The 247,500-nt window shown below is 36.4% G+C and overlaps 11 protein-coding genes and 2 long non-coding RNA genes across 15 annotated transcripts in view; 10 read left to right on the top strand and 3 right to left on the bottom strand.

Moving 5' to 3' along the window:
* si:dkey-246i14.3 (ephrin A4) overlaps positions 1–3,225 on the top strand; it is a 97,474-nt gene extending 94,249 nt beyond the window's left edge. Inside the window, exons 4-5 of the mRNA XM_056475922.1 lie at positions 337–363; positions 2,527–3,225. Of these exons, the coding sequence (XP_056331897.1) occupies positions 337–363; positions 2,527–2,624 (125 nt within the window). The 3' untranslated portion in view covers positions 2,625–3,225. The remainder of the gene's footprint in view (positions 1–336; positions 364–2,526) is intronic.
* A 6,027-nt stretch (positions 3,226–9,252) lies between these two features.
* Positions 9,253–14,720, bottom strand: LOC130243434 (uncharacterized). The gene is made up of 2 exons (XM_056475604.1): positions 14,615–14,720; positions 9,253–13,598 (listed from the first exon to the last, which is right to left on the bottom strand). The coding sequence occupies exon 2, from the start codon at positions 13,588–13,590 to the stop codon at positions 11,959–11,961; it is 1,632 nt and encodes a 543-aa protein (XP_056331579.1). The 5' UTR covers positions 13,591–13,598; positions 14,615–14,720; the 3' UTR covers positions 9,253–11,958.
* A 1,526-nt stretch (positions 14,721–16,246) lies between these two features.
* flad1 (flavin adenine dinucleotide synthetase 1) lies at positions 16,247–33,192 on the bottom strand. Its single transcript, XM_056475669.1, is given in 10 exon segments — positions 16,247–16,537; positions 16,622–16,695; positions 20,054–20,243; positions 20,759–20,857; positions 23,071–23,218; positions 23,371–24,130; positions 25,546–25,695; positions 29,455–29,562; positions 32,964–32,994; positions 32,996–33,192. Coding segments are annotated over 10 exon segments (1,857 nt in total). The 5' UTR covers positions 33,157–33,192; the 3' UTR covers positions 16,247–16,401.
* On the top strand, positions 30,891–31,604 carry LOC130243490 (uncharacterized). The gene is made up of 3 exons (XR_008839151.1): positions 30,891–30,977; positions 31,261–31,316; positions 31,456–31,604. It is a non-coding gene; the product is annotated as an uncharacterized LOC130243490 (long non-coding RNA).
* Positions 32,021–32,742, top strand: LOC130243491 (uncharacterized). The gene is made up of 2 exons (XR_008839152.1): positions 32,021–32,100; positions 32,630–32,742. It is a non-coding gene; the product is annotated as an uncharacterized LOC130243491 (long non-coding RNA).
* Positions 33,193–34,523: 1,331 nt separating the features above from the next.
* shc1 (SHC (Src homology 2 domain containing) transforming protein 1) lies at positions 34,524–111,508 on the top strand. 3 transcript variants are annotated; one of them, XM_056475798.1, is made up of 14 exons: positions 34,528–34,762; positions 64,694–64,735; positions 76,600–76,764; positions 79,792–79,862; positions 84,344–84,407; positions 88,606–88,725; positions 91,924–91,977; positions 93,605–93,656; positions 96,835–96,961; positions 97,940–98,099; positions 100,188–100,245; positions 100,573–100,689; positions 104,254–104,489; positions 108,948–111,508. In XM_056475798.1, the coding sequence occupies exons 2-14, from the start codon at positions 64,724–64,726 to the stop codon at positions 109,074–109,076; spliced, it is 1,365 nt and encodes a 454-aa protein (XP_056331773.1). In that variant the 5' UTR covers positions 34,528–34,762; positions 64,694–64,723; the 3' UTR covers positions 109,077–111,508. The 3 variants fall into 3 exon arrangements, with proteins under 3 accessions (XP_056331771.1, XP_056331773.1, XP_056331774.1); XM_056475796.1 differs by lacking the exon at positions 64,694–64,735 and having other exon boundaries at positions 34,524–34,762; positions 76,004–76,764; XM_056475799.1 differs by lacking the exon at positions 64,694–64,735.
* A 700-nt stretch (positions 111,509–112,208) lies between these two features.
* On the top strand, positions 112,209–114,452 carry lenep (lens epithelial protein). The gene is made up of 2 exons (XM_056476284.1): positions 112,209–112,609; positions 114,355–114,452. The coding sequence occupies exon 1, from the start codon at positions 112,402–112,404 to the stop codon at positions 112,591–112,593; it is 192 nt and encodes a 63-aa protein (XP_056332259.1). The 5' UTR covers positions 112,209–112,401; the 3' UTR covers positions 112,594–112,609; positions 114,355–114,452.
* A 3,362-nt stretch (positions 114,453–117,814) lies between these two features.
* Positions 117,815–137,325, top strand: pbxip1b (pre-B-cell leukemia homeobox interacting protein 1b). Its single transcript, XM_056474834.1, is given in 10 exon segments — positions 117,815–117,917; positions 120,276–120,364; positions 121,860–122,072; positions 123,254–123,554; positions 126,176–126,400; positions 128,754–128,797; positions 129,907–130,023; positions 133,007–133,265; positions 135,932–136,573; positions 136,576–137,325. Coding segments are annotated over 9 exon segments (2,544 nt in total). The 5' UTR covers positions 117,815–117,917; positions 120,276–120,301; the 3' UTR covers positions 137,256–137,325.
* A 5,071-nt stretch (positions 137,326–142,396) lies between these two features.
* On the top strand, positions 142,397–151,893 carry LOC130243917 (toll-like receptor 13). The gene is made up of 4 exons (XM_056476226.1): positions 142,397–147,064; positions 148,329–148,537; positions 151,518–151,623; positions 151,701–151,893. Exons 1-4 carry the CDS (start codon positions 144,515–144,517, stop codon positions 151,710–151,712), a joined length of 2,877 nt encoding a protein of 958 aa, XP_056332201.1. The 5' UTR covers positions 142,397–144,514; the 3' UTR covers positions 151,713–151,893.
* A 5,860-nt stretch (positions 151,894–157,753) lies between these two features.
* Positions 157,754–169,665, top strand: LOC130243914 (toll-like receptor 13). Its single transcript, XM_056476223.1, has 4 exons — positions 157,754–160,364; positions 162,120–162,328; positions 169,342–169,447; positions 169,525–169,665. Exons 1-4 carry the CDS (start codon positions 157,815–157,817, stop codon positions 169,534–169,536), a joined length of 2,877 nt encoding a protein of 958 aa, XP_056332198.1. The 5' UTR covers positions 157,754–157,814; the 3' UTR covers positions 169,537–169,665.
* Positions 169,666–175,179: 5,514 nt separating this feature from the next.
* On the top strand, positions 175,180–196,767 carry si:ch211-105c13.3 (uncharacterized protein LOC325758 homolog). Its single transcript, XM_056475343.1, has 3 exons — positions 175,180–175,290; positions 190,904–191,025; positions 194,952–196,767. Exons 2-3 carry the CDS (start codon positions 190,906–190,908, stop codon positions 195,105–195,107), a joined length of 276 nt encoding a protein of 91 aa, XP_056331318.1. The 5' UTR covers positions 175,180–175,290; positions 190,904–190,905; the 3' UTR covers positions 195,108–196,767.
* A 5,950-nt stretch (positions 196,768–202,717) lies between these two features.
* s100t (S100 calcium binding protein T) lies at positions 202,718–204,394 on the top strand. The gene is made up of 3 exons (XM_056475379.1): positions 202,718–203,116; positions 203,881–204,043; positions 204,128–204,394. Exons 2-3 carry the CDS (start codon positions 203,882–203,884, stop codon positions 204,299–204,301), a joined length of 336 nt encoding a protein of 111 aa, XP_056331354.1. The 5' UTR covers positions 202,718–203,116; position 203,881; the 3' UTR covers positions 204,302–204,394.
* Positions 204,395–211,088: 6,694 nt separating this feature from the next.
* Positions 211,089–247,500, bottom strand: part of chrnb2 (cholinergic receptor, nicotinic, beta 2) — a 60,512-nt gene continuing 24,100 nt past the window's right edge. Inside the window, exons 2-6 of the mRNA XM_056475305.1 lie at positions 236,873–237,018; positions 232,455–232,499; positions 228,609–228,718; positions 222,726–223,857; positions 211,089–213,020 (exon numbers count right to left, since the gene is read on the bottom strand). Of these exons, the coding sequence (XP_056331280.1) occupies positions 212,868–213,020; positions 222,726–223,857; positions 228,609–228,718; positions 232,455–232,499; positions 236,873–237,018 (1,586 nt within the window). The 3' untranslated portion in view covers positions 211,089–212,867. The remainder of the gene's footprint in view (positions 213,021–222,725; positions 223,858–228,608; positions 228,719–232,454; positions 232,500–236,872; positions 237,019–247,500) is intronic.

The raw sequence follows: 247,500 nt of genomic DNA on the forward strand, positions 1-247,500 counted from the left end.
ATAGTCTTTTTTTTTTCTTTTTATGTCTCTTGAAGAATCTTTCATCTCCTTCCACCTTCATTTTTTTCCTCCTCCGCCATCTTTCTGTGCTCGACCTTTAAGAGAATTTGCATTGAGGATGTATTTTGGGTTTGCGCAGCCGTTTGTAATTTTTCAGTGCGTTTCTGCCTGAGTAATGGTGAAGGGCTCTCTGTGTGCGTTTCGCTCCTAATTTGTTCTCACGTTGATGCTCCAAGTTTGTAGTTCTTTTCAAAAATAAAAAAGTAGATGGAGAAAAAATTAAAGCTTGCATTTCACATCTCTCTCTCTCTTTCTCCCTCTCTTTATATCCTGTAGCAACAGCTGGATCATCTAGACAAGAAGGTCGGTGTTTACTGCCATACACTTCCCTTAATACAACATTAGGCATTTTTAAAATGTGTATACTGTTGAAATCAGAATTATTAGCCCCCCTGTTTTTTCCCCAATTTAACAGAGAAGATTTTTTTAAACATAATAGTTTTAATAACTCATTTCTAATAACTGATTTATTTAATCTTTTCCATGATGACAGTAAATAATATTTGACCAGATATTTTTCAAGACACTTCTATACAGCTTAAAGTGACATTTAAAGGCTTAACTACGTTAATTAGGTTAACTAGGCAGGTTAGGGTAATTAGGCAAGTTATTGCATAACGATGGTTTGTTCTGTAGAGTATCAAAGAATATATAGCTTAAAGGGGCTAATCATTTTGAAATGTTATAAATTTATTTTATTTTTTATTAAAAACTGCTTTTATTCTAGCCGAAATGAAACAAATAATACTTTCTCAAGAAGAAAAAATATAATTGGGCATACTGTGAAAATGTCCTTGCTCTGTTAAACATCATTTGGGAAATTATACAAAAAATTTTTTGTTCAAAGGGGGGCTAATAATTCTGACTTCAACTGTACATGTTATTAGCTCTTCTGTCAAATTTTAATACTTTTTAAAATATTTCCAAAGTGATGGAGATTTAATAAATAATTTCTAATAACAAATTTCTTTTATTTTTGGTATCAATACAGTGCATATTAATAATAATATTAATATTTTAAATATTTTTCTAGCCATTTCAGCTAAAAGTATAATGTAAAGAATTAACTAGCTTATAGGTAAACTAGGCAAGTTATTAGTTTTTTTTTGTTCTGTGGCCAGTTGAAAAAGAAAAAAAACTTCGAAAAATATTGACCATAAAAATATATATATTTCAAGAACTGCTTTTATAACAGCCTAACTAAGATTTTCCCCAGAATTTGTTTATTGGAAATACTGTGTCTATAATATTTAATATATAATAATAAATTTTATTAAACTGTACATTACTGGTCAAAAGTTTGGGGTCAGTAGGATTTTTAAAATATGTTAAAATAAGCTTATCCTGCTCACCAAAGCTGCATTTATTCATCAAAAATACAGTACAAATTGTACAATTGGGAAATGTTATTGCACTAGAAAATAAGTGTTCAAAAGTTGTTTATAATTTAATTTAATCCAGTAATTTTAATGATGAATTTTCAGCTTCATTAATCCAGTATTCAGAGTCACATGATCCTTCAGAAATAACTCTAATATTTATTATAATTTTTAATGGTTTTTTTATTATTGATGTTGTTGTTATTATTATTATTATTATTATTATTATTATTATTATTAATGGTAATAGTAATAAAAGCAATAATGACTGAAGTAATAATTTAATTTGAAACTACATAAAATAAGAAAGCAATTATTTAATTATTTTTATAAATATTTAACCATTTTTTACATTTAATAAATGATGAACAGAATAATTTTCTTAAAAAAAAAAAAAAACATGAAAAAAAACTGACCCCAAACTTTTTACCGGTAGTGTGTGTATATAAATATATAAAATATATAATATAGTAGCAGCTAATTGTCATTAATGAAATTAAAGATGGTTATAAAAACTTTAAATACAACTTTAAAATAGGTCATATGTGTTCTTTTTAGATATCTAAAATTATTTAACTTTATGTACATTATATTTATGTAATTAAAAGTATATTTGTAATTGTGTTGCTTTTATATAAAACATCCACATGATTTTTTAAAAGAAAGAGTCGACATTAAAAATACAAACAGCCTTCATTTAATGAAAATCTTTTTATGCAGTAACCATAGTAGGGTTAATTATATAAATAATTATGATATTATTATTATTATTAGTATTATTATTATTATTATTATTAGTATTATTATTATTATTATTTTAAAATGTGATTATTTGTGCATTTATAATTTCTATTATTTTTATTATTCAATCATTATTATTATTATTGTTGTTGTTATTTATTTAATTGTATACAGAATTTGGGCTATTATAAATAGTAGACATAAAAACAGATTCCTGAACGATCTAACAAATGAGATTACAAAAACTCATATGATTCTGATATCACGTATCCCAAATATATGTTGTGTGTGTGTGTGTACATTATATTTATTTATTTATTTATTTTCTTTCTTTTTACTTTTCCAGCCACTGAAATACCATCACACAGCACCACTGTCCAAAATATGACCTTGACACAACTTTTTCTCCTCCTCATCCCCTTCTTATTTTCTTATTTTCTCTAACATTTCATCTCAAAACATTAAAGCTAAACACCGGTTGCAGCATATATTCTTCCATAATCATCTACATCTGTTACAGTAAATGTTTGCTGGATCACAGACTCTCTCTCTCTCTCTAAACTTCTCCTTTGCTCCATCATGTTTGTCCTCCTCTAATCTCCATTCGTCGCTGTCTGCTCTGATAAAAGTTCACTCTGTAACAGAGCGACACTAATCTACCTTCAAAGAGCTGATCTTACTGTTCCTTTGCTTTTTAATCCATCTGTCCTTAAGAGTCTGACATTCCTTCACAAGCCGTCTGCTTCCCTTCTGTGCTACTGTACAACAAACTGAGCCAAAGACCACGAGAAGCGCTTTTACTACTGAGAGGAAGAGCAGGAACACACGTCTGATCACTGACATGAGGATCGATGGTGGAAAAATACAACTTTTTTTTTTTGGACAACCTTGCTTCATAAGAAGAAGAAATAACATGTTGAAGCCAAAGCCAGATCGCAGCAGTTGAACTGATTTTGCTGCATTGACTTTATGGAGACTGGCAAAACTCCAGAAATCCTGGAGCACACAAGGAAGAGAAAGAATTTCTTCCTGTTTGTTGCTTGTTTGTTTGTTTGTTTTGTTTTGTTTAACAAACATCTCCAAGTGTGGATGCTTCTGATTGGTTCTTAAAAGGATAGTTCACCCAAAATTTATTTATATAAATATATTGTCATTTACTCTTCCTTGTTACAAACCTGTATGAGATTTTTTTTATTAAAAGTGATTATTACTTTACTTTAAAAAGTCCAGTAAACATTAACAGCAACAACCTTTTTTATAATTATGCAAATATTTGGTTAAAGGCAATGGATCTATTCACTGTTTTTAAAGTAAAGTTAATGGATCGCTTTTTACAGTGTGTTGAAAAAAAGGTACTTTGAAGAATGTTGGAAACTGCTACTTACGCTCAGAAATAAAGGTATGAGAGCTGCCACTGGGTGGTACCTTTTCAAAAGCTACACATTTGTACCTAAAGGGTCCATAGTAATACCTCAAGGGTACATAAAAGTATAACTAAAAGGTAAAAGTGTACATTTTAAAAACTTTGGGTACAAATATATGCTTTTGAGGTACCAGTATGGACCCTTTAAGTACAAATGTGTATATTTTGGAAAGGTACCACCCAGAGACAGCTCTCATACCTTTATTTCTGAGAGTGATTAATTAAAATGACGTTGGCTGTTTGTTCAAATTGCTTGTTTCAGATTTATGAGCTGAAACCACAAAGTTCTTAAGACAATCTAATTTTTTATGTTAAATCCACTTAAATCTGTAATAATAATAATAATAATTAGAATAAAAAGGTAAGTTAATTCCTTCACGTTGTCCCAACACAAATTGATTGTGTTGATTTTACAGTGTATTCAAGATCCATGTTTAGAAGTATATTGAAATCCCTGATAACTATCAATATCTAAACATTTCTGAAGATCTAATAATGTCCATTAATTCAATGCAAGTTCTTTTTTATTATAGTCATTAACTACTCAATTATTTTCATAGAAAGGTTGCTTCAATTGCTAATTGCAAATTAAATATCAATGGCTAGTTTTCAACATTCTTTAAAATATCTTCTTTTGTGTTCAACAGATCAAAATTAAGTCAAAGGTTTGAGGATGAGTAAAGTGTGAGTACATTTTTTGGGATGAATTTACCAATTTACTTGGTGTAGAGTCACGTTTTTTTATTGGGCACTTAATCAGGTTCAGAGAACACGAAAACATGAGTTTCCTTTTGCTTGTTCTGTCTCATATTTATTTATGAGAAAGTAAATTCCATGTAATGAAAGTGTTTGCTTTGTTTAACCTAATGAAAGAAGATGTAAAGTATTTCATGATTAATAATCATAAGCAATCATATTGTTTTCAGTTAGTCTGAAATGATGGATTGAAAAAAAGAGGAAAAACTAAATGCTGAATATTTTGTAAGCATTTTATTATTTTTTATAACATTATTATACAATACTTTATTTAGCAGTAAAGTCAAAAAATATCGTTTAGATGCTTAACAGTATTGGTAAAGAGATACGATAATAGCTCAGAACATGAAAAAAAGAGTGGAAATGTTTTTATTTAAATTTTATTTGTTCATTTGTGAAAAAAAGTTTTCTCTGTTCAGTTCTAACAATAGTGATTTTGTCATGTTTTTTTAATCTGTTGGCCCTTTTTTACTTATTTTTCTTAAGTTTCTGTTTCACAGTTTTATTTTTAGATTTTCAGATGCATATAATGATCGCCAAAACAGAACAATCAGGGTTTGTTTTTTAATACATACATGGTTTGTAGGAGTATAGTTTTTTCTTCTTCTTTTTTTCACATTTTTGTGAAGTGGTCAGCATCTTCTGTGAAGAAATGTTGTGTTTTTCTAAAATGACCTGCAGAAATAAATTTTTCAAATACATAGTCTGGTCTGTCTAGTTTCATGTTTGTTTTGAACTGTGAATCTATTTTTTTTATATGCAGAATCGTGTTGTGGAAGCGATATGTGTGTTCATGCGTGAGTATTTAAAATTTCCTCTTCATTTACACTATTTACATAAATATAAAGCATGAATGTAAAATGTAAAGATAAATAATAATATAATATGTGTGCCTCTTTATTTGTTCATGCAAAAGTATTTAGAATTATTACTATATCATTCACATCACCTATTATGTGTTTTTGTATAAAACTTTTTCAATAACATAAATGGTTTTCATTTCATTTAAAACAGACATTATTTAAGAGGTAATTATAATGTATAAATGCAATAAATATGTGCAATAAATATGTGCAATACTTTCTCATACGCACTTGTACACAGCACCTTATATGAATATGCAATACCTCTCCATTCGCATTGTACACAGCACCTTATACCCTGTATATTTATAACAATCTGTACATACAACTCAACATCCAGGTTTCTTGACTAACCGCATCTGTTTAATGTCTATCTTCTTTTTTCATATTTATTTTGTGTTGTCACGTGTCACTTTATGTACACTGGAAGCTTCTGTAGCCAAAACAAATTCCTTGTGTGTGTGAAGCACACTTGGCAATAAAACTTATTATGATTCTGATATTTGATTCAAATCACAAAAAAAAAAGGTTAGAAGTGTAGCCCCAACTTAAAAGAATGTAGGGATAACAGAAGTAAAACAGAATAGGAAAGAATGTTATACAATTTAGTCATGCAAAATGCAAAGGAGGAATTTTTATCTCTTTTTATAGTCATTAAAATGGAATCCGTTTTTTAAGTGCGGGATGTGATTGTCACTTTCACCTCTAGATGGCGTCTGTACCTCACTCTTTAATCCAATGGTTTAACCAAAGTGTGCCACACGCATAAAGTCAGTGCAATCTAGTTTAAAATTATACATAAAATATATGCAACTAACCAGTTTCTCAAGAGATATAAAGGTTTTTTTTTTTTTGTTTTTGTTTTTTTAACAATTTTTACATACATGACATGGATGTTATGCATTTGATTTTTGATTGTATGTATGTTAAATATTTCTGGTTTGATGTTGAATGTCTATTTAATATACTGAGTGGCCATAGAATTGATATAAAGAAAAGAGATGCCATATTTTTGTAGATAAAAGATAGATGAGAATCTCCTGTTTATGTTAAATCTTTTGATATTAGGCAAGTTTCACATACACAAGTGTAAATGGTCGGAGACGAAGCCTAACATCTCCTATTTCAGGGCTGATTTAAACATTTATTTTGAAACTCTTAAAGGAATTTCAAGTCGTAAAGCAACTGTAAATATACTCCAAAAACGAAATTCCTCTTGGTAATTATGTATACCCGCTGTTGATCTTTATTTGTTTTGTTTTTTCTCTTTCATTCTTTGTTTTTGTTATTTTGCTTACAGAGTTTATGCCAAACTGTGAATATCATATAGTTAGATTTGTTATGCATTTGATTGGAAATGTTCGGCAAATACAATAAATAAAAATAAAAATAAAAATGCCACACACCTGCTTTTGAGTGACACTCCCGGCCGTTCGAGCGCCCCCTGGGGGCTAGCTGCAGTACAAGTCATAAAGCTCCTCCGTGTTAGTGAACGAGACTTGAGCCCCCCCCCCAAAAATATTACACTTGCAGTAAAATGTCCTGAAAGAAGTTTGGTCAGTTCGGGCACTGGTTATCAAGCTGATATAGGTTCATGTGTTCATTTTTGTGAAGAGTATGTTTTTAGCCAATAGATTAATGCTATACGGGGCGTGTCATCGTGATTGACAGGTTCTCTAAGCAAACCGAAGGAGCTTCAAGAGGAGATTGAAGTAGCTTTTCAATGTTTGATTCCTGTGCTATTTTACCATGATAAAATGAGTGGTTCAGCAGTACACTAATTTCAGATCTACAGGGTCTGATGGATCATCGTTTATTTAAGTGGGGGCTTTATAGGGCTTTATCTTAGTTTGCTGCTACACGCCTTACGTTAGCCATGTCAGTGAAAACGGGATTACAGTCATTTGTTTAACCCTGTTTATGACATGCAGGCATATTTGGAAAAGGTGCGGCACTGAAAGTCAGACAACCACCAATCATTCTTTATCTTTATCAAATCAAACTTGTTCATAAAAAGACATTCATTTCTGAAACATTAATTTATCCAGTGAACCTCGTGCCAATTTATGTCCACATGATTCCAGAGATACGTAAACAGTATTATAATACTGTTATAACAAAAAAAAATACTCATAATATTTATTTCGTTTTTATCAGTTTAACCCAGATTTAAATGGATTTTTTTCAGTGTCTATTCAAACATTCTTTTAAGATGTTCATACAACATAACATAAGCTGTGCAAACATTAAACTTTGCTCTGGTTAATACTGGCTCTGTCACACTAGAATTACTAAAACTAAAACCAAAACTTATTAGCCTAGAAAAAGTAAGTAGAAAACAAAATAAAAACGAAACTAAAACAAAACAGTTAATAACATTAACTAAAACTAAACCAAATTTAAAAACAGAATTACAATAAAAACTAATTTACATATACAAAACTGTAATAAACTTGTTATAGGCCTATTTCGTTTAAATAGCATCCCTCAAACCTTCATAAACCTTCACATGATTGAGAAAAACAAATTACCTGAAAAAAAGAGTCACGTGAATTTAACATATGTGAAGAAAATATGTCAAGTTACAACAATTTGTGAAAGTAATAATATATAGCAACTCATAATACATGCAGTAAATAATGGCTAATCAATCAAAAACTATTTGTGTAAAGTAAAAGGTTCACTTATTATTTATCCATGTCATTAAAATCCAAGATAATTATCATACATCTAAAGATTTCTGAATAGCCTATATAAAATCAACCATAAATTCAGTGTAAGTTCATTTGTATTCAATTAACTTCTGAAGTATGTTTAAATTATTACATCTAATTACTTTAAAATGAAGATAATTTGTATTAACAGAATAATTTACAATAAAAAATACATTTTTGATTGCATCAGCTCATTCTAATGTAAACAAAGATGATGTTTGCATGGGAAGGAAAAGTCTTGGACATCTGAAAATGTATGTTTAAGCAAATTTTGTTGAATAATTTGTCAGGAAGTCTACAATGCAAATAATGAAAAGCCTTTACGTCAGATTATCCTGGCTTACAAAAACTATCTATCAACCATCTATTGTATGCTTGAAGGCATATGATGTAAACATCTCATATACACATATAATCTTGACACAAAGAACCTTTCACATATAAAAAGGCTATTTAAAAAGTTTTTTAGGATCCTAAAATGGTTCTTCTATGGCATCACTCGGAAAACTTCAAAGTGTGGATTGAGATGTCCATGCATCCAGTTTTGTCCTCTGTATAAAGTACAGCTTTGGTGGCCTCATAATTTTGCACAATATTATATATAAACCCATATTTACTAGTGTGCTCTTTTTTCAAATATTGCATTGCATTTAAGGATTCTTGTTTTGCATTGGAGAATGCAGAAAAAAAGTTCTTTGAATCTTAATAACTGTGTATTATTTGTTTTCTGCTCAGTTGTTCATGTTGAGTAGGGTTTTTAGAGAGATGTCACTTGAGCAGTGTTTGTATATTGTATATGTTGTCTAACCTGTTTGCATTGGACAAGATTTTTTTTAGGTTAGACCACTATGCTATAGGCCAGTGTTTCCCAACCCTGTTCCTGAAGGCACACCAACAGTACACATTTTCAATGTCTCCCTAATCAAACACACCTGAATCACCTTATTAGAACATAAGAAGAGACTCCAAAACCTGAGGTTAATTAGTCAGGTAAGGGAGACATCTAAAAGATGTACTGTTAGTGTGCCTCCAGGAAAAGGGTTGGGAAACACTTCTATAGGCTATACAGTGGAGGCATTAAGTATTGAACAAGTCATGTTTATTTTTCCTAGGAATAATATTTCTAAAGGAGCTGATGATATGGAATTGAACCAGGTTTTGCTAAAAACCCAAACAATACAAACATAGAAAATAAATCTGAAAAAGTAGTTATTTGTAATGAAAATGGAATGACACACATGTAAAAAAAATTTTGGTAATGGCAGCTTAAAGACACCTCTCATATGGAGAATGAAGTCAAATGCATTGCTCAGGTGTGAGTTTTTTTCACAGACTTCAACAGTGTAAAAATCCTGATGATTCTGTTGGTCTTGTCTATCAAATCTGATCTTTATTTTATATTTTCTAATGGATTCAAGTCAGGTGATTGGCTGGGCCATTCTACAGCTTGATTTTCTTTCTCTGAGACCATTTGAGAGTATCCTTGGCTGTCTTTTGGGTCATTGTCTTCCGGAAATGTCAACTCTGTTTCTCTCAGGGTACGCAGAACAGCGCTACAAGTCTGCGGCTGTTTGAGGCGCCCAGCTACAACTTAGAACACTGTTCATATTTCTGCTATGCAACAAAGCGCCATCTAAATAGTTTTATATTAAATAACATTCGAATGTACGCGTCTGGTGTGCAATACTTTTAACTGTCATGTGCGCACCGTGTAGTGGCACTGAGCGGTGCATCCAGTGTGCGACCCGCTTAAAGGTGCTGTTGGCTTGAAATTTTCCCTGAATGTTGGTAACAACCAAAGAAATTCATATGCAAGGAAAACAAATCTAATTAGTTTACAAATGAAGTTACGTGTAATAAAATGAAATGACACAGGGGGGAAAAGTATTGAACACATGAAGAAAGGGAGGTGTAGAAAGTGAGTGAAAGCCCAGACAGCAGCTGAATTCTCTCAGTAGTTATTCAGCAACCCTCTGCCCTTCCTCATTGTCACTGCTTCAGTCCAACATTTACATTAGCAGGATAATGAAGATGAAACCCTATGTTTAGAACTCTAAAATGCATGGCTCTACTTGGTGCGGCACATTTGGTGTGCGGCTCCCTTCAGAAATATGTTTTCTGAGAAAAATGGTGACGTGTTAAATACTTATTTTTCCCACTGTAAATATGCTGGGAAAACATGCCAAACTGCCACTTTGTAGAACATTTTTAATATTATTTTTAATACAGTTCAATTATACATTTAATAACATTCACAAAAGTTTGTGAATGATAAGATTACACAGTAGCACTTTATTGGTCAATTAATGTTAATGTATTTACTAATATCCTCCTGAGACCCAAAGAATATTTTTCCCTGTGATTTGATACATCCTTTGGGGTAAAAACAAATTTAGAGTTTTTACATTTTGTTTTTATTTTTAATTTTACAACATGTCCACTGTATTGGACCACAGGACCATTTTAGTTCGAAACCACTGCCAAACTCAGACAACAAAACAGTACAGGATATGGCTGTAAAGGGAAATTAATCCCAATATTACTGTAACAAAAACTAAACAAAAGCCATTTTTTCCTTTTGTATTGAAATTCCTGAAACAGTTTAGTATGAAAGAGAGTCGAACTAAAAAAAAAAAAGTGATGTTAATCCAAAACAAATTTAACATAAAAGCTATTTAAAACTGATTTTCATTCTCTAATTGTCTCTAATTCTCTAATTGTCTGATTCTCAGACTCTAAGTCAGAGTCTCCCTCAACCATCTTATAAAGAATCCTCTCTGCTTCAGTTCTGCCTCCTACAACATGCAGTCATTAATTAGATTAGGATGATCCTGGTGTCCTCTATAGTGGACATTTAAAAAAAGGATGATATTTTGAAACACAAACAATTTAACAGCTTTCCTGTTCCTGACACTTTAATAAACAAATATATATGTAATAATAAAAGTAAAAAAAACATTTATAAAGCTAAATTTTACATACTTCTCTCCTTCCCATAAAATGTGCTTGTTTGTATGCCGGCCATTTTGTATGCAGTGTAAAGTGTTTCCTAGCATGCTAGCCAATGAAATCACTAGAAAGCCCAGGACGTCCTCTGAACAGTACAACAGGACTTGACAGAGTAGCTCAAAAAATTCGAAGAAAATTCTTGAAAACATAATGTCCACTACAGAGGACACAATTCCTCTGTACAAGCATTGAACAATATAGTCATCACAATGTTACTCATCTTTGTTCACGTTAGTTAATGAAAATTAAGTTGTTCATTGTAAGTTCTTGGTAATTCACAATGCATTCGGAAAACATTTGTCAGCATGACGCATTATATTTCAGTTCAGTTTTCAAATAAGAGACATTATTATTTGTGTGTTGAAATATAAATAAAACAATACTTTCACCGAAAGACACATAAAAACTTAAAATACTTTTAAAAAGAGACACGCAAGGTGTTTCCCAGGTATTTTAATATCAGTTTGACATTAAATATTAGTCAAGATCTGATCATAATGCTGTAATTTGGTATAACATTCTTATAACTTCTCACTGGTGAAAATAAAGTTAAAAACTAATATTGGTTTTATGTGGGACATTATTTTGTATGATGCTGTATATCCAATGCTATCACACGGCAATTCGTAACTTTTTCATTTAGTGGCTAATTCGTATGAAATCATATTTAGGGGCGGCGTTGGGTGCCACGCGTCCTTTTTAAAATTATACATTTTTGTTTGACTGAACTCATATGAATTTGCACTAAACTGACATGTTTAAAATGTAACTATTTTGAATGAAAAATAGCTACGTTTGCTCTTGTGGTATATCAAATCAACACAATTTCCCAGACTAGGTTGTGGCTGGAAAGACGTTTGCAGCATAAAACATATGGTGGAATAGTTGGCAGTTCATTCTGCTGTGGCGACCCCTAATAAATAAGGGACTGAGCCAAAGGAAAATAAATGAACGAATGAAATCAACACCATGCCTATATTTTGATGTTGATTTGATTAGTTTTGACCTTTTTTTTAACCAGTTCCTGTCAGCTTTGATGTCTGTTTGGTATTTTTTGAACCTAACTTGCCCGATAGGTTGTGTCTGGACCCTGATGATCGTGGCTTGTAGCTGAAATGGATTCTTAAACCAGAACTTTTCTTAAATTCTTTCAACAATTTTAGAATCCTGCCAATTCTCCCATCATCTGTATAGATTAACAAGGACTGTCTGTGGTTGCAGATACTGATGTTGCCAGAGCTTTTGCTTGTTGCCTTAATCTTATTTCCCAGGTGTTTCAATGCCATTGTGAGAATGTTTGCGCTCAGAGTGCAGCCTTGATGGAGTTTTCTGGAGTCATTAGACTTGGGGAGGAGATTCTCCAGAATGGTGAAATCTTTTGGAGCTGTAGGAGTAATGTGTTTAAGAGACGAGAGACTTTCCTGCAAGAAAGACCTTTTGATTTTTTGTGGGCGTTTTGCTAAAGTTACAATAATGCAACCACTGTGTGAAACCCTGCTTACTTTTCTAAAAGAAGATGTTAGAAACACCTTTAGGCGTTTGGCTAAAATGCGAGTGAAAATCAAATAGTCAATGTTGCAACTATGTGTACCGTCTGAATTACGCAATGACTCTACGAAACATTCAGGAACATGATTAACCCTGAGCATCAAGTTGTAGTTTATCTTTAGGATTTCTGTCAGTGGAAGGTCATTCTTCTTGTAGTCATAAACACTGAGCTTATCTGGAGTTTTCTGCTGTGAATCAGGTAAAGATCTGATGGCATTCAGTATTTCTGCAGCATTTATTTTCCCAGTTCTTCTATCTGGAGCTCCACGATACTGAAATTCCTTTAACATTGAGGCGACTTCCGGTATTTTATTTTCCACGAGGGGAGAAACTTTTAGATCTAAAACTAAAGGATCGTGATCAGAGATCCTTTTGTTTCCAGTTGTGGATTGTCTCATTGTTCCTTTAACATTCTCACATTTTTCGACATGATGTGTTATGTTCTCTGGCAGAAAAAACATATCCAGCCTTGAATGACTCTGACTTTGAGATCGCGTGAAGCCTTCTTTCATTGGGTGCACTGCTGCAAATACATCTTTGAGACTCAGAAATTGTGTGAAATCTTCTAGAAGGCTTCTTAATGAGGATTGGTATGCTTGATCTGCTGATGATTTCCTGTCAAATGCTGGGTCTAGAACTGTGTTGAAGTCTCCACCAACCACAAGCACACCTTTAGTGTTAATAGCTGTCAAATAGTCTCTCAGTCTGCCCAGCATATATCTGTCTGCCTGATGATTATACACATTAACAAGAGTATACAACCGAGCATGAAAACGGCAGAAGAGGACAATATAGCCTCCACTGTAATCCTCGTCATGGCAAAGGTAGCGAAATATTGTTTCATTCTTTATCAAGATGGCAACTCCTTTGCTGCGAGGATGGTGGACAGTGAAGTAAGACCTCCAACCTGTTATGTTCTCCAGTGCTTTGTAACACTTTTGTCCAATATGAGTCTCTTGTAGAAAGGCAACATCAGCCTTCAATCTGATGAGATTATCCAACACAAGCTGGAGCTTGGAGCTTTTTTCTTTTGTGTACCTGATTCCTATAGTGTTCCAAGAGACAATGCGTAGCTGGTGTTTCGGTGGTTCCATCATGAAGGATGCTTTGGAGAAGATTTCAAGAAAAAAATCATAATAATAAATGAATTAAATAAAATGTAAAAATTTAATACTATGGATGACAAACAGCAAATACCAAGGTTGATAAAGGAATAGGAGTGACGCATAAAAATAGAATTTGAAACTATAAGCAACGCGAAAAGTATGTGAAGACCTGTTTCTAGGTGTGGCTAATTGTTATCACATTGTGTGCTATCATAGTTCTATCACTCTGTCAAGAGCATTCATTGTTTCTTGTCATACTAAAGATGTATTGAAGCTCAAATAAAGTACATGTAATTTTTTTTTAAGTTGTAATAATGGATATGTGTAGGGCTATATTTATACATACATGTTAATCATGCTTGGAAAGTGTTATTATTACTCCAGACAAACGAACAAAAAGCGCTCAGGGGTAACTCAAATATTTGATCGGTGCTCTTTGGGTGAGGGATTCATCAAAACATCAACAGAAATGAATCCAAAGGCACTCGGAATATGTGGAAAATTTAAAAAGCCTTTATTCACATGGCTTAATCATAAAGAAACCTTTTTTATTTTATGATTAAGCCATGTGAATAAAGGCTTTTTAAATTTTCCACATATTCCGAGTGCCTTTGGACTCATTTCTGTTGATGTTTTTATTACTATTACTGTTGTTATTATTATTTGAATAGATGTAACGATATCAACTATCAAACTATCTCTAAATAAATAAACTAGATAATTTTCTTTTTTCAGTTCCTGATCTCTATTTGCTGATCAGTCAATCATTAACAATTGTTCGTATTAGCAACACTTCAGGATTCTTTAATGTGAAACTGAGTTTTTTATTGTTCCACGGGATGATAAATGGAAAGCAGCACTGATTTCAACATTGATAATAATAATAAAAAAGTTTCTTAGCAAACACTAGCAAGGATTTTTAAAGGATCATGTGGCACTGAGAACTGACTAATAATACTGAAGATTCACTTTTGAATTTTACAAAAAAAGCAAAATAATACATGATCTGACTTACCTTTTAGTGGCTGTGAGAAAATCAAAAGTGAGTAGAGTTAGATGTCAGCTATTGGAACGAGTTAAAGATACATTTATTCTCATTTTACCTTTATATACTGAGTTGCTACTCCTTACAAGCTGGAGTGAAATCAGGGTATAATAAAGACAGTGCTGGCATGATGTTTGAATGTAGACACCTGGTTCAGGGGCAGGGCCGGAAATGTGAAAGTGGGTGGGCCTTCATAAAACAGGGTGGACAAACCATATATTTGCTGTACCGGTAGCATTTTGTGTTGTATGTTAAACACCATTTTAATTTCACTTTAAACACGAGTCGTTACTTTCAACCTCATTTGTGGGAACGAATGTAACACAGATGCAGATCAAGTATTACAATTATAGAATCTAATTTTCTTTGTGTGTTACTGCAAATTAATAAAACTTAAAATTAAACATAATTTGACATTTAACTTTGAAAAAAATACAATTTAAATTTCAGTGTCATAATTGTTTGCATGTAATAATATATTATTAGCAATGGTATATAATCTATGACCCCTTTACACTGGCTTTAGACCTTTTTGGATCTGTAGGTTAGTCCCTACCATGGGAGCTAACCAAAAACCAGCAGTATACTTACCAGCATTTTTTCAGCACTAAAGACATGTTTGTTTGATTTGAGCTCAGTTTGTTTCTTTGTTTAGTTTATTGATTTTTCAGTTGTTAATTTATTTCTTTATTTTTGTGAAAACTTTTTTTGTCCTTATTAAAAATAATTATTTTGAAATTTTCTTTTTTGTGTGCCCCTTACCGCGTGCTGGCTCGGTCCCTCATAAGTGATCAAATGGGTGCGCATTTACCTCTGCACGTTGTTATTTTTCCAAACCTAAATATTCAGTATTTTAACAATTAAAATAGATTACTGCACCGGAGGCAGTGTTACTTAAAATAGCATTTCAAAGAGTAAATTTTTTAAACCTCATAAATTGTCAGACATTTTCTAAAACGTATTAATTCAACAAAACAAATTAGTTATACTCTTATTCTTGCATGTATGGTTACATTTTACAACCATATTTGCATTTGTTTTAACTATGTCGCTTTTATAAAAGGTTTATTATACTACTCATAGACTGTAAAAGATACTACAATATCGGTGTTCTTATCAAGTGAATTGTACAATACAAAGAGAATGTAACATCTGTGTACTGTACTAGCAAACAATGTAACTGACTGTGAGAGAATATCGGTAGTCTCGAATTAATTCTAGCTTGGATAAGGAGTAGTTTATGATAGTAATCATATTTAAACGAACAACCATAGACTGTTAAAAAAACTACAACGGATCTACATCGCACCCGTGAGGCCGGAAACCGAAACTGCATTTCATTACCTGGAGACGAGCATGAATGAATATGATCCCTCACAGAGGTTCTCTAGACGTCAACACAACTGAAACTCAGTTTTATCGTTTTTACGTCTGTTTGCAGTAACTTTGTAAGTCATAATTAACACACCATCCAGTTTTCCATGTTATTCAGCTGAAGAAAGATTTCCACAGATGATGCAGGGAAAATGTGCGGTCCCTTAGAGGTATAAAACACACAAATCATGATTTTTCCACTGGTCATAAGATTTCAAAAGTAAGAAGAAACGTTGATACTGTTTTAATATGAATCATGAATACAGCATACAGTGATACTTCTCACTTTCCTTCACAACATTCATAGACAGAGGCAGTAAACAAACTACCACAGGTAGTTAGAATGGCCTGGGTTAAAAACTTGATATGTCTTTAAAGAGTCGTTATTCCCTCGAGTTGCGTTCCTCCTCTTCATTTTCCAGCATGTAAGCTGGTTTGTAGCGGGCCGATCCCTTCTCGTCCACCATTTTAAGAGATGGATTCCTATATGAATTATCCATACTACCTAACGAAGTGTATCTGAGAAGAAAAACAAGGGCATAAGCAAACTGGAGAAAATTGAATCTGAAGAGTGGAGACTGATTGTAAGGAGAAGCCGCTCACCCTTTGTCATAGAGAATACAGTAGGGCACATACAGTGTTCTCAGGAACGACCAGATGTCATGATACGTCCATTCCTACAAAATGAGAAAGACGGAGGATATTAAGCAACCAACTAAAAGTTGCATAAGTAACACTGATCTGGGGTCATTTGTAATTCTGAGAACATGCTGTACTGCCGTGCGTTTTACATAAGCACCACTGATTAGGATGATGGAGTTGCTGCGTAATGATACTGGAGAGCCTCATTCATCATCATTCACCATCTCTTGGATGTTTCTGCTGCCAGCTTACATGAGAGCGAGTGGGAGACATGACAGTGATTAACTAACTGAAGGTTGGATGATGGGTGAAAACCTTCCTCTGTTTTGTTTTTTTGTATCAGTGATCGTGTTTACACCTGCTTATATGGTTATGACATACAGTGTCTTCTACTCACAGAGGCTGCATTTATTTGATTAGACACAGGTCTTCACATCAGCTTTCAGAAATCATTCTAACATGCTGATTTTCTGCTGTTATGATCAATCATTATTGGCGTTCGATGATCAGTGATGTGGGCGACATGGTGGCGTAGTGGGTAGCGCTGTCGCCTCAGCAAGAAGGTCACTGGTTCGAACCACAGCTGGGTCAGTTGGCATTTCTGTGTGGAGTTTGCATGTTCTCCCCGTGTTGCCGTGGGTTTCCTCCGGGTGCTCCGGTTTCCCCCAAAAGTTCAAAGACATGTGCTATAGGTGAATTGAATAAGCTAAAATTGTCCGTAGTGTATGCGTGTGAATGAGGGTGTATGAGTGTTTCCCAGTGCTGGGTTGTGGCTGGAAGGAAATCCGCTGTGTAAAACATATGCTGGATGAGTTGTTGGCGGTTCATTCTGCTGTGGTGACTCCTGATTAATAAAAGGACTACGCCGAAAAGAAAATGAGTGAATGAATGATCAATTATCAATGATATAAAGATTTGTTTACATTTATATGAAGAATATTAATCTTTAAAACACATTTTGCTCTTTGTTCAAAATGAGTTATTAAATAAAAGCAAAAAAGATTCAAATAACAGCATTGTTCGAAAATGAAATATGGTTACATGATATGCGAAGAATCTAAAATGTTTCTTGAGCAGCAAATCATAGACTGATATCTTAAGGACAAACGGCAGTGAAGACTGGAGTAATGGCAGATGAAAATTCAGCATTACAGGAACTATTTAAATAGAATGATTGAATAAATATAGCTGCTTTTGTTGTAATTCTCATTAAATGCAGCGTTAAGGGCCATTCACATAGAACAAATCTATCTTCTGAAAATACAAGTCGCAGCGCTCAGGAATGTCTTTTTAAAAAGCATAGCACAGGGCATGAGGGTATCTGGACACAGTCACTAAGCCCCTGTCCATGTTTCTCTGATTGGTCCATTGCTTTGGAACTGATACTGTTGAAAGTGGAGCTGTGTGCATCTTGCATGTGGTGCTTCAAAAGATGAATGCAAAATATTCATGCAGGTTCACCAAGCAAATGTTGACATTGAAAAACAATGAAAAAGTAGTGCATTAAAATGGAAAAAAGGTGTTAGTAGAGCAGAGAATTTTCAAAATATGTACAAGATATACAGGAAATATGATACAAGCACATATTTAATACACCTTATCAGGGCTGCACGATAAAGGAAAAATCTTACATTGTGATTTTTTTTCTTCTCTGCGATATATATTGCGATATAAATACAATTTCACCAGATGACTTAAGCTGAGTTCAGACTGCACGATTTTCAAAGTCATTTTCATGTCACAGATGTTTTCACACTGCATGGCTATCTGGGGTAGCGTTACGTCGCTGCTGTGTTTACACTGCAAGATGGATTGGCGACAGGGGGTTTCACACTATCTGACTTTACAATAGGAAAAAATCGCCGACAACTTTGTCTCAGTCAGCAAACTACATCTCATAACCAAGCACACACAAGAAGTGATATGGAAACAACGTGGTCACATAGTATATCTTTTGTTATTAATGACGTAATGAGAAAGAAGCCTTTAGTGGGGTAGAAAATTGACTTATTTTGCTCATCTGGCTTTTGAAGGCAATTAGTCATTTCTCCTTGACTTTTTTCCTGTTTCAAACCGGTTTTGGTATTGCTCAGATGACTAGTCAAACAGACACGGGTGCTCCTGCCAAATTTACACTAGTTTTTTTCTCCATTTCTTGGGTCCAAATAGACTGAAAAGAAGCACTTTTAACTTCTCCCTCATCCTCCTGGGTGCCTGCAGACCCCCACGCTAGTGGACACAGCTCTCTCATTGGCTGTAGGTGATCGCCGATGTTATTTTCAACCAGAACACATTTCACACAGCATGATTTAAATCGCTGACAGCTCCAGATATTTAGCATGCCAAATATCTCATGGCGGAAACTGCGGATGTTTTTTGCTATTTCTGCTGAGAATTTTGGGAGTATCATAACTAAAACCTTAATATGTGAAATAAAAAAGAATATATTTTTAACTTGTATAATGTTTAAAATGCAAATCCAATTAGATTCACTTTATTTGGTAACCAAAGCAAGTCTCTCACATAATATATCTACTAAAAGACAGAAAATATTACTGTACAAACTGCATTGTACATAAATCAGATGAACATTTTCATATTTGTCAATAATGTTACTGTAATTCATTTAAAAACTGAATAAATATAGATTTACACACATTTACTCAAGTAAATAAACAGAATCAATAATGGGCTAAAAATCTGTGGAATTCTGCAAGCGCAGATTCCGTGTGGGCCGACTTATGGGTTTCGGTGACTCATTGGCGATTTTCTCAGATAGCGTCTTTGATAGTTCACACTGTGTGATTCTTACTCATGTGAATGAGCACTAATTTGCCTGATTTCAGGCATTTGTCAACGATTTCTCAAAACCTGTCGTCGAGTCAAAATCGGGGCTAAAATCAACTTGGTATTAAATAGCTCTATTTGCTAAATCATTACTTTAGATTGATTAGGATGATTTTGTAGGGAAGTGAAATATAAATATCTTTATGTAATTTATTATATACAGTCGTAAATAAACACAATCGAGCAAATATTAAAGAAAAACAAACCGTGTTTGATGATTTTTTGGAGAGAGTCTAACAGTATTCAGGTACAGAAATTGAATAATTAAATGTAAAATAAAATATAGTCTTCAGCTTAAGTAATTCAATAAAAATAACCTTTTTTTATGCACAACTAAAATACTCTGTTATGGTTCAATTCTGCAGTGTCTAAACAAATCTTGTGTGTTTTGACCTGTGGTTTCTGGTCGTATCTTGCGATGTGACTATTGCAGACCACACAATGCGATATCGATTCTCAAACGATATATTGTGCAGCTCTACACCATATGTACAAATCTCTTTTATATTCTCTCACACACACACAAACATTTCATTTCCCTCTTACCAGCAGCGGGTTGACCCTCATGTAATCAGGCCAGCCTGGGTCTGTGGGACAGAAGGATGTCAGTGTATGCGAGTAAGGGTCGGTCCGTCTCGTTCCCATCAGAACTGCCCTTAAATCTGGCCTCCTTTCCTTCACCTCATTCAGAGCCTGCCGAATACTGCCCTCCACTGAGAACAGCTCCAGGTCATACCTACAGAAGACAGGGGAAGAGTTGTGCCAAATAATTACACCTATGGAGCTTTGATGGACGATGATGAATTAATGAGGCCAGGATGTGCAGGATCCATGTTTGACTCATCATGGCTAAGTAACTGTCTGTTAGGGTTTGCAGAAGGCTCACTTCAACATCTCTCTCACAAGCAAGTTTAGACTGACTGGAGCCAGATAATATTTCATACAGAAGGGTAAACAAGCATGACTAGTGACACTAACATCAGCGGAATAGCTGTGCAAGTGCTCAAAGCCTGTTTGAAAACGTCACTATGGAGGAAATTTATCAGAACAGCTGTTTGAATCAGAAAAACTAAATCAAGTGTTTACACGTACTGTTTTTTGATACAGCCAAACCATTCTAAAAGAGATGCCAGAGGCACCAGTCTCGATTTACCTACTTAAAAGGTAAGAAATACAGTCCAGATTTCTGTTATATCCTCCCTTAAATCACAGCTGTAGCTTTTTTCTGTTTTGAAATGAGCCTTGTCTTACCTTTTAATTGTGTCCTGCAAAAACCTCTCCATTTCTGGAAAAGGAGAGACAATGCGAATGTACAGTGCTTTCAGTCGGTCTTTACCATCTGGATACCGCCTAAAACATGTAAAAAGGTAGAGACAGAAAAAATTAAATCAAGGCATGTTATTTTTTTTAAATATATGAAGCTTGCATTTGATTTTGTACTGTAAAGAACATCAGCACATCCAATGCGAGTCTAGTGGAAGAGCAAGAAAAAGCTCAAATAAGCTCAACATGAACACTGGCTAACTGTGGAACTTAAGCTAGACTGTTCTATCTTCTGTTCATTTCAGCATCGATGCCGCAAATATGATAATTCACAAGTGTCACATCAGAAACATACGCAAATGTATGAATTATAATCTGGATTATAATGTCTGGATTATAATGCATCATTTAGCAAGTGTGTCACTGTACACCTGAACTGCTGTTTATTTAATTGGTATCTTTTTCTTAATTGAATCTTGTTGCTTGCAGATTGTTTTATATGCATAAAATATATGTACTCCCCTACAGAATCATTCCAATCAATCTAAAATGATACAGTGCATCCGGAAAGTATTCATAGCGCTTCACTTTTTCCACATTTTATGTTACAGCCTTATTCCAAAATGGCTTAAATTCATTTATTTTCTCAAAATTCTGCACACAACACCCCATAATGACAATGTGAAAAAAGATTTTCGAAATTGTTGCAAATTTATTAAAAAAAAAAAAAACAGAAAAATCACATGTACATAAGTATTCACAGCCTTTGCCATGAAGCTCTAAATTGAGCTCAGGTACATTCTGTTTCCACTGATTATTCTTGAGATGTTTCAGCAGCTTAATTGGAGTTCACCTGTGGTAAATTCATTTGATTGGACAGGATTTGAAAAGGCATACACCTGTCTATATAAGGTCCCAGGGTTGACAGTGCATGTCAAAACACAAACCAAGCATGAAGACAAAGAAATTGTCTGGTGACAAACCATGGTGGTGCAGCATCATGCTGTGGGTATGTTTTTCAGCAGCAGGAACTGGAAGACTAGTCAGGATAGAGGGAAAGATGAATAAAGCAATGTACAGAGTTTCAATTTTTTTTTGTTCAGAGTGCTCTTGACCTCAGACTTGGCCAACGGTTCCTCTTCCAGCAAGACAATGACCCAAAGCACACCGCCAAAATATCAATGGAGTGGCTTCACAACAACTCTGTGAATGTCATTGAGTGACCCAGCCAGAGCCCAGATCTAAATCCTATTGAACATCTAAAATGGCTGTACACAGTTGCTTCCCATCCAACCTGATAGAGCTTGAGAGGTACTGCAGAGGAATAGGCAAAAATTCCCAAAGACAGGTGTGCCAAGCTTGTGGCATCATATTCAAAAAGGCTTGAGGCTGTAATTGCTGCCAAAGGTGCATCAACAAAGTATTGAGCAAAGGCTGTGAATACTTATTAATATTTAATAAATATTAATAAGTATTCAATAAATTTGCAACAATTTCAAAAAATCTTTTATCAATTGTCATTATGGGGTGTTGTGTGTAGAATTTTGAGGAAATAAATGAATTTAAGCCATTTTGGAATATGGATGTAACATAAAAAAATGTGGAAAAAGCGAAGCACTATGAATACTTTCCAGATGCACTGTAAATTCTTTCAAAATAGTTATTCAACTCATATAATAAATTGTATTCATATCGCAATAAAAAAATATAGCAATGTTAGATTTTTACAGTATCGTGCAGCCCTACTTTAAGGTGATAAATACTAGATGTATGAAGTTCTGTAGTTGTGTATTGCGTAGGTTTTAGCAGAATAACTGTTGTATACACAATGATAATAATAGTTATTTTACAATTATTGATCATTGATTTTATAGTTTAAAACACAGTTCCCAGGTCATACTATTTTAATGATTCCCATTTTTGTTTTGGAGGTCTCCTACTATAGGTTTGCATCCATCCCAATCAAAATAACATTTTCTTTATTGAATGAATTGATTAAGACTGAGTAATGAGTTAATGTGAAAATAATCCATCATTCTCATGTCAATCCCAACAAGACTTAAAAGGATATATTTTATCCAATGGAATAAAGAAATTAGCATTGTTTTTTGAATGATCCATTTAAAATAAATAATAGATCCATATTTTTAATAAGTAGCCCTGAAATTACTTTTTTCATAAATTATAAAATCCCCGTATATCGGACAATAAAAAGCCACTACACAAAAAAAAAAATTCTCCTGTAAATCTGACCCAGACATTTTTGTCATCCTATTTATCCTTAATTTTGTCTTTCTTACCTTTTCAGTGCAGCATAATATAAATGCAGTAGAGCAGTGCAGTCCTTGCCACCATTAAACCCAACACAGATCTCATTAACGGAATATTTATCCAACGCCATCTCAATGGTCCCCAATGCTGCGGCAACTTTCTTCCCCAACTGCGTCTCTGGAAGATATTAAATGAAGATTCGCTTTCAGATCTTACAGCTAATTTCACACCAGTTTAACAAGGTTACTCTCAACAGAATAAAACAGACTTAAATCTCAAGATCAAAAACTGTAACAAAAGCTCTTAAATACGGTTATAAAGAAGCTCACCACTTTTAGAGAGCGAGTACACCTCTTGAGCTGCGACAGAGATTGAGTCAGTGACAAGAGGAACCACCGATCCTTTAGGAAGCTCTTCTATTAATTGAGTTCGAGCCCGTTCCACTTCCTCTACACTGTCTGTGTCCAGAACCAGTCGGACACGATGATAATTACTGAGCCAGTCTGGATAAGAGCCCAATGAGACACGCTTGCCCCAACCTGCCTGCAGTTTTGAGAGACTCTGGGCTATCTCAGTCTCATCTGCATTCACGAAAACTTCACGGGTGTGAAAGGTGGTACCAGACCCTGAAAACAGATGGCTAAGTCCATTGAAAGACCTCTCCAATAGAGAAGGTATGCCAGGAAATATGTATACGTTGTGGACGCTGACTAGAGGGAAGCGGTTTCTTTGACCTGTTTGGGGGTCTATGCCGAAATTGAGTTTTGCAGAAGCTGGGACCATGGCAAGCTTCATGGGGGCACTGTCAGGAGTGACCGTGCCAAAAAATCCCTCCACTAGCTTTGTCATTTCAGGGTGGGCATACAGTTCTTCTCCAAATGCCATAGCAACGCTCTCAAAAGTGACATCGTCATGGGTGGGACCGATGCCACCGGATGTGATGAGGTGAGTAACGGAGGAGGAAAGCTGAGACACTTCTTTAGCGATGACTTCCTGGACGTCTGGTACCACAGTGATGCGCTCCACCGTGATGCCAAGCTTTCGAAGGCCGCGGCACAAGAAGGCACTGTTAGTGTCGACAGTGTGACCCTGAAATGGAAGCGCAAAATTTTAACATTCTGCTTACCAAGTGATTCTAAAAGTTTAATTTCAGCACCACAAGTGGAAACATCTGTCAGTTGTTGGAAAATGGGTTAAAGCAATTCATGTAGTCTGCGCCAATAGCCTTGTGGGTAAATGCACTGACATATAGCCCAATGGTGCTTACAGCGACTCGAGTTTGATTCCCGGCTCGAGGTCCTTTACTGACCCTTGCCCTCTCTCTGCTCCCAATACTTTCCTGTCTGCCCTCCACTATCCTATCCAAATCAAAGGTGAAAAAACACTAAAAAAATAATTATATATAAAAAAAAAATATGTAAACTGCTTAACGGTCATATAAAGGCAAAGAGTAATTAAAGGGCAGAAAGCTAATTCTAATAATAAAAATAATCTACAACACATTTGGTTAACATCTTGTTAATAGTTATTATTCAAGTAATCCTAATAATGAGTGCTTTATATTTAAAGTATGTGTGAAATCAAACTTTACATTGTTATTCTTTAGGTTAACAATTCATCCATGCAAGTTTGTCCACTGAGAATTTTTTGTTCATTTTCTTTTGTGTTTGGAGTGCCGGTCCTGTTCGGTTGATGTCAGTTTGACAGCTTCAGCCACATTCCTAACCTTTTATATCATCTAAATGCAAATTTTGTCACAGTTTTGGAGCACACTAGCTTATAGATATCCTAAAAACAAATAATACTGATATTAGCATCTACAAAACGTTATTTTAATTTGGTCATGGGACAATAACTGGTTTCAAGGTTTACGGCGGTTTAGAAAGTCAAGGTTTTAAAACCACCAACGTTTTTTTGTTAAATGGTATATGCAAGTTTTTTTTTTTTTTTTATACATGTTTTTCATAACATTTTTTTTTTTTTTTGGGCAAAAATATCTCCAGCAGAAAAGGAACCTCCACATTAAAAGCTACCGTTTCAAAATATTTAAATGTTTCTTAAAATAAAATATATTGTGTTCAATGGGGAAGAAAACTTGTTTTTTAAACCAGATATTTAAAAAGTAGTAAATCACAATACCATGAAATAATTATATTTTTATCCAAGGTTATCATACCGTCAGAATCTTCTACCGGCCCAAGCCTATTTTAATATCATAGGACTTTTAAGCATGCACTCCAAAAAAACTCTTTTCAGAATATGTAACTAACATTTTACAATTGATAAATACAGTCACTTTATTGGTTATCATAACCTTCAAATTGCACATAGTTTAAAGGACAGCACGGGTCAAAATGTGCAATGACATTTTCAATCATGGAATATACATTTACTACGACTTTAACTTAAATTGGATGAATGTAAGGGATCATTAGATTAATACATTGATTTAAATCATGTGTTGCAGTCCTAGTTAAAGGTGAGTGTTATCGATAACTCTTTACCTTAAGGATTTCATCTCCTATGATAAGAATCGCTGCTGTGGCGCTGCCATTTTTCTGCGTGGAAGATGCATTGCAGTTCTGAGCCATTGGGATGATCTGGGCTCCAATTCGCTGAACCCTCTTGACCGCTCTCCTAATCTGAGGCAATGCCTGCAGCATTCAGCCGGAAAATGATGACACAGGAGAAAGGTAGTGAAAGAAAAAGGAAGAGACAGATGGAGAAGGTCTGTTGGGAACAAGCACAAAAGTCTGAATCTTTTGTAAAGTCTTCTGACTTGACTTCTCAATCCAAAACTTCAAGTGTTTGATTTGAAGTCTGAACACCAAGCTTGTATTGTTTGTTTTTTAAACTTAGGATTGCATGACTAATCAAAATAAATAAAAAATCCTGATATGGCTTAGAGCAATAATGAACCTGCAATCAATAAGAGTCTCATGTTTTCATAGAGCAGCTTGATACTTATCTGCACGCGCTCCTATTTTGGGTGGAATGGAATGTATATTTGGAATTTTAACATGCACCAATCATCTTCCCATGGTTTTCAATGAGAAGAGCTTATAAATAATAAGTTTTAACACAGATGATATTAAGAACTACAAAGGTTCCACCAAAATAAAATTAAAAAAAAGTATTATCTCAGATATTATTTTATGTTCACAATTGTATTAACGGGAGTGGATTTTCTGATTATGTCCACTCCAGGATCAAGTGACACGTATCCAATTTTACAATTTTAGGGTTATTAATAAAGTTTTAGGGTCTAGAGTACTTGATGATCTTAGTGCCATCCCTCTTCAGTGTAAAATTGGAATGATATGCATTTCATTGTTTTTTCTGTATGCCAAGTTATTTGTTTCCTCAGGATCTTCAGGCCCATTGAAGAGAACCTCTCATTTGAAACTGGATGTTTGATGTTACTTAATCAGCTGCCACTAGATATATTTTACTGTGTGTTAAAGAATAAATAATATTAAGATTGCGCCCATGAAAAAGAATTTCTATGCTTAGTTAGCTGCCAGACGCAAGATGATTATTCTGCCAGTGTTGATAAGATGGCTGAGAGCACAAGTGGATGGGGAACCGACAGTTTTATCCCAAAAATGTATCCCAAAAATTGTATGCACACATGTGGAAATTTTCTGTGTATTCAATTCAATTCAATTGAATACACAGAAAATTTCCACATGTGTGCATACAATTTTTGGGATACATTTTTGGGATAAAACTGTCGGTTCCCCATCCACAACAGCAGACAAACCCAAACTAGGCCCCGCGGGCCAAAGTTGGAACATTGTAACATTTGACTTGGCCCACCATCCCATCTGAGAAGAGAGTGAGAATGATGGGAAGGGTTGGAGCAAATGCCTTTAACAGAGATCGTAATTTCTAATTTAATCTAACCTATTTTGTTTGTTTTATTGCGAAGCCACAAATAAAAATCTAACTGAAATTAAATGTTTCAATTACATATTTGTAAAACCATCAGATTTTTAAAAATATAAATAGTCACATGAGAAATCAAAGCAAAAACAGGTTCAGCTTGACTAGTGCAATTCTGTTATGAAATTGGGATTGTTTTTTTTTTTACTGTAATAAGATCATTACAAAATGTTAAAAATATATACCGCATTCTCTAATATAAAGCAATGTTTTCTAGTTATTTTTATACATTAAACAAATTAGGAAATTACCCATGACAACTTTAATGTAATAGAGTTTGGTATATTTACCTTCGGCCCACCACACTCAATCAAGTTTGGTTTGTGGCTCTTCATAAGAAAAAGTTTGGCCACCCCTCATGAAATATGATAATTATAGTGTAACTTACATAGCAATTACAATTTTCATATTTATTTGTTTGTTTACCTTATTATTATTATTAGTAGTATAGTAGAAATAATAATTATGGATACTATTATCATCATCATAAATCATACATATTTTAATCTTAGATACAAATATCTACAGGAAACATGGAACTTGTATTTAACTATTTCTAATTATAAATAACTTAAATCACTATATTGCGATTATTATATCCATAATTACATATTCTCAAATGTAATTATTACAATTATTGTATATTTGTTTAACCCCAATTTGTGCAATACTTAACAAAAACACAATTTACACCTTAAAGCTGGTGAACTTTTACATTAACATAATTTTACTTTCTCTAAATTTCAATATCCACAAATCAGTAAAAAAAAAAAGAAAAGAAAAAAAAGAAAGAAACAGAAATATTTAAAATATTTATTCATATTTAAAATATTTCCATATCCACTTATATGGAACAGCGGTCACTGCTATGTTTTCAGATCTGCTATGCTATGCTATCTCATGCTTGGTTTACAACTGTGCTTTTATAACTCCATCTGAATTGATAAGTAAAGCTACACAATTACTTCGTAATAAGAGAAATCTGATATAAACTTGATTATTGATATATTACATTAATAAAATAATTTAGGGAGAAAAGTACACAGGACCCATTTTCATAATCTATTAAATGTACCATTATATCGCAGTCAATGAAATTAGTTGTAACAGCAGCCGGATATTATATAAACATATAATGTATCATAAGCAGAAACAAACACTTATGGTCGCCTTTCTTACCTGGTCGGCATGTAACTGTATACGGGCGTTTGTCCGGACTGCGTGCCCACTTAAAAGCTTCTTAACAGATCACTCATGATGTTGAAGACTGAATCAGGCAAATCAATGACTGCATTACAGATCTCAAGGTATCGTCGCGGTCATACTGTATGCGTGATGTCAAAGTCCTAAGTGCGCCGCACGTCCGAACCGTGAAACCTGAGTAAGCTGGACGCAAACTCTCAAAAGCAGCTGATGATTATAACTAACACAACGCGAAAAATAAAGTTCAGCCTGATTCTACGTTTTAGAAGTTGGAATTGTTTTGTAAATGTTTATTATCGGACGGGAACTCACATTACAGCTCGGTCAGTAAGAAACTTGGTTGCACAAGCGTCACGTGACGTGTCTTGGCCAATTGAAACGAGGCGATGCATTACTTCCTAAACAAACTGACCAATCACCGTAAAGAAGGCGGATACTTCCTTGGGAAGTGAAAGCGATGTAATATACTCGTTTATTCTTCTTTGTAATGAGCAGATACAGAAGACTATTTTTGTGTGAAAATATATGCTCGCCTGCAGTTCGCCACATGGTCAAATAAATGCAGCTATGTTTTTGAATCATGTAATTTGAATAGTGTTTTACAATAGCCGTGTTTGTTTTATTCATTTCCGCTGAAGTGGACAAATAATGTAAACTTGACTTATTAACTTCACTGAGGTAAAGTTGGTTTTATATTTGCACATTTTGGCTTTCTCCTTAATAATATAATTTCAGAAAACTATTATTTTCAAATTCTACATAGGGAAATCATATTAGCAGCCGATGACCATCAAAGGATGACCATCAGTATTGTTTTGAAGTCATACTTAAATGCAATTTCAGACCGAATATTCAAAGTACCATGGTAAATAATAAAGATACCATTAACATTTTTAATTGTGCGAATATAAAACCAACTTTACCTCAAGTAAATAGTAACAGTAATTACTAATAAAAGTATTTTTATTAATATGGTGATAATAATAATAACAACGATAGTATTCCAAACTTTTTTTAATATTGCAATTTGCAGTGTTTCTGAATTAGTGGATCAAAACCTTGAAGAAAATAATGAAATACGAATCTTATGCTAGAAACGTAGTTATACGAGTGTATATTCAATAAAACAAAGTCTCATTTACATATTAAACATAACATTTTAAGATACACATCATTTTTTGAAATACTTAATCAGCTAGGTAATTATTGTGACAACGAATTATATTTTCAAGTGTCTTAATTTTATTTCCACAACGTTACATTACCTCGTTACATTTCGGTACAGCGGTTGATTTCAGTCGTCTTTTACTTCCTCTCTTCGCATTGAAATCGTCCTGTGAGAAATGTTCACTGCACACCCTTACAAAAATAGCCTACAGGAATCCTGCAGGATTTTCATTTTTTCTGCAGGAACCTGCTGGTATCCTGTAGGAATTATGAAATCCTGCAGGACAAAATGACAATATGTGCAGGCAATTCCTACAGGTTTTAGAATCCTGCAGTACTTTTTACAGGAATCCTGAAGGATTTAAAATTTTCCCCTGCAGGATAGCTGCTGTCCTGCAGGAATTATAAAATCCTGTAGGGCACATTGAGGATATGTGCAGGAATTTCCTACAGGTTTTACAATGAATCCAAGCAAGTGAAAAATCCTGCAGGATTTTATAATTCCTGCAGGAGTTATTTGTTGTAATTGGAATGAAAGAAAGAAATTCTCTCACTTGCTGTTGGTAGCAATTTAATATGAGTTCTAACAGATAAACAATACAACAAACAAACAAAAAATGAATAAATACATGAATAAAAGTATACGAATAGATTATAGGCAATTATAAAAATCAACCATTACTCTAAACCATTCAAATTATGCATATATGCAAACAAACAAGCTCTACACTTTTACGTTTTATTTCCATACTTTATTTCATTTATTAAAATGTCAATCCAGCTATTTGAATTCAACTCTCATCTGTTTGGTTGGATGCAAAAAATAAAAATAAAAAAACTGCAAGACCTGTCTGTGAGGTGGACACATGTTGAATGTATGTCTGTGCATTTTATGAGTTCAACAGAGTCTATCCCTCTTTCTTTTAAAATGTTTGTTGCTGTTATCCCTGATTCTCTGTCTTTTTGACCTGAGCAACCTATGTTATTCTCTGTCCATTGCCTTTTTGTGGCAGCTGGAACTGGTGCCTCTTCGTTTAAGTACACTTTTTATTCTATTTTTATCCTTTAAAAAGAAGCAGGTTAGGGTTATTGTTAGTTGGATTGGTAAACGTAATGTGTTTTCTGCACTGTTAGAGTAAATTTAATTAGTAAATTATTATAAACATTTTAAATAAAATAAGATATAAATGCAAAATTGAAATTAGATTATACATTGCTGCCAATAATGTAAAGGTCTATATTATAAACGTATAATAATTACAATATTTAAGTTAATAATGACTACTGCTAATATGTGTGTGTATTATTTGGCAAATGGAATTTGTTAAACAAATTAAAACAAACATTATTTATAAACATACTTTTTTCTTTAAGAAAATAAATTCTTTGTTCGTGGAATACGTGTGTTTTTAATAAATCTGCTTTACAGGTTCATACAGATAGTGTTTTACACTTAAAAAGACTCTCGTTTTCGCCACCTACTGGCGTAACAATGTAGTTTACATTATAAACTCCGGTAAAATGAATCATTCAGAGAAAAGATCCGATTCATTGAGATGACTCGCTTCACGTCGCCGATTCGAATGCACGTCAGTCAACTGTCACCAACCGTCTTCTGAAGGTAAAGTACTTTTCTTACGTTATTTTATCGTTAAAATGCTATTATTACTGATCTATTTTAACGTTAAATCAGTAAATTGCTTTGTAACACCAAAACAAATGCTTTTTTTTCCTTTTAAAGCCGAGATCACGTTAATAATACTAGTATATTGCTAACGTAATATACCCAGGCCTACTACCGCCGGCGCCTATATCAAAATTTAATTTAAAAAATGGCTATATTAATTATATTTTTATCAATTACTGCTTATAATTGATGCTAATGTCGTTTTTTGTTACCTCAGAAATCATTTTGATCGCCGGTCGGACAGCAAACTACCTGTTGGCAGGTTGACATAAGGTAAAACTGTTGTCATGGATACAGTCAGCTGAATCAACCAGATGAATGAATGATATTTATTTGTGCGTATATATGTTTGTGTGTGGGGGTTTGTCTGTCTGTCTATCTGTCTGTCTGTCTATCTATCTATCTGTGTTAGAAAATGGGCAAAACATGGGTCCTAGTGGAATGAAGGGAGGAGCCACCGATCTGACATTGTTCCTAAAAAGAACCTACTGAAAAATAACTTTGAACCTGGAGATGTTGTGGATGTTGCCGATGAGGATGAAAGTTCACCAGCCACAGTTTTAGACTGTTTCTAAGGTATTTGTAAAGGTTTTTATGTGTTGTAAAGTAATCTGTGTTTTTGAAACTAATGAAGACAGCAGAAGTCAATGATTTATTGTAATTATTTAGCCTGACATGTTTACTGTTACAAAATATTTTAAATCTTTTCTAAAATAAAATATATTGTGTTTAAGTTTAAGTTTTTTACTCGGATATTCAAAAATAACTTATTTTAGAGCAGTAATCACAATATTGTGATATTTTTATCCAAAGTTATCATACCACCAGAAACTTATACCGGCCCATGCCTAATCATAATTGAAGATATGTATTTTCAACTTTAAGTATTTTTTAAAGTATTTACTTCTCTTTAGAGAACAAAGAAACTCTCAGGTGGAGGATGTTAAGGAGAGGGGATTTTACAGACACAGCATAGAAGAAATTTCCAGATGTACCAATAAAATTTATCAGGGCAGCACTCGGAAAAATTAAATGATGAGCACAAGTTACGAGTAAGGTAATAATTTGTACACACACGCACGCACGAACGCACGCACACACACTTGTATTATCACATTTATGAATTGGAGAATACAACAAAAAAAATTTTTTTACAATTCTTTTTGCTGAAATAATAAAAGGAAAAACCCAGGATGGTGTTATCAAGACTTACAGAAAAAGGAAAATAAAATAGTGTGAGACTGGTAACGGCAGCCTGAAGAGGGAATGATGTCAGATCTACGATCCTGTCCCCATAGACACTTCATTAAATACTCCTCGCTTAAGCAATCATTTATTTTTTGTAATTTGACGCAAAGATTATATTATACATAAATACATATAAATGTACATACATTTAAAAAATCTAAATATTAAAAACTTTAAGGTATATAGGATGCTGATGACCGTTAAACACATCATAACAGTTTTGTGAAAAGGATGCATTGGTTGTTTATGGGGACTCATAGCTGTAATGCTTTTTATACTGTAAAGACTGCATTCTCCCCTACACCAACTATACCACTTACTTTCTTTACTTTTTTTAGGGAAATGGAGTAAATGCAGCCTGCTGTGAATTGGATTCTGCTTTGGTCTACTTTTTTCTTTTTTTCTCTTTTTTTTTTTTTTTTTACAATTTTAATAAAAAATTGTGAAAATACATTGTTTCATTGTGAAATTTCTCTAAATTCATATCTGTCCTGCACGATAATCCTGCTGGAACTGTATATTTTAATAGACCTGTAGGATTGTAATTCCTGCAGGAATAATCCCTGCATAAATTTCCTGCAGGTGTTCCTACAGGAAAATGAGCTGAAAATCCTGTAGGAAATCTGTACAATATTCCTGCAGGATTCCTGTGGGGTTTTTTTGTAAGGGCACCCTCAGTCCACGGATAGTCCGAATTGGTGACAGTGTCTCGATGAAGAGCGTTCAGCCACAGATTTAACCTTTTAAAGTCTTGAAGGGGCAACGAGTGAAAAGTCAAACTTTCCTCGTGCGTTGACGCCCACTGGCGGAGTCTGAGGGGTTTCTCTCGGTTGAAGCATCCAGGAAAAGCACACACGCGGACCATTTTGAAAAACCCACCGTTTCGAGCAACCAATAAAGTTTTGCGGGCACTTTCTCGGTTCCTCTGTTGTTGTAGTGCTGTTTAGTTTGTAGTCCTGAAACCCGGAAAAGATGTTTCAGTTCCAAACCATCACAGGTTTCCCTCTAGTGGAGGGGGGTTGTGATTCATAACATAAAAAGAATCGTTTGAATCGGTTGATTCACTCACGGATTCGTTCAGTGTTCTCTTCAGCGGTAGGTGGCGACATGAGAGTGACTTATCTGACTTTATGAATGAATATTGATTAAGAATTCATTTAACACAGAAAATATCGTATTGTTATTAATTAAGCAGTGTGACTACAATAAAAACTATTTGTACCAAGCAGATCTAGAATTGTATTTTTCTTTTTGTCATGAGAGTGACTTTGTATCAATCTAAAATAAAATATAGCTACATTTTTCAATGTTTAATTCAGTAATGTATGTTACACAGTCAAAACACAGCAAAAACAACAACGTGCAAGCTCTTGTCCTGCACTAATGCTTGTTCAGACTCGAAGCTCGACATGTGCTGATTCTTTCAGCTGGTTCAAACAATGAAATGTGCATTCACATCTCACTCAAATGCTGTTTGCTGGATATTAATGGTATAACATGCCATTTAGTATGACACTGGACATCTGAAATGTGGGTGACTAAGAGATTTTTAGCTGAAACTGGACCTTGATGATTCATAGAAAGTGAGTCAACATCTACTGCACTTTTAAAAGATACAGAGGCAAAATTAAATTAATACCTGTGGCTTCTAGCAATATCACTCAGGCATGATGTGTGAATGTAGAAAGGACATTAAAGTTAACAACCAAACAATCAACAATAAATAAATAAATCATGTCATTTTAAATGATTATTTTAACATCATCACCATATTTATGTATAAAGTATTAAGAAAAAACAAAATTTTCACATTTGGTTTTGAAATAAAAATCAGTTAAATTAATAATATATTAATAAATATAAATATATATATTTTAAGAAGTTTGACATGAGATCTAATTTTTATTTAAAATAAAAGCTCTGCTAATAAACGCACTTTGTTGATATATTTTAATTGTGAACAGAAAAGCAGCCTATACAGTAGGAGACAAGCAGTCTAGGCTACTTGAGATATGACATTATTTGTACTTTCCTAGTCAATAAAGCCCACGAACGACCGGGAAAGTCCATGGATGAGTTCACATTCCTGTTTAGGGAAATATTGTCGTTGTTTAACGATGAATCGTCGTCGCTACAAAGCAGGTCAAGGGCGCGCGCTCAGAGCACCAGGTGCGGGCGCTCTCGTGGACGCCAAACCACATGATACAAGCAGCAGCCATTCGATCGCGGAAGTGCGACTTTTTTTGGACCGTGGAAAGGGGGGGAGGCCGGGGGAGGAAAGGAAGGCAGAACCGAAGTGAAAAGTTTCATGACATTTACTTAGACTCGGACTGCAAACGAGCCTGGCGAGACCAGCGCTTATCTCGTGTCTGGACCGACTTTGTTCCTCAGATGTGATATTTGTTGGAGTTGATCTGAAAAGCGCTTTGGAGAGCAGGACCGGAATCGAGCGGCCGAGAGGAAGCGAGCGGGTAAGTTCAGGCAAAAGTTGACCACAGTCGTGACTGTAGGATCCGGGAGAGAAATGCACACTGACCGTACTGGAAACGTGCTCGAGTGCGTGTGTGAGTCGCGAAGGCGAGCTTTCGCTGGTTTCAGCCTCTCAGGTTTTGAGTCGGACTTGAAACTTATTGTATTTCACTTCATTTTCTGTACGCCGCCCGTTCGTTGGCCTCTACTGACAGTCTTTTTTTATTGAGAAGATTTTGTGTCTTTATTATCCATCGTGCTACTGTAAGACCACAGACTTCAAAAATCATTATTTTTTAGTTGATGTGAATTTTTTTTTGTCATAAACAAAATGAAAACACGTCCTTAGAGGACTCAAACTCGATATTAGGGTTTTGATGAGTTTTCTGACTGCTCTGGTTTAGTATGCTGAATTGTGTGGTTTTAATACGCCTTTATAACACAAAACCAAGTTCGACTATAACAATGAAAGCTAAACATCTAATAAGTACTTTATGTATACACTATATATTATATATTCACTCTATTCAACTCTATTTTTATATATAAACAATTTTTATGAATATAATATGTATGTATAACATATTAATGTTATATATATATATATATATATATATATATATATATATATATATATATATATATATATATATATATATATATTAATATTATAACTACAAAACAACAACAATATGAGGGATTAAGTTCTTAATCTTTGATTTAATCTGTATTATTACCATAACAAGTGGCACTTACCATAGAAACTAATTATATTTTTTGTAATACTGTTTATAATACTAATGTTGAGAATTATAATAATATTTATTATATTAATATATTAAACCGATTGAATACTTAATCTTTGTTTAAATGTGTAATAGTTTATGTTAAAAAAGTTGTATAATTATTCTGGTTTGTAATTATAAAAATAAATCAAATTTTATTATCTATTTTAATACTGCTATTTGACTGTAATCAGTGGACTGCTGCAATGAAAACGTAGGTTGTATTATAAATATTGTGGTAATGATGATTTTTTATTATTATAACAACAACTATGATAATGCTATTTCCCATTTATAATAATAATAATAATAATAATAATAATAATAATATTGTCATTTATTTAACCAACCACTGTGTTAATACACTTGTTTCATTGTTGCAGTGTCTCAGAATATGTCTGTAGGCCAAATAATAAATGCATTAAATTCATTTTTCATTTAAAACATAAATGGCATAATATTGTTAAATGAAGGTGATTGCAAAATAAGCCATTAACTAATGTATTATAAATATGTTAGTAATGATGAATTACTAATAAAACAACAACAATAATAGTATTCTTACCATTCATAATAATAATATTGCTATTTATGTAACCAAACACTGTGGTAATATGCTTGTTTCATTGTTGCAGTGGCTCAGAATATGTCTGTAGGCCAAATATTAAACTATATTTTTATTTTAAAACTTTTCTTTCATTTAAAAACACATCAATGGCTTAATATTGTTAGTTGAAAGTGATTCCAAAATAAACCAATACATAATATATTATAAATTTTTTAGTAATGATGAATTAAACAACATTAATTAACATCACAACAACAATAATAATAGTATTTGTCAGTCATAATAATAATATTGCTATTTATGTAACCAACCACTGTGTTAATACTCTTGTTTCATTGAACAAGTGTATTAAAAGAACATATTATGAAGAATGTTTTATAAACATTTTAGTAATGATGAATTATTAATATAGCATCATCATCAACAACAACAACAACAGTAATAATAGTATTTGTCAGTCATACTAATAATATATCTATTTATAAAACCAACCATTGTGTTAATACTATTACGAAATTTTTAGGTCTAGGGATGTGACCGTAACAGAAAATGAATGATTGGTGGTGGGTGATGTGCAATGGCTGAAAAAAAAAAAGAGTAAAGTTGATAACTCATCTCCTCAAACAGAATTTCTAGAGACTTAAACAAGGTCAAATCAAGAAAAGAGAAGTTTATTTACATTTCAAAATATAACAAAGAAAACAGGGTATTAATTCAGAAGGGGGCAAGGCCAAAACAACAAACAAAAAACAAGCCAACTCCTAAAATGAACTCTTGCTAATCTGAAATAAAAAGAAACAAAAATACATAAACAAACTAACTCCCTCTACTAACATAAACAGGAGAAAACTGATTCAAAACAAAAATGGCACCCACCTTCCTACTTAACCCTCAAAACAAACAAACAAACAAGCAAACAAACAAACCAATCAGACTCACTTCTCTTGATGAATTATTAGATGTTAACAACAAGATCACTGAAAGTAGAAGTTTGACTTAAATAGCTTAACCACACTGTAAATATTGAAGTCAACTCAAATTTTGAAAGCTCTAACAAACACAAGGTCTGTATGTGGAGAACAGTTCAGCCACTGCACGATCTAGCCACCACCAACAATGGTTTGAAGTGTAGATCATGTTAAATAGTCTCTCTCCTCTCCTAACAGCCAATCACTGGAAAGATCCAATGATCGCTACCAGGTGGACACAATTACCTGCAGGGAGAGAGAGAGACACACAGAAAGAGAGAGAAAACAAGCACATTGTGCACACAAAAAGATACGTCTCAGGACGTAACAATACTCTTGTTTCATTGTTGCAGTGTCTCAGAATATGTCTGTAGGCCAAATATTAAACATTATTTTTAAAACTCGTCTTACATTTAAAAACAAATGGCAAAATATTGTTTAATGAAGTTGATTACAAAATAAACCATTAAATAGTGTATTATAAATATTGTAGTAATGATGAATTATTAATATAACAGCAACGACAACAACAATTATAGTATACTTGCCATTCATAATAATAATATTGCTATTATTGTAACCAAACACTGTGTTAATATGCTTATTTTATTTTTTCAGTGGCTCAGAATATGTCTATAGGCCAAATATTAAACGTTTTAAAACATGTTATTCATTTAAAAACACATAAATGGCATAACATTATTAAATGAAGGTGATTCCACAGTAAACTAATAAAGAAAATATTATAAATATTTTAGTTATGATGAATTATTAATATAACGACTACAACAATAATAATAGTAGTATTTACAATTAAAAATAATAATAAAATTATTTGTGTTAATACCCTTGTTTTATTGTTGCAGTGGCTCGGAATATGTCCTCAGGCCAAATATGAAACATTTTAAACTTGTCTTTCATTAAAAACAAATAAATGGCTTAATATTACATTAATTGAAGGGGATTCCAATATTAACCATTAAAGAAATATAATTATCTTGATGTCAGTCAGATCTCAGTCTTCCTCTATTATGTTGTGTTTGTACAGTAAACCTAATGTAAATAATCTGTTGTTGTGAAAAGCAGTTGTCCTCAACATTAGAGCCATTTATCATGGACTGATCTCGCCAGCTGCGAATCCTACACCAGCATGAGCTCTTATCAGCCACACGAGCAGCTGTCGCAGACATTTGGAACAACTCAAATAATGATTCAGCCCAACACGGGGGACACTCCTATATTCCTATCAGATACAGACGCCTGACTTTAGACCAAAAACTGTAAATGCGACAATCTAGATTGTGTATAGTCATTAATGGAACAATGCCTGTGGTGTCAATCTCAGGAAACTGAGTCAGTAGTTATGCTGCTGATGGAGTTGTATTTGAGGTTAAATTTGACTTGAATGAAGCCAGGCCAACTAGTCACTTTTCAGCGTATTTTCTATCATTTCCTTGCGCAAAGAAAGAGCTCTTTGCAATATTGTGTATGTAATTATAACAAAAAAATAGTTACAACGATAACTAATTCAGCATCTACACCAACACATGATCATTTTTGGTTCATTTTAAGTGTGTGCTGCACTTTTGTCATCTGTCATCTTAAATGTTTACTCTTCTTAAAGGTGGATTCTGATTGGCTCAGTGTTTGTATCATTCATTAGCTGGAAATGTTATTTTTATTGATTTTCTGTGTAACTATAGTTGTAGTGAGGGTTATAATATTGTGTAATTTAGTTTCTCTGTGATTTATATATTGCTATATAAAAACTATTTCACTAGATGACTTTAGATTTAATTATTACTGTGACTTTGTAAGGGAGAGCATCTGCATAGAGTGCAATAAACAAATTACAAGCACAAATACAGTAAAACAAATATTAAATGAAGTAAACAATGTTTTTTTGTGGATACTCATGCTAGGTTCTTCCACTTGAATGCCTTAAGCACACAGTGGCAATTAGGCCATAAAAGCACAGATAAATGATAAACTTTCACTTTGTTATAGTTAAACTTTCATATTAATCCAAAAACATGCATTTTTAATTATGGTGTCTGGTCTACTATAATCCCTATTTGGCATTATATCTTGTGATGTGATTTCTAAATATTAGTTGTGTAATGGATCACAAATCTCATGGTTCGGATCACATTATAGTTTTTTTATTCACGGATTGGACCATTTTTCGGATCAGCTAAAAAGGGGAGGCGACAAATATCATTTGCTTTCTATTTATTACAAAAACAGTGCTGCAAGAAACTTTTAGTTTTAACAAACAGAACTTGGAACCTGTAATTTTATAAAAAATACAATCAAAAAATCAGCTGAATAAAAATTAATTATAAAATATTCAGTATTGTACTGTGAAAAATTCACTGTTATAATTCATATACAAAACATTATAATTTATACAGCTCATATTTATTTAGTCTAATTCTCAATAAATGATTCAGTTATTCACTCATAAAACTTCATGTTTCATTGCTAGATGCATCAGTTTTGAAGAATTATTCAGTGGAATATTTTTGATGGCAATCTATTGGTTAAATAATGTATTTACTGCCTACAACTTTCATTTTTGAGCATCAAGTTAAATGCGTATGATGGTGATTTTAATCTTTATTATAAACATCAGTGGTTTTATCTAAACTATAAACTGTTCTCCCAATACTTCTGTGTTATTTGACTGTTTGTAACTTCATAACTTACTCCGACTAAAGACTGAATCTCTTTGCGTTTTTCAAACACAGTTTTAAATGCAGCGATTCGAAGGATTAATATGCAAATCACCATCATTTATAATTTGTTGCGTGGGTGATTAGATCCCAATCTTTAAATGATTAATCACGCAGCTTACACTAAATGCATTAATGCATGCTAAATAAGTAGTGACAGAAAACAACTTTAATAACCTAAGAAACCCACCACATCCCGAATAACCTTCCATCATCAATATATATTACAGGAAAACCTAAATGCTTTCATACATGTGATTTGAATGATTTCAAAATTGAGGATTAATCTACCTGTAAAAAAAAAAAAAAATTAATCTGCAGGTCACATGTGTTCTGAACCATGGGTTGTGATCTGTTTGAAACATGGATTAACAGTGATCTTTTACACCCCTACTAGATATTGATTTGAGGTGATGTATATGATCTGTTGTTCTAAGGCTGCACAATCGATCAAAATCACAATTAATCAAAATCTGCGATTGCTATACATATTTGGTCATGGAAGTGCGGTTGTGTGATCGGTAATTAATGTCCTCCAAATATTCTTGCACACAAAAACTCTAAAACACCCATGAAGAAATCCCTATAGCGGTTGTTGAATAAGAAGATTTTCTTCTTTCATTTATTCAATGTGACTAATTACCACATGAGTATGGATTTATTCAATTCAATTCATGTTTATTTATATATCGCTTTTACAATGTAGGTTGTGTCAAAGCAGCTTAGCATAGAAGTTCTAGTAAATGTAAACTGTGTCAGTCCAGTGTTCAGAGTTGAAGTTCAGTTTAGTTCAGTTGAGTGTGGTTTAATTTTCACCGCTGAAAATCCAAACACTGCTGAGCAAATCCACCAAAGAGCAGTGCTACAAGTCCCAAACCAAGTAAGCCAGTGGCTACAGTGTCAAGGAACAAAACTTCACCAATTGACGAAAGTAAAGGAAAAAAAACCTTGAGAGAAACCTGGCTCTGTTGGTCACGACTATTTCTTTTCTGGCCAAACTTCTTGTGCAGAGCTGCAGTCTAGGCGCTGGAGGCTATCTCACAGAAAGATTTATTTTAAACGCTCAACTGAGGTTATGGAGTGAGTTTGAAGTAAAAACATTGTTAAATGTGGTATTTTCACATGCTTTCAGATGTAGCAGCAATATGGAGCCATTCACTGAGAACCTACAAAAGACATCAAATAATAATTGGCCGATTAAATCATCTGTGTTTATGAACAGTTTTTTTGTAGCTTGTCTGTGAACTATAACTCTGTGTAGTACACCCTACTGCATCTGAAAGCATGTGCTGGAGATTTGCTGCTAAGAATCAACCTTACAGACGAAATTCGCACACAATTGCCTTTAATTGCGCAACCCTACATTTTTAAAGCTATATTTCTATTATTATAAAGTGTCCCCCACACTTCCAAAAGGTAAAGCCAAAACTTTTCAATCACCCCCTGCTGGCTGGCTGCAGTATACATACATACTCTCTTCATGTAAATGAATTTGACGTGAGCCTATCGAATTACACGTAAATTTTTTTCAAAAGTTTTCATCATTTTGGGTAGATGTTAAAAGTGTTTGTCTTTGTGATAACTTAGCTTTGAATTAGTTACTTGATGTTTTAAAATGGATGGTGGTCAAGATGTTTTGTTTGAGATTGAATCTGTGGGATTTTGGGACTCAAACTTCAAATTGCATCACTGGTGCAAGATGGCAGCAGCCTTACCTGGGGTATTTTGGCTTCACTTTTCAGCAGTGAAAAAAGTGGGGACACGTCATCCATATTTGTTTATAGACTGTGATCCTTATAGTTTCCTTTATTGACAAACCAGCACAGTTAAAGTTCAGATCATCTGCTAACTTGTAATTTATGGACTTGGTAGTAAAAAGGGTAGGTTTATTTTATTTATTTCAAAATCAGAAGTACCAACTGATAGCGTTTTATCCCATCATCAGATCAATTTTCTTTGTAGCAGGATGATTGACAATAGTGCAGTCAGTGACAAAGCTAAACAGGATTTATGATGAACTGACAGGCTTGCTTTATCACTCGTTCTCTCTCTTTTTTGAGTAGATATTTTATCAGGGTGCCTGCAGATGACACTAACTGGTGGAGGATGCACTAGATAGCTTACTATTCCACTTGATTGGAAGAAGGATGAACAGACGGACAGTGGAAATTATTACTGCTAAATTGAGTCTTTTAGTCGGCCTGTTATCGCAGTTACACACACCTGCTCAATCTCAGATGGAAAACCCAGTGCTCAAAACAGACAGTTTCTGAGGCGTATTGATCTGTCTCGGAGTCAGTCTGTCATAATAGACCCGTAGATTGACTGTTTTGTCTGCCTGTGTAAAACTTTTTTTTAGACCGAGACGGAGATGTTAGAAATTGCTTCTGAAATGTATAATTACATATCGAATTATGTTTGCACATTCGGTTGCATTGATGAAATGCGACTGGGCTAGATTCAAAGCAGTTTTATGTAAGAAAGTATTCACAAACAATTCTGTCTGCTTGTGCTTTCTAAGGCCCAGTGCGTGTTTGGTTTTTGCTGATGTTATTGATGTTTTCCACTGTCTGGCTTCCTCTAATTTGTCAAGTACACAACTTTGAGCTACTGTCCCAAACTTCCCATCTAGTCTCCGAGGAGCCCTCGACAGGATATCATGTTCCTATGCTATCAGAAGAAGTAGTTTATATTTTTGAAAGCCCAGATGACGCATGTGCTGGCTAGAGCTTAATGATTCTAGATAAATGAAGAATGAATTTTTTCGATAAAAATGGAGACCCCTATAATTCTTGGTAGAGCAAAATTCTGACAAAAGTTGCTTGCAGTATGTTTAAAAATGTTTTAATTAATTTGAATGAATTAAAAAAAGGGAAATCACCCATAAAGCCTTGACTTGCTTCATTACTGGATGAATCAATGTGTTTTTGGTAGAGCTTAGGGCTGGGTGATATGAAACAAATATAATCTCAATAATTATTTTCCATATTGAACGATAACAATATACTGTATGTTTCGATATAAGTTCAATCTCAGATGGAAAAACCAGTGCTCAAAACAGTGTATTGATCTGTCTCAAAGTCAGTCTGTCAAAATAGAGCCGCAGATTGTTTGGTCTGACTGTGTGAAACTTTTTTTTTAGATTGAGTCAGAGATGTTAGAAATTGCTTCTAAAATGTATAATTACATATTGAATGATGTTCGCCCGCTCAGTTGCATCGATGAATTGCAAATAGGCTAGATTACATAGATTTTATGTATTTAGATATAAGTTGTTAATGCTTCCAGATTTAAAGTATCCCAACAATGACTGAAGCCAGAAAAATTAGAGTGTATAAATGGCATAACATATTTTTGACCGATAAATTTTCGGTGGCCAAAAATTCGGTAGATCTCTTTTAGATTCCTGTTGTTGCATACTTCTGCTGTGTGATTGGTCAAAAAAAGTCCAGAGCTTATCATTTTTTTCGACATAAATCATATCGTGATTCGATATAATATTGTTTATTGGCCCAGCTCTAGAAGAGCTCTTCAACTAATTGTCCAGTTACCAATTACATGTGTGGGGTTATATTTATTGTGTGATAATATCACGGGAATTGTTGTTTTAACAGTTTGTGAGATGACAGCTTTTCACTTGCTTAAAAAATAAACAAAATCATGTCTCGAGAGTTTATAGAACCTTTTACAGCATTATGAAGCCTGTTAGAATTCAGTTTAAAATTACAATAAGCAATTCCATGCAAATTGTCAACCTTGCCATAAAAAAAATAAAGTTTTCGCAAAAATATTGAAACATTTCTGCTTTATTTTGTGTAAGCAAGTATTTTACTGTGCTTTAAAAATACTCAAACATGGCTCAGTTAATGTTTTTAAACTAGTATTTAAATTTACCAAAATCACACAAGGTGGGGGGGGGGGGGGGTGTTATTTCACAGAATTTCTACAAAGGATGTTGTATACTGTAAACTCGCTAACTTTTTTGTAGTCACATCCATAACATGTTTATTTTTCTCATTTAAAATAAAAAAAAACGTTTACAGATTGATATTTTTATGATCTCATAACAGTTGTTTTGGAAAATATAAACAGATGTTTCAATATAATGTTAACATATGCTTTCTCTGTCAATTGAATGTTTTGAGATTTTACTGCAAATGTCACATCCATAGCGGTGGAATTGCTTTTATAATTTAAGTTCTGAAAGCTAAAAATTTTTCCCTGAATATCAGGATATGTTCACATGTAATTATTACTGTTATACAACAATTCAACAAACAAGAATGCAGTGAGTACACAGAATAGTCTGCACAGATTTTTGAATCATAGTCAATGATTCAATAATCAATTCATTAAGATAGTCACTTGCTTTTTTCTAAAGGCATTAGTCATTTTTAATGAATCATCTAAATGACTAATTCAGTGATTCAAACAAGGGACCTACTGGAAGTTTTAGTGTTATTTATTTATTCATGACAGGACTAAACCAGCCTTATAGCACCAGCTCAAAAACAGGCTCCACAAAATGTTGTTTAATTATAGCTTTTGAACAAAGTTCCCCCCTAAAATTACATTGTTTATATTCTAACTTGAAATGCATAATAGAATTTTCTAATAATGATAGTGATTTGAGAGCACTAATTTGTACAGATAGTGGCACCAACACCGGGTTAGTATTGCTGCACATCTAATATTAATAGTATTAAAAGATTTTAGATTTTAGAAATGCATATTACTTGTGATCCAGATGTATTTTTCATGTTTGTTTTTTTGCGGCCCAGATTATTTTCACCAACAAAAACGCTACCAACGCTACCAAATCTGTAACCAGCTCATCTTTTGTTTATCGTCAAACACAAGTATAAAAACCATAGCAAAAAGTTTACCTTTTTTTGTTGTTATGAAAACAAAATGGCTTAATTTAGTCCGAATAAAAGTGCACAATATGACTTCCAACATTCATTTATTCATTCATTCATTTCAGAGGTCGCCACAGCGGAATGAACTGCCAACTATTCCAGCATATGTTTTATGCAGCAGATGCCCTTTTTTATTTAACCACTTTATTTTCATTTACCAACATTACTAAGGCAAATTTTAATAGTCAAAAGCAAAAATATTTAAACAAAATACCTCATCTCTTTATAATAAAATAAACACAAGTGTTAAAAAGACTCTTGAAAAGAGACTCCTTATAAATAAAATGTTACAAAGTGTGTGCAATGGTAAAGCGTAAATACCCAACAATCAAAGCAAACTTTAAGGTGTGAATAATAATGATACAGTAAACCTTAAACTCTGTCAACAACTCAAAGTATGATAATCAGATGTGGGCTTTCAAGTAAAGGAACTAGCCATCATTATTTAAATACATACTGAACATTACAAATTGTGAAGTTGAATGACTATATTACCCCCTTTGCTAAAAAACCTTTCAGATAGGGATGCACAAGAAAAGAAACCAAAAAGCCACTCTGGCAACATCCTTACATTCATTTTTATTTACAATCTTATTACTGCTGCTATACAGCACTCATTTTTGCATGTGTTGTTTCCTTGACCATTTAAAATGGACTTTGCGCTCGTGCTCCCCTGGCGTTTCTTGAAACTAGGTGAGCATCAACCATCAGATGATAAATGGACAAATAGTTGCTGCAGCTTCGATGCAAGTTTATGGAGAAAAGTAAAAAGCACTGCAGTGTTTGGGTGCGCTGTGTTTGTCTGAGGTAATTAGTCTGCTGTTATTACTGAAATGTGTGTGCCATACAAAGTATGAAACAGATTGGTTAGTTCTACTTGCATGAATCGCAGTGCGCACGCGGCATTCTGAAAAGTCCAGATGTTTTCAAGTCGATGCGGCTGGAAAATGCACAAAGTTCACATGCGTGCCGCTTGCACAACACGCCTCCATTGGAAATGACAAACTTGCACCCTAAGCTTACTGGCACTGCTACCAAGGCGCATGCTCGGCAGCCACATTTTAATAAAGCTATAGCGCTTCATAGCGAAACTACATACCGAAGCTTCATACTGAATCTTTTTTTTTTTTTTTTTTCGATATTGACAATGATGTTCGGTCAATAAATATTGATACCGATTTTATGACTCAGCCCTACTTATTAGGTTGACAAATTGGAAGTGACACTAGCTAGAGGTGTGGTGAAATAGATTGAATTGATTTATTGAACAACTTTTCACCACAGTTCTAATGCTGGTTTCACACCTAAAAGCTACAATTAGGAATTCACGCAAGTAGAATACACACAATGCAAGCATGTGGATATAAGCACATTTACACTAGTAGGTTTACTCAAATTACGCAAAATATGTGACTTGTTTTCCATGTACTCTATGCCTCAATTTGCTCAATCCCTTCTCCAAACAAGTTCAAATAATAACAACTTGAGTTCAAATAAATTGAGTGGAAAATTTGTGAGGTGGAAAGCATCCTGCAAGTAAACTAGAGCAAGTGATGCAGTGATCCGCATTCAGTGTGAACCCAGCATAACACAGAGCAACCTCTAACAAAATTTATTTGCGACAACCAGTAAAAAGGCCACAAAATGTCTGTGTTTTGTTAGTCTGTAGCCCATATATGACAATCTAATTGTTCTTGTCAAGGTTTGATGAACATTTACAAATCGTTGACATTTAGGAATAGGATTATATGCGTGTTTAGTTTGAAATCACGATCTTTACCTATACAGCTTAAACATATGCAGTTGTGCTGAGATCTAATCTTTTACCCTGGGCAGGATGTCAGATGGGGTTTTTTCGATGGCTTTTCAATTCAGCTGATGCCTATCTGAAGCTGCATTCACAACTCTCTCTCTCTTTCTCTCTCTCTCTCTCTCTCTCTCTCTCTCTCTCTCTCTGTAAAGTCGGTGGTTTTGTCCCAGCCTGCTCTCCATCTTCTATTATAAGGTTGTGATCCTGAAGGTTTCTTGAAGAACATACCTTTGCGCAGATGTTTAGAGAAAACTTTGGCCAGCTTTGGAACATCTACAGCAGCTGTGACCTTTAGGTGGTCAAGACGTGAGTCAACAGGATGTTGATTTGGTTTGCAACAAAGCGATCATGTAGTTAAGCTATGTGTGGAGGAACGAAACCTGAAGCCACATGGACAAAATACAGCGATAATAGAAACACGTGGTTTGTAATTGTTACACACAGACCTGTAAAGCAGGCATTGTCTTTTGTTTCTCTCTCTCTTCCTCTCTTTCTAACCACTTGTCTTATACATAAAGTGGGGAGGGGGCATTTCCTGTTCAATTCTGACCATGTTCACTGTTGTCTTGAACATGTTTCCAAGCTAAAATTCTCACTTAAAACGAATTCCTTAGCAAATGTAGAGAGTTTTACACAATTATAAAAAGAAGTAAAACCGTAAAACTGAAATATGCTTCTGCTAATTAAAATAAATAATTCAAAGAGTAAAATAATAAATGAAAAAGTAGATGCTTAAGTAGGAAAAACACTTATCTGAGCTACACTCAATATTGCAGGGTTATTTCGAGCCAAATTTGGATAAAGTATGGACAAGTGCAAGGTTATACAATTATTATTACCCAATATTTTCATATTTTACCAAAATAAGTGCTGAAATAACTCATTTTTATACCTGTTAAAATGTATTTGCATAACATTGTTTTCATCCAGTATGTTTGATTCTTTATTCAAATGTTTTACAATTTGCATACAAATGGCTAGAGCCCCAGATACTGGCACAGTATAAATATAGACAGACACAGTCTTTGTTTATAACTGAGTTATCTGGATATTTAGGATCCTCATCCAGGTAGTAAAATAGACCAAAGGCCTTTTCTTTACTCTGTCTGTCTGTCTGCCTCTCTTCATGTCTGGCACCTTGTCTTCCTGTCTCCAGACCATCTCCTCTCCTCACGTCAACACCCCGTCTCTCATTTGACATGTTTTGTGGAAGATATTTTCAGGTTTTTGCTAAATTTCTCAAACTGTGACATTTTACTCCAGAAAGTCAAGATGAATTGTATCTCCTCTTGGCCTATATATTCTAGGCCTCTGAATTTCTTGTCTGAATTGCTCAAATGGAGTCCAAATTTATGAAACCTCCCCGTTTATTTCGAACAAATCAACATGAGTGTTACTCTGAAAGGTTTTTGAACTGCATAAATTCCTTTTACATAAACTGTCACTTTCAGATCACAAAAGAGATCAATGTATTATGCTTCAGTGGTTTGTAAGCAGCCGTACACATACAAGATTATAAAAAAAATTGAATGCCAGTGCTTATGAGATGTTGGGAAAAGACTTTTATTTATATTTTTTATTTAAGACTTTTATGGTAGATTTGATTGTATTTTCAACCTAAAGGTGTTTCACACATAGTTGTAAAGCAAAGTTTTTTTATTCTCCATGACTTCTGTGTCAAAACGGGTGCAAATGTGTCACTAGGGTTGAAATTTATTTCACCAAAAATACAGATTTACCATTACTTGCATGAACCGCCCCATGTCATTACAGCCCTGTACAATAATCTAAAGCGTCAAGTAGGGATGCAATGATTCACCTGACTCATGATTCGATACAATTCACGATACTAATCTCACGATTCACGATTTTTTAAGCAAAATTGATGAAACAAATTTATGGTGAAGAGCCCTTTCATTTTTTTCTTAAACTCTGCACAATTTTTTGCAAAATAATATATTTTCTGCCATATCAAAATTGCTGTTTTAAATACAAGTAAATTCCAAAAAAAGAATAATAATACAAACTAAAGAAGATTTATTAAAATAAACAAACTAAAACTGTGATTGTGGTAGAGCAGGGGTGGGCAAACTCGGTCCTGGAGGGCCGGTGTCCTGCATAGTTTAGCTTCAACTCTAATCAAACACACCTGAACATGCTAATCAGTGTCTTCAAGATCACTAATTATCTATAAGCAGGTGTGTTTGATCAGAGTTGGAGCTAAACTGTGCAGGACACTGGCCCTCCAGGACCGAGTTTGCCCACCCCTGTGCTAGAGTGTGACAAAAAAAAAAAAAAAAGAAATATCAGCATATCTATCTTTTCTGGCATAAGCTGAGGTCGTTGCACATTTACAATGTTCCCTGCTGGAAAAAAAACTCTTTCACTGGGGACTGGAATGGCTGGTGTGGAGAGGACACCTTTTCTAAACCGGAGAACAGTGTGTACAGAGGTGGTCAGTAGGCCCTTTGCTCTAGGGGACTGGCCACTGGCATAAAAAAGCTGATCATAAAATTACTAATTACATAGTAGAATAGAGACAGAAGATGCATCATAAATAATAAATATAAGTATGAGTATTATACACTTAAGAACAGATAATCTTGAACATTTTTAAATATTCGAATAAATAAACTTATTTGAAAAGGAGAGGGTAAAAATAATCCAATACCTGATTCTGTAACAGAACGACTTTCTCTTTCAGTCTGAAAAACATCTTCACACTTTCATATGAAAACACTGATGCACCGTTTGATCTCCATAGCACTTGTTGGAGCAAGTGGAGCTGCAAATCATCCAGTCTGCGTGGTTTAGCTTATTAATAGTTTTTTTGTGTGTATAGACGTCTGTGCCAGTAGTTTTCACTGTGCTGACGGTTTATGTGCATCATATTCGTTGTTCTGTTCTTTTTGTTCTTTTGTTCTGTTCTTTTTGTTCTTTTCTTTGTCTTTTTGTAAAGTAAACGTCTTTTTGCCGTATTTGCACACAGTTTGTGTTTCGTCTACCCACTTCACCGCTGTCATTTCACTCTGTCGCACTACGTCTTGCTTGCCGTTGATGTACAGGGTAAAGAGAGTTCACGCCTGTAAACACAGCGCCCCCACTGTTAAAAAAATGTATTGCATTTCTTTCAACATTTCTACCGATTTAAATCATCACATATTTTAATAGATTTTCAACTGGCTCAAGATGAATCGTTACATCCCTAGCATCAAGTGGTTGCTGATCTATAATCTCATGCTTTAAAAAGTACCTTTTCAATGATCGTTCAACCAAAATAATTAATTTACTCATCTTTAAGCCATCAGAGATTACTTTTTAAAACAGAACATTAAAGAGGATATTTGTGCTTTGTGATTCATAACATGCAAATCAACAGCTACCAGCATTTTTAGAGACAAAACAAAATAAAGCTAAATTAATACCCGTAACTCCTAACAATATACTGAGAGCTCCTGGAGCAAACAGCAGTCTGGAGTGGTAGATTGACTGGTAAATAATGTTCAGTTGCTTTGTGAATACTAGTTATTTTGCTTTATGAGACCTTGGTGTATACATTTTAGTTTGACCTATATATGTATATTTATTTAGTTGTTTGCTTATTTATTTATTTATATTGACTCAAAGTGCCAGTAGCCATTGACTTGAATCACCAAGGACCAATTTCTACTGAAATTCTCCTTTGATTCATTCAGTTCCACTGAAATTCAACATTGTTTATGGCTTGAGGGAATGTAAATTAAGAGCGAATTCTCATTTTGTGGAACGATTTTCCTTTGGAGGCCAAATAATTCAAGGCATTTTCACTGATAATCTTCCTGTCTGACACAGCTCTCAAATATTTCATGAAACAAAGAAAATAATGGAAGCTCAGAGCGGCATGAGGTTGAGTAAATACCGACCATGTTCACTTTCACGTGAACTCTCACTTTAAAGTGACTTGTTTGAAAGTTTTGAGTGTGCGAGGAGTGTTAAACGACCTCTGACCTCTTCCAGCGACAGGACCTTCTCTTAAGTTCACACACATCCTGCTTGGTCCTGGTGAGCTGTTTGTGGTTCCTGTGAACTTTTTTCACCCCCAAGGATGCTGTGGCCTTTTGTCCAAATGGTCTCGCGCCGAGTAAAACCCACACATCCCTCACCCACTGCGAGAGACACGCAAGCTGTTTCTCAAATCCTGCACTTGTGTCCCTGACGCCTAGGCATTTGGAAACGCGAGCTTGCAAATGTTTTCCCTAGCTGAGATTTTGATGATGATCCAAGGACGATTATGAGTTAAAATGTTGGAGACTTTGACCTACTTTGTGAATTCAGTCTGTATTTTGTTGCTGGATTTAGCATGCGGTTCGTTTAAGGTCAGTCGCACATTAGTTCCTTTGTAGTGCGCATTATTTCAGCATTGTATGTTATGAAAACATGCTTTGGTACTTCTTCTTTTAAGCTTTTCCCGAGATTTTGTATTAGTTTCTCAGGGTACATGTGAAGGTGAAGCATTGCACAAATTACATTTTGGTTGGACATGTAATCTGTAAGTTTAAGCGAAGCTTCTAAGGTGTCAGGTTAGTTAATACTTTAGTAACATTTTACAATAAGGTTGTATTAGTTAGCATTAGTATACATTTAGTTATGGTAACTATAAAAAACAAGTTAGGGAAACTAGAAAAAGCTATATTATACGAACGAGAAAAATAAGTTGTAACTGAAAAAATTGATTTAGGCAACTTGAAAAAATAAGTTGTAAGAACTATAAAATGTAGAAAAATTAAGTTGGGGTAACTAGAAAAATTTAATTTTAAGAATTAGGAAAAGTAAGTAAAAGAGACAGTTTAGGTTAAATTAAGTTGTGGTAATTTTATTTTAGTGTGGTGTAACAGTGCCTAATGTGTTACATTTGTTCATTATTTGTTCATGCTAACTAATGTAATAACACATTAATACTAATAATTTGGCATTGCAGAATACAGCCCAATCCCAATTCTACCCCTTAGCCCGTACCCTTACCCCTACCCCTCGTTTTTCGCATTCACGTGAAGGGGTAGGGATGTCCCAATTCCCTTTAGCTTGAAGGCGTACGGGTAAGGGGAAGGGCTAGATACCCCTTCAAACTGAGATTTTTCAGGACCACACGTGAAACCAAGGGGTCAGAAAATTTCCCAGAATACACCAGTGACAACGGAAACAAGTCTGCACATGAAACTCATTTCGTTTTTAGTGTTTTTTTGTCATTGTGACAGATTTTTACAACAAACAAGAATATGTTTTAATACATTAATAACAGCGTTTGTGTTTTACCAACATGCTTTAAAAAAATGCTAAAATAAAAAATGATAAATTTCAATATCTAAAATCCCTAACAATAACTCCTGTATAGCGGTCCCACAACATTCTGTCACTCGATGACCTTTTTACAGCGTCTGGTATGAAGTTAATGTTGTTTTCGTGTGTTTAAATAGATGAATAAAATGTAAATGCACAGTACAGTTACAATCTTATTGCCACATTATTTTGTTATGATAACATGAGATTTCCTGATGATAAATTCCAAAAAATAACACAACTGGAATAACTACAGCAGTCACGATCGTCGATCTCATATGAAGCAAGAGATTGCAATGACATATGATGACTTGTGCAGGTGTTGTAGTGGTGTCCCATTTCTTAGGGGTAAATTTTAAAGCCTTTACCCTTCACATTCTGTTTCAAGGGGAAGGAGAAGGGGTAGGGGTACAAAAATAGAATTGGGATTGGTCCTAAATGTGTTGTTCATTGTTAGATCATGTTATCTAATCATAAACAATATCGTGGTGTATATGTAAGTAAACATTATCTAATTAACCTGTTAAAGTAAAGAGATGCATTAGAATGTAAGTTAACATTGAAGATCATGTAATGCTAAACAAAATAGTTGTTCACCATTAGTTGACGTTAACTAAACTTTATTATATATTTAGCCTGACCTATTTCAGCAAATTGCATTTGACTTAATCCGTTAAGGTAATTTATTAACATTAATTGTCATGTGGCACATCTGGGTTGCTTCACACCATTTTAACAAAAAGACTTAAAGTTTTTCTGTCCTTCATGACAAGTTATGTAATTTGTGAAGTTGACCAATAGGAGCACAGCTTTCAAACATGGTGAACAATGGAATGGGTGCTGATAAAAGTTTTGCCATGGTGGAAAAGGTTTGTGGACAACCACTTCTGAAAAAAAAATGCCTCTTTCGTTTCTTGGTTTGGTTGTTTATCCTATTGCAATGCACAATTTGACATGTTTCTTGTCTACAACAAGAATTTAGTAGTTAAAAAATTGCATACTCAGACACAGTTGCTACTTTAAAGTCACCATGAAACAGAAGGCCTTGAAATGAGGAAAAAAAATAGAGTGGTACAGGATTTTGTCTTGGAGCCGATTGGATTGTTGGAAGATGGGTGCTGCTAGCAAAATGAAGGAAGATTGAAGAATGGATGAAGGCGGAGCAGAAATGAGAGGCGCCCTTATTGCCCCGCACTAAAGGCATTCCATGTGACCAGAAGTGAAGAAAAAATCATTTCGAGAGGGCAGGGGAGGTTATGGTATTTGATAGATTATGAGGGCAAAATCATTTTTTACATTTTGATTCAGTGCTGACAAATAATCAGTTAGTCAATAGTTTAACTGGACTGAAAAGTCTTCATCGTAGACACTTAAATTGAACTGCCTAAGCTTGATCTGAATAACTGTTTTTAAATGGATTGGAAGGAGTGGTTTTCTAATTCAATCGAGGGGACACAGAAACACTTCATTAAAACTGAAACTGGGAAGTACTGCACAAAAGCAATGACAAAAAAGGCTTAATTACATAATGATGTGTGGAATGAGCTGTGGTTTTTGTAGAATGAAGTGTCATAAATGACTATCATGTAATGCTGAAATTCTCCTTCCATTTGTGAAGTAGAGCAGAACAATGTCACATCAGTCCTCTCAACCACAGACAGCTTGTTTTGGCTACTGGAACGGGCAGTTGTACTGCTTGATAAATATAAGTAACATGACACAAAGCTTCATGTGCTTGTCTCCTAATTAGGACTAGAAATACATAAATATTGAGTCTGCTGTTTAAAACAGAATCAATGGTAGGAAAAATAGTGTGGGGAACTGTTTATTTGTACAGTGTGTGCATTTCAAAAGGTCAAATACAGTTTGAATCTTGTTGCAAATCAAGTAAACACTATGAACAGATTTAACAGTCAGAACAATTTCATTCCAGTTAAAATAAAATGTCCATGTAAATGTTGTCTGTGACAAAAATATTGTTCGGAAGCAGTCATAATGAAGGTTACCTGCCAATAACCAATAAATTAGGCAATAGGCATATATTTGCATTACGACTTCAGATACATCTACACTACCTGACAAAAGTCTTGTCATCGATCTGCATGCCAGTCATCACATACTGCAGAAGACCTATTAGAACACGCATGGCCCCAAGATTTTCATAGAAATCAGTCAAGTTTGGTAAAGGAAAAATAATGGTTTGGGGTTCCATTCAGTATGGGGGCGTGCAAGAGATCTGCAGAGTGGATGGCAACATCAACAGCCTGAGGTATCAAGACATTTGTGCTGCCCATTACATTACAAACCACAGGAGAGGGCAAATTCTTCAGCAAGATAGCACTCCTTCTCATACTTCAGCCTCCACATCAAAGTTTCTGAAAGCAAAGATGTTCAAGGTGCTCCAGGATTGGCCATCCCAGTCACTAGAGATGAACATTATTGAGCATGTCTGGGGTAAGATGAAAGAGGAGGCACTGAAGATGAATCCAAAGAATCTTGATAAACTCTGGGATCCTGCAGGAAAGCTTTCTTTGCTATTCCAGATGACTTTATTAATAAGTTGTTTGAGTCATTGCAGAGATGTATGAAGTCATACCCAATATTAATTATTTTTCCACAGCACCATGACTTTATATTCTATACTGTACATTATTTCTGTTAAGTGACAAAGTCAGCAAAGTCAGATCTTACTGTCCAAATTAAATAAATAAAAATCAAGCCATGATCATATTTTATTTTGGTAAAATAAGCGTAATCTAGAGGCCTGTGCCTTTCATATAAGCCACTTCTGATACCAAATGATCAACTAGAAGTCAAGTTATTATTTGTTGTTCCTAGAACTTGAATAGGTGACCAGAATTTTGTCAGGTAGTGTATGTAGGTTTTTTTTGTTTGCATTCAACTATTTCTTGTATTTTATGCATTCAAGTCTTTCTTTTATGTTATGCCATTATGGGCTTTTGTAATTTTCTTTTCTTCTACGTTTCTTGAAGGAAAAATGAAAAAGAAGAACCGCATTTTAAAACAATTTTTGTGTTCTCTGAAATTGATTGGTGAAGAGAAAAAACGAGTTATTATTCATTTCTTGGTATTTTTGAAGTCTAGTTTCTGCCGCAAGTATGGAAGTGAAAGTGGAAATTGGTTCAAGGAAGCGGCAATACTGTGCGTTTCAGCTGGATGAACTGCGGTAGTACTGGAGAAAAAGAGAGAAAGAGAAACAGACCAAAAATAGAAAGCTCACACTTTTGCAGTCTAGCAGCCTGAGTAATTGCTAATCTAATGTCCATTTAGAAAATCCAGCAGCACAATCCCACAATTCATTCCATCACTGTTTTAATCTTGTAGCCTTATTTATGGTGTCACGTAGCGTAGCCGCGAATTGACAAATGTGTAGTATTTATCTTGCCACTGCGTGACAGCACAAATCAGGGAAGTATTGTCTGTTTTTAAGGGGTGGGGGTTTACCGATAGCTCTGGTATGTTTTTAAAGCTGTGTTTCAAGATAGCGCACAGAATACCTGTGTATGCTTAAGGTGGGCTTTTCATATGGTAAACATACTTGAGAGAATCAAAGTTCTCATAAGACCAATGTGAAACCACATAAGTAAATTCTGAACCTTTCATGTTGTTTTCCCGCATGAGTTGAAAATCTTTTGTTCCGTTATTGTAGATCTTAACAGTCATGATTCGCACAAGTGTCCCAGTGTTCCCATGGTTCATCAGAGGTCATTCACTAGTCACAAGTTCAGGTTTGGTCAGTATGGAAACTTTTAAAGCCCAAAGTGGGGTATCACTGTAACATACTTTCAGTATTTTGTGCGTCTGGCTGTTTAATCAAAAGCGATATTCATGTGCATTTTGGCGGTAAAACCGGTTCTGTAATCAGCTGTAAATCTCCAGAAGGAGTTTTTAGATGGAGCAGCATTTACAATGCAGAGCCATAGTTCACTGACCAGCTACGCAAAAGATCAAGGAAGATTTAATTGATGCAATACTGAAAGCTTTTGCAACACTTTTCACTCTCAGTGAACTTGTCTCGTTCAGGTAGGGAGGAGACGAGAACTCAATTTCAGTAACTCAAAAATGGGTTTATTAGTAATAAAAATTAATCAAAAAGGCAATATAGAGGGGGGTAAACATAACTAAAACACAAAAACAAACTTGGCTGGGCTAGCAGGGAAGAGCATAGGCTGGACATAACAGGACAAGGTAGTAATCGACGACTGGCACAGAACAGCAGACATGGGGAGACTATAAAGAAGAAATAATTAACAAACAAACAGGTGAACATAATAAATTAATAATGGGTTAACAAGGAGGGTGGGACTGGGCAATAGACAGGAGAGCACATGACACAAAGAACACTGCAGGCACAGGACATCAACATGACATCATATTGACGTACCCCAACATACCCCCAAAGTCATGGGGACGTTGGATTCTGTTTGGAAGTCAGAACCCAACGCCAGGCCGACGTCAATGTCCAATGTCCAACCTAAAATCAACCAAATATCAACGTCTAATCATGTTACACCTTTACGTTGTGTGGACGTTACCACTATGACATCTATCAGACGTTAGATTTTGGTCACTTTCAAACATAACCTAAAATTAACCAAATATCAACGTAATTTGATGTCGTTATTGAATGTCAAAATAACATTGTCCTTAGACGCTGGATAGACATTGAATTTTAGTCACCTGACGTTATCATCTAAATCTAACCTAATATTAATGTCTTATGATGTTGTGTGCCTGCTGGGAAACAATATAAGCCATGTACTCACATAAAACGAGACTAGAACACGCAGCCAATGAGAGAACTCACTAAATGTTCACAAAACAACACTAAAGCACATACCCACAGTGTAAACATCGAGCTACATGCTCATACAACACCAACATAAAGAAAACACAAGACACGAGCACATGATAAATGAAAACACCTTACCGTGCGCTCACATGCGGCATGCATGTTTCCGATCCCAGCGCCAACCTAAACCAACTAGACTGAAGCGCTGAGAACGAAAAAACCATGCCGCAAACAAAACAAACACACCAGGATGAGAGCGCATTTCCCGAGCACGCCCGAACCTCAGCAGCCAATATGGCATTCAGATAATGACAAGGACAGACAATGACAAGAAATGTGAGTGCTCGACTCGAGAAAACTCGAACCGAGCACAACATACTAGACAAGACAGTACTAGTGTCTGGACACTAAACAAAGACAAGAATTAACAAGACCGAAGTGGCTGAATCCTGACAGAACTGTACATTTGTTTTGTTTTTACTCCTGATTCACACTATAACTTCAGTCGAGTGTTTCAAATAAATAACTATATACAATGATTTCTTAGTTCTTAGTTGAATCAATAAAACTAGTTAAATTCCAGACCATCTTCTTTGTGTTGTATTTTTCAGTTTCCGCATGGAAGGAGGAGATTTACTAGTGATCACAGAGCCGTGTTTCCATGACAAGATGTGCATAAGAATCACAGCTTTTACTGAGTTGTGATCTCAATTTCATCTCAAATATACACACAGCTCTAGTATTCTGTGTCAGTAGCAGTGAAGGTTTTCTGTACCAAAGCAAAATTTAAAACACATACCAACTGAACAACATACTTTTTTTTATTAATGAAATTGAAAGGCATTAACAGTTTACACGGTTATACGAGTCGTTTTAAAAAAATATTTTAAATTGTGACCTTAAAACTTCTGTAATGAAGTCTACTTTTTGTCAATAAGCACACAGTGGCAAACTAAAATGTTTCAGAATAATCTGCTGTTCATGCTCGTATAGGTGGATTTTAAAAGAACCTTTAAATGTAAAATATTTTTATTAGACTACCTTTGAAGCGTAGGGTTGGCTGTTTCTGTATCTGATTGTTTGTGTTAGTTCGATTAGTACTGCACATTTCAGTGTAGAATAGAACTGCGAATAAACACACGAGCACTACTTATGCTGGTTATAGTATATTGTGGCTTTCCGCCTTTCTATCAAGAAGGGGATTTAGAGCTGCTGCATCAGTGTCTGTGCAACTGTGCAGCTTTTGGGTTCTCTGTTCTATGGGTAGTTAAAATCTGGTATTGTATCTATTTTATTTTATTTTATTTAGTACCAACTTAGTACCGAAGTATCAGGTCTTGTGGTAACATTAGCCCAAAATGTACTTTTTTAATGTGGATGTTCACAGGAATTCAAATCCTTTAAAAATGTACAGTATTTCATAGCATGCTCAGACATGAGTAAAAAGATTACATTAATTTCAATACATGAGCCTTTTCTCTCCAAATGTTTGGTGAGCAGTAATTTGTTGTTATTCTAGTTCCATCTTTTCTGATTCTAAAACAACTGTCGGAATCCAATTTGATAAACAAAGTCCTTGTGGACAATTGAAGTAGTGTTAAAACAATTCAAAGCTCTTGTCTGACCTGCATGTGCATTGTGTGCTTAGTTATATAAATCAAATGTGTTCGTTTCAGAGCCATGTATGGCCTTCTGTGTCTGAAATATTGCAATGTGGTGTAATTCAGTTCAGTCGTCTGGTCAACCCTGTTATTATGAGTCTTGCCAGGAAAAAAAATGCAGGCTATGTTGAGCCTCTGTCCACTCCTAAAAAGAGAAGTGCAAACACGCACACCTTCCTCTGTTATCAACAGTCCACCTCAGGCTGATGCAGAGCTATGGACCTGTGGGACCTGCAAGACAAGTTGCTTGTCACTGCCGGCTTATTAAAGTTTTAAATTTACAATTGCCGTTTTATTTTTAGCTTGTCCTTTCGGATTAGTTTAGTTTTGGTTGGTTTCACTCTGCGGATGTTTCGTTTTTAGATGGTGTTTTTCAGTTTGTTGTTATTAATAACCGATGTGCAGTTATTTGGATGGCAGTTTCGCAGGGCTGTCTTTTGTTGAAATGTTTTAACCTTGTCCAATTTTGACCACTACCCGAAGTTGTCGAAAATAAATTCAATTGGTTTGCTTTAATAGTAAAATGTGTTTGAACCTTACATGTGTTTGTTATCATAGTTACACAAATGAGAACCGTTATTGTGCCAAAACTAGATATTTATGCTACTAGGTGTATATTCTCATGAAACAGAAAAAACTAAATAAAATAAATTAAAAAGAGGGGTGTAGATGAAAAGTGTTCAACACCAGGGTGGACAGACTTGGCCTTCTAGCTAATTAGGTGTTAAATTGCATGTTACATGTTAGGGCTGTACGATATTGGAAAAAAATTCCAATGCAAAATTTTAGTTCTCTGTGATTATATATTGCATTATAAATAAAATTTCACCAAATGACCTAAATAGCTCTATTTGCAGAAAACACCACCCAACCCGCTCCGAGCTGGGATCGAACCCGCAACTTTTCGCGTGGGAGTCAGTTGCTCTAACAAGGAGGCTAAAGACCATGGCCACTTTTCGCATGGGAGTCAGTTGCTCTAACAAGGAGGCTAAAGACCATTGCCTCTAGTGTCTGTCGCTAGAGCACCTTTAGAGGTCAGAGGATTAAGTTTTTTCTGCACAGCACTTGTGCACCTAGCTGGCCTCCGTTGCACTCACCCCCCTAAACCTCACTCCCATCCAGGTCCTACAGCACCCAACCCGCTCCGAGCTGGGATCGAACCGGCGACTTTTTACATGGAAGTCAGTTGCTCTAAGAAGTAGGCTAAAGACCATGGCCACTAGCGTCTGTCGCTAGATCACCTTTAGAGGTCAGAGGAGTAAGTTTTACCTGCACAGCACTTCACTAGCTGGCCTCCGTTACACAAAGTCTTCACTTTAGGTTGATTAGGATGATTTTGCAGGGGAGTGAAATATAAATACATTTTATTTAATTTATTGTGTAGATAAAATAAACAGACTATAGTCATAAAGTTATTAAGTGGTTTCTAGTCATTTATAAACTGTAATTTATACTTCTGCGTCAAGCGTATGCTCCGGGGCAGCCTATGCATGGTCACATAGCCCTCACCGTAGCTGACACTACTCATGTAACTACTCATCACAACGACATGTAGCACGAGTTCTGTGATTGGTCGGCTTGGTACCGATGATGAGCATGGGCGGTGCTGAGAGCCATCAGCCCGATGGAGCAAGTGTTTACAAATGTGGAGTTCCATGAAGGAGCTCCAGATGGAAACTGTTGTTTTGTGTTTACCTTATGATTAAAGTTGTTGCATGTCCAGTTCCCGCCTCTAAATGAGCAATGACCCTGTTTACACTAATACGTTTTAGTTTTGAAAACGTTGAAGAGACCATTTTGGTTTTATGCCAGAGTGTGTGTGCGGTCACAAGATGTGTGTTTTCAGTGGTGTAGTGTGGATTGAGACCTTTTCAGAAACATTAGTTGAAACACCGTGTGGACAAGGATCGTTTTCGTTCTAAAACACCGTTTTAAAACTAAAGCGTATGTAAACGGGGCCCTTGCTAGCGTTCAGAAAAAACAAAACGCAGGTGAAGAATCTCGAGACAGAGGAACATAAAATCCTACTGTCAGCTAGTGTTTTGGAAGTGGTATTGCAGAGCAACACAAACAGCAAGCAGAACTTTAAATGCATGACTTCCCGCAAAGCAGGCACTGTGGGTCATGCCGATCATTCAACACAGAAGTATAAATCAGCCTTAATCACAACTTAATGTGGCATATTTTGCAATGCGGACACACACATTGCGATATCGATGATCAAATGATATATTGTGCAGCCCTATTACATGTGAAGGAATATTATATTAGCTTTAATACACCATAAAAAATGCTGGGTTCCACACAATAGCTTCATGTTGTCCCAACACAAATCAATTAAGTGGATTGAACATAAAACAATTAAATTGTCCAAAAAAAAACCTTAAGAATTGTGTTTCATCTTATTTTGAATAAGTATCTTGATCAAGCAGCAATTATTTTTAGAGTTTATGAGGTGTTTTTTTGTTTTGCCCTTCAGCTCTGATGACATGATGTATGATAGTTTGAGGAACATCAGTGTAGATTTAGTTACAGGCCAAGTCTATGATAAGAGCAAAAGACAAAAAAAATAACATAGAGCATTGTTTATTGAATAATCTAAGTCGTCTAACCAATCCAGCAAGTGTTTATACACCGGAAGCAACAGCAATGGAAAATTACTGCATCACAGTGATATTACAGACCTGGAAATAGAGACATTCTTTTATCTCTTACTTCCAAACACAAGTTTCCACTTAATTCATAAGAGTACAACAATAAGGAAAAAGGCAAATAATAATAAAGTAATTATTATAGGAAAATAGTCATAATAAAGTATACAAATTATATAAAATAATACATAATCAAAACATTAACTAATAATCTATAACATGAAAACTATATAAATGACTAATGTTTCAAAATTATTATGAAAACACAAAACAAATGATCGATTGCTTTCTTGAAGCAACATACACACACACACACACACACACACACACTGCTGCAAGGACCTTCACATCCTTTGTTTGATTATGCAAAGGTAACTTAACCCTGCTCTTAGTTTTTATTTTAGCTTTTATCAGTCATAACACTGTGTTATTAAAATCTTGTCACAGTATGCCTGCCTTGGGGTTAAGGACTATATGCTGTAATAGTTGTGTAAGACAGAAGAAAACTGTGATGAGTATTTTTTGTTAGTCTGTGGGTGGATAGATCTTTACTAGTATTAGCTGCGTGCAATATGAGCTAGATTAGTAGCCACAAACCAGAACTCTTTCTGATGTTAATCCTGCATAAGTTACTATAGAGTCCAACGATTATCATTTAAAAATAAAGTGACACTTTAATATGTTTTTATTAATATCCGTACAATTATTCAAACAATTAACTTGTAACTGTGGTTAAATGAGTCTCTGTGCCTTACATCCTCTGCTCACACCTTTGCTAAAGTGTGAATGTGGTTTCAAAGTGCACCCACAGTGCCTTTTGAGATCCGTGTGCTTTGCAGAGAAGTATCAGTGATGAGCTGAAAAAAAATAATACAAAAACGCATTGTTAACAAAGTATCACAAAATGTTCCAGAGGAGTTGCTATTGGTAACTGACTACAGGAACACTTCTATTCTGGGTGTCTGCTTGAACAATGTTACCTGCTCTGATCAACTCCAGCAGGCTGGAACATGTGCGCCACTGTCACCCAGTTGAGTCTGCAGGCTACAGCAGACATACCCATTACCCGTCCTGCCGGGTCATTCCTTTCATTCCATGGTTTGTCTGAGCATGACCACAGACATTCTTCAATGTGCCTTTCTTTTTTTTTTTTTAGGGTGTGTTTTAATCTTGGATGCACATGCATGTGTGCATTATCAAACTATAATCAGAGGTGTTCCTTACTGCCAACTGAACTGTTTTAAATTTTTTCTAAGAATGTTTTTTGTGCTGGTACCATGGCCAGTTTAAGCCTATTATGGAATAAACAAGTGTGTCACTAAAAATAACAGAAGGTGGAAACATTTTTATAACGAGAGATTCATTTAATCATTTGTTCAAGCAATTCATTCAAAATGGCTGATTTATTTACAAACAAAGTCAGTGGCTGTGTCCGAAACCACCTACTGCTCAGTAGGTACTGCATTTGAATTTAAACGTACTACTTGGCCGTAGAAAAGTCCGTTCTATACAGTATGGATGTGAAAAGTATGATCATGGTCATGTGACCTACCTGCGTTAGTTGCGTGGCTTTACTCCCATTCATGAATTCGCTTGCAGGGCATCATGACATAGCGCAGCATGCGCACTTCAGAATCTCGCCGGAAGTAGTAAGTCATCCAGGTACTTCTCGCATACTGATTTTCTAATTCTGTGAATTTGGACATACTACTCGGCTCGCATACTGATTTTAGCGTATTGTATAGTATGGAAGTAAGCAGTTTTGGATGCAGCCAGTGATTGTCTTTATGAATAGTTCAGTGAATCAACTCAAATCATTTGTTTTAAAACTGATTTATTCAGGAAGATTGGCATCATATTGGGAAAACTGGACTTTTGTTTGGTCAATATTACTCAACAGTAGGGCTGCACAATTAAATGAAAAAAGATCATGATGTCGCCTCGACTCTACATAAGATCTTAATTCAGCTTTTCTACGATTCAGTCAAATATATTCTTTGGTCAGGAGGCAGCACAAGTCTTTATTGTTTTACATACGTTTCTCAGCAAAATGATCACCTGCAAATTGCAATAAAAATGTCACATACTGTGTTTATAAGGTATAATTCACCCAAAAAATGTCATCTCTGTCTTAATGTAATGATGTATTCGCATCCACGAAATCACACATGAGCTGACACACTGTTTACATTTGTTTACATTTGTTTACTACTGAGAGGTTGTTAGCATGCCTTCCAATGATGTCTATTTTATTGAACAGAACCTGCATAGGCTGTGAATAATGGGTAATTAAGTTGTAAATAATGTTCAGTTTGTTGTGCAGAGTGATCGTTTGAGAGTCGCGTGGGGAGTATGATTCGAATGCATGTTTGTTTGTTTTTTGTCTCCAAGTGATGACAGTCATGACATGAGCCACACTTGGCAGTGAAAGTGGAACCAAATATCGCATTTTAGAGTTATGATTACAACAAGCATTTAAAATGTTTTTCTTTTTTCTTTTATAGCAAACACAAAGTGTTGTTCATGCAAATAAATGTTTACTGGGTATAACTACTAGCCTATATAATGTTCAATATAATGCAAGAGAGAATCTGATAATGACATAGGTTTCATTTTATTAGTGAATAAAATGGTCGAATAGTGTTGTCAATGACAAATGACAAGCATATGTCTCAAACATAACAATTCAACTTTAAAATAGTTGTATTCTGATGTCATCCTTGTGAATTAACAACCAGGACACATTTAAAGTCTGTTCAAGTCCACCATTCCAAGTCTATATTCTGTAAAATGTAGCATTTCAGCCAACAGTAGACCTACACATAGGCCTAATATTATTGGTTTTTCACCATATGTTTGAGAAATAACTATAATAATGGCCTACTAATATTAACCTTTATTTAGTATCGTGAGAAAGTCTTGATCTTGATTTTAAGCCAAAAAATCGGGATTCTCATTTTAGCCAGAATCGTGCAGCCCTGCTTATCTGTATATTGTGTCTTATAATCTGGACCATTCCTTTGTTGCATGGGTGTATTTTTGGCGATTAGGTGAAAATCATTAGAATTTTAAAGAAAGATCATGTTCCATGAATATATTTTGTACATTTTCCAAAGTAAATATATCATAACTCAATCTTTAGTAAGTAATATTCAATGCTAAGCACTTCATTTAGACAACTTTAAATGTGATTTTCTCAATATTTAGATTTTTTTTTACCCTTCCAGATTTCAAATAGTTGTATCTCTGCAAAATATTGTCCTAGCCTTAATAAACCATACATCAATTGCACATTTATTTATTCAGCTTTCTGGTTTCTCAAACAGTTGTATTTTTTTGCATTGATAACAAGAATTATAGTCTCATTCTTCATTACATAGTAATTGCTTTTGTTATCTCAGTTAGATTTTACAAAGTAAACGACTCCATAAGTCAGCTCACACACTGGTAAAACAATTAGGATATTATCATAGCCTATAAGATCACACACCCCTACTTGCGAATTGCCTCAGTTGAATCCCTTATTCTGCCACAGGATATTTTTCTCCCATGTGCTAAAAGGATAAGCACATCTACCGCATAATCCTTGACTGAATCATACAAAATGTCTTGGGCTAATCAAAGACTCGCTGTGATTGGTGGCTTTGCTGATGTGTCATGTGATTTTTGTGTGAACATGCTAATATGCGTTTACATGCACTTTCTAGGAAGACTGACACACAAAAGAGTGTCTTCCAATGGAGTATGTGGTAAGCGTTCCCAAATATATGTACACCTGCACGTACATATCCCGAGGCATGGAGGCTGATAAAAAAAAAAAAAAAAGCCTGACGCATTTCGTCTACGTCTAAGTCAATGTTGAAGCCTGAAGGGTTAAATTACATGCTGTTACTCAGATTGAGACCAAACCAACATGAAATACACCCTTTACAATTGATATAAATTAAATATTTATGTTAAATTACCTTAATTTGAAGGCTGTGCCTAGATTTGCTAGACATTACAAGCCTTTTGCTGAATAATGCACTTTTGCAGCTTTTCTTGTAGGTAATTATTGTATTAAGAGTTAAAAAATAGGATTTGATTAGGTCTTGAGTGCTTATTTTTAATCTGTCTTGAGCCTGTAACATGGCAGCAATAGTTAGTCTAACAGTTTCAAAAGAGAACATCTATGAATATCTTTTACTGCGTTCCTTACATGCATGCGCACTGTGCTTTATACACAACGTTTCTGCAGGGAGTTGAAAATGTAGGTCATTAGATTTACCATAATGTCTGACTTGGTTATCTCACTTCTTGTCCTTCCGCTTAGAGATGCGCGCACTTTAGTGTGCGGCTTTCTAGGTGAAACACCTTCATGTTGTCGTTAATGAGAACCATCAGCCTCTATGCCTAGGGATTCACCCCCAACATGCACCAGGTGATGGGATGGGTGTCTGGATCTTCACTTTGCCCATGCGTTTTCCCCCTTACTCTTTTTTTCTTCTTCTTTCAGAGGTGTGAGTTTCTTTTCACTTTATCTCAACGTGTTAGAGATCTCGGGTCATGGCATCAGAATTGTAAATGAAAGCTGGGAGTTTGGGATTTGTTGTCTTTCCTTACCTGCTGTGGGAGTTTCTCCTCTTGGGTTCTCTTTTGGATCATTTTGTCTTTATTTGTACTAGTTCATTTATTAGCTTGCAATATGAATCAAACGTCTTGATGTTGCACGTTGTGTTTATTTACTGTGTTCATGTTTAACTGTTTCATTTGAATTTAGCTCTTGCAGGGCTCAACAATGAGATTGGTATTGCTTTTTTTATTAAATGTATGATGTTGATTATTCATCACTAAAATACAATGGAAAAAACGAATACAATGGATACCTTTTTAATATTTAAAAAAACTACAGAAATGAAGGAAACTGCTAGAAAACTTCTGTCTTTCCCATAATTATGTATAAATTGCAAATTTTAGCTAAATGGTTGACAATTGTTTTTTGAAATCATTAATTGTACTTGCTACAAGTGAATTTAGGCATCACTATTGTAACGTACATTTGGTAAATTAGCGTCACGGTGGTGCAGTGGATAGCACGATCGCCTCACAGCAAGAAGGTCGCTGGTTCGAGTTGGGTCAGTTGGCGTTTCTGTGTGGAGTTTGTATGTTCTTCCTGTGTTCGCATGGGTTTCCGGGTTCCGGGTGCTCCGGTTTCCCTCACAGTCCAAAGACATGCGCTATAGGTGAATTGGGTAAGCTAAATTGACCGTAGTGTATGCGTGTGGATGCAAGTGTGTATGGGTGTTTCCCATTGTTGGGTTGTGGCTGGAAGGGCATCGGCTGTGTAAAACATATGCTGGATAAGTTGGCAGTTCATTCTGCTGTGTCGACTCCTGATTAATAAAGGGACTAAGCTGAAATTAAAATAAATGAATGAGTATGGTAAATTAATATATTTTTTTATTTGAATAGTTTACGTTTTACATCATGCTTAAATTGTACTGTAAGCAAAATCGTGAAATGCAGTAAAAATTAGGGGTGTAACGTATGGATCCGTATGGGTCACATCCCACAGTCGGAATGCACGTGACCCACCTATTAATAACTTTTTTGAGCTTTTAGGTTAATCCAACATTGATAACAATTGCAGAGAGATCACCTCCTGTGCCATTTTAAAAAAATCACCGTTTAATTGAACTTGACGCTGGTGAATTTTGTAGCAATTACATTGTGTAACCAGTGGGTGGCGACACACAACCATCAAAAATATGTCACTGAATAAGTTTTCAAAAATGATACACCTATAATGAAACATGAAGTTTTATGTGTGAATTGTTAAATCATTATTGAAAATAAAAATGTACAGGATGTTTGATTTCTATATTTAGCACTATTAGTAACAGTAGCAAAGATCATTTTTCGTATTGAATATTTTCTTTTTTCCAGCTGGTTCTTTTTTGATTTTGATTTTTATTAAAACTACAAGTTCTAAGTTTTGTTTGTTGAAACCAATGGTTTTTTCAGTAATATTTTTGTACAAATGGAAAGCAAATGACATTTGTCTCCTCCCTTTTTTCTGATCCGAAAAAATGGTCCGATCTGTGACTCAAAAACTAATGTGATCCGAACTGTGAGATTTGTGATCCGTTACACCACTAATGTGCAGTATGGTAAATAATTTTTTTTAACCTAAAAAGTTTATATTTTACGCCATCCTTAAATTGTACTGTAAACTATTTGTAAAATACAGTAAAAATACAGTAGATACTATAAAAAATTTAATTTCATGATAAATTATTTTTGTTACATTGTATTACTCTAGTCTATATTGTATCTTTCTTATACAGAAAAAAACACAGCCAAAGCATGTGTGAATGTGAAAGTCATGTGAGGCACCAATGCTCATCACAGCTTCTCAGCAAGCCAAGAAAAATACTAATATATATATAAGACTTCCTGTATCATTCACACAGCTACTGAACACCCTCATGGTTACAGACATGAAACTAAAGTAGTGCAATACACATCATTTATCAACATTAGATGTGATATAAAACTTTATACAACAGTTCTATCTGGTTCTCGAATCTGATTGGCTGATAGCAGTGCAATATACTGCATTATCAGAACTCGTACAGCCTCTTCACTCTTGTGTATTACTCCGCCCACATAGAGAGACAGCATATCAATAAACTCACTACAGTTTGACAAATCGTCACCTTGGAATTATAAGGTTCCATCTGTGTTTTAAATGATTTTGAGATATTGAGCTTCAAAGATATTGCATTCCATAAAGCAAACAGTATGTGTGTAACATTTGTTTTTTAAAATAAATAAATAGTCTTAAACAACTTATAAAAAAACATCCCATAATATAAATAAGTTGTCATTTAATAAGAATGTCAATAACTCAATTTTGACGAAAAGGTCAGATAGAACCTTATAATTTTAAGGTGATGAAATATTGCAGCTGTTGGACAACATAATGTACTTTTGAGGTTTTTTAGGCAAGAATGTAGTTGTATAGATAACAACTATGCAGTTTATTTAGAAGAATAGTGCCTATTTTAAATATTTATGGTATCCATCAGCCTTTGCTCATCATTGAATAGAGCAAAGATGGTTGACGTTCTCCATTCACAAGATGGTGACAAGACCGTATAATATTAACTAAAAATCTAATCATTATAAAAGTTGTTCCTATTTGGTTGGCCATCTGTTTGTTTCTAATGAGTCTGCTGTTTTTGTTACTACAGACTAGTTCAGTAAACAGAAAGAAAGAAGAAATGCCCGCATGTGTTTAGACGTTTCTGGTAGTGTTTGCATTGCTTTGGCTTTTTTGGTGTTAATTATTGTGATCTCCCGATTGCAACAGAGAAATACTGGAAAATCTCTGTAGACTAAAAATGACTCATAAACAGCAAAATCACCTGTTTTGTCATCACTTTAGACATTACGCTAGAGAATCAAAGCAACGGTTTCTGCTGTTCTGACGTCAGCTGCAGATGTGAATGAATGGCAGAAGAAAGCAGTTCCTCATACTAAAGGATTTTTAGACTCTCCGTGTTTGATTTTCTTTTTTTATATACACAATTATGCCGTTGAACTGTTGTATAAACACAATATCACACTCGTAGCAGTGTGATATGGCTGAATATCGTCACTGGTGGGAGCACCAGTGATGATATACAGCCATATCGCACTGCTACTCGTGTGATATTGCTCATGTACAACACTGATGAGAAATGTAAACAAACTAAGAAGAACCACAGTAATGTAAAATAAAATAAACTTAAAAATTAAAGTGTCTTACAGGGAATTCTGGAAAAATCAATTTACAGTTATTCACTGTATATATTAAGGACCTAATACTGTCAACCAGATTACAGATTTACTGTAGCATTTACTGTTTTACTGTTTAGTTACCAACAAAAAATCTTATAAATAACCAATTTTTGACTGAAATTGTTCCACCAGCATTTCTTGCTATTTAATCAAACCCTCATGTGTAAGGTTTTTAAATGACTTAGAACTGGTGACATATTTACACCAGCACAATTGTCAAATCCTAAATCATGCGCATCCTCTATAAATGTTAAATGCTTTGGTTCAAAGGAGTGAGTGACAGTTCTGTCACTTTGCACAAAACACTCTTGTCATCCTTATTATTGAGCCCTGCTGTGTTTGTTTGTCTGTCGCCTTACCAATTGAAAAGTGTAATTGAATGTGTTGTCTCCTTGCAATGATCATGTGTTTGTTTACTCTGCGTTTATGTGTCCCAAAAATGTTTGGCTGCGTAAATGCGTGTCATGTGATTTTTCTAGCTGCGTTTCTTTTTTCTGGATGTATGTTTTGCATACTCTCTCTTTCTCTCCCTCCCCCTCCATCTGTCTGCTCTGAGAGTGTGTGTGTATGTGTGTGTGCTTGCCAGACATGCCCATGCCCTGGAGCCAAGGACCATGATGCAACCGTGTTTAAGCTTGAATATTCCCTCCCTCCAGACATTTCTGATGGACATTTCAGCACAGAAATGTGACAGGCGAAGAAAAAATTCGAATCAATGCACCTTTGCAGCATTTGCAGTCCCTCGTGTCATTCGAGAATAAGAATACGGACAGAGTGCATTCTGGGAATTGTAGTTCAAACTATTCTTCCCCATAACCCTGAATTCAGGTCACTTGGCTAATTCACAGATTAGCTCTCTCTCTAGTTATTCAGACACGTCAATGAGACACTTATTGCATGGTTGGACTGGACGTGCAAGCGTGTACGCGGAGATAACCTTGAAGGGGAACCAAATGACATGTGTTTTGCTTTTGCTTGGCATTGGTTTATATGGGTGAAGATGGTTTAGCCAAAAATGATGATTTTGTCTTTATTCACTCAGCCTCAGAAGAATGTCTCCAAACGGGTCCTGATTTTGTTTTGTTTTGAAGCCAATTGGGTAGCGCAGTGGGTAGCGCTGTCGCCTCACAGCAAGAAGGTCACTGGTGCAAGCCTTGACTTAGTCAGTTGGCATTTCTGTGTGGAGTTTGCATGTTCTCCCTATGTTGGTGTGGGTTTCCTCCGGGTGCCCTGGTGAAGACATGGGCTATAGGTGAATTGGGTAAGCTAAATTGTCCGTAGTGTATGTGGGTGAATAAGAGTGCATGGGTGTTTCCCAGTAATAGGACGGGCATCCGCTGTGTAAAACCTATGCTCGATAAGTTGGCGGTTTGTTCCGCTGTGGCCACCCCTGATTAATAAAGGGACTAAGCCGAAGGAAAATTAATGAATGAAGCTCATTGACTTTTGTTGAATGGACAATTTTTCTCCAATTCTTCCTCTGTGTTCCCCACAAGAAGTCGTTCAGGCTTAAAAGGAACAATCTACTTTTTTTGGCAATAGGGGAATTTTAAAAAGTCACCTAGAGTTTAAGCAGTGGACTTTACCATGGTTTAACCCATTCAGTTTGGCTCTGGCAGGAGCACATTTAGCTTAGCTTAGCTTAGCATAAATCATTGATCATTGACTGCAGCAGGTGCAATAAAATTATGCAGCCCTTTTACTTGGTTACTTAGCTGGTAGGGCTGCACAATTTGGAGAAAAAATCGAATTGCGATTTATCTGATCAAAATTGCGATTTTAAAATGCGATTTACTATAATTTTATAAAAAAAGCTGCAGGCTTGATGTGGTGGTTTTAACAGCACCAAAGAAAAACCAAGCATAATTACAAGGTACACTATACTATTCTGTTTATTCGGCTTCTGTTTATTAAATACCATTCAAGGTTGTCAGTTGTCCTCACAAATTAAAAAAATAACTACAGTATTAACTACAGTAGTATAAATACCCAGGGCTCGTGGGTTCTGCTGTAACAGTTGTCTACTTTTTAAGTAGCGTTAGTGGGATCATTTTAATTACTCGCGCTCGCTTCGCCTTCCTCATAGTAATAATTGAAATTATTGCAGCCTTTGCGATTTGAAATCGCACTTCAGCCTAAAAAATAGCAACTTGATTTTCCTTTGTTCTTAGTACATTATGTAGCTACTGAACAAGCACACTTTAAATTGTAAAATTATCAAAACTTTTTGTTGATTTTTTTTTTTTTTTTTTTTTTTTTTTGAGCGAGATGCTAATGGTCTAATCTGATTCAATAATTTATGCTAAGCTAAGCTAAGCTAAAAGTGCCCCTGCCAGACCCGGGGATTGGCTGAATGGATTAAAAAAAGGTCAAACTCAACTGTTTAACTGTAGGAGAGTAACAAAATGAGCCTATTTTGTAAAAAAAAAAAAAAAGTGAAGTGTTTCTTTCTAGAGGGTTTCAGGGAGCAAAAATAATGACGGGATTTCAAGGTGAACCATCCCTTTGAAAGTGTCAGAAAGATGGGAAAAGTAGGATTTATGTGGAGGATTATCGAATACCAAGAAGTGACTAGCCTCCAACTCACTTGCTTTTAAGTTACCATGGGAGGGCCATTGAGGACAGACTTCATGCTCCTCATCCGCTTTTCCCTTCATCCGTGGATGCGCTTACTCTCTCTTTTTCTCTGCCTCCATCATAATTGTGTGCATTAGAAAGAGAGAGTGAGGTGCTCAACTGCTTGTGCACACATGCACACTCTCATAAATGCATAAATGAATGATGCTGCAAGGAGAGAGAGAGCAGAAGGGAAGGAGGGGGCAGGAGTGCAAAGGGAATCTGCACTAGCATCAATGTGTGTATGAGAGAGAGAGAGAGAGCGGTAGACCAGACAGGGAGGAGAGGAGAATAGAGGACAGTCGGCTGCATCGCTCCTCACTAACAGACGGAGGTGGAGAGAGGAGAGGATGAGAGACTGTGGGGGAAGGAGAGGACAAAAGACCGCTGTGCCGTTCATCACGCCTGGACAAAACTGACGCTGAACGAGGGGAGCTGGCGTGACTTTGTGTGTTTGTTTGTTTTAAGAGGACAGAAGAAACGGATAAAAGAAAAAGAGCGCGTTTTTGTCTTTTTAAGGGAGGGGACTGAGCCAGAAAGCAAGCAAGTGAGGGAGAAAGAGGAGGATTGTCTGGCACTGTTTAAATATTAATGTGATTATGATTTGAACATGGAGGTCATACGGTTTTACCTCAGATGTGGCTCTCTTGTGCTCTTTTTTTTTTAATCCAAGGACTTAGTGGATGAAATATCGCTCTTACTTTCTGCAACAACTACATCGTGAGGACTAAAAAAGCTCTTTAAAGCTTCTTCTCCTTTTTTGAACCGCAACTTTCAAACTCTTGTATTTCTGATGTACATAGTGATGTCTTATTGAATCAGTGTTGTTACTTAAGAGTTATGCAGACAAAGATCAGGTTTTTTTATGCAAAACTTTTCGATTTCTTGATTTGTAGTGTATAAACAGGTGCTTTCATAGAGATTTCATAGAAATCAGGACAACTTTTTGGTGTTCGCTTGTTCTTCTGTCTGTAACGGGAGTGTGTGTGAGTCTTAAGCGTGTGTAGTCTTGAGCAATATTTGATTTCCTCATTGGATCTGGGCCACAACTGGGCATGCGTTCTGATGTGTGTCTGGTTTATTCTGTTTTCAGATGTCAACACTAATCACCGTTGTGGTATATTGGTGGAAGCAGCAGTTGAACTTTCCCGTCCGGTGCCAGTTATCAGTGCAAAACGCTGACTCTTGGTAGCTCTGAGCTTTCTAGATTGGACGGGAGAGCCGACAGGTTTTGTGTTGGCGAAACTTTGGGTTCTCTCATGACTCTGTCTCGCACGCTTTTTCCTCAGTCTGTTACCATGGCAACAGTTTCATTGGCATGTTAAGTACTCACGCTGTGTCTTTTGCAACTTCAGCGCTAGTGTTTTGCAGCGTCCCAAGTTATGCTTTAAACCGGACTTTAAGTTTAATCTCTTCAGTATTAGCAAAGAGTCGTGCCTTTAGACCTTACGAGGGTTCAAGGTGCTCGCTCTGAACCTTTTTGATCATTTAGTCGATCTCAAGTTCTCAGTTGCCGTATCCAACATTGGCATTTTGTGATGTTTCTATTGAAATATATTGGTGTAGTGAAACTCAGGTTTTACCATCTGTGCTGGAGCTCGACTGCACTAATTCAACATCTGATTTACCTTTAGAACACTAAGGTTGGCGAACAATCATAAAGACACGGAGGCTAGCCTGTTGCCTGCACTTGATCTTGACAATAGTCTACGTGGCTAGTTTCTTGCATTGTTTCACTTTAGATTATCAGGAACCTCTTGACCTACAGGTGCAGAGCAGCCAGTGTTGATTTGGCAACTTGTTCACTCATGTTTACTAGATTCTGCAGCAACTCGTCATATCAAAACAGGGATTTTGCCATACACCCAACCAACAGGTGCTACACCCAAGCTAGGTCACCACAGTGTTGAACTGTTTCTAATTTTATTTGGATGCATTTTTTATAGTCAGCGTCTTTGGACTTTCTACTTCTCTGTACAGGTTCTCTTAAACACTGTGCTATTTCTGTGACATGTTGTGTTGACGGTAAAGTTCATGACACAAGGAACTTCTTGGTTGTACAGCAGAAACACTTCCTCTCAAGTGCACAATGACAAAAAGAGCAAAGCGGTTTGGATACAGTGCAGCAGGTCTGATTTGATTTTGTTGTGATGTAATTTACGATCTTGCAGTGCAGTTCTGTAACTTATTGCAGTTTGGAAGCTAGGTCAGACAGGTTCTTTTTCAGGTCTTCAACTTGGAGTTTCTTTGTAAGAATGGTCCAGTAGCACAGCTAACGTGATGTTTTTGTGATGCAATGCAGTGTACATAAATCCCTCTGTCACATCTATTGGAACAAGTTGGAATGTCTTGCATATGGTAATACACACATGAAGCGAGCCCCGAGGCTTCATTGTGGGATCTCACTGGTGCTAAAGAAAAAACAAGTCACTATCTGAACAAAGATGGCTGTTTTTGTGGCTTATGTAAAATATGTTAAGTGAAAACTACTGTAAATAGAACATCACTGGATTTGGCTTGGACTTGGCTACAAACTGGTTTGCATAGCAACAGTGGTAACTCTTAAAAGTCTATAAATGATAATCATTTGTGAGGTTTAGAGAAACTTTCGCTGAGAACTGTTACAGGTTACAAGACTGTTGCATATCTACTAGAGGTTTTAAAGTGCACTGGTGTGGTTAAATACGGTGTTTGACTTTGGTAACATTTAGAGGGTAGGTTTTCACTCAGGAAACGGATCTATAAAGAGCTGCTCAATCCAACGCTGTCTGATTTGAGACAAACCGTCACATTTGAGGTGTCATTTAGGCTAATGAGCAACTGATTGATTTTGTAGTTAGAGTCTAATGAGCAGATCTCTGGAGGCGGTACTTCAGATTTGGCCAATCGGGTCTCATTATCGTCAGTGTGACAGTGCTGGAACGTGCTTGTTAGTTATTGATTTTGTTAAGGAACATCATAGTTCCCTTGCAGCTGGATTGTCACACTTTAACTTCTTCACAGATCACACCAAACAATCAGTGGTTCTCTAAATGGTGCTCAAACCCATGTTATCTTCTATACAGCCATATTTACCTTTGACTTAACTGTTTCAGGGCTTTCCGAGACTAGTTTGACTTTTTCTAAATCACATTTCTATGAACTGTTATTCGTCAGGTTTAATTATTAAGATGTGTGTATAAGCAAAATTGTGTTGTTCTCCTGAGTTTGTTGAATTAATACGCTAATTAGAAAATCGTAAGAGGCTCAGGTGTTTTTTTTTAAATAGGCAAATTGGAGTAACAGGACAGCCTGGAGAACGGGAAAGAAGACGTGGGAGGGGGCGCGGGGGAGCGAGAGATTATTTGGAAGAAGAGAGCCAGTGTGCTAGAGAGGGAGAGAGAGCTGGAGAGACAGAAGCTGGAGGAGGAGAGGAGGAACGCTGTGGGATACACTGTGTGGAGGCTGAGGGAGGGATTCCAGGAGAGGAAGGATAGAGAGGAGGATAAACTCAAAGGGACGAGCACAGAGGGTGCCAAAGCAGCGCAGCCAGAAGTGATTTGGAAAAGACGTGAGGAAGAGGAGGAGAAGGAAAGGGATAGAGCTCGGCTTGGCGACAGGGGTCATAAAATCATCTGGAGGAGGAGGGACAGAGAGTGACGGGAAAACATGGGGATGTGTCAGCACTAAGCGCTCGCAGATATGCGACAGGAAGTGAGGTGGCAGATTTAGACTTACAGTATGAATAAGCCTGCATGTACTCTGACGTATTGTATTCTAGGTACTAGGTTGTGTACATCAGGGGTCTTCAGATGGTTCCAGACTTCCTTTTTAGATGTTGCATGAAATTAAATGTTGAATTTAAGCATATTTAGAAATAGCTGTGTTGAAATGTTAATAAACTTTGATTACTAAACCCATTAAAATCATAATTATTAATATGCAGAGATTATTAGTATGCAGTTTCATGAGAAGGCATCACAAGTCGTTATGCACCCCCATTGAAGATCCCTGGTGTACATCTTTTTAACACCTGGACTAAACTAAATCTCTAAATTATGTTGATCTACGCTGGTCAAGTCATCATTGAATGAAGCCGTTTGAATCATCATTAAATGATGCTCATTCTCTGGATCAGTACTTTAGCATTTTCCATCCATCTATTCCCGCTCTCTTCCTCTCTCACTCTATCGATCCGTCTGTCTGACGGAAGCCTTTTCTCTCAAAGTCTCAGCTGCAGCTAATAGGCTTTTTATGGGACTCTGTCAGACAAGAGATAGTAGATTGGAGCCCTACACATGCAAAGACAAATGAACACACACATAAACACACTTGCATGCATACAAAACACAACAGTACTCTCCTTCACACGTCTACCTAGATGGATTGCATCTAGAGCACTTAAATATAAATATACCAATAACTTCAAGACAATCGTACTATATTTAGTGATTCATGGTGTCCTGAGAAGCTCTATGCAGACTTAAGATCTGATGCAAAACCTTCTACAGGCTGTGTATGACAACAGCAGAACTTGATTACTTTTTTGCATCTGTCTCTTTTTACATCCTGTTTTTGATACTTTCCGGACTGAACAGTCAGCACACAGTCCTCTGTCTGGCGTGATGATGAAGGAATCAGTAGATGCAGAGAAAAAGAGGACTATAAAAGACAAGGAAAGACAAGTTATCGATTGCGACAGAGCGACGTGGAGAGACATTTAAGGACGTTTAGTGGACACTGAGACGTCTTAGACATCATGGAGCTTGTCCCCAAAACTAAATACACGCCTTTTAGGAGTGACTCCTTCAGCTCAACAGACGAGACGGCGTCCAATCCTTCCCTTCCTTCTTCAGCTCCTCTAACCCCTCTCACCCCTCCTGGCATCCCTCCTTCTCTCTCCTCCTCCTCCCTCACCCCTATTCTCCCACCTTCTTCACCACGGCAGGCTGAGAACAGCCCCACCACCCTATGCTCCTTCTTCCCCAGGATGGGAGCCCTGAGGCTGGGTGTGTCTTCCACTCTGCTCCCAGGCTTAAAGGCCTCCAGTAGGCCGGCAAATGTGCCTGGTGGCCAGGGAGGATTGGGAGAGTCCTCGGAAGACACAGGAACTGCCGTCGCCAACTCTTCTCCTCCTCGTCTTCTTCCTCTCCTTTCTCTAACAGCCCCATCTCCTCCTCCTCGTCCCCCACAGGATATGAACCGGCTGGGCGGGGCCTCACGGAGGGCCCGTGTGGAAGGAGGCCAGCTCGGCGGAGATGAGTGGACACGGCATGGCTCCTTCGTCAACAAACCCACCCGAGGCTGGCTGCACTCGGACATTGTGGTCAGCACCAGCGGAGTCTCCTACACTGTCAGGGTAAGATTCAATTCAGTTCATGTTTTTGTATAGAGCTTTTCACAAGTATCATTCCAAAGCCGCTTTATAAAATGTGCAAATAATTGAACAAAGTAAAGCTATATCCAAGAACAGGTTGCCCATAAAGTTAAGCTGGGTTGCCCTTGGTCAGCACCTGGATGGGAGATCCCCTGAAAGTACTAGATTGCTGCTAAAAAGACTGTTGATACTGTGGCCAGTAAGCCTGCTCTATGAGGGTTTTATTGCCATTGAATGACGGGGACACTGTATTGTAAGTAGCACTATTCTTTGGTTCAAATCAAGGTCCTGACCCTCTGAGGTCATTAAAACTCCTTGTAGAGAGTAAAGGATGGCCAAAATCCCTCCATTGGCGCTTATTAATCATGGCCTCAGCCTAATAATTCCCTCCAGTGAACTGACTCTATAACTCTCTCCTCTCTGTATAGCTATTGTGTGGTGAGCCCACTTGCACCATTGCATCATCCCAGGTGGATGCTACACATTGGTGGTGGTTGAGAATGATCCCCTGAGATGATTGAAAACACAAATACATCGTAAAATGTTAATGAAACCCCTCGTTCTATAGTTCTATCCATCTTTAGCAAAGCCAAAATAGCCTAAGACATGTTCGCAATATGGCAAAGTGTACTAGCATTATGTTTAATTACTCTAGCATTGTGTTGAAACATGCTTTCAGCAAGTGTTGCATGTGTTAGCACATAGCAAGCACCCAGAATACCACAACAAATGGCTAGCAATGCCTTTTAGCCACAGAATGCCCTAGCCTCTTAAAATGTTCAGTTTCAGGCTACTTATTCAAAACTACTTCCTTAAATTGTCTGATAAGGTTTTCTAAACTCAGAGTCAACGTTTGTCCTGTCTTTATTACGTCTTTATACTTCCTGTGCAATAGGCGTGATATGTATCATTAATTGGGCATCCTCCAGTGGTAGACAGTAGAGCAGACAAAGAAATCTCATAGATTTCCAAATATAACAAGGGACCAGTTATATCTGAAGTACAAAACACAGAGAGTCTTGGACCACCCAGCCATACAAAACATCCTAGATAACCCAACAATGCCCAAGAACAGTGGGTTTAGAGCCCCCTCAACAGTGCATGTCTCATCAAACACAACTAATTGTACACTCAAGTTAGCGGGGCTGAATGTGTACACATAGGCCCAATCCCAATTTTACCCCTTAGCTCTTTCCCTTAGCCCTATCCCTTGTTTTGCACATTCATGTGAAGGTGTAGGAGTGTCCCATGTCTCTTTAGTCTGAAGGCATAGTGCTAGATAGCCCCTTAAACAGAGATTTTCCAGGATCTCACTCGAAACCAAGGGGTATGAAAATTTCACAGAATACAGCAGCTACAACGGCAACATGGCTGCACACGCCGAGTCAAGAAATGCATAAATTAGTATTTTATTGCCATTGCTAAGAATTTTTACAACAAATAAGCATATTTCAATACATTCATAACAGCATTTGTGTTTTACCGCCATGTTTTTTTAAACGATTAAGAAAAACACTAAATTTTGATATCTATAATCCATAATAATAACTCCTGTATAGCAGTTCTACAACATTCAATTCAATTCAATTCACCTTTATTTGTATAGCGCTTATAGAATGTAGATTGTGTCGAAGCAGCTTCACATAAAAGGTTATAGTAAATTGGAACAGTGTAGTTCAGTTTGTAGTGTTTAAACAGAGTGTGAAACATACTTTCACATCTGTCACTCGATGACACTCAAATAGCCTGTCGGAAAAGTCTAGTGGCTGGGAAATAACGTTTTATGGTGTCCGTTAGGCTCAAATTAATTTTGGTTTCTTGTGTTTACATAGATGTAAATGCATGATACCGTTACAAGCTTATTGCCACATTAGATCCTTACATCGCTAAGGACGAAGTAGGGGTAAACATTTTTTAATTAATAATCTCCACCAGGAGTGTGAGCGTACGCTGGTCTCATGGTTTTGGTTCGGTTACAATTATCATACCATCGAATAAGCATTGACCATGCTTTCCATAAACAATTTGATCTTTTACTTAGCAACATGATAATTGTTGTATTAAAATCTATCATTTATAAATACAGTCTAATTATATTTCTATATTATTTGTAATATATTTTTTTCTTTTGCATTTACAGCAAATAAACAAATGTAAAGTTTATCCTGCTTGCTTTTTGAGCGTTGTTGAGAGAGTTGTTAAACGACTATGATTAATCACGTGCTCAACAGAAAAGGCTGTGATTGGCTCTATCAGTCAATGAGGCTCTGGCGCTGTTCAGCCATTACTCATTTTAATTACTTCTGATCTCCTCTCTCGTCATAGTAAGCTACAGCCATAAAACGCATATGTGATAAATTACATCAGTACATAATAATCGGTTATGACTATTACCGAACCAATACCGAATTGTTCGCGTCTGCATTGCGGTGCATCAAAGAAACAATTAACTTTAACACCCATAATCTCCACCATGGTTTTTACTACAAATAAATGTCTCTTCAAATAAAACAGAATCAACCTAGAACACCTTAACATCCTGGCATTGATATTTGCATATAAAAGCAACACCTATAAAGATACAAAAAATAATATAGTTTAACAAAATATTTGTAAGAATTGTAGCCCTAGTGTTGTCCTAGAGCTTGGTAAATAGCTTGGAGCTCTGTTACTTTTCAATTCTCTCAGTAAAACAGTCCATTTGTTGTGCTTAATGGATTGTGTTTTCTTTAATGTGAGGCATTTTCAGAAGAATCTGAGTCTATGGACAGGAACTGCATTCAGAACTGCTTTATTTGATTAGTCCATCGTAATTAGAGCATCAGTTCTCATAAAATGCACACACACGCACACTTAACCACATACACTACAGCTGCCTGGCAAACTCTATAATCTTGACACCAGGCAACTGCACAACACTAAACTGCATTCTGTGCTCTGAATAGTAGTCAGACGGCCAGAATAGGAAGTGCTTTGACTGAAGGTCTGTCTTCTTTGTCTTTACTGCAGTATATGGGCTGCGTGGAGGTGCTGCAGTCAATGAGAGCACTGGACTTCAACACCAGAACTCAGGTTACCAGGTAACACATGCACACACACACAAGCACATCCACTCTCGCTGACACTTCCTCTCATATTCGCTCAAATATCCAGTGTATGTACATCCACAGCGTCCCTTAGGAGTGATTTAGTCATACATTCTCCCCACATCCTAATGCACATGTGCGCGAACATACTCTCTCGCACACGTCCGGTTAAAAGCCCCTCCTCTGATGAAAAATTCATGTTGCTTTCTCACAGAGTGTGACAGAAAAAAACACAAGAGAGAAATGCTCACTTTCTCACTCTCACAGCCATTACCTTCCTTCAGTTTTCACATGGTTTTTTAATCTGCATGTGTATTTAAGTATGTGCATTGTGCGCACACATGAAGTGGCAAAAAAGTGTTGTTGTCTTAGGGCTGCTGGACATTCACTATCTTAACCACATTATTTGCTAGTCCTGTTTGCAAAATGTTACACATTCTACATTTAAATGTTGCAGAAAGGCAGCGGGAAAGATGGGAGGCGTTATAATGGCATCAGCCCTGCTGTGTAACCACAAAACCTTATAATAGAATCCTCTGGAACCCTCGTGGTTTCCTCCCTTTTCTCCACGTTCGCCTGTGTGTTTGCTCTTGTGTTTGTTAACGGACGTTACACACATTTGCTTCTCAATATTGACAGTAGCAGCTGCTCGATAAACTATTTTCATGCGTAATTATCCGATTCTCGCTGAAAGTGAAATACAAGTATGTGTGTATGTATGTGTGTGTGAACAGAGAGATGTGGAATTTAGAGTGTGTGTGTTTTGTAAGTGAAGGTTTTTACTATTTTTTTTATTTGTTTGTATTGTTTTTGTTTGTATTTAGGGATGCACCAATATAACATATAGGCAGGGCTTGAAATTAACACCCGCCAATCTGCCAAATGCAGGTAGATTTCAGGTGTGGCAGATTAGACAGACACCCCCACTAGCCATTATGACTGGTTAAAAATAATTCTTAAATATGCGTGCATATGCAATCTTAGAATCGAGAAGCAGTATAACTGACAAAAATAATTGTGTTAGCGCAAGCAAAAGAAAGCAGGTGAATGCCAAACGAGAGGATGATCTTCCGGGCTAACAGCTGATGTGATGTGCACGACTGTTTAAAACGCATGTGCACTCCGGTTTCCTTGCGTGAAGCAACCGTGCCTAGAAACGCAACTGGTGTTATTGGTTCTCTTTCAAATACACTAGCACCCACAGTCTTTCTGCTCTCAAGAGCTCCAGATTTGTCTTTATTTAAAAGCAGCACCGGTTGCTTTCGCATTAACTATTCTTTAAACAGTTTATTAATGAGCCTAACGAGCTAACGTTAACCGTGTGTGCGTGTTCACCCTTTCATTATCACACAGTATGCTTTTTTTTTTACCTGCTTTAATTTGCTTATAGTTTTATATAATTTGCATATGTTAATATGGTTTAATTATCATTTTTTACAATAACATTGCTTTAATGGGAGGTTAACAGATTACCTTTCCATTTGTGTACATTTAGCCAGGACAGATTACTGATACATGACAATAGTTATTTTTTTAAATTCAATTGTTTGTTTGTTTGTTTGTTTGTTTGTTTGTTTGTTTGTTTGTTTAATGAAATGTTATGTTAAATCAAAAATAATAGTAAGCAGCTATATTTTGCTTGTTTTGACCTTTAAAATTTGTGGCTAAGAAATAATTATTTATTTATGTTTGGAGTGGTCAGAGATAAATTTGGTAAATCCTTAATTTTGAGTTCTGAAAAGCCTTGTGAAATAAAAACTAATTACAATACGACACTATGAAGTCACAACCCATTTGCTCATGCGTATTGAACAAGCTCATACACGACACACAAAAAGTGAAACGCATGAGGAGGCATGTGGGCATAACACAAGATCTAAATCAAGTAACTTTAGCATATATCATATATATTTATGCATATAAAATATATTTTCCCAACAACAAAAGTGTGGCTAGTGAAAATGGCAAGTGGCTAGTAATGTTGGAAATATACTAGCCACAGTGGCTGGTGATCAAAAAAGTTAATGTCAAGCTCTGTATAAAGGCTTTTCCCATATTAAAAAACAATAGCCGATGATAACCAATAAAAAAACTATGATTCAGTATGAAACCTAAATTAAATATTTACTGTTGTTGTTATTCTTGTTATTATTTTTAGTAGTAATAGTAGTAGTATTAATATGAAATGTTTTTTTTATTGTACAGTAAGATATCAGAGAAATAAGTAGGGATGCAACGATTAACTGATTTCCCTATTAACCGCGCTTTAATTCGTCACAGTTAATTAATCGTAAAGGCTTCTCAACACCATGTTTCTGCACAAAACAAAACTGCTGCAACTAAACAAAGTTCCGCCAAATGTGCATGAGTTTAAAGTTCTTGTATACTGAGACTCATGCAGAGTTCAGACTGCATGATTTAGCCCAGATTTTTAATTGCCGACAGGTTTTGAGAAATCGCAGACAAATGCCTGAAATCACAGGCAAATTGGTGCTCAATCATGCGAGTAACAATCATGCCATTTGAACTATCAAAGGCGCCATCTGAGAGAATCGCCGAAGAGTCGCCGACACCCGTCAGATAGTTGGCATGCTAAATATCTGGAGCTGTCAGCGATTTAAATCATGCTGTGTGAAATGTATTCTGATTGAAAATAACATTGGCGATCACCTACAGCCAATGAGAGAGCAGCGTCCACTAGTATGGGTATCTGCAGGCCAGGATGAGGAAGAAGTTAAAAGGGCTTATTTTCTGTCTGTTTGGACCAAAGAAATGGAAGGAAAAACTAGTGTAAATTTGTCAGGAGCACCCGTGTCTGTTTGACGTGTCATCTGAGCAATATCTTAACTGAGTCAAAATAGTTGAGGAGAAATTGTGAATTCCCTTCAAAAGCCAGACGAGCAAAATAAGTACATTTTCTACCCCACTAAAGGCTTCTTTCTCATTATGTTGTTAATAGCAAAATATAAACTACGTAGCCTCCTGTTGTTTCCATGTCACTTCTCGCATGTTTGGTTATGAGACGTAGTTTGCGGACAGAGACAAAGTTGTCGGCGATTCTTCCTATTGTAAAGTCATGCAGTGTGAACCCCCTGTCACCGATCCATCTTACAGTGTAAACACAGCACGGACAGAACGCTACCCCAGATAGTCATGCAGTGTGAACACAGCTGAGAGGTGACTACTTTAAAAATTCTGCAGTCTGAACTTGGCATAATACTCAAATTGGATTAACTATGGCTGACGCTAAGAACCGTTCACATACTGCATCTTATGCATGTGCAAGTTCGTTATTTGCAATGGAGGCATACGTGGGAGCAGCTTTCCAGGCGCACCAAGTTCCAGGCACAAGTCATGTGGCAAGAACTGAGAGATCAGCTTTATACTTTGTATAGAATATACACATTTTTACTCCAAAATAAAAAAAAAACAATACCAAAGAAGATTAAAAGTGCCTTTCAGACAGAGCCTTTGACTACATTTGTTTTGTTTAAGGGAAATACTTAGCTAATATGTAGCTTAGATTTACATTAGACAATACAATTTTTTTAATATTTAATATTTTTATTTATTTATTTATTGTTCTGAAATTTATTTTCAGTGTAAAAGTATTACTTATATTTAAATGCCAAAATTCTTTTAACCTTTTTTATGTCCAAAGAGAAATGCTCTATTGTTTGTTTTTTATTATCTTTTTGTGCTGTATTATTTGGTTGCTGAGCAGTAATAAGTTACAAATCTGTCATTGTTACCACGAAAATATCATTAATATAAATAACAAAAACAACTAACAACATTTAGAAAAACAACAATAAAATATATATAAAAAAAAATAAAACATTTAAAATAAGAACCACAATATTGTAATGTAATATAAAGTTATTTACTAAATTAAATTAAATTACATAAAAAAACAACCAAACCCTGTTGGATTTGTTGATAAATTATAGTTGGAGGAATAATCACGGTTTCACAGTTATCACAATTACTATGCATTCATTAATTTCTAAACTAGTAGTGTAGTAGGACCACGAGGCGGAAATCGAACTCGGGTCGCCGTGAGCACTGGGGTTCATGTGTCGACGCACTAACCACTATACCACTGGCGCCGACTTTTAAATATTTAGTTTTGTTTTTTATTTTGAAATATATTTTATTGTTGTTTTTTTAAACGTCGTTAGTTGGTTTATTATTTTTATAAATTATTTATGTAAATTTTCATGGTAAGAATAACAGATTTGTCAATAGTATATGCTTTGCTGTTAGTGCCTGTGTGTGTGTGTTTGTGTGTTTATCTGCTTGGAATGACTGGAGCATGTGTCTAATGTAATAGTCCCCCCACCTCAACCATATGAAATCTGGGAATGCATGAAAACGAGTGTGATGGAAACTCATCTACCAATCTGATTACGTTCTCCTCACTATCTGCTGCTGCCGCTGTGTGTAATTTTATAACCGTTTGTTCTGTATTTCAGGGAGGCGATATCAGTGGTGTGTGAGGCGGTACCAGGTGCCAAAGGAGCTCAGCGAAGGAGAAAGGTTTCCAATGCTTTATCTTATCTTACTTTCTCAGACACACACTTTCAATTTTGCACTTTATTCACACTTGTGTTCGTTACGCTTACAGCTCACAAACCTTGCAGTATTCTAGTACAGCCTGAGCAGTTGCCAGTAAAAATTGTTACTGTTACACATCAAACACATACGTATGCATGCATGCGCACTCGTCAGAGTGTGGTATTTGGTTTATGGCTGATTTCAGAGGTTGCCAAGTACAGGACCTCTGATTTGCATACAGGGTGAATGTGTGAATAAGAAGCCATGGTAATGTGCTTGTTATGTTTAAGACATGTCAGTTTCTCACGGTTTGCAGAATTGATAGTGGTTAAACAGTTCACAAAACTCACAGTTTGGGCCATAATGTAGTTTTTGAGACACTGTTTGCATTCAATGTGGATACAGAAATTACTAAATTATTGTTTGCGTATCTGACCATTCAACCACAATATGCCACTAAGTAGGACATGACAGTGCGCCACAATATGCCACTGGAGTCTTTTTCACAAATTATTTCAAATATCTTGTGCAAATGCTTTCCTTTTTGATGGAAATGCAAGCTTTTATGTCTAATGTTTGAATATAATATTGGGCTGCTGACAAAAAATTAATAGTAGGTGGAATTTTACAACAAAGCAATACATTATTTTGTATAGTACAGTATACCTGCTTTCAGTTCCGTCATTCCCACAACCTTGCTCAAGTATTCTCATGCCATAGTGCTGACACACTGTAATACTGGGTTCACACCTAATGTGAAGGGACCATGTGCATTGCTCAAATCAAGCAATTTTTTGCGATTTGAGGTAAACTCTGCATGTTCGTAGCAAACACGTTGCACATACTGAGTCGTTGACACTTATCTGTGGAAATTCGACTCTTCATACAAAGTCAATGCAAATGGATGAATAATTTACTTGTGCAAATACTTCAAAAATGATTGGCTAACAGTAGCTATGTTTCCATTCACCTATTTTTATGCACATTTTGGATATGTGGATAAAAAAACATCAATTTTGAAAATGCGCATAAAAACCCTGTGCGCATAACGAGATGGATAAAATTTTATTCGATAAGAATATAGCCGCATAAACTACAATAGAAACACTTTTACTTAACAAATTCCGGTATGCGCATTAAAAAAGGTGATGTGATTTTGTTATAAGAGATCATGTGATTATAAAATGTGTGTGAATGGCCAAACCAGCAGGCTGAGCACACTGTAAAACATCTGAAATGTTGTTTTGATCATTCTAAAATGCCTTTACCGTTTCAGTGTTAGTGTTATTATATTATTAATTACCTTCAAAATTGTCCAGTGCGTCTGTGCTCCACGTCGCATGCCTTCAATCGCTACCACTATGTTCATTACGTGTTTGCATCATCTTCTGAGGCGCAAGTCATTTATTAAATGAAGAAAAGATTCAAGCAGCTTCTCTTACCTCATTTTTTACTGTTGATATTTGGCACCAGGTAATCAGGAAGTGACGATTTTGTTCTCTTTTACTCATTGGATGGAAACGCTGCTTTATTCGCATGTCTTTTACGCGATAATGCTGCTTTGCGCATGATTTAATTCGCATCTTTAGATGGAAACATGGCTAATGGCATTTTCAGAAACAGTAGTGTTAAGCACACTATGGCTTTCACACTCATTTCAGTGGTTGTGGAAGGGCAGTTTGTTGCTGTGATGATCAAAGTGCAAGAGCAGCAGAGCAAACTGTTGATTTGCATGCACGTACACTGCAGTATTCCATTTTGTGAATATTCTGCTCATGAATGAAAACTTATCTATGCATGTACTACACATGCTCAGCAGGACAGCATGATGAAGTTCGCTGAAATATTGCACCGTCGGGACTATTCTATGCTGTATACTTGTTCCTGCTGCTGGCAATAGCGCTACTGTGCTGTCATAGCAATGCTTGTAAAATGACACATTCTCTTTCAACTCTTTCTATAAAATTTGGTTAATTTAAGTTATTGAGATAAATTTACAAAAATGCTTATATTAAATATAATGCATTTTTGGTTTAGGTTTTCATGCAAGTTCACATACAATTTTGGGATTTGGCCCAGAATTTTCATTTCAGTGCATCCCTATTAAATTCACATTTGGTGTGAACCGAGCATAAGAGTTTTGTCCATCATCATCATACATTACTGTTATCGTTATTGTTAACTTGAATGACACATGAGACTTTTTAAGTTATTCTTCTTCTCCCCATTGACTCGAACACACAAACTAGCTTCCACATATTGTCACACTGCATCTTTAGATTACAAACCTATTTTAAAAAGAAATGGTAAAACTCTCTTTCACTCTATTATTGTTAAGCATTGTGATTAATCTGCAGGTTAAAAATGTGCTATACTAGGGTCAGTAATAGTTCTAGGTAGTACGGCACTATAACAGAAATTATCTGTGATGCATCACCAGTGTTGTGCTAGTTACTGAAAAATAGTAACTAGCAACAGTTACTAGTTACTTCATTCAAAACTCAATTACTTTATTGATTACTTACACCAAAAAGTAATGCATTACTGTTAAAAGTAATTTTTGAGTTTCTTTTGCAAAGAACATTTTTAATGCTCCCATTAAGGCCCTTATAACGTCACTTCAGTGCTACATGGAAAACTAAAGTTACTTTAGCATCATAAAAGTTATTGTTTAATTCTTAAACATGTTCCTTCACAGATTGATTATGAAAACTAGCTATAATATACAACAAACACAAAACCTTTAGCAAATAAATAAATGAAAGTAATCTGAATTCAGAATCAATCTTGTAAAACTGCTAATATTGACCTTATTCTTCAATGCGGAAGTGCGCTCGTTTTTGCGATTGTTTTAGAACTTCCAATTCAGCTCGCTATGGGAGAAATGACAAGGAATAATAAACGGCAGAAAACGGTCAAACTACTTGCTCTACTAACAAATGTGTCCATGATTATACAGACAAAATAGAAAAATATAATAAGACAATATCAGTTTGCAACATGAAGCAGCAGAACGAGCTGTTTTTAACGTCTAAAAATGATTGGAAGTGAACGAGACCGGAAGTCTCCAGCCAAAAAAGATTCAAATGGCTGCGCCCGCTCATACGTGGAGAATAAGGTGAATAGACAACCATCAATTTTATACATTTTAAACAACAACATAACAGCTGCTCAAAAATGAAATCTATGAGCAGTTTTCAAAATAACCACAAATTAAACGTGGTACATCAACAACTTATGGAAAGTAAGCTGTGTATATTCAAAGGGTAAAATCTGCTGTAGTATAACAGCTATAAAAATATGTAAACAATAAAAAATAAATCACAGCATTTTTTTCTGAGCAATACAACACTATACATTTAAATAACAGATCTGAAATATAACAGAAATGTGTCACTGTGTTTACTAAACTAATCAATTTTGTTATACATATAACAAATGTGTGCTTATTTATTTGAAACAACAAACATAGTAGTAGTAATAATTAATAATAGTAACGTTTATTAGTCTCTCGGTCCCACTCGCGCACACACTCGGGCTACCTCGCGCGTATTCGGTCCTCTCGCAAGCTCACCTTCCTTTCTTGTGTGCACCCAGTCTCTCACATGCGCACTCGGTCTCTCTTGCGTGCACACTTGATATACCTCGCAGGCATTTGACCTCTGCTTTCGCTTGACGTGTCTTCTTTACAGTTGTCGGTTGGCATCCACCAATCCTACAATGCATCGCTGCTGTAAACAGGTAGATGTGGGCTAGACTGCAGCCAAAATTAAAACATTTACTAAATAACGGACAAACGCATCAGATTGTATCGATAACAGAATTACTATGTTTAAAAAGTAATGCGTTACAGTATTAGTTACTGTCAAAAGTAACGTCGTTACTGTAACGCATTACTAGTAATGCATTATTGTCCAACACTGTGCATCACATTAAATATTTAATCAAATCTGATGTCAATATTTTTCAACATTTTACCTTATATACACTTCTTTTTGATCCATTGTGCCAAAAAATGCAGCTTTTGCCTATGAGGTGAAGATGTTCCCTACATTCCATTGAAGTCTCTTTTCATGAAATATTGAGCTTTCATTTTTTTCGTCTTGAATTATTTAGCTGGTCTTTTTAAAATCTTCTGTCTGCTGTAATTAACGGCGTTTCTCTGTTTGTCTGTCTCCAGCCCTCCTCTCGCTGTCTGTCCTCCATCTTAGGGAAGAGTAATCTCCAGTTTGCTGGAATGACAATCACCCTCACCGTGTCCACCAGCAGTCTGAACCTAATGGCCATCGACTGTAAACAGGTTAGACGTCAAACACGCTCACACAGCGATACGGTGCCTTTCATCCCGTGTGAAATTCACTGTTAGCCGCATGTAATGATAAAAGCGCTCTGCATCGTTCTGATGCTCCTCACAGCAGGGGAGCTGGACTGAATTATGCCTTCTCTTCCTCGGAGTAAATCATTTCTCAGAATGTTTAAAAAGTGAATCTTACGGTTCGCAGCCTTCGCAGAAGTTCTTGTATGTGATTTAATTCAAGATGGTTAATTTTTGGGTTTGGCTGGAATTTGCTAGTTATACAGTGACCTAACATGCCAAAATACAAATCTAAATTTGCCTATTTTCCAACCCAGGCTTATTGGAAATGCATGGCTCTGCCTACAGTTTATAAAATGCATTGCTCCGGCTTTGTTTTGTTGCACATTTCCGATGACAAATCCACTAGAGGGTGCTGTCAACTATTTTTGCGAATCTGAAATGCTTTAATTAGGGTTTTTTTTTTTTTTTTTTTGTACGTTCAAATACACAATCTTCTTTTACTTCAAAAGTTTACACTTAGATATTGCTCGATACTATTAGCAGGTTTGGCATGCTGTCCTGGGAGAGAACCCGGAGCTCGTATATAATTGAGCCCAGGGCTCTTACTTAGTCAATTGACATATAAGGGGGTATGAGATCAGGTAGTTCTCGAGAGCTCCCCCTGGTAAAGGAGAAAAAAGGGGAGATGGGGTTGTTGGGGGTATTCTTCAAAAATAAAGATAAGAGAAGTAAGATGAAATTTTCTATTTATTGTAGTTTTGGATTAATCAATGCTCTCCCTTCGCAGTGCACTTTGAAAACATTGATGTCATTTGAAACACAGGCGAAAGCTGTAGGTGACATATTATTTAAAGGTGGAATTACGTCTCCAAAAGCTTGGGAAAACAAACAGCATAGCATACGTTAATGCTTGTAATTTATAGTAGGTTATTTATTTAATATCTGTACTGTATATGGCATGGGCCTGCTAGTTAGAATATTTCTGCAGAGGTTTTCATGTGTCAAATTGTAAAAGTAGACTTTAAAAAATAAATAAATAAATAAACAATATCCTACTTAATAATAATAATAATAATCATCATTATCATCATCATCATTAATATTATTATTAAAGTATGATTTTTTTTCATTTTCTAATAAATATTAAATTTCATTTCTTACTAAATAGCCTCATCATTTATTCAGATGCTTTATATATGATATTAGAATGCGTGTTAGCTTTTGTAAGTGATTTTATGTTTTAGAATAGAATATTGTGGAATAGAATAGAAAATGTAATGTTCTCAATTATATTTGTAAAGGAAGCATTTACATATATTTCAAATTAATATGGAAAGCAAGTGCATGTTGTTAACAAAACTATTGGATTTTATTGTAAATGCGGGTTTGTGTAAAACAATATAATCTGCACAAGGAAATTCTGGGGTTCTTCTCTAAAGAAGTTGTTACTCCACCTCGTTTAAAGCATCATTATGGGCGTTTTACGTTATAACTAACGTGGTTCAAACGACGAATCTGCGACAGAGCAACTATGGGTTTTGGGAAAGACTCATCACTACATTGTTCTTTTTTCAATTAATGCATCGTACTATGATAGTTCAGCCGTGAGTTATGTCGTTGTTTGGGAAACGCACCCCTGATTGGTTTATCGATGACTACGAATGAGAGACCAGCCACGATCAATCATATCAAATTAGTTTATAAGACTTCACATATCCATTTGAACGTGTGACTTGTTGTGCAGATCACCTAGGAATTCCCTAAACCAACTGTGTTTTCAAAAGCAAACATAATAGAAAAATGTGCCTCGACCACATAGCTTTACCTTGATTTGACATTGCTTTAATCTCTTTTGTGGAACTGTGCTTCAGCAGACTCCAACCCGAGCACTCTTCATCACAAGTACAACACCGTACAATGTGAGCAAACTGACTACGCCAAAAAATGGAGACAATTGTATTCGACTACAAATAATGGGCATCATTTATTTGTTTTGGGGTATTTATTTGAGATTGTTCATAGAACTGCACAAAAATCTTCTTGTATTTGTTGATAATTTGTCCCTGTAACTATCATTAGTGTGAAAAGGAATAAACGTTGGCGTCATATTAGCCTGTACCGTTCGTTTTACTTAGAAACTGCAGTGAAATGTATGTTTAAGTATGTTTTTGCACAGTTTCATACAAATGTAGGCATGTATTTCCAATGAGCCTGTTAAGTCTTTCTTAAAAAATGGAAGTATTATTAATGGAAAATTACTTGGTTTTATTGTACTTTTGCACTTTCAATCAAGATTCAGTAAGACTCCTTTGCCAGTGTTTAATGGCCAGACGCAAAAAGACATTTTTGACACATTTTTTAAACAGTAGCCTCATTTACACACAGTTTTTACAGGTAAATCAGCAGTAAATAGCTGTTAAAACACGTTATGTGAACAGAGCCTTTTCCAAAATATCTGTAAATCGCTATTTACCATTTTCTACTGTATGTGTGATGATTAAAAAACACATTCCGCATCATCATCTCCTTACATGTCAAAATGTTATCGAATCTGACAGAGAATTAAACAAAAAAAAGCATATTCATATCTATTTATTTTATTGTTTCAGTAAAAACAAATTATTTTAAAGTGAAAGTGAAACTAGACACATGTTGGAAAATGAATTGAAGCACTCACGGGTCTCTCGTTCTGAAAGTAGCAATAGTTTAAAGTAGCAATTGGTTTTTCCATGGGGCTAATCTCCAGAAAATTGTCAGCATTTAACTAAATACGCTTGTTACCCAGAGACCCAGTAGACGATGTAAAAGTTGGCGTTGTCGGCAGGAACAGATTTCCTCTGGCTTGTTTACATTTTTTTTTTTTGCTTGCTAATAATTGTTGAATTATTGGCCAGGGTGTTTGGTATTAGCGGGGTAAGGTTTATCAGCATTTGTACTGCTCAGCAAGGCAGATGACTGGAGTAATTGCTCTGCTGAAATGCCTTTATCTTAATGAATCTAAAGCTTGCAGAGTTTTACATAACTGCTCTGTTCCTCGGATGTTTGACCGCAGTCTCACCGCATCATTTCTCCCCTTGTCTATTACTCCGTCCATCCCGTCTTCTGCCGTGTTTGCTCATTCTTCATCCCATTCATTGTTTTTGTCACATTGTCCTCTTCTCCATCCCTCTCTCTTTACAGATTATCGCCAACCATCACATGCAGTCCATCTCTTTTGCATCAGGAGGAGATCCAGTGAGTCACACAGTCTCTCCATATGTCTGTCTGCTTCTGCTTCTGCTTCTGACTCTATTGGGGATGTTTATCACTGGCCAATAGTTATTAAACGGTTGTAAAATATATGTAAAAATATGTTTGGTTTGGTAAAGGATTATTAAATAAGTGACATTGACATTAGCGAATAGTTTGTTAATTTTGTCACTAGCAGTTCTAATACAAAAAGTTTAGAAAGCATCATAATGTGTCATGGTGGCGCAGTGGGTAACACGATCACCTCACAGCAAGAAGGTTCGAGTCTCGGCTGGGTCAGTTGGCATTTCTGTGTGGAGTTTGCATGTTTTTCCCGTGTTTGCGTGGGTTTCCTCCGGGTGCTCCAGTTTCCCCCACAAGTCCAAAGACATGTGGTATAGGTGAATTGGGATAGCTAAAATTGGCCATAGAGTATGTGCACACATGCATGAATATATATCAGTGTGTAATTGTACTTCTATATCAATCCATAAATAAAATATTTATCTAATACAAATTCTCTAGGAAAATAAATATATGTTAATATTTTTGTTTTGGATGTTTTTGTATTTTATATATATATTTTGTATTTATGTATACAATAAAAATATCGCAAAATAACTTCAAAATATCTTTAATTTAATTTAATTTAATTTAATTTAATTTAATTTAATTTAATTTAATTTAATTTAATTTAATTTAATTTAATTTAATTTAATTTAATTTAATTTAATTTAATTTAATTTAATTTAATTTAACCACATGGGCTTCCTCCGTGTGCTCAGGTTTCCCCCACAGTTCAAAGGCATGTGCTATAGGTGAACTGACTATAGGTCAATATAGGTGAGATGAACTAAATTGTCCATAGTGTATAAATGTGAATGCCCCTTTAAGCTATATATTTTTTTCGATAGTCTACAGAACGAACTATCGTTTTACAATAACTTGCCTAATTACCCTAACCTGCCTAGTTAACCTAATTAACCTAGTTAAGCCTTTAAATGTCACTATAAACTGTATAGAAGTGTGTTGAAAAATATCTAGTCAAAATATTATATACTGTCATCATGGCCAAGATAAAACAAATCAGTTATTAGAGATGAGTTATTAAAACTATTATGTTTACAAATGTGTTGAACAAATCTGCTCTCCGTTAAACAGAAATTTGGGAAAAAATAAACATGGACCAATAATTCGGGGGGCTAATAATTCTGACTTTAACCGTGTATAAGGTACTAAGCCGAAGGAAACTTAATGAATAATTTCATTTAATTTAAATTAATTAATTTATATCGAACAGTCCTAATATATAAATAAGATGAATCTGTCAGTTGGTTAATGGATGCATCCCCTCCTACATTTGGATTCCTCATGACCTTCTCTCAGCTTCACTCTCATTCTGTCATCTTCGCTCATTCGTCGTCTCGTCCTGCTGTCTGCTCTCATCTGCTCTTTTCTCCCACTGTTTCCTCTTCTGCTTTCTGCCCTTCAGTGAACAGACGCCTCTACTAAACAACTTGCTCTCTTCTGCTAATCCCTCCGTTCTTTGTGTCTGTTCTCTAATTTCTCTTAATGTCCTCCTGTTCATTTTTCCTTTCTTCCTCTCCATCCCTTTCTCTCTGTTTCTCCACAGGACACAGCGGAGTATGTTGCCTACGTCGCCAAAGACCCCGTCAATCAGAGAGGTACAAACAAGCTATGATGCCTTGAACACTTGAGTTTAATCACATCGATAAGTGTAATGGAAATCACCGATTCTATTAGAATGAATCTTAAAGTGGTCATGAATTGCCATTTTTATTATTTGGTAATTAAAATAAAATGATTACTAATTACTCACCCTGAGCCCCTGATTCGTCTTTGGAGTTAACATTTAGTTATTTTAGGTGAAATTGGAGAGCTCCCTCATCCTCCATAGACAGCAATATTCCAGACTTGTTCAAAGTGCAGAAAACAAGAACACTTTTGTGCTCACATAAAACCAAAATAGCAACTTTATTCAAAAGTTTCTTCTCCTCAGTGTCAGTATATTGCGCATGTTCACAAGCACTGTATTTGTACATGCCCCTGGATGCCTGCATGCGACTTCCTCTGTTTTAAACAAAGAACAGGTACATCCGAGGTATTATATGTCAGCCAAGGTTATTATAGTTAACGAAAACGAATGAAAAAATGAAAACTAAAATTTAAAATAATTTTCGTTAACTGAAATATAAAAGTAAAAACAAGAGTTTTATGAAAAATTAAAAAAAAACTAGATCTAACTGAAGCTGTACTGATGCTGTAACTAAAATTATAGCAAAAACATCCTTCGTTTTCATCTTTGTAACGTGTTTAATACAGATTGTAAGCCTTTTAGAAGTAAATCTATTTACTTCGCGCTGCCAGGTGTTTGACCCGTACGCCAACTCAAAGTCTGTAATCCTGATGCCATTGGCCAGATCAAGCCGGTCCTCCTCAAGTCATTCTCGGTTTTGCTAGAAAATAACGGCTGGACATGACAAGACACTTAAAAGTATTCATTTAACACATTTGATTCCAGTAATGGTTGGGTAAACCGAATGCTTAAATGAGAGGATCTGGCGAAATGTACGTTTATTTCATAACAAAAAGACGTAATGGAATTTAAATAAGTGAATCATGCTTTAGTTGGGCTGCAAAATTTGACTGTAAGAAATTTTTCAGATCATGGTGATGTTTTAACCGACTGAAATTATGATTGCTGACTACATGTTTTTGATGTGTTGTGTCGAAAATTGGGAAGATTGTCGTAAAAAAGATCAGGTTCACGTTAAAGATCTGAACTTGAATTTGAAAAAAAAAGTCAAAACGAAATAAAACTTAAAACCAATGAAAAATCCCAAACTATTATAACTTTGATGTCAACAGAGCGACCAAGCACCCTATTGATAGTTTTCAGTCACATAACCTGTGCGGAGACAGTAGCAATGGCAGCTACACTAGGACCTCCATAGTAATGCAGCATAATTCGGGCATATTTTCATCTGTTTCAAGCTACGAGTAATATTTGGACAAAACAAAATAGAGATATGATCACAAAATGTAAATCGTGAGAACTTGCAATCCACACACTGTATCCACAGTCATTTAAAACCATCATATGATAGTACACATACACACTACAGTATTCTCGTAGCTTGATGACATTCTGATTGAGCAAATGGTCTGTTTTGAGGATGGTTTTGATATTTTTCTGAAGTTTGAACATCTCTGGACTGTTGCTGTCTATGGAAGATGAGGGAGCTCTTAGATTTCATCTAAAATATGTTCATTTGTTTTCCAAAAAAATTCAAACAGGTCTAAGCGGTTTGAAGTGACATGAGGATGAGTAATTATTAATAACATAATTTTCATTTATGGTAAACTAACTCAAAGATTTTAATTATCATAATTTAAAGGAGCCCTTTTTCAGAGTTAAACAGTTGAGTTTTACCATTATTCAATTACATTCAGCCGATCTCTGGGTCTGGCTGGTGGGAGCCCTTTTAGCTTAGCTTAGCACAGATCTTTGAATCAGATAAGACCATTTGCATGTCGTTTGAAAATGATCAAAGAGTTTTGATAATTATCCTATTTAAAGCTTGACACTTCTGTATTAGCTACTAAGACCGACAAAAATGATAACTTGCTATTTTCTAGGCTGATATGGCAAGGCACTATATCAACATTGTCTTTAAATATTTTTGGTAGAAAATTTCATGGCATATTTAAAGTTCAATAAAAAATTCTATTCATAGTTATAGCTAGGGCCAGACGGAATCTGTGGACGTTTTTTGCTATTTCTGCTAAGAATTTTGGTAAAAATCTGCAGATTTCTGCGGAATTATTTTTGGAGTGTCATAACTAAAACCTTAATATGTGAAATAAAAAAGAATATCTTTTTAACTTGTATTTAATGTTTAAAATGCAAATCCAATTAGATTCACTTTATTTGGTAAACAAAGCAAATCTCTCATGTAATAGATCTACTAAATGACAGAAAATATACAAACTGCATTGTACATAAATCAGATGAACATTTTCATATTAGTCAATAATATTACTGTAATTAATTTAAAAACTGAATAAATAGAGATTTACAAACATTTACTCAAGTAAATAAACAGAATTAATGATGGGCTGAAAATCTTCAAAATTCTGTGCGCGAAGATTCCGTGTGGGCCTAGTTATAGCTAATGTTTAAAGCTCAGATAATCCATGTAAGGCTCCATTTAAAAGATTTTGAGACCTTGTATTTTGAGAACAGTTTCATTTCATATTTAACCAGTTGGTATTAGTCGATCTTTTCTCATGTTCTCACATCTGCTTGAGATATTGTGTAAAGATCTATAGTTATGAATGTGGTGCAATTTTTGTGAAATTCAATAAAAAAAGATTTGGTCACTTTAGATCTTTTTAAAAAATCCAAATTGAATTGTGCGATGTTTGTGAACAAATCTGCAGAAAAACAAAGCGACTTTATTCTTCATTCATCTTTATTTTTTCATCTTTTGTTATTTACCTACAACTCAAAATTGGTGGGTGGAGCTTAACAGGCAGTGATGTAGAAGCAGATCTTCAATAGAAGTGGTGTTTATAAAACATTATGTAATAAACTGGCTCATTATTGCACAACCTGTCAACTTAGGAGGCTGGCTTCAGCATAAACTGTTTTAGTTGTAAAAATTACTGAATGTTGTTTAGGAAATTTTGATTTATTAGTTCATGACCCTCTTTAAGTACTGGATTGCTGAACGAAAAGGTTTAGAAGGACTGGATATTTTTAATTGAACCATTCATTTGATGGAAGGAATGTCTACTTGTTCAGTCTTGATATATAATATCTTCTATCCTGTGTTGTAGCGTGTCATATCCTGGAGTGCTCTGAAGGCTTGGCTCAGGAGGTCATCAGCACCATCGGTCAGGCTTTCGAGCTCCGCTTTAAACAATACCTGAAGAACCCACCCAAAGTGGTCACCCCCCATGACCGGTAATTGTCTTTTTTTGGACAAAAAGTGCAAATATTTACATTAATGTCAGTGTGTTTAGATGAGTGTGTGTACATTGATTAATGACAGTATCTCCCTAGGGTCTTCGGAAATCCCCTTAATATCCTGTATGTGTACGTGTGTGCACACACCATGCATTTTACAAGGCTTGTTGAACAGAAGCATTGTTTCTGAATGTCATTCAAGAGTTTTTAATACACAAGCCTGAAAAATATGTCAGTGTTGATATGGATATATATTTTGAAATGCATACCTACACTGTTTAACAGTAATATGATGTTTAACAGGAAGAAATGTATTATGTTTGCCCTAATTTCAGGATTATTAATTACAAAAGTACTAAAAGTAAAGTTAAAAACAAAATAAATGATTTTAAAAATAAAACTAATTACTGAAATAAATGAATATTTACAGAGATAGTTCACCCAAAAATGAAAATTTACTCCTGTTTACTTTCCCTCAAATGGTTCCAAGCTTTTTTGAGTTTTTCTTCAATATAAATGAAGATATTTTTAAGACTGTTGAAAAACTGTCCTACCATCCGAGGTAGGAAAAACAAATACTATGGAAGTCAATGGTTACAGGTTTCCGGCATTTTTCAAAATATCTTCTTTTGTGTTTAACACAAGAAAGAAACTCATAAAGGTGTGAAACAAGTAAAGGATGATTAAATGGGGAAAGAATGTTCATATTTGGGTGAACTGGGTTGCAAGAAGGAAATGTATTTTGTTTAAAGAATTTGTAGGAATTTAAAAAGACAAGAATTCATAAAGTTAGTTTTGGAAGTTAATCTGATCCATTTGTTTGCTGTTCCCACTGTCATTTCCCCAAGCGTGTGTTTCTTCCTGCTGGTTTCACAACAAAGAAGTACATCATTTAGGATCTCTCAAACAGCATGTCCATGTAAACATACGGTAATAATATGATATTGATCTTCTTTATCTGTCACCGTCTCATAGCATGGCTCCATTTGATGGGTCGGCGTGGGAGGAAGAGGAAGAAGATCTGGCTCCTCCGCCAGAGGTGCCGTATTACAACAACTTCCCTGGCAAACAGCCTCCTCCTGGTGGGTTGGTGGACATGAGGACCCGTCCCGGACACAGTACAGGAGCCACGCTGGTGAGACGCTTGTTTTAGTGATTTACATAAATAAGTTTATCAGAATGGTTTCTTTTAGTGATAAATCCTCCATTGTCCTAATTTCTGCTGGCATTAACATGTTTTAGCAATTATTAAAAAGTCACATTGATTTTCTCTTTGTGGTTCTATGAAACTTCTCCCTCAGAAATTTACAACATCTTATGAGTGCTTTGCTGACCCAGTGTGTTCTTATTTGTTGGCCACCTAGTGCACATTGAAGAAACGTTTTGCCAGTTACTAAGTAACAAACTAACTAGCTAGCTAGCTAATTAACCTAAACTAAAGTGTTACTAAAAAAAAGAAATCGCAATCAATGACCTCGTTAAAGGGATAGTTCAACCAAAAATAAAAATTTTCTCACTATTTTCTATTTCTGAAGTGGTTTCAAACATTTATTTGAACACAAAAGATCATATTTTGGAAAATAGTAAAAACCTGCAACCATTGGCTTTCATTTGGAAAAACCAACACTATGAAAGTCAATGGTTGCAGGTTTTCAACATTTTTCAAAGTATCTTCAGAAAGAAAATACAGTAACTTTAAAAAAAGAAAAAAAGAAACTTTAAATAGATTTGTGACAAGAGAATGATGAGGAAAGGATGACAGAATTTTTAGTTTTGGGTAAACTGTCCCTTTAAGACTGAAAGGACAGAATATACATACATGCATGTTTTGATCTAACAGTGTATAAATGTAATCCTCTAGTATCACTGTCTTAATACATTAAAGATTATCATAATAATAGGTTTATATGAGAAATAAAATTTAGCAAATGTTTCATTCATGTATTCAGGGTGTACTGAGTTTGATTTTATCAAAATAAATTAAAATATCTGTAAAAATATGTTAATATTCTTTACTTATATAAAAATCGATGCATTGATTTAAACAACACAGTAGATTTCTTGTTACACTCCTCACGAAACATATAAAGGAACCCTATGTTGGGTTCACTCCAACTTCAAATCGAAGAATTCTTGCAAAGTAGAATCTAAAAGTAGATTAAAAAGCCAAAAGCAAAAGCATAAATGGGTGGTGACCATGGTGGCCATTTTGAAGTCACCATCTTGGATCCAACTTTTGGTTTTTCAATAGGAAGAGGGTCATGTGACACATCAAATTTATTGGGAATTTCACAAGAAAAACTTGGTTTTCATGTAACGTTATTCTTTCATAAGCCCCCTCACATATACTAATATGCCACAAACAGGACGTTAATATCACCAACCATTCGCATTTTATTAAGGTGTATCCATATAAATGGCCCACCCTGTATATATAGATATGTGATATAATATTACGCAGCACCTGAAACTCAACTAACTTCCGTCAATATAACCAGTGTGACCATTTACTAAGACCGCGCCTTGCAACCATGTTGACATTTGTGAGAGATAATTCACAGCATATTTATTTTGGTGCAGATCCTGAAGATACAGATGGTGCAGATAGATCTATTTTTATCAGAAATACACAGAAGTTAGCCAACTTTCAGGCACTCTGTAATTTCATTACACCTGCAACGATCATGGTACAGTAGAAAAGTTCCTTGATTATTACGCAGCAATGAGAATATATTTCCTAGCCATATAAAATAGCAACTTTTCATTTTCTGTCTGTATAGTACATGGTGTAACAACAGAAGCGTCAACCTTTAAATAGATAATTTATCAAAACTTTTTTTAGCAAGATGCTAATCTGCTAATTTGATTCAAATATTTATGCTAAGCTTAAAGTGCTCCCGCCAGACCCAGAGAGTAGCTGAATAGTTTCAAGAAATCTCTACGAGAGTTGTAAAATGAGCCTATTTTCAAAAACATGCAGACTGTTGTTGCTTTAACATCCTGAAATCAGTGTTGCTGGCTCTTAAAAGGCTAAAAATTCCCCAAATTAGTCCCAAACTAGAAACTAAAACTCAACTTACGTATTCTTTGGTTTCTAAAGAGAGAGACGTCAGGGAACAAGAAGCATGATTCAGTGTATAAATGATATCAATTGCTTTGTTCATTCATGAAACACCCACACTGAATAAATATGTCACCACTCTACTGCACTTTATCTCCACAGCCCTACGGACAGCCGAGCCAGAACGACATTCACAAGCAGCCTCTTCCTCCACTACCAGGTCAGATTTACACACAACAATAATCCCTGTCCTAGTCATTTCACACCGCCACACAGTATTTGTCCATCATATAGTCACACTTCTCCTGGTTTAATTTCCCTCTCCGCCGAGACTGTCATTGTGCGGAGTGAGTCAGCGCTTTTTCTGCTACTGTTCATTGCTCTCTTTGTTGGACGCTGCCCAAATCTATTACACAGCTCCTTTGAGAGGTGCCTTCTGGATCAGCGGCATTGCTGACAATAGAACGGCACCGCTTAAGTGCACTCACCTGAAGGTTAACTCACTTTAACTTCACCTTTGTTTTTCTTTTGTTTTTTCTTTATTTAGTGGGTGTTAAGGATGGAGTCTTGTTTGACGACCCCTCATACGTTAATGTGGATAAACCCCGCCTCCCAGCATCAGCAGCAGCCAATGGGAATGCTCATAGAGACGCATTTGACATGAGTGAGTGATGGATGCTTGGTGACTTTTTTGTAATATTTTAATGATTTTTTTTTTTTGTACAAGGTTCCCGATCAGGCCAGTGGTTCAGATTTTTACTTGCCCTGCCGAAATTTTCACTGGCCCCACCAAAAAATATATAATTATATAATTATATATATAAGTTAATAGCTATTTCTTTGCCACTTATTTTAAATAATGTGTCAAAAGCCAAACATAATTGTATACATACACTTTTTATTCAGCATAACCTTTCTTTAAATACAACTGACAATTTAAATATTGTGATGTAATTTAACAACTAAATTTGAAAAAAGAAAAATAATTATAAAAAAAAATAAAATTTTATATATATATATATATATATATATATATATATTATATAAGCAAAAATGTGCACTTTTAATTTTGACACCCACAGACATCATGACCAAATATAAATCAGAGAGGTAAGACATTCTCATGCATCATTTCAGTGGTCAAGTTTTGTAAAAAAAAAAATTATTTCTATTAAATTAATCAATCTATTTAAATAAAAAAAAATCTAAAAAACGTTAGAATAATGCATTATATACTCACCGGCCACTTTATTAGGTACACCTGTCCAACTGCTTGTTAACGCAAACTTCTAATCAGCCAATCACATGCCAGCAACTCAATGCATTTAGGCTGGTTTGAGTATTTCAGAAACTGCTGATCTACTGGGATTTTACACACCACCATCTCTAGGGTTTACAGAGAACGGTCTGAAAAAGAGAAAATATCCAGTGAGCGTCAGTTCTGTCGGCACAAATGCCCTGTTGATGCCTGAGGTCAGAGGAGAATGGCCAGACTGGTTTCAGCTGATAGAAAGGCAACAGTAACTCAAATAACCACTCGTTACAACCAAGGTATGCAGAAGAGCATCTCTGAATGCACAACACGTCCAACCTTGAGGTGGATAAGCTACAGCAGCAGAGGATCACAACGGGTGCCACTCCTATCAGCTTAGATCAGGAAACTGAGGCTACAATTTGCACAGGCTCACCAAAATTGAACAATAGAAGATTGGAAAAACGTTGCCTCGTCTGACGAGTCTCGATTTCGGAGCATTGTGTCAACACCACAGCCTACCTGAGTATTATTGCTGACCATGTCCATCCCTTTATGACCACAGTGTCATCGAATCATCTCAGACTGGCTTCTTGAACATGACAATAAGTTTACTGTACTCAAATGGCCTCTACAGTCACCAGACCTCAATCCATCAGGGCACCTTTGGGATGTGGTGGAACGGGAGATTCACATGATGGATGTGGAGCCTAAATCTGCAGCAACTGTGTGATGCTATCATGTCAGTATGGACCAAAATGTCTGAGAAATATTTCCACTACCTTGTTGAATCTATACCACAAAGGGGTCCAACCTGGTACTATTACGGTGTATCTAATATAGTGGCCGGTGAGTGTAGGCTTAAATTATAGAGAGAAATAGTGAATAAACCAAAACTGCAGTCTGATCATGAAGCAGATCGATATTGATCTTTCTTTTGAGGTGTCAGTGCAGAAATGAACAACACCGTCAGCCTAATACAGAATATTATAAGATTAAAATATGGAAAAATTATCAGATGGTAATTTCGGTCAAGTTTTGTAATGAACAAACAGCTCTCAGCTCTCTTTCACTCTCATATTCGACATGAAAGGCACATTTGCCGGTAGGAATGATGGCATCCCTCCCTTTTTTATAATAATAATTTTATAACCGTATATATGGCTATCACACAATCATAATACACTGTGATATAGCCTGGTTCGTTAGTTTGTTGGATTGTATTGCTTACTTTTTCTCACTACAATCGATCCGCTCCAGAGTTCGTTTCAATCGAGCCGGGACCATCTCATTCAGGCGATCTCGGACCGATTGATTTGACGTGGGTCCGAGCACGATTGTGGGATTCACATCTGCCAAATGAACCACGCTAACTGGGCAAAATGTCAGGTTCCAAAATAAACATCTAGATATGAAAGCACCTTATTTGCACGCAACTGACATACAGTCTGAGCCAAATTAAACTTTAATAACAAGGCAGCAGTAGCCTGATCGGGCCATTAACGATTCTGTCTACTGTCCCAAATGTCTCGCACACTGGGCTCGGGCCATAGGGCAGTCCTTACTGTTGATCCCTGTTGTTTATTGTTTATATTCATGTGCTATTGTCATGTTTATTCTAAAATTGCTAAACCAGAAAAAAAAAAGTTGTTGAAGTTCAAATCAATCAAATAGCTGTGTTTGCATAGTTGGAAGTAAATACTGTTGAACATTATACATGTTTTCAGCATTATTTTTTCCCTATATTAAACATCATATCCAATAATAAACAACATAGAATATAGGAATATAACAGTAGATTTAATTTTTAAAATTGAGTTATTTTCATGTATTTTTATTTGGTCGTGTGTGTGTGTGTGTGTGTGTGTGGCAATATAAAATGTAATATTTACATCTGTACATTGTTCAAAAGTTTGGGGTTCATAAAAATTTGGAGGTGAAATTGTTTAATCATTTAAGATAATTATTTTAATAAAATTGTAATTTATCCAGTGATAACTGTATAAAACTTCTAGTGAATTTTCAATTTTGTAATATTTTTATAATTATTATTATTATCATATTACAGTAAATTGTATTTACTATTAATATAATGTAATGTGTATTTATATAGCACAATAATTGAGTATGGCCATACACTCAAATCGCTTCACAGTAATGAGGGGGGTATCTCCACATCACCACCAGTGTGCAGCATCCACTTGGATGATGCGACGGCAGCCACAATGCGCCAATGCGCTCACCACACACCAGCTATTGGTGGAGTGGAGAGACAGTGATAGAGCCACTTCAGTGGATAGGAATGATTGGGAGGCCATGATCGGTAAGGGCCGATAGAGTGAATTTGGCCGGGACACCCAAGTTACACCTCGATTCTTTACGAGAAGTGCCATGGGATTTTTAATGACCACAGAGAGTCAGAACCTCGGTTTAACGTCCTCGGTGCTCACTAACAGTATAGATCCTCTTCACTTTGTTGGGGCATTAGGACTCAGGTTGAGGGCCCCCTGCTGGCCTCATATAACTGCGAGTAATAGTATTAATTTGTTGAAGCCATGCTATATTAAACAATATATATCAAAAACTTATAAAACAAATTTGACATTCTTTGAAACAATAAAAAATCTTCATTGTCAATATTTTATTAATTTAATATATTCTTACTAAATAAAAGTAATGATTTGTTTGTTTTTATCATATTGACCCCACATTTTTGTACAGGTTTGTATTATTTTACAAAACCATACATTTAATAAAAACAATAAAACATAATTTAATTTAAAAAAAACTATGGACATAATCAATTTTACACTAGATGCATAGGTGGTAGAGCAGGGTAGTATGTTGTGTTTTTTCCTATTTTGAAAACAATACTTTGGTTTACTATACTTGTACTAGTTCAGTAATGCTGCAGATGTAGATTCACAGAGTGTAAATGCTCTAAACATCCAGTGATGCTTTGCTCTCTGTCTTCAGAGCCGTTTGATGCAGCGCTCGGTGTGTCGGGTGTAGTGGCGCTTCCTCTGGCAGAGCAGCTGCAGAACGAGCCCTGGTTTCACGGGCCTCTGAGCCGCAGGCAGGCCGAAAGACTCCTGACCAAGGATGGAGACTTCCTGGTGCGGGAGTCAGGCACCACACCAGGCCAGTACGTCCTCACCGGACAACAGGGCGGACAACCAAAACACCTGCTTCTGGTGGATCCAGAGGGAGTGGTGAGTAACAAGACCAAATTTAACCAAACAGCAATTACAGGTAATATGCGACTGTGACTGTGTGAATATGATAGACGTAGTCTGCATCCAAAATGGCACACTATGCACTTCTGCACAATGTACTTATGCACTTACACATTTAAGAGAACAGTATATGAATGTAGTGTCGTTGCCCAGTTTACGTTTGACGGTTGCCAAATTAATTAAATAAATGACCAAACTACCAAATAACACCTCGCAGGAGAATTTTGCTTTCACAATCCAAAATATTTAAAGTAATCCAACATCAGTGCCCGAAAGCTCCGCCCCTTCCGCTATGTGAGCAAAGCTGCAGCCATTGAGTGCGTCCATCATTCCACATTTATTTTTAACGGTTGAGTAAATGCATCATCCGGGTATTTAAAGTGCACTATTTCAGTATGAATGCACTACCTATACTATTTATACTACAAAAATGGCGTAGAATACTGCATAAGTATGCAATTTGGGACAGACCTATAATCAGTTCATAACTCCACATGCTTCTTTGTTTACACAGCAGCATAATACAATGTAATAAATGTCTTTTTTTATTTATGAACAGAATTCATGTGTGGGTAAAATGTACCTGCACTGGCGGTTTTAGCTGTAGTGACGTTTTATGGTTCAATTCAATTCAATTCAATTCAATTCACCTTTATTTGTATAGCGCTTATACAATGTAGATTGTGTCAAAGCAGCTTCACATAAAAGGTAACAGTAAATAGGAACAGTGTAGTTCAGTTTGTAGTGTTTAAGTTCAGTTCAGTTGAGCTCAGTTCAGTGTGGTTTAATAATCACTACTGAGAGTCCAAATACTGAAGAGCAAATCCAACGATGCGCAGCTCTACAGATCCCGAACCATGCAAGCCAGTGGCGACAGCGGAGAGGGAAAAAAACCTTCACTAAAGGCGGAAGTGAAGAAAAAAAACCTTGAGAGAAACCAGGCTCAGTTGGGCACGACCATTTTAATTTCTCCGCTGGCCAAACGTCTTGTGCAGAGCTGCAGTCTCAGTGGTGGAGGCTGGAAGCTGGCCTCAGCGAAGACTCGTCTGTCTCTGGAGCGTCACAGGAATCAGTCTCATGTTCTCCACTCTTCCATGACCATCACAGTAGCTGCTCAGGATTCGGCCAGGTCCAGGATATAAAAAAACTTGGTATCATCTCGTCGTTGGTCTTGGATCGAATCAGTGACTCTGCATAGTCTGAGGGCCTCGGGAAGAGTATCCCCAGGTGGAAATGGAGAATAAAGAAAATAATTAGCGTAGCTGATGTTCACAGTGTATATCAACAAGATGCATAACCTGTGTGGAAGCCCCCTAATGGTTCTAGCGTTAATTAGTTATGCGTTTAGAGCACCATTATATACCATTTCAATGAGGTGATGACATTAGCCTATGAATATTTCCTGCTTGTTGTCTAACTATTTCATACCGTAAAGAGGGAATTCAATCACAACTTTACAATAATACGGCTATCATAATATTATTTATCAATATGTGGACCTTTTTGGATTCTTGTAAGATATGGAAATAAAAAAATGTAAGAGGAAATACTTTAGGACCATTGTTATTGTTTACATCCCTCAAAATGGTGTATAACAGAACCCTAATGCTGTGTTCACACCAGACGGGGGAGACGCGTGAAGCGCAAGTGATTTACATGTTAAGTCAATGGAAACGCGCGAATAGACATCCTGCGGTGCGAATGACGTAAATTGTGGCAATAGCGCGGCACAAATGGCGCGATATGCGAGAATGGCGCGGCGCGAATTGAGCGTTTAACGCGAATCGCTCGAGTTCAAAAATCTGAACTTAAGCGGACATTCGCGCCGTGTTGACCAATCAGGAGCTTGCTCTTGTGGGGGCGTGATTGTGACGTAGCGCCTGTTGTTGGTGTCCCGGGGGAAATCCTCCAGCCGACACTGACAATAGTTCATCAAACTGGGCTCGGTTCAGTCTGAAGAACCGCTGAAAGCCTCCGTCATCCAGGCTGTTTATGGAGGAGTTTATGAGCTCACAGAGCTGGATGCACCTCTGTAAGGATCTAGTAGACTCAGACACCGGCAATTTTACGAAAAAACATCATGTGTGGACAGACCCTTTTTGAAAATACCGGTGAATTCGTTCCGGCAATTTTCTGGAAAGAGAAGTTGTAACATTACAGGCAATTTGCCGGAATGCTGCTATGTGTAAATTCAATTCAATTCACCTTCATTTGTAGATTGTGTCAAAGCAGCTTCACATAAAAGATTATAATAAATTGAAACTGTGTCAGTCCAGTTGTCAGAGTTTAAGTTCACGTCTGTCACTGGGGTCTTACAGGAATCTTGTGCTCTCCACTCCTCCATAACCACCACAGCAGCTGCTCAGGATACGGCCTGGTCCAGGATTATGGAAACCTCTGGAATAATAGAAACAGAGTAGCATAAGCACAGATGCTGTTCAAATTATAATGTCTTTTGGGAAGTGTTCCCGGCTGAACACAGAAGGAGAATTGCCGGAAAGAGCGTGAGAAGTCTGTTTCAGCCAATCAGAACATTCAAACACATTCACATCCACGCTGTTTATGAAAATAAAAGCCTTTAAATATTTTTTCCAGACACATTTAGCTGCTAGATGTTAGTCAGATGACATTTCTATATTCACTCTTAATGCCAACTGTGTAAAAAATTATTGATAAAATGCTTATGACCAACCACTGTTTGTTTACCTACAATCTCTGTTCAGCTGCTTGAGTCAACATGCGAAAAGGTTCCTCCATATGTTTTCATCAAAGTTGTTCACAATACTTATCCATCCACAGAAATTGTAATGTAGTCAAATGTGTAAACATTTAGCTGCAATTCACACTTCTGCCTTTGGATGTCTCCTGGACAAAGCAGCTGCATGAATGCTAAAGCTTTAAAAGGAACATAGTTTACCTCTTTTTTATGATTTAATATTAATATTATGGTTCTTCTGAGTGTGCCAGTTTAGGTTCAGTTCAAAACACAATTCAGATTTTTTTATTATAATGTGTTAAAAAGTGTCATGTTGGGGGCGTGTCCACAGTTGCTTCAAATGTAAATTAGTTTTGGCTTCGTAACGTAACAAGGGGGTGGGGCCATGTGCTCACCCGCTCTGCGTTTGCAACAGAGTCTGACAGGCAGACGGAGAAGGAGAGAGAGGATCACCATTCAATCGTACATGTACGACTCTGACACAGACCAAGCAGAGAGTACAAAATCATTTGTGTCTTTGTACAGTTTTACAGCCAAGTGTGTGCTAGTTTCAAGTGCCGAGCTTGTACACAGAAACTAATAACCACGCGCACTGAATTAACTTTGACTGAGGCACCGGATGCGCCGCTCGACACCAGACACTCTCTGTGGCGCACCAGAAGCATGAAGTGTCCCGAATCGTCGCGCCACGCATTTTTGAATTCTAAACATAGGTTTCTGCAGCGGTCTGCGGTCCCCAGCCGTCGATTTGAGTGTACCCTGATAGAAACCTATGTTTAGAATTCTAAAACGCATGCTAGTTAAGATCACAGGGAGCTTCTGGGATCGCGAGAAATGCAAACGGCTGAAGTATAAGGTAGACTCAATGAGAAGTACACATGTTTGCAAACCTACCTAAAGATACAACCAATAATTCCGATTAGAGCGATAATGTGGAGAATATTGCTCTTGTGTTGAGCTCAATGAGCCTTGCATCTAAAAATAGAGCAAGGGTGTTCCTTTAGTGATATTGCTTCGACTCACGCTGAAAATGGCGGACGTGAATCAACAAACTGAGGATATGATGACGCGCCTGTCAATCAATATTGGTGGGCGGGGGGACCGCTCTCCTACGCGGTCGATTTGAAAACAGCTCCAATTGGTCCACCGTTTTTTATGTTGTTAAAAAAAAGCACTGGGTGTGCTTATATCACCCCAATATGACAGTCTATACACCACACATGCACATATGTCTGTCCAAACAGCTTGAAAAGTAGATTTTTTACCATAGGTGACCTTTAAATAAAAGTGAAACCATCAGCAAAAGCCCGACCCCTTCTATGGTTACAAACACAAGCTTAGACGTTTAGAGCTCATTTCTAGTTAATGATGTCAGAATTTACCGGCATTTTGAAATGGATGAGTGAAGGGTCTTCTCCGGAAAACTTCTGGAACGTCCTTGCCTGTGTTAACAGGGCTTTTTTGAATTCACCAGTAAAGTTGTTCCAAACATTTTCCTGTATCACTGTGTGAAAGGGGCTACTGTGTGCTTAATTGACATCAATACATTTTTAATAGATTGATGCCAATTAATCGATCAGTCATTAATAAATAGCATCCTGAATAGGTACAGTTGCCACAGTTATGTATTTCCAGTTGATTTTTTGTCTGTAATAATATGTTGCATAATTCCAAAGCGCATTAATATGCCTTGTTTTCTTTCCTTTGCCATTTCATAGGTGCGCACCAAAGACCACCGCTTTGAGAGCGTCAGTCACTTGATCAGCTACCACATGGACAACCGGCTGCCGATCATCTCAGCAGGAAGTGAGGTGTGTCTGCAGCAACCGGTCGATCGTCGAGCTTGAGAAACGCTTTAGAGAGAAAAAAACACAACTCTCCTTCATACCTTTTGTTATTTTTGCCTGACTCTATCAGAGAAACAGTTTTCGTTCCAACTGGGAGTGTAAGCTAATCCTATCTTCCCAGAAACACACGATTTTTCTACTGCATCAACCACCGGCCGTGAAATTACAAAGCGATGCAATCATTCTATTCAAAGTCGAAAGGAAACGTCGCTTGAAGAAAGCGATTTGCAAAAAGCCAAACGAATAGGCATCTAGAAGAGGAGCAGGTGCGTAATTGATGTGACATCACTTCCTTCCCGGTAACCATGGCAACCAGCCAGGGCATTCTTGGAGTCAATAGCTGATGTGAATGTAGTAAAATTGCAGACCCTTTGTAGCACTGGAAAGATTCACATGCAGTGCGGTGGGCCAAATCCAAAGACTCGTTAGCAATCGGTTTGTTAATCCTGGCATCGCTGTGGTTTCAAGACTGTTGATGAATATGCAAAACTTTAAAGACAACACAGCTCATTCTCCATCGACTGAACCACATCTGTTGTCTTTTCCATCGGGAGATCACCTTTCCCAGTGTTCCTATTAAAGAATAACACTCAGAATGCCACTCATTCTCACTCACACCACATGCCGAACACGATTCCGTGGAGAAATTGGGAATTTTGGCCATTCGGGAAGACCCCTGATCATATGTGAAAGCTTTAGCAGCTCGGATGCTGTCTGGATTTTTTTTCTGTTGCCTTATGCAATTGAGCAGATGCTGTGAGGGACATATGCTGCCCGTATGAGGTGTGATGAACTGGTCTGTGGGAAAGAGTAACATGTTCACTCTCCACACAACATCAGTCTGGGACAAAAGGGATGAGAGAAAAAAAATAACTAAATGAAGTGCAATCTGCGTAGATGGGCTCGTAAGCTTGAATGGGACTGAGGGACTGCGGTTGGAGATCAAAGCCTTCTTATGATGTCATTTTAATCAAGAATTTATATATTTGTTGCAATGATGTCATCACACTCTGACATCAGGATGGTTTTATTCTGCGAACAGGCTCTGTTTGTCTTCATTTCCTCCTTTCGGTGTTTCTTCTGTTCGCATTGACAATCGATCTTCATGTGTGTGTGTGTGTATGCATATATACATTCGGAGTCTCAAGTTACAAAACATGCATTATTTTGTCGAAGATTTACTTGAATGCATTTAATTGACGTGTATCACAAGTAGACACTCCGTCCAGGGCGAGGTAAACACTCCAAATAAGTTCTGAACGTGTCTTTGCAGCCACAGACTGGAAAGCAACTCTCTTTATCTTCATTTGCTCTGATATTGATTGTGCCTTTTTCGCCAAACACAGACACACCGATAAAACACAGTCGCCTTTTGTGATTCTGTGGGTAATCGTGACCCTATTCTGAAAAAAAAAAACACCACTGAAATATAATCAACTGCAAAAATGACACCGGTTTAGTGAGACTTACTACAGGTTTTGGGAAAGCATGCATCATTTCTTCTGCAGGCTAATCCTGCTGTTGTGCTTCGATCTGTTGGTTGGTATCATGTTATGTTGCTTAAGCTTACGTTGGTGATTAAACATCTTATTCTGTTTCTCATTTGGAGACCGACATGGCCCGTAAGAGAAGGTGTAAATAATACTACGCCATTAGTGTCGTTCACCGTGTTGAATCCGTCTGTAAAACTCACAGGATTGTACTGGGTGAAAAATAACAAAGGTGTAAGATTTGACAACGCAGTCACATTGTGTTTATCACACAAATCTATGTAAATGATAAGACTTTGCTTAGTCAGATGTACAAAGACCTTTATCTGGATGCTTTATCGATCTGAAATGGGCAAGTGTTCTGTCTTAGTTGTTTTTCATGGATGTAATTTGTGGATTTTGAGTCATTGGTCAGCATTCATTCAGCATGATAATTTCTGGCAGATTCCAGCTGCGGCTGTGTGTGAGTGGTTTCAGCCTGGTGTAATTCAGAGATGTGCATTGAATGTTTTTTTTAAGTATTGACGTCACACATTTTATGTGCTGACGGCACCACAGATCTGGTCACTAACTGCTAATGGAGTTTAAACAGTGTATCTGTGTGTTGGCTGGAATGGTCTGGAGTGATGTGGCTTTTACAACTGACTCGCCACTGAACTGTTTGCTCATTTTCATATTTCACAGCGGCCTTTTGTTGCATGGAAACACTTCCTGTTATTGTGATGGTGACTTTTGTGTTGTGGTTAGTTGTTTGCTACTTTCTAAGCCAAATGCGTTTATTTCTTGTTTGCCTATATAAATGTCGCTTCTTCTTTTTTAAATACACGTTTTTGATCATTTCTGTAATTCTTTTTATGTTGATGTTATTTGGGAAAAACATAAACGTTTACACCTGTATCAAATGATAGATGACATATATAAATACATATATCATTCACCGTTTTGTTGTGTTTCATTTAAACTGTATGTTGTTTTAAAAAAAGACTTTTAAAATGATAAAACATTTGTTTGAGCTATCTGGTTTGATCAGGCCTAACAATCTTCAGTTAATTTAACACAAATGTATTGTTCGAGGGGTTCAGTTGCCCCAAATATATATATTTAGATCTCAGATTCTTGTTGTGATGTTGTTTTCTTAAATTAATTCATTCAAATTTATTTTTTTTTTTTGTTTAGCTTTTTTTAATAATTTTTGGGTTGGGTTTTTTGTTTATATTTGACTACATTTTTAATAACTATATTACAAAATAATAGTAATAACTAACAGTAGCAGAGACCAGCATGAACAATTCAGTTTTACTAACGTTGATGAAGATAAATAAAATCTTAAAATGGCTATATTGTTGTAGTTCATATTTAAAAAAGCAATAATTCCTGTCATAAGTTGCCTTAATGTACATTACTACCAATTCCATAATTTGACTTTAATGGTAACCATACTATTAGAGCTAAGATGACACTAGAACAGTCTGTTTATGTGCTTGCTGTTCGGGCAATATGTTGACAGTTATTCAGGACCTTCCATTGAACAGTAGAGGAATTAGAGATGAACAAAAGCTAGATGAGAGATGTTGTGAAGCCATTGTTGTGCAACAGCAGGTCGACAGTCAGCCAGCGTTTTCCAGAGTTGAATAAAACCCATTTCACGGGGGGCACCGAGTCCACGAATCCGCAGAGCTCCAGGATTTTCGTGTGAAGAGCAGCTCCAGCTGAAGGAAACAGTGGAGACGCAGAACCCGCAGCCGCGACACGGTATCTCCGGGCCCGCGCTCCTCCAGCTCCTCCCGCCGAACATCGCTCGCGCTCTACGGTCGACGCTGCAGCGGTGGAGGGAGATGCAGCCTCAGCGGCCGCTGCCCCAGGCCATGCCCTCCTCACTGGGCCGGAACCTCAGAGACGCGGCCCTCAGGATGGGCACCGGGAAGAGACTGCTGGGGGGAAATGTGGCTTATGGGGTCATCCAGTCGCTGAAAGAGTGCCTGTACTTCCTGCTCTGCTGCTGGTGTATTAAAGAGATCCTGGACTGATGGAGAACTCTCACAGGTGCTGTATGGAGGACACGAGAAAGTTTACCAAAACGAGAATGTGTTAACTAATGGAGATGATTTACTATTGATTACATTAGGATGTTAAATATTTTGAATTAACTTTTCAGCTATTTTTTCAGTTTCAATGTAATTTGTTTTATTTTGTGATTTTAATCATTTGTATATATTTGACCTTAAAATAGGCTTTTTATGTAGATTTTAAGTTTTATTTTTAATAACTGTAGAACTTTTTTATTTAAATGTTAATCATTTGGAATATAATTACATCATGTAACTATAACATTCAACTACAGCTTTATTTTGATTGCCAAAATAAAACATTTTTTATCGTGTAAATTCGATCAAAAACACTAGTAATAACAATACAATTTAGTTATATTGGCATAGTCATTTAAATATGACAGGTTTCAAGATAGTAATGTTGAACAATGCTTAAATTATACATTTGGGTAAAAGAGGAGGCATCTCATTTTGTCTACATCAAATACATTATTTAAAAATCAAAGTATCGGTTTATTTTATTTTTTAAAAGTAAAATATTTGTAAAAATTAAAGAACAAACTTGTTAAAATATAAAATAATCAAAAATTAATTGTAAATATTTTTAAATGACTGAAACCAGGTAAAATATAGTGGTTAGAATGATAGTAAATTAATCACATTTAAATTTAGTATTTTTGGGATGTTAAATATAATATTTTTATGTTATTAAATGATTCTTGCTCTGAATACACCTGACAAGAATTTTTTGGTTTATATTCAGTACAATATTATTACAGCGAATCTATAAATTCTGATATAATCATCACTCATTTTACCGTAAACCAGAAACATAAAAAAAGTTCTCGAGGAAAATGAAAGCTGTTACATTTTTATAGTTTGTATAAGCTTTAAAACAGGCCCGTAGCCAGAGGGGGTTCAGGTGGTTTGGAAGACCCACCACTCACTGATAAAGGTCCAGAATTTGTCCCATACATGAGCTCATTTGTCTTATTTTGGCTGCTATACCATGGTGAAAATAACCCACCGAAAAGACCAAGCGGAATCCTCTGTTGGCTGTTGTTTCGGTGTCAATTCAGCTACAAGTATTTATAACGAGTATTTCATGAGTCCAACATCCAGCTGTTCGAGAAAACATACTATCTGACGTATAAGACATCTATTGCTTCTGTATAGTAAAACATTTTACATGTATAAAAGTTTAAGTGACTTTTATTTAATATCTTAGAACTATATTCTTAAAACAAAAAAAATGACCAATAAAAGGTGTGAAGAACCAAAAGCGTACCATAAAATTGATTTGAACACTATTATGGCTAAAATAGTCCAAAAATGTGGTTATGATGACCATCCGACAAGCTAATTCAGAAACGTGCTTAAAATGTCACTAAATTGCAGTATTTAAATTTCATAATTAAATAGAAAAAAGAGGCGTATAATTGCAAAAGGTCTACTTTTTGAGAAAAAAAGAATCACCCCTTTCACCAGGCTGGCTACGGGCCTGTAAAACCTGCTTTCATTTTTAACCCATTCACTAAAACCGAACAAGGGCTCACTACTATTACAGCTGACCTTGCTGAGGTGTTTGGAGCCTACTGTTATCTTTAGGGGCCGCCCAATAGGCAACCCCAAAAATATATCATTCAAAATGCTGAATAAATCTCTTATTACCAAACTAATAAGATCATGTGTAAAGCAGCAGTACAGCGATATTCATAGTGTTCTCTTCTATTTTTTCAGAGCCATTGAGCCAGTGGATGATTCATCACAGAGATGTGTTGATGCTTCGGCCTGAATCCAGATCTTTTCACGCATGCATAAACACACATGCTTCATTAGCCTTCTGTTACTAATGCACTTTAAAGCAGCACATTCACACAGACAACATCTCTTTCAACATGATGTAGGAATTTAATAATAAAATCAAACTGTTTGTGAAACAACTGCTCATTTAACTCTTTAACAAGCATCATAGCCACATGGTTGACCTTTTGTCCAAAGTTTAAGGTTATTATTATTATTATTATTATTATTATTATTTTAATTGCTTAGAATGATGTCAGTACATAATTCAATCCAAGACATTGGCCAAAACATTTTTCAAAGAGTGCCACTTAAAGGGTTAAAGGTCCCAGGACTTTTTAAATGATTTAAATATTGGATGCAAGCTGTGAGTGTGTAACTTAAAACTGCTTATACAGAATACAGCATAGGCCAAACGCTGTACAAAAAGTCTTATAATACATTTCTTTAAAAGAAGTGTTATTTATCTGAGTAAATCTACTGCTGGAATATTTTGGGTGGTGATCAGGGTCAGACATTTTCATCAAGGACAAATCAAGGCATAACATATTTCCTAATGGTAATTCAAAGGGCTTTACAAAAGCAAGAGAATAAAAATCACACAGTAAGTGTAAGAAATAAAAACAACAAAGAATTAAAACGATTACGATAAAAAAATTTATTAAAACAGACTTAAAAGGAATGTAAAAGTAAACAAAGACAGCGAGAAGTAGCACAGTGCTCATTTAGTAAAGGAATAAACATCTCAGATAAGTCTTGATTTGAATGTGCCCACATTTTAAAATCATTTTATCATTAATAATTGTTTTTTTTAATTGGTTTTTATTTTTATACTGTTGTATTTGTCTTGAAAGAGTTCCCTTTTTCAAAAGTTTAGGACATTTAGCCTGCTTTAAAATGGCTAAATACAAAATTTTACTTATTTAATTTTAAAAATACAACATTCAGTAAGTTCTGAAGACACACAAAAAAAGTTAATATGAATGTATTAATTAAATAACAAAGTGAAAAAAGGCCATCAGTTACTACATCATAATTTATATCAATAACAACAGGCATTGCACACACAAATGATTCGCTTAAAATCTACATGAAACAGAATTTGTGATTTTCCCATTTGGGACATACATCCAAGTCAAAGTACTTATTGATCAAGAAAAAAAATGCTAAAATGTAAGGGCTTGTCTTGGAACTTTGTTGTCACCTGCTAATTCTGCAATCTTATGTGAGTCTGACTGGTTTACCCACTCTTGGGTAAGTTGGTGAGGATCACGTCAAGTGAGTAGTAGTGCAGGAAGTAAAAAACAATCGTGCACATACAAATAATTTATAATGAATACTGCAATGGGGTGGCACGGTGGCTCAGTGGTTAGAACTGTCGGCTCACAGCAAGAAGTTCGCTGGTTCAAATGGTCACATTTCAGTGTGGAGTTTGCATGTTCTCCCCGTGTTGGCGTGGTTTTCCTCTAGGTGCTCCGGTTTCCGCCACAGTCAAAAGACATGCACTAAAGGTGAATTTAATAAACTAAATTGGCCGTAGTGTATGAGTGTGTATGGGTGTTTCCTAGTAGTGGGTTGCAGCTGGAAGGGCATCTGCTGTGTAAAACATATGATGGATAAGTTAGCAGTTTATTCCGCTGTGGTGACCCCTGAAAGGGTGTAATTATTATAGTTTTTCTTTATTAATTTAAATGAAGTGCTAAAAATCTACCTGAAACAAAATTTAGGAATTTCCCTCTTCCTCACCGGTGGTGACATACATCTAAGTGAAAGTACTTCTTGATCAAGAAAAAAAAAATGTGTGTAATTTAAAATGTATTTTAATTGGATCTTTGGATAGTTGTCTCTTGCTAATTCTGACTGACCGGGTTTCAAGTAAGTTGGTGATCACGTCAAATGATAATGAATTAAAAAAAAAAGTGCACATACAAATCATTCATAATGAATACTGCAATATTATATACAAAGTTCAAAATAGTCCGTTTTTTATTTTATTGTGACTTAGAGATTGTACCTGTAAGGAACATTCTTGTCGGCTTAGTCCCTTTATTAATCCAGGGTCGCCACAGTGGAATGAACCGTCAACTTATCCAGCACATGTTTTACGCAGCGGATGCCCTTCCAGCCGCAACCCATCTCTGGGAAACATCCATACACACTCATACACTACGGACAATTTAGCCTACCCAATTCACCTGTACCTGTCTTTGGACTGTGGGGGAAACCCACGCGAACGTGGGAAGAACATGCAAACTCCACACAGAAAGGCCAACCGACCCAGCCGAGGCTCGAACCGGCGACCTTCTTGCTGTGAGGTGACAGCACTACCTACTGCACCACTGCATTACCCTGTAAGGAACAGTCTACCTGAAATATTCATTTATAAAAAATGTGACAGAGTCTGACCTTTAAGTTTGTCATCCTCGAGAAATCATACAAAACAAGCATCAAATCCTACAATTCAATAGAAGAACACATACTTGATCATTGCCAGCTTCTTCTCTGTCAAATGATGTCGCTTCCTTTGATTCAAAGCCTTAAAGCACATTGGCACATTGCACACATTTTATGTTAAATTTAATGCAAACGTGGCAGGACTGACAGAAACATGGAGACAATTATAAATGTATTTGTATTATATATTTGTAGAATATATTCATAATTTCATGTTAGTAATCAATTGTTGTGAATGATAACAGCATAAACTTGCTATTTCTGAAGTATTTTTTTTTCTAAATAAAAAAGCATAACAAAACTATTAAAGCTGTATGTTCAAATAGGTTGACGAAAAGGACAATAACAGGGTTTGTACATTTGTAAAGTGTTTTTAATGAAGACCAAAAATCTGAGAACCAAATGAATGACATAATCCTTGACAGAGCAACTCACAGAAATCAACCATTAGTCCATTTTCGACATTTTGGGGGTGAAATAATTTTTATTCACTGTATTTAAGTATTTATAGGCACAGATAATGTACGTTTCTGGTAGATTGTCCCACAAGTGATTCAGTACCCTTGTAGAGGAAATTAGTTTGAGCCTGTTAGACTGGTTTTGATTCTAACATTTTAAAAATAAGCTTCAAAAGATACTAACTCCCATTGCTTTTGGTTACCTAATAGGCTACCTCGGCATGGTATAATGAGACAAGACAGGCCTATACATGAACTGAGTGTAATTTACATGATGGGGGTTCGCCCGGATCCACTTTTCTCGTTTGTTTGAGCACATGCTCTTCATCTCCATAAAGTCACCTGTTTTTGTCAGTCACGAAAAAAACGCTTTGAAGGACGGAGGATGAAGTATGCTTGCCATTGGCGGAGAACGCAGCACGTGGGCGGGACAAATCCAAAAGTCAAGCTCTGATTGGTGGAAAACTTTTGAGACGGAAGGCGTGTCAACGAAACTGCACACTTGCGTTTGAAACTTTGCAGAAGACAGGAGTGAGTGGTGGGAATTAAAGCGGTACTTAAGGAGGAAAGGTGCTTCGGAGTAACTAGGTATGCTTTTGTTTGATACTTGTAAACTGTTTTTGTATTCAACCGAAGTCAAATTGCACGCTCATAAAAGATATGGGCTTGGTTTTCTGTATTTCCGGCATGTGTGTGTGTTTATGTAAAGTGCGACTTGGACATTTGTTTGCGGAATTTATACTGAACACTCCCCCTTTTTTGACAGCTGCGTCTATTTAAAATGTAGACAGATGTCCAACAAACAAACACACAGAGGACGTACGACGCGTACTGTTTGTACTGGTGTTCTAATGACGTGAAGATGTGTCTTTTTATGGAGCATTGTATTTGATGTCCATAAAAGGAGGAGGTGATGCGAGAGATAAGACGGATGCAGCAATGAAGCTTTTCCCTTTCCTTTTAGAACAACCTTGGCTAGCCACGCTAATCATGTTGTGCCTCCAAATACCGTAGTTCAGTAGTTTTGATTTGTGTATGATGCTAATAAGCTAATTGTTTTTATTTCTAAACATTCATTGTCATTGTTATATAATTATTTTACATAAATATGTAATCCTCATTAATTATACACAATACAGACAAGCACATTAATGCATTATATTTATATAAATATTCACATAATTCTTTAGGATATTTTAAATATTAATATCCACATGTTCAGTTATTATAACAGACGCTATCTGATTAAACAGAATTATTCGGGTGCACGTTGTGCTTCTTTCTGTTATTTTTAGCTGTTATCTATTTCAGACATTCTTCCATATCCTCACCAATTCTCATGGCTCATGGCTATATTGAAAAAAAAACCCTCATGGGAGTCACACTATTAGCAGACCCAAATTACTGCGAAAGGGAAAAAAAGATCCTTATTAAGGAGTGAAGTGTGTCACAAAGCGGTGCGTCAGTGATTAGGCCTTTTCATTTTGTAAATTTGCATGTAAAATTCATCATTTCTGCTTAACAGGATTCTATTCTTGCGCGGATCGACTTATTATTCGGATCTACTGAATATTCATAAAGATGGCTCAAATGAAAGGATGTTTGAATATGTTGCTGTAACTCGGATAGAAATGGTTGTTGGTCTTTGGCCTACTTGGAAAAGTAGCTCATGTCTGCCTCGGTTTTCTGCTAGTGAGCTGTAGGTCCATTGCTTTGTTTTCCCAGTGCTGTCAGTGTGAGTATAACTCCTCCATTCTCCTCCTGCCTTTAGGGCTGCTTCTCGACATCCTTAGCTACACAGTTCTTTGCCAAAATATTTGCCAGCCAGGGAACTGGTGGTGTAACCAATGGGACAACACACGGATAATACTAATGAAGTGAACACTCTTTCACTGCACCTCCAGCTTTTCTCTCAATCCTTCAGTCTTGTGTTTTTTTTTTTTGTTGTACTTTTACAGTACTATAGTGGAGTCGGCGTCCTCAGTGAACTCAGTAACCAATCCATTTTTAACCCTCACATCACTTTGGGGCTTACATTGTGCACATTCAGAGTCACATCTGTATATATTAATGTTACTTTGGACTCCAATACGCAATACCATTTAACATACAATATGTATTACATATTATTAAACATATAGTTCACCAATGTCTTTTTATTTGTTTTGTTTTTTCATTTACACACCCTTAAGACATCCAATATGTAGATTTCTTTTTTTCCAGTGAAACATTACAGATGATTTTGGGCTAAAAATGTTGTCTTTGGTGACTCATAAAATGCAAATCATATAAAATGAAAATTATATTTTAATTAAAGTAATAGTGAAAATGACCTAATAATTTACTCACCATCAAGCGGCAAGCCGTCCTCGGATTAACTTTCTTTTTCCAGATGAACACCGTTGGAACACTCATATATGCATATATCTATACAATCTCACACACAATAGTCCTTACATATGCATATACCTGCACACACTGTACATGCATACACCTACACAATATACATATGTAGATAAAATGCATACACTTCACATACTGTTATATTCATATGCAATTTTAAAAGGGTGTGTCTTAACACGCTTTTTAAAAACATGAATGCTGGGGGATTCTTTGACTTCATTTTGGAGACAATTTTTGGAGTATAGTGACCTAAAGAGGTGCTGCCAGATCGCATTAGTTTTACAGAGTGAATTCTAAAAGTCCAGCGCTAGAAGAGCGTAGCAAATGGCTTTGATTGTATCTCGATAAACAGTTAGAAATAAGGCCTTATTAAGTGGAATGATTGGCTTGTGCAAGAGACATAATAAAATAATAGCCTTGAGAAGCCAGGTTCCCTTTAAATTTAGTTAAGATTGTCATTTGATTTGTAACTAATGGAACTGAAGACTTCAGAAAGACTTTTGTGTGTTTTTCTGTGTGTGACAAAGACTGTGTGTGTTTCAGTTGCTGGACGGAGTTGCTAGGGGTTAATGTCAGAAAACGGCAGCAGTACTTATGGCAACAACTGGACTCTTCTGACCCCAGAAGTAAAGGTGTGTTTTAGTGTCAGAGGTATTGGTGAAAGTCTGTGTAGTTTATTTTGAAAACAATCATGTTTTGATGCAAGAGTGAATGACATTGATGACTCTTTCAATTTATTCAAATTTAAAATATAAATCATATGTGATTTAATATAAATCTGTGATTAATATGTTTTGCATGACTACATTAGAAGTTATTAGTAAAGTAGAATATACAGTTGAAACCAAAATTATTAGCATCTTGTACAATTTTAATTCTTTTTCAAATATTTCCCAAGTGATGTTTAGTAAAGCAAAAAATAAACAAACTTGAGAGTATTTCCTATAATATCTTTCTTTTTTATTCTGGAGAAAGGATTTTTCCTTTTAGTTTGGCTTGAATATAAATAATATAGAAACTGCTCAGCTAAATGTTATTAGCTCTCTTAATATTTTATTTGTTGTGCAATTAACCTAACTTGTCTAGTTAACCTTATTAACCTTGTTAAGCTTTTTAAATTGCACTTTAACTTGAATACTAGTATTTTGCAAACTAGTTAAATATTATGTAATGTCATCATGGCAAAGGCAAAAAGAAATTAAATATGTGACATATAAATTAAAATTAAGAAATTAAATATGTGAAATATGTAAACAATAAAAATCTGTTGACAAAAATGGAAAAAAGGGACCTATTATGCCCCTTTTTACAAGATGTAAATAATTATCTGATGTCCCTAGAGCAGGGGTTCTCAAACTCAGTCCTGGAGGTCCGGTGTCCTGCAGATTTTAGCTCTAACTTGCCTCAACACACCTGCAAAGATGTTTTTAGATAGTCTAGTAAGAGCTTTATTAGGTTGCCCAGGTGTGTCTAATTGGGGTTGGAGCTAAAATCTGATGGACACCGGCCCTCCAGGACCAAGATTGAGAACTACTGCCCTAGAGTGTGTAATTTCAGCTCAAAATACTACACTAATAAGGTTTTATAATGCTTTGAAACTGCCCTTTTTTATGTTTGGATCCAAATTGTGCCATTTTGGCAACTGTTGCTTTAAATTCAGAGACTGTGCTCTTTTCAAAAGAAGGCGCAGCTACAAACACTTATGCATTAGCATAGTGGCAGATTCAAAACATCTCTGTGTCAAAATGTTATCTCTGTGAAAAACAGAAAATGTCAAAATGTTTCAGAAGAAGGAAGCTTTCCGCTCTAATGACACGTACAAAGGGAGAACGTAAATCAAAAGTGTTTCTGCTGACTGTTTTTGTTAAGTGTGATTCTAAAAAATAGAATAAAATAATTTTTACCATTAGACGCTGGTTATATCCACACATCTGTGTTTAAACCCCTTATAAAACAGATTTTTGCATAATAGGTTCCCTTTTAAACAGAATTTGGGAAATATTTTAAAAATAATTAGAATTTCACAGGAGCTAATCATTTTGTTTTCAACCGTATATATGCAGGTAGAAAGAGCAGAATTTATAGAGAGGTCTAGTCTTGTTTGACAGAAATCATCTCCATGTGCAGGAGTCTGGAGCTGAGAATATGGGTCCAGTAACTGAAGGTCTTAAGGTAGAGGGGCAGCTCTCTAAAGCACCTGAGCCCTTAACATTGGCCCACAGTGACCTGGAGAAACACTCCTCTGACGCATCTGCTCACCAGCCCGAGACTGAGACATCAGCACAGATTCAGTCTGACCAAGCTCTCGGCCAAGGGTCAGAAAAAACACAGGAAACTCAGGTGTTCTTCCTCAAATACATAATTCAGATTATATAACATTTTCATCTTCTATTATGATTTTTGGGGTGTGAGAAAATTTGGAATGCATGCGCCACTATGATAACTTGTAAACTAACTAATATAAGAAATTCCCTGGCTTTCACTGACTAAAAAGCTAAATTTTCATGACCTCTAATGGACAAATAACAGATAGGTCACTTTTTTGATTTGCATAATATGAAAATGGTTTTTGCATGGCTGCTCTCTTTTCCATATTTGATAGCTCAATAGTAGCTTTGCAATCTTTATATTTAACTTTTCTGACATTTACTTTTAACATCCAGTCTTTGAAGTGGTCATTTTGAAGCCAAAGCTCTTAGAATTTAAGCTTTTCTGGCATGTTAGCCTTAGTTCAGAGGTACAGTCTGGTGCCTCCATTTGACTTACTTTTAAATGGTTTACAGTTAATGAAAAATAGCCTAACCATAACAATAAAGAGTGAAATAGAAATACAGTATAGAAAAAATACACTTTGATGAATAAAAAATCTAATTTAAAGTGACATATCCCTGATGTTACATGACTAAAAATATAGAAATTCCCTAATATTCAATGACATTTGAGAACCCTGAAAGGTAGGAAAGCGGTCACTTGGCTTGTACTCTTTCAAAGGGTACACTTTTTTTTTTTTTTTTGAGCGTTTTAGGTGCTAATATTTACAGTTTAGGTAATAATATGTACCTTTAAGATACCCATATGGGTCGGTGCCTATGGCGTAGTGGAAAGTGCACCGACACATGCACTAGTGTTCGATTCCCACCTCGAGGTCCTATGCCGATCCTTCCCCTCTCTCTGCTCCCCAAATTTCCTGTCTATACTCTCTATTGTCCTGTCAAAAATAAAGGTGAAAACCCTTAAAAAAAAACAACAAAACAAAAAAAAAGATACCCATATGGATTATTTCATATGGATATATAGTTTAGTATAGGTTCAAGCGGTATTCGTAAGGAATTGAATGCAAGCAGAGTTTAGATTTTTGTAAAGCATAGCACCATCTGCTATTAAAAACTAAGCTTAGAATCGATTCAAGACAGAATAACGATGCATTTGGAGATTCACAGAATCTTTTTTTTTTGCCACGGCTGTAATGTTACCATTCCTTTATTGTTAAATGTGAACTAAATGTACTGACTGTTTACCAGATAACACCTCCAGAGACGAGTGAGGGTCGGGCTCAGCTGAATGCAGCACATGTCAATGAAGGCCCCAGCTCTGTTAGTGTTGAAGACATCAGCTCCTGGAGTCCTGACCATGAGGAACAAGATGCCCTTACAGGTCACCCTGAGAACCCAGCATGTCCCGGCACTGATGCAGAGTCATTCTCTGACTCTTACTCTCACATTAGTCTCACCACTGGATCAAGCCCCCTTTCTGCTTCAGCGTGTAAAGAAAGAGACCACTTTAAATCAGATGAAGAACCTCTGAGGAAAAGCACAGGTGAAGGTGAGAAATGTTCAAAAGCTGCTTGTTTGCACTACTCATTTAAAATTAGTTGAAATGACACAATTCAATTGTGTGGAAGCCAGACTTTTTTAAAGTGTCGGATATTATAATATAATAATAATATTATTATAATAAAATTAATATAATATAATATTAATCATATGGACAAAATAAAAAGTCTATCATTTCATATACTGTATGCTCTATCGTTTGTTTTGCGGTGTTACTAAATGCATTGTTTATGATACAGTGTTTAACTAATATATTGATATCAGGATATGAGAGGACTTATTTTGTGATATTAGTTTTGTCATGTCGACCAGCCTTATATTTAATCCAAAATAGTAGTGTTATACTTTTTTCCTCAGCGTCTTTAGAGATTATTTTGAGTTTTTAATACCTAGTTTCTATGTATGTCTTATTTGTGTGTGAATATATATTTTTTAAAGTGTCGGTGATGGTCAAAATGGAGCTTAACTGCAGTTGGCAGGTCTGATATGGGATGATGATTATTAGGATGGGGTTGTGCATGATGCCTGATGGCAGCTTGACAGCTTGATTTATGATTAATGTTGTTTTTTATATATTTATATACATACAGTGTGTCCGCTCTGATTACGGTTTTGGGTATATCACGCTCTATGGCTTTTTCCCTCTGGTTTAAGTAAACATTTGCTTGTACCTGCATCCACAAAACATAGACTTAATTTCTCAAATCTTTTTAAAGGTATAGTTCACCCAAAACTGAAAATATACTCAGAGATTTATTTAGACACAAGTGGTTCTAATATGTTATTTTCTCTGTTTAACACAAAACAAGATGTTTAGAAGAATGTTGATACCAGTAACCACTGAATTTCATAGCAGGAAATAAATAACACATACTATGGAAGTTCAATGTCTTTTGTTTTCCAACATTTTTTTAAATAGCTTATTTTGTGTTCATTGGAAGAAATCAATTTAAACTGGTTTCAGATAACTGAAGGAAGATTAAATAACTACAGATTTTTTTTTATTTTTGTTGAACTATCCCTTTAAGATGGTGCATCAGTGTTTGTCTTTTACTGCAAATATGTAAAAATTGTATAGTACAGTATGGTATGAGGCTAAATTCTAGTTTGATTTTAGCTGATACTTTAAGCAGCTTATGAATCATCAAAATAATCTAACATTCAAAGGTTTAGGATTTATTGTTGGTGTTTTTGAAAGAATTCTGTAATATTCGATCAAAACACTTTAAAAATAGTAATATTGACAATTTAAATAACTTGAAAATGGATTTATTTATCTTATAGTGAAGCATTCATATATGTTCTTCAAGAAAAATGTCATAATATCCAAAGTGTTTTTTAAACAGTTCAGTTATGTTGCATTTTTCAGGATTCTTTCTCATAATTGATGTTTAGTCATCTTACAAAATTACAGAAAGGTTTTGTAAAAACTGATCCAATTTAAGGATTGGTACACTTCTAATCTCCAATTTCCTGTTCCTTAATCTGCAACTGCCTCTCTGGCTTTCCTTATACACTCTCTTCTCCTCTCTCGTTCTCTTTCTTCCTCTCTCTCTTTCTTTCTTCTCTCTCTCTCTCTCTCTCTCTCTTCTCTCTCTCTCTCTTCTTCTTCTTCTTCTCTCTCTCTCTCTCTCTTCTCTCTCTCTCTCTCTCTCTCTCTCTCTCTCTCTCTCTCTCTTCTCTCTGTCTGCTCTTCTCTCTCTCTCTCTCTCTCTCTCTCTCTCTCTCTCTCTCTCTCTCTCTCTCTCTCTCTCTCTCTCTCTCTCTCTCTCTCTCTCTCTCTCTCTCTCTCTCTCTCTCTCTCTCTCTCTCTCTCTACTATGGATATGAATGGTGACTGATTTTTAACATTATTCAATATATCGCCTGTTGTGTTCAACAACAGCAACAAAAAAAAAAACAACTCAAACAAGAGAATTAAGTCATAAACTAAAACAGAATTTACATTTTCAGATGAGCTATCCCTTTTTGAAGCATCCTTCTTAAATACAACTATTAATTTTTAAAACTATTAATTTCTAAAAATTTATCTCTGACCCCAAACTTTTAAGTGCTAGTCTAAATGTATAATTAATTTAGCTTAGAAATGCTTGAGTCCGGCATGTTTTAGTCATCTTACTTAGTTTATTGCTGGATTGGTGAAACTGCGGACCAGACTGATGACGTGACTGTGGGGAGATCCAGAAATAGAGCCTCAGCCTTGATTCCCCAGACAGCACTAACCCTGCAATCACAGGACAGCGAATGGTTAATAACATGTTTCAGAGACTAAAAAGAATGTTCATGTCCTACTTGTGCAAATAATTCTAGCTATTAAGCACACACATAATCTTGTTGTCAAATGAACTTGGCAGTGTATATGAGGAATATTATTGGCTTCCTGGCAGAAAGCTTTTGATTCTGTGTTGTAAGTTGCATTGGAGTAATTCATCTGGTAAATGCATAAATAAAAGTGTCCTATAAAAGCATCTTCCTGTGAATAAAGGTGATATGGCTGCTTTACTAACCTGCTGTAAAATGGAGTTGCTTGTAAAAAACAGTTGTGTATTTTTCTGTATATACTATGCTTAGTATCTGCTGAGTTTCATCGTGTCTCCTGTTTCCATGTAGAGCCGAAGGAAGTGTTGGAAACAAACGGGAAGGAGGGAGATGGTTTAAGAAAGAGAAAGATCTCCCACCTGGGCTCTTTGGACAAGACTGAGATGGAGGATGATGAAGAGAAGGAGGAGGAAGACTTTCAGCCGCCTCAAAGAGAAGATGAAACGGTCTTTACTTTGAACAAGTGCATCATTGCAGCTGTCATTCTTCTAGGGCTTGGAACCATTTTCTTCTCTGGTGAGCATGAGCACTCTTTTTCATTGGATTTATTACAAATTTGTTATATAGTAACACATTCAAATGATAAATGTATCATATATTAATGATGGCTGCTAAATGCTAATATAATTATCATATTCATCACCAAATTTTTGTTAGAATTTAGCAATTTATTTATTAATATAAAATCTATAATTGCGAATGAGGTTTTTATATCATCATCAGCCTAGCAATAAGAATTTATAAATCCCATTATTGTGCATCGTCAGTAAAAAGGAAACATTGTGTTAATAGGCAGACACATTCAAAGGGACTATTATAATCAACTTCTCAAAATATTGAACTAGAATTTTAGGATTAGTTCACCCAAAATTGTAAATTCTGTTATTTATTTCTCACCTTTATGTTGTTCCAACCCTCTGACACCTTCGTTTAACTTAACTAAACAAATTATGATATTTTAGATGAAAATTGAGAGCTCTCTCATCCTTCACACACAGCAGAAGTCCTGAGACATTCAAAGTCCAGAAAATGAACCATAAACATTGTCAACACATTCCATGTTACTTCAGTGGCTCAACTGTCTCTTTTTGTGTGCCAAAATACCCTGTAAAAACTTTTTTTGCCTGCTGTATGTCTTTTGCATTAAATTAGGGTGTGCAATTACTATGGGCAATATGATACAGTACTTGCCTGTTGTGCTATATGTTGTGCAATACATTATACTGCCTGTAGTAAACGTGCACCCTGACAAGGAAGAAAAAAACATTGATTAAAAAAATATGCAGTTTGAGCTTCATCTGGTGACATTTAAACAATATTATTATAGTTGAACATGTTTTGAAATGTTTTTGGTTATTTTTTTGACTGGATGTCTTGCAACCCTTGCTGTCTATAGAGGATGAGAGAGAGCTCTTGAATGTCACAAAACAAAATCAGGTGTCACTTTATTTTGATGGTCCATGTGAGTGTTAGTAGACTGTCTGCCTAATATCTGTTGATACTGCTCCTTCAACAGACATTTAACTGACTATAAGAAACTTTGCAAGTATGTGTCAACTTAAACTAACCCTAACCCCAATTTAACAGTCTACTTATAATGTAAAGAGAATTAGTTGGCATGTAGATGCAGTTTAACTTTAAATTCAACAAACGGACCATCAAAATAAAGTGTGACCCAAAATTATTTTTTAAAAAATTATAGAATGCCTAATTTGTGTTCTGAAGATGAACAAAGGTCTCTAATGTTTTGAATGATGTGAGGGTGGGTAATTAAAAAACAAACAAACAGCAGTTTCAGTTGGGTGTACTAAGCCTTTAAATATAAAATGGTGTGTGATAATATGTATGCAGTGTCTCATATCAGTGAGTGGATTTGAATATGTTCCTGTGTCTGAGACTGTGTTGTTCCACAGGTGTGCTAATGGACGCGGATGATGGTAGGGTGTGTGTGAAAGAGAGTGTGTGTTATTGAATGGAGCAATGAATGCTTTATCTCAACATAATTTGCTTGTTGATGGTTGCTGCAGTTGAAAAAGTGCATGTGCTGCTGAATATTTGCTAAATAAAATCCTCAGCCTTGTTACTGTTTCCACCTGGAACTAACATGTTCAAATGCATCTCTTGTGATCACTTGGATTTTCATCTTGTTGAGATGCTTCAAACTCATCTCACCATGGATTGATAAAAAAGACATCTTAATACCAGGTGTAAATAGAGCCATGCTGTTTGTGACTCAAAATATTTTATAGTCTAAAACAGAGTTTCTCAACCATGTTCCTGGAGACCCACCAACACTGCATCTTTTGTCTTAACTGATGCTCAACACGCAGAAATCTGTTGAAATCTCAAAAAAAGTACTTGAGGGTTTCTTGAACCTTTATTACCACCAAATCCTACTAGCCTACTTTAATTGTAATTTAACTTATAGTTTAATATATTTAAGAACAGACTTATTCTCTGTTTTGTATGCTTAATATACTAATTTTAAAATACATTTAATATGTTACTTTTTAGATTTGCAGGTTTTGAGCAACTGGCTAAATTGGTTTTGGCAGTGTCTCATGATGTTTAGGAACACGTAGCAGAAAGAACATTGTGAAAGAATCGAATATGTTTTTAAATCATTTTGATCACATACATTGCATGTTATTTTTTAAGTCTGCTGGAACTGCATGCTTTCTGTGTGATCCTTAGACTTCAAGGTTTTATGGCTTCATGTTAGCTTTTTTATTTTCATCACATTTACCAGTATTGTTTTGTAATGTTGACGCATGATCAAACGTGCTTTGTTGTGAGTTTTTGTGTGTGTGTGTGTGTGTGTGTGTGTGTGTGCTTTTTTGTGCTTGATCTCCTGTGTTTTTCCCCACAGAAGCAGATGTGGATGTTAGAGAGCTGAAGGATCCGGCAAATCAGGTCAGATCATTTGTTCTTTACTTATTTTTTTTTTTTTTTTTACGTTTTAGTCAGTAATATACAGTTGAAGTCATAATTATTAGCCCCCCTTTGATTATTTTTTTTTCTTTTTGTTTTAAGATATTTCCCAAGAATATTTATATAATTTTAAATTTTTTTAAAAAACCATTTTGAGGTCAAAATTATTAGCCCCTTTAAAGCTATATATTTTTTCATTCAAGTGTTCACACTTAGATAATGCTCGACTATGATAGCAGGTTTGGTAGATAAGCCCGAGGTTCCCGCCTGGTCAATGAGCATTAGGAGGGATACGAGATCAGGTGTTTCTCGAGTGCCCCCTTTTGCTATGTATGCGTTAAGTGCTTGTGACTGTATTACGATTCACTTATGTACATGTTTTTATACTGTGGGAGGAAACCGGAGGACCCGGAGAAAACCCACGCAAACACAGGGAGAACATGCAAACTCCACGCAGGGAGTGCCGACTGGCTTAATTAGAACTTGGACCTGTGGCCTTCTTACTGCGAGGCAGCAGTGCTAACCACTGAGCCACCGTGTTGCCCGATCATGAAAGAGGAGGAGGGAGAAGGGAAGAATGGGGGGGATTTCCAAAAACGAAGATAAGGAATGAAGTTTAGGCAGGATATTTATAGTAGTTTTAGAATGATCTGATAGGCTAGCTAATGATTAGCAATGAGGATCAGCTGTAGTCAATCATATCACGTGCTCCTCTCGAAATTAGTTTGTGAAACTTCACATAGTCTACAGAACAAACTGGTTATTGGTTACACAATAACTTGCCTAATTACCCTAACCGGTCTAGTTAACCTAATTAACCTAGTTAAGCCTTTAAATGTCACTTTAAGCTGTATAGAAGTGTCTTGAAAAATATCTAGTCAAATATTATTTACTGTCATCATGGAAAAGATAAAATAAATCAGTTATTAGAAATTAGTTCTTAAAACTATTATGTTTAGAAATGTGTTGAGAAAATCTTCTCTCCGTTAAACAGAAATTGGAGAAATAAACAGGGGAGCTAAATAGTCCAGGGGGGCTAATAATTCTGACTTCAACTGTAGATATAACCTGTAAATGTATTTGTGTGACAGGATTGGCTGAATCTTGAAGACTCCAGAGACACGCCTGTTGATCTTCAGCCTCCAGACATTTTAAGCAAACACACAAAGGAAGATCAGCAAATATTGGCTCTACAGGCACAGCTTCAGGTACAAACACCTGTGCTAAATAAACAGCAAATGAAGCACTAAAGTCAATGTATAATGTTCCTTAGATGAATAACTGTTTTTGACTCTATCATTAACCCTTGAAGCTCTAATGTGCTTACAGCAAACGTCTTCTCTATTTTTCATTTAAGTCTAAAAAGTAGTTGTAAATTGTTGTAAATAATTGTAAGTAGTTGTAAATACAGTAGCAGTTTAATGTTAGTGAACATCTTGATGCTAATGCTCTAATGCTGCTGAGAGTGCTGATTAGATTAAAATGTAAATAGGTACTGTTTTCTTTTCAATAACAAAATAAACACAGTTCCAAGCATGAGAAAACAGCAGTTAAAGGGTACAATAACAAGCATGAGAAAACAGCAGTTAAAGGGGTACTTCACCCAAAAATAAAGATTTAATCTCTATTTACTCACACTCCGGTGATTTTAAACTTTTATTAGTTTATTTCTTCCCAAAAGAAGATGTTTTGAAGATAAAAAAAAAAAAAAAAAAACTGTGCCTGTTGACTTGCATAGTAGTTGTTTTGGGTGGCGTAGTCAATTGCACGATCGCCTCACAGCAAGAAGGTCGCTGGTTGGAGCCCTGGCTGGGTCAGTTGGCATTTCTGTGTGGAGTTTTCATGTTCTCCCCGTGTTCACGTGGGTTTCCTCCGGGTGCTCCAGTTTCCCCCACAAGTACAAAGACATGCGTTACAGATGAATCGGGTTGGCTAAATTCGCTGTAGTGTATGTGTGTGTGATTGAGTGTGTATGGGTGTTTCCCAATGATGATTGAAGGGCATCCGCTGCGTAAAACATATGCTGGGTAAGTTGGCGATTCATAATAAAGAGACTAGGCTAAAAAAAAAATGAATGAATGAATGAATGAAAGTAGTTGTTGTTTTTAAAAGCTTTCACAAATTTTTGAGTGAACTATGCCTTTAAGCAATTTTGCACTGCAGTAAATTTGTTAATGTTTCTTTATATATCACTTCATACTGTAGACGGCTTTAACACATGCATCTCTACTGTATTAAACACAGAAAACACTGTCATCATTATTTTGAATAGAATTACAGGAGGGCTACATGATATTGAAAAAACATTGGGATATTTAGATTTCTGCTATATATAGCTCTGTTTGGAAATAATTTGATTGATTGGGAATGATTCTGTAGGGGAGTGAATCCTGCAGTAAATATTATTAAGTTAGAAACTATACAATATCTCATGCCTAAATGCTTTAGAGTCTCATGAAATGCTCACAACATAAACAAATGCAGATGACAAACTTTCACTCCATTATGTGTTCTGATCTGTGACTCTTATCCAAACATTGCTTATTGTGAAATGTGACTATCGTAGATATCAATGCTGAAACTATATATCGTGCAGCTCTAAATTGCAGTTCAGTTTCTGCAATAAAGCTACTTTTTAATGTTTGTAGTCATGGACATCTGGGGTTCGTTCTTCATACGTGGATTACTCAATTAGATGGATTTGGTGATTGACGATTTGACACGATCCAGGATCGTTTTGTTCTTCAAAACTCTTCAGAGAGTTGTTGTCATAGCAACAGTTCTGGTAGCTCAAACCTGCTCGGGAGCAGGCTTATTTCATACAAACATGATTGGGTCATTTCAAGCAAAGGTAATACTGAAAGTATGTATGGAATACTTCTATTTTCGTACAGTAGTAGTTATATACACGTGGAAAAATAATAAAATAATTTTATAATAATAATATAAATAACATTTATGCAATCTACACTGTGATTTAAAAATATTGTGACTGTCACTGGGTAGTTCTCCCCAGGAGGTTTAAAGAGAACATTTATTAAATTGGACTTTTTAGATGCAAACTCGTACAAATTAAGGCACCAGCTTTAGTACAATTTGTGTATGGTAATAGACATGCACATAACCTATTTGATTGTTTCTTTTATTAAGTAATAATAATTTATGCAGTCATGTACATGTTTTGATAGCTAATATGATGATGATTTGATGCTTCGCAAAAGTTGCAGACACCTTTACCAAATATTTTTTTGATGCAAAATTAATTTATACAGCCAGTTATTCCTCACGCCGTTTAAGAAACTTGAATAGGCTTAGGATTCTATAATGAAGAAAATCTGATCTAAATGTAAAATTAATAAAATTGCTAAATACTGTTGACACATGAAATTGTAAAGCCTGCAGCCCACAACAAAGGTGGAACGTTACTGTTTCATATTTAACAAACCATTTATTATGAATTTTTGTAATTTTGATCACATGAATAATTGAATATTATTCACATGATGTCATTACGCTGCTGTGCGGTCAGCTGTCTTTGTATTGCTGATTTTGAGGATTGATAGATCTGTCTGTCACAACACATGCAGCGATCTCAGATCAGTTCATCCAGACATTTAATCTGATTCGCGAACTTGTTTAAGGAACCAAACTAGCCAGAGATCAGTTTTCCAGATTAAAAGATCCAGGATCTGCCAAATCATCTTAAATCATTTAAGCGAGGTACGAAGAACGGACCCCTGATCTCAACTGATTGAATGGAGGTAATCAAAACCATTTCCATGGCAATGAAGTTGGGGCCTCATAGCCAGACCTACCTGTCACATCATCATCATCACAGACCAGTACAGTTAGTTTTTTTGTATTCTTTTACAAACTCCAGATGGAAAATATAAACAGTAATTTAAAATAATCTCAGAATATTTGTTCATTGATTTCACTTTAAGCATATTGGGGCTTGGGTGTCATTTAAATAGAGTGCTTTTTGGTACTATATCTTTAAAATGCATATATAAATTATATTACACTGGTCCTCAAGGTTTCAGGGACCAAAAGCTGTTGAAATAGACTTTTGGATTAAGGCTATTTCTTAAATGCATCACTCTATATATCAAAGGAGCATGGAAGTTTCTCTTGTATTACCTGCTTGGAAGTGTTTTGTTGTTCTTTATTTTACTTTGTCTGTAAACTCAGCAATATCAAGGTGAACTGAAAGCAGCGCAGCTTCTGGCTGAGACAGGAGAGAAGGAGCGTGTGCGGAGAGAAGAGCTGGAGAAGGAGTATCAGAGGATTAAAGGAGAACTAGACAGACTGCCTGTTCTTCAGAAGGAGCTGGAGCAGGAGAACGAGAGAATGAAAGAAGAAAGTGCACGAGCGCAGAAAGAGCTGGAGGCACTGCCATCGCTGCAGAGCGAATTGGAGCATCTGAGAGCTCAAGTTTCCCAGCTCACAGGTGCAGTAAACACACACACACACACACACACACACACACACTGACAGTAACAGTCCATCAGTTGAACGCATCTGTCCTGATTTTTTTTTTTTTAAAGAGAAAGATTATAATCCAGTATTACTTGCATGTCCTTACCTTGATGCACTGTTAAAAATAAATAAAAAAATTTACTTATTAGAGATATTAAAAATAAATATGCTATGCTTTATTGTGCCAGTAACACTTAAGAACAAGGTTCCATAACTTAATATTAGTTAATATATTAATATGTATACAAACAATGAGCAATACATTTAATACAGTATTTATTACAGTAATTTATCTTTGCTAACATTAGTTAATGGAAGTAAACTCCACTTTAATGTTAGTTCATGTTAACTCACAGTGTTATTTCTGTAATGGTGGAGTGGGAAAGTGTGTTATCCCAAAAAAAAAAAAAAAAAAAAATTGTCACTTGTTTTTAAATTTACCTTGGGTGCCAGACAGAAATCAGAAATATTTGTACATGGCTATCTCTTACCACCAGTTACAAATATTAAACCAAAAAAAGAAAAGAAATAAACAACGTGAACCAGAAATAACTCTGAGATAAATGTTGCATCCGTTTAAATAAAGTCTGTATTCATCAATTCAAAAAAAGGTGTCACGATGACGCAGGGGGTAGCAAGATCGCCTTACAGCAAGAAAGTCGCTGGTTCGAGCCCCGGCTGGGTCAGTTGGCATTTCTGTGTGGAGTTTGCATGTTCTGCCCGTGTTGGTGTGGGTTTTTTCCGGGTGCTCCGGTTTCCCCCACAGTCCAAAGACATGCGGTATAGGTGAATTGAATAGACTAAATTGGGCGTAGTGTATGTAAATGCAAGAGTGTATGGGTGTTTCCCAGTGCTGGGTTGTGGCTAGAAGGGCAAACACTTCATAAAACATATGCTGGATAAGTTGGTGGTTCATTCCACTGTGGCGACCCCTGATTCATAAAGGGACTAAGCTGAAAAGAAAACGAATGAATGAAAAAAGGTACTTTCCACTTTTTTACAAATACAAAAGAAAAGAAAAACCACTGCAATAACAACAAAACAAAAACAAAACCCTCGGCACTTAGAACTTAAATGAAAGTAAATAACCAAGAAAGAAGAAGTTAAATATCACAACTTTGGATTTTAATAATGAATTACTAGATTTTGAACTATAATTAATAAAAGCTGTACTGCACAAGTATTGTTCATGTTAGTAAATACATTAACTAATGGAACCTTATTGTAAATTGACCATTTTTTCATATTGTTAAACAATGATTTATAAATGCAGTAAAACTACTGCAAACAAATATTGTCAGTAATTATTTTGTTGTTGTTATTTGATAGTTCCTATTTAAACTACTTTTTAAAATGTTAAAAAAACTATATATATTTTCCTTTGCGCCTATCTTTCAAACCCTTAGGATTTACACATTTTTCAGCAAGAAGTTTCTAATCATTTAAACTGTATTGCAATTTAGTGTGAACACTTGTTCTTTGATATGCTTTAATAAGTAAGAATAAGTATATGTATGTGTGTATATGAGTTATATGTGCTAAACAATTTATATATACACACAAATACACTCACCGGCCACTTTATTAGGTACACCTGTCCAACGGCTCGTTAAAGCAGATTTCTAATCAGCCTATCACATGGCAGCAACTCAATGCATTTAGGCATGTACACATGGTCAAGATGATCTGCTGCAGTTCAAATTGAGCCTCAGAATGGGGAGGAAAGGGGATTTAAGTCACTTTGAACGTGGCATGGTTGTTGGTGCCAGATGGGCTGGTCTGAGTATTTCAGAAACTGTTGATCTTCTGGGATTTTCACGCTCAACCATCTCCAGGGTTTAAAGAGAATGGTCCAAAACTGTAAATATCCAGTGAGCGGCAGTTCTGTGGGCACAAATGCCTTGTTGATGCCAGAGGTCAGAGGAGAAAGACACAGCAGCAGCAGAAGAGCACACCGGGTGCCACTCCTGTCAGCTAAGAACAGGAAACTGAGGCTGCAATTCGTCTCACCAGAATTGGACAATAGAAGATTGGAAAAATGTTGACTGGTCTGATGAGTCTCGATTTCTGCTGTGACATTCGGATGGTAGCGTCAGAATTTGGCATCAACAACATAAAAGCATGGATCCATCCTGCCAACTCATCGACTCATCTCAGATTGGTTTCTTGAACATGACAAGGAGTTCACTGTACTCAAATGGCCTCCACAGTCACCAGATCCCAGTCCAATAGAGCACCTTTGGGATGTGGTGGAACGGGAGATTCGCATCATGGATGTGCATCGGGCAAATCTGCAGCAACTGCGTGATGCTATCATGTCAGTATGGACTAAAATCTCTGAGGCATATTTCCAGTACCTTGTTGAATCCATGCCACAAAGGATTGAGACAGTTCTGAAGGCAAAAGGGGCTCCAATCCAGCATTAGTAAGGTGTACCTAATGAAGTGGCGTTGAGTGTATCTATGAGCTTAACAAAAATATTTAAGCTGAATGATGATGGAACATACTTTTTAAGGTTATTTCATACCTTAAAGCAGACATTTTCCTAATGCAAGTTTAATTTAATGCAGAAAAGAAAAAGGGTTGTACATAAATTTTATTTCTGTGTAAACAAAATGGTCTTTTCCTGTCCTCCAGTAAAAGCAGAACATCTGCATCCCATCACCACCTCTCGGACCCCCCCTGCTGGAGACAAAAGAGATGTACCACCTATAGAAAGACCAAACATGAAGAACAGGAAGACCTGGGACAAAAAGACCGAGGTAAAGGAACAAAGCAAAGCAGATAAAGATTGGAGAAAGAAGAAAAGTGGAAAAAAGGAAGGTGACAAAGACAGAAGAGAGAAAGTGACGGATGAAGAACATTCTAAAGAGCAAAAAGACCGGAAAAAAGAGGAAGGCAAAGCAGGCAAGCAAAGAGAAGAGAAAAGGGAGTGGAAAAGGGACAAAAAACAAGATGAAGGTAAAATAGGGAAGGAAAGAGGAGAGAAGTGGGGGGAGAAGAAAGAATGGAATGATGAGAAAAAGGGGAAGAAAGACAAACATACAGAAAAGGAGGACAAAAAGGGAAACAAAAAGGACTGGAAGGATACTGGCAACAAGAAAGTGAAAGAAGAAAAAGAACATAAACAGAAAGACATGAAAAGTGATAAACACAGTGGCGAGAATGACCATAGAGAATGGAAAGAGAATAAAAAAGAGGAATGGAAAGGTAAAAAGGAAAAGGGTGAGGGAAAACACAATGAGAAGAAATGGAAAGGAGACAAAGAAGAGCATGCTGGAAAGAAAAAGAGCAAAAGCACCGGAGAGGGAAAGAAAGAGAGTCAAAAAAGGAAGAGTGGACAAGAGATGACGTGAAGGAAGAGAAAAAAAACAAAGCGCACCACCACAAAAACAGCCCCAATGAAAAAGAGAAAGGACAGAAGGAGAAACCCAGGAACACACCTCAAGGCGAAACCTCCAGCCATCACCATCACGAGCAGCAGAACTACTGGACCAAACAGCGAGAGCGGATCCAGCACTATGATGACCTGCGGGGCCACTGCAGCGGCGTGGAGGACTGCGCTCGAGTCGAGGGTCTCTCTCCTGTACACCTGCACGACTTCGAGAACCTGCTCCAGTCCTACATGAACAAACTCCAGGAGGAACAGAGCTCCAGTAAAGAGGAGCTTAGGAAGCTGGTGAGGGAGTTCTTCAATGACGGAGTGTTCGCTCATGATCAGATGCCCTTCAGTGAGTTTGTAGAAGATGTAGGGGACATTTTGGAGGACATGGCTGAAGGAGAAGAGAGCGACACTGAGGCGGAGGACAGCGAAGAGGATGACGACGACGATGATGATGATGAGATGGAGGATTTCGAAAGAGAAGCTATGGAGAAATTTGCACTTCCAGCAGAAGCAAAGAAGGTTGAAGATTCTTCTAGGAAAAAAAGGTACATGTTGAAACTGTCGGGTCTGAGTTAATTTCATGGTTATTAATAATAATATTAATAAGAGTGTCATTTCTGAAGAGTATATTCATTTTCATTATTCATATTTTTTTTCATAGATAAAGCTGTACTGCTGTAAATCCTTAGTGATGATGGTATCCTGCTTCATAACAGCTGTTTCTGCTCACTTTTCATTGATTTTATTTGGAAACGGTACACAAGCTTAAATAAAGGTTCAGCGAGAGGCTTCTGATCAATCAACTGAAGAGCTGGTGTTGGATTTATGAAACAGTCCTAAAGCGATAGTTCACCCAAAAACGAATTATCATTATTTACTCACCCTGTTCAAAACTTTTTTGAGTTTCTTTCTTCTGTCAAACACAAAAGAAGGTATTTTGAAAAATGCTGGTTGCTAAGACCCATAGGCCTACACAGAATCTGCGCGCGCAGAATTCCACAGATTATGCAAAGATTTTCCGCAGAATTCCACAGATTATCCGCAGATTTTCCGCAGAATTCCACAGATTATCCGCAGATTTTCCGCAGAATTCCACAGATTATCTGCAGATTTTCCGCAGAATTCCACAGATTATCCGCAGATTTTCCGCAGAATTCCACAGATTATCTGCAGATTTTCCGCAGAATTCCACAGATTATCCGCAGATTTTCCGCAGAATTCCACAGATTATCCGCAGATTTTCCGCAGAATTCCACAGATTATCCGCAGATTTTCTGCAGAATTCCACAGATTATCTGCAGATTTTCTGCAGAATTCCACAGATTATCTGCAGATTTTCTGCAGAATTCCACAGATTATCTGCAGATTTTCTGCAGAATTCCACAGATTATCCACAGATTTCCTGCAGAATTCCACAGATTTTCCGCAGAATTCTGCAGAATTCCACAGATTTTCCGCAGAATTCCACAGATTATCCGCAGAATTCCACAGATTATCCGCAGATTTTCCGCAGAATTCCACAGATTATCCACAAAATTCCACAGATTATCTGCAGATTTTCCGCAGAATTCCACAGATTATCCCCAGATTTTCCACAGAATTCCAAAGATTATCCGCAGATTTTCCGCAGAATTCCACAGATTATCCGCAGTATTTCACAGATTATCCGCAGAATTCCACAGATTATCCGCAGATTTTCCGCAGAATTCCACAGATTATCCGCAGATTTTCTGCAGAATTCCACAGATTATCCGCAGATTTTCTGCAGAATTCCACAGATTATCCGCAGATTTTCCACAGATTATCTGCAGATTTTCCACAGAATTCCACAGATTATCAGCAGATTTTCCACAGAATTCCACAGATTATCCGCAGATTTTCCACAGATTATCTGCAGATTTTCTGCAGAATTCCACAGATTATTCGCAGATTTTCCACAGATTATCTGCAGATTTTCCACAGAATTCCACAGATTATCCGCAGATTTTCCACAGATTATCTGCAGATTTTCCACAGAATTCCACAGATTATCCGCAGATTTTCCACATCTTATCCGCAGATTTTACGCAGATTCTGCAGATTTCTGCAGATTTCTGCAGATTTTTAGCCCATCATTAAATCTGTTTACTTGTGTAAATGTGTGTTAATTTAAATTTCATCAGTTTTTAAATTAATTACAGTAATTTTATTGACTATTATGAAAATGTTCATCTGAGATATTATATATTATATTAGTAGAGATATTATATGAGAGACTTGCTTTGTTTACCAAATAATGTGGATCTAATTGGATTTGCATTTTAAACATTAAATAAAAGTTTTAAAAGATATTATTTTTTATTTCACATATTAAGGTTTTAGTTACCATACTCCCAAAATTATTCCGCAGAAATTCACAGATTTTTACCAAAATTCTCCTCAGAAATAGCAAAAAACATCCACAGATTCTGTCTGGCCCTACCCATTGGGAAACTTTGTCCTTGTGTTCTTGTATAACATCCCGCTAGAACATCTGACACGTGAAAGAACCCAGATGTGTTCTTAATATTGAGGACGAATCAATGAAAACTCGCTTGACATCCCAGAATGATTGTGGGTAAATAAAGGAGGAGGAAAGTCGATGCTGATAGTGTTGCAGTTTGTGCGTTGACACATCAATATGATGCTCATGGTGGATGCAGTTTATTCACTATTATTTACCGTTTTAGTTACAGTATTTACGGTTTTTCCCTAAATTAGAAAGTGAACATTCACATGAAAATATTAATAAAGGTAAAAACACATGCAAAGGCATTTAATTCCTGTAATTCATATTGAAATTAGTTTTATTCGTATTATCACAAGTATATTGGCAGGTTTTTTGAACATCATATGTATATAAAAAAACAAAACAATAAATCAATGTACGAATTTTCATTTGATTTCATATTCTTTCTGCTTAGTCGCTTTATTTATCAGGGGTTGCTGCAGCGAATGAACTGCCAACTTATCCAGCATATGTTTTACACAGCAGATGACCTTCCAGCTCTGGGAAACACCCATACACACTCATTCACACATATACGTTATGGGCAATTTAGTCTATTCAATTCATCTGTACCACATGTCCTTGGACTGTGGGGGAAACCGAAGCACCTGAAGGAAACCCAACCGAACATGGAGAACATGCAAACTCCACATAAAAATGCCTAACTGACCCAGCCAGGGCTCAAACCAGCGACCTTCTTGCTGTGAGGCAACAGTGCTAACAACTGAGCCACCGCTGTACAAATGTTGTAATGTTAAGTCATGTGACCATGTGTCTTCTGAGTTTATTCAGGTAATTTGGCAAGACTGGTCTACAAGAGAACATGAGAATATTCTCTGCGTTTTTGGAATTGAGAAACAGCTATTGATAGATGGAGCCCCTATGGAAGTCAAAGGCTGCCAGCAACCGGCATTCTTCAAAATATCTTCTTTTACATTCAAGAAGAAAGAAAAAGGTTTTAAACAAGAATGTATTTTACATTTTTAGGTGAACTATCCCTTTAAGAATAAAATGCATTTTATTTTTTATTTTATTTTTGGTCTGAAGAATGATAGGAATATTGTTTTTCCTGATTAAAAAAAATCTTAAGAATTTGACAATGACTTCAAATTTATTTTTTATTTTTTTTTTAAATACTTTTATTTTAAGTTTTTTTTTAAGTATGTAGTAATCAAAAGATCCTAAAAGGTAGTGTGCCAGTCAGATTTTATGAGGGATGCTGGATTTGGATTAAGTACATTTCAGATCTAAGTATCAGAGAAAAGGTTCTCAGGTAGCAAACAATTTCCATTTGAATTGAACTTTATAAATTTGAGCTTTTCCAAATGAATGACGAAGGCCAGACTTTAAATTTCTGAAAGGTAATTCATTATTAAAATATGGATTTATCCAGTCTAGTTTCACAATTAAAAACAATTAATTTATGGTTTGCTGAATTAGTGTATTATATACATTTTTACAGTCTTGTTTACGCAAAATGTTTTTTTAAGCTCAAAGTTCCACCCCTAACCCTGCCTTTAAACATAGCCGTCAATGAGGCAAGACAACATTGTATATCAAATTTAGTTAAAATAAAAAAGTAAAATAAATTCAGCAAAATATTAGATAGTCAACATTGGTGCCAGTAAATTTGTGTTGTGTTTATCAATTGTTACATTTACTATATATACTCAAACACTTTAAAATTAAACTTTAATTTAATAAATAAAATTTATATAATAATTTATAATTATAATTTAAAAATAAACTTTTTATTTAAATTCCTATTAAAACAAAGTCAAATCAAGGTATTGTTATCATTTTTTATTTATTTTTTTTGTAACAGAATAACCTTACTTGTTAAAAATAATAATTTTATTCTTGAAAACGTTCTTGAAAGAATATTTGCCTTTGATGAGGGAAGGTGTTGGGGGATTAAGATGACATTCATGAATGCTGACAGAGGGAACAATATCAGGAATAGCCACTGTTTTATCTACTGTTATGGGACATCAGGTTTATATTTAAAACCTGCCATGTCTCGCACAAATATAATGTTTTCTGGGACTATTCATCAGAAGAATGTAGTTCAGTGTTGAGCGTGAGAGACATTTTTAATGCTACTCCTATTTTGCAGCTTTTAAAAAGTCATTACATAATTGTTGATTTGCATTTTGAAGATAATACTTGGCTTATATTGGGTGTACAGCTGTTGAGTGGAAAACAGTTGACTGATAACATTAGAGTTTTATTAATGTTCATCATTTTTGCTGTTCTCTTTTTTTTTTTATTCTTAAATAATGTTTTTGTTTTCAGTGTTAGGATCCTGACCTACTGCTTTTGATTTGTTTGGCAGCTTCACTGTTATTTATACAGTTTAACAAATGGTCTCTTTTAGTAAATGACGTGTGTGTTGTCTGGCACTTTGTAGGCTGCTTGTTTAAAAACGTTACTCTAGCCACCTAAAATATAAGCAAGTCTGTTAGTTTTATGTAAATTATATTAGTGTTTTTGCATTCTGTTCTCTATTGCGTTTGTGTCAAGCTAAACGCTGTCAGACAACATCTTCAAGTTTAGCTTTCGCAGCCTGTGTTGGATTGAACTGTCAAGTGAAACAACTCAAGCATTGTAGCTACACTTCGCTGCTTAACAGCAGTGTGTAGCAATTTGACAGGCCACTAAGTTAAAAACAAAATCTACTAGAGTGAAAAATGTAACATTATGCTAATTTGCTTAGTAATTAGTAATTGCTAAAGTGGCTAAATTTGCTTAGTAATTAATAATGGCTAAAGTGGCTAAAGTTGGTATGGTTGTGGTTATTGTAATGGGAAATTATTTTGCTTTGAAACATCACATAATAAACAGATGCTTATAATTATGCATAATGCATATGTGTTTTTTTTACTGTTATAGTTACTAATAAAAGTAGGATTTGCACATTTATAATAAAAACCTCTAAAAAGGCCTGAATCAGTGACTGCAACACTTGGTTCCTGCTGTGTTGAACTACTGTATATTTGAACATACAGAACCTAAATGTCTGCATACTCTATATTACTGCATGAATGTCACATACAGATGGAAGTGTTGTTTAAATCAGTCGTTGTGATGTCAGATTAGAGCTAGGCGATAAGGCATATAAAGATCCAATTCATCTTATAACCTGATAACATTATATATCAGTATATATAGTACTTTTTCTGTAAATTCAATAAATTAATGATATGTGTTATAATAGTTTATATACAGTATCACTTTTATACCGTTTTACATTTTAAAGGTGCTGTATGTAAAATTTTTATGCTTCTAAAGCAGTGGTCTCAAACTCAATTCCAGGAGGGCTGCAGCTCTGCAAAGTTTCGCTTCAACCACCTCCAACTCACACCTGCTTAATAGTCTCTAGTAGTCTTAAACACCTAGTTGGCTGTGTTTGATCAGGGTTGGAGCAAAACTATCCTTCCAGGAGTCCCGTTTGAGACCTACAGTATGTTCTAAAGCATAAAAATACCTTAATATGCTAGCAGATGTTTTTAAGAAACAAGCTAAGCGAACATACTTGTTTGTCTGAAAAGAAATGCTAAACAATTTTGGTTCTGTGTCAGAATGTCTTTCTTTGTTTTGTTATGTGTAACTCCGTCCACTGCCAGATTATCCAATTATATTTTGGCACACCGGGTTACCTTGGTAGAAAACAGCATATTTCATTTCGATCTTGAAGGCTTCCTCAATGTTTTTAAATGAGATGCAAATTCAGAGTTATAAAAGTCATCAGGAGGTGGTTTTGAATTAATAGATACTACAAATGTAAACATTTTCTGAGCAACTTACAGTGTAAGGCTCGATCTTCAGGCTCGCTCACTGCTGTTTGTGTTATCAAACTGGCATCATGTGTGTGTGTCATGTCAGAGGAGGAGGGGCTGTGTGAAAAAAACACTTTACCAGATTGACTACAAAACCTTGTTCAACATTTCTACTGTACAAACTGCACCTTTAAAGTATATCCTCAAATGTGCTCATGTGAATGTTTTTTTTTTTTACTTTATTTAACTTTTTCTTTTAAAGTTTATTTAACTTTACTTAACTCAAATTAGATTAAATATGTAAAAAATATTAAATTAATATTAAAACACTTTTTCAAAATCTAATGATTACAGGCCTAGCATATTACAAAAAAGGAAAAACCTTCACTTACCGTTTTGGCGTGGGTTTCCTCCGAGTTCTCTGGTTTCCCCCGCAGTCCAAAGACATGCGATATAAGTCAATTGAATAAGCTTAATTAATCGTAGTGTATGTGTGTGAATGTGTATGAATGTTTCCCAATACTGGGTTGCAGCTGGAAGGGCATCCGCTGTGTAATATATTTGCTGTATAAGTTGGCGGTTTATTCCTTTGTGGCGACCTCAGATTAGGAAAGGGACTAAGCCGAAGGAAATGAATGAATGAATGAATAAATAAATGAAAAACTTTCAAGCTTGCAGCTTTCGAAGCATTCTTTTATTGTGTTTACGCTTGATGCCATGTGGTGGAGTGTAAGATTGTGGTCATCCAAATGATCAAAAAGTATTACTGTAAACAATGTATTTTGCAACACCATAATGTAAAATCATTTTATCTCTTCCAATATGTTTTGTCATATTGCAGAGCCCTATTTAAGAGACTTATTTAAACATGATTAAACTGCTATTTTTGGACTAAAGTAACTAATTTACCATGCTATCAAAAATCTACTCAAAATAGTATGTCATGTTAAATGGTATGTATTTTATTACCAGTAATTCCATAGAATATCATTGCCGTGGCCATCGCTGGTCCTTCAAAACCTCAGTACTGCAGTTTTGCTTGGGGTGAATCTGGCTGTCTAGAACAGGAGGGAGTCATCCCTGCAGTTGACCACCCCGTGTCCTTATTCAATACACAACCTAAATTGAGATTTATGATTTGTGTTTTACCTACTTTCTTTAAGTCAGTTTGATGCAAGTTGCATTACATCTAAATCCTGAACCTTACCATAATGGGAATGGGGAGACACTGGTATGTAATGTGACTGCACCTATGGTGACCCCAGCATTAAAAAGCCACAAATATGACTTTAAATAAATGTTAAAGATAACCTGGTGGTTCAATGAGAAATAGTAATTAACATAAAAAGAGGCGGGGTATAAGATGCTTTACTTCAAAAGAAAAAAAATAGGCTTCTTCACAGAAAGAGGAAGTGGGGGAAAGAATAGTTCATGCATGGTCAAAACAAGTCCAGTGTGAAGCTTGAGGCAAATGATAAACTTCTGCAGAGTGAAGGCATAGAAATAGATTCATCTAGACTTGCTTTAAGATGTGTGCTTTTGTGACTAACTCCAATTTCTTGCACTTCTTTTGGACATTTGCATTAGGTTTAAGTATCTGCAATGTGGTTTTAACTCGAATAACAAAGCGCTGCATTACTATAGAGGAGCATCTTCTCAAACAAATGCCGTGGACTCCACACTGCCTCCATTTTCCAGGAAGGGGTCCATACGCAAACTGCAATATCACAGACCTGAGCACTGATCTGTCACAGGTAGGCCTTGAGGTTAGAACCCTTTGTGTCTTTGGAGATATTACGAGCATTCCTGCTAAAGCCTTTTCACACTTACCTTCTCTGGAGGTACTGCACATAGATGGAATACGTCTGGAGAGAGTTCAGTCTGGTGCCTTTGAAGGACTCCCCAATCTTAAGTATCTGTCAATACTTTTCAGTGATGATCTCTACAGATTGGTCAAAATGGATAATCGGTCATTTGCTGGTCTGAATAATTTGGAGGAGTTGTCACTGACGGGTCTGAAGCTGCTCAACGGATCCAGTGGGATATTTGACCCATTGGTTAGTTTAATCAGATTAGACATTGTCAGAACTTGCGCACAAGACCTTGGTGAAATTTTCTGTCATATTTCAAATGGAATGACCCAGCTAAGACACCTGAATGTAGAAGACAGTAAGATTTCAACAATTGAGAACAAAGGATGTGCAGGGGGCTCAAAGACCTGGCCTTTGACCGCCCTTTCTGGAGTTCAAAAGCTGTATCTAATTGGGAACAATATTAAATCCATTCAAGCAAACTCCCTAATTGTATTCCAGAACCTCTCAAGTCTTTTTCTGGAGTTCGAGGGCAAGTCGCTAGGTAGCGTTTGGGAGTCTGGAGTTGGAAAAGTCAATGATTTGACTTTGACAGGGAATGTATTAAAAAAATACTCAACAAACTTCAAAGATCTGTGTCATCTTGTATCCAGTCTTTATCCTCAATCACTTAGCCTTGTTCATACATCAATAGACAGACTAACTGCTGAGGACTTAAAGGACTGTGGGACTAAGTTGACAAAGTTATTAATCCAGAATTCTAAAATAGATCACTTGGACTTCAGGTTTTGGAAAAGTAAGCTGGAAATGCAGGCCCTTCAAATGGCCCACATGAAGTTGACAGACGCTCCGTTTTGTTTTGTTGTGAACAGCACGATGTGGTCCTTAACCTTGCTGGACCTCACTGGAAACTTGATTACCAATATTGATGGAGACCAGTTTGGTTGTATGCCGTTTCTCGAGCAGCTCTATCTGAGCCAGAATTCCATTAAAACCCTACAGCTGCATGCATTTCGAGGTTTGCTTCGACTCAAAATCCTACAGCTTGACTCTAATAAAATCTCGCAGCTTTCTGCCAATGATTTCAAATCCCTTCTGGCTTTAGAGGTTCTGCTGATTAACGATAACATCATTGAGGCTATAGGGACTGGAACATTTTGGGAACAGCGAGAGCTTCGTGAACTGTCATTTGGTAGACTGGAATATGTTTATGAGTTGCATCTAGAGTACATTTTTTTCGAATTTCCACCAAAGTTACAGCGACTCAGCATCGATGCACATTATGGAACTAATATTTACATTGGAAATGCATCACCGCCCAATGGAACGTTTGCTCTGGAACTAAATGGAGAAAAACTGGGTTTTGTGGGCTGTGAAAGTGATGTTTTAATGGCAGTCCGAGAGTTGAAAGTCAATTGCACCACTTTCCTTTGCGAGAACGTCTTCATGGCACCTTATTTCCTAAACCTGGAATCTTTCGAGATCTCAGGCGGAGCTGAAAGGGCACCTCTCAATTACGCTACAATCAATAATCTTCACCGTCTCAAGCATCTCAAACTCGTTAGGTTGAACTTCCCCAATTACACAGAATCTAGGAGTGCCTTTTGGAACCTAACTCAACTCCAGACCCTAGTGGTGGTAAACTGTCATCTTACTTTCCTGACCAAGAGCATGTTCAGAGACCTGACCTCTCTGCAGCTGTTGCGTCTCTACAGTGACAGTCCTCTGATCTTGACTGACGGTGTGTTTGGGGTTTTACCAGTGCTAAAAGCGTTCATTCTGGACAGAGTAGATTTCCAGTGCAGTTGTGAGAATGGCTGGCTACTTGATTGGGCAGACAGCACTGAAAAAGTGCAGGTTATCTACTTGCAAAAGCAGCAGTGTGTCTGGCACTATCAGAAACTCAACTTCTTGGCAACTATGGAGAAGCTCTGCCAGACTGATGCGCAGTACATTTGCTATGTAGCCACAGCCAGCAGCATTAGTCTTCTGTTGTCGGCAGCCGTTGGATATCGCTTTGCTCGCTGGCCTTCAGTTGTCCTCTTCTTCCGCCTGAAAGGTTGGATTGAGAGAAGGTTTGGTCGACGGTGGAATAGGAGAAGAAGGAGAACGCAGGACGACTATGGAGAGATTGAGGAGATGCAGTATGATGCTTTTGTGTCTTTCTGTAGCCAGGATGAGGCTTGGGTTTTAGGGGAAATGGCTCCTCGGCTAGAGGAACAAGGTAACCCAAGACTGAGGCTGTGTCTGCACAACAGAGACTTTGAGGTGAGATTTCCTAAATAAAGATGTTCTTTTTAAATAGAGTGGAGGTCAAATTTAGAGAATCAGACTATCTCAGAAATAATAAAAGGAAATGAATTTTAGTTGTGACTGAACTATTCTTCTGCAAAAGAAACACAATACAACACCAACAACAAAATATGTTAAGTGGAAGATCGTTCTTAGAGAACAGCAGTGATTGTAGCACAATTCGATATTTCTTCAGTTTCTTTCTTCAGCAGAAATGACTATAAAATGAGTTGATGACCACAGGACAAAACCTTTTTCCCACTTCTCTGCAGTGACCTTAATGTATAACTTCACTGACTAGCCATAACTTTGTCGCCAAGGAATTTCCAGAGATTTTCAATCAGGTTTCACACATGTAAAAATACTATAGGGTTTTTAAAAGCGTATTACACATATGTATTATAGTATTTACACCACTTTGTTAATGAATGCTACAGCATATAGTGAACTGAGAAATTACTTTAGTTTTCAGTAAACTGGTGTAATATTGTTAGTTGTAAAAATGTGTACAATTTTGGGATGTTTGTAATACTATATATGTTGCAATACCACAGTAAAATTACCACAATTTAATTAAAGTATGTTACTATAGTATTGTTCGAAACACTTAATTATTTACTATAAATTACTATACTATTACTATTATTCTTTCATGTGGGTTAGAATGGAGTCTAGACTGGCTATTTCAAGGATTTGCTTTACTTGTCTTGCTGTGTTGCAGGGTATATTGTCAGACATGAAAGAGATTCTGATAAACATTTGCATTCACTCTTCCATGAGTCTGTAAATGAGATCAAACTCTTACTGTAAAACACTCCAAGACATAACACTTCCTAGACATTTCTCTGAATTTTTTTTAATACGTTTTACATATATCCACCAACAAAGAACATATTATTTGCCTTCTTCATTAAAGTGATCTTTGGACCAGTACTTTCTCCACATGTTCCTCAGGAAAAGTTAATGTCAATAAAGGGCTTGCAGTACAAACTCTCTTAAACAGATCCTTAACCTGTTCAAGAAGTTACCCAGTTCCTGATTAACACCAATAACTGAAGGAGTCTGAACATTTCCTGTAGTGTTCTGCAGAATATAGAGTAGGTAACTCATTAAATATGTTTTGTGAAATTGTTGGTTATTCTCTCATTTTGATCTCCACTGCATATAAAAAAATAGGTAGGACTACTTTAGCTTAGGTCATTGATCTGCAACCTCACTCACCCATTATTGTTAACAACAGGTGGGTAAGGATATCATGGACAACATCACGGACAGCATCCACAACAGTCAGTGCACTGTTTGTCTGATCAGCCGCCGGTATCTGCGCAGTGACTGGTGCGGTCTGGAGATGCGAGTGGCCACACACCGGCAGCTGGAAGAGCAGAAACACCGTCTCATCCTCATCTTCCTCCAGCACATCTCTCCTTTTGAGCTCTCTGCTTTCCATCGGTAAGTGGCGAAGACGGAAGAAGCTCCTTCCTACTTCCAGTGTGCATTTACATAAAACGGCAACATTTATTGTAACAAGGGTCACCAAAAGGGGTCAGTGCTGATAGCCTATTGGACAGGAAGGTTCAGTTATTAATCCACAATCTCCCTTGCACTTTATTGTTAACAACAGGTGGGTAAGGATATCATAGACAACATCACGGACAGCATCTCTAACAGTCAGGACACTGTTTGTCTGATCAGCCGCCGGTATCTGCGCAGTGACTGGTACTTCCAGTGTGCATTTACATAGAAATGGCAACATTTAGTGGAACAAGGGTCATCAAAAGGAGTCAGTGCTGATATTGGACACTAAGCCTTAGCTGACCTGGCACAACTGTGCATCCCGAGTTCAAATCCTGGCTGGCAGACTGTTAAGTTTTTAAAGATGTTTTAGTGGGATGCTGTAACATTTAAGTGAGACAGGTGTAATGTGTGCGACAGATCAAGGATGAGGCAAGAATCAATTCTCTATTTAAGCTTTTTACTCAATAGTTGAAAATTATGTAACAGTAATTGGAGAGGAAAAAGAAAGAAACATTTATAATTATCTTCAAACAAAACCAACGAGTGTAAGCCAAATCAAAGAAACTAACAAAACAAAACAATCCTTAAAACTAAAGTCTAAACTAGACGTCAAAAATAAATACAAATAAACACCGAAATCTTCAGTGTATCCGACACTCGAACTAAACTATTTAAAGCTACAAAACTCAAAATACACAACTGGCAAAACACTCAAACTAATCTAACAAAACATCAATCTAAACTAAAACAAACCGGATAAAACGGTCAAAGCTTAGTTTAGAACCACACAACAACCATCACATTATGTTACTTAAAGCCAACGAAGTTCAAGCAAACTCGAATTACCACAGTAAACTGAGATAATAAATCAGGAAACAGCTGAAGCATAGCACAATCAAATTGCGTGGAGCACAAATGGTACGCCGAGGCAGAGCGCACATCACACACTGGTCTGTCGGGGCTTTAAATCCTTGCGGCTCGTTCTGGGATTGGTGGAACCGACTTCGTCATAATGATGATGGACAGAATGGAAAACCAATAAGAAACCTAAAGACTAAACAAGCAGAAAGAAAAAATAGACAAAGAAAACATCAAACATAACACTCCCCTGCTTAAGATACTTTTAACTATCCCATCTCTACAATCTACTGTCCTATCACAATAAAGGCAAAGAAATTGGAAAAAGTTTTTCATTTGTGCTTTTAATCGACAACATCCCCAAAACCACCCCGATCTTCTCACAGATCCATGAAAACAATAAGAAATGTTATGCATGCCAGGCCATTAGATGGCGACGTCCCTTTGAAAGGTACAAAACACCTGCACAAATATAGTCCACTATTATTTGTTTGTTTGTATTCATGAATCCCTTTAGACTAAGCTGACTTTGTGCATAATGTGACCGTTTGAACTAAATCTCGTTTTGCTGTTTAAACAGAGACAATAGTGCTGTCGTTTTCAAAAACTTTTGATTCAAGACACATTTTCAGGCCACCAAAACTTCATGTTAATTAACATTTGATGAACATCATTATTTCAGTGAGTAACTGGCAACCATATTAATACATGAGCAATAAATACAAAATACACAGTTGATCAAATTATCATAATCCAATGACATTTTTTTGGGGCTCATTTCAAGAGTTCACACAGATATTGCTTGATGCTATTAGCAGGTTTGTCATGCTGTCCCGGGAGAGAACCCTGAGCTCGGAGATAATTGAACCCAGGGCTCCCACCTGGTCAGTTAGTATGTAAAGGCGTCCGGGATCAGGTAGGTCTTGAGAGCTCCCCCTTGTAAAGGAGGAGATGGCGTGGAAGGGGGATTCTTACAAAACCAAGATAAGGCAGTAGGGTGAAATCGGTATGTTTACTGAAGGCTTAGTTCAATCTGATTGGATTATTGCTGATTACGGATGAGAGACCAGCCATGATCAATCATATCACATGTTCCTCTCGAAATTAGTTTGAAATTAAAACGAATTAATACAAAAGAAATGTACAGATGCACTCTCGGAAATAAAGGTACAAAATCCGCCACTGTAGTGGTACCTTTTCAAAAGGTACAGTTTTATTCCGTGCAGGTGGACATTAGTACCTTTAGGGTTTTGTACCTTCAAGGTACTGTGAAGTGCACATTCCTACTTTTTAGGTATAAATATGTACCTTTTGGATCAGGGTGGGGCCGAATCGTAGCTCTCACTCTGATCCCCTTGGGGAAATTCTAAAAATTGAACCAAAAACAAACAATTACAATTGGCTTAAGATTGGCAATAAAAATTGGGGCTATTGCAACCTGCAAAACCTGGGAACTTAAAAAATAAATAAATAAAAATAAATATGTACCTTTTAAAGGATCTATTAGGAACAAAAAAGTGACAAATGCCCCAGTGACAGATTTTGTACACTTCTTTTCTGAGAGTGTGGATTAATTGTTTTGAATAACACTGCTGATGTTCAAGGTGTAGGTCACCCAAAATGCTCATTTCTGTAGTCATTGACTCATCCTTCACTTGTTTCAACTTGTTGGAGTTTCTTTATTCTGTTGAACACAAAGGAAAATATTTTGATGATAACCATTGACTTTTGCAATATTGTGGAGGTCAATGGTTACAGGTTTTCAGCTTTCTTCAAAGTAACTCATTTTGTGTTCAACAGAAGAAAGAAACTCATAAAGGTTTGGAACCACTATAGTGTGAGTAAATGATGAGAACATTTTGGGTGAACTAACCCTTTAAGATGAAAACAAATAGATTTTTGAGAACATGGTAACTCAAGTAATGTTTTGACATGAGATTTAGTTATATCTGTGGTCAAGGGGAAAATTGCTGTATGCAAGTTTTAATGGACCACTTTAAAACATTGCTTTTCTCATTTTACACATAGCATACAGTACATTTATTCTTTTTTATAGTTTGGCAAAACTGGTCAGATCCCGTACATATCTGGACTGGCCAGAGGATGAAGGAGACCGAGAGCACTTCTGGGATCGACTAAGGAGGAACATTGCAGAAGATTCAGTGAGTACAAAAACATCTGAACTGATGCTTCAAGAAAGAGTCGTGTTTATTGAAATAAAATCTAAATTGTGTTACAGGAAGCTTCTTAAACTACCGGCAGGTTCCTGCTTAATGAATGAACACAAGGGCTGTTTTTCAAAAAGAAAAGTCTTATTTTTATTTCATTTTAATTCTGTAATCTTTTTATTAAATGTTTGTTACGTATACTGTAATGCTTATCAGTGTTAACAACTTATATTCATGCATTAAAAATGTCTCTATGACTTTCATCCTAACCTATATTAAACTAAAACTATAATTAACCTGCTCTGTAATCTTTTTCATCCTTGTCTGCACATAAATTTACCACAAGTTTAAAGTTGTTTTCCTGATCTGCAGTGGTGTAATATACTAGAGTGGCCTAATTTTAACTGTTCTACTTAAGTATTAGATTGAGGGATTTCAACCGTATTAAGTGTAGTCAATTTTGCAGATGTATATGACCTTGAGGTAAATGCAAATAAAAAAATATGTAATGCAAGTAGGCTACTGCATATAGGACAGATGCAAAAAAACAGATCGAACACAATGCAAGAGTCCTCAACCGTCAGATATCACTTCACAGCAAAAGGCGCTAATCCCATCACACAGGGCTGGACTGGGGCAAAAAATCAGCCCTGGCATTTTGGGCCAAAGCAGCCCACTACATTCAATCAAAATGCTATCTAACTGTGCATGTCCAATATGTTTATCAACTTTATAAAAACACAAAAGCCATATATATTAAATAAATAAGTACAGACATTAATCTCAACTTAATTATTGTATACTGTCCATAAAGATTTTTGTTCAGTTCTAAAAAATACATTATTCATTCATTTATTTTCCTTCGCCTTAGTCCCTTATTTATTAGGGGTTGCCACAGCGGAATAAACTGCCAACTATTCCAGCATTTATTTTATGCAGCAGATGCCCTTCCAGCCACAACCCAGCATCGGAAAACACCCATACACATTCATTCACACACACACTCATACACTACAGCCAATTTAGCATATTCAATACACTATTCACTCAGCCTATATTAAATAATAAACATAACAAAACTGCCTGCTGACGCATGAGTAAATCTTCAAAGGGAACAGTGTACTTTATAACCTCATTCACCTCATCCTGCTTGCTGTTTTACTATCTTAACAATGAAAACATAATATAAGGAAAATTGTTTCATTATGATTAACAGACACCAAACAGCCTCGTGTAGCTACATATTTATATGACCGTCATCTTCACTCTGCATATTTATAACAAAACAGGGCCTATAATATAACTGCCTCCTTTCATTTTTATTGAAAAGAATGAACCGCCAACTTATCCAGCATTTGTTTTATGCATCGGATGCCCTTCCAGCTGCAACCCATCACTGGGAAACACATACACACTTATTCACACACACATACACTATGGACAATTTAGCCTACCCAATTCACCTGTACAGCATGTCTTTGGACTGTGGGAGAAACCGGAGCACCCGGAAGAAACCCACATGAACGCAGGGAGAACATGCAAACTCCTCACAGAAACTGACCCAGTCGAGCAACCTTCTTGCTGTGAGGCGACAGCACTATAGTCTATATATATATATATATATATATATATATATATATATATATATATATATATATATATATATATATATATATATATAAAATAGTATTCCTAAAATTGTATTGTCATATATATATATTTTATTTTATTTTTATTATTATTTTTTTTTTACAAGAGAGGCTAGAAAATCATGAAGCTCTACATGATTATTATAATAATAATTATTATTATTATTACTATTATTATTATTATTATGCTTTGTTTATGATTCAAATGGACAAATTCTTACTGGAAAGTTGAGTGTGCTGGCCAGTTTGTTATTAGCCTAATAAATGACAATAGGCTACTTTTTTTATTTTTTTTTGTAATGATATATGATGTGATAAATTTGTATTTTGATTAATTATTTTTTTTCATATTTATTTAGTCTAAATCTTATTATTATTGGAAATATTATTGGTACATCAAAAAGTGCAGTTATGATAACTATCCAACAAGCTAATCCAGCTAAAAAGAATGCTTAAAATGCCACTAAATGGAGTATTTAAACCTCATAATTGAATAGAAAATAAGGTGAATAATTGCAAAAAAGTCCACTTTTTGATTAAAAAAAAGAACCACCCCTCTAACCAGGCTGGCTACTGCCCTGTACAATTAAGTACAAGTTTTTGTTTTTTTTTTGCTGTATATGAAGTGTATAGTAGTAACATTCTTAGCATCTTTAGGGATCTATAGTTTTCTGTACTTTTTAAACCACCCCTAGTCTGTGACATCTTGCTGAGAGGTGCGTTCTTACGTTCTTAACGTTCTTAAACACTCAAGTGTAAAACCGCTGGTGCTCAAAATAATTTCAGAATAGAAAACATGCTTTCAGTTCCTGTTATGAAAGTTCCTTTATACACTACGGTCAAAGCGTGTTTAAATACATGAAACGTACTAATGTCTTGATATTATAAGTTTTCATTTTTCAAGTGTCCCGCTTCTCAGTTTAGATGTAAATTTAGTAATGGCTTCCTTTAAAACAAGAGCAGTTACACCAAAATAATTGTTTTCTTTGTTCCTCATATACTCTGTATAGTTAACATACATAAACTTGATAGATGATGTAGGCTACATTAAACCAGCATGTTTACATGGGTAAAATAATATCTGGACAACGTTTGGCATTTTTATATGAGATTCATAAAACCAGATGTGATAGAAGAAACATCAGCAGCTGTTTATAATATGGTATATGCTATTTACACTAAGTTCAAATAGCACAATATAGCAACAAAAAGTATGACAGATGCTATTTCCACTCAGTGCTTATAGAAAGTATATGCTATTTACTGTACACTTTCAGGGCTCTTTTTTAATGATCTAGGCGCAAAGTCTAAAGCGCATGGCGCAAAAGCATTGGACATGTCCGAATCCACTTTTGCTATTTTAAGGGCGGAAAAATACACTCTGTGCTCTGGTGCATGGTCTAACAGGGTTGTGCTTATTTTCTTAATGAGTTATGGGTGTGTTTTGAGCATAACATGCATTAAGCCAATCAGAGACTCATCTCCCATTCCCTTTAAGAGTCGGTTGCATCGCGCCATGGTGCATTTGCTATTTACATGGCAGACTTTTAGGTGGAAAAACTGAACGCTTCACTAGCGAGAAAACAGTTAAACAGACCATCTGCAGCTTAAGGATAAAGAATGAGCCTCTTCCAATCGGCCTTTACTTTCTCTTTCTCTCTTTGGTGGATAAGGAAACTGTGTTGTACACTCCACTGAAGACATCCATTAGCCTACATATTTAATTTCGCTTGTTAAGTGCAAAGATTTGTTTCAAAACTATTTGTAAATTCAGGTCTAATTTCCAGCAAACTAATAAATGAGCAAAAAACTGGGTTATATCCAAATACACATGCTACGCCACATATGGTCCAAAACCTGACAGGTGGACAAATATAAGCTTGTTTTTTTATTAAAAATATATAAATATGCATATAATAAATAATACTACTAAAAATAACATTACACAAAAACAAGTTGTCATGAATAAACTGAAGCCCCCCAAAATAAAGAAGGCATGAAGGCAGTGGTTTTTATATTTATGTAGAAAATAATAATTTTTGTAATATTTTATTCCTTTAATTCTCTTTCATTTGTAAATATGTTTACGTATTGCTGTACATCCTGTGTGTTTTAAGCAATGTGTACGCGAGGCACTCAACTAATGCACCTGCTTTCAGCTGGTCTATTGTGCAGTCTGTTTTAGTTCCTCAAAATAGCAACGCGCCAACAATGCGCCTTAACACACACCTTCTAGACCGAAACTCCCATGAGTCCACCAAGCTGCACAAATGGATTTGCTATTTAAACAATGTGTTGGAAAATTAGGGTTGTGCTAGTCTGAAAATAGCAACACGTCAAGGCAAACACATCTTGTCCCTTATTGCGCCGGGTGTATGATAGGGCACTATCGAGCTGAACTGGTCTAGAACATAGCCCGCTTGCGTTGGGCATTTGGATTTGTTCTATTTTAGTAACTTCATTAATAGTATTTTATAGTTTGTTGTATTTTTTTAATTGGGAACTCATACTGTGTGTGGAATGCCTTCACTTGTAGAGACCGTCATGACAGATTATTTGTTGATAATTTATTTTATTTGAATAATATTACGAAGATACTGCTTACCAGTGCAGTCTGTCTCTTTCCTGAATATGAATATTTGTGCAATATGAATAAATTAGTAGAAATACATAAATATAAAAATATAATAAAAGTCATTTTAACGTGATCAGTTGATTTTTCGTCAACTTTTTTCTTCATCTGAACCTTTAACTATGTCATAACTGCAATATTTACACTCCTCCTTACAATTTATAGCATATGTGACTGTATGTGTTGCTTTTCGCAGTGTTTCGTGACACAAAAGAATATTGAATGTTGTTCTCTGTCTTTGATGGAATTTGCAGACATTTGTTAAACTTGTCCCTCACACCTTACTAAGGTAAGCGGGCTGTATGCACACGAGCGATACACTTATTTAAATATGTCTTATAATAATATTATGTAGGCACATTTATGAAACATACATTGTGTGTTTTAAAACTTTTACTACAACTGTAAAGCAAAACAAATGTATTTCCCACATAAAAAAATATCCAAAAGGAACGTAGGTCTATACATTTGTACATTTGTGTATTTATTTGTTTATAATAAATAGTCTGGATTATAATATAATAAAACGAGAGAGAAAATATTTGTCATAAACCATATTTCTAAAAATAAGCTTGAAAAGTTGTCTTAAGCAGAGTGGTGCAGACAGACGTCACAGGTGAGCGCCCTGGCACTGTTGTCCAATAGCCTAATGTTAGCTTTTCAGCTCTTGCGTTTACATTTACGACCCAAAAGTGATAAAAGTTATATTTTCGTGTCAGGATTATCTGGTTGGGCAAAGCGTGTAATTGTAATGAACTGTGTTTGAACAGAGCTTAATATTTGCAATCTTCAAAAAGCCTATGGGAAAATCCTATGGGGAATCCTATTTTAGCGAAATCCTATGGGGATTTTTAGTTTTATGCTAGCAGCCGATTGCCCAACAAGGTGACGTCATAATTCTTCCACTCTATAGCCACTCTGTTCTTTTAATCCATAAAAAGCCTCAAAATGCATCAAAGTAGACTGTCTCTAGCGCCTAGACTGCAGCTCTGCACAAGACATTTGGCCACAGGAGAAATGGTCGTGCCCAACTGAGCCTGGTTTCTCTTGAGGTTTTTTAATTCTTCACTTTCGCCAATTGGTGAAGTTTTTTTCCTCGCCACTGTCGCCACTGGCTTGCATGGTTTAAGATAGAGCTGCGCATCGATGGATTTGCTCTGAACTGAACTTAAACACTGAAAACTGAACTGACACTGTTTCAATTTACTATGATATTTTATGTAAAGCTGCTTTGACACAATCTGCATTGTAAAAGCGCTATACAAATAAAGGTGAATTGAATTGAAAGTACTAGTGGTGTTTTTATTTGGTGATTCCATATAATTTTCCTCAAATTAGCGTGATTCCATTTTTTTTCCTTCTGTTTGATCTGTGAAAACAGTTGTAATTGACTACAGTGTTGTTTCTTTTTCTTTTTTGTAAGTGTTTCATAAAGCCAGAAGGTTGGATTGTTAAATGGAATAGTGTTGTGGCAAGTTTGTTTGTTTGTTTGTTTTTTCTACACAATTAAACATTTGAATAAACATCTTCAAAGACTGGCGATTCCATACTTTTTGCCAGGGGTTGTCTAAACTAAACCTTACCATAAAGGGAATGGGGAGACACTGGCATGTAATGTGACTGCACCTATAGTGACCCTAGGCATTAAAAAGCCACAAATATGACTTTAAATAAATGTTAAAGATAAGCTGGTGGTTCAATGAGAAATAATAATGATAATAAACAGAGGCAGGGCTTAAGATGCTTTACTAAAAAGAAAAAAATAGGCTTCTTCACAGAAAGAGGAAGTGGGGGAAAGAATAGTTCATGCATGGCCTAAACAAGTCCAGTGTGAAGCTCAAGGCAAATGATAAACTTCTGCAGAGTGAAGGCATAGAAATAGATTCATCTAGACTTGCTTTAAGATGTGTGCTTTTGTGACTAACTCCAATTTCTTGCACTTCTTTTGGACATTTGCATTAGGTTTAAGTATCTGCAATGTGGTTTTAACTCGAATAACAAAGCGCTGCATTACTATAGAGGAGCATCTTCTCAAACAAATGCCGTGGACTCCACACTGCCTACATCATCCAGGAAGGGGTCCATACGCAAACTGCAATATCACAGACCTGAGCACTGATCTGTCACAGGTAGGCCTTGAGGTTAGAACCCTTTGTGTCTTTGGAGATATTACGAGCATTCCTGCTAAAGCCTTTGCACACTTACCTTTTCTGGAGGTACTTCACATAGATGGAATACGTCTGGAGAGAGTTCAGTCTGGTGCCTTTGAAGGACTCCCCAATCTTAAGTATCTGTCAATACTTTTCAGTGATGATCTCTACAGATTGGTCAAAATGGATAATCGGTCATTTGCTGGTCTGAATAATTTGGAGGAGTTGTCACTGACGGGTCTGAAGCTGCTCAACGGATCCAGTGGTATATTTGACCCATTGGTTAGTTTAATCAGATTAGACATTGTCAGAACTTGCGCACAAGACCTTGGTGAAATTTTCTGTCATATTTCAAATGGAATGACCCGTCTAAGACACCTGAATGTAGAAGACAGTAAGATTTCAACAATTGAGAACAAAGGATGTGCAGGGGGCTCAAAGACCTGGCCTTTGACTGCCCTTTCTGGAGTTCAAAAGCTGTATCTAATTGGGAACAATATTAAATCCATTCAAGCAAACTCCCTAATTGTATTCCAGAACCTCTCAAGTCTTTTTCTGGAGTTCGAGGGCAAGTCGCTAGGTAGCGTTTGGGAGTCTGGAGTTGGAAAAGTCAATGATTTGACTTTGACAGGGAATGTATTAAAAAAATACTCAACAAACTTCAAAGATCTGTGTCATCTTGTATCCAGTCTTTATCCTCAATCACTTAGCCTTGTTTATACATCAATAGACAGACTAACTGCTGAGGACTTGAAGGACTGTGGGACTAAGTTGACAAAGTTATTAATCCAGAATTCCAAAATAGACCACTTGGACTTCAGGTTTTGGAAAAGTAAGCTGGAAATGCAGGCCCTTCAAATGGCCCACATGAAGTTGACAGACGCTCCGTTTTGTTTTGTTGTGAACAGCACGGTGTGGTCCTTAACCTTGCTGGACCTCACTGGAAACTTAATTACCAATATTGATGGAGACCAGTTTGCATGTATGCCTTTTCTCGAGCAGCTCTATCTGAGTCAGAATTCCATTAAAACCCTACAGCTGCATGCATTTCGAGGTTTGCTTCGACTCAAAATCCTACAGCTTGACTCAAATAAAATCTCGCAGCTTTCTGCCAATGATTTCAAATCCCTTCTGGCTTTAGAGGTTCTGCTGATTAACGATAACATCATTGAGGCTATAGGGACTGGAACATTTTGGGAACAGCGGGAGCTTCGTGAACTGTCATTTGGTAGACTGGAATATGTTTATGAGTTGCATCTAGAGTACATTTTTTTCGAATTTCCACCAAAGTTACAGCGACTCAGCATTGATGCACATTATGGAACTAATATTTACATTGGAAATGCATCACCGCCCAATGGAACGTTTGCTCTGGAACTAAATGGAGAGAGACTGAGTTTTGTGGGCTGTGAAAGTGATGTTTTAATGGCAGTCCGAGAGTTAAAAGTCAATTGCACTTACTTCCTTTGCAGGAACAGTTTCATGGCACCTTATTTCCTAAACCTGGAATCTCTGGAGATCTCAGGAGGAGCTGAAAGGGCACCTCTCAATTACGCTACAATCAATAATCTTCACCGTCTCAAGCATCTCAAACTCGTTAGGTTGAACTTCCCCAATTACACAGAATCTAGGAGTGCCTTCTGGAACCTAACTCAACTCCAGACCCTAGTGGTGGTAAACTGTCATCTTACTTTCCTGACCAAGAGCATGTTCAGAGACCTGACCTCTCTGCAGCTGTTGCGTCTCTACAGTGACAGTCCTCTGATCTTGACTGATGGTGTGTTTGGGGTTTTACCAGTGCTAAAAGCGTTCATTCTGGACAGAGTAGATTTCCAGTGCAGTTGTGAGAATGGGTGGCTACTTGATTGGGCAGACAGCACTGAAAAAGTGCAGGTTATCTACTTGCAAAAGCAGCAGTGTGTCTGGCACTATCAGAAACTCAACTTCTTGGCAACAATGGAGAAGCTCTGCCAGACTGATGCGCAGTACATTTGCTATGTAGCCACAGCCAGCAGCATTAGTCTTCTGTTGTCGGCAGCCGTTGGATATCGCTTTGCTCGCTGGCCTTCAGTTGTCCTCTTCTTCCGCCTGAAAGGTTGGATTGAGAGAAGGTTTGGTCGACGGTGGAATAGGAGAAGAAGGAGAACGCAGGACGACTACGGAGAGATTGAGGAGATGCAGTATGATGCTTTTGTGTCTTTCTGTAGCCAGGATGAGGCTTGGGTTTTAGGGGAAATGGCTCCTCGGCTAGAGGAACAAGGTAACCCAAGACTGAGGCTGTGTCTGCACAACAGAGACTTTGAGGTGAGTTTTCCTAAATAATGATGTTCTTTTTAAATGGAGGTCAAATTGTAGCACAATTCAATATTTCTTCAGTTTCTTTCTTCAGCAGAAATGACTATAAAATATATTGATGATCACAGGACAAAACCTTTTTCCCACTTCTCTGCAGTGATCTTAATGTATAACTTCACTGACTAGCCATAACTTTGTCGCCAAGGCATTTCCAGAGATTTAACACCTGTAAAAATACTATAGGATTTTTGAAAGTGAAATACTGTAGGGTTTTTGACACATATATATTATTGTATTTACAGCACTTTGCTAAAGAATGCTACAGCATATAGTGAACTGAGAAATTACTTTGACTGTGGTGTATTATTGTAATTGTAGAAGAATGTGTACAATTTTAGTAAGTTTATGGTACTATATTTGTTGTAATACCGCAGCAACTGTAGAATTACCACAATTTAATTAATATAGTATTGTTTGTAACACTATATTATTTACTATAAATTACTATAGTATTCTTTCATGTGGGTTAGATAGCAGTCTGGTCAGTCTATTTTAAGTATTTGCTTTACTTGTCTTGCTGAGTTCCAGGGTACATTGTCCAATATGAACGAGATTCTTATAAACAGTTGCATACACTCTGCCATGAGTCTGTATAAGAGATCAAACTCTTACTGCAGAAAACACCCTCAAGACATGACACTTCCTCCTTGAAATTTCTCTGATTTCTTTACACATTTTGTGTTCAGTGTTTCTTTGGTTTGACAATGAATATACTGTTTTCTGTTGGACCCTACACAAAAAATACACCTGCTTCTTTGGACCAGTTCTTTGGACCAGTTCTTTCTTCACATGTTCCTCAGCAAAAGTTAATCTCTTGATTCTTTCAGCTAATGAGAGGTTTTGTCACTGAAGGGCTTTCAGTACAAACTCTCTTAAACGTTTATACACTGTACACTGTAATATTACTAGCGTAAACATTAGATGAACAGGTTACATTGTAATCGTGTGACCTAACAATAGATTTGCAGTGATAAGCTATTTGGCTGTTTGCACCAGACAAAACATGTCAGAAATTTTAAAACAGCCGTTCAGAAGCGCAGAATAGTGCACTCACTCACGAAATGGTAAGGTTTATAATCTAACTATTACATATTAAACCTCTTTAACATTATTACATGTACATGCTGAATCAGTACATGTTGGTTTTGAGTCACAGTTCTAAAGTTCGATTTCAAATGGTGTATTCTATTATCTGCTATCTGCTGCTGATTTCAGTAGTATCACAATAAATGCCATGTGAAATGGCATCCAAACTCACATTATTAGCATTTAACACTGAATATAGCACATGATGTGTACCTGAAGTGATCATTGTCAGTTTTCTGTTGTTCAGCTGCAAGAAAGCCGTTTCTAATATATCAATTGGAAGTGTTGGTTAGGACAAAAACTGCATTTAATACGGAAAATATTACATCAATCACATTCCGCTGCTTTTATAAAGAACATGATTTAATTCAGCCTTTAGGCTTGATCGTCAGACTTGCTGTTGGTCCTCAGTCTGGCAACCTGCGCATGCGTTTGTTTTGATCCAGGAATGTAATACCTAGTTCAACCACTGGGTATCAACCTTACATACTGCACCTTTATATGTTTTGTGACCTTGAAGTTTTGGCAATTGCTGGCCAAAATGATTTCTCTCAGTTTGATCTCCATTGTATTTTAAAAAAATCTGCAACCTCACTCACCCATTATTGTTAACAACAGGTGGGTAAAGATATCATGGACAACATCACGGACAGCATCCACAACAGTCAGTGCACTGTTTGTCTGATCAGCCGCCGGTATCTGCGCAGTGACTGGTGCGGTCTGGAGATGCGAGTGGCCACACACCGGCAGCTGGAAGAGCAGAAACACCGTCTCATCCTCATCTTCCTCCAACACATCTCTCCTTTTGAGCTCTCTGCTTTTCATCGGTAAGTGGCGATGACGGAAGAAGCTCCTTCCTACTTCCAGTGTGCATTTACATAAAAACGGCAACATTTATTGTAACATAGGTCACCAAAAGGGGTCAGTGCTGATAGCCTATTGGACACTAAACCTTAGCTGACTTGGCACAACTGCGCTTCAGGCATCCTGAGTTCAAATCCTGACTCGCTGACCTTTAATGTCCCCTCCTCTACTATCTACTGTCCTATCACAATAAAGGCAAAAATACAATTTAAAAAAATAGCAAAAGTTTTTCATTTGTGCTTTTTTTAAAAAAAAAACATCCCCAAAAGCATCCCATCTTCTCACAGATCCATGAAAACAATAAGAAATGTTATGCATGCCAGGCCAGTAGATGGCGACGTCCCTTTGTAAAGGAATGACACACCTGCACAAATATAGTCTATTATTTTTTTGTTTGTAGAATATTTACAAATACCTATAGCCTAAACCTACTTTGTGCATGTTGTGGCTATTTGAACTAAATCTTGTGTTGCTGTTAACACAGAGACAATAACACTATCATTTTCAAAAACGTGCAATTTAAAATACACATTTTTAGGCCAGCAAAATGTCATGTTAATGAACATTTTCAAATTTTCAGTGAGTAATGGGCAACCAGTTTTATATTCATACATGAACAATCAATATAAAATTCACAAGTTATCAATATTATCATTATCCACTGACAATATTCTTGGCTCATTTAATCTCAGAAATGTACAGATGCACTCTCAGAAATAAAGGTACAAAATCTCTCACTGGGGTGGGACAGTACCTTTTCAAAAGATACACATTTGTACCATACAGGCGGACCAGTACCTTTAAGGTTTACTTTTGTAACTTTAGGGTAGGGTGACACTGTGACTCAGTGGTTAGTACTGTTGCCTCACAGCAAGAAGGTCGCTGGTTTGAGTCTCAGCTGGGCCAGTTGGCATTTCTGTGTGGAGTTTGCATTTTCTCCCCGTGTTCGTGTGGGTTTCCTCCAGGTTCTCCAGTTTCCCTCCACAGTCCAAAGACATACGCTATAGGTGAATTCAATAAACTAAATTGGCCATAGTGTATGTATGTGTGAATGAGCGTTTATGGATGTTTCCCAGTACTGCATTGCAGCTGGAGGGGCATGCGCTGTGTAAAACATGCTGGATAAGTTGGCACTGGCAGTTCATTCCGCGTGGTAACCACTGATGAATAAAGGCACTAAGTCGAAGGAAAATTAAATGAAAATGAACTTTAAGGTACTGTTGTCATGGATTGGTCAGGCTCTCACGACCCCCACTCACGAAGATCACCATCACCTGACTTCTAATGAGCACACAGCTGCATCACATTCACGAGCACCAGATAAAAGCACAGCACTCCAGTCGCTCATTGTCCGGGCTCGTCTCGACGAAAGCGGACAACTGAGCGACCACTCAGCGTAGTCATCCTCAGCTAAAACAAACGATTTACTTACCTGTTCTCTTTGTATTCCTCCTAGTCTTCCTGGTCCTCCCGAATCGTCCTGTCTTCCAGTCCTTCCAAGTCTGTGTCATCCTCTGTCAGCTGTATCTGGTGTGTGCTGTCCATCCTCGTGTATTCCTGTTACCCAGCCACGGAGGAAAAGACCCCAACATCATTCCTGATCCTCCTGGCTATCCTTCATGTGCTCCTTGTTGTCATTTAATAAACACCCTAACGTTTCCTTACCTCTGTCTCCTGTCCGCTTCATAACAGAAGCCCGGACCATTAACGACGACAACATGAGCACCCCCGATCACCTTCAAGAGCTGGTGGACCAGTTGAAGCGGATTCTACAGCCACCAGCTCCACTTTCCAACGCACCACCAGCACCGAGCACTTCCGCCTCCACAGTTTCTTCTTCGGCCCTTCCTTCCAGTCCCATGGCCCGACCAGCGCCCTACTCAGGCGGAGCGGGGGAGTGCAATGGTTTTCTGTTACAATGTTCCCTCATATTCGAAATGCAACCTTCTCTATATCCCACAGATAAGTCGAAGATCGCCTACATCGTATCTCTACTCTCTGGACCTGCACTTAAATGGGCTGAGACGATCTGGAACCAAGCCGGGCCGGTCATGAATTCCATCACTACCTTCACGGAGTATTTCAAAGAGGTGTTTGGACGTTCTGATGGGGAAGTAGCCGCTGGAGAGCAGCTGTATCATCTAAAGCAAGGTACTCTATCTACACAGGAATATGCTCTCCGGTTTCGCACTCTAGCAGCTGCAAGTGGATGGAATGAGAGATCGTTGTTGACCACGTACCGGCTCGGCTTGGAACCCACTCTCCGAATCCAACTGGCCACATTAGATGATACAATGGGTCTGGAGAGATTCATCCAACATTCTCTCCGATGTTCCGATCGTCTCCGTTCCTATCAACAGGACACCATCACCCCCTCGTCTGCACTCCTCCAATCGCCTGAGTCAACAGCCTCTCCAGAACCAGAACCCATGATAATAGAGTCTGGAAGACTGACATCAGCGGAACGACAGAGGAGGCTGACCCGGGGTCTGTGTCTATACTGCGGTGTCAGTGGACACACCCGTATGGAGTGTCCCCTTCGTCCCATTCGGACTTCAGTGAGTGTATTCAGTACGAATATTGAACAATGTAAACCACTTACTACCACCGTACAAATAACTACTGCCTCTATTTCTCTCCTTGTCACAGCCCTCATCGACTCCGGGTCAGCAGGGAACTTCATCTCCCAATCCCTCTGTCGTCAACTCCACCTCCGTACTGAGGCGTCCTCGCATATATACCAGATACAACCGATAACCCAGTGCACTCGATCTTCGACCCGTATCCATCGACAATGCGAAGACATCCTTCTTCAAGTGGGGTTGTTACATCAAGAGAGGATTCAATTTCTGGTTCTGGAGGGTGCAAATATGGACATCATTCTAGGGCGCCCGTGGCTGGTGAAGCACGATCCCATCATCTCTTGGGGCACAGGAGAGATAAAGAAATGGGGATCTGGATGTACACCTGCCTGTTTTCCAAATCTCCCTCTTCAAGGTCGGAACCCCATTTCTTTGTTTGCAACATCGGTCGAGAGCCCTCCTGAGAAGCAGTCTATCCACATTCCTAAGGAGTACAGCTCCTTTCATGATGTCTTCTGCCCCAAGAGAGCTTCCCAGCTACCGCCGCATCGGCCATGGGACTGCGCGATCGACCTAGTTCCAGATGCCCAGTTGCCAAGAGGTAGGATCTACCCGCTCTCGCTTCCAGAGAATCAGGCAATGGAAGATTACATAAGGGAGGCTCTGAGTCAGGGGTACATACGTCACTCAAAATCACCAGCCGCCTCAAGCTTCTTCTTTGTGGCCAAGAAGGACGGAGGGCTGCGTCCATGCATCGACTACAGGGTCCTAAATAACGGTACAGTAAAATACCGATATCCCCTTCCTCTGGTACCAGCCGCTTTGGAACAGCTCCGAGAAGCTAAAGTCTTCACTAAATTGGACCTCCGCAGCGCGTATAATCTGATAAGAATACGTGAGGGGGACCAATGGAAGACAGCATTCGTGACCCCTACTGGCCACTATGAATATGAGGTCATGCCTTACGGTCTGGTCAACGCCCCCTCCGTATTCCAAAACTTCATTCATGAAGTCCTCCGGGAGTTTCTTCACCACTGTGTAATAGTGTACATAGATGACATCCTCATTTACTCCCGGAGTGAGGCCGAACATCGCCAACACGTTGCGGAGGTCCTACACACATTGAGAGAACATCACCTCTACCTCAAAGCGGAGAAATGCTCATTCCACCAGAAGTCGATTCATTTCTTGGGATACATCATTGACCAAACCGGTATACGTATGGATGGGAAGAAAATTGAGGCTGTTCTATCCTGGTCAGAACCCACTTCCATTAAGGAGCTCCAGAGGTTTCTTGGGTTTGCTAACTTTTATAGACGGTTTATCAAGGACTACAGCAGGATTACATCACCTCTCACTAATCTCCTCAAGGGTAAACCCAAAGGACTGGAGTGGACCAAAGAAGCAGCCGCAGCCTTCCGCCTTCTTAAGAAGGAGTTCACAAGGGCCCCACTCCTGACTCATCCTGACCCAAATCTTCCTTTCGTGGTGGAAGTGGACGCATCCACCACCGGCGTCGGGGCAGTATTATCTCAACATCATGATACACCGCCCCGACTGCATCCCTGTGCCTATTTCTCTCGGAAGTTGAGCCCGGCGGAGCAGAATTACAGCATAGGAGACAGGGAGCTTCTAGCAATCAAGCTAGCCTTGGAGGAGTGGCGTCACTGGTTGGAGGGAGCCAAACATCCGTTCCAGGTGATCACAGATCACAAAAACCTCCAATACATCAAAGAGGCCAAGAGACTATGTCCACGTCAAGCCAGATGGTCACTTTTCTTCTCACGTTTTGATTTCTCCATTTCCTATCGTCCAGGACCCAAGAATCTAAGAGCAGACGCTCTCTCTCGTTTACACGAGCATCACGATCATGAAGAACTCCCAACGAAGATTCTTCCCGAACACATCTCCATTTGTCCGATCACCTGGAACGCTCCTCCAGTCGTTGCCACTCCGGAAGCCCCTGCTCCGCCGGGATGCCCTCCTCATCGGCAGTTCATACCACCTGAACACCGGGTAGATCTGATCCACTCCTTACATACCTCGCTAGGCACTGGACATCCAGGGATCAACAATACTCTCTCGCTAGTATCCCAACGATTCTGGTGGCCAAACATGGCAAGGGATGTGAGGCAATATGTTCAGGGCTGTAAGGACTGTGCCCAATCCAAGAGCCCACGTCATCTACCCGCTGGAAAGCTCCATCCCTTGCCGATTCCGAACCGTCCCTGGTCACACCTAGGAGTGGACTTTATCACTGACCTCCCTTCGTCAGAAGGTAATACCTGTATTCTAGTCATAGTAGATAGATTCTCAAAGTTTGTCAAACTAATCCCTCTGAAAGGTCTTCCCACAGCCTTTGAAACTGCCGACAATATCTTTAATCAAGTCTTCAGGTCATTTGGTATTCCAGAAGATATTGTGTCGGACAGAGGTCCACAGTTCATCTCACGTCTATGGAAAGCCTTCTTCAAGCTCCTAGGTGTGGCCGTCAGCCTCTCTTCTGGATATCATCCCCAAACCAACGGGCAGACAGAGAGGAAGATTCAGGAGGTGGGACGGTTCCTGAGGACCTTCTGCAGTGGTCACCAGAACTCCTGGAGCCAGTATTTGGGCTGGGCAGAATATGCCCAAAATTCACTGCGGCAACCCTCCACCGGACTCACGCCATTCCAGTGCGTCCTGGGCTTCCAACCACCGCTCTTTCCCTGGGATGGCGAACCATCTGATGTCCCCGCAGTGGATCACTGGTTCCGGGAGAGCGAGAGAGTCTGGGACGAGGCTCATCAACATCTGCAGAGGGCAGTCCGTCGAAGCAAGGTAACCGCCGATAGGAGAAGGTCTGAAGAACCCAGATACACACCCGACAAAAGGTGTGGCTATCCACCCGGGACATACGCATGCGACTGCCCTCTCGCAAGTTAAGTCCCCGATTTGTTGGTCCCTTCACCATCGTGGAACAGGTTAACCCCGTCACCTACAAACTACAATTACCCTCTCACTACCGTATTCACCCTACATTCCACGTATCACTCCTGAAACCCTATCACGATCCTGTTCTTCCCTCCACAGAGCCTGACCACGAAGAGGAACCCCCTCCTCCACTGCTCCTAGAAGAAGGAGCCGTCTACGCAGTGAAGGAGATCTTGCGTTCCCGACGTCGTGGTGGCCAGTTGGAGTACCTGGTGGACTGGGAAGGGTACGGCCCCGAAGAAAGGACATGGGTTCCCAGAGCTGATATTCTCGATCCTAGTCTCATGGTGGAGTTTCATGAGAGCCACCCTGAGTTCCCAGCGCCTAGAGGCAGAGGGAGACCACCACGGCGTCGGAGGTGTCGGCCCTCAGGAGCGGGCCCTGGGGAGGGGGGTACTGTCATGGATTGGTCAGGCTCTCACGACCCCCACTCACGAAGATCACCATCACCTGACTTCTAATGAGCACACAGCTGCATCACATTCACGAGCACCAGATAAAAGCACAGCACTCCAGTCGCTCATTGTCCGGGCTCGTCTCGACGAAAGCGGACAACTGAGCGACCACTCAGCGTAGTCATCCTCAGCTAAAACAAACGATTTACTTACCTGTTCTCTTTGTATTCCTCCTAGTCTTCCTGGTCCTCCCGAATCGTCCTGTCTTCCAGTCCTTCCAAGTCTGTGTCATCCTCTGTCAGCTGTATCTGGTGTGTGCTGTCCATCCTCGTGTATTCCTGTTACCCAGCCACGGAGGAAAAGACCCCAACATCATTCCTGATCCTCCTGGCTATCCTTCATGTGCTCCTTGTTGTCATTTAATAAACACCCTAACGTTTCCTTACCTCTGTCTCCTGTCCGCTTCATAACAACTGTGAGGTACACATTTGTACTTTTTAGGTATTAATATGTACCTTTAAGGACCTGTTAGGAAAAAACTGCCCCAGATTGTGTACCTTTATTTTTGAGAGTGTGGAGTATTTTTTTTATTACAACTGCTGATGTTAAAGGTAGCCAAAAGTGAAAATCCTGTAGCCAATTACTCTTCCTTAACAAGTTTCTTTCTGCTGAACACAAAAGAAAATATTTTGAAGATAACCATTGACTTTTGCAATATTGTGGAGGTCAATGGTTACAGGTTTTCAGCTTTCTTCAAAGTAACTCATTTTGTGTTCAACAGAAGAAAGAAACTCATAAAGGTTTGGAACCACTACAGTGTGAGTAAATGATGAGAACATTTTGGGTGGACTACCTGTAACCCTTTAAGAGTAAAAAAATAAAATAAAATCTTTTATGAAAACATGGTAATTTAATTTTGAGATGAGAATCAATTATATCTGTGGTCACAAGGAAAATTGCTGTATGCAAGAACATTGCTTTTCTCATTTTACACATAGCATACAGTACATTTATTCTTTTCTATAGTTTGGCAAAACTGGTCAGATCCCGTACATATCTGGACTGGCCAGAGGATGAAGGAGACCGAGAGCACTTCTGGGATCGACTAAGGAGGAACATTGCGGAAGATTCAGTGAGTACAAAAACATCTGAACTGATGCTTCAAGAAAGAGTCGTGTTTATTGAAATAAAATCTAAATTGTGTTACAGGAAGCTTCTTAAACTACCGGCAGGTTCCTGCTTAATGACTGAACACTCATTCATTCATTCATTCATTTTCTTTTGGCTTATGTCAGGGGTCGCCATAGTGGAATGAACCGCCAACTATCCCACCAAACGTTTTACGCAGCGGTTGCCCTTCCAGCCACAACCTGTTACTGAAAAACAAAAAAAAGTCTTATTTTTATTTTATTTTTTTATATTTGTATTTTTTAAATGTTTGTTACGTATACTGTAATGCTTGTCAGTGTTAACAATTTATATTCATGCATTAAAAATGTCTCTATGACTTTAATCCCAACCTATATTAAACTAAAACTATAATTAACCTGCTCTGTAATCTTTTTCATCATTGTCTGCACATAATTTACTAAAAGTTTAAAGTTGTTTTCCTGATCTGCAGTGGTTAAGTAAAAAAAGTATGTGATTGAACATAAAACAATTATGTTGTTTCGCAAAAAATCTCAAGAATTTTGCTGTTTCGGCTCAATAAGTACTTTGAACAAGCACTTTTGTGTAAAAGTTTCTCTCAGCATTTATAGGGATAAATAGTTTTCAGTACTTTTTAAACCACCCCTAGTCTGTGACATCTTGCTATTATAAATATCTGAGGAAAGACTGATAGAGGTGCGATAAACGCTCTTAAACACTCAAGTGTAAAACCGCTGGTGCTTGAAATAATTTCAGAATAGAAACCATGCTTTCAGTTCCCGTTATGAATGTTCCTTTATACACTACGGTCAAAGCATGTTTAAATACATAAACGTAGTAAACGTAGTAATGTCTTGGTAAAATTTAAAGTTTTCATTTTTTAAGTGTCCCGCTTCTCCGTTCGGATGTAAATTTAGCAATGGCTTCCTTTAAACACAAGAGGGCGCAGTTACAGCAAAATAATTGTTTTCTTTTTTTCCCTCCTATACTCGACAAAGATCCAAATAGGGCTCGTGGGCCAAGGTTGGCCCATGGTAACCTTTAATTTGGCTCGCCATCCGATCTGAAAACAGAAGGAATATGATGGCAATGTGGTTGGGGTGATGCTTTTGACAGAGATCATCATTTTGAATTTAACTTAACCTTTTGATTCTTTGTTTTATTGCTGACCTACAAAAAATCCCAACTGAAATGTAATGATTCAATGAAAGGAATCACACTTCTAAAATGTAAATACTGCCACTAGACAGATAAAGGACAGGGTGATGCACAAGACATCTGCCAGCAAATCAAGGTAAAGGCAGGAGCAGCTCGACTACTGAATTCAGCATTCAGCATTTTTATATGAGAGTCATTAAACCAGATGTGATAGAAGAAACATCAGCAGCTGTTTTTAATATGCACTTTAAAAAATGTAACTGCTATCACGCTGAGCTCTATAAAGCACATTATAAAGACAATTGTTTAAAGCAGTTCAGAATCCTTTCATTGGTACAAAATCTACCATAATACAATAAATTTTTGTGATATTTTGCTTTGTATTGATGATCGATCGATTGATTGATTTCACAACATAAAACAATCAATCAATCAACAAATCAGTTGTCCTCAAGATGTCATCATAAAAGTAAATCATCAAAATTTAGAGATTTGCTACTCACATATACCGATAGCGCAATGCATTTTCTAGCAGTGAAACGTCACTTCAGAAGTTATACCTATGAAGTTGAGCAACTCTCTTTACTACCTTGACAACTGGAAGAAATTATTAACTCAACTGCTGCCTAATAAAAGGAAAATAAACAATAGCCTAAATAATAGCTATTCAAATATACAGTTTATGTTCTATTCTTATTTTTGCTGTTGAGGTTTTGCAATTCCAATATCCTCAGGCAGATAGGATTAAGGGTTGGGTGTGTCCACTTGTGGTTTCAACAACAGTGTTTTCCGTCTGATATAATGTGTTATATTTTACAACTAGAAAAATATTTTATGCTTTGACAAGACATAACCATAATGTTTCCTATTTTTGACAATTACTAAGATGTTAGTTGTTATGTTTTCTAACTTTATGTGTGATGTGCTACAATAAATATCTGATTATGGGAAAAATCCTGCGCAGTTTGATCAGATTTTTATTGGCTTGACGATATATATATTTAATTAGGAGAGTATGGAAGCCGTTTCTGCCATGGGTTGACAGAAAAAAGTAAACAAATTCACATTCTTTTTTAAACTCATCTCACAGTTCAGATTTTTGTTTATTCAATCTTTTAATTGGTGATTTATTACTTTATTACTTTTCTTACTTAGATTTTTTTGTCTTGTTTCTAGTCCAAATATCTAAACATTCTTATATCAGTAAACATTTTCTAGGCAAGCAAACATAATGTCTTGTTTTCAGAAATAATATGCCAATATTGTCAGTTTTTTCTTAAAACAAGCAAAATAATCTGCCAATGAGGTTGGTAAAATAATCTTCTTTTTCCTTTTGACATGAGATTATTTTGCTTACCCCATTGGCAGATTATTCAGCTTGTTTTAAGAAAAAACTCACTTTAATTTGGCATATTATTTCTTAACACAAGACAATATGTTTTGCTTGTCTAGAAAATTCTTCTTGATTTAAGAATTTTTAGATATTTGGACTAGAAACAAGACAAAAAAATCAAAGTTAGCATTTTTATTATTATTATTATGTATTATTTTTTATTTATTATAAAGCATTTTTAATCATTTTTTTAATGCTACTTCTTGCCAGTACACCTACTGTGGCAGAGATAGCTCAAGTGTGCTGCAAGTTAAGAAAACGCATGCGATTATAAAAACACAAACATACAAATATCTTCATCAGTTTGACAGCATATGCATCACAATAAAAATGTGTCGGGGCGGCTCAAAAAGAGTCAGCAGTGTTGTTAGAGACCTTAGAGGTGAGTCTAATTTTGTTTATTTAATGTCCTGATTGTATAGTTCCTTATTGTTTGTATATGTTTACACTAATAACCAGAACATTTACACAATTAATGGTTATAAATGGCTAAATCTAAAGAGAAAGCAGTTGGGTTTGTCAATTTTTGGCGGGGCCCCTGACACATTTCTGTTGTAGTCTGCACTATTTGCCGCACATTTCTGTATTTTCATTTGTTGTGAGTAGTGGTGAATTGAGTATTGAAAAATTAACATCGAGCCTATATCTTAAATCAACGTAATTTTGACATCAAATACTGACATTTATTCATCAGGTTTGGCAACCAAAATGCAACGTCTGATAGACGTCATAGTGGTAACGTCATTAGACGTTGTTACTTGGTTAGTTTTAGGTTGGTTGTTGGACATTGAGGTTGGCCTGATGTTGAGTTCTGACGTCAAACCGATTTCCATTTCCAAACAAATGCAATGTCCCCATGACATTAAGGTACAACGTCAATCTGACACCAAGTTGACTTCTTGTGCTTGTTTGGTCATCATACAGTAAACAGCCATCATTTTCTCATCAGTGACATGCATCTAAACAGTCCCTAGGTCATTGCTTGTACAGATTTTGGACATCTTCTTGGACACTTTTAATGCCTCCAAACAGTTTGCTCCAATTATAAAGCGCACATGTCTTGAGGCCTTGAGGTCTGATGTGATTTACTTTCTATGTGCGATTTTGATTGGACAGGAATCACAAAACTGATTTTTCTAATCCCCATAAACAAGAAAAAATTAAGTAGTGACTGCAGGTTGAAGAAAAGTCATCAAGTAAAAGTACCAATACTACACTAAAAATGTACTCAAGGCAAAGTAAAAGTACACGTTTATAAAACTACTTAATAAATTACAATTTCTGAGAAAAACTAGTCAGTTGCAGTAGTTTGAGTATTTGTAATTTGTTACTTTACACCACTGGTTGTGAGTATTTGATTGTATATAGACCCTTTTCACATTTTCACAGTTTCTCAGTAGCAGAAGTCATCATAGCTGGGTAAACTTAGAGCGCAGTGAATGGGAAAATACAACAAATAATTTCTTACGACCCTATTTGCTTAAAATAATAAAAGAAAAACTCCATGGTGGTGCTATCAAGACTTTAAGAAAAAGAAAATAAATGTGTAAGACTGATGACGGCAGCCAGAGGAGAGAATAACGTCAAATTTACTGTCTTGTCAATAGACACTGCATTAGAAACGCCTCGCATAATCGGTAATTCGTTTTTTGTAATTTGATTCAAAGATGATAATACACTTATAAATGCATATAAGCACTCATACCTTTATTTAAAATGTTTTTAAAAATTGAAATATTAAAAACTTAGAAAATTTAAAACAAGGATTTAAGATTATGATGACCATTAAATGCGTCGTCCATAGTGAAACTGATTAAGATGCTTTCTCAATTTGTTAGTATTTTTGTATTTGCCTGTGTTTTCTTAACTTGGAGCGCATTTGAGCTCTTTCTTTCTGTGTATATTAGACTTTTTTCCTAGTTTGCATATCGTAATGCTAGGCCTATTTCTCACTATTTTAAGTCCATGTTTTAATATTCTGAGCTTATACAATCAGAATCCTGATTAAGTGACTGGTAACACTTTATTTTGATGGTCCATTTGAGTATTAGTAGACTGTCTGCTTAATATCTGTTGATACTGCTTTCTTCAACAGACATTTAACTGACTATAAGAAACTTTACAAGTACATGTCTACTTACACCAATCCTAACCTAACAGTCTACTAATAGTCTAATGAGAATTAGCTGACATGTAGATGCAAAGTAACTTCAATTCAACAAACGGACCATCAAAATAAAGTGTTATTTATAATTATGGAAATAAGTTTCCAGAGTTAAAAATGATGTGCAAAATATCAAAATTGTATCATTTAACCGTTTGTTTATTTTTAAATTTTTTTATTTTTTGACTTCATGACCTTTTGAACTAGTTTCATGATTAAACCTTTAATGACACTATCAGCCAAAAACACTGTTACCCTGTAGTGCCATAATTATGACACCAAACACTGCTTCATAAAGGCAAACAAAACACACATTAATGTTGCATAGTACAACCAAACACAGAGGCGGCAGGCCAAGCAAACAGGGTGTAGGAGAATCATTGAACTGTGAGGGTTTTGTCTTGGTAATTGGAAAGCACATGTTCTTGATAATTGTGTTCTGGTATGCCGTGCGCCCTGCAGCTTTCTCTCTCTCTCAAACACACTTAGCTGCCTGCATACATTCTTTCTCTTCCCCTCCCTCACATATGCACATATCTGCAGAAAGAAAGATACACAGTAAAAAAAGACTTCTATCATGTTACAAAGCGAGTTGGCTGAAAACATGGAAAGAATTATCCAACAAAGGGTGTGGCTGGTTTATGATCTCACTATGTTGGTGTCTCACCAAGCCTTTGTGCAACAACCGAATACATGCACCTACTTGTGACAGACACACACACACACTTACCCATGGGTAATTTAGACAAGGGCCAATGAATTGGCATGGGACCCACTGTAATAAATTAGAAAGCCAAAACTGCTGAAAAGGATTTGAAGTTAAAATGGTTGAGATGTTATTATTCACTTCCTAAAACAATTCCTCACCTCTCACCTCATTTTCCAGTGTGGTTATGACAGCACGCTAAGCTTTCAGGGCAGTTATGTCCACACAACACCTCTCTTGAGTAATATATCCTGTTTTCCCCACCCATAAAGTTCTGAGTATACGCCCAGTGATTTGATGGGAAAAAAAGCAACTAGGGAAGATTGGAATTCGCAGAAGAGGCATTTTTGGCTTAACCTGGGAGAGGCAAGAATCAGCAGAAGAGAAGTTTCATTACAAAACTAGGTAAGCATTCTTTCTTGATCCTAAGAGGTGTGAAGGACAACTTTTGTACAAGATTTAGCTGGTTTGGAATAAAATGAGATGGCTTTGTTGTATTATAACAATTTCAACTATTTCTTGCTACAAACACAATCTAGAGTGGTTTTCTATATCTAGTCTTGATCCATAGACGTATTTCCAGTTGTATCCATAGTGGTTGGCCACGTTTAAGTTGGTCAGGCAAGACTTACAGCTGGTTTTACAACGGTTTTAGGCAAACGCCCAAACTTGGCATCAAGTTAACGGTGCTCCATAAATAAAGTTTCGTGTCGAATGCAAATGTGTCACTTTCCGTTTAATCTATCGACTTTCCGTGAATATTTCAGACCGCAACCGTTGGCTCACTTGTCCGGTGAGTACAAGTAGACGATCCAATTCCCTTCAGATGTAACGCAAGCCCTTCTCCATTTACACCAGAGAAATCAGAAACCTGCTATTTATCAATTCAGAGGGGTTTCTCAGGGCGCACGCGCGTGGACACCCGCCGGAGGTGAATAACGTCGACCTTTATTAAGATCTTACCGGGATTTTAGGGGGAGAAACGCACTCGATCCTCAACCGGACGAGGCTCGACCTCAATGTGTCAGCGGCGACACGGCCAACAGATCCGCGTTAATTATGAATACAGAGATAAGACAGTGAGGAGCTGTCTGATAACCCAGAGAGACCGAGTCAAGCTTGTTCAAGTGCTGACAGACTGGTACGTGCTGAGGAAATGATTCACACCTCACAGAGAGACATAAAGCACATACACTGGCAAAACCCTAGTAGCCTACACGATAAAATAACAATAAAAATAATAACATACTGAAAACCTTTTCTTCAAGTTCATAGCCAAAATATTAAACATTCCCACTTGCCCTTGTGTTGGTTTTTGTGTATGTTAAATGCTTATAGACTGTTAAATTTCATGATTTCTGATGGTGAAAACCTCCCAAAATAACACTTCAGAACTGAAGTGCCCCACTTATAATGTTAAAAAACTAAAAAGTCACAATTAAAAAGTAATAGGCTAGACCTATATTATAGTCGTTTTTGACCCCCTCAGCATTGGAACACAGTCTTTGAATAGATTTGGAATAGATTAACTCAACACACATTGTTATAATTAGCTAGTTTTGCATACTTTTTTCTTTCTAATATAAGCTTTGATTCTAAGTCTCAAAAAAGTCTGAAAGTCTGATGTTTGACAGCCTACATAATGCACTTCACAGTGGAACTGCTATGATTGAGTTTAAAATGTGCAAATGTATATCAAACAAACCATATGCAAATAGCATGCAATAACAAACAAAGCAATAGTGATCAGGTAATAAAAACAGCTGCTCTTGTGTTGTGCAACATTACTGTCTGATCCAATATCAGGCCCATAGCCAGGGTGGTTCCCACCGACAAAGTCGAGAATTTGGCCCCTACATGAGCTCATCTGTCCCATTTTTGACTACTATGCCATCATAAATTGTGAAAATAACCAATAGAAGAAGGCTTTAAGACAAATTTAATTTTGAATATGCAAATGGCCAAATTCTGACAGAGGAAAATGTAATGAGCTGGCCAGTTTGTTATTTGCCTACAGGCAGGGGCGGATTTAACCAATAAGCAAGCTAAGCGCCCGCTTAGGGTCCCAAGAAATCTAAGGGCCCCCAAATAAATACCTAGAAGTATAGATTATACCTATAAATTATATATAACATCGTTTTCATATTTTCATATATTTTTATATTTTGTTTGGTGAGGGTATACAATTTTTTATTTAAAAGTAATTATTACATCTGCACAAACGTGTCCCCCACCCTCAATCGTGGAGCAGTCTAGCTGGCAAATCGGTATAGATTTAGTTTAAAAAATGAAATATTTCATCAATTATTTTTATTTGTGAATTCTTTAAAAAAATCATTTAAAAGATGTTTTACAAGTCATTTTATTTGGCATTAAGATAAAATGTAGAAAAGAAGATTGAGTGATAAAAAAGAATAAAAAAAAAGAAGAATACAGCAAAAATGTTCAATTCAAGAGTTCACACTTAGCTGATAATGAATTATAAGCTTGTTTGGCATGCTGTCCTGGGAGAGAGACCTGAGCTCATAAGATCCTCGAACCCGGGGCTCCCTCTCGTTGCAAGGCGAGAGGGGAGTTTGAGCTCAGGTAGATCTCGAGAACTCCCCCGCTGTAACAACCAATGAACAGCCAGTGATTGCTTTTGAGAGATAATCATTTACTAGGTGCATGTCTATAGTGCCGGTTTGGATTAGTCAATTAACCTATGTTGCATGTTTTTTGGACGGTGGGAGGAAACCGGCGAACCCGGGGGACACCCACGTGAGCACGGGGAGAAAATGCAAACTCCGCACAGAAATGTCTGCTGGTTTGGTAAAGCCTAGAACCAGAGGCATTCTTGCTGTGAGGCAACAGTGCTAAGCACTGGGCCACCGTGTCACCCATCTAGGAAGAAGGAGGAGTAGGGGTGGATGGGGGGATTCTTTAAACGTAGATAGCAGTGGTATGTAACCCAGGGTATTTGTGGTAGCTTAGGAGTCGTCTGATTGGTGAGAATTGGATAATGCGGATCCAGTCACTAGCAATCATAAGCATGTGATCCTCTCGAAATTAGTTTATAACTAAACTTCACCTAAGGACTTTTGGTCCCCATTGGCTGGAATTGCTTAGGGCCCCCAAATCACTAAATCCGCCCCTGCCTGTAGGCTAAAGTTTTTAATTTAAAACAAGTATTAACAGATTCCTAATTGTTTTTTTTTTTTTTTTTTTTTTTTTTTGTTTTTATTGATGATAAATTGATTATAATAAATGTTCATATTTTTTATAAAAAATTTAAATGTTAATCTCATAACAATATTTATAAAACAGTAATAACTTACAGTTTAAATTCACATTTGTAAATATACACTTCGTAGTCAAATAGTATTTTGAGACCTTCAACAAAATCGTAGGAAATATTTTTGGTACATCAAAAAATGTGGTCACCATCCAACAAGCTATTCCAGCAATGCTTAGTTCTTAAAATATCAGTAAATTGCAGTTTTTAACCTCATAACTGAATAAAAAATTGGGTGAATAACTGCAAAAAAGAACCACCCCTTTCAATAGGCTGGCTATGGGCCTGCATATACAGTAGTCAGCACACAGCATCATCTTACTTTCATTGTTTTTGAAAATCCAGTGTCAAACTGCACCTTGTTTGTAAGTGAATTCTCATTAAAAAGAACTAAACAAGAAGCAGGTTCTTACTGATGCAGTCTGGAACATCATAAATATAAAGTTAATCCACTTAGTTTAGACACTATTGCATCATGAAGCGGCTTTATGAAACTTACATAAAGTTTCATCAAGGTTTGTTTCTGAAACTTACAGTATGTTTTTAGTAGAACCATCTTTTAATGACAAAATATCAAGCAAATTGTGATTTCTCAGTTCATGGCACCTTAAAACATGTGCATTAGCCTATATTCATAGAAAAAAAACCCATACAAATCAGGATGTGTACTGTATCTGTGTCTGCTCAGTTATTTTAGGAATCAGATCAGTCCAGTCATGTTGGGGCAGTTGGTTTAGTTGTGTCTGAGGTAATTCTTTGAGTAAACAAGAACACCTTGAAGAAACAGCCTAAGAACAAACACTTCAGTATCATGTTTTCAAAAGCACAACAGGGTTTCTGTCTGTTACATGAAATATTATGAAAGTCTCATTCATTCAGTTAGTCATTTTCTCATCCACATGCTTTGCATTTCCTTCCAGTGATACTGTACAAGTCTGACATTTTTCAGTCTGAATTACGAAACAAAGGTAAACCACAAGTATGGCCTGCAGGGACATCTAGAGGAGGAAGAATGGAATGCAGATCAGTAAAGAAAACCCTGGTGAAAGCACACTTAAGACATTTGCTTCTGCATTTTTGTTTGTCCTGTGAGCCAGAAACCTTTCCATTGACCTTATTTAATGTAGATGCCGTAGGCTAATTTATTGTTTGAAAAATGAAAACAGGGCTGAGAAAGTAGTTGTGGTTGTAAAGTTGTGTACATAACCTATTTGAATAGCACTTTATTAAACAAACTGAATAGATATGTCCAGTCTCTCCCACACACAGGCACACACAGTATACATTAGCTTAAATGCTAAGCATAAATATTTGAAGTAAACTAAATCTAAACTAATAAAAAATAGGTTTATGTATTGATACACACGCTTTATGCGGTGATACACAAACATTTGAACACTCTAAAGACCCTTTTGTGAATATTTTGAAGCAGTATTTCTTTATGGTTTAGTGGGCTATTTTGTTTGATGCTTCAGCTGAGCGTTTAGTCATGTTTCACCACTATATGGTTCAAGTAACACATTAGTTGTGGCCTAATGGTTAGGGATTTGGAATGGATGATCTGGGGAGTGAAAGAACAGCTCTCTCTTCGATATCCACTACTGAAGTGCCACTGAACAAGAACCCCTAATTGCTCCCAGAGAGCTGGAAGCAAATGTCTGGCCACTGCTCTGGGTGTGTTCTCACTGGGTAGGTTTGAGTGCTCCCACGTCTTACAGTGTGTCCTAAATCCAGTAGAATTCCTGGCATTAAGTTACTATTATAGTTATATTGTGGTTAATCTTTTGTGTTCTGTAAAACAGGCTGCATTCTGGTTTACTATGGCTTTTTTGTATACATGTATGGAGTAATTTTACTTTACTTACAAAACAGTTTTTTATTTATCTTTTATTTCTTTTTGAATAGATCAGAAACAAATGAACTGGTTAGGTTAGCGGATTGTTGTAAATCTGGCATAGTGCATTGATTAAATTTGTTAAATTGTATTCTGATATTGACATAGTTGAAATGTTGTGCAGAAATTCTCCAGAAATTGTTTTACATGATCATTATAATGACAGGAATTACGCCTACAATGAAAAGTTCAGCTTTCACCATATTTGGAACTGTCATGAATATTAAAGAGCTCTACACACACACACACACACACATACAAATTTGATGTTCTGAAATATTTGATGTGTTCTGAAATATACGCATGCAAAACAATCATACTTCATTTGTCAATAATATTTGAGCAAAATGAGTAGATTCCTTTTTAAATGACTATCTTTTAAACGGAATAGAATGGTATAGAGATTTTTTTTAGGAGTGAGTGAATGAAATTAAATTAAATGAAGGTTTGCTTCTCCTGAGTTGGGTTGTGTATGAAATGTAGGCTAAATTATGATTATACTTGATAAAAGCTGCTGACAGAGATGTATTTAGAGTTTTATTGTGTGGTTTTAATGTATATGAAAACAGGTAAGAATTATGAAGGGCATCTTTGATGGAAATCATCTTTTAAAATCTGTTTGGACAGAACTGTGTGTAGCCACCGTCTTATTGGAGTGATAGAAAGACAATAAGTCTCTTTTTTTATGTTTCTTGGCATTATAATAGGATCCAAATCCCTTTTTGAGGCCCGTAGGAGTGCGGTTTCCCATCGAATTGATTGACAGCCGTGTATTAGCATGTCTCCGTAGCAGGATCGTGCGGTCAGGGGAGGCAGTGTCTCACCTGTTATCATGAGATGTATGCTTATGATAAAATATATATTTGTACACTGATCTGTGATCAAAATCGCTGTATTTTGCGTATATTGTGTTAATTTACAGCGTAGCAAACTGAGGCAGCTGTGCCTCACGTCAGATTGCGCAATCCCCTGCACACTGGCTTGAGGCCGTCCCTTTTGCTCACTCAGTGTATGCTACCAATGTAATGCTTTGTTAAAATGTTTTTATACATTGTAGACATCTTTATTATATGTCCTCTCTTTCCATATAATAGATAATGTATTTCACGTATGTCTATCACTTATTTAGTGATAGAATCTGACTAGAAGCCGCACTGAAAAGACGTAAGGTGAGGCAGGCAGTAGCTCTGCCACAATGAAGAGGGCGCACCTGAGCTCATGTTTATTCTTGTTCAGTGTTTGCTCTTCTTCTACATAGTAAAGTTCAATAAGAGTCGGTTATTTTATTTTTTGCTCTGACTGACTGCAAAAATACATCATAATTCAAGTCATGTCAAGACTTCATTTACAAGTAACGTTACTGTTTAGGTAAGTCCACTGTTGGAATCCTGTGTGTGTGTGAATAAGAGAGAGAGAGAGCGCACGCGCATCTGCTGTGTGTGGTGCTGTTTGTGTTTTTGTGTGTGTGTGTGAGAGAGAGAGAGAGCGCATCCGCCGTGGTGCTGTGTGAGTCGCTTGTTATAGTTGTCTGTAGCATTCAGCTGGGTGTTATTTGGAGGCATATTTAATCGCTAAACAATTTACATACTTCCTTTGCCCAATTTGTACCTGCCATGTGTATAGAAAGAATGCTGATATGATAAATGAAACACAATCCGTAGTTAGCAAATATATCGGGTGGATTTGTTTGTAAATCTGACTTTAGGCTCACCCGCCACAAACCTCACCGCACGTCACTGCTCTGTAGTAATGTGTATAATCATATCAACAAGACAGGATGTGCACAAAGCAACTGGAATTAAAAGATCTGTTGAGCTCTCTGTGATCATCAACCATCATCAAATGTGATCAAGAATGAGTTTTACAAAGCGTATTTAAAACAGTGCATGTTTGTAATGAATTACAGCAATTTTACCATCTTTATTTTATCACCACAGCCAATACAATTATAAAAGAAGACGCTTCAATCTCGGATTGTAGACGTTAAATCAGGTTTATTTTGTACATTAAGATAACGAATATCCATGCAGCAGTGGATATTAATGTGTATCCTGTCACATTTGCCGTGCAAAAGCAGTGCAAAGTTAACGCGCCCACTGTTTGTGTACGTGAACTTTGTAGCGACATTGTGTGTGACTCATTGTTGCAGAAAGGCTCGAATTAACTCCACAACATATACATCAAATAATCATTGGGAAAGTTCTTACTGAAGTATGTCTCACAAAGGTTGCGTGAGATCTGCTTCCTACATGTCTGTCACTGTGCTGCTTATTTTACAGACACATTCTGAAGACACAAAAGACTTATCTTAAATCTTGAAAAGGGGTAAAATAGGTGCTCTTTAATATCAGCCTTTTCATAAACAGATGTTTTTAAAGTTTCTTGGCATCCTTGCACTCTGAGTGATGCATAAATGTGCATTTTACAGTTATATTCAGAAGTCTACATATGTTTCTTGATTACAAACATGTGGCAATTTTCACAATATATGCATTAACCTGAGACAATATACTGTACAGTTAGGGGTAGCACGGTGGTGCAGTGGGTAGCACAATCGCCTCACAGCAAGAAGGTCGCTGGTTCAAGCCCTGGCTGGGTCAGTTGGCATTTCTGTCTGGAGTTTGCATGTTCTCCCCATGAGCTAAAATTGGCCGTAGTGTGTGTGTATGTGTGTGAATGAGTGTGTATGGATGTTTCTCAGTGATGGGTTGCAGCTGGAAGGGCATCCACTACGTAAAACATATGCTGGATAAGTTGGTGGTTCATTTCGCTGTGGCGACCCCTGATTAATAAAGGCACTAAGCTGAAAAGAAAATGAATGAAGATACAGTGAAACAGACTATGCCTGTTCATGGTGGCACTTTTTAAATGTATAAACCTTATTTCCCAAATTTTACATTCTGATGACAAGCTGTGATGAGATACTGATGTTTGTTTGCATTATGTCAGAGCACTATAATGATGGTCTCATTTTCAAAATAAAAGTCCCACATACATAGTATGCTTATATAACAAAAGAAAATGGATTGTTGTTGTAATCACATTTGGAAACACTTTGGCCAATCAAATGCAGAATGAGGTGTACATACAATGATCCCCTGTGAATCGCCAGAGCCTGTGTTTTGTCTTGGTTGGCATGTTTTCACTGGGATTTAACACTCATTGGATTTATATGAAAATGAGTAATCAATGGTCTTTGAGGCTCACGATATGTCATTTCCATCTTCTGAATTAAGCTATCCCTGGGCATATCTAAATGTTTATTCAGCAGACACAATGAAATCAGTTTTTAAATGAATCCGTTTGTTCATGTGATGTTCAACTGGAAACCTGTTAGGTTGAGACTTTTGTGGCTTTACTGCTCTACTCTGAACAAGTTTGTCAGAATGCTTTACAGTGTTTTTTTTTTTTTCGCCAGCCATTTGACAGCTGGCGTGTATTGCAAGGGCTCACGTGTTTGTTTGACTTTTGAATTTCACCGCATCTCATTACATGACAGTTTGTTTGGGTCCTTTGGGACTAATCACCAGGAGCACCTATCAATCATCCCGTCTGATGCTTCTATCTTTGTCTGAGCCAGTCGCAGCTTGAGTATCATTTCTAATGAAGTGCACCTCATTTAGCGCAATGACAACCTTTCTTTTAGACAGAAAGACTGTCTCTCTGAACCAAACACAAACCTTTTACTGTTGCATGTATTAACTAATGAAGGCAAACAATATGTCTTTCCACAGCTGCATGTACAGTAATGCAATGCTCACAAGTCCATCAGCAATTAGTTATTATCAGTCAATTCCAGCAGGTCTTACTACAGTAATTTTCTCCGAAGCCATGCTTGGGCCTCTCTCTCTCTTTCTCTCTCTCTCTTTTTGTCCATCTAATTAGGTTAATAGAGGTCCATCAGTGATTGGGAGGATGGCCGAGCAGTGGTGTAGTGTACTAATGTTAATGGTGTAGTGTAAGTATTCAGGTGTGACGTCTGTCAGATGGAAGATTTACCTGAAAAGGATGGCCTATAGAATTACCCATACGTCACAGCCACATTAAAATCACATTAATTTTGTGTGTGCATGTGAGTGTGGGTTTAAAATGCAGGCTTTGTAGTGACAAGCAATTATAGGTTTATATACTGTATATGAACAAGTTTACTTTATAGCCTCCAAAATTTTTCATTATTAAAAAAGTTTAAATTTTAAGTACATTTTTATGTAGAAAGATAAGATTACTTCTAAAATTAATTTAATAACAAACTGCAATGTTTCTACATTCTTTCTACATTTTTATATTATACATACACAAGGAATGCACAATACCATGTTTGTTGTCTTTTTTTGGTTTTAGAAATTGAGATATTTTTATGGTTGCGTATTAAATATTTAAATATTATGTATTATAATGATTAAAAAAGAAGAAATTATTATTGCCCAAAAAAAGTACAGTGAACTGTTCTTTAAAGTTCAATTTTCTTATTTTTAGAAATGTTATTCATTTTTATGAAACTATCAAGGTGCCAAATTAACAGTTTTAAAAAGTGTTATTTGTTCAATGTAAGAGTGTTGAGAGATTGTTCAATGTAATCTGAAAATAATTTTTTTTCATACCGTATGTAAAAATGCTAATATTCAAAATTTCAATATACTGTATCATGATAATGAGCCTGCAGAATACTGATATTGTGGCAACTTCATAGTTCAGTGAAACAACTTTTTGAGTGCTTTTTAAGAATATTCACATTGTATTTGCAGTGGTGTATATAACAGCTTAATAGTTTAAATATGAAATTTTTCACATATTAATCTGCCCTTCTAGATGCTGAAATATTGATGGATTTTCTATGACTATGTATAGGGCTATTGTACATTAGCACAGTAAAAAGCCTCCACTAGTTAATTTAACTGAATTTGTAATGAAAACTACAAAAGCTTTTATTACTCTTATGTAGGTATGGGCCAGTATACGATTCTGACAGTATAAAAATCGTGGTTAAAAATATCACGGTTTCACAATACCACATTATTGTGATACTGCTCTAAAATATGTTCTTTAAAAATGTCTGGACTACAACCACTACAACCCCCCCCCCCCTCCCCCCATTGGACACAATATACTTTATTTTAAGAAAAATGTTAACTATTTTTGGAACAGTACACTTGTTATGGTAAAATACTTATAATACATCATTAACTTTCACATTTTTGGATATAAAGTAAGCTACTGCGCTGTTCAGGTCTACAGCATGCTAGATGTTAAACCATTAGTTTTTCATGCATTGATACGGATGGTCCTTTTCTGGTGGAGATACTATTGCCATAAAAAGCTAAATAAAATAGTAGAAAACACACACACACACACACACACACAAAAAACGTTCATTTATATATCATAGAAAAATTGTAGCGGTTTTAAAACCTTGATTTTCCAAACCATGGTAAACCTTAAAACCAGTTATCGTCCAATGCCTACTCTTAAGTGATGTCATAGTTAATACCTAATAACATGTTAAAACAATGGTTGCACTCAAATTGCAAGTCATAATTGTTTTATTAAATGGAGTTAAAAATGATTAAAATTCTGTTGTATTTTTAACTATTAACATGGCACTGTAATAGATCTTTTTTCTCACAGTCAATTTTTATAAATTTGCTAATATTTACTAAACAGATTTTATTGTAAAGTGTCAACTATTGTACTTTATAATTATTTCACAATTTAATTTGGTTGAAACATTTCTGAACATGTATGCAATGTATAAAAATTATACATGTTAACATTTTTTCTTACCTCCATATTGTGGTAACACCCTATACCATATTAAAAATATTCAGCAATTAATCACAATTAGAAAATCAAATACCATCATAAGCCCAACCCTATGTTATAATGCATGTTATTGTTATTAATGCTTTTATAAAATTATACATGTAGTTATAGTAAACTAAATTCTTCATTCATTCATTCATTCATTTTCTTTTTGGCTTAGTCCCTTTATTAATCTGGGGTCGACACAGCGGAATGAACCACCAATCCCTTCCAGCTGCAACTCATCACTGGAAAACACCATACACTTGCATTCATTCGCACACACACCATGGCCAATTTAGCTCACCCAATTCACCTATTGCGTCTTTGGACTGTGGGTGAAACCCACACGAACACCAGGAGAACATGCAAACTTCACACAGAAATGCCAACTGACCTAGCCGAGGCTCAAACCAGCAACCTTCTTGCTTTGAGGCGATCATGCTACCCACTGCGTCACCATGACACCTCACTAAATTCTTATAAATTACATATAACTGTTCCTAGAGTGTGTGCGGAGTTTGGTAAAACAGTGTTTTCCTCCTTTGGCCCAACATTATGGATTGAAATACAGAGTGTTATCATGTTAGAAACAATTCCATCTCTAAATATTAAAAAAAAACATCTGAAGTCTTAAATGGAAGAATCATGTGCTTGTTTTGTGTAAATTTAAATTTGTGATATTTTATGTGTGTCTATTTTTTTATCTGAAACTTTTTGTGCTGGCATTTTAGCCAGGACCCCCTGGTTGAAGAGATACAAATCTCAATGGGAAATAAAAGATAAATTACAAACTTATTCATTTTGAATGTTAATTAAAAAATAAGAAATATTTAATAGCCCTATCGATCACCACTGGTTGATTATCATCCATAAGATGAAAATGCATGTGCTTTTGTATGGTCAACATGCGTTTTGAAGACTTTGTTAGTATTTTTACTGTACCCTCTTTTCCGTTATGGATTAGCCTGCTAAATGTCACTGGAAGGAAACCCAAATTAGATCATGAATTATTTGTTAGTGTCAAATATGTGATAGGATCTACTGTACAATACAAGAGTATGAATTGCAGTAGGGTTTTTGTATCACTTAACTTTGTGTGTTGTTTAGGGAAGGTATAATAAGGGCTATTCATGCAGGAGGACAGGCCTGTGCGAGTGGCCATCCTTCAACAAGCGTGTTTGTGCTTTTGTGCGTGTTGTTGTTGAATGCGAGAGAGAGTGTAACAGACATGTAGCAGGCAACCCCGAGCGTAACTTGAGCCTGTGGCCTGAGTAGATCGAATGTCCGTTAAAGATCACAGGTTCCATTGTGATGTGCTGTATCCTCCACAGCTCCTCCACTCCTCTCTTCATGCTCTTTAGTTATTCTAACATCATCCTTCTCCTCAGGTCACTCATTTTCCAGCACCTTCCCTTCCGTTTAGTCATCCCTGCAGCCGCTGAAATGTCACTTGCTAACACTGTCACAATAGTACTTTTAATAGCCATGTTTTGCTTACTTTTTATGTCTTAAATACCACAAACAAGCCCTGAAATGTGTCAACACGCTTATATTTTCCAAAAATCCTGATCATGCCTCATGGAGGTGAGTGGGCTGGACAAACCACCTGTAGGCAACACACTTTTACTTCTTCGTTTGCGCCAGACAATTTTTAATTAACACTGCTAAATTAACTTAGGCTGCATCTGAAATTGCTTACTACTCAGTCGGTACTGCATTTGAATTTAAATGACAAATTGGCCATTAGAAAAGTATACATTCTATACAGTATGAATGTGAGCAGTATGAATGGAACTCGGATATATATCCGCCATTTTGTCATGATCACGTGACCTACCCACGTCAGTTGTGTCACTTGACTTCCATTCATAAATTCTCTCGCGGGGCATCATGGCATAGTGCAGCGTGCATGGAATGCGCACTTCAGAATCTCGATAGAAGTAATAGGTCATCCGGGTACTTCTCGCATACTGATTTTTGAATTCTATATATTCGGACATACTACTTGGCTCGCATACTGTTTTTAGTGTACTATATAGTATGGAAGTATATGATTTCAGATGCAGCCTAAGTTCACACCAGTCACAGCACTCGCGGATAAATTGCGATATTCGCGCATAAATAGATGCGTGAACATTTTGGGTTTACTCGCTTCATTCACATGTCAGATTCACTTTACAAAAGATGCGGATTTGCATTATGGGTGGGGCTTCTGTCTGCTCGGTGACTCTAGCTTCGAAGCTAAATGGCTAACATGAATTTTATTGAGAGAATCGCTGTTTATGCTTTATAAAGGCTGAAAACTGCGTCAATTCGTTTGGAGCCATGTCTGAGGTGCTGAATATCCATTCAGAGGTGCACCCAGCTCTGTGAGATCATAAACTCCTCCAGAAACTATACCTGGATGATGAAAGCTTTCAGCGGTGCTTTAGACTGAGCCGAGCCCACTTTGATGAACTGTTGTCTGCTCTCAGCAGGAGGATTTTTCCCTGGAACACCAACAACAGGCGCTATGTCATAATCATGCCCCTACAGACATTTTTTGCTATTTCTGCACAGAATTTTGGTAAAAATCTGTGGATTTATGCAGAACTAAAACCTTAATATATGAAATAGAAAGTAATCCCTTTTTAACTTGTATTTAATGTTTACAATGCAAATCAAATTAGATCCACTTTATTTGGTAAACAAAGCAAGTCTCTCATATAATATCTGTACTAAAAGACAGAAAATATTTCTTTACTAATTATATTGTAAATAAATCATATAAATATTTTCACACTAGTCGATAATACAACTGAAATGAATTTAAAAACTGAAAAAATATGAATTTTCACACATTTACACAAGTAAATATACAGAATCAATGATGGGCTAAAAATCTGCGGAATTCTGCGCGCGCAGATTCTGTGTGGGCCTACTGATTGGTTAACGTGGCACGAATGTCCTCCAGCGATTCACGCGAAACGTGCGATACTTGCATTAAGCACGTCAATCGCGCAAAACGCTCAACTCGCGGCACGTCATTCGAGCAAATCGCGTCATTCTCAATGTCTTTTGCCGTCTTTGCATTGACTTAGCATGTAAATCACTCGCACTTGACACGTCTGGTGTGAACGCAGCAAGAGACATGTCTTGGCATCTGGCAAAAGAATCTGTAAATGAACAGTTTTCTGTATTTTGCAATTCATATTTGAATTTTTTATTGCCTCCATTTATTTATACTTTTGCATTGCATTATGGGACCTTTCTCTTTCTTCCAACAACTTTTAACCTTGAAACGTTTGAAAAAGTAACTTTTTAAAAAAATTTTTATAGTTTAAAGTGATATATTGGCTGGGTTGGTGTTGTATATTATGGTATAAAAACTTTTAATAAACTGTCAGTACATTTTCTGTTATTATACAGACTTATTTCTCGATATCAGGGGCGGATCTTGGGGTGGGGCCAGAGGGGCACCGGCACCAGTTTAAATCAGGTTGGCCCCATGTAGTGCCCCTCTCCTCTAAGTCATTGCTGATTTATATGAAAGCTCAGCCATAAAGATGCACTTTAATTCATGTCGAATGTCGGATGTTACTTGTTACTTCAGCTATTTTTCTTGTATGACAAGTACTTTCATCCCTGTTGAACTGACTTGTTCTGCAACAGGGATTAAAATTGTTACAATGTTGCTTGTCATGTTTCGTTTTGCAGCCAAATGTTTTAAAACTGACCAAAATTGATAGTCATATGCCAGTAGACTAAACATGTCATTCATTGATCAGAGTGACAAGGTTTATTTTTTGGGATTCTGATCATAGCTGTCATATATGCGTTATATTAAATTACCATTTTGAGCTGTTATGTCATTGAAAGAGGTGTTCTTCATGGCGAAATTGATAGTGAAAGCAAATAATTAAACTGGTGCTAGCACCAATTGAATAATATGCCCCCCCTTTGTAAACTGTGGCCTCACCTTGGCCCTTGCCTTTAAAAATTCCTAGATCCGCCACTGCTCTATATATTATTTCTTATATATTATATTATTTCAAACAACTAAAGTGTCAATAAAAATCACTTTGTTAAACTTTAAAGTTGAATTTACAACATCAAAAGTTGACAGAGCAGAGAGCAAGGTCCCATAATGCAATTCACAACCATAAATGAACAGAAAACACTCGTGAATTACCAAATTCAGAAACTGTTAATTAACAGCTATATTTTTTACACTATATATTTCTGCTCTTTGATGATTTGATGATTTCTTTATCCTTATTTGTAGTTGCTTCGGGTAAAAGCGTTTGTTAAATGATTAAATATAACTGTAAATGTAAGTAATCTTTATCACCATGTTCACCAATTGAGTGATTACATTAGGAAAAGCAAACGTTTTATTTTTTACAAATAAACATTTCATATTTAGATATTGAAATGAGGCTTTATTTGATTAAATATGTTTTAATTTGCACATATTTCTTGCTGATAAATCTAAACAATTGATAACTTAGGTTTCAAACTTCTCTCTCTTTTTACATATTAGAGTCAAATGTTGATATAAACTGAATTTGCAGTGTATTTGATCACTCCTTAATTAATTCAATACTGCAAACAGCCAGAAATAGAATTGTAAAATAAAATGTATATTATCAGGCAAATTATTTGAGGGGAAAAAGAATTAAAAAACTCAGAATACAGATGTGAATAAAGCTGTGAATGTTTCTGTACGGTACATAAATGCATCTGAGTGGAGATGTCTGGCTCAGTGCAGGAGATAATGAACTCATTTTGAGCTTTACAAAACATGTATTGCAAATAAAATGCAACAAAAGAAACACTTAAAAGTCACTTGAAATACCTGAAATCACAGAAGTGACCAAAAACTCACTGCTCTTTCAAAGTAATCCAATAGGTGCATAGATCAAAAAATAAATAAATCTTAAACACAAAGTAAATGAAAAATGTATTACTTAAAAGAAAAGGAAAATAGCTGTTTTTGAGTGGAAATGTGCCTGATTGAAATCTGAATCAGTAAATGATGTAATATTTTTGTACCACTCTTGTTACAGATATGGAAGGTGCCATTAAAACAGTTGTCATGCAGTACCTGTCTTCAGCACGGGGGAAGGAGAATCTGGGTGGAAAGAACTTCCAGAAGTTAGTCCAGGGTCAGCTGGGAAACATCCTGAGTGTAAGCACATCACTTCCCTCATATAATCAAATGTTTTTAACACATCTCTCTTTTAGCTGACACATATATATGCTTCAAAATAAATGTTTATGTTCTGTTTACATGTTTGTATAATCAAGTGAAAATGCTAGTTTAAAAAAATGTTTGTACCTTGTTGATGATTTAAAGGGCACCTATGATGAAAATCATCTTTTGTAAGCTGTTTGGACAGAACTGTGTGTAGGTATAGTGTGTCCATAGTCATACTTGAGTGATATAAAGTCTCTTTTTTAAAATTTCCTGATGTTAAAACAGGATCCTAATCCCACCCATTTTGAGGCCCACCAAAACGTGACGTAGGAGTACGGTTTCCCCGCCCACCGAATTGATTGACAGCCATGTATTAACATGTTTTCATAGTAACGCGTATAATCATATCAACAAGACAGGACGTGCGCAAGAGCAACTGGGATTAAAAGATCTGTTGAGCTCTCTGTGATCATAAATCATCCTAAAATGTGATCAAGAATGAGTTTTACAAGGTTAAAATGTTTTTAAAACAGTGCATGTTTATAATGAATTACAGTGATTTTACCGTCTTTATCACCACAGCCGCATTTCAGTACAATTATAATAGAAGGTGCTACAATCCCGGTTTGTGGACATTAAATCAGGTTTATTTTGTACATTAAGACGGATTTCCATACAGCAGTAGATATTAACTTGTATCCTGTCACATTTGCCATGCAAAAACAGTGCAAAGTTAAACATGCACACTTTGTCATTACTGTAGTATTTCTCCCAAACATAATGTAAGATCTGCTTCCTTCATGTCTGTCACTGTGCTGTTTATTTGACCTAGATTGAGGCACACTCTGACAGGCACGTGGGAACGGTGGGCGGGGAGAACTTGCATTAAAAACACAGGCAACAAAAACAGCTACAATGTGTTCGGAGCAGAAAATTCCAATATTCTGAAAGGTATAATAAATAATCGGATGGGTGTTTTGAGCTGAAACTTTACAGGCACATTCTGGACACACAAAATACTTATCTTAAATCTGGAAAAGGGGGTAAAATAGGTGCCCTTTAAGTCACCCTGGGGTCTGACAAATGAATAAATCTTAAAAATGCTAATATTTCCTAATATCTTCACTTACATGAGACCACAAGTGCAGCATTAACAGTATACAAATTATTAAAGATAAAGCAATTCACACTACTGAGCATCATTTAAAGAGTTAAAGTCAAGAAATGCCTCATAGAGAGTTTTCACAAAAAAGTTAACAGACATTGCTGCTTGTTTCACATTTACCAGTTAATTCATGTTCATTTCACACTGTTACAAACGTAGTTAAAATTCACATTGTTTTGACAATATACAACCTTTTTACATGGAATTGTACCTCCAAAATTATTTTTTCTGATGCTGTAATATACTACTGTCATGTTTGCCATGTTTGCAAACAAAAAATTTAAATTAAATGGTCGAATCTTTACTCCAATTGTCTAGTTTTCTGTCAGCATGGGCCTCAAAACCCAAACAGGTTTGGAACAAGTGGAGGATGAGTAAATAATTACATAAGTTTTTATTTTAAGTGTCTTTTTAAATAATCAAAATGTATCAATTGAAGTGAAACGATCGTCTCATTTTTACCATTATAGTCCAAAAATGTAATTCAGGAAATCTTGACTGTAATCTGCATATAACATGAGAACGTGCAACACTAGAGCCTTCATATGACCAGGTTTTGTTCTACTGTCATCCAATCAATGACACAATGACACTGCAAATATGCAAAGAAGGACATTATTCCAGGGTTTAGGACTGTACATGGTGGAACAGTAATTATGAGCAGTGTTAAATATGAAGCAAGATATGCTGGATTCTGTTCATCCGAGGTTTAGAATGGGCCATAATTAACTAGTTAAGTGTGACTACAATTTAATTAGCTGTTGGTTTCATGCTGCATGTTTTCACACATTATTTCACACATCACTGGTCTGCACAGCAGTGAAAACTGGTGCTAATCCTCCCCTGGAGCATGGTTTCTTATATCCCGGAGTATAAAGTGCTGTTATCAAGAGCTAAAGCTGGGGTTTAGAATGCAGATAACCCAGGGTTTAGTCAGTGCCTGTCCCTCCCTGTGTGCAAAAAGTAGTCCTGTACTTCAAGTAGCAGAGCAGGGCACGTGCAATGTCAAGGTTGGGGGTTAAAATCCAAGGAAAAGCTGGAATTGATCAAATCTTTGCTAAAAACACAAGAAACTTTGAATTGTCTTCCAAATGCATTTATGTAAATATAAACCTATGCAAGTTATATTAGTCTCCTGAACCAAAAGGGGATGCTTTTGATTGGTTTAAAGATTAGGACAGCTCATTTTATACAATTTTAGTTGGCTAAATATATTTGGCTATATTTGGCTTCCAGTGATTATGAAAACACAGTTCCACATTGCTCCTATTCCTCTTCCTGAATTCTAAGTTAGTCAAATCATGTTGTCGGATACAAAAAAAAGAGACACTGCTCAACAGGTGGCTTCTAAGAATGTAATATGAGAAGTGATGAAACATGGACAAATACATGCTACATTTAGATTCAGGTGTGTGCATTGTAAAAAAGGACTCAGCTTAAAATTGTAAGCCAACTTGCTGCACAGCTTTTTAACTGTACTCAACTTAAATCGAGTCAACTACTGGATTTGGGTTAAAAGTTGATTCAACCCAAAAAGCTATGCAGCAAGTTGCTTTACTGTTTTAAGTTGTCAACTTTTTATTTTTTACAGTGAAATACAAATAATATATCAAAATGTGGGCACAGACTAATGGACCTTTCCCAATCCAACACAATCTTATGGCAATTCGTATCTTTTTGATTTAGTGGCTAATTCATATGAATTTGTCCGATCTCATTCGTACAATTTAGTATGATTGCTTATCCCCAATGATGGTTGGGTTTAGGGGTGGGGTTGGGTGCCAGGACTCCTTTTTCGTTCGACTGAACTTTTCGATATGAATTTGTACAAATTAGCCAAACTGACTAAATGTTAAATAGTTACGTTTCCTTGTGAGATCAGGCTGCAGGATCCATCTCTCCTTTAATTTGAATTCCTGTCAAAATACTGTCATGTCATAATATAGGCAATAATAATAATAATAATAATAGTTTAAACACACACTGTAAAACATATCTGTTAATTAACAGTTTCCATATTTTTTTATTTAATTTTTTTATTTATTTGCGATTGTGAATTGCATTATGGGACCTTGATTTTTTTGTGGGGGGGGGGGGGGATCTTTGATCTCTGTTCTGTCAACATTTCTTGTTGAAAATTCAACTGTACAGATTAGCAAAGTGTCTTTTATTGACATTTTACTAGTTTTAAATAATTGAATGTATAAGAAATTATATAAAGTAGTAGGTCTGTACAATAACAGAAAATGTACTGGAAGTGTTTTTTACAAAGTATTTTAATGTACAGTACAACACCAACCCAGCCAATATATCACTTTAAACTAATAAAAATGTTTATAAAAGTCACTTTTTCAAACTTTTCAAGGTTAAATTTTGTTGTAAAAAAATCAAGGTCCCATAATGCAATTAAAAAACATAAATAAATGGGGACAAATAAAAACAAGAATCACAAAATACGGAAAGACTTTTTTTTTCAGTGCAGTTAGTTATAACTTTAATGAACATAAACAATTATTGAATGTGATCAGTGCTTCAATATAAAAATGAAACTTTCATTGTAGATTTAGTTTGTATAATTTTTGCTGTTGTGTTTGTCCTATTGTTTACAATTTTCTTTTTGTATTATTGTTTGCAGTGTTTTTTAATGATTTTTTCACAGTTGCAGCTCACTGTACTTTATGTGTCTCCATGCTCGTTAGGACAATGCTACATTAAATAGTTTAGCATTTGATGCTTTTTCTGATTCTCTCAGGACACTGAAAGCTCTTCAGCAGTGAAGGAAATGATGAATGGACTGGATGACAACCAGGATGGGAAGGTCAGTTTCCAGGAGTACCTGACGCTGGTGGGCTACGTAGCCAACTCACTGAGCGAGCAGAAGGCCAGCAGACAAGAAGACAAGCACTGATGACTTCTGTAATGATCATTTGTGAAGCTGGATTCTTAAACCAAGTACTCATGGTAAATAATAGACCATTTTCTAGACAAGCAAAAATATTGGCTTCTTTTAAGAAATAATATGCCAAAATTAAGTGAGTTGTTCCTGAAAACAAGCAAAATAATCTGCCAATGGGGTAAACAAACAAATCTTATGTCAAAACGGAAAAACAAGATTGTTTTGCTTACCCCATAGGCAGATTATTTTGCTTCTTTTAAGAAAAAATAGCATATTATTTATCTTTTTATGATTAAATTTTTTTAATTTTCTTCAATAATTTACAGTACAAGCAGTTTACACATTTTTACATCCTTTTAACACCCATTTTCCCCTCCCCTCGCCAATAGTGGCAGTTACAGTAATTAGATATTGCTATCAAAAATCCAGTAAACACAGATAAATAATATAAACTCAATAAAAAATAGAGCACACATACAGAAAATAATAATAGAAAAAATAAATGAATAAAAAACAACAGTGCTATGATAATAATGCCTAAACAAATTAAATAAGATAATAACACTTTTACCATGCGTCTCACCACAGTGACCTTATTCATCCTCCAAAAATGCCAAGTAATTTCCCCATCTTCTCCCATAAACATCCAATTTATCAAATAATATTATATTTTTTATATGCTGCCAACTTCAATAACCCATTCTTGAAATGATGGTGGACCTGCTGAACGCCATTCCCTCATAATGATTTGTCTTTCAATCATAATACTTATTTGCATCCACTCAGACATCCTCAACATGAACGGGTCTCCCAGTACATACTGTATATTCCAGGACAAGATAGAAAGCAGCAACCAGAAACATCCTGAATGTAATTGTGCACTTTAACCCAGAATTCCTGTATTTTAAAACAGGACTACAGGACATGCATCAAGCCTCCTTCTTCACTTCCACATCTCCGGCATTCAGTCCTTCAACCCAAGCCTGAAAAGCCTACTCAGAGTCCAATAAAAACTTTCAGTATATTTTTTCTGAAAACAAGACCATATTTTTTGCTTGTCTAGAAAATGCTTCTTGATTTAAGATAATTTTAGATATTTGGACTAAAACCATTCTAAAAAATCCAAGTAAGAAAAGCCATTTTTTACCTTAAAAACATATGGTTTCTTCAGTTATGCTCTTTGTGAGTTTGCCGTCTGACAACTAGCCTGTAGTCTCCAGTGAAATATATAATCTTGCAATTAAACTACAATGATCTGATACACTTCTCTGATATTACAATGGAAATCCAATACGGTTTACACATATTAACATTTTACAAGTACAAACAGTGCCAAGTACAAGTGCTAAATCTCATTTGGGTTTTTTTTTTTTTTGTACATTTTTATCCTGTTGTCTGAATTCCATGTAACAGTTTTCCATTTCAAGGCTCATTTGTGTTTTTATTAGGAACAAAATATGCTTGATTAGTGCTAGCTTAGATACTAAACAACAATGCATGAGCAATGAATGTAAGCCATCAAATACACTACAAAACAACTGACAATATACTCAATGTACTACGCTTCTGATTTGTCCAGTCAAAAGAACGATGAGGTAAAATCGAAAATGTTACACTACTGGAGAAATGTTTTTGTATGACCTTTCAATAAAAAGATGAGAGTAATGAAAAATATTGTAATTGAAGTCATCCTTTAACTTAGCTATATCACAAACAGACCACATATGTTAGGATGGTGTTCCTCAAGGAACAGTTTTAGCTCCATATTTATTTACATTCTATACATCGGATTTTCAATACAGCTCCAAAAATCATCATTTACTGAAGTTTTCTGATGACTCTGCAATTGTCGGTTATATAAAGGATCATGATGAGAGTGAACATAGGTTGCTTTTAAAAATGTTTGCTGACTGGTGTGAAACAAATTGTCCTAAAATAAATAATAATTAGACCAAAGAAATGATTGAGAAATGAGAAATGACAACAAGCAGTGCCAGTGATTATACAGGAGTCAGTAATAGAGATTGTTTCATCATAAAGGTACCTGGGTTTAAAGCTACGGTCACACCGGGCTTTGTGTGTGCGAAATTCTGTCGTGCGGTGCTGCGAAAAGGGGCGGGATTAAACAAGCTTATTAGACATTTAAAAAAGTGAGCGATTGCTCCATGTTTTACATTTTTGCCCAGAGAGGTCATGTTTTGATCCTCGATTGGTCTCATGCAGTCAAGTGATGCGATTTAGCAGGTTAGAGTTCACCAAGCTTGAACTTTGCACCGCAGCAACCTGCGAAACTTAACGCATGACCCTGTGTTTCCAGTCTGACGCATTCGCGTGCGTATGAATGGAAGTCTATGGGAGGAAAAGTCAAGTGTGACCGCAGCTTTATATCTGATTAACAAGCTCGATTGGTCTGAAAATTCAATTCAGGTGTATAGAAGGGTCAGAGTCGCATTCATTTATTAAGGCGACTGAGGTCCTTTGGTGTGTGTCAGACACTGTTAAAGACTTTCTCAAGAGTTCACAATTAGCTGATGATTGATTATAAAGCGAGTTTGGCATCCTGTTCTAGGAGAGAGCCCTGAGCTCATAAGATCCTTGAGCCCGGTGCTACCTCCAGTTTGCAGGGCGAGAGGTGAGTTTGAGCTCAGGTAGGTCTCGAGAACTCCCCTCTTTGTTAAGAGCTGATGGCACAATATAATTGCTATGTAGAGATATAATTCTGGATAGGAGCTGGACTAAAGTGCTAAATTTAGATTGATCAATTTACCTATGATGCATGTTTAGATAGGGAAGGGAAGGGAACCGCAGGGAAACCCACGCGAGCACGGGATTAACATGCAAAATCAGCACAGAAATGACTGCCTGTTAAGGACTTGAAACAGTGACGTTCTTGCTGTGAGGCAATAGTGTTATTCACTGGGCCACCATGCCACCCTATAAAGGGAAAAGTGGAGGGATAGGGGTGGAAGGGGGGATTCTTCAAAGCAAAGATAACTGTAGAAAGAAACCCTGGCTCTTTATAGTGAGTTAGGAATCGTCTGATTGGTGAGTCATGCATTAGTTAACGCAGAACCAGCCGTGTTCAGTCATAATCACGTGATCCTCTCGAAATTAGTTTATAAATAAACTTCACTTATGATTCTTTCTGTGGTGTGCTCTGTGATCCTGTATGCTGTAACCTGCTGGATAGGGGGACTGTTGGAGAAGGAGAAAATCAAATTAAATCACCTTATAAATGATCGATGGTAAATGATCAAATGATATACAAATTTGTCAGTATGATAAACCAAGATAATCATCCTCTTTTTGATATAGTCCAAGCGTGTGCAAGCTCTTTTAGTGCAAGATTAATTCAGCCCCAGTGTTACAGAGAAAGATACAGGAAGTCATTTTCACCAACAGTGATCAGATTGTATAACCAGAGTCATACTAGATGAGTTATGCTGAATTGTAATAGTATTAGATATGGAACAGTGCCTACTCATTGTCTGAAACTAAGGTGTGCAGTATGAATGTAATTTTATTATTGTTTTTATATATGTAATTTATTTGATCCATCTTTAGTATGAAGAGCTCTGCTGTGATAAGCTGTGACGTGTTTCCATTTGGTATCAATAAAGACAAACAAACAAACAAACAAACAAACAAACACATACTAAATATCTTAGTTTGACCTGCCATTTGTTATTTGCGTACGTGTTTTGTGTGTGTTTATCAGTGTATATTAATTTGTATGTGCCTGTAGGCAAAGGACGATAGCCGTTTTCAAGGTATACCGTGGTTTGGAAAAGTGAAGGTTTTAAAACTGGCAAAATTTTCCGCTATACCGTTCCTAAGGTATGTGTAAGATTTTTTATTTACGTTTATTTGTTTGTTTTTTAGGAGAACAGTATCTCTTCAGCAGAAAAGATATCCAAAGATGCCGTTTTAAATTGTAAAGAAATTTGTGTTTTTGAAACAAACAAAGACAGCAGAAGTCAATTAGCCTGACATGTTTACTGTCTGAAAATATTATAAATGTTTCTGAAAATAAAATATATTATGTTCAAAGGGGGAAAGGTTTTAGTTTTTTTACCTAGACATTTAAAAAGAATATATTTTAGAGCAGTTATCAAATCGTGAAATTTTTATCCAAGGTTATCATACCGTCAGAATCTTTTACCGGCCCATGCCTATGTGCGTGTGTGTGTGTCTGTTTTTAGTCGTAAACCTTGGCTGGCATATGTGTGTGGACACCTTTTGCTTAATGATGATATAACACCTGTGCAGCAGTATCAGGTGTGACAGGACCACATGTTGTTAGATGCTCACTTACACACACACACACACACGACACGCGCACAAACACACAAGAACGAACCAACACTAAAGACCCTCGGGCTCATTTGTTCCATGTAACCTTGGTTAGCCTGTAATATAATCAGTCCCGCCTGACATTATTTTATCTTATGCCATTTTGTTAATATTTCTAGAAAGGTGCATCAAGAAATGACTCCTGTGAAATTTAAATATTCAAGTCAACTAATTATGTAAGTTTATAAATATAACTACATATATTAGCCTATTATACAGTGTTCAGCATATATAAGTACACCCCTCACAAATCTATCTTTTAAATTCATATTTTTAATAGGAAGCTATACAATATAACAGTATATTTGTGCATATACGTACAGGCACATTATAGATTAGTCAGTACTAAAGCCAAATCTGGAGCTTATCTAATAAATAACTTACGATAACGGTCCAAAAACTAGTACATCCAAATTTATATGTTACAGAAAAATAAATACAAATTTAAAAAGAGGAAAAATCAAAAGAAGCAAATAAATGAAAAAATTTTGTTGAAGTTTTGTAGGTTGTATTTTTTTGCAATATTTTGCTTGAACTTAATTGTATTATCTTTTTATCTTTTGATTTCTATTATGTCTGGTGACTAAAATATATATATATGTTTAATAAATCTGTTTTGTTTAAAGGCATCAAAATACACTGAGAAATGGAGAAAAATATTCATTTTCAAAATGGGGTGACTCAATTATGCTGAGCACTGTATGTATTATTATCTTTTATTTATTCTTTTTATTATAATTTTAGTAATCTTCTTGAATTTATTTTTATGCTTTTGATGAAGTAGCATTCAACTTGAGCTCTTTAGACCATGCGCAGCACCATTTCTCTGTGTTTCACTGGTAATGTCTTTAAATAAATAATTATTTAGGCCTATTTAATTATTCATTTATTATTTATGTACAATAATTGAGACATAAAATGAGATAGTAAAATATAATCAACAACTAAAATGTAAAAAAAAAAACTAAATGAAAAAGCTTATTTATTGACTGTGTTTTAAAAAAAAAGGTTTGCTGACTTGTCTTAAAATAAATAATAATTAGACCAAAGAAATGATTGTTGATTTTAGCAGACATCCAAAACAAGCGGTGCCAGTGATTATACAGGAGTCAGCAATTGAGATTGTTTCATCATATAGGTACCTTGGTGTATATCTGAATAACAAGCTCGATTGGTCTGAAAATTCAATTCAGGTGTATAAGAAGGGTCAGAGTCGCATTCATTTATTAAGGCATGTGTGAGGTGTGTGTCAGACACTGTTAAAGACTTTTTCAAGAGTTCACAATTAGCTGATGATTGATTATAAAGCGAGTTTGGCATCCTGTTCCAGGAGAGAGCCTATCACTTTAAAATAACAAACACTGTACATCTCTCTATATTTAGGCTAAAACACTGCTTTATTTATTTATTTATTTATTTATTTATTTATTTATTTATTTATTTATTTATTTAGGCCTACTTATTTGTATGTATGTTTGTACTTTCATTTTAGTTGTCTTTTTCTTTAATTTTACTTTCCAAAATGAATCCCCATTTCACATAAGTTTACAATGATAATAAAGCTTGTTAATAAATTGTTTATGATCAATGAAGGAATTATAAAGCTTTGTTTTATTGTTTCATCTTCATTTACAAGTACAGCTACAGTAAATTTCTGTCCATTCGCATCTCGTCCCTTTGTGCCCCCTGGGGGCATAGTCGCAAACTGCGGTTATACCTAAAAACACGATCTTACTCCTTTAGTGTGACGTCGGTACAAGTCGCGACGGTAATGCTCCTTTTAAAGTATCACCCACTGTACGTCTATGTAGGGGGCAAAGATAACAAGTCTCATTTTGGAGTCTGCATGAAATTAAGTTTTATAAACACATTAAAAACAAATGCTAGTAAAATACTTATGAATTTTAAATAACCTTAATGAAAATGTCTAAATATGGAGGAAATAACTTTCTATTGCTATTTAACCTAACAGATGTGTTTATGTAAAATCAATACATGTATAAATAAAGACTTATTCTGACCAGTAGTTATTAATATAAATCCTATTAATATAAATAAAAAAGCCTCCTGGTGAACACCCATGAAATTTAAATGATGCTGGATAAAAATTTAATTAGTATTTTGGGGCTGCACTTTGATTCTAATCGAGTCTTTCAATGTTATCAAATGATTGTTGTTCTAAATATGCCTGACAGCGATGTTTGTGTCTAAGTCATCAATTACAGCAGATAAATCATTTAGTTCGGGGTGCTGAACTATCACGTCTCTAAAACTTTAATGTGACAAGCACCAGTACATATAACTAACCTTTAGGATCAAACATATCTATTTACTCAAAAGCTCTCCTTTCAGTTAAGTTCAGGTCTTCACGGCATGACTAGTAAATGTTATTACGTTTAAAGAAAACTGTCAAAAGTAATTTACACATCATTTCTTTGAAGCAGTCGACACTTAATATGCCAGCTACTCTATATTTAATCTGCTTTCCGTCAGTGTTAATTTCGTTGACTGAAAAATTTTCGTGACGAACAAGTTTATACTGACAAAAACTATAAGAAAACGAAATAAAAATAAAGTGATGATGACAACGACTATAATAAAAGTATACTGATATTTTCGTTGACTAATAGACAAGAATGTGATTGAGGGATGTATTACAGTATATGTAACACATTATCATTTGCCAGTCAAATGTCATTACTTATTTAATCAGTGCTATAGCTGAGCAACACTACTGCAACACCAACTACAAGAGTAAAGTTTGGCAGACTGACATTGCAAAGTGGACTTTAACCCCTTTCAAACATTTAATAGCTTGAAACAGACTGGTTAAAAAGATGGATTAGTTCATCACGTTAAAATAAAAGGTTTGCTAAATATTTCCGCACCCCTGCATTTTCAGTATGGCTACTGTTTTTACATGTGGATTGATTGCCGAGACACAATTTATATAATTTAAAGTTAGAATATTTTGTATAAATAAATGTATACATTATTTTAATTAAATTACATTTAAATGAAACCAAATATATTTTAGTCAACTAAATTTAGAGTAGATTTAGTCGACTAGAATCATATGACATTTAGTCGACCAAAACTAGACTAAAACTAAAATGATTCAGAAGACTAAAATAAGACTAAGGTTAAAATTGAATTTTAGTCAAAAGACTAAGACTAAAACTAAATCAAAATTTGCTGAAAATTTAGCAAAATTAACACTGCTTTCCATCTACTGTATATTAAATGACACCAAAATGGGACTTGTCTTTGACCGATGTATGTTCATTATCCGAGTTAACTGTCGACCAAAAAAAAAAGCAAAACAAAGAGCATTTGGCTTGTATTCAATTGCTCAAGTTACCGTGTAAAGCAGAAAACTTTCCCTCCTTCAATTACGACACTACCAACATCGCATTTACTCTTTTATATAAGACTGTTTTCATGGTCCTTTTATTTCTTGTCGTTGTTTACGTGTAAACAAAGTAAGCAGAAAATAGGTAGGCAGGGATAAAAGAATGAATGGATGTATGGATGGATGGGAGGAGGAGTGTCAGGTATGATGGGAGGAGGACCAGGTTGGTATATAAGATGCTGTCCATCGCCTCCTGACTTCACCAGCATTCATCTCACCTCGAGGAACAGAAGAGCAGAAATCATCCAACAACAAGGTATGGAAATGAATAGGATGGAAGTGCAGAATGTCATTGGGAATTTTAGTGTTACATGCTAGGTAGCATTTGATCTGCCTGATGTTTATGAGCTTTTGGATCTGCTAAATAATTGCCTGGAGGAAAAAAAAACGTGTTAACTTTTAACATCAAGAAGTTCTATTAGGTAAAATCTTAAAAAATGGCATTTTTTCTTGGCTCTCCTGATGAGATGAAGATTTGCATTTCTTTTTTGGGTTATCTCTTTTAATGTGTCTTCATAAAATAGTAGGGTTTACGTCTCCTTTGAAGTTATTTTTTGCCAACCCAATCCAATATGTTTATCCGTTCATCCATCGGGAGCAGCTCAAACCTGCAGTGCACAGTTTGTTTAAAAGTGTGTGTGAGTGTGGTGAATTTTTGGCTCAGATTACACTTAGCCGGGTAACTTCCTCCTCGAGTTCGTAGTGTTTTCTCCAGTTTAGGATTTCACCCTTATCGGCCGGGTCACATTTCGCTTCTGTAGTTAAGTTAAGCTCCTTGTAGGATGATCTGAAAAGGGAAGGAGGAGGTCACCGCATGTTATGCAGAGAATATATTACTGCTGCTTCTGCAGTGTTTTGACCGTTGAGGTCTGAAGAACATAAACCTGCCTCATGCTCTTAAATATTTAAGATGAGCCAAAAATATCACCCCCTAAAGAAAACATTTTGTGCATCATTAAGTGCATTTAAACGTCTAAATACAATGACTCGCTACAGTGACCAATGAATCTTTCTCTCCAGGATGTCCAATTTAAACTCCGAGAATGCCTCCACTTTGGAGAACGCCATGCAGCTGATGATCCAGACGTTTCACAAGTACTCTGGGAATGAGGGCGACAAATATACTCTCAGCAGACAGGAACTCAAAGAGATGTTAACACAGGAGCTGGGGAACTACCTTGGGGTGAAGAGAGATTAAAAAAGAGAGATTTCTTAGAGAAAGTGTAGGATTCTGATTAACTTCATCTGTATCTCTCTTACTCCACAGAATGCACAGGATAAGGATGCTGTAGACAAAGTTATGGGAGACCTGGATTCAAACAACGATGGTGAGGTGGACTTCACAGAGTTCATCATACTTGTAGGTGCCCTCACCGTCGCCTGCAACGACTTCTTCCTCGAGTATCATGAAAAAGATGGAAAGAAGGATGACAAGAAGTAGAGATGCATTTGTCTAAAGCCAACACATGACCAGCGAATGAGGATGAGGGGAAAATGAAGGGAGAAGGGGAATATGTGTGTTTGTGTGTGTGTGTGTGTGTGTATGAATCTTCTTTACTGATTCGGCTATCAACTCTTCATTCACAAGCACAGTCCTGGGTACACAAAATGTTCCATGAGGCGCAACATGTTTCCAAACCCCTGAAACAACCTTTTAGAAATGAAAGAATAAGACAAGAGTTTTACGATGGTCTTTGTTGAATGTGTGAATAAGTGTTTCTTCTTTTGTTTTTTAACAACTGGAGTTAACTAATCTCTCCATATTACAATAAACTGCTCATTTAAAGTAATCAGATGTGGTTAGTGTGTTTTTTCACAATTACTTAGACAAGTAAAGGCAGCAGTAGTGCTGTACCACTGATGTTGTGTTGGCAGTTAAGCTGGTAGGTAATGCAGAGAGCTTAGCAATAGTCGGATACATTGAAAAGCAAATAGTTTTGATTTGATTCTTTTATCACTTGTTTGGGGTCTATCCAAAGATATGCCTCCCATAAAACAAATGAATAAATACAGTTAGATCTGAGTCTTCAAAACGCCAGTCCAAAATATTGGTGGATTAAGATATCACATGTATTTAAAGATTGCTTGGTCTAAAACATCTGCTGTGTTCAGATGTCTGATTAACGCATTTAAAAGGTCTGCTGTATGAACATTATAAATCTTAAATATTCATTCATTCATTTTCTTTTCGGCTTAGTCCCTTTATTAATCAGGGGTCACCACAGCGGAATGAATCACCAACTTATCCAGCATATGTTTTACGAAGCGGCTGCTCTTCCAGCTGGAACCCAACACTGGGAAACACCCACATACTCTAACACAATCACCTATAGGAGGAAACCCACGCAAACACAGGGAGATCATGCAAACTCTACACAGAAATGCCAACTGACCCAGCTGAGGCTCAAATCAGTGACCTTCTTGATGTGAGGCGATCGTGCTGCGATCGTGCTACCCTACGCCCAAATGTTAACCATCTTAAAGAATGTTCTATGTCTCTTTAACATCTAAAAAAATACATAAAAAGTTTCCTCCATGATGCACATTTTTTTCACAAATGCTTCAAAACCTTTTTCACATGTATTCCACATTTGACTTGGTTTTAACAAATGAAGCTCATGTGCATTTTTGTGTAGCATGCAGGCAAAAATAATGTAGGCTAATGTTGAATATTTTCGACTATTTAATCATTGGTATTAAATATATTTAAAATTAAAATTAATTAAATCGCTGCTTGTTGACAAATGTTAAGGGAAACATTGTGTTCACTTCTACGCCTCATTCTGTCCCTTTTGCTGGAGACTTAAGGTTCTCGATTGTGTCCATTTTTCAAACAGGCTATAGCTAGGCTACAGCACGACGACATGACGACTGACATCACGAAAGTTGCACGCTAGGATGAGCTGCTCTTACTTAAACAGACCACATTACTTGCGCGCGTTAGATTCGAATTGCAGATTTGGAATACGACATTTTAATTAACGACCAGCTTTTAGCAAAAAGCAGGCTAATTAATCAGATAACTTGGAATAACGAAGGCGAATTTGCACTACTGTTTCTGGGCCTTTGACAGTTAATTACATCACTGACGACACCGGTTTGGGCAGTTTAATAAGGTAAGTTGATTTGATTTTAAAGCCATCTGTTCGCTTCAAACTGCTTCAAAACAAAGCATATGGCCTATAAAGTCTTTGAGTCTATAAAGTAGGGCCTGTATGTAGGCCTACTTGAAATGTTTTGTTTGGTAGATTTTGCCATGCATAATTTTGTTAAACAGGCATTTTTTAGAAAGCCTTCCCCATAGAAAATTAGAATTAAAGAACGTTTAATCAAAACAATACAGGAAAATGGTGTTAGAAACTAGCTAAATGATTATAACTTGGGCAGCAAATTGAATATTCTATGTGGTTTAATGCACAGTACCACATACTCGAATGAATATCATTTCTCTTTTACTTTTTGGCTTAATCTGGGGTCGCCACATCAGTGTAATGAACCGCCAACTTATCCACCATATGTTTTACGCAGCGGATGCCCTTCCAGCTGCAACCCAACACTAGGAAAGAATGAATATCAAGCATTGACTATTCAAAAGGCAAAAAAATAGGCCTACTGTGTAAAAATGAACACCGAAACTAAATTACATCTTGACCGATAGAGGGCAGTATTGAATCAGTTCTAAGCTTACACAACAAAAAAAGGTCTCAGATATTTGTCCAGACCAGACGGGCAACTCGATTCTTCGTGTTTGTAGACAGTAGCTTTCTCATTTGAGGAAACACTGCATGAGAATTCTCATTCATAATTCAGTGAAATTATATCTTCTTGCATACATGAAGCATTCACTATTTTCATCACCGGGGATGTAGGAACATACAGTAGCAGTCCTGTTTTATGTAGCATAAACTAAAGGTCACATTAATATAATATGTGGACGAGCTTTTCCTTTCTGTAAGCTGCTCTCATGAATAGCTGGCTTGAGGAGCTGTTACCAAAGAGGATGCGCAGCCAACTTGAAATAAGACATGAATTTATTATGTTGTCAGAAGGTGGCAATGCCAACGAATGTGAGTTTAGAGACTGGTGAACAGAAGGGCAGCAGAACAACACAAAATAAGTCAGTCCGAAAGGCTTTCTTGATCAAGAAAATTTGAACAGAACTGAAAATGACAATTCAAAACATTGACTTTCCCGAACAGAGAAACACAAGGAGTGTTATTTGTGCAAATAGACAAGAATTGTCAAACACAAAGAGATAAGTTATGTCTAATCTTTATTTGAAAGGTTAAATGTTTGGTCAGCCAAGGGAAGGAGGTGAGGATAAGAGGCATGTGTTTAAGTGCCAGTGTAAATAAGACGATGCATTTTTTTTTGGCCAACACACAGATGTTTTGACAGAATTTATGTGACGTCAAACTTCTGGATTATTGCAGTATTGAATAGGTTGTGTCATAACATATATAGGGAGACATTCCTCCGTGTGTCTCCATTTTGTTGATGAATTCGAGAGTCTTCATTACGTGTAGTCTTTTGCTGTAAATGATTTGGCTTGCTCTCATGGACAGAATGTTTTAAAGAATAGAGATACGACCCCATGTGGTGAACACTGACTTGACCCCCGCCGCTGATGTCACAGTAAAAAACACAGACATGTTGAGTCACCGGAGACCTCCTGCCAGTTGGAGCCCAAACAAAGACAAAAGTAATGCATTCATAGTCTGACTTTCACTCTCATACTGATGTATTTTCAAAAAGCTAATGGTAGGACATGTTAATGTAATAGAGCAGCTGTAAAATGCAGCTTTGTGGTTAGTAATAGGGCTTTTTTGCAGAGAAGTGCTGGTGAGGAAAATCTGAGAGGAGGTATGAGAAAGATTGAAGAAGCAAAGTATGCAAGGTCATTTGAAGCATTTAGGAAATGTAGAAAATTAATCCACGGTTGAACACGTTTGCATAATCTGCTTTATTAAAGATGAGTTTTGGAGATTCCTTGTGTAATGAACCAAATTGATGAGAAAGCTATGCTCAAAAGTCTTAACTGCCAGCTAGTGGCCCTCGGTTTTATGAGGGTCAAGATATGATGTGCAAATAGGTAGAACGAAATAGAGGCAGAGGAAATAACTTTAAATTAAACTGCCTCGCTATGCTTTCACAAATTATGATGACTAGGCTATATAACACACACACACTGTTTAATCTATGGGCTCATTAAGACTTTTCTTAGTAACAATACATTAAATAAATTACAAGTGACAGTAATGACTTTTGCTTTGAAAAAATTTAAATGATTGCTGTTCTGTTGACATTTTAATGCATCAAAGAACCCTGAAAAGTCAAAAATATTAAGCAGGACAGCTATTTTTTATATTGATAATAATAATAATAATACATGTTTCTTAAACATAAGTCAGTTTTAGAATTAATTCTGGAGGATCATGTATTGGACGTGTGTGTGTATATATATATATATATATATATATATATATATATATATATATATATATATATATATATATATATATGTATGTGTGTATATGTATATGTGTATATGTGTGTGTGTATATGTGTGTGTGTATTATATATATATATATATATATATATATATATATATATATATATATATATATATATATATATATATATATATATATATATATATATATATATACATATACATACGTGTATATGTGTATGTGTGTGTGTGTGTGTATTATGGAATTATTTTAATTCGTCGTCCAACTGTGTTTCTAGAAAGACTTTTTAAGACGTTTTTAAAGAGCCCATATTATGGGTTTTTGAAAATGCCCTTCCATGTAGTGTGAACCTACACTGGTCTCACGGTTCGGTTTGGTTACGATTATCATGCCTTCGGTTTAATTCGATATCACGGTGCATTGACAATGCTTTCTAAAAACAATTTGATATTATACTTAGCAACACAATAATTGTTGTATTACAATTGCTAATTTATTTTGTCTTTTAATACAAGCTGTAAGATATATTTACTGTACCTTTTTATTTTACCTGCTTAAAGAAAACACTCTTTTTGTATCAGGCAAAACTAAAGACCATGCACAGAACAACATCAGCATTTATAACAAAAAAACAAATGTAAATATTATCCCCTTGCTTTTTGACCATTGAGCATTTTAACTACTAGCGGTCTCCTCCTTCGCCATAGTATGCCACCATATAATGCACATGTGATAAATGATGTCAGTATATAATAAACGGTTAGGATCTATTACTGAACCAATACCAAAATGTTCACGTCTGCATCATGGTGCTTTACAGAAACAATTAATTTTGACACCCCTTATATGACACCCCTTATATGAATATATATATATATATATATATATATATATATATATATATATATATATATATATATATATATATATATATATATATATATATATATATATATATATATATATATATATATATATATTCATTCTTTCATTTTCTTTTCGGCTTAGTCCCTTTATTAATCTGTGGTCACCACAGCGGAATGAACTGCCAACTTATCCAGAATATGTTTTACGTAGTGGATGCCCTTCTAGCTGCAACCCATCACTGGGAAACACCCATACACTTCCATTCACACACATGCACTATGGACAATTTAACTTACCCAATTGACCTACACCGTATGTCTTTAGACTGTGGGGGAAACCGGAGCACCTGGAGGAAACCCACGCGAACACGGGGAGAACATGCTAACTCCACACAGAAATGCGAAACCAGTCGAGGCTCGAACCAGTGAAATATAAAGATAATTTATTATTATTTAATTTATTATTGTTATTTTTCGTATATTAGTGTGTGTAGCATAAAATGTATGTCACAGATTTTTAATTACTCCGATCTTGCTTATCAATGAAAACATAGTCCTATTAGCCAAATATTTAAACATATATTAAACAATATTTAAAAGCATATAATTTAATAATAATAAGGGCTCAAATAATGTTGTAAGCACGGGATTTTACATCCAGTAAATAATCACATAGGCTCAAGGATCTCCAAAGTTGCTGATGAAATGAAATATACTATTGAAGGGAATGGACATAACCAGTGGCCTTACAATTTCTTGAAAAGCTATTATGTGTTTCAAACGATGTGATGTGAACCGAGTGGATTGATGGGAACAGGAGAGATATACAAGAACATTAGAGAAAAGGAGAGAGCAAGGAAGATATAGGAGGTCCAGTACTAATGCAGTACTCCTCAGGATTTCATCTATTTTATGTCAGTTTGGCTAATTTTGAGTCACTAAATCACATAATTTAAGGGTGTGTTCACACTTTGTAGATTTGGTTTGCTCAATGCTACTAACTCTGATGCAATAGCTTCATTAAGCTTAATATATAAATCTGCATCAAGTGCATGTTGTAGGTTTGGTACAGTAGGTAGGTAACCTCAGCACAGTCGCATATCCTTCACCATATCTTGACGCAGACACTGATCTGTACCTCTCAAAAATGCCACGATGAGATAGAGTCATTTGTGGTTGAGAGCCATGGGAGGGCAAGTCCGGTAGCGTGAGTGTTTAACAAGACTTAAGTTCTGTGGAGGAGCTCAGTAAGGATACCTTTGTTTTGTTTTTAATTAATGATTAAAGTTGTTGAAAGTTTACAGATTCCTACTGTTTACTTCCCTGAATGAGTGTGAGTTTAAACTACTGCTACAGTTTTCGCCGGTAACTCAAAACACCAGCATAATAAACTGGACACAGTGGAATATGGAAACACCACTGTGTTCTAGCCCACAGAAGCCCCACTGTGTACTGAATACTAGTTTCTTAAGTATTATTGCAGGGCAACACAGACAGAATGCAGACGGGCAGGGGTTGTGAAGTACGCCAGTCACTCAACACAGAAGTATAAACCTGAACCATGGTGTGGACCAAACAAGCAGAAAAACCTTTAAAAAGATGAGTCTTGGTCCACTTCCACACATTCTCTGTGGTAGTTTAACCAACATACGAATACAAAATAAACCAAAGACATCTAAATGGACCAAAAACAGGATTTATCACAAGATATGGCCACAAAAAGAACAAATTACTCAAGCAAACCTGCATTTTTCTCATCATTGTTGTCCCTTACAGTTCAGTACAGGTGTTGCTTGTGTGTGCGATGACAATATAATTTGTTTACACATTTTTTAAGCTCTTCATGTGTTCTTAACTGATAAAAAAATACACATACCCCAACAAATGTACATCAGTTTTTGCTTTGCATCATTAGGTTTGCCTTTCCAAACACTGCACCAGGTTTAAATGTATCATTTTCCATACCTAGAAAATAGGGATGCTCATTGGTTAATTTTGCAAACCAACAACCGCTGCTCGTTAACCGAATATTAACGGTTACCTGGTCAGATTAATATTAAATTATTATTTAATCAATTGATGTCTATTTTGTGTCTGGCACATCAAATATTGCATTTATAAAATATTGATTTATTTTAACGTGAACAACAGCATACAGAACATCTTCACACATCTGCAGTGTTTCCAACAGCATAGAAAAACCAAATAAACTAAATAAAAAGAATAAAATAAGTAGTCCTGCCCTAGATATTTTTCATTTAAATGACAAGTTTGGATTACTAAATGAAAACACTGACTGAATCCTTTTAAGAACCGGTCAAATAAAAATAGCAGGCTACCTCAAATCGCTCGTTCTACGGAAAATATGCATTTAATCAACAGAAACCCCGCCTTCGCTTTAATTTAATTGAAGTATGAAAAAGACGCAACTGACATCACATGCTTTTTCTGCTCAGAGTTGACTTTTTCTCAATTGTGAGCACACAGCACACAATGGCAAAAACGCGAGGCGCGCAGGGTGCCGCGAAACACTTGCGGCCGTTAGTAAACCATTCAAAAGATGCCCGTCAACACAAAAAGCGTGTTCGCTGTGATAGGCCCCTTATGCAGCCAAACTTAAAAAAATATATATAATAATATTTTTAATCATTTAACAAATACTGTTAATCGGTTAAAAATGCACCCTTTCGGTTAACGGGTAATCGGTTATTATGAGCATCCCTAGAAAACCAGGAGAACCAAACTACAAGTGTGAACACACTCTAACGTGAATTTGTCTATGTATTAGCCATTTGGTCCAAACCACTGCAGACCTCTGTAAAGTACTGTATTTAGGGCCTAGGCGCTGCTCATCATTCAGTGCTGTTCTGAAAATTCACAACTTGGGACACTTATGTTGAGAACCAACCCTCCCCAAAACCAAAGACTTAAACCTAATACTTTATAGTACCACTAAATCTTCATACAGCCATTAAGAGCTCGCTCTGTTTCTACATCATCAGGCATCCTCCCTATTAGGTTGCTCTTATGTTGTGTGTTGCAATTATACAAATCACACATTAAGTACAGTAAATTATTAATAATACAATAGACCATCAAAGCCCATTGTCTAATGACCATCCGTGTGTTCATATAGAACAGAGACTGCTGCTGCTGTTTTCGTAAATATATGGATCATTACAGGCTTCTAGACCATATGAAATAAATACGAGCATGGAAACCTTATGGAAATGACATAAGAACAAGCATTTTAATTCGTCCCTGTCTGAGTACCTTGCAAGTACAGGTAACGAACGGAAGTCATGTGACTCTTGAGGAAGCAGACCGCTCGTTTCAGAGCTTGTGAGCGGTGGATGGCTTTCTATTTGCAGAAAAGAGTGCTGATTGGCTGCTGAGCAAAGTAAACAGGTGTCTCCCTTCTTGTCGATTGGCTTGTGTGGTTTGTCACCTAAAAGGAGGGGAAGGTGGACTGGATGAGAGGCCTGAACGAGAATCCTGGACCGAATCCCCACTCTGCGTGATATTCCAAAAAAGGTTCATATAAACCTAATGCTAGTCCAGAGTGATATTTGCCCTCCCCTTCGGCAGACCCCCCCTCCTGCCTTCGCCCTCCTGTCGCAGCTGATGGTGGGTAGAGTCCATTGTTGTGCCGGGGGGTGGTGGTTAGTCAGCCTGGTGTGTGGGTGATTGTTTTGGCTGTGTAGTTTTGGAACAGAGGTTGGAGGAACATTCCGATTGTGCCAAAGACGCACACGAACACAAAGATCCAGAGGAACAGGCGATCAATCACCATGGCCACATATTTCCAGTCTTCACTCACCTGTAAGATTAAAAATAAAGAAACGGTTTATAAGAAACAAAGCTTTTGGAGGATTGATGGATTGAGGAATGTAGTGTTGTTACTGATAGCTGAAACTAAATAATAAAGTAAGCTCAAATAAAATCTAAACTTACACTTGTAAAGTTAACTAGAAACTCATACAAAGGTCAAAAGCACAAAACAAATTTGTACAATTTGTAAATTAGATTGAAACCTGGAAATAATGAAATTCAAAATAATATACTAAAATTATATATCCAGTTGAAGTCAGAATTATTAGCCCCCCTGAATTACTAGCCCCCCTGTTTATTTTTTCCCCCAATTTCTGTTAACTGAGAGATTTATTTCAACACGTTTCTAAACATAATAGTTTTGATAACTCATTTTCTAATTTTTGCCATGATAACAGTAAATAATATTTAGAATTTTTCAAGACACTTCTATACAGCTTAAAGTGACATTTAAAGGCTTAACTATGTTAATTAGGTTAACTAGGCAGGTTAGGGTAATTAGGCAAGTTATTGTATATTGATTGTTTGGTCTGTGATATTCGAAAAAAATATATAGCTTAAAGGGGTTAATAAGTTTGACCTTAAAATGGTTTTTATTCTAGCCGAAATAAAACAACTAAGACTTTTTCCAGAAGAAAAAATATTATCAGACATACTGTGAAAATTTCCTTTGCTTTGTTAAACATCATCTGGGACATATTTAAAAAAGAAAAATATATATGTATAATACAACTCTGTAAAGAACATTTTACCCTATTAGCAAACCCAACCCAAACTAATCCCTAACTACAACTTTAAGGTCCCGGCTTGGCTATCATTAATACAGTTAAAGCCTCCATCTTTATATAATGAAGAGAAAATTCATTTATAATACAATAAAAAATAATAGGCAAGTTCAGTTTATTTATGCAGTATTAAAAATAACACAGATAAAGTACATTTTTGGATGTAGAAGAAAAGACAGAGATGAAGAAAACAAGTGGAAAGGTCATATATTTATTCCAAAATGAAAATTAGATTATGTCATTAGTTAATGTACAGATTTTCATTCATTCATTTTCTTTTTGGCTTAGTCCCTTTATTAATCTGGGGTGGCCACAGCCAACTTATCCAGTATATGTTTTACACAGCAAATGCCTTTCCAGCCGCAACCCAACACTGGGAAACATCCACACTCTTTCACACACATACACTAAGGCCAATTTAATTTATTCACTTCACCTATTTATGCCTTTGGACTGTGGGGGAAACTGGAGCAAACGGAGGAAACCCGCGCGAACACGGGGAGAACATGCAAACTTCACACAGAAATGCCATCTAACCCAGTCGGGATTCGAACCAGCGACCTTCTTGCTGTGAGGTGATCACTGTGCCACCGTGACGCCCACATCTCTATTTTGTTGTTCTCTAATATTTTTGCAATATAAAAAACACTTTTGTTATATTGAGGTAACAAACAGGAAAAAGGAATGCAGAATTTCAATTATTTTGATATAATGAAAACATTAAAATTAATTAATAAACCAAATTTTAGCTTGAGAGTCTTCCTTCAAAATTGTATTTTATACCATAAAAATAATCTTATATGGAACCACTATGGAAAATATATTTAATTTGTTTATTACGTTTATAAGAGCTGTATACTTTATTGAATATTTTTATAATGGTGTTAAAAAAATCAATTTGTTTATCTGCTTCAATACTCAGCGTATACACATGGTCTAAAGCTTTGCTTCTCAACTGATCAATAGAGTTTGGCTATGGGACCTCCTGATAGTTAAGTAATGACCCATTTTTTTCTTAAATACAAATACACCACCAGTCAAAAGTTTGGGGTCAGTAGTATTTTTAAATGTTTTAAAATAAGCTTATTTTATCAAAAAACAATACAAATTGTAAAATGTTATAGTATAACTGTTAAAAAGAAGTTTATAATTTAATTTAATCATTTATCCCAGTGATTTTAAGGATGAATTTTCAGCTTCATTACTCCAGTCTTTAGAGTCACATGATCCTTCAGAAATCATTCAATCGTTCATTTTCTTTTCAGCTTAGTCCCTTTATTAATCTGGGGTCACCACAGCAGAATGAACCATCAACTTATCCAGCATATGTTTTACGCAGCGGATGCCCTTCCAGCTGCAACCCAACACTAGGAAACAACCACACACTCTTGCATTCACACTCATACACTACGGCCAATTTTAGTTTATCCAATACACCTACAGCACATGTCTTTGAACTTGTGGGGAAAACCAGAGCACCCGGAGGAAACCCACACGAACACGCTGAGAACATGCAAACTCCACACAGAAATGCAAACTGACCCAACCGGGGCTCAAACTAGCGACCTTCTTGCTGTGAGGTGATCGTGCTACCCACTGTGCCACAATGACACCCTCTTCAGAAGTCACTCTAATATTAATTATTATTATTATTATTAGTATTATTATTATTATTATTATTTGTAATAGTAATAAAAGCAATGATGACTGGAGTAATCATTTCATTTGAAAGTACACTGAAAAAAAATATTCAAAGATGATTCCTTGGATTTACAATGTATGAGTTATGTGGTTGTAAACCATTTATCTGGGCTGAATTTAAACAAACAAATTAAGTTAAACATTACTAAATTTAATTTATTTGTTTAAATTCAGGCTGCACAGTGGAGCAGTGGGTAGCACGTTCGCCTCACAGCAAGAAGATCGCTGGTTCAAGCCTCAGCTGGGTCAGTTGGCATTTCTGTGTGGAGTTTGCATGTTCTCCCCGTGTTAGCGTGGGTTTCCTCCGGGTGCTCTGGTTTCCCCCACAAGTCCAAAGACATGCGGTATAGGTGAATTATGTAGGCTAAAATAGCCCGTACTGTATATGTGTGAATGAGTGTGTATGGATGTTTCCCTGTGATGGGTTGCAGCTGTAAGGGCATCCACTGTGTAAAACATGTGATGGATAAGTTGGCGGCTCATTCCGCGGTGACGACCCCAGACTAATAAAGGGACTAACCCAAAAAGAAAATGAATGAATGTTTAAATTCAACACATAAATTGACTGCAACTATTTTACAGACATCATTTTTTCAGTGTACAAACAATAAGAAAGCAGTTATTTAAAATTTTAATAAATATTTAACTGTTACATTTTTTTTACATTTAATAAATGCGCCTTGATGAACAAAACAAATTTCTTTTAAAAAAAAAAAAACTAAAAAAAATCTGAACCCAAACTTATGACCGGTAGTCAAGCTGGTACCTGGCAAGCTGATTCATGAATCAAGTGCTGGGCAAGCAGATGGAGCTTATTGTACCCCCATATCATCACTAAAACTGCTTGTGTTTTACCACTTACTGCATTTTAGCCATTGAAAACAGACACTCGCGAGTGCCACAATTCATCTTAAATGGCCTTTAGGAGAATGTGTTTTTCTCAAGATCATATGAACCGTCTGATAGGAGCATCAACAGCTTTCACATACGTCTTTCATGGAAAATCCTTTACAGTTATAAATCAGGCCCCTGGTTGCATGAGAGTACATGTGACCATACGTCACCATGCTAAATCTAGGCCATAGATGCCATATTTGATTTAAGAGCTGCCATAGACACTAAAGGAATGAATAACAACGAATGAATCCGTGAAGGAAAGTCTTCCTTTTAGGAGCTTGACAGATGTGCTTACATTGAACTCATTACACTGCACAATGCTGTGCCACTCTTAAAATCCCCCTGTTGCGCTCCATGGAAAATACACCAGCAAATTATATTAAGACACAACATTTTCATTTTTGTATGAACTGTCCCATTTAAAAACGGATGAAGAAGTCAGATGTAAAAGGTAGACAAGACAAAGATGAGTCACATATAAAAGATGTGGGGGTGGGGTTAAAAAAGACAGAGAGGTAAACATAAGATGTGAGACTGAATGCGGATGTGTGGAAGTGAGAGAAGAGGGTGAAGGAAAAGGTTAATGTGAACAGAGACTTGGTTCCGCAACACTGCTCTGATGAGGTGAGACACTGGGGACCTGAACCCAAACCACGGCAAAGGCTGAGAGGGAGCTGGCATGGAGGCGCCTTGTTACCATGGGAATGAGACTGTGTGCAGGTTGAGATGATTGACAGAATTACTGAGTGCTGTTAATTTTACTTCTTGTGGGCTGTGTTCCTGCTCTTAAAGGGACACCCACTGCTTAAAGATATTGCTTAGCTGTAAAAAATATATTGCTGACTGTTCCATCTGAACAGTATCATCAAAGTAATGTGAAACAAATAAAGAAAATTACTCACCAGCCATAAATCTATCAGAATCTCTTCTCATTCAGCAGTTTTGCTATATGAAACTGGACCATTTAAAGGGATATTTTAACCAAAAATGAAATTCTGTCATCAGTTGCTCATACTTTTTTCTTTTGCTACACTGTAAAACCCAATAGGTGAAGGTAACTCGACCCATTTGAGGAAACCAACTGCAACAAATTTACATTCAAAAACTAATCCTAATGAGTGCTGTGAACTTAATCCATTTGAGTAAATGAAGCATTTTGAGCACAGTAAAACCCAATAAATGAAGAGAGCTCAAACCAACGGAGTACTGTAAAACCCAATAAGTTAAAGGTGCAGTAGGTGATCTGCCACAATTCTAGCCTGTTAGTAAATCTCTGAAACACCATCCCTCCCTTGCCATCCAAAGCCACGCCTCCTGAAAACACAAACGCGCGCACCTTAAAGATGACAGCAGAACCCTCTCTCATGTGTTGAGCTAAAGCTAAAGTTTGGCCGGCGGCATGATGGAATTACACTCATTATTACACTCGTTTATAAGCCATACTTACATGCTATTTCTGACCGAATATTCAGAGTAGCGGTAAACAATATAGGGAACGTGTCACAGGTTGCCATTGTTAAAAATGAACCAATGTGAAATATAAAACCAACTTCACCTCAGTAAAGCAGGCTAGGCGGAATAGCGCTATTTACTGATGTTTTGTTGTTAAACTAAATCAAATTTACATTATTGATGCTGTAAAATGCCCTTATGAAACTGAAAATAGTCACGTCAATCTTGGGCCAGAAGAGTTCAGTGGCTGAACAACACTTCTGTGCATAATGGAGCTCATTGACTGTTTTAAGTGAAAGTACAGCCCTAAGTGTTTGTACATATATGTGAACATCTGTAATCTAATTGTTTACTATATTCTGAAAAATAAAACGGTATTATTAAGGTTTTTAACTTGAGTTGCTTCCAACATTCCCTTCACTCCTCCAATACAATGAACAATGTAAACATTTACATTCATTAGCAAATTTAGTTTAATTTGAAGGACAATAATTGTTTATTTTCCCATTAATTTGCATATCAATAAAACCTAATCTATAACAGAAGAGGCGGCATGGTGGTTCAGTGGTTTGCAGTATTTGTGAAAACAAAAGTTGAATTCTTGAAAACTTTTATAACCCTTTTATATTAACCCTTTAATATTTCTTGTTGTACTTGTTGTTTTTCAAAAGTTCCTCTATATTTAGTTCACTAAATGAAGCCTTTGTCCACCCTGTCATGCCAATGTCCACCCTGTCATCCCCTGTCATGTTCAACTTTTATGAAAATAAACAAATTATTTATAAACTTAGCTAAACATCTTGTGTGATTTCTTAATTAACCAGTAAGGGCCAGTTAATATTGTTTGAAAGTTTGACAAAATATTTTAGATATTGGGTTTTATTTTGAAAAGAATATGCAACAATTGCATACTTTATTGGGAAATAAATGTTTTGTCCATTATTTCATTATTATAAATAGACTTTTGCCATAATCGAAAGTTGTGTTGGTAAAGGGACACATGACCTTTCTGAAAATATATATTTTATAATCACACTGCAATGAAAATATACTTATTCTACTTTGAATTTGTCCATGACAGGGTTGACACAATTTGAGGTTTGTTTACTGTTTGTCTGCTTGCAGTTTATTTATAAAAAGTGCTGGAGTTTGACCAACATTCGTTACTCACAGCCAAAAGTCTAATTAATACAACATTTAACTATGTGGTTAAATAAAAAATCTCAAACTTTTTTTTTTTTTTTTTTAATTCTGACGTCTTAAAGGCACTTTAAAGTGATAATGACCCTTTTAATATGTTTGTAGCATGATTTAGCACACTGCTAGCATGATTTATTATGTTGTTAGCATGTTTCTAGCATAATTTAACACTGCTAACTGGTTTAAGAAACATGTTTAGCATGTTGCTATCACATTGCTAACAAATAGATGTTTGTTTTCATCTAAAAAAAAATAACACTTTCTAGTATCGAGCACAACTGCTACTCTCATTCGTGAGTAATGCTGAGACTCAGACGGTGTTTGACAGAATGGGACTGTAAGCCATTTAAATGCCAAGAGTGAGTGTAGTGCTGATGTGTAGCTGTGCTTTGGCTAAACACCAGATCTCTTTTTTTTAATGCTTTAGGACTTGCCTGTCAAAGCCTCCACATCAGAGATTATTAAACCACAAGCGTGGAGCTGCATATTGATCTAAGTGTGTCTGTGGGAACGTGTGTAAGCTCGCAATCAGCTCATAATGAATGTCAAGTTTTGAGTGAGGGCTGTATAATTCAATGCTCTGACAGTGTAAGAGTAATTTCAAACTTCTTGTCGTTGTAGCGGCGTCAAAATAGTTTTACCAATGACAGAAACATACTGCAGTGTAATTTTAAACTTGGCTTTAGCTCTGCTTCTGTAACATCATCACTGGTTTATAACTACAGTTGTTTATTTAATTTTTTACAGTTCATCCAATAAAGGTGTTGTTGCTGAGTAATCATAAAAGAAACTGCATCTGAACTCACTCTAGAGAGACAGGTATACAGCTTGCCTAATTAAAAAAAGGTTGTAGGTAAGATTTTGTCTGCAATATAAATTAAGTTTGCAGTCATTTACTTGTTTGTTTGTACACTGTAAAAAAAAAAAATAAGTCAAAATTATTTCCTTTTACTTTTTTCCTTGCTCAGGCAAATTTTGAAAACATCAGCTACACTGACCTAAAATTATTTGTCACTTAGTTGGGTTAACATAAGATTAGTTTTCTGGAGAGGTGAACTACTCTATAACAAAACTTGTTAAGTTGTGCCAACTGAACATTTTTTTGTCTGCAGAACTAGAATGTCCTGAGTTTTAGTGAACAAAAAAAACATAATCCTTATTTCCTTTTAGTTTTTCTCTTGTTCACTCAACTACTTTTTTCACCTTTCAATAATGGGACAGTAGAGAGTATAGACAGGAAAGCATGGGAAGAGGAGAGAGGAAGGATCGGCATAGGACCTGAAGGCAGGAATCGAACTCAGGTCACCATGAACACCGGAGTGCCATGTGTCAACACACTAACCACTACACCATTGGCTCAGATGTGTACTCAGCTTTTGAAAACATCAGTTGCACTGACCCAAAATGTCTGAAGTTGGGTGAACAACAACACTCTTTTGGGAGTTGGTACTAAGAAATAATACATCATCAGAACAAACAATCAGATCAATTGAAAAAAGAGAAAGGCATGCTTCACATGTGAAGCATTACAAAACATTTTTCCCTGTTTGTCCTGCCATGTTTTGATCCTTGTCTTGTTTACTGTTATTGTTGTTTTACCTCCTGTCCTGTTTCTAATTCTGTGTCTATTAAATGTTTTGTTTTAGTTTTTCTTTTTGAATTGAACTGTTTGTTTTGATAATGTTATTTCTTAGTACTAAATTTCCCCAAGAGTTTTTTGTTCACTCAACCAATCCCAATTCTATTTTTGTACCCCTTCAAGGGGAAAGGGCTTCAAAATTTAGGGTTTCAAAAAATTTACCCCTAAGAAATGGGACACCACTGCAACACCTGTACACATCATCATATGTCATCGCAATCTCTTACTTCATATGATAGCAACGATCGCAACTGCGATCCTAGCTGTGTTATTTTTTTGTATTTATCTTCAGGAAATCACTGAAGGCAAATATCATGTTATCATAATAATATAATGTGGCAATAAGATCGTAACTATATTGTGCATTTACACAGTGGCCATATTCATCTATGTAAACACACAAAAACAACATTAACATTATACCAGACACTGTAAAAAGCTCTGACAGTGCATTTGAGTGTCATCGAGTATCAGAATGATGTGGTACCGCTTTAACGGAGTTCTCATTAAGCATTATAGAAAGCAAAATTTAGCTTTTTTTAATTTAGCGTTTTTTTTTTTTTTAAGCATGACTGTATGGAATGCGGTTATGAATGTATTAAAACATATTCTTGTTTGTTGTAAAAATTCGAAATAATGACAAAAAATACAAATTTGTCCATCTCAGCCATGCTGCCGTTGTAGCTGGTGTATTCTGGGAAATTTTCCTACCCCTTGGTTTTGAGTGTGGTCCTGAAAAATCTTCGTCTCGAGGGCTATCTAGCCCTTTCAATTAGCCCTAGGCCTTCAAGCTAAAGAGAATTAGGGGAAGCGGAATGGCTAAGGGGTAGACTTGGGATTGGGCCTTTAGGTCAGTACAACTAAGGTTTTCAAAAGTAGAGTACACGTCGGCACCAATAGTGTAGTGTTTAGTGTGTAGACACATGGCACTCCGGTGTTCACGACAACCCAAAGGACAAAGTTTGATTCCCACCTCGAGGTCTTATTCGTCCGCTTTCCTGTCTATCTTTCTACTGTCCTATCAATTAAAGGTGAAAAAAAATGTTGAGTACATAGGAAAAAAGTAAAGGAAATAAGGATTATGTTTTTTTGTTCAGTTGGCACAACTTACAAAGTTTTATTACAAAGTAGTATGTATTACTGACAAGTAATTTTAGGTTAATGCAGCTGATCATTTCAAAAGTTGAGTGAACAAAAAAAGGTGAAAGTAAATAAGGATTGTTTTTTTTGTTGTTTTTTTTGTACTGACTTGCACTGATTACAGATTTAATCCATTGCAGTTTTGTGATAAATCAAATTAAAACACTTCTTAAAAACTTTAGATTCATCAATGCAAAATAAATAATAATAATAATTGCAAACAGAAAAGTTATTTGGAAGTAGAAATTCTTGTACCTCCACTGAAAGTCACTTAAACAGTTAATGGTTAAAGTTATAATCATCAATTCAAGCTTTCACGAGAGACTATTGGTATATATGATTTAACTTGGGGTGCGATTTGATTTAATTTTATTTACATATAAACACTCACGAGCATCACTGGTCAAATTGTTGGGTGTGTGGACTTGGTATGGAAGGACTGAAACATTTTAGCTTTCCTTAAAATATCTTCATTTAGGCTTAAAAAATGCTAAAATTTTTATGTTAGAGCAATGTTGGTGGGTAAATATTGGGAATTAATTTTTTGGTTGAACTACAGTATGCCTTTAAATATAATGCTATAATGTTTTACAGTGATCACAGCAGCAGATTGCTTAATCATTTGCCGGAGGCCTCATAATATTTCAGTTTCATATCAGAGTTGTTGGTTTGAACAAGATGAAATGTTTTCATCTCATATTTCTAGTCTGAGTCACCAAGTCGGTTGTCAATAGCACTACTCTATCATTTAAAGGTACAACAATGAACAGGAAGCATTACTTGAACTAGGACTGATATGAATGATAGCATGCTATTGTTGCCAAAGGGGAAAAATGTATCTGCGCATACAGAAATATGATTATGAAAGAGAATGACTCACGCTACGATCGTCATCCTCACTCTTCATGTGGTTTGCGATGAAGCGGACTCCGTCCACAGCCTCCTCAAACCCTGGACAGGCCTGGGCCAGCAGAGCCTGGGTGAGGACCGTAGGGGGCTGCTGTTTCCCCCGAGGTAGAGCAGATCCCTGCAATGGATTTGCACCTCCTTCCCTGGTTTCTCTGCCCCCTTCTCTTATTCCGTTTAGTCCATCTGTTGACCCCCCTCCACCACCCCCTCCACCCAACTCTGCCCCAAACTGTTTCACAGAGGCCCGGTTCACATAGCATGTGCAAGCCTCATTGTTTTCTTTGCTCCCTGATGAAGAGCCGCTCAGACCCAATCCCGCCATGAGCCCGGCAGCCAGACCCCCTCGCCCACCTTCCTGCTGTTCGTTGGCATGCCGACGTTGGCGCAGACGCTGTCGTTCACTGCTGTTACGCGGCTGCCGCATGAAGAGAAGAGCAGGCAACTTGTTGAGAAACACCAACTTCACCCACGGAGGCATTGTGTGTGTGGTGGGCGACCGGTGGTGCACGTTCAGCACACACACACTCGTCACAATGGAGAATGTGACCAACACCATGGTGAACATCAGATACTTCCCAACCAGAGGGACATCGAGAGAAGTGGGGGGCACGATTTTGGAGATCAGCAGCAGGAACACAGTGAGGGCCAGAAGCACCGAGATGCAGAGCGTCATCTTTTCGCCACAGTCTGACGGCAGGTAGAACACCAGGATGGCCAGCGAGGTGATGAGGACGCAAGGAATGATGAGGTTGATGGTGTAGAACAGGGGTTTTCGGCGAATGATGAAGTCGTAGGTGATGTCTACGTAGGTTGGGTCTGAAGGGTTCTCGTTTCGACGGCCAGGAAGAGCAATGATATCCCACTCACCACTGGGTGTGAAGTCGTCCATGCTTGCCACGTCCGCACGCAGAACCAAGTCTACTTCTGTGCGGTCGTAGGTCCAGGAGCGAAAGCTCAGCGTGCAGTTCTGCTGGTCGAACGGGAAGTGCTTCACCTCAATTTTACAGGCACTCTTATAGATCGCTGGTGGCAACCAGAAGACACTTCCATCATAGGAGACGACTGCATTGGAGTAGAACGACACCTCATACATGCCGTCAGCACTGTTGGGAGAGGAGACAGAAGTTATAAGGTGCTAACTGAAAGAAGGGTTTATTAACAGCATTTGTGGCATAATATAAGTGGTATTCTCAGCCTCAGACGTCATGCTAAGCACCGCCCATGGACCTTTGGTTAAACGTCTGATGCACATGGCACACTTTTCTGGAAGCAGTTTAAATAACCCTCAGTCATCCTCTGATTGGTTTAAATATAAAGGACTTGTGGGAGTCGAGTGTGCACTAGGGATGCAACAATTAACCAGTTTCACTATTAACAGTCCTTTAATCCGTCACGGTTAATTAATCATAAATGCTTCTCAACACCACATTTCTGCACGGAACAAAACTGCTGCAACTAAACAAAGTTAAGCCAACTGTGCGCTGGTTTGAAGCTCCAAGTTTGTACACCGAGGCTAATATGCATGCACACTGGATTAACTATGTCTGAGGCTATTAACTAACATAATGTTAGCGTCAACGCTTCCTATTCACTTTGAATGGGAGACGTCAAGTGTTGGTGGACTGAATTGTGGATCGGTCAGTTCAAACAGAAGCGTCAGCCAATCAGATCGCTTTACCCAGCCCAGACAGTAGCCGATTGAGACTAATTTCATTGGCTGACTCTGCTATGATGATCGCGTCAGCCCCAACTGGCTATGTGAGACTATATGTCTGGCTATGTGAAACTATATAAGTGCTCACAAACCGGAGAGTTTTTATCCAATCTTTAAAAAGTGTCCATGAAACCTTTATACCTTATCTAGCTTTTTCAGCTGTGTTTGACAAGAGTTGGACTGGAGAGAAACTCTGCAGGACAGTGGCTCTCCAGGACTGGGATTAGTCGGCTCTACATAATGTTGAGCTAAAAAAAGTTCTCTAAACTGTTTTTATATTTTCCAAAATACTTTTTAGGTGGATACATATTTGGTTAAGCATTACAAATGCAATATCAGTTTGTATTACATATTAGGGCTTTGCAGAGTGAGTTTACCCTGTGTTGTTGTTATAAAAGAATATCACTCAGTCTAATTGAAGCTTCAGCACTGGTTTTACCAAGGGTTATAAAAAAAAAATTCTTACCACTATAGAATTTTATTTTTAACCTTTATAGCACATGAAAACGCTAGATTAATTCTTTAGCATGGGTAGACTAAGAGCAGTGTAAATAGGAAGAAAAATAACCTAATATTCTCTTTGCTTGGTTACAGGTTTACATCATCTACTTCAGACACAAGCGATGCAGTGCAACTAAAGACAATATAACACATAAACAGTTAATCTGTCTATGATGTACAGAATGCGACACCTGCAACAAATCTCAGACAATATACGGATGTCTCATTTGATTCATGATAGAATAGTAGTAGAAAATAGTAGGGCTGCACAATATATCCTTTCAGCACCAATATCACAATGTGCACATCCACAATAATCACATAGCAAAAATATGCAACGTTGAGTCTGAATTATAGGTGAGCAGGAGCTACAGAATTTTTTTCAATCACTGTATTTATATGGAATTTATGATTTATGCAAAAAGTCTTACTTAGAATTGTTTTGTTGTTTCTAGTCCAAATATCTGTATTTCAAAGCAAATTAAGATTATTTTACCTACCCCACTGGCAGATCGTTTAGCTCGTTTTAAGAAAAAAATTTTAAACTTTCACCTATTTCTTCAGACAGTGAAACAAAACAATACTTTCACTTTATCTAATTATTGTTTGATATTTAGACTAGAAACAAGACAAAACAAAGAAAATATTTTTTTTGCATTGTGATTATTAAATTGCTGTAGATGAATACTATTAGACTCTCTAGAAAACTATCAAATAGAGCTATTCAAAATATCTTGTGAAACTGTATTCATATCGCAATATTTATTGCAGAAAATTATTATATATCGCAATATCAGATTTTTCCAATATCATGCAGTCCTAACATCTAGTATAGAGAGCCTATATCTGATGTAATGCAAGCCAGTGGTTCTCAATCCCAGTCCTTATGTTCCACTGACCTGCATGTTTTTCATTCACGTCTCTCTTATTTTACACACCTGATGCATGCTCCATGCATGAACTATGTTTTAATTGGCAGGTCCCTACACGGTTTGCATTGCTCCCTACTCTCTTCTCCTTTCATTACTCTCTACCTGAGCATGAGAAACCTTGATTTTCTTTCGGAACAATAATATATGGACATAGTATACATCCGTAAATAAATGCAATGTAATGACTCGGTTCCACTGAGTGTTATGGTATGGTTCGGTACGTGTTTCCATTCTCAAAAGGTACCAAAACGCGAACCGTATCATACAACTTTTTGTGTACCCTTTCCAAAGGGTACCTAGTGCAACAAAAGAGTAACAAAAAGGCACAGCGAGATGCGCAGCTGAATGTTATTGGTTTATGAAAACAAATCAAGCACAATTTTTTAAATACACAGCCGAGACATTACACTGTACTAATATATACATTTAATAACAAACCATGGTCGACCTGGAGCTCAAAGAAACCTTGTTGTCATTTTGATGAACAGCCACAAAACCAAGAAGAAGAGCAGAATCTGCCCTGTGTCCTGTTGTTATTTATAAGTGCCAGTGGTTTCACGTTCTCTAGAGCTCATGTGCGCATCTATATTTGAAATAGCGAACTTCTTGAGCTAATGATAATAACGTGGGCGTGATTATTGAAATGCTCCTTTCAGAAATGGACATACGCAAGAGTGATGCGCAAAAAAACCAAGGAGAAGCCTGTAAAGGAAAGGAGCAAATGATTCTTTCAGCAATCTAAAACATGAACAAACTGCCGTGTTTAACTATAATCATCACTTTCTGGACTATTATGAACTCGGAGTGACATGATGTTAACGTTACATGTGCTGGTGATTAATAAAAATGAGAGGTTTGTACTAAATGTGTATTATTTATGAACCCAAATAAAGCCTAAATGTATGTTTTGGGTATGTTTGTTTTGTAACTGGTAACATTTTAGACACTGTAAGGCTTTTTATTATATATAATCGCAGACGTTACAGTACGCATTATCATTGATCTGCAGCTCTAATCAAATCCTGTTTCTAGAAAGGTCATTAAAGTTATTAACATTTATACACATGAAGGCTTATTTATGTGTATAAAGCATCTGTTACGTATATGATATGTGAACGGCCCGTTTAGCTTTACTGATATTTCCTCGAGCGAGAATGACGGCAATTGAAACTTTCTGTCAAATACCATGCCTACCAAAAGGGCACCTTTGGTTCCCTTTGACAGTGGAGACACAAGCCTGATAAAGGTGACCCGTACCGAACTTAACCGTACCATTCAGTGGAAATTAGAAACATATATTGTTGAAATATTTAATCAATTCCATGGGTGTTCAATAAAAAAGGCCAGGAGCAAGTTTTCTTTAATGCAAAAATATTAGTAATTTATTGGATACAAATGAATAATTCGATTCACAGAATTCTGTTGTCCTCAATGCAATGCAAGAATTACATTCAGGAGGTGCGCAACAATTTTCATTTCCTTATTCGAGCTTTTATACACAGCTGTTATTAACAGGGGGAGTTTAGTGGGATTCGTCACTTGTCAGTCATTCCCCAGTCCTTCATTGGCCGCACCAATACATGCGTCCCCTTTTTCAACGAATTCTCTGCACAACGTCAAAAGCACAAGACTTCTCAACTGCAAATATTCTGTGTTCATTTTCAACCCATTTCTGCTCACAGGAACTTTCACTGCAGAGCTTGTTAATTTTAGACAATCAAGCCTTTTGCATTTCTATCAGCTTCATCTACTTCTGCAAAAATGCTTTATTAGTTTGCAAGGCATATCACACTCGAGAAGAAGTTTGGTTAATATATATCACTTTAAGCAATATAAACATCTGTTTAATGAAAAAAAGAGACAAAAATAATAAAAATATATTCCGTTCTCCAACAATAGGCTCCCTTCAAACTGAAATCATGGCAGAATATCCTGTGGAGTTCACATTGTTGAGGATTTATTGTCAAATTAGAACAAACATCTACAGTAAAAAAAGAACAACATAAAAAATGTGAAGCACAGTGGGGCATGAAGACCAGGATTGAGAAACACTGATTTAAGCAGCATGGTTGTGTCTGTAGTAGACATTGTGTTAAGCTTGCACTTTAACCAGATGGCACATTTGCTGTGAATTGAACCAGTGACCTTGAAAGTTTGGGTAATTTAACTTTAAAAAGATTTCGTCCGATTTCAATTGTTTTCGCATATATAGCACAGTGCATCTTGACTGCCTGACCATGTTTACTTCAACTGTAAGTGCCTTATGTAACTATTACAGTAGGTTAAGGCATTTGGTACAGGCATATCACTTTTTTTTCATATAATTTAGAAAATATCATTACAGCTGTACAGAATTTGAATCCACCGGTGACAATTTTCAAACCTTTAAGGGCCTGTTTTGTGGGTGTTCATCTGCACATGGTTTATCAATGATACATAAAGACAAACACAGGAGGAAGTCTTGTGTTAATTAGCTTGAATTTAAAACATCTTCCACTGTGTGACATTAGAGCTAGAGAGCTGGAACGTGCCTTATTTACAGTGAGGTCATGTAATGTGACACGGGAACACCGCTAATGAGACGGAGACTGATAAGCACAGATGTTATCTACGCTTCGATGAAAGAGGAAAGGAAGAAAGAATCAGATGTAATAAAGCAGCGATAAGCTGTAGAGACAGCTAAGCGGAATGATCTTTCCAGACTTACTTGTTATAAAGAACAACATCAGGCAGCCAAATATGCTTGGAGGGAAGACGGACCTTCTTCATACCATCAAACTCTTCTGGGCTCCATGTTAGTCTGTAATCCTGCCATTCCTGAAGATGGAGTGAAAATAAACAACATTGGTAGACTCAATTAGCATTTGCATTCATCTTAATAACAGAATAAATGATTACTTCTGAATGGTTCTGAATTGAGAAAGATGTGTTTTACTGCCAGATAATAAAGTTATTACACCTCGCAGCTAGGCATGGGACGATAACCGTTTTCACGGTATACCGCGGTTTGGAAAAGTCAAGGTTTTGAAATCGCCAACATTTTCTGTAATACTGTTCTCAAGGTATGTGTAAGATTTTTTTTTTATTTCTTTTTCTTTTTAGGACAACAGTATCTCCATCAGAAAAAATATCCAAGATGCCAAATGTAAAGAAATCTGTATTTTTAAAACCAATGAAGACAGCAGAAGTCAATGATTCATTTGGATTATTTAGCCTGACATGTTTATGGTTACAAAATGTTTTAAATCTTTCAAAAAATATATTGTTTTCAAAGGGGAAAAAATGTGTTGTTTTTTATCCAGACATTTAAAAAGACTATATTTTACAGCAGTAATCACACTATCGTAATACCGTGAAACCGTTATATTTTTCCAAGGTTATCATACCGTCCGAATCATATACCGGCCCATGCCTACTCGCAGCACATGCACATACAATGCCTTTCCAGCAAACTATTTTGTGTTTAATAGACGTCTTAATAGACATCTAAAGTAGACAGCTTGGCTAAAAGAAGACTAAACTTGGGCTGTCAGTGAAAATCTAATAGACATCTAAGAGTAGCCCAAAACTAGACTAGTCGTCAAATAGACAGATTAGGCAGACTTTATATGTGCAGTCATTCATTTCTGTTTATTTCATGACTAGTCTAGTTTTGGCCTATTCTTAGACGTCTAGTAGATTTTCACTTATAGCCCAAATTCTTGTCTTCGCCAAGACGACTATGTTTAGACATGTATTAGACATCTTTTAAAAACAAAAAAATGCTTGCTGGGTTGCGATGAAAGTGAAATATACTCCAAGTCCACAGCCTCCTTCCACACATCTTATGTTATGAAAATGGAATTTCTCATTGACTTGTGCATATGGCGTAACCAAGCATGCTGTTAAGATCGTGTTCATCAGTCACACACACCACTGCTTTCGGTCAATTAGCAGGATATTCAGCGTATGTATTAATGGTCTGTCACATTTCATTACCAATAGAAATGTCTGAATAAACTAGATTAGAAAATAAGAACTAATCACCTGAAGGCATAAATGCTGACAGATTAAACAGACTGCAAATGAGAGCTTTCATAAAGCATAGCCTAACTAATGGTAATACACAGTATTGATAAATGTCTTGTGGTGGTAATTTAACACACTTTCTGTTGGGTTAAAGATAGTGACCATTAATGTAATTATATTGTGTTCTTGGGGCGAAGCGGTGGCGCAGTGGGTAGCGTTGTTGCCTCACAGCAAGAAGGTCACTGGTTCGAGCCTCGGCTGGGTCAGTTGGCATTTCTGTGTGGAGTTTGCATGTTCTCCCCGTGTTCGCATGGGTTCCCTCCTAGTGCTCTGGTTTCCCCCACAGTCCAAAGACATGCAGTATAGGTGAATTAGGTAAGCTAAATTGTCCGTAGTGTATGTGTGTGAATGAGTGTGTATGGATGTTTCCCAGTGATGGGTTGCAGCTGGAAGGGCATTTGCTACGTAAAACATATGCAGGATAAGTTGGCGGTTCATTCCGCTGTGGCGACCCCAGATTAATAAAGAGACTAAGCCGAAAAGAAAATGAATGAATGAATATTATGTTCTTTACTCTGACGCACCAATCTTATACACATACTGTACACTGGCTAGGAAAGGCACACACAGTCGCATAGTCCTATGGGTAACCTGTACTGACAGCGGCAATACCTCCTGCCAAATGACATCTATGGTCAAAGTGACCATGAGCAGATGATTCAGAGAGGGAGTGACAGAAATATGGAGAACGAGAGAGAAAAAGAAAGAGATGTGTAACAGAGTACTGTATCTGTACAAACCAATTCGGATGAGATGTTTGGATATACAAAGAAAAGCATGTGGTGTAGGTTTTACTTTAAACTATAAATGTTCTAAGTAATTAGATAGAAATGCAAATGACACATTGAAATAAAGTGTTTAAAAGACTAAACTGGATATTTTAATGAAAATGTCTACACCAGTAATTTATTACTGCATATATAGCTTAAAAATCATTTTGTGTGGTAGCTAGGTGGCCGAAAGAACTTAACTTGCTGCAATTTTAGAAAACACATGCAATTACGGCAAATTAAGAGATCTGAATCCATTTGACAGCACACGTCAATCCTCACAATGCTAATAAATAAAAAAAAAACGTGCTGCATTTTTTACACAACCCTTACAAATGAATTAAACGCGCTGCATTTTCTCACAACACTTGCAAAAACCTCGAAACACAACGGAAATGTTTCAAGTAGACACAAAAATGTGACGGATGCTGCTGTGCCATGACTATTGCTCAGTAAAGTTTTAGGTGATCTTTGAAAGGTGAGTTTTTTGTTTGTTTATTTTAACATCCTGTTTCCCTTGTCTTTTGTGTTTATTAGCCTGATAACCATTTCTGCATCTGAAATTGCATACTTCAATACTATATAGTACTCTGAAAACATTATGCGAGCCAAGTAGCATGTCCAAATACATAGAATTTGAAAATGAGTTTGCGAGAAGTACCCTGATGACCTAAGATTTCCGGCAAGATTCTGAAGTGGTCATCGTATGGACACTACGTTATCCCATGATACCCCTTGAGAGAATTCATGAATGGTAGTGAAGCGAAGCAAAAAATATATATATATATATATTGTTTTCAAACGGGAAAAATGTGTTGTTTTTACCTAGACATTTAAGAAGACTATGTTTTACAGCAGTAATCACACTATCGTGATACCGTGAAACCGCTATATTTTTCCAAGGTTATCATACCGTCAGAATCATATACCGTAGTCTGTCTAACTTACATTCATACTGCTTGCATTTATAATATATAGAACATAGTTTTCTAATGGCCGAGAAGTACGTTTAAATTCGTTTAAATAGGTAAATTACGGTTTCAGACACAGCCCATACCATAAATAGCCAAGTCCGTCACGTTTTAGGGTCCTCTTGAAACATTTCCATTGTGTTTGTGCTATTTGAAAGAGTTGTGAGAAAATGCAGCACGTTTTCGTAAATTGTTTGCGTTGTGAGAAAATGCAGCACGTTTTCGTAAATTGTTTGCGTTGTGAGAAAATGCAGCACGTTTTCGTAAATTGTTTGTTTTTTGATAAAATGCAGCACGTTTTTAAAATTTGTTTGTGTTGTGTGAAAATCCAGCATGTTTTATTAATTAGTTTGCGTTGTGAGGATTTGCAGCACATGTGCTGTCAAATGGATGAAGATCTTTTCTTAAACTGCTGGCGATTTTTGTAGTTGCATGTGTTTTCCTAAATTGCAGCACGTTAAGCTCTCTTGGCCATTATAGGTAGCTTATAAACTTGTGATGATGCATTTCATGCACAATGCTTTAAATAACATGGAACTTTTATAATTTTTACATTAGTTTGCTAAAATGTAACCGTCTTTATTGTTGTGTTTAAATTAATGATAAACTTTAAAGCATTAATGTTCAAATAAAAGTCATTAACTTTGATAGAAACCAATGGAACAATCAAAGGAAAGCGTTTTTTGTTGTGCGTAAAACATTTTATGTCTGCAAATTAAAATGGGTTAGATTAATGTGACTGACCTGTGTAAGCCAGACATTGGTGGTCATGATCTGTTCTCTCTCGTGCTGTGTAGGAAAAAATAAAGACACAGAGGAAGAGAAGAAATCTTAGTAACAAATACAGCTTAATGATATAACTAAATAGCATTTTGTCAACTTGTTTTGGTGATTTGATTTAAAAACCATAAAACTTTTCACACTTTACAGCAAATAAATAAATAAACAGAAGTTAGGATTTTTTTTAATTACTTTAAAATAACTTAAAAAATGTGAATAGTATAAAGATATTGTAGCCTTTTTTTAAAGTTTGTTTTTGAGAAGCTCAAGCAGTAGATTATGGCAGTCAGTGGATTGATTCCCAGCAATGCCATAACCATCAATAGTTGAGATATATACATATTCCTTAGTCAAAATTAGTAACCGAATGCAACGAAACAAATTTTTCACACTCCATATGTGTGATCCCATATTAGAATGGGTCACATATTCAAATAGTTCATATATACAGTAGTTCTAATAAACACTACTAACAGCACAGGCTCATGGAAGTGATTCAGCATAAGACAAAACAGGCTTTAAATGATGGTTCATGATGTACATATTAAATAAAACAAGTAATTTTTAACCAAAAAATTACATCAAACAGCTTTAAATATATTAAAGTCATGCAATACCAAGTATAAAAAGGAAAAGTGTTGTTCACAGTTCACCATTTGATGCTTTCAAATCTCTTTTTATCGATCAAAGGCTATACATTCTTGGGCATAATGCCTCTTTTAAGGATCAAGGATGTTAAGAAGCCCCTGCCGGCCGTCCAGAGATGAATCACACAGGAATGACACTGCTTTCCTCCAGCTATCAGCCCAGGTAAGTGAGCTGTTGTTGATTTACAGTGTATTACAGGCATGAAGGAGGCATGTAATTGGCTGACAGCTGAGCGGTCCGCATAGAATGATGAGTGGTCAGTAAGCATGGGTAATTTCTGCACCTGTGGGAACAGAGATGGACATTTCCTGCTGTCCACACTCGCTTCTTACAGCAAACATTTACTCGAAAAAAATCAGGCTAATACTGAAGCCTCAGAGCCTAACTGCATTATGCCACAGATCACTAAGCCTACTTAGGCTTAAAATGGAGCTAAGATGACCAATGAAAATAGAATAGACGTTGAATAAACGAGTTTACTTTAAAAGTCACTGAAAATACAATGCTTCAACAAAGTGTCAATGTTAAGTGAGTTACAGTTGGTAAGGATTATTGATGTTGTTCTGCAGTGCAGGAGTAAGCTCTTTTCTTTCAGTTGCCTATGGGAGAACTGACTCGCGATACCAAATGGCAGAAACAGTCAAATTGCTTGATCTAGGAACAGTTGTGTTTATGACTATACATTAAAAATGTAATTACAAAACACCGGTTAGCAACAAAACAAGCTGTTTTTATCATGTTTCAATCCACTGTAACATGAAGAATAAGATCAATATAACAGCCATACATTTCATTTTCTAAAGCTAGATCAGAAACAGTTTAGAGAAACTTTAAATGAAGTGACTCTACTGTACAATTTCAAGGGTTTCTAATTGTTTTTGGAGGCGATAGCTTAACATCCACTAAAGGTAAAAACAAAAGAAGCAAAAGACCACAATTTTCTAGTCAAAATTCCTACAAGTCACTGTCTAGTCCTATTCAAAGTTATGATAACATCACTTAAGCATATTTCATTGTTTACATATTAGCAATGGGCGTTTTTCATAATTTTTTTATTAGAATATTTAACCTCCTTAAAAATAATTTGAAACTGTATTAAACTTTGGTTTTTATAGTCAAGTTGGCATTTTATATTTGTTATTTCACATGTCAGCACACGACATACTGTATCAAAACAATATGGTGAAAGTCGGCTTCTTATTCTGTTAACCATAAAGCCAGTTTCAGAGAATGAGGGTCTGTCAGTTTGGACAACTGATGCTAAAAGCATTGGATCTTCTTGTGTTTACGTGAGGACACGTTTAATCGGAATATTGCCAAAATCCCATTATAAATGAATAATGCATGTAAAAGTAGTCAGTGACATGCTGAGTTTGACAACAATCAACAAAGTTTTTCGCTTCTTGGAGGTTAGGCTTATATATTCTCGCTGTTACAGCATTTTCTTAGGGCATGTCTGGTTCAAGACTTCCTAAATCCTGTCTGTCTAAATTTGAAGCCTGTCTCTAAGAGATCAGTTTTGCTGTGAGATGATGATGATGAGTGGTCTTCTCGGCCCGCTCAGGTGAATTACGGTAAATCTGCACTGAACTGCAGTCATGAATGCAGTGATATATCTGCTGTCTTTCTTCATTCACTGTTTTTATTTAAGTGCGAGTGTTTATGAATTGTTCTCTAATTTTGATCAGCAACCCTGTCTGAAAGGGTTTGTTCAAGACTCTGGTCTCTCCAAGCTCTTAATTCTTGAAGTCTACTTTTCTCTGATTGGTCAGTCTAGTTCAGGGGTCACCAATCTTGTTCCTGGAGGGCCGGTGTCCTGCAGATTTTAGCTCCAATCCTAATCAAACACACCTGAACAAGCTAATCAAGGTCTTACCAGGAATCTTTGAAACAGCAGGCAGGTGTGTTGAGGCAAGTTAGAGCTAAACCCTGCATGGACACCGGCCCTCCTGGACCGAGATTGGTGACCTCTGGTCTAGTTGGTCTGTTGTGACACCCGCTTGGAATTTTATCACTCGATTGAATGGGCATTATAAGTGGTCATCAGCTGATCGATATGGGTCAGTAAGGACCTTCTGCGTCTACTAGTAGGCTCAGAAGGCTATTATCATCCGTCTACATGGTTAATCAGCTATACATATAGAAAAGACTCCAGATCCAGATCAGTTTTTACATTACTGTGGTGGTTAGGTTTAGGGTTGGGGTAAGGGTAGACGTAAATAAAATACAATTAATGGGAAATTTGATAAATAATATAAATAATTTTCGTTAACTTTTGGCCGCAGCCGAACTGTATGTGATCTATAGCTGATTAACCATGTAGATGGATGATAACAGCCTTCTGAGCCTACCAGTAGGCACAGAAGGCCCCTATTGGCCAATATCTATCAGCTGATAACCACTGATAATGTTGTGATTTGTTTTATACTTACGATGTTTGACAGAAATAATAATAAAAAAAATAAATAAAAATCACCTGTTGCTCTATATCTGAGTTTCAGCTCTAAAAGCTACTTCAGCACATATCAGTTTTAGCCAGAGCCTCATGGAAGTACATGTAAAGTGTATTTGCTTTCCCATTGCAGAAAACATTATGTTTTCCACATATCGACAGCAAACCAAACTCTTCCAGGCCTAAGCTATAGGTCTAAATTACATGATTCTATGCAAATGAGTTACATTCAGTGCTTAATTTGAGCTGGATTCTGTTCTAAAAAATGTATTAGTGTTTTACTTTTTGGTATTTATTTTAATCGATTCTGCATTAACTGGTGCGTGGTGAATACCTGCATGTGTGTGCGTGAGAGAGAAAATGTGAATGAGTGCAAGAAAAGCGAAGGCTAAAATAAATAATGGCATAGTGGCCATTTATATTATATATTATATGTAAATATTTGTAATTTCAAAATGACAAAGAGGCAGTCAAGCAAATGTGTATATGTGTATGTGTGTATATATATATATATATATATATATATATATATATATATATATATATATATATATATATATATATATATATATATATATATATATATATATATATATATATATATATATATATATATATATATATATATATATATAATGAGCCTGATCAAATAAGATCTTGAGAAGATGAAACTGCGTTCCTGGATCAGGATAGCAGGAGACAGAAGCAAAGCGAGTCAGATCAGCCAGAAAACATTATTGTAATGTTGATAGAAAAACGTTAATATAAAGTGGATAGGATGTTCTAATAACATTCTAAATTATGTTCTGAAAACATTATAACACCAGACCAGACTGAAAAAATGACAAAATCTATTGTCTTAAAAGTGACAAGCTGACTAACTGTGACTAAAAGTGATTTAATGCATTGTCTTAAAAATGAAGTCAACTTAACTGCTCCAAGTTACAATGAATTTACTCACTTTTTATCAAGCTTATCAACTTGTCACTTTTAAAGCAATGAGTTTGTTCACTTTTTAGTCAAATTATCAGCTTGTCAGCTTTAAAGCTACAAGTTTACTTTTTGAAGTAAAGCAATTGCTTTTTACTGTGAGTCTGTAATGATTGACCACTCATTTAAGGCTGTTTCTTTTATTTGAGAAACGATAATCCACTTTTTTTAAACCTCGAAGACCTTTGTTGACCTTTAATTGTTGCGAATTAATCAGTGAAAGAGCATAAAAAAGACCTTTATTACTTCTGGAATCAAATATGTGAATCAAAGTGTAGCGGTGTCCACTGACCACACTGATGAGCTGCGCCAGCGAGACCATCAGCTGCACTGTCACCACTTCTGATCCATTAGTCGCTGGTCGGATCAGTTTGTTGTAGTGAGCTGGATTGAGAAGATGCTCCACCAGTCTCTCTTCTGTATCTGCCCCATCACCGCCTGTAAGAGACACACGATTTATCAATACATATCCAAAACTTGCTCTTATTTTCCAAAAAAAGATTCCCATTGTTGGATGTGGCATCTGCTGTGTACTTTTGTTTAACCCAGAGGCCCAGCTGCAAAACACACAAAAGCTCTCTGGAGAACACATTAGACGAATGAAACAGAAATATAACAGTCTGTCATAATAAAATTCATGTCATTTTATAAGTAAACCGCTGGAGAAAACATTACTGTGAAGCAATGTAAACGATTATACAGTATAATTAAATGGGTTATTTATTGAAATTATATTATTTTCATAATGATGGATGTGATTATATATTTTATTATGATTATGCAATACAAATATGTATAAAATTTAATATTTTATTATACCACATACAGTACATATTTATTTTCTAATTAGCATTAAATCACTTTCATAAATAATAATATAAATTAGAAAATAGAAATTGTGGTTTTACAATCAATGTTACTTACAGTTATATCAATTATTTATTTAATTTTTTGGCCACTGGTCTTTGCAGTTATATGCAGTTATATTATTATTATTATTATTATTATTATTATTATTATTATTATTATTATTATTATTGTTATTATTATTATTAATAATATTGTTATTAAATGTTTTTAAAAAGATCAAATGAAGTTTTATTTTCATAAATTTGCTTTGACTAATAGTTCTATCATTTTTTATTATTTTTACTTTCAGGTTTGTGTAGTTATGTTGTGTCTTTATTTGCATTACTTTTTCACATTTCTATTTAGTTTATTTAGATAAATTGTTATTGCAATTTAATCATATTCAACCCCAATTATATTTAATCATAGTGTCAAGTAATTAAACTAAATGAAAATAAGAAAGGATAGCAGTATATAAATTAATAAATTTTATATTTATGGATATCTATGCATGTATTTTTCCAAATACAAGAAATTTAATGGTGGAAGTGGAAATGAATGAAAAGGACATCAACATTCAGTGTTTGGTAGTGAAGCTGTGCTTCAAATCTCCTTTATTTTAGAGAGTGGCAGGCAAACACCCATCACTGCATGCTCATTAAACCCTTGTCACATGCTTACTGCAATTGACTAACAGCCTTTACAGTACAGATCAATCCAGTGGGATGGCTTTATTCATCAAATCAAGTAAAAGCTGTTATTCCACTTCAGGCTATTAGCAGACCCAATACCTTTGTATGCAAATATTCACTACAACCAATATGAATCGATGCAGTATGTTCCACGTTAGGGCTGTATGAATTTGAAAAATCTGACATTGAGATATTTAAAAAAACTAAATACAAACACAATACACTCACTGGCCACTTTATTAGGTACACCTTACGAGTACCGGTTGGACTCCCTTTTGCCCTCAGAACTGCCTTAATCCTTTGTGACATAGATTGAGCAAGGTACTGGAAATATTCCTCTGAGATTTTGGTCTATATTCACATGACAACATTGTTATGTTCTCACTATCATAACATTTAAAATACACTCTTGAATGCACTAGGCTAAATAACACAGCTACAACGGGAGTACTTAACTTCTTCACTATTTTATTAACAAGAGCACACAAACATAAGCAGTAACGTGTGGGTGCCACCTAATGGCACTGGGGACAATGGCAATATCACATACATAACATTTCCTCCCCTCTTAAACAGAAACAACTCCAAAAACATTTTTCAAAAACACAATTATAATACCTTTATCTATTTACTCTAGAGGTAGAGGGTAGACTGCCTCTTGCCTCGAGCCAGTTCGGGGATTATTCTGCCCCAGATCAGAACAGGCTCACTAACATAACTAATCATAGCTTAATTCAGCAGCTTCTGTTTTCTTATAATGTCAGACGGTTGGGTGGTTTAATCACTCTTGCTGGATAACGTCTAATCTGTGTTGGTGTAATGTCATGTTTTGTCTGACACTCTCCTGATATGTCATTGTTAACATCTTGTTCCCTTGTTAGTGATGCAGAAGAAGTGGCATCTGCAGAGGTCTGTACAGGGGCAGACACATTCTTGTTATCAGGCAAGTCTGTTGAAAGCTTTTCAGCTGTTTGTTTTGGAATGGACAAAAGTTGATCAGCATGACGCCTCCATTCCTCAGAAGTACCCACATCCACAGTATAGGATACTGGACCACTTTGAGCCGTCACCACTCCTGATGTCCATTTCTCTCTTCCCCTGTAATCACGAGCAAGCACAGCATCACCTACTCCAAACTGTCTTGGTCTCAAACGACCTTCTCTGCGGAGAATTTGAGACACTTGGGAGAGCCGAACTGCCGCTGTCACACTGGGTTTTAGGGCATCAAGACGCGTGCGCAACTGGCGTCCCATAAACAACAAGGAAGGGGACTCTTTTGTCGTTGGGTGTGGTGTGTTGCGGTATGTCAGCAGGAATGTTTCCAGCCTTTTTTGTAGAGTAGAAGATCCCTTAGAAACCTTCAGTGCTTGTTTTAGTGACTGAACAAACCTCTCAGCCTGCCCATTTGTTGATGGGTGATAAGGAGCGGAACGAATATGCTTCACGTGATTGGTTTTCAGGAAACTCGCAAACTCCTGAGAGACAAATTGTGGTCCATTATCACTCACGAGGACTTCAGGCAGACCATAATGACTGAAAATGTTCCTCAAAACATCAATGGTTTTCTCTGCTGTCGTTGATGTCATGACTTGCACCTCAGGCCACTTTGAATGCGCATCGACCACGACTAGGTACATGTGACCCTCACATGGCCCAGCAAAATCTACATGTATGCGCTCCCATGGTTTACTTGGCCATTCCCATGGATGGAGAGGTGCTTGTGATGGCATTTTCTGTATTTGTTGGCATGACTGACACATTTTCACTTGCAATTCAATGTCAGCATCCAGACGCGGCCACCACACATAGCTACGAGCAATGGCTTTCATTCTGACAATTCCTGGATGTCCAGTGTGCAGTTCTTCCAGCACTCTTTTCTGTAGTTTGTGTGGAACCACAACTCTCATACCCCTCATCAAACATCCATGTTGAACAGATAGCTCACTGCGTTTGGAGATGAAAGGTGAGAGTTCATTATTATCTGTCAGGCTGATAGCTTGAGTTCCTTGTAGAACCATTTCGACTACTGTAGCCAAAATAGAGTCGCTCATAGTCTCTCTTCTAATATCAGTGGCACTAACAGGGAGTTTTTCCATCTGTCCGAGGTAGAACAGCTCTACAGCATCGTTCTTTTCTCTATGTTCTACGTGCAATGGCAGACGGGAAAGACCATCAGCATTTCCGTGATGTTCGGCTCTTTTGTACTCGATAGTGTAGTTGTGTGCAGACAAAAGCAATGCCCACCTTTGCATACGTGCCGCCGCCATTGATGGAATTCCATTTTGTGGCCCTAAGATTGTAGTAAGGGGGCGGTGATCTGTGAAGAGTGTGAATTTTCGTCCGTAGAGATACTGATGGAATTTCCGAACTCCAAACACAATTGCCAGAGCCTCGCGCTCAATCTGCGCGTAATTCTGTTCTGCCTTGCTAAGCGTGCGCGATGCAAAAGCTATAGGCTTTTCCTCACCACTGGGTAACATGTGTGAGATGACAGCACCAATGCCATATGGTGATGCATCACACGCAAGTCGAATTGGGTTCTGTGGGTCGTAGTGTGTCAAGACATTTTGTGATACTAATTGTTCCTTTGCCATTTTGAATGCAGCATTGCACTCTGCCGACCACAGCCAGCGCTTTCCCTTGCACAGCAGAGAATTCAAAGGATTCGCTATAGTCGCCAAATTGGGTATGAACCTCCCATAATAATTTAACAAACCAAGGAATGACCTCAGCTGTGTGACGTTTGATGGGGGTGGGGCATTGACAATTGCACTCACTTTTTCAGGTGACTTGTGCAAACCTTCAGCGTCAATTATGTGACCCAAATATTCCAGTGAGTCCTTGAAAAAGTCACATTTTCCTTTTTCCACATGCAAGCCAAACTCCTCTAGGCGTCCAAGAACTCCATCCAAGTTTTCCAAGTGTTCAGCTTCAGTCCGCCCAGTAACAAGAATGTCATCCAGATAGCAATGGACATTAGGAAGGCCTAATAATACTTGATCCATAGCTCTTTGGAATATTGCTGGCGCGGAGGCAATCCCAAAAGGAAGGCGAGAGTATTGGAATAGCCCTTTCTGTGTGGAAATTGTGAGGAACTTTGAGGACTCCTCCTCCACCTTCATTTGGAGGTAAGCATGGGACAAGTCTAGTTTACTGAAACATTGTCCTCCTGCTAATGAAGCAAAAAGGTCCTCGATGCGTGGTAACGGATAGTGTTCAGTGTGAAGTACAGGGTTTATTGTCACTTTAAAGTCCCCACAGATGCGCACTGCTCCATTTTTCTTCACCACCGGAACTATTGGAGTAGCCCATTCACTATACTGCACCGGTGTCAAAACTCCCATTTCAGTGAGACGGTTCAACTCCTCTTCAACTTTTGGACGCAGGGCATATGGGACTACTCTGGGCTGACAAAACTTTGGTTTATGTTCAGGTTTCAGCGATATTTTAGCCTTTATTTTCTTCATTTCCCCTAATTGTTTAGAGAAAACAGCGGTATGTTTTTGCAGAACAGCATCTAGTGTCTTCAGTTTGACTGTTCTTATTTCTTTCCAGTTAAGTTTAATCCGACGCAGCCATTCTCTGCCATAAAGTGGTGGATAATCTCCCTGCACCACATACAATGGAAGAACAGCTGTCTGTTTCCCCATTTTTACATGAACGTCAATTACACCTTCAGGGCGTAATGCTTGTCCTGTGTATGTTCGAAGAACAATGTCAGTTGAGCATAAGGGCAGATGTTTCAGTATTTTATTATAAGTCTCTGTTGAAATTAAAGAGACTGCTGCGCCTGTGTCCAGTTCCATTACAAGTGGCAGTCCTTCAACTTCTGGTTTCACCATGATACTGGACTTTTCTCCTGGCTGCGACAGTTTATACAGAGCTAAATCATTGTCTGTTTCATCACCGCTGGATACTGTATCAGCGTCAAGATGGTGTACATTTCCTTTTTTACTATAGCCTTTATGCTTAGCTTCTTTTGTTGACCGTGCAGCTTTTACTCTGTTTCCATTCTTTGTTTTTCTATCATCGCTACTCTTTCTACAAACGTGACTGATGTGGCCTTTTTTTCCACACGTGTTACAAGTTTTGTCCTTAAACCAACAATCTTCATCACTATGGTTATTCTTTCCACATCGTTTACATCTGTTTACAGTCTTAATCTTTGTAAAAGACAGTGCGTTTACCGTCAGAGATCCACTGAGTTGATGCGCTTCGCGTGACGCTGTTTCCATGGACACCGCCAGTTCTACCGCTCTATGAAACGTCAGTGTAGTTTCAGTCAACAAGCGCTTTTGCGTGGCTTCACTCTTCAAACCACACACGAATCTGTCACGGAGTGCATCATCCAGATGACCCCCGAATTCACAGTGCTCAGACAATCCTCTCAGCACTGCAACATACTGTGTCACCGTCTCGCTCTCCTCCTGATTCCGCCGGTGAAATCGAAAGCGCTCCGCGATGATCAGGGGCTTCGGAGAAAAATGCTGCTGTAGCGTGTCTGTGATCTCTTTAAAACTTTTCTCTCCCGGCTTGTCCGGCGCGATCAGACTTCGGAGCAAACCGTATGTTTTCCCTCCGATCACGCTGAGCAGCACAGGCACTTTTTTGTCAGCATTAATGCTGTTTGCTTCTACAAAGTGCTCAAATCGCTCAATATAGGTGGTCCATGGTTCCACGCTTTCCTCAAAAGCTTCCATATGGCCTATAGTGGCAGCCATTCTAGCTAATCTAGCTCACTTTTGCTACGCAGAGAAAATAACGTTCAGGTGCGCCTATCTACTCACGATTCACTGTGGTAGGTCCATGGATAAATTAATCCACCTCGTCGCCAAATATGTTATGTTCTCACTATCATAACATTTAAAATACACTCTTGAATGCACTAGGCTAAATAACACAGCTACAACGGGAGTACTTAACTTCTTCACTATTTTATTAACAAGAGCACACAAACATAAGCAGTAACGTGTGGGTGCCACCTAATGGCACTGGGGACAATGGCAATATCACATACATAACAAACATCACGCAGTTGCTGTTGATTAGTCAGCTGCACATCCATGATGTGAATCTCCCATTCCACTACATCCCAAAGAAGCTCTATTGGATTGAGTTCTGGTGACTGTGGAGGCCATTTGAGTACAGTGAATTTATTGTCATGTTCAAGAAACCAGTCTGAGATGATTTGTGCTTTATGACATGGTGCATTATCCTGCTGGAAGTAGCCATCAGAAGATGGGTACACTGTGGTCATAAAGGCATGGACATGGTCAGCAACAATACTCTGGTAGGCTGTGGCATTGACACGATGCTCAATTGGTACTAATGGGCCCAAAGTGTGGCAAGAAAATATCCCCCACACCGTTACACCACCACCAGCCTGAACCATTGATACAAGGCGCGATCGATCCATGCTTTCATGTTGTTGATGCCAAATTCTGACCCTACCATCCGAATGTTGCAGCAGAAACCCTAGTTGTGCTGGAAAAATTCCAGTAGATCAGCAGTCTGGCACCAACAACCATGCCATACCTTTCTTCCCCATTCTGATGTCTGGTTTGAACTGCAGCAGATTGTCTTGACCATGTCTACATGCCTAAATGCATTGATTTGCTGCCATGTGATTGACTGATTAGAAATTTACGTTAACAAACAGTTAGACAGGCGTACCTAATGGAGTGGACGGTGAGTGTAAATAAAAAGGAGACAAATATACAAGTGAAATTATTTTTTTTTATTATTATAGTTTTTGGGGAATCTAACAGTGTCCATACACAGAAGTTGAATAATCAAATGTAAATAAAACTGTCCAGTCTTCAATTATATACAATTTTCTTCAATTCTTTCTATATTCAAGTCTTTAAGCTTCAAGCATTATAATTTCTTGTGCCCAAACAATTTAAAGGGGACCCGACCTTTTATGCAAAAATGCAGTCGTGTGGCAAACCTTCTAATGGTAAAAATGTTGGAATTTTATTATTTTTTAATTACATTTCATAAACACAGTCTGCTAAAACACTTTGACATTGTCACTAGTGGGCTGGACTTTCCCATGTCAATTTCTGCCTCATTAACAAAGGACATTAGTGTTGTTTTTTTAATCTGCCACTATACTGACACATAAGCATTTGTAGCTCCGCCCTCTTTTGAAAAAGAGCACAATATCAGTTAAATCTAAAGCAACAGTTTCCAAAACGGCGCAATTTGGATTAAATTGGATCAATCAAAGCCTACAAGGGGCAGTTTTAAAGAGTTGTAAAATCTTATTTGTGTAGTATTTTGAGCTGAAACTTCACATACACACTCTAGGGACATCAGAGACTTATTTTAAATCTTGTAAACAGGGGCAGAATAGGTCCCCTTTAATTTAACGTAAAATGCTCAAAGTGAGTCAAAGGCCTTAAAAACATATTCAAATGATAATGGTCACTCTATGATTAAGCCTTCAATGACTCACAGTGTTTTGAACTGTAGTGTCTGGTCAACTATAATAGCAGATTCTGCCATATGAATATTGCGTATTTGCACAATGCTGAAACAATCTATAGTGCAGCTCTATACCACATTTATAATCTCTACTAGATAAAAACCACTCTGCATACATCTAGTTTTTAATAAGCAAGTCAGATGTTCTGTTTGCTATTCCCTGCCTGTCTTGTGTTTTGAGAGGTGATGTAGTGCACGGCTCTACACTTCTCCTGTCTTGTTGTTTTCTCCTTTCTCAGGGTCAGCATAATAAATTTCCTCTGTCTCTTTCACCATCTACTCATCCATGCCATCCTCTCAGTCTCTCTCTCTCTCTCTCTCTCTTATTGGCTTGTTCTTGCCGCTCTTGTTGTGTTCAGTGGACAGGAATGATGTTTCTATGGCACAGATCAATGAAGACTCTAATCACACGCCATAAACTCTCTCTTTCTCCTCTGTTCCCCACCGGCACACGCAGCCATCTAAATCTACCGATCTAAACGCGGCTTCCCTTTTCTGCTCAGTTTTCCTTCTTTTATTGTTGCTCAAAAGGCCAAAGTGAATTATGAGATTTAGTGAACTGGTAAAGATATCCATACTTTCATGAAGAAGCTGTATAGAAGATATAATACATATGGTTTTATGTGGGCTGCTGAATGCTTTCCAGCAGGCACAGGACATCAACACACCTTCATATTGACATGTACCCCAACATCCTGGAACCGTACCTTTTGTTTGGAAATTAAAATAGGGTTGACGTCAGAACCCAATATCAGGCCGACGTCAATGTCCAATAACAGACAGACGTTGCATTTTCGTTACTTTCCTCCAAAAAAAAAAGATATATATAAATATATATCAGAATCAGAAAGAGCTTTATTGCCAGGTATGTTCACACATACGAGGAATTTGTTTTCGTGACAGAGCTTCTACAGTGCAACAGAATTACATAGACAGGACAAAAAACAGATAATAAATATATTTACAAAATAGAAGTAAGTAGTGAGTGCAAATATACAAATTGACAAGTGTATGTACGTGTATATTACTATATATATATATATATATATATATATATATATATATATATATATATATATATATATATATATATATATATATATATATATATATATATATATATATATATATATATATATATCTCAATGTCTAATGATGTTACAACTTGACGTTGTGTGGACGTTACCAATATCAGACGTTGGATTTTGGTTGCCATACCTGATGAATAAATGTTAGTATTTGACGTCAATATGACGTTGGTTTAAGAAGTTGGCTAGATGTTGGATTTTGGTCACTTTAGCTAAAATCAACAAAATATCAACGTCATTTCACGTCGTTATTGGACCTCATAATAACATTGTCCTTAGATGCTGGCGACCTAAATCTAATCTAATATTGAAGTCCTATGATGTTTTCTTCCCTCCCTATCTATGATGTTTTCTTCCCTCCCTATCCCTTTTTTCTTTTTTCCCCCTTACCTCCATCTATCTGTTGGCTTATTTTTAAGGATTACTAAAATTTCTACAACCCATTGCACATTTTTTGTAAAACTTGCCTTTGACTATGTCTGTAAAAGCACATTGTACAATCATTTTGATAACCTTAAATAAACATGTTACAAGTAAAAAATAAATAAATAAAAAAGTCCTATGATGTTGTGTGTCTGCTGGGTTAGTTCTGATTGGTTGATGAATGTTTTATGGAATGTAAATATTTTTGAGGAACTGCACAGCTAAAGTGGTTCGAGGCAGATCTTGATGGCAGGTTTTTTTTAATTACTATTAAAACCCAGAATTACAAAATAAACAAAACCCAGGAACCTAAAGTAATCAACAACATTTAGTAGCGAAAACCTAAAAAATGTCTTTATAAAACAACTGAACAATGTCTGTAAGTGTGTTAGCTGTAGTATAAACTAAATAATTAACATTGGTTTGTTGAATTATTAGAAAAGAATCTACTATGAGGCCACACCAGTTCGCATTTCCATCAGTCAGTTATTACACTTGGCTCTTCTTTAGTAGATTTAAGTTCATTATTTCTAATGTAGATGTTTGGTATGCTTACAGAGAATGGAAAAAGTGAACAGTGACAAACACCGTTTTATAAAAAAAGTCAATAATCACAACTTTTCAGAATATCACAGCAGCACCGCCTGTAATGTTACAAGAACCAATCAATCAGCTTTACTTCTTCTGGAACATTCAAAACTCAAGAAAAAGGAACAGCTGTTTGTAGCGTAAGTAAAAAAATGTTAGTTTTATCAGTGATTTAATATTGAATGAAAAATATTACTCTGAAAACAACAAAGTAATCAACAAAAGTCTGAAAACTTGACTAAATATAAAAACTTTTATTAATTTCTGGAATTTATCATTCTAAAAATATTTTATTCATCATAAAAAAGTAAAAATGTGTTTAAATGTGTGTATACAGTGTTTTATATAGAACATTGAGTGTATAGTGTGTATGTATGCTGACATCTGTGAGAGCATAACCTTAAAATAAACGAATACAATAAAAACAATTCTGATAACATTTCAAAACCGTATTGATCCACATACAAAGCACACAAAAACCTGACCCTGCCCGCGAAACATGCAGACCTGATTTTAAAAGGCTTCTAAATATTTTAACACTTAATTTATGTAGCAAGTAATGTAATTATATTGTCTTTAGTAATGTCATGTATTACCTCATTCCCAAAAATGTCATTAGAATGTTACTGAGTAACATGTTAACTGAACTCTGACAGCACCTATAGCCTATTGTTGACTAATACAGTATTTACACCTGCAGAAAATTTTGTCTAGCTGCTTATTGGACTATTAATGGTGGTGAAAATAATGAAGATTACATTCCAGAGTTGAGTTTTACACAAATGACCAAA

This window comes from Danio aesculapii, chromosome 16, assembly GCF_903798145.1.
Source record: "Danio aesculapii chromosome 16, fDanAes4.1, whole genome shotgun sequence".
Classification (NCBI taxonomy): Eukaryota; Metazoa; Chordata; class Actinopteri; order Cypriniformes; family Danionidae; genus Danio; species Danio aesculapii.

Bases quoted from the DNA above. Each gene is read 5' to 3' on its own strand.
- LOC130243434 (XM_056475604.1), bottom strand. From the start codon at position 13,590: ATGATGGAACCACCGAAACACCAGCTACGCATTGTCTCTTGGAACACT.
- shc1 (XM_056475796.1), top strand. From the start codon at position 76,165: ATGGAGCTTGTCCCCAAAACTAAATACACGCCTTTTAGGAGTGACTCC. The intron at 96,962-97,939 runs GTAATTGTCTTT...ACCGTCTCATAG, and splicing joins GTGGTCACCCCCCATGACCG to CATGGCTCCATTTGATGGGT. The intron at 104,490-108,947 runs GTGAGTAACAAG...GCCATTTCATAG, and splicing joins TGGTGGATCCAGAGGGAGTG to GTGCGCACCAAAGACCACCG.
- lenep (XM_056476284.1), top strand. From the start codon at position 112,402: ATGCAGCCTCAGCGGCCGCTGCCCCAGGCCATGCCCTCCTCACTGGGC.
- LOC130243917 (XM_056476226.1), top strand. From the start codon at position 144,515: ATGTGTGCTTTTGTGACTAACTCCAATTTCTTGCACTTCTTTTGGACA. The intron at 147,065-148,328 runs GTGAGATTTCCT...TGTTAACAACAG, and splicing joins TGCACAACAGAGACTTTGAG to GTGGGTAAGGATATCATGGA. The intron at 148,538-151,517 runs GTAAGTGGCGAA...TCTTTTTTATAG, and splicing joins GAGCTCTCTGCTTTCCATCG to TTTGGCAAAACTGGTCAGAT.
- LOC130243914 (XM_056476223.1), top strand. From the start codon at position 157,815: ATGTGTGCTTTTGTGACTAACTCCAATTTCTTGCACTTCTTTTGGACA. The intron at 160,365-162,119 runs GTGAGTTTTCCT...TGTTAACAACAG, and splicing joins TGCACAACAGAGACTTTGAG to GTGGGTAAAGATATCATGGA. The intron at 162,329-169,341 runs GTAAGTGGCGAT...TCTTTTCTATAG, and splicing joins GAGCTCTCTGCTTTTCATCG to TTTGGCAAAACTGGTCAGAT.
- si:ch211-105c13.3 (XM_056475343.1), top strand. From the start codon at position 190,906: ATGGAAGGTGCCATTAAAACAGTTGTCATGCAGTACCTGTCTTCAGCA. The intron at 191,026-194,951 runs GTAAGCACATCA...TGATTCTCTCAG, and splicing joins AGCTGGGAAACATCCTGAGT to GACACTGAAAGCTCTTCAGC.
- s100t (XM_056475379.1), top strand. From the start codon at position 203,882: ATGTCCAATTTAAACTCCGAGAATGCCTCCACTTTGGAGAACGCCATG. The intron at 204,044-204,127 runs GTGAAGAGAGAT...CTTACTCCACAG, and splicing joins AGCTGGGGAACTACCTTGGG to AATGCACAGGATAAGGATGC.